A 212,500-nucleotide genomic window follows, 5' to 3' on the forward strand; every position below is an offset into this window, starting at 1 on the left:
AAGCCCTACCTAGGCTTGCCACGCCGGCGATCACCCGCCGGCGGCAGACCAGCACTTGCTCCTTGCGCCGGTTGCACGACTGCACGTGACAGCGCGCCGGCTCTGGCGCACCCGCTCTGAATAATACCCCGACATGCAGTACGCCGTTCAAGAAGAGGAAATTTCTCCCGAAGAATTGCAAGAACCCGGAGGGGGCCGCCGTTCGACGACGACAAGCCGCTCTGCACGCCACCAGTGGGTCAGCCGAACCTGCCGGCTCACAATATCGGAAGAAAAGTCAGCGCCCCTTCCACCGGCAACCACCTGCCCTTCCGTTTCCAAGCACTGACATCAAGATCGTTCTTCGCCCTCGTGGCGGACACGACCTCATGTCTGTCTCCCCAAGTTACTCTGGCCGACATCGTGATGCATCATGCGAGCATTGCGCCAAACCCCATGGACCAAATCCGCATTCATCACGTATTGAACTATGTTCTGGTAATCACCCCTTCGGAAAAAACGAGCCCAAAAGTACGCTGCAATTAGTTTCCTTGCGCTTTCGAGGGCAGCGCTACGAAGTAGCAGTCCATGTTTCAGCGCCTGCTAGCACGGTCACAGGCGTAATATTCAATGTTCCGGAAGAAGACACGCCCCGAGCAAATATTCGACAGTGTCCACAACTACAACCCCGACTTGAAGAACCTCAGTGCTAAACGTCCTAAACACTTCAAACATCGTGCAAATCTTGTTTGATGGCCAGAAAGTTCCTTTTCGGGTCCGCTATCGTTCTGCCGTATACCGACGCGAGCCTTTCCGTCGTAAAACAGAGGCGTGCTCCCTCTGCTGGCAAGCTGGTCACAGGCTGGATGTGTGTCCCAGTGCCCAGTCAACCACCCGGTGTTCCACGTGCGGGTACTGTGAACCCGCCAGACCCCCACTAGTGTTTCCCTCGCTGCATTGTGTGTGAGGGTCCGCACCTGACGGGCTCAGCAGACTGTCCTCGCCGTTTCCAACCGCGCAAACGGAATCCCACCTACGCTCAGATGGCAGCAAAAGACCAGGGCCACGGACCCACCGCCAGCAGCAAACCCGCTACCCCTCCGAACTCCCGACAAAAGGGGCCCAATAACACCCCTCGATGACAACCCCGAGAGGCGCGGGACTCGATCTACAGCCCCGCCGGTAGCTCCAAGGTCCAGAAGGAGCCACCACCAGAACAAGTGAACTCCGGCAAAGAACTCAAGAAGGTGAGCTACTCTAGCGCACTCTCTCAGAGCTCGTAACAATCAGCCTTCCCGCCCCTTGCCCTCTCTCCCGATATACTAAAGGAACTCGCTGCCATACGAGCAGAAATCACCATACTCCGCCAGGAAAACGCGGCGCTTCGCCGAGAAAATGCGTCCCTCCGACTTAAGCTCGACGCTCACGCCGCCGAATCCTCAATCAGTAACCCACCTCCACCGAAACGCAAGGCGACTACGGAAGACTCCCATTCCGCCCCTGCAATCCCTCGCCAAGACGAGCGAATAGATTCTCGATTTGAAGCTATCGAGAATTCTTGCAGGACGGCGTTTCTGGAGCAAAAAAATGAGTACACCAATATCTGTCAAACCCTCCAGACCAGTTTCTCGACGCTGCAGGCGAACATCGAAGAAATGCGCTCGTACATTCGCGGGATGGTCACTGGAGTTCATAATCCAATTCGTATGCCCCCGTTGTCGCCCAACAGTATGGCGCAACCCCTTGAATAACACCACAAAGTCCCTACGCGTCTGGCAGTGGAACTGCAGGGGCTATAAACAAAAGCGCAGCACCTTGCAAATGCATTCCCAAACGATAGAGAAACCCACGGACATCATAACATTGCAGGAAACCGGCAACGAACATTAAACTCCCCGGGTACAAAGCTTTCCAAAGCTCTCATGACCCCAAAACGGCAGTTTTAATTCAATGAAGTATCCCAGCCGAAAGGCTTGAATTTGAGAGTATTAATATCCCTCATGATTCTGTAGTTCTGTACCCCACTAAGCGTTCCGCAATCAGAGTTTACATACTGAACGTATACAGCAATCCTAAGGCCCACAGTCACAATTTTAATCTCCTATTTTCCCTTGCTAAAAAAGAATCTCAAAAAGCGTATGCTTTTGAGGTGATTTCAACGCGCCTCATACTGCATGGGGATACTCGCATTGCACCAAGAAAGGCCCGCCTCTGTGGGATCAATTACAAGCGCATCGTCTCACTCTAGAAACGAATACCCTCGTCCCGACCAGGGTAGGCAACAGAGTCCAACGCGATTCCACTCCTGACCTCACCTTCACTCATCACGTCACCAATGTTCATTGGCACTGCACCGACCATTCGCTTGGTAGTGACCATTATATAATTCAGATTGAGCTCACTCTCGCTCAGCGTATGACGCCGCACCCCAAGCAGTCATACATCACCGATTGGGATGAATTCAGGCGTATTCGCACGCAAGATGAGGATACCGTACTTGAAGTAGATGCTAATAACCTCCAAGGTTGGGTTTCCCCAGTTGCTGACGGACGCGCGCAACGCCAGCAAACGGGTGGATCCTGACCTTCCACCAGACGCAGTGGACTACCGTCTGCAACACTTGTGGGCGGCATACGGAAGCCTACAGAGCCGGTGGAAAGCAAAAAAGCACAATCGCAAACTTCGCCGCAAATTGGCCGAATTAGACAACAAAATCCGCGATCACGATGACCATCTCGCCCGCGATCAGTGGGGACAAGTATGTGACCAAATGAGAGGGAACCTAGGCATGAAGAGAACATGGGCCCTACTTAAACACCTGCATGACCCCGGTCGTTCTAAAACAGAACAAAATCACCGCCTGACCACGATCATCCACAACTTTCCCGGCACGGATGGGCAACTCCTAGACAAAATTTGTTCCCTGTATGTACCGACCGGCCAAAAACAGCCCCTACCGGAGTATAAAGGTCTCACCAATGGCAGTCTGAACTATACTGAGTCGTAGGTGCGGGCGGCTCTTCTCCAACTCATACCCGGCTCGGCCCCGGGGCCGGACTGTATCACTAATAAAATGCTTCGCAACCTTGACGAAAGTTCAATTTCGGCCCTTACAGCATACTTTAATCATTGCTTGAAGCAGGGAAACCTGCCTCAAGATTGGAAGCACGCTAAAATCACCCTGATCCCCAAGCCGGGAAAGCCACTTTCCATCGAACATCTCCGGCCGATTTCCCTGACCTTCTGTGTGGGAAAAGCCCTCGAACACGTCATCCTCACGCGTCTCACCAATCATCTCACTTCCACAGACGCGCTTCCGCATTCTATGATTGGCTTTCACCCCGGCTTATTCCCACAGGGCGTCCTCTTTCAGCTATCCCGCGAAGTGATAACTCCGCCCAGTAGGCTCGATTCGGCCGCCATCCTGGCCTTGGATCTCACTAAGGCTTTTGATAGAGTTTCACACACTGCCATTCTGCGCGGATTAGAATCTGTAAATCTGGGACAGTGCACATACAACTATGTTCGCAGCTTTCTCACGGCACGCACGGCAATCCTCCAAATCGGACGCATCACATCAGACACCTTGAATTTGCATCGATAGGTACGCCGCAAGGGGCTGTGTTATCACCCATGCTCTTTAATCTGGCCTTGCTAAATATCCCCAAAGAATTACAGAAAGTTCCCCGTCTGCGCTTCAGTATGTACGCCGATGACATCACTCTCTGGGTGACAGTTGGCAGTGATGCGCACATTGAAGAGACCTTACAAAAAGGTGCAAATATTGTAGTTAAACAAGCAGAGTTAGCAGGCCTTACATGTTCACCTAACAAGTCGGAGCTGCTCGTTTTGCCACCCAAAAGTGCAGTCCGCACAACGTCAGATATCTCCATCTCTATTAGTGGTTATTCAGTCCCGGAAGTTCAAACACTAAAAGTTCTCGGGCTCCTTGTACAACGGAATCGAACCAATACACAATTCGTCACCCAGTTAACTAAGCATGTTGTCCAACCAATTGGTCTCACAAAAAGGATTGTAAACCACCGGCATAGGCTGTGTGATAGTGAGAGATCACGACTCATTCAGGCCTTCGTGATCAGCAGAATAACATACTCCCTCCCCTACCTTCATGTCAGTGCTGCTGAGTTTCAAAAAATCAATTGCCTAATCAGAAAAGCCTACAAAGCGGCACTTCAGATACCCCTCTACTCTTCCACTGCCAGAGTAGACCATCTAGGTATCCATAATATTGCCTAGGAGCTTGTGGAGGCGCACCTGACAGGACACATAGCATGCTTATCCACTACCTCAACCGGTCTGCACATCCTAGACCGACTCGGGATTCGTGCCCCTACTTTGCCCGCTCATAAATCCCCCATTCCTCACGCTATTCACGCTCGACTTGTCGTCCGTACTGTACCACGCAACATGCACCCTGTGTATCATGCGGGTCGCAAAATGCAACGAGCGCAGGCTCTTCAGCGACGCCTACCTGTAAGACCAGATATTTTATACGTGGACGCGGCAGAATACCGTCACCACGATGCTTACGCTCTGGCCATCGTGAATCGGCCGGAAGACCCCCCGTTATGCTCCCTTAAAGTTCGCACCCTTTGCCCTGCCACGGCGGTGGAGGCGGCAATTGCGCTCGCCCTGTCACAAAGGCCGACCCCCATGATTGTAATCTCTGATTCAAATACGGCCTTTCAAAATTTCGCCCGTGGTCTCATTTCGCCACTGGCATTCAAAATTATCGCTCAAAATCCTCCAACTTCCCCGGTAGAACTGCTATGGATCCCGGCGCACTCGGGACTCGGGGGGAACGAGGCGGCCCATGACGCGGCTCGAGGATTCACAATCCGAGCGCGAGCCAGCCTAGTTCCTTACCACGGGGCCCGATCCGCCAGAGACCGCATAATTACGTATCATGACATACTCACGCATTACCGCCTCGCTCGCCGAAAATACCCCCCGGCGCATCCCCAGCTCAGCAATGAGCAAGCGCGCACCTGGCGACTTCTTCAGGTTCATTTCTTTCCCTGCAGGGTGGTGCTCCATCACATCCACCCTTCCTTCTACCCCGCATGTGGCCAGCGTGCCACACTTGCCCACTCTATGTGGGCCTGTCCTTCCAATCCCTTCCCTTTAATCACCCGTGACGAGCAATGGGAGGGTGCGCTGGGTAGCTCCGACCCGGGCGTTCAGATCGCCTTGGTGGAACGAGCTGCCATCGTCGCCGCCGACCTCCAACCGGCGGCCACCACACTTACTTAACCACAGTCGCTCAATAAAAGTATATATATCTCTCTCTCTCTCTCTCTCTCTCTCTCTCTCTCTCTCTCTCTCTCTCTCTCTCTCTCTCTCTCTCTCTCTCTCTCTCTCTCTCTCTCTCTCTCTCTCTCTCTCCACAGAGCGTGTTCGCACGCCATTGCTGCATTTTATGTCTATGCTTCACGAGCATGAAAGGTAACGAGGTTGTGAAAGCTGCCTTCCACGCCTCGAAGTGGAATACGTTACGTTTGAGTTGCTCTCCCCTGGCCATACATTTGGACATGGCTAGGTTGCGTGCAAGAGGTTGGATGTTTCCACTATTTTGGCAGAGTTTTAAATGCCTCATATTCCCACCGACACCTTAACGCACATGGATTTTCAGATAGTTGTGTTGGGTTTTCGTCCACAGAGTTTGTTATTCTTCAGCACTGAGCCCTTGTTGTAGCAGGAGGAAAGATTGTGTTCCTAGGCATAAGATGAGGATTAGTTCTTAACGTTCTTCGAGTAGGCCATTGCGGTAGTCGTGGTCACAAGGAGCACGGCATGTGAGTTCGTGCGCCTCTTGCATAGTGCGTCGTTCTCTTCAAGACCATTGGTTCCGGATGTCCAGGTGACCGTTAACTTTCTGCATTATGGATGGTAATATCTTACCGAAGCGCTTGGGTATTCTGCCTCCAGAAAACTGTGTAATGATGTTGCGCTTCTATTTGATACTTTATTCTGATTGCCAATAGGATGGCTCCAATTTGCACTTCTTTGTTCCTGTATGTTTAAGGGGCATGGAGTCACAAAGATTGTCAGAGTAGTACGACAACCTTTGTGACTGCAAACTACGACAATTGGTGCCTCGTGCTTTTTTACATCCCGGAGTCGGTGTATAGACGGTATTCGTTGAAAAGTTTAGCGGTCAATTTCTTCGCTTAGCAACACTGGAAACGGCCACAGACATGGCCGATGCGCCACGGACACGGCGCCGCCTGGGCCACTGCGGCCGCACGCCGAAGAAATAAAAGACACCGGCGTGCGTCACCTGCTCCGTTCCAATCCGATTCTAAACTGTGGCGCCAACAGAGATGTTATTAATCGCACTCACAGTGAACTCGACGCAATACTTTGTGTTCGGCAAAGAGTCCGTAACGTGAAACACAGTCATGTGTTTCACAGTCGTGCTTAGCACGGACAAGTGCCGCCATCCCGCGGAGCCCGACGTAACGAGTGACGGCGCACCGTGGCCTTCGCCATCGGCTACCGGCGGCGCGCCGCCGGCAGCAAATCGCGGAGGCCACGGGCGCACTCACACGGTTGCATGGAGGAGAAGAGGGGTGCCTGATCTGCGGGCCGTGCGCGCAACGTCGCCTAGCAACAGACGCTTGGCCACAGATATGGCGGCGCACACTTGGTTGCCTGCATACATTCCACGCCATTGAATACCGAGGATACTGTGGTCTCATGATATTGGAACTTTCCTCAAATGAACTTGACCCTGCCATATCACCTCTTCTTGTGTAGGATTGGATCCATATTTTTGGTAGAGGAGAGTTTTTATGCAGAGTAACCTGAACAGTTCCTTGTATATCATGGCGTGCAGTAATTTTTTTCGAAGAGGGGGGGGGGGGGCGGGGGTGCCTCTCTTTTCTTTTGTATTTGGGAGTGCCCGTTTGGTGATGCCTGTTTTTTTTTTTTTTTTTTTTTCATAGGGGGTATTATGATCCCTCTTGATTTTCTTTTTACTTCCGCTTTCTGAGTGTTAGGAGACTGATTTCTCCGATTTCTTGAAATGCGTTAGGAAGACGCAAGTTGAGGACATATTCATCGCCATTATTGACAACATCCTATTTAGGACGACTGCAGCGTGAAGGCCTCACCAATTCAACTTCACCCTCTTTTGTCTTGCGCTTCCCGAGTCCATTCGTTGCTCCGAATATTGTCATTGCATCCCTCCGTTGAATTAATGACCGTCCTATTCTTCTAGACCAGTCTGTGCATGTCCATACTGTTACCGTAGTGGTCCACCCATGTTGGTTCGTCTCGTTGTCAAAATTGCGAGGTTGAGGACTGCCTTATACTGACCTAATGATGATGTTTCTTTCACTTTCGTTGGTGCGGGTAAATTTGTGGTGCGACAGGCTCTGCATTATTGTGGTCACGATCAGTGGCTGCATGTGTCTTATCGGGTCTTTTCTCTGTTTCGTGCTCTTCTCTTGGTTGGAAGTTTTCTTTATGGGCGATTGGTTAGAGATTTTCTGTTTTTGGCGATTGTGAGTTTGGAACTACCGCTTGCCTCTACACTCTAATTTTTTTCGCGCTTAGCAAGCGTGAGTGTCGACGATTTTTCGCACGCTTGTTCCAAGCGTGATACGCTTTCACGCTGAAAAATGACTGTTGGGATGCGTAACGCTTGCGAACCGTGAGTAAAGGATATTTTTTGCACGCTTGTTTTAGGCGTGGTGAACTATCACGCTAAACGCTCACGCTTGCCATCCGGGACTCACGACCCTCCTAACGCTTATTGAAGCGGAGAAAGAGGATTTGTACTTGTGCGGCGTTCTCCAGCTGTTTGTAAGAAGCCTGTGTGACCGTCCGAAACCATATAAAGAGAAAGGTGAAAGGAGGCAATAGTTTCTGTGCCGTATTTATGGTCTGGGCCCACATCTTGGAACACCCATCAAGCCCATAAACACGGCAGAGCAAACATTATCTTCTTTCAGCTTTCTTCTAAAAGAATTTCTCACGGTCAGGGAGGCATCTTATTATACACAGCTGGGGAACGCCACAGAAGGCAAGTGCAAGCCCTCTTTTTCCCCTTCACTAAGCGTTAGGAGAATCGTCAGTCACGTATCGACAAGCGTCACGTTGCATTTGCGGCGTTAATTTTTCGGTATGCACGGCCCCAAACTTAGTAGTTTTAGCAGAATACGAGGGTTTAGGATTGTCTCTGAATTTCGGTTGTGATAAACCTGAGCGCCCTCGGAGGCAGTGCAATACAAACTTTCATAAAGCACATTGAACAAGTGCACCTAGCGAATCCCATGCAACTAAGCCTGCGATGTGCATTCTTTCGGCGCCATTACCTATAACTTTGTGGAGAATTAAGTGAGGAAGTCTATGAGTATTACTGTGAACGCTTAGATTGCGAATCAAAGCCCAGGAACAACGCAGAACAAGAAATTTACACGCATTATATATTTGAAACATTTTATTTGCAATAACTTGCAAGAATGCTTTCATACAGAGAAATCCGAAAAAGACAGGAACTATAAGATAGGCTCTAGATGAACTCCTTATGCCGCTTTTAAGAAGCACGTGAACTTTGATATGAACTTAACTCAAACGAAGTGTATTTTGATCCCCAAATCTCGTAGCATTTTGAGTGCCCGTGGGATTACGTCGATGCCGTCACGTGTAACTACTACCCGAGCGAATCCTAGCAACTCCCGGAAAGCAACTCCCAGACACACGCACCAACACAGCACCGAGGCTTTTTCCAGTGACGGGTCCAGTTGCAACTTCACGAATTATCAGGGTTCTGCCGCATACCAGCTGCTTCAAATCGCCTCATGCGGTGCACCGGCAAACGATCTCCACGGGGGGAACCTGGCAAAGGAAACAAGTGGCTTCAACATGATACTTATAGGCTGGTGTGTTCGAACTGTTATACAACACGCAAACTTCTGCCGTGATGTGCAGCACAAACGCACAACTTTATTAAGGCCTTAAAGTGGGGGGGTCTGTTGAATGGGACACGGTGTTCAGCGCGTCGTGATGTGTGCCCCGCCTGTGTGTATGTGCGGTATACAATATTGCTGGCGTTATCCATGTGCTCAGCGGTGAACAAAGACAGAGCAGGCGGCTCTTTCACCGGCGGTGCTGCTCTTCTTCGCCCGAGAACGGCCACCGACGCGAACCGCAAGCGGGCCCGCGAAATATACCGCCAACGAGCCAAAGGTGCGTATGACGCCGAGACCGGCGGAGACCGGTTGGCGAACGAAACTCAGCCGCGACAAAGAGAAAAGCACTGCTTCCTTCTTCTCATATTTGCCGGTCGTCCGTATGACCCGTGTCAAACAGAAGCTACTTAGAGAACTAGGCCTGATACTAACTAATGCGAAGTTCCTAGACAATAGGAATATATACACAATACGCTATAAACGTCGTCATTCGGAGAATAGCTCTAAAATATATAAAGAGCAAAAACGTTAGGAAATAATTGCTTACCTGGATATTCCAAGCGACCGTGCATGACAGCTGACTGCCCACTGTCAAAACGCCATCCGGTCGGAAAAATCGAGTTCGAAGTGAACGGCGCTGTTTCGCGCGAGAATTACCGGCAGTCGACACTCGGTGTTCTCGCACCTACCGCGCGCCAAACCCCGCCGCCCAGTCCATGTCAAATTACTCATCATGGTGGTTCCTTCTTTGGCACTTTTTACAACACGAAAGCGAACACTCCGCACAGTACACACTTTTTTTTATTGCGATAGTATGCCCGATGTCATAAATACTATGTCACAGCTATAGATTAACTCCCGTTTCGCGAAGAAACGCAAGGAGGGAGTGAGGAATTGGGTCCCCAAATCCACCGATGAAGGTCAGGTGGTCTGCCAGGGTGGAGGCCTGTGCCTCGGAGGTGTCTTGTTCTCGCCGCTTGCAATGAAGGGCAAGTCCACAACAAATGTTCAGGGTCCGCATCTTCGGCAGGAGCCGTGCAAAAGGGGCAGTTCTGTGCGAACGGGGCATGGTAACGTGGTGGCCACTCCCGGGTAATGGCAGGCATACACAACGCTCAAAGCGCCTGCTTCGGCAGATGCCTCCAACGGCTCTAACTCCGTTTTCCCGCCAAAATCGCTGATTCGAGCGCTTCCTTTCAATCCCTTGGCATGAAAAAATAAAGAAAAGAAGCGCAAGTCGCACCAACATGTAGCAGCGTGCCCCAAGGCTCCATCGGGGATGTGTATCAGGGTATGTATATGCGTGATTAGGAGAGGCGTGATCGCCGGCGCAAGGCTTTTCGCGTGATTTTTACGGTTTACACGCACGCAAACTTCCATCACGCGTAAAAGAAAGCGAATGCGGGTTTTCCCGACCAACTTCACGCTTATATGGAAGAAAACCACTCGTATTTTAAGTCACGTGGTGTTCAAAACGAAGTTTACGGGACCAAAGAGCGTGTTTCACGCTTACTACGCGTAACCAATTTTAGAGTGTAGAGCACCCCCCCAAGAGAATTCTTAAGTTGCTCTACTGTGGGAGGATATCCGCAGCTATTTTTATAGGGTGATTTTCAACTTGGGCGCGTGGCGCCATCTGTCGTTTACCAAACCGCGCTTGCAGCGGAGACAGAACCGTGGAATATTGAAAATATTTTGATAACTTATGAGATTAGACGCTATATATAGTGGGTTTTATTTTGGTTATTTTCTGCTGATAATCTATGCCTTCCTTGATTTTTGAGACCGGCGTTCATCCTTCGTGCCCTGTTTTAGGTAGGTCATCCACTGTTGGTGCCGGCTTAAGTACCGGTGGAAAACAAACCGCGGTGGCTCAACCGCTAAGGCGTTGCCCAGCTGAGCCCAAGGACGCTGGTTCAATACCCGGCCGTGCCGATCGTTCTCCTGATGGAAGCTGAAGAAAAAAACGCCAGTGTGTCGAGATTTCGGCGCACGTTAAAGATTCTTAAGTAAACTTAATTCTTCCGAACACTTCCACTACGGCCTGCCTTGTAGCCCGCATTTATATTCGGGCATGAATCACTGGAAATTTATGTTTGATCTTCTGGTGGAAACAATCTTTGGTATGATGGCGCAAGTTTCGTGCACGACATGAGACTGTGCCTGCCGGTCATGCTACCACCGACTGGGCATACAACAAACTTCATCGCGCAGGCGCGACAGCTGGTGAAAACGTGTGTCCTTTCTTTCGTATGCGATGTTGCATTATTGTCCTCCTTTCAAAACTTCCGTTGCCGTAGCGCCAGATTACAGATTCAGCGGAGCCGTTGAATCTTGCTGCCTCAGTCGTAGCTTCCGCGTGAAAGCGGTGACGTATTTCCGTGGACGCCTCATGAGCACGCCTGATAGCGGGCGGCTAGGAGCCACGGGAGAATAAAAAAATGAGCCTAATAATGCTATCGCGCTAAAAATAACCCAACGACTTTGACTAGGCATAGCCAAATCTGCCTGTAAAGAACTTAATGTCCCGACAAGTAAAATAAGAATGCTACGCAACACTAGACAATTCTCTTAATTCCTGCAATTTCTTGTTTCTTTTTCCCCGTTTACTTGTGTCACTTGAGTTCTTTTTTTTTTTTTTTTTTGCAAAAGCAAAATGGTTTCTCCGTTATTTCTATACAAAATTTTGTGTTACTTTCCTGTGTAGCACTCGTGTAAACGGCCAAGTGCCCTTTACAGTGATAAGACGGATCACATTGAAGCACAAAACTTAACGGGGAGGAGGACGGTGAGAGAAACGAATGGAAAGGCCGGGAGGTTAATGATGTGTTAATCATGAAAGTTAACACAAACTTACATATTTTTTTATAATAAGGGGCACTCCTTCATATAAAACGTTTGCGGAAAACTAGAAACTGATGGTAAAAATTGAAGTTGATGCGAAGGTGCAATAATGCGGAAGAGACATGCTCATAGCTTTCTTCTAGCTGCCGCTTCACAAAGCGACTGTTGCCAAAACAAAATCACTCCAGGGATTGGGGGGGGGGCGGGGGGTGCAGGGTACGATGGGCCCTTTTATGCCCGGACGGTGGTTTAAACTCCACAAGATAGTCAACAGTTGTCTGCAACCTCGTTCTAACAATATCTGGTCATAATTTTATGGTGTCTGATTTTAGCCGAAATAAAAATTCATTTATATTCATTGTATAAGACATAATCAACTCCCCCCCCACCCCCCATTACAACCCCCTTTCAGTAAAGTCTATGGCTTCCCAGCAATTTCATCTAGTGAAGGTTCAGCCTTTGAACGCTCCAATCACTTAAAATTACGGGCATATATTTGCAGAAGAGAATGGTCTTTAATGAAACTGGCGAGGTTAGTCCGACAAATAAGCCCGCTTTTATACGCCAGATTGATGCAAAAATTGGCATAAAAACAGAAGCAAAGATGCATATGACGACGAAGACGACGCCAACGACGATGACAATGACAGTGATGATGATGATGATGATTGCAGTGGTGGCGATGATGATTATCACGCTTGCGTAGCTGTTTATAGACATCGGCCCAGTCCTGTACTTTGCAGCACGAATGCGCATTCAAGCGTAGCTGGTATTGGCTGACTTGCGCGGTCGGTGATGGCGTACGCCGCAATGTCTTTCGGCAAAACCCACTTTATCCACGTGCTCTAATGACGACTACCATGATGATGATGATGCCCTTGAAGTGTAGGAACGAACCTACTCGCTACATTAACGTATACTAAACATTTGCGTACGGGTAAAGTCAGCGAAATGAAAGCGTTTCGTTTTGGTCCATCGGTGGATTTGTGTTTTCATTTTGGTCAATGCCTCTTGATTTGGCAGAAGAGTTTTCGTTTTCGTTTTGCGGCCATTCAGTTTCGATTTTGGTCGCTTTTGTTTTCACTAAGGTCAAGCTTCACGTGCACCCCTGTTTCCGGAAAGGAAGGGTTACCATTTTTATTTTGTCTTTCTCCGTGAGTGGAGCATACACAGGCCTCGTCCGCTGCTTGTATTTCTTGGGTAGCTTATTGTTCTGAGTCAACCCGCCCGGCGTCGTTTTGCTGCCGTAAAAGTTAAGGTCCCTTCCGTTCTGGTCTCATTCTCTCTCTCAGATATTGAGGGCTTGTTTGCAGAGAAAGCAATGCTTGTGTGTGTGTGTGTGTGTGTGTGTGTGTGTGTGTGTGTGTGTGTGTGTGTGTGTGTGTGTGTGTGTGCGTGCGTGTGTGTGCGTGCGTGCGTGTGTGTGTGCGTGCGTGCGTGTGCGCGTTTGTGTGTGCGCGTTTGTGTGTGCGCGTTTGTGTGTGTGTGTGTGTGTGTGTGTGTGTGTGTGTGTGTGTGTGTGTGTGTGTGTGTGTGTGTGTGTGTGTGTGTGTGTGTGTGTGTGTGTGTGTGCGTGCGTGTGCGTGTATGTGTGCGCGCGTGTGCGCGCGTGCGTGCGTGTGACCCTCCCCTGACCGAAACGCCTTTTCCCACGGCGTTATAAACCCATGATTACCACTTCTCAAGCCCACTTTGTGCTGCCCGTAGAAGCAGCCATTCCACTGCGAAAGGAAGTCACCTGTACTCATTCCATTGTCACTCCATTTGCTTTTGGAACTCTCAGGTGTGCATTGGGCTGCCAAACTGTAAACGCTCTTCAATGCAGGCTCACACATGTAGACTAGCTCAATCAGCACAGTGAAGCGCTGGAACAGGCGGATGCTTTGAGTCTGCCACCATATTCATAGTCACCGTTCGATATTTCTATCCGGTGATCGCAAGTACACAGCCTGAAAGTTCCCAATCACTTTGCCTACCACATTTTTCCTTTGCCATAACTGAATCCTAGCCAAGTTACTGCCTTCGGGTCCTGCCGCTTTCTTTAGCTCTGTTCTCTGATTTACTAATGCATCTGCTCCCTTCCTTGCACTGTCTCTGGGAGGAGGAAGTTTCTCTCCAGAGTCTTCTAGTTGTATTGACCCTCGCACGTTTTCAATCTGGACACATCCCTTGCCGTGTCCACGGAAATCCATACGCATGATTTCCCGAGTTGTGAATTTTCATGATGTCTCTTTGCACATCGATAGCAGATAGAGCTTGTGAAGAGTGGACTCTGATGGTATGTTTTGGGGCAACACGTTGCGTAACGTGGGCTCAACAAGCCTGAAAAAGTGAAAAACACGTTTTAACCACCAAAAATCCAATAAAGAGATAACCTCAAAATAGGCCCTTACAGTCGCGGTTCATTAATTTTTTTCAATTCCATGTTTATATGTTGAATGGACTTTACAGGGACTCCAGGAAACAAATAGGGATTTTGCTTAATGTTCCGGTCTTTAGTTATATTTTGTACATCAGGGCATGTGAGCTGCGTCTCCAATATTATGGTGTGCTCTTGGCGAAATAGGTTTTGCGCGCTGGAATTCGCTTTTTTAGCTTATTTGCGCACGATTTCTGTATATACGCAAGTGCAATTTACCAATAATACTTAGCTGCACTTGTTCCTGTCGTCCACCTTTGCCTCTTGTGAAACTTTTGCCTGTATATATGCTAGTATACATTACCAATTAATCTTAGTTGGAAGCAGCAATTGCTCACGTCGTCCTTCTTTGTCTCTCCTCCAAATTTTGCGCTTTACACGTGCGAAGGCGCCCAAAAGTCCACGTTGGTCAGCTACGTGAGAAATCCAGTACATCACCCACTAACAGTCTGCACGTCTTCATATAATTAACCAGGCCATAAGCTACTAGTGAGACTAACATTAGCCATCCAGAGTTAAAATCTATCGAGAAAAAGCAAGTAGTATAATACACAAGAAAAATTGAAAAAGACACGAGGGTGTTTGGCCACAACGTTTTATCGCAATCAAATTTCCAAAAACAAAAAGTTGTTAGTGTTGGGTGCAAGAGGGCCTCAGAACACTTTCAATGTTTGTTTCAGTGAAGTTTTAGTACAGTTGGTGGCATTTCTTAGCTTACATCACAAGCACAGAGAGTTAGGTAACAGCACTGTATCATTTTAAAAACTATATCATGCACGGTGGACGGTGGGGTCTCAGTTGTGGTGCAAAGACTTTATTCGAACATAAACTAAAGCTGCATGCAGTGCACTTAGAGTAAATAAATATTGAATGGCTACGGCTTCAGTGGATTTTGCTTCACCTAATGGGAATGCACTATCCCCTTATGGTACAAAAACAGTGGTACAAAAGGTGGTACAAAAACAATTCAGATATTATCAACACACCACCAGAAAATAAAATGCTGGCGATCCTGTTTACATTCCGGTTCCTGCACATTCTGACGTGTTTTGAGGTGTTTGCAGCGCTAATTTTATTTTTTTTGTCGGCAGTGCAAATTTTGAAAGGCTCAAATTGTGGTCGTTCATTGAATGTTATGTGTGCTTTTGAATGGACGGTGTATGCAACCTACATCTTGGCTTTATTCGAAAGGTCAGACAGCGCACACCATTATTACAATATTGTTGTACGAGGAACAACGCTACAACCACACAGGAATTCGGATACTCAAGGGTAAATTTCGCAAACGGGCAGCCAGAACGCAAATCAATCCAAGTAAACCAGCGGAGGGCATGCGCTAAACTAAACACCTAGCCATCGGTTCCCTGTTTGTGCAAGACGTATGAAGCCTGACCTAATGCACTTTGGCACTTGACTATACTTCAACTGTGGTATCAAAATAGCTTGTCCGAGTAGCTGGCTGCTTCCCTTTTCTTTTATTGATGCTATGTTATAGGCACCCAGTATGAAATGAAATCCTATTCTTTACCACAAAACAGGAGCGGTTTTAAGTTGGAACAAAACGTTCGACATGAAAGCCCGCAACCCTCTTAGTATTATTTTATATATGTATTTGTGTTCAACTAGGAGTGATATAATATTGAAATTCTGCTTTTGAAGCAGTTTTATTGGAATAGTTGCTAATAGGAACAAACATTTTCAACTTAAAGTACTCTCCTAAAGCACCTTTCTCTTAAAAACGTGTTTTTGGTGGGGTTGGTTTGCGATATTGACAAAAAAAAATAGGAGGGCTACAAGAACAACGTACGAGAAGAACGGACGACAAATACGCCTGCTTGTTTTGTCTCGTCCGTTGTTCTTGTTGCGCTCATATTTTTTCAGCACCTTCCTCCTCTCATTTAGCCGCATATCACAGGTGAATTGCGGCAAAGCCTGTCGGTTCTAGCGGGGAAAGCGGTGCTTGTTAGCGGCGGTCGGTCGCAAGCGCAGAATGGGCTATTGTTCCGGTGCGCAAATAGTTCTGTCGTTACGAAGTAATATTAAAAAACAAACTATACGCTGGCAGGCAAATGTTCAGCGTCGATAAAGAAAAGTGCTTGACACCTCTCCTTGGCACCATTGAAGATCTTGAGTTCTGTACATTTTCGTTGAGAAGATTTATATATCCAAGACCGCGTACTGGTGCTACGCATGAAAGCTAGAACAGAAATCTTCACGGAAGAGAGTGATTTAAAATGAAGCACTCATAATCCCCGAACAAGTTCTGAAAAGCATCAAGTCAACATTAAATCTGACTTTTCGTTCGCCCGCAGTGTTCACAGGGTCATTGGTACCTCACTGCACCTCATCTAGCTAGGATTTCGTGTTGTGGAAAGAAGATTCGCTCGCTTCGGCACCTTGCCTGTTCTTTTAGCTTAACAAAAATTAATGCACGTAGTTTCAAGTAAACATCACCAAAGACTCACCAAAGGTCTGATTAAAACACGCCACACACGAATTGTCAAGTTACTTCGCCGCCCTGCCGCGATACTAAGATTTCTTTGTGTACATGCAGTGCGACACCACGGTTATCTGCAGTTCTAGGAGGCAGGCATAAAAGATAAACTCTTTAGGGGCCAGGTACTGGAACTACAGCGGAGTCAGTGACTGTCGAACAGGCCACATAAGCAACGCGCTTGCAACAGATACTCCACACGTGTTCATCATCTAACAGCTCGACGCTACACTTACCTGACAATCTGTAAGCAACAGTCCACGACAACGTATCGCGCGAGTAGAGGCTACATTGGCGGAAACTCGGGCATCAAACAAATGCCGAAGCGACCTACCGCTGCCGAGGGGCGCACTTGCGCCGTGACAAAAAAAAAAAAGAAAGACTTTACCGCAGTGCATAGCCTCCTGAGGCTATGCGTAGTGCCTTCGTGACAAAAGTGAAAACAGAAATAGGCCCACGACCCATGACACTATACAGGAAGTGACGAAAAGGTCTTTGTCTCGTGACTTTTGGCTGTGACGTCACGACCCTTACCTGTTGGCCGGACAGAGCGTCCAGGATGAAACTGCTAGGCCAACGAGTGTTAGGGCAAGTGGCGAGAAGGCAAGAAGCCCACGAGCAGGGGTTGGCAGTTCGCGCACCAAGAAAAAATGCCGTTAGGGAAGTCCCCGGCAACCTTTACGCCGTCAAACCGGCGACCTAACCAGTGGGCCACCCCAAAGGCCAGCGGGGCAAGGAGTTAGCAGCGGCGGGAAACAATTACGTGTGCAGGAATTGGAAAGACAAAACTTTGTGTAAGCAGGCAGTGCCCGACACGTGCCACGAAAAATTGCCAGGTAGGAAGTTTCACAAGTATTAGAGCCAAATGGCTTAATTTTGAAGGGAAAAAAACCCTAAAAACGAATTTAGGCGCCAATAGCGTGCAAAAACCATTCCATCTCACCTTCCCGGGCAGCCTTATCACGACACAGAAAGGCAAACGCACACATGGGTTTGGGAGGTTGGAAATAAATAATAAAAGAACGAAAAAAGCGATAACCTAACCCCCAAAATTAAGCACTACAGAAAACAATTATAAGAACGCCGCCGCACGAAACAAAAAAAGACGAACCAGGGGGAAAACGCTTCCCGTGTTCGGAGTCCTTCGCATTACGAAACCGGCTTCTATGCGATTGCGTTTGTGGCGTAACCTCTTAGATGCTGCTGTTCTCGCCAGCTCACGCGCGTTCGCGCCTGAAGTGGGGAGCACAGAAGCTGAGTTTTCGCTACAAACGCCAAGTTCGCGAAGCCGGTTGCCGCGGGTTCTAGGGCGGGCTAACGGGGTCAACTTTGTGAGAGATGTGACAGCCTGCGGACAAAACGATCCGGGCCTGCCATTCATGGAGACCTTTCAGCGGCAAGTTCGGAAATCCATGAGAGATGCAAAGCCGGGTCTCCGGCGAAGTGAGAGGGGCCGCCAGGTCTGCTGCTTCTCCAGCCTTGCACCGTTAGGGCAAGCTGCACCATTTTTTTTTTATTCGGCTCGACCCCATGGTTTAAACCTCACATTTTGATCGCGATCGTAACATGAGCAAGGCTTTCCTTTAAATATTCCTGTCCTAATATTTTTTTCTTGTGGCGCCACCTCTGGCGAGTAGAGAGAAGTCGTGGAGGAAAAAGTAAAATCAGCGGCTGCCCGCGAAGCTGGTGGCGTGGCGCCACCTGTGAACAATAATAGCACCTTCTCTGGGAACTTTAGCGTCGTCTGTCGAAGACGACTGGCGTGGTTGTCTGTCACCCAGCGACCTTTTAGGCGGTCTCGCGTACTTCGCTGGGGTGTGACCTCAATTCCCTGCCGGCGCAGCCGCAACCTTCGGGGCGAGATGGCGCCTGGCTCTGCGCGTGTCTTGCGCCAGCGGTCTGGCAGGCAAAATATTAATAACAAAAGGAAGGAATGGAGGAAGGAGGGGTGGGGGGGCCGAGGCTCCTCTATGAGGTGCTGGAAAAGAGGGACGAAGTGCGGCTACCCTGTGTGCTGGTTGGCAAGCGGTGTCCCGGTGGCGTGCTCGATTTAGAAATCAGGTGCCCCGTGCCGTGCCGACTGAGGGACAGGGCTGAGCAAACTTTCTGGAGAAGCTGCCGTTACGCGACTTGGCATTGGCCGATATTTCCTGCGCCTACCGCTCCTTCGGGCTCCCTACTTCATTCATTTGATCACGCATCTGTTTTAGAGCAGAAAGCTGCCCTACTTTCGGGAAAGAAAGCTTTTGCTGGGTTTCCTTCTTTCTTTCCTTCTTTTTTTCCCTTTCAGCACTTATTTCTTCGCGCCATATATACCTCCACTGTTGGCGTTAGCTTTTTGGATTTGAAAAAAAAGAATTGCGACTTTGAAATTGGCGCTGCAGCGAAGAGCAACAGAGAGCATTTAGGTTATCGGAGGTGAGGAAGTTACCTCTTCGGTGCGGTTACGGAGGGCGCTTCCTTGGCTTGTCACGTCCTGCGGTGGCGGCGCCAGACGAGAGGGCGAGGTCGCGTCACTTTCTTGAGGAGGGGCCAACTTGACTCCTTCGCCCTCCGATGTGGTTTTTATGCAACCGATACAGCTAGCCTCATGCAATCTGTTGTTCGGTTAGACTCACTCACGTTGTCATGGCTTATCAACTTTCGACGGATCGCGAATGGTTCAGAGTTAACCATTTGCCTTCGCTTCATGTAACCGCGGTGTCTTTGCTGTGAGGCCGTGTCATGGGGCGCTTGTTTCATGGATCCAGTATATATAGCAATAATTTGCACTTAAATAAATAGCTTCCGTGACAGGCCGTGTCGTATAGCGAACCATTAACATCTGTGAAGGCTACTGTGTGCTTTAAAACAGTGTTCATCATTGCCGTTGTCGTCGTCGTTGCTGTCATCCTCATCAGAATGCCTTCGTTTTACACCGACAAATACGGTATTTACTCGCGTAAGGATCGCACTTTTTTTCCAGAAAATTTGATGCAAATTTAGGGGTGCGTTCATTACGCGGGGTAAATTTTTCGCAAAAAACTTTTGAGCCCAGAAAACGCAAGCAAGTTGCGGGTCAGAATTTTTACGATAGGTCTCATGAACATAATAAAAATAATAAACGTAATAAAAACCCCGCACACCGCCACCCCACTTTGCAAAGTGACGCAAAATGCCGTGTTTTCATGAATTACGGAATGCGCCGGAACGAGTTTGCTGCGTGGTGACAACAGGGCAACCAATAAGTGGCGAACGCTGTCACAGTGCGGGACATCAAAACCGACATGGGGGCCAACGCAGCAAGCACAGCACATTTTTTTTCCTTGTCCTGTGAGTACATTACATGGCTTTAGTGAGAGTTTCTTCCTCATCAATATTGAACGTATACTTGCCGATATAGCGAATATCGGAAAGTCTGCGGCAATAACGTAGCCATGCCTGCTTTGAAAGGGAAGGAAACAGAGGTAAGCACGATCATCAATAGCTAGACTTGGCACGCATACGACATGCTGCTGCGGCGAGTTCAGGGTGCGTTCGTTGCGCGGGAAATTTTAAAAAAATCTAATTTTGACGACAAACTTCAAGGGTGTGATCATTACGCGAGTGCGATCATTATGCGAGTAAATACGGTACAGAGGCCCCCTCCCGTAGACTTCAAGAACTGCTTCTACCCTGCGGAGTCCGAAACCATTCCTTTCGTCTGGTTTTTCTTACCTGATCCATCCAGCGTGTTATAAGCTCTGTTGGTGCTCTTGAGCACTGGCTTGCACGAAGTGTTGTGGTTAACTTCACTGCCAACCTCTGTGCGTGTGTTTGAAAATTCGTGCCCATCAACTCACGCTTTTTCTTGTTTTAATTTTATTTATTTATTTTATTTTTAGACTTTTATGTTTTTGTTTCCTTATATGGCGTAGCAATTTGAGCGAAATGGCTCAGCTAACTTCACTTCTACCATTAAATGCATTCTATCCCTCTCTCCCTTCCCTGCTTCTTGTACCGTCAGTTGTTAGCCACTCGTTACCTAGGAGGTCCAGTGGCTGTCAGTCCTCCGCATTGCATGCCCTGCATAACTCCACTTCTTTCTCTTAATTTGAGCTACGATATCCTTGCCCCGGCCTTTGCTCCCTAATCCAAGACGCTTCTTTCCCATCCTAAGCATAACTCCCCTTGTTTCTATGGCTCGTTGGTGTGCCTTAGGTTTCTTTTTTTTTTCTCCCGTGGTGTTTAGCCAGTTCCTAAGTTTCGTACTCTAATTCATCACCGCAAGTATGCATTGGTTCTTTAACTTTACCCACCGCGGTGGCTCAATGGCTAAGGCGTTGTGCTGCTAAGAACGAGGACGCGGGTTCGATTCCCGGCCGCGGCGGCCGCTTTTCTGATGGAGGCGAAGAGCAATAACGCCGTGTGTGCGGGATTTCGGCGCATCTTAATGATCCCCAGGTGGTCAAAATTAATCCGGAGCCCTCCACTACGGCGCGCCTCATCACCTGCGTTGCGTCGGCGCGTTAAACGCTACAGTCAATCAATCACTTCTTTACTTCTTTTTTTTAGTGACATTTATAACCTTCTGTCCATTACTTCAGAGAGCGCAGAGAATGCACCCCAGCCCATACTAATTCCACGCCCAATTTCCTACTCGTAGTTCCGGGCAGAAATGACTATTTGTCCAAGATAGCTGTATGTGTCCACCTCTGCTATAGTATTTCATTGCCTAGGGTGAATGGGGCTGCTTTGTGTGTGTCTATTCAATCGCACTTTCGAGTTCTTCACATTTACCTTTAACCCTACGACTAAACTTTCTGCGTGCAATTCCCAACGCATTCTTTGCAGGTCTTCGCCCGATTCACTGGCAATACGAAGCCATCCGTAAATCTCAAGTTGCTCAAATATTCTCCGTTTAGTTATTCTTCCTGTCAACCTTACAGCTTCTTCTACTTGTCACGCTTCCTAAACAACCCCTATCGCCATGATGCAAATATTTTCTGTGAGATGGTGCCTCCTTGTCAGACGCCCTTCCTGATAGGTGTGAAATTTCCCCCTAGAAAAGGAAATTGTGAGGAAAAGCAGGAAAAGCGTGAGGAAGGAAGGGAGCTACTTATAAAGGACCATCACGACCGTTCATAGGTTGCATATGTTTTCCAAGTGCCTTATGTCAGGTTTCTTTTCACTTTGTTCTCGCAATGCTTTTACCGAATAAAATGCTTTTTCATAATTCGTAAATGCCTTGAAAAGGGGTTTATTAGATCCGTGGGTTTTTTTGTTACCCGGGTGACCGAATTAACATAATCTATGGTTCAATAGCCTTTCCTAAGTACAGCCTGTTTCCTTGGTTATTGCTAAATCTAGGGTGTCACTAATGTGGATAACTGTTTCCCTGGTGAACCACTTGTACACGGCAAAACAATTCTTTGTCATCACCCTTCGTGTGAATAAGGAATGCGTTGGGCTCTTTCTAGTCTGGCGGTACATTTATAGTCCTGGAAAATTCTTAGAATAGTTTTTGCTAGCTTCCTTGTAGATTATCACCTCGGTCCTCTATCTACTGAATTTATTGTCCTCTATTTGCAGCAGCTGCAGACCACCTTCCTTCCTTCCTTCCTTACTTCAGGTCAGATAGAGCCGATGGGAATTGGAATTACTGTGACTGGAAGGCCGCTTGGCATTTCAACTTGGCAACGCTGAACACTAGAAGTCTGTCAAGCGAGGGCTGCTTAGCTCGGCTTTAGGAACAGCTCTCAGGCGTTAAATTGGATTGGATGTCGTTTGATTAACCGAGTTCAGAACATCACGTGGTGGCTTTATGGTGGCTTTAATAGCCACCATAAACTCACTATAAATAGACTCAGGTTAACCTATAACCATGGTGCAATGACTGGCACGAAGTAGTGGGCGTGTTACTCAGCGTTCCTCACACTAAGGTAATACTAGTATCCTGCTACGTGCGCCCGCACAGTGGCAGTTCTCTTTTGTAGCGACTAGGTTGGATTCAGAATCTACTCCGCGCGCACCCAGAGTGCACTGTGCTGGTCGTTGGAGATTTCAATGCAACGCATCCGACATGGGGACATCCATACTCTAGCGCCCGAGGAGAGATAGTGTTGGCCGCGTTCACCGATGCCTATTTCGCTCTCCTTACTCCTGTGGACACCCCAACCCGTCGACAGGAGCAACCGCGCAGCCCTTCATACCCCCCGGACCTTTCGTGGTGGTTCGGAGTGCGGGCTGTGTCTTGGGATCGGGAACCGGACTGCTTGGGAAGTGACCACTATCCCATTCGCCTTGGTTTAGCTCCGGATATAAATCGCTCAAATAGACGCCAGTGTTTTCTCACCGACTGGTCCTTGTTTCGGAAAGGCCTGAACGCGTCCGTCTGTGAAGCAATCTCGGATCCGCTGCGTGTGCTATGCCGCAGACCTACATCTTCTAAACCTGTGGGCAGTCCGATGCAGAGCAAAACTGGGGGCCAATAAACAGGCCACAAATCCGGAATTACGCACTTGGTTGCACCGCCTCACTGCATCCTCGCGCCGTCATGAAAAATCACTATCCCGTCAACGGTAGTTGGACTGGTGTGCCTCACTAGGTCCATCGTCTACCTGGCGTCCGTCTGGCTCACATTTCGTCGTATGAAGCGTGGTGGCCGCCCCGACCCGACAGCCACGGAATACCTTGCCTCTGGACGTACACGGAGCCAGTTTGCTCCAGAAGTGGCCGAGCAGTTCTTCTTGAAGTACGACCAAGGTCCACCAGCTATTGTCAGCTTACCTACTCTTCCACCGCAGGCTGGGTCACGCCCAAGCCAGGGAAACCTTGACGGTATACAGGCCCCATTCACCATGGCTGAGTTCCCTGCAGCTATTGACAAGGCTAAACTGCGCACAGCGCCAGGTACAGACGGTGTATCGTATAAAGTTTTAAGAACATAGACGGTCCCGGTCTGCAGTGGTTACTCGACTGGCTCAACGCTATCCGGGATTCTGACGACATTCCGCTTACGTACGCCGAAGTGGCACCTATCCTGAAACCTGGGAAGCCTCCAGACCTGCCTAGTAACCTCCATCCTATCACAGTGACATCCACCCTTTGCAAGCCACTGAAACGATGCACGATACGAATGGTATCACCCAGCTAAGATTGGGTTTCGTCCACACCCGGGAACAGAAGATGGCCTGGATTATCTGTCATCCATGGTGCTTTTAGGTGGCAGGTCACGTAAGATCCGTACGATCTTGACCATGGACGTTGAAAAGGCGTATGATAACGTGAGCCACTCTGCTAGAATCGATATACTGCAGAAACTCCGCTTACTTCCAGAAGTATGCCACTTTGTGAAGTCCTTCCTTCAGAACCACGCTTTCTCTCAAGGAACGCGTGGGACACTTTTTTTCGGAGTGAGGCATGCGTCAGGGCTCCGTATTGTCTCCTTTGCTGTTCAACGTGGCCCTATTACCCTCTGCGTGGCAGCTGGATAGCATACCAAACACGTTTTTTGTCGTCTATGAGAACGATATCACTGTGTGGTGGATGCCCGACAGATTGTCTCATCAACAAGCAGGTCTAACATTACCCCACAGTGGCGTTCACTTGTTGGCCTGAAGCTGTCTCCACCAAAATCTGCTTACATGTCTATCACAACCGTAAGGGTCAACAACGGATGTCACAGACACCGATATCCCTGTGTTTTGACGGTTAACCCCTTGCCGCCACTGATCAGATGTTTATACTGGGACTGGAAATCAGTGCAGCTGGTTTGGCGTCTTCATGCTTTTGCTCCACTCGACGTAACACCACCAGCATGCTACACTTGTTCCGCCGAACCGGCCAGAAGTCAGGGGGTGCCTTCTCTGGAGTCATGCGTGCGCTAGTGCGTACGCATCAACGGTGGAAGTTTCGGCTCCTTTACACCAATGCCCGGTGTGCCACAAGGGTCTGTTCTGTCTGCGCTACTTTTTAACATCGTCTTGTTGCCGCTAGCCTGGCACCTGGCCACTATACAAGACCTGTATTTCCTCATGTACGCGGATGACATCACTGTATGGACAGTCCATCCAGACCTGCCAAGACAAGCCGAGTGCCTCCAGCAAGCGTTAACAGATGCCAGAAATGGTGTGAGTATGTGGGCCTCACCCTCTCTCAAGAGAATACTGCTGCACTTATAGTCGCCAACGCTTGGGACCGTCACTTCCTTGCAGTATCGCCGATCGTCCTACAACTGAACGGTACCGCCATTCCCATTGTCGGACACCTCCGGGTTCTGGGCTTAGAGATATCGGCCTCAGGGGCGGCAGCTCAGTGGATACGATCTGCTCGACAGAAAGCCGGACAACTGCTCCACCTTGTTCGCCGCATCTCCCAGAAGTCTGGCGGGGCCTGCTGAACGATGGCCCGTCTCCTAGTGCGTTCTGTACTACAGCCAAGGTTCGTGTACCAGGCACAGTTCCAGCACATGACGCAAGGGGACTGGAACCGGCTGGAGGCTATTAACAGGGCCGCCATGCGCACTATTACTGTACTCCCCCGCCTAACACCAATTCCACAGCTCCAAGCAGAAGCCCAGCTAAACACGCTTGATGAACTCATTCATCAGCGTCGTTCCGCACGCCTGCTGAAACGTGGACTGGGTCCAGAGGCAGCAGCTCTCGCCGCGTACATGGGCCAGCCGCTGAATACGATGCCAGCCTTTTCCGCCGCAAGGCCGCCCTGGCTGTTCCATCAGGTGACGGACAACAAGCCTCTGACAAGGCTACACGCCCGTACCTCGGGCCTTCACCAGCCTCCAGATGCCGTCCTTCATGTCCCTGACTGGGCGCTGAGACGCAACCGCTGGTTGTCCAGGCTTTTGTGGACGCCGGGGCATACGACTGCTTCGTCACCACGGCCTTGACGTGTCCCTCCAACCCTGCCCTAAATCAAAGCTGCGCGTACGAGTCACTCCGTGCACTCCCAAGCCTGCTAGCAAAACTCACTGCCATTAGGGATGGCCTGCAGGCGCTTGCATGGACTTTGACTACTGGGGACAAGCTGGAACTTTATACGGACTCAACGGCAGCGCTTCGGGATTTGCGTCGGGATTTGCGATTCGGGATTTGCGTTGTACAAGCCTGGCCGCACGCATTCGCGAGATTATGGACACTTATCCATGCCCTGTCCGCGTTTCAAGTGCCTCGATCTTCATAATTCTAGGCGTAACGGGCTAATTGCAGCAGCACAAAAAATGTGCAACAGCTGACCAAGGCATGCAGCATGCCACTGAGGAATTAGTGCGCCGAAATTCACTCACGTGGTGTTGCCGAATTGTTTTTATAGGGCTGAGTTGCATTTTTAGGGGACTTTGTATCCGTTTCGTATGGCAATGCTGCTGGCCGCTTTAAAGCCTATTTTTGTTTTGCCACTAAATAAGCTATCTAGTGGCTCTAGTCAGGGGTCGAGGTAGCTGAACTCGTCAGTCGACTCGACCCTTTCTAGGCGCGTCCATGTATCCAGGGCTCTTGTCGTGCAACGCCGCCACCCATTTCTGAATACTCAAGTGCGCCCGAATCACGGAGTCCAGGAGGAACCCCCAGATGACATCCAGTGTGCGTGCGTGCGTGCGTGCTGCATGCATGTGTTTCCATCTGTTCTCGTTTGCATTCCAGCAGTGGGTGGGGAGGGGGTGCCTAAAATATGCACCCTTATATTCCTATTAGCCCTTTGAAGGTATTATTAAAAGCGAGGTGAGACACGGGCAGGGGATTGCAGGGACGCTGGTTTGTTTACTCGCGGAAGCTGTATGGTCATGTTTCATCAAAAAATACCCGCCGCGAATTCCCAGTGGAAGGCGTTCCGCTACTGAGCTCGCGGTTTGGTTTCTCTACTTTTGGCGAGTTTTACCGTTACGAAGTTGACGCGTACAACCTCTATGAAGAGATTTTAGATTGGCGATCGCTGCTTCCACGTCGGGTTGACCAGCCAGTGTCGAGACCTGAAGAACTTCCAAAATTTGTCATACAGTATGAAACCGTTAGCGTATTTCCCAAACTTCGCGTCACCATTCAGGTAATGTTAACCATATCAATTTCTGTCGGTGGCATTAAAAGGTACTTCAGCAAGCTAAAATTGACACTTTCATATTGGTGGGCCATATGAACCAGAACTGGCTTTCCTTTTTTAATTTGCGAAAATATGCCCGCTCGCATAAAAATAACCAATTTACAGGCACAGATAGGCAGCCGTTTCTCGGAGGAAGGCAAGAATGTGATCTTGCTCTGCTGAACGTGGAAAGAGAAGAAACTGAAAAGACAAAGTTTTATGACATTATGAAACAGTTTGCTCCTTCGAAAACAAGAAAATATCTGGTCTAGCGTTGACGGAGTGCCCTTCATTTAAATAATTTGGTTATTAATCAACAAATGATTACCCGCCGCGGTGGCTCAGTGGCTAAGGCGTTGCGCTGCTGAGCACGAGGTCGCGGGTTCGATTCCCGGCCGCGGCGGCCGCTTTTCTGATGGAGGCGAAAAGCAAAAACGCCCGTGTGTACGAGATTTCGGCGCACGTTAAAGATCCCCAGGTGGTCAAAATTAATCCGGAGCCCTCCACTACGGCGCGCCTCATCGCCTGCGTTGCGTCGGCGCGTTAAACCCTACAATCAATCAATCAATCAATCAACAAATGATTTCAATGAAGCGTTTCAAACAAAAATAAACGTGTTTTTCTTAATTAACAAGAGGCAAAACTATCGGACCAAGAGACAACAGCAATTTCGGAACGAGTTTTCGAACGCATGATTAGCACTGATAAAAAATGGGGGCGTAGTAGGCAAATTCGAAATACGCAATATAATAAACACTTTTGAGCACTAAATTTCATGGTAATGAACGAAAAACGATAAGAGCTGTTTACATGCCTACATGGGCGTTCTCTTCTGTGTGATTGTACGTAATTTATAAGCTTCACCTATTTCGGGCCAAGGGAGACTACATCAGGGGACCGGCAAGGTAAATTTCTTTCACTGTTTTTGTAACCTTGTGAACTTTCGGTGTATGGTACGATACATCGACGTGCTAAGACGGCTATACACCAGCGATGCATGGAAGCGCTCATACGGCTGTAAAATTGCCAGTTTTCATTAAAGATCGTTCTCCCTCTCTCTCTCTCTAAGATGGCTATAGTCCACTGTAGTGAACAATCAATCCCGAAATCGCTCAGAATTCGCTTTCCGAAAAAAGCCACGTGGTATTTTTTTGCACGTATACATTAATATTAGAAACTCAGGAAAGCTTGCACTCAGGCGCAAGACATGAATGGCGAAGCTGTTGTAGGTGACCACTGCCGCTCTCATAGTAAGGTTTAAGTATAACTGTTTATTTGACAGTTGCGGTGCTAGTAAACGTCATAGTATGCTTCGAAGAAGTCGTCGTCTTCTTCGCGGTGAGTGGTGGATGCACAGTCATCCTCAGCACTGTAGACTTCCGCCAGTCAACTGGCGAAGTTTGCACGAAGTCGCGCAAGGCTTGAACCATAGAAAATCTGCAGGATTTCTTTCTACGTGAGCACTGAAGGACACACTGCTATGCATTTGTACAAGTTTGAAATTGTTTATTTACATGTTCCGTCGTTACTTTGAACTGTAGTTGTAGTAGTCATCGTCATAGGCATCGATATCCTCGTGTTCCTCATACCAAGCATTACATGCATGGTAGCGCTTGACGACAGCGCTGGATTTTTTTTTTTTGTTAAACCCACTGCGCGAGCCGGGACTCTGCGGTCGCCGCGAGGCACGCGCTCTCGAGCGCTCGGCATTTTCTTGACATTTTTTCCTGCAACACCGAACTTAGGGCTTCTACAACAGCTGTTAATAGTGATGATATTATACTATTCATAATTACTATCATTATCATCATGAGGGGCGCGACAATATATTTGCCATGGGCGCCTTCCCATCTAGTTACGCCACTGCTCCAATCAGCCCGAGCTCGGCAAATGGGGACCACAGGACATTGTCCAGGCCACCCTCCCGATATTCATCGGTGAACATCCGGCCCCCTTTAGAAGAAACTGTTGGAATTCATTTCCTAAACTGTACTCTATAATTTTCTGTAGTGCACCCGCATGTGGTGGTGGGGGTAAAACGTTTAATGAGCCAAAGGGAAGGGGTAGAAGGGCGTGGTTAGCCTCCTAAGTCCAGGAGGCCTCTTGTCCGGGCTGCCTCCAGTGCGCGCCGCACCAGGGCGACATGGCGTTCCGGTGCGGATCCTTGCGTTTTTTTTTTCTTTCCTTCTGTGTCGTACCTCTATCCTGTTTTGTCCATTGTTGCCCTGTTACTGATCCCCTGTGGCAAAATGGCGCCATAAAAAAATAGCGGGCACATTCTTCGTTACCGAGGGAATGGAGAAAGAAAAAAAATTGGTCGTGATCCCGCCCTGCGAAAATGATGTCCAACAAAGCTGTTGTACACCACTACAAATGGGGATGGAGGAGGGTAAGAAATGTTTCTCGTTGTCTCGGCGGGCCTGACGGTTGCGCTGGCCTAGTGTCGCTAGATAAGGGTACAGAGTATCGGTACTTTTTTGTCCTACTGTTCCATGCCGCCCCCATGATCATTGGTCAGTTCCCATTACATGACATTTGTTTACACTGCAATGGTTCATGGGCCCCGCCATGTTGTTGTTTATGCATTTTAGTTGGTCAGCTAGGGTAAACTTAGCTTATCCTCCCTGCACTGCTGCTGCGCGCGACTGACGTCGTTCCGAATGCGAATCAAAGATAACGCGTGTAACAGGATTTCAGCAGCACAAGTGCGTCCAAAGATGCGGCAAATGCTGGGTCCCGCCTACCCTGACACATGTGCTCGGCGTCTTGGGCAAGAACTGCTCTATTTAGTGACACTAGTCCTGCCTAGCCTTCAAAGATAATCTGCAAACACAAGCTTTATCAGGAACACGTGGTGGGGGGGTCCCATTGTTAACAGGCGCCTTATCGTCCAAAATGCGGTGTCGATGCTTGTTTTGTGGTTTCCTCAAACGAACTCTGAGCTCTATGCTGTATGCCTGATTGCCGAGCGCCGAGCGCCTGACGCATGTGCGCTCGGCGTATTGCATGTGCGCTCGGCGTATTAAGCCTTGGCGCCTTGGCGTTTTTGCCCACGAAGATCGTTTTTGCCCACGACGATGAAACCGTTGGGGGATAGAGGTATACAGCTTTGCTGTAAAAAACTTGGACTAGTATTCTTGATTGACAAAGAGATAATGCTAAGCGAAAGCGTAGGAATTACACAGAAAGCGTAGGAATTCCACAAGTCTAAGGCCGTTGGGATCAAGCTAAATTGGAAGATACAAGTAAAAATAGCAGAAGCCTATGCAGCAACGTCTAACAACAAAGGGGATGGGGTTGACAGCTTCTACGAGGGTGTTGAATCGGCCATAAGGAAGGTAAGCACTCAGTACACGATCCCGATGGGGTACTTTAACACAAAAATGATAGATAAGCAGGCAGGCAAAGGTGCAGTGGCAAACATTGGGATACGCACTGGTTGGATTTACGGATAAAAATAACCGCAGGATAATGAACTCATTCTTCCGCAGGCGAAGGAACAGAGCACACGGCAGACCCGAGAAGAGAAGGAGCAAATTGGTTAAAAAATGGTGCGCCATTCCACTCTGCGAAGAAGAATGAACAGAGAAGCTTTCAGCCCAAGACATAGATAGAGGTGACACACAATTTAGGGGAACGATGCGCAAAAATTTTATTTCCCTTTAGCGTTGACGGCGCTGATCCTTAAGAAAGACACATGCATACACGCACACAATTTATTTTCACAGCACTGATCTTGAAAATCGAGCATATATATAACTAATCAACTCAAAATGCTTATCCAAGTGATGATACGTACATGGTTGAAATCTAATGAAGTCATGTTTTGATCTTGCAAATGGTGCCTGTAATTATCTAGTCCACACAATATTCATATACATGTGGTGAGACGTATGAGTGAGTTCCAGTCACGTCTTGAAAGGCGTGCGAATTTGATGGTGATTGCGTGCTAATAGCTCACGCACCGGCACGTTCGTTTTCCAGCGCCTCGCGCTATGGAACGCCTCACGCTTCAAATGCACATGGAGTGTCGGGAGTTTTTGTTCTCAGATACAAACAATGCCTGGAACCCATACGCTTTGTTCAAAAAAGGAACTCAAACCTGCAGTCAGGAAGAGGCAGGGCACTGGAATTCCAAACGGCGTTTCAACTGACGAGATTGAAGACCGCGTAAGCATACTGCATAACAGCCAAATGACAATAATAACAGAGTGAACAGTAGTTGTTAGAGGAAGATAAACAAGATAATCTATCGCAGAGAGCACAGGAGCCTGTGCAAAACCCAAGGATGTGAAGGTGTCTACACCGGAGACAGAAATGGAATTGCAGAGCTTTCGAAATTAAATAACAGTCACTGGGTAAGGTACATTCGCACCTACAAAATGGGAAAGATAGAAAAAATGTTGAAAATAGAAGGAAGCTTGAGGGTAACGGCAAAGTAGGTTGCTATTGGCGAAGGTATAATGTATCCAGTCGAAGACGAAGGAGGTGCCACAGCGCACAACATGAACGATATTGAAAGTAGCGGAAAGTTTATACGCGGTACGCTAGCAACGTTCGGCTGGAGACAAACCTGGTTGAAAAGGTTTTAACAGACACTCAAGACGAGGTAGAAAAGGCGCCTAAGGGGGCTGATACAGATAAAGCAACAGGAGGTGACGGAATACCTGTGCATCTCCTAAAACATGGACGACGCACTGTATACACGAAAAGCCTGCACAACAATTCCTGCAAAGTTTTAATTCTTAAAAGGTACATCCAGCCTGAAAAATTTCCACTATACCTATGATTTACAGGGCGGGTTATGATTTAGAAGTGCTGGTGAGCTGAAGAATAACAGTCCATCCCAATACTCTTCGTTGTATGCAAGTAGTTTACCAAGTAGTTTACCAAGGTTATAGTTAACCGCATACGCTGCCCTAAATTTCCCACAACCGAGAAAACAGGTTGCATTAAGGGAAGGCTACGTAACAATTGATAACATCGGTGTTTTTAGTCAGGTAATAGGTAATAGGTAGAGACGCGGAGTATAATGAACTCTTTTACGAGGTATTTCTACATGACAAAAAAAAAACATTTGATTCTGGGAGCATCACGGGAACACCAAAAGCATTGAGAGACCTGGGAATAGAGGACGCTTTCATAGAACGCTTGCAGGACATATACAAGGAATGCATGTGCAGAATGATCCTTCACAAAAAAGGGAAACGTTCTCGACAAAGAAGGGAATTAGACAAGGAGACGCTACTTTTCTAAAATTATTTGCAGGCTGTCAGAAGTGGGTATTTAGGGAGCCTGATTGGGAGAAGTACGAATGAGGGTACGAATAAGTAAAGAATACTTAGGCCACCTGTGGTTCTCGTCTATGGGTCTGAAGAACACGGGAAAACATTCTCCAGGAATATCACGAAATTGAATGTAATGATAAACATAGATGGCGAAAGCCTCATTTAGCGTACGTATTTAAATACTTCAAGAGCCCTATGAATATAAAAATCCTGGACAAGTTGTCCGCACGGATCCGAACCGTGAGAAAGAAATCCGGTGTAGAAATAAAATAGTATGTACTGCGGAGTACTCTGAAATAGTGAATATAAGGTTACCTCTCTCACTAAAGAAATCGTATACCTGCAATGCATACTGCTGCCGATGAATTATGGGGCAGAACGTTGGTGGTTTACTAAAAACCTTCTTGTTCAGCCGAAAGAGCTTTGGAATAAGTATGATACAGATAATGCTTAGGGATAAGAAGATAGGAAGGCTTTCACCCCGCAGGCGACATAAATAGGCTGCTGCTGATGGGGAGGATAATAATGTTACGATGATGGTGATGATGACGATGACGACGACGTCGACGATGGTGATGGTGGTGGTGTTGGAAAGATAAAGAACAATATTTCCAACCTTCTCTCGCATGAAACTCGCCTCTTCGATGCTGCGTGATTAGAAATTAATTATCCAAGCGGTATAAAAAAATCACAATAAAATTAGGTGGCGCCTAAACAAAATGTTTGTGGAAACCAGAGTGTCCAACCGAAACCAACAGAAAACACGAACCGGTATTTCTGTCAAAACTGCACCCGAACACAAACCGTTATTTTTCAAAGCGCGCTGAAGCCGAGATAGAACGGAACCAAAAAAAGAAATAACGGTTACCGGCTCACGACGAAATGAATCGATCCTCTGTTTTCGATAATGCGTGGTTAAGGTCATTTGGCACTGCTCTCCTTCTCGTCACCTCAACATCGTAATCGCTCGCTTTTCCCCTTTCAAATCAGTCCGGACACTCTGAATGCTCTTTTTGTGGTCAGAAGAAGTGGAAAGGGATGTGCCCAATATTTTGCAATAGCATGTTGCTGCAAGTTGTGCGACCAGAGTGCAGGGCGAGCGAAAGACATGCCACACTCTCGCCGGCCTGCAAGCGGTAAGAACATCGACTTTGACTTTCCTTTGTTGTGCCTGTCCCGGAGCAATGAGGCCGCAATATTGTTTCGCTGCGTAACTGCGAAATCCCACTCCCCAAATGGGAATGTTTGTTGCATTTCTTAATTAGCTTAACAGAACGCACACCTGCAAAGTACCGATATTTGACAAGCCTGACCCACAGGGGTTGCTCAGTGACGATAGCCACCCGTTGCTGTCCACAAGGGCGCGGGTTTGGTGGCAGCCCGGCTGCCGCATTTCTGATGCCATTTCGATGCACGTTTAAAATCCCCAGGTGATATAAATTAGTCCGCAGCTCTCAAATATTCAACCACCCTCCCCTACCCCAGAAAATTCGCCCGCCCTGACGCTGTCCTCAGTCGACGAGCACAAACTGGCATGCTACCAACACAACACATGCAACACTACATACGGGCTTCCAGGAGAACCAAAATGCTGACACTGCGGTCAATACCCCAACAATGAACACACCCTCTGGACATGCCCGAACTTACAAACCACCCTGATAAATTCCTTGCAGCCAATTCCTGCCACAAAGCGCCCTCTTTGCTGGGAGGCATGGGCCACACCCTCTAAGGAGCTTGAAGGGCTCTATTGGATCGTGCTTCTGAACCACATTAGAAACGCGCCAGGACTATAGACGAGTCCCTGCAACCCAACCAAGAAGCCGAGCGGTCCTTTGGACACAGGTTTCAAAATAAAGTATCTCTCTCTCTCTCTCTCTCTCTCTCTCTCTCTCTCTCTCTCTCTCTCTCTCTCTCTCTCTCTCTCTCTCTCTCTCTCTCTCTCTCTCTCTCTCTCTCTCAAATATACGGTGTGCCTAATAGCAGAGATGTAGCTTCAGGGCATCAAACGCGACAATATTTGTCGACCAGTGTGTTTCTATAAAAAAAAGAAAATAAAAATCAGTTTATGCCGTTTTAAATTCTTCCGTTCCAAGATCATACCCGAAAAAATTATGCTCCTTCTCGCTATTTTTATCCATCGACTAATCAAAACAAAGGACGAATACTAATCACAAATATAACACAAATAACTGCTAGCGTATGGTGACCACCTCCTAATTTTGCAAGAAACTGTATCCCTCGACCTGCGCTGATAACTGCGCTAAACTGCACGATACCTATAGCAAGACGGCCGGTCCGGCACTGCCCCGTTCTCTCAGCGCCAGTGCCCAGTGCGCATGCTTTCTGCTTTTGCTGCTTGCACTAGCGCTCCTTCCGGAGTGGGCGCATTGCTGTCACCCAGCTACAGAGCCTCTTCCCGAAACAGTTTCATCCCGTGCTTGACACGCCAAATTACCCTTTCAGTTTGTAACTGCATTATTTCGATTCAGGAAGGCGCGATGACAGATATCTAGCGGAACGGAGACATATTCACAGCAACGCGAACATCGGCGCTATGTTGGAATGCACTCCCCCACGTGATCAGAGTATTAATGCAGTGACTGAGCGCTAAGCCTATAGCTTACAATATTATGGCTTACACTCCACAGCAGGGGACTACGAGCAAATTTATCCTCTGTGAGTGAGTGAGTGAGTGAGTGAGTGAGTGAGTGAATAAACTTTATTTTTACAAGCTTCCGGCGCTGATGGTTGACCGAACAATCAACTCAATAATTTATACGGCTGCTAGATATTTTTTTATGCTACAATGGAGCAAAAACTCGGCGCTGGCATTTAATTATGTCCTCAGCTAATGAGCGGAGGAGACGGGCCAATATGCAGGCTCAGCTCTATAGTGGTGTAGCGTCCAGGGAGATGGGCAATTCTTCAGAGAGAGTGTGATTTTAACAAAAAAGGAAACAAAAGAAAAGATGTAGCACGACGAAGAGGCAGATTGTGGGAATAGTGACTTATTGTTACCAATCGCATTTGATAAGAATAATAAATTACTTCGGGTGATTTATTCGACAGATTTTCCGAGGCGCTAAACCGCAACAACACAGAAACGGCAGGCTGTTTTACGAGAAGCAAAGGGATCCACATTGACTTTGCGCTTGCAGTTGCACCAGACATGGGCGTTGTTCGCACCAAAAAAAAAAAAAAAACTGAAACATCTAAAGACATTTACATTTTACGCTACACAACACCATGATGACGTAGTGTAGGAAACAATAACACAGGGTTATCTGTGCGTTAGCACGTTAACACGTTAACATGTTAGCATGTTAACCTTCAACTTGTAGGATTAAGGGGAACTAGAGCCACCACTAAATCGCACAGTGATGTTTTCTTTTTTCTGGGGGGATGGGGGGGGGGGGGGGGGTGGCTTTTGTCGGCAGCCGCCACTCGTTTTAAATAGTCCTTGAGAAGATATATGACAGCTCGGCAAGAAAGTGGGGCTGGTGAATCGTCACTACTTCTACTGTGTTTCATAATATCTAGTCCAATTGTTTAAAGATTGCGTTCAAATTGCATCATTTTTCATTGGGACAACGCAGTGTTTTGGATTAACCAACCTTGTATTTTGTCTTCATGATTGCTTTGAACACAAATCAATTTTTAACCTAATCGGTTAGTAATTTATTGCAGTGAGCCTGTTAGCGAACCGGTTCATAGGCTGCGAACCGGTTTGGCACGAGATTTAGTAGAACCGGAACTGAACCTGAACAAAATGAAATCTCCCGAACCCGAACCGCACCCTAACCTGAATTTTTTTGGTTAGATACCCTGAGACTCGCGAAACCCAAACTATATCCTTCAACAAAGCCATGTTCATCATCGTTCGTCCAATAATTGCGTCCTCCCATTGGTGTCATTTTCTGAGTCATTTATCACTTTTGGTCTCTGGATGACTTTACTTCTATGGGAAGCCCTTGTTCTTCCTTTTTCGTTGCAACCGTTGGCTCTCTGTTAGCACACCCACAACACACATCCAGACAGACGCCACTGCGCCCACGCTCGAGCTCGCATTTTTGGTCTCATACAATGCGAGCCCAACGAGGTAGGCATTTTCATTCCGGTTCTGTCTGCCTGCGTTATATCCCTTGCGCTGGCTCGCAGACACTGGCCGCCAGTGTTTTGTGAAGCGCGACGGGCTCGGGTGACAGAAAACACATTGCCTTCTCTATTCCGGCGACAAACGCACGGCAGCTCTCCCTAGACGTGGCGCCAGCCTCTCACACGCCGACAGGCGTACATACACACGCACACACGCTCGTGGAACTCGGCGGGCGGACATGGCGACCCGCGTTCCCGTCTCATGAAGGGCCCTTCTGCCAGTGGTGCCGAGGTGCTAGCTGTGTCTGCACCGAATCGGCGACGAAGTGTCCCGGACCATCTGTCGCAGCTCGCCGAGTGCGCGGTGGCACCTCGACGAGTGAGCTGCCGAGCTGCTCTTACTGCGCGCTTCGTTGGACAGCCGCGGCGTGGACTGTGTATACACTGACATATTTGCGCATGGCTGCAGCAACTGCGACGCCTGGCGGAAAGGACAACAGGTTTGGAAGAATGCGAACATGCGTGCGTGCGTGCGCGCGCGCGCGCGTGTGTGCGTGTGTGCGTGTGTGTGTGTGTGTGGGGGGGGGGGGGGGGGGTGGTGGGTGGGAGGGAGCGTTGCTTGCTCACATTCTAGATAAAAGGAAGAGCTTCGCTGCAGGTGTAATTGGTAGAGGACGTACTAGAACCTTGAACGCAGACCATTCCCACAAGGATAAAAGTAAAAGGAAGTCTATAAATGATATATCATTAGTAGTACTTCGCTTATACAATCTTGGGAGGTTTGCAACAAGCGGGAGGTACTCTTGGGAGGTTTGCAACAAGCGGGAAGTAATGGGGGCATTTGCGCGTATTGCGTGCTACTCGGGTGGTTACTGGTGGCGCACAGAAGATTCCAGTAAAATGATCATATCTATAATTACTGCACCAGCCCGCGCAGAATGACGTCCAGTGTGTATTATTTCTCGACGTTATCCTTCTACAATTATTCAGGATTAAAACGATACCATTTTTCGCGTATTTGTATACGTCACTGTTTACAGAATTGCCTCCATTGACCTCTTGTAATCAAAGCTTCGCCATCGTAATGGTTATTCATGAAGGAGGGGTAGAAGAAAAAAAAAAACGTTTATTGAAGCCGATGTAAAAAAAATGAAGGCAGCTCACACTAACGCGTAAGACTTGAAGGTAGCGAAGCTGTACGCAACCTTCACGACCATCAACAAGGTTTAAGTCCACGATTGCGGCCGATTTGCTTCTTGTTCGCTGCCGCAATGACCTCTACTCCATCAGTGTAGCTGTAAGTGTGAGCTTCCTTCATTTTTTTTTTAAGTTATAATCATTCGACATCACCTTCGAGGGGCGTACGCTATGGCATGTCTTTCTCGTTCCGAGCAAGTGTTTCCACGATTACGCGAATGCTGGAGTCTTTCCCCTTCCGAGCAAGTGTTGCCACAATTGCAAATGTGCGCTGCGGACACTGGGCGGTCACCGCTAGGCACGCGCACACGAGCGCTCGGCAATTTCTTGGCTTTTTTTAACAGCCGAGCGTCCGCCGCAATCTTGGTCAATCTCCCTAAGTGGGTATAAACCCGCCGCGGTGGCTCAGTGGCTAAGGCGTTGCGCTGCTTAGCACGAGGTCGCGGGTTCGATTCCCGGCCGCGGCGGCCGCTTTTCTGATGGAGGCGAAAAGCAAAAACGCCCGTGTGTACGAGATTTCGGCGCACGATAAAGATCCCCAGGTGGTCAAAATTAATCCGGAGCCCTCCACTACGGCCCGCCTCATCGCCTGCGTTGCGTCGGCGCGTTAAACCCCACAATCGAATCGAAGTGGGCATGCTTGGCTTGACAAATATGCCCCGGGGATGCCGGGCGGTTACCGCAAGGTACGCACACACAACGCTCGGCCTTTTCTTGGTTTTAACTGCCGAGCGGTCGCCGCGAGGCCCGCGCTCACGTGCGGGCGCTCGGCAATTTCACGGTATTTTTAACTGCGCACACGAAAAATTACGATTTGCATTGCCATCGTGGCTGCTTTGAGAAAACTTAAATCATATAGCCGCAGTAAGTTGCAATTCTTACTGATTCAAAAGCAGCACTACAACTTTTGCAGCGTGGGATCCTTACAAAAAGGGTCTGTCACCATTCCTTGCGGCTTGTGCGAGAGCTCAGCAGCGAGGGTTTTAATGTGCGGTTTCAATGGATTCCATCCCATGTGGCATCAAGGACAATGAGACTGCCGATCAATTGGCACGGAACGCGCTGCAATTTGCACCGACTGTTAAGGTTTCCGCCGATCACTGGAACGACTTCAGGTGAACAGTCGTCGAACATTTCAAGTCCTTGTGAGATCCCTATCATGAGTCTGGCGTCATAAAGGGACTTACGAGATCGGAGGCAAGATTTCTTAACCACAACCGAACGGGCTCAGCGGGGACCCCAGCATGGCTATTCAAGGTGGGCCTCGTGCGATCGCCTCTGTGTTAGTAATGTGCAATGATAGGGAATGTACACCACCATGTAGTGTGTTGCCCAGAGCATGATGTCGAGCGGGCTGCAATGCTCTCAGCGATTCGAAAGTTGGCAGCCCCACACAACACCCTGGACCACATCGTCTTCCCAAGCGGTCATTGGATGGTGCGCACAGACGTGTCGCACCTTTTACTAAGCTTTCTTCAGTAGACGGAACTGGCGAACTCGCGGTGAAAGGACCTAACATGAACTAATGAAGTGGAGCTTGGGCGGAGTAATTGCCGGCATATCCATCCAGGCTAACCCGGCCTGATCCCACACAACAACTACCACCCCCACTATGATTTGTCAAGCAGCTTCGCTATTAAAAAAAAAGTGGGTGGCCCCTCATTTCAGAAGGCCGCTTAGCGTCGATACTTGAGTTCGTGAGAAGTTGATTCCGTTACCGTGTGGATACAAGCCCGCCACTTCCTGTACGAACCCATCGCCACCTACTGGTTCACTTCGAACACTCCTTCCATTGTATTGAACAGCTAATAGAGTCCCGTTGTTCGGCTTCAACGGCCAAAGAGTACGCGACGTAACAGTCGAAGGTTTGATAGGTTTGCTGTGTTTGTATGACAACCCTGTTTTGAACGCACAAAACGTAGCAACCTGATTCGGCCGTTAAAGGGAGGGCGACTACTGTGATTGAGTAATCTGTTCGTAAAGCAGTTTGAGCCAAGGTTTTTGTTTCTATGCGGTCAGTGTGACCCATTTATGCGAAAATTCATCTAGATTAGACTGTCATCCACATTGCCCAATGTTATTGTGTCAGCAAAAGGATGTCCTACTATCCGCTGTCAGTGGGTATTTACGTGAAGTGGTGTCGTCTTGCCGGTTTGTGAGGGTGCGATTTACGCTAGAGTACTGGTGTAATGCCGCGCGCAAGCGTTTGCATTGCGATTTTACTGAATATTTGTGTCCTGAATCGATGTACGGAAGCCTTTACCGTGGGGGTCAGGCTAACAACGTCCTTAAAAGAGCTAAGCGTATGCCAGCGTCCGGGGGGAGGGGGGGGGGACTTTCTTCTATTGCACGTTTTGACATGGTTGCATGAAAGCGAAGTGTTTTTTCCGTGGGGATACAAATGGTGTCTGTGTAAAAAGACAGAAAATGTACAGCCCGTCTTTTGGATTGCTGGCACGCGGAGTTCTTCGGGATGTACTCCAGCGAACTTTCCACAGTGATCTGCCATTGACTCCAAATAGAATACGTTACGTTGACATAGAACACGATGTCATACCGTATAATGTTTTTTTCCTGCTCGGCCTTCACGCTGTATGGATGCGCACAATGGCGGTACGAAACAATAAGGTGAATACAGTTGTTTCGTCTGTGGTTATTATTTTGCTGAAAATGTATGTAAGCTTAGAGAAGTGTACGCCATTACATGGGTCTGATGATGTGGGGAAAATCATGAATGATTTAATTGCGCTTAAAGTGTGGTTGCCAGGGTTGCCAGATCTGGCGATTCGTCACCAGACGGGCGACTTGTCGAAACTCGTGGCGACGGAAACTTCAGTCTGGTGACTAGGCTACTTTCAGGCTCCTTTCAGAATTGGTGATTTTATACATTTCCGGGCCCTCCCGATGCCCCAATTTGCACGAAAAGGGCCCTATATAACCTTTCAGTGCATTTCAGCCGTCGAGACAAATTGAACAAACAGAATCAAGAAAACAAACTTTTAGCAAGATGCGGTGATCTGGAAAAGTTTAAAATAGGTTCAAACGAATCAATCACTCCAACACACCGCCGCATAGTTCTAATTGCCGGCACAAATCAAAATTCGCTTTGGTCTTTTTAATATCCGGCATGTGATGTATGAATGGTGTCAAAGTCTTTAAGACACCCTGTCGCTAGAGTGCAATGCTTCTTCTGCAGATTACGGGAGCTTGAGATTCCATGCAGAGTGGTTGGAAGTGTGTATGACGATGTATGATATGCACGGGAATGTAAAGAGACAGCGAAAGTGGTAAAACATGGTGTGCAGCGAACGCCCGTTATAAGTCATTCATATTCTTTGCACGCTTTTCATAAACCTGAATATTCAGCGTTTTTGTAGACAGTAGTCAACCGCTGTGCCTTTCCCGCATGACAGCAAACGCATACAATTCGTGATAAGATTTTCTATTTCTGCGTATTTCCCGCGAAGGTAATAAAAAAGTACTTGTAGCATCACCTTGTTAAAAATGTCGACTTTTCTGGCTCCTTTTTAAGGTGGCAACTATTTTGGCTACTTTCGTCAATTTCCCGGCGACTTTTCCTTTTGATCACCTGGCAATCTTGGCACTAACATAAACTTCTAGGTTGAGCGCCGGCGCCGAGAAGCTGAGAACCGGAGACGTCCGGCACATGCGAACTGACCGCACGAGGCGGGAGCAGCCGCGCGTCGTCTGCTACAGCGCGCCGCCGGGCCGCTTAGCTTCCGAGAGCTGCGTGATATCGAACTCGAAGGATAGATTAAAAAAAAAAAAACGGAATACATTTTTGTAGCGTAAGCTACACTGGCCGAGGTTGAGCAGTTTCGCGTTGTCCTTGAAGGGCCGTGCTGCGCAAGCGCGAGGAGCATTGGATTGGATTAAATGGAATTGTATTGTATTGGATTGGAATCCAATCCAATTGGAGAACGGGTGTGTAGAGAATTGGGTCTGCACATTCGCCGGTCTGCGCATTCCAGAGGAGTGACGTCATAGCTGCGGTAGATGCACTGGCGCCAGCGCACGCCCAGCTGTGCGCCTCCGTTGCGCTGTAGCCAAGTTTGACGCTGCATGCGTAGGAGCCGCTTGATAGCCGTTTCGCGTGGCTCGTGCTACGCATGCGCGGGGAGCAGTGACTGGACTGGACTGGACTGGATTCGATTGGACTGGACTGGACTGGACTGGACTGGACTGGACTGGACTGGACCGGATTGGATTGGATTGGATTGGATTGGATTGGAAATCGTTTTAGCAGCAGTAAGCATGATGATCAGCTAATCCTGGGCAACCAAAAACCTAGGAATAACCAGCTGAACCTTAGCTCACGCTACTTATATCCTGGTATAGCCGAGCTAAGCCACTGCTAATTTTTTGTTCTCGTCGCGAAAATCAGCGCACTTCATTGCAGCCAGTACTTTTTAATACATTATACTTATAAGCCCCTTCCTCTCGTCCACTACTGGGCCAGCATCGTATTTAACCCATTGCCGCGATTGTCAGGTTAGCCTGGACTGAGCCATGGTGTGGAAAGCAGCTTGAAATGGTTAGAGTTTCGTAAAACGAGGTTTTATGTTTTGTCTTCACCATGTGACATTGCACTGTAAAAATCATTTCCTTGGCCCTCTTAGCGTAAATTATGTTTGCCTATTGAAAGTGTGAGAGCAGAAGCATTCACGTATCAGAAAGAACCATGCTGCATCCGAGGCAGCAGGTCCGTGTGCGCAAAACCCCCTTTCTCTCGTCCACTACTCGGCAGCATCGTATTTAACCCATTGCCCCGATTGTCTGGTTAGCCTGGACTTAGCGATGGTGGGGAAAGCACCTTGAAATGGTTAGAGTTTCGTAAGACGAGGTTTTATGTCTTGTTTTTACCATGTGACAATGCACTGTAAAAATCATTTCCTTGGCCCTCTTAGCGTAAATGTTGTTTTCCTATTGAAAGTGTGAGAGCAGAAGCATTCACGTATCAGAAAGAACCATGCTGGAGTTAGTGCCTCCGAGGCAGCAGGTCCCCTACAAAGGCTAGGCCGTCCGGTCCCATTTGAACACCCTTCTGCGCAATCCGTGCCTACATGCCTTTATACAAGCCGTGTTACAAGCGCCCCCTCTCCCAAGGAACATGCAAGCGGGCTCCCAAGACGGTCGGCGCCGGGCACGAACAAGGTACCTCACACGCCTCCTCAAGACCCATCCGCTTGTCTGGTATACGGACGCCTCCGCATATAAAGGACGCCCCGCCCTCTGCGCTACCGTGTCTAACTTTCTGAATGAGCAGCAAATCGCATACACCTTGCCCCATGGCGACATCACGGACGCAGGAGAGGCAGCCATCGCCCTTGCGGTTGTACAGATCGCTCGCGGTGCCTCACCTGGAATCATCGACCTAGACCGCCCTGCGAAACATTACCAACGGCAAGAGCAACCCTCTAGCTGCTCTCATTCTACGCACCATCCCCGAGACTCCGAACTTACCTCCCATACGTCTTCTTTGGACCCCCGCCCACTCGGGCCTGGAGGAGAACGAGGTCCCAGGCGTCAGATCATCCTGCCACTCCTCCTCTCTCAGCACCTCTACTTAGTTTTCAAGATATCCTGACTGACTACAAGGACACTAGACGCATTTATCCGCACCCGCATTCCTCACTCACTCGACACCAAGCGACCGTATTACGGCAAATCAGACGAACACCTTCCCTTCGCCCGCACTGTACAGCAGAATATATCCTACCTTATACAGCCCGCTCTGTCCTACCTGCGGAGACTGCGCCAACAGGCAACACACACTATGGCAGTGCCCCACTATGCAGGCCAACAGTTTTATTCGCGACGAATCAGGCTGGGAGGCCGCGCTGCTCAGCCCCGACAAGGACACCCAGATGGCTCTCGTGGCTCTGGCGACCCGTGCGAGTCCTCCGGGGCTTCAGCGAGGCACGCCACCGCAATCACCTCATTCATGAACGGCCCGGCCATAGACGCCGCCGTCGGATCCAAGCTAGATTCGGCTGCCGACCGTCTGAGAAAGTATCGGGCCACTAAATAGTCTTTTCTCTCTCTCCCTCTCCCTCTCCGTGTGCGGCAAGTCTCCTCGGCGGTGTGTCGCTTGCTACAACGCGCCGTCTTCGCAGCAAATATTGCCGAGGTATTTCAGTTCAGGATTGCTTTAACCTCAACTTCCTTTGAAGTTAACACCGGTTCTTGGAATTCACGAGCTGGGATAAACCCATCGTATTTATTTCTGGCTGTGCTGACTGCCTGGTAATAAATAGCCTTGTAGGATGGCCAAATAATATATAAAGAATGCATGGTCAAGGGACCTTAGCGCAATGTCGAACAGCACTTTCAAGCTGATTTCCACACCCTGGCTGAGCCCAGCTTAACCTGACCAAAGCGATAATGCATAAAATAAGATGCTGGCCCCGTAGTCGACTAGAAGAATGGGCTGTTAAGTATAATGTGTTCAAAAATACAGGCTGCGGGAAAGTGCGCTGATTCGTATCGTTTACCTGATTTTACTCCTGTATTCAAAGCTGAGTTTTTGCAATAGTTATGGCCTTAAAAAGGTTACCTCCACAATATTTAAACGGCATGGTTATTTTCGATTCCCTGTCGGTTTCTACCGCGTTAACAACTCCAAAAAATTCATTACTCATTCGTATCTTCAATTGCCTTGTGCCTCCCCATTTGGGTCCCGGCTCATTTGGGTCCTAGGTCATAGGGACCTATGGCTCAATGAAACGGCTGACTCTTTGGCCGGGTCATCTTTAGATGGCCCTACGGTGGACCTCAGCCCTAACCCATTTCTCCTGGCGCGAACAAGGATCCGTAGATACCAATGGCTAGGGATAACACAGGAAGGTACTATCGCGCCCAATTTGACTCGCAACAGGCGAGCGGCCGCCGCAGCTGCTCCCCGGGAGGCGGTGGCGCCTTGCAGCGAAGCACTCGAGAAGTAAAGGGAGAGGGGTCAGCTGTTCCGAAACCCACCGGCATCCCCCGTGCGCACCATTGCTGGCTTCTTTCCTTTGCGTCTGGTATAAATTTTTGCCTCAGCAATTTTCGGGGTGGCTTACCGCATCGCCAGCGATAATTTTTATCATTGGATGCAATGTCCTTAAGCGCATTTGCGCAAGCCTTCCAGTTTGGCAATAATAGGGCGTCGCGAAATACCGATAACGTTGAATCTTCCACACAAGTAAAGATATGTGAAACACTGGCTGACCGCATTTTTTTATTTACTGCATCTGCCTCTAAATCTGACAATGCCTCAAGGTACGGAATGCACTATTATGCTTTCAGCTACGTCACTGATGGCCACTGCGCCACTATGTTTGCCTTACCACAATTCTGGAGTCGCAAGGCTGCGCCAAGCTGAACTACATCGGGCAGCTTCATGCGCACCGCATTCGGAGCGCGAAAGGCAACAGAGCACAAGGGGGATGCCGATGGGTATCGGAAGAGCGGACCCCCTCTTCCTTTACTTCTCGAGTGCTTCGCTGCAAGGCGCCACCGCCTCCCGGGGAGCAGCTGCGGCGGCCGCTCGCCTGTTGCGAGTCAAATTGGGCGCGATAGTACTATCACATGCTTGGATGACTATGCTCATGTAGCTCATATTTGGGATACGCGATTTTGCGAGTCCCGCCAGTGTGAGGTCAGCTTAACCAGCATCAGATGTAGAATACCGCAGCTTAAGTTTCATTTGCATCGCGCTGGTCTCACCTCTTCCGGCCGTCCAAACCGACCCCGAGCGCAATTCTGCCGATAATGTCTCGAAAACGGGCACAGGGCTGACGTATGTACCAATACCAGTGAACCACTCTGCCAGAAATGCGGCAAAAGCGGGCAAGAAGAAGACCATGACCTGATGCAATGCATTAACTGCGGAGCCAACCACAGCGCGGATGACAAAACATGCGAGAAAAGAAAAGCTTCGGACAGCGCAGTGCGTTACCAAGCCTACCATAAATGAATAATCCGCCGTAGGAACCTCCACACCGAGCAAAACTCACAACTCCAGCAAGAAGAAGCCCAACAACGTGGAAGAAGCCACACACGCCTCGCCGAACACGAGACCCACAACGGCATCCGATCCCGATCGAAAAGCTCCTCCCGGCAACGAACATCAGCGAGGTCTGGAGCACCATCCTGATCCCAGGGCCTGACCAAGTAACAATCGCCAGAAAACGCCGGTCAACCACAGGTGAGCCAGCCACTCCTTAAATCACCACACATACGTACAGCCAAAAAAGCTAATAAGTCCTACAGAGATGCAGTTAGGACGCAAACACATGCCCGACGAGAACAAATGCTACCCCGGCCACAAGCACTCGCACAACAAAGCTCCCTTCCTCCCAACCATTCACCACCAGTTACGGTCACTACACCAGACATCCAAAGCGACATGGACACTGAAACTAACGTCGCAATAAATCGCTCTACACCGGGCCCGAAACGCAACAGACCAGATGATGAACGAATCCCTAATGTTGGAGGAATCCCGCCGTCGGCTCACAGCGACTTTGACCTCCAGATACACTCTCAAAGGCTCTAAGAAGTAGAGGTAAAGGTGGACACCCTCCTCACAACACTGGAAGAAAGAATAGCAGCTATGATGGACAAAGTGTTCGATGCCCTCCTTGAGAGAAGGCTTGTACACCTCACCGATATACTGCTCCACCGTTTCGAGCAGCGCTTCGACCACCTACTCAAAACAGCAGGCCACCTAACCACCCTCGATATAAACCACAACATGGTTAGAGAGCTACTGCTCATCCTGTAGAACTTTAGGGGTTTCAAAAACAAAAGAAACGCCCTAGATCAGTGGATCCAAAACTTACCTAGGAAACCAGACATACTTCTTCTACATGAAACTGGAAAGCATCCAACCCTACCAGGTTGCACTACCTTCCAAACCAGAGACCAATTTTCACTCCCCATTCTCAAGAAACTTCCCGCCAACCTAGAACGTGACACAGATAACAGCATCACTATATGAATCCGAATGACCGAAGGACCGGAGCACATCACAAATGTGCACAGCCTGCCGAAAGACAACCTACAGGAACTTAAAGAAATATTGAGACCAAGACCACGCGAAGTGCATACGAACACCTACTAGCTGGGGACTTTAACGCCCCACACCGAGCCTGGGGGTACAGCAAAGACAGCAAGAAGGGACGCAAACTCCTATATACACTACGGAAGCAGAACCCACAATCCACAATGACACTCAGGAATTTACTAGATCGGGAAACTCTGTAGAACGGAACGCGAACCCAGACCTTACTATGGCCACATCGAGGACACACGTTGGTTGGTCCCATACCCAAGAATACATGGGAAGCGATCACGCAATTATCGCCCTTTCTATCCACACTAAACCAAGAAGATTGAAATAGAAAAAAACAACAAATCACAGAATGGGACATGTGTAGAAAAGAAAGAAGAGGGAAAAGCCCCCCTGACCTTGACGCTTGGACAAAGGATATTATCATCACAAAAATGAAGTATACCAAGATATACACAAACCAAGAAGGAGGACCTTGCATGGACAAGCACCTAAACCATTGCTGGGAAGCAAGAAACGCGCCTATCAAGCGCTGGAAAAAATGCAAAACAAATCGCAAGATCAGAGCAAGGATAGCCGAGCTAAACCAACATATCCAGACGTACTCGGATAAACTCAGAAGAGAACAATGACAGATGGCGTGCGAACAACAACAGGGAACCCTAAGCACAACTAAGACACGGCGTATCTTCAAAGCCCTAATCGATCCAGAGGCCACCAAGACCATGACTAGGAACAAAATGCAAACGCTAATTGATGAGCACGAAAATCCGCGAAAAATGTTGAAAGACTTACAAAACCTGTATATCCCCTCCGCGACCCAACCTGACTACCGGAACTACTCGAGAACGATAACGAAGACCTTGATAAGGACTTCACCAAGGCTGAACTTCATTTCATTTCATTTCACTGACCCATGTGTCGCCGTGGTCACCGCAGCTGACGTGCATCTGCCGCAAGCGCTGCTGCAGCCACGCCCACATCTCCGACGCGCTGGACGTCATAACACCAGAAGTGATTATATGTTAGTGCGTGTGATACGCTGTGGGCCTGGTAGACGGGAAAATTATTTTCCAGACAATTAGTTAAGCTTCTCTTGGTGTAGGCAATGGTGCGTATATCTTTGTTTCGCATTGGAAATTTCGAAAGCGCGGGAAAACCTATTCTAACCTTCTCCACATTTTTCGGTAGAAATACGGAAACGTTATAAATTCCTGAGACCCTGGCACGCTGGCCCGCCGGCAAGCGGGTACCAGGCGCACTGTAAAGTTGGCACGCTCGCGCAGCACGCACCGTGCAGGCACGCTTGTTGTGGAGCTTTAGAGAGTAGCAGCGTGTACGGTGGTGAATGGTTCGCTCGTGAAGTAAATAAACGTTTTACTGACGGCTAATACCGCCCCCTCCCCCCAACAGACAGACAGACAGACAGACACACACACACACACACACACACACACACACACACACACACACACACACACACACACACACACACACACAGAGGCACGCACGAAGACACACACAAACACACACACACACTCTCTCTCTCACACACACACACACACACACACACACACACACAGGCACGCACGAAGACACACACAAACACACACACACACACACACACAAACACACACACGCACATGCAAAGAAAACTGATAAAGTTTAGGCCGCACCACCTAAAAGACTACTGTAACAACCTCTTGAACTCAACGGACCTATGAGCGTAGAGGAAATAAAGCAGCTCTTGATAAAATGAAGCGGAGTACTAAGCTGGGACCAGACGGGGTATCGTATAAACTCCTGCGAAATCTCTCTGAAGAGGACTTTGAAAAGACGGCAACATTTATGAATCAAGTCTGGGATACTGGTGATGTACCGATGGTATGGAAATCGGCCAAGGTAATACTGATACCGATGCAAGGCAAAAAGCTGGGCCTGGAAAATCTCAGACCGATGGGAAAACTCATCGAAAAAGTAGTTTTCACACGGGTAGCGAAATTTCGTGAAGATAGGGAGCGTTCCCCCAACTCTCATCGGCTACAGAAACAGAATTCCAGCCCAACACTCTTCTACTACCCAACGAGGACATAATATACAACCCCAGTACAGTCCAATCGGGAACTATCCTTGCAATCAACGTGTCGAAAACTTTCGATAACGTATTGCATGATCCCATCCTGACAAACTTACAATCAACGGGATGCGGAGAAAAAACGTACAATTACGGGAGGGGCTTTTTAAGGGATCGGCCCATGACACTAACATTCGGCTCCCTCGAATCACAAGAAAGAAGCGCTCCAAACAGAGGCACGCCTTGGGGTTCGATGCTTTCACCACTCCTATTTAACATAGCGATGATGGATCTTCCCAAAACTCTAAATACCATATAAGGTACGAAACACGCGATATACGCCGGTGACATCACGGTATGGATGAAAAGAGGCTCACTGGGATATATCGAAGAACAATCGCAAAAGGCAGCGCATGCAATCCAGGGCTATGCTACAAAAAGAGGAATGACCTGTTCATCGTAAAAATCGCAGCTCCTGATCGTCATGAAACAACAAAAATCAGTCTAAGGAACAACTGAAGGACTACATAAACGGCATGCTTGCTGCCCAAAGGCAAACTCGTGAATCAGTGCAACCAAGTTATTCACATGCTGGCTAGGATCCCCAACAGACACATGAGTCTTTGAGAAGAGGACGCCTTGCGAATCAAAGAGGCGCTGATCCATTCCAGATTATTGTACCATCTACCGTATCGAAATCCAAGTAAAATAGACCTAAAAATAACTAGAAATCGTTCTACACAAAGCACACAAAGTAGCGCTTGGTGTTCCTGCCTACACGTCAACGCAAGAGTTGGAAGACACGGGCACCACGAACACGCTCGGCGTATTGCTCCCTTCGCACAAGACCAACCAGCCTCAGCGACTCCGAGATTCATAACAGAGCATCCAAATTTTGAGAAGCCTCAGGTATGAAGTGCGAGAAGAATACGCAAGACGCATCTCACTCCAAAGACTAGAGCAATGGTTAAAATAGCCCCCCTACCAACTAACATGAGCACCACAAGGCACAAGGACCGGAGAGCACTGCGCGCAAAGGCCCTCCGAAAAATTATCAAAATAACAGATCTGGATACTGGCATACTGTGCACGGACGCCAGCTTCTCCAACGTAACAGCTAGGTGTCATAACAGTTGTCAACAGGGAATCCGAGCTTGTGACAGCAGCCACAAAAAAGAAACTGAAAATCGGCCTACCTTGAATCAAGAGCAATAGCAAGAGCCATTGAAAACTGCACACAGAAAGACTGTGCAATAATCTTCAGCGACTCCCAAGCAGCGTGTCGCCAGCTCATTCACCGCCAGCTGAACACAACTATGGAAGGGATAATAGAAAGAGCAATACAGAGTAGCTCAACCCGATTCAGGCTGCTCTGGGTCAAGGGTGCATCCCTGGAAATGAGCGCGCTAATGCTCTCGCCCGCGAACTCAACACCCGGGTACCAGCGGATGGTTATCCGAGGGCAATGCCCTTGACAGCCAGCCGCTATATTCAAACAAGAGAAGCTCTTCGGTGGGAACGCCTTTCCAGACAGGTGTTTCTTTCCCTCACAGCACACTACCACGAAGGCACTCAGCTATACTTAGACAAATACAGACCCGATCACTTCACATGATACACCGATTCCGAAAACTGGATGGTACACCACAATGTCTACACTGTGGGGAATACCCGCACATGTATCACACACTTTGCACTTCCGCCCACAATCCCGCTCTCCCTCCCATACCTCACGCCACCTTCCCCAAGTGGGAGGAGTGGCTCGCCGAGTCAACCGCTCAAGGCCAACGACAGCTGACGGAACGGGCAGAGTTACCCCTCAGCTCCACACGGAGTCCCGGACTTTAGGGAACCTTCTCTTGATAAAGGTATATATCTTTAACTAAGCTGATCTTCACCCAGTGGTCTGCACATGTGACGTGCCGTGATGGCATTAATTTATTTTCATTTCTACAAACTCACAGCGCCCTTAGTTCGTTTATTTTCTATTTTTTGGCCTGCTCATTCGCAGCTGCGACATGCATTTCTCTAGTTCACAAGAGAACCCCAGCGACGCGTCAGCCTCAGGGCGCGACAAACTTCGCCTGCTGGTGGCCATTCCTTTTTCACCTTTGGTTGTTGACGATTGTACAAGTGCGGGCCTGCGTGAATGCGTGTGCGTGTGTGTGTGTGCGTGCGTGCATGCGCGTGTGTGGGTGTGTGGGTGCGTACGTGCGTGTGTGGGCGTGCGTGCGTGCGTATGTGTGTGTGTCTCGGTGTGTGTGTGTCTGAGTGTGTCTGTCTGTGCGTGTGTGTGTGTGCGTGCGTGCGTGCGTGCGTGATAGTGTGTGTGTGCGTTGTGCGTGTGTGCGTGAGAGAGACTGTGTGTGAGTGTGTGTGAGAGTGTGTTTGCGTGCATGCGTGTGTGTGAGTACGTGTGTGTGAGTGTGTGTGTGCGTGCGTGCGTGCGTGCGTGTGTGTGTGCGCGCGTGCGTGCGTGCGTGCATATGTGTGCGCGTGCGTGCGTGTTTTTGCGTGTGTGCGTGCGTGTGTGTGTGCGTGCCTGCGGGCGTGTGTTTGTGTGTGTATGAGTGTATGTGTGTGTGTTGGTGCGTGTGTTTGCGTGCGTGCGTGTGTGTGTGAGTGCATGCGTGTTTTTGTGTGTGCGTGCGTGTGTGTGTGAGTGTGTGTATGTGAGTGTGTGTTTGCGTGCGTGTGCGTGAGTGTGTGCTTGAGTGTGCGCGTGAGTGTGTGCGTGAGTGCGTGCGTGAGTGGGTGTGTGAGTTTGCGTGTGTGTGTGTGCGCGTGCGTGCGTGTGCGTGCATGTGCGTGTGTGCGCGTGTGTGTGTGCGTGTGCGAGTGTGAGTGTGTGTATGTGTGAGTGTATGTGTGAGTGTGTGTATGTGTGAGTGTGTGTGTGTGCGTGCGGGCGTACGGGCGTGTGTGTGTGCGTGTGACTGTGTGCGCGCGTGCATGTGTGTGTGCGTGCGCCCGCGTGTGTGTGCGTGCGTGCGTGCGTGTGTGTGTAAGTGTGTGTGCGTGTGTGCGTGCGTGCGTGTGTGTGTGAGTGTGCGTGCGTGTATGTGTGTGCATGTGTGTGAATGCGTGTGTGTCCATGTGCGTGTGTGTGTGTGCGTGTGTGCGTGTGTGTGTGTGTGCGTGCGTGTGTGCGTGTGTCTGTGTGCGTGCGTGCATGCGTGTGTGTGGAAGGGGGGTGAGTGCGCGTGCACGTGTGCGTGTTCGGGGGGAGTTAATGGGCTCAAAGTTTTGGTTTTGCAACACAGCTGCAACTGGGCTGTCACGCGCTGTATTGGATGGCTACGACTTAATTTATTACAACTGACTTTGTTATGAACACCGCAATCTCGTACAAACGGGCGTTTGTCTTAGAAAAATAGCTGCCCTACCGAGAATAAAACAACCCCGCGGCACAGAGAAGCTCAAGGTCTTGCATTGAGCTACAGCGGGGAGGGTGCGGGGGGATGTAGTGATTGAAGCTGTGAAATTTCGCGCTGTGAAATTTCCGGGGCGTGTTCTTGTTTAAATTTAGATAATGCGTGTGTGTTTGTCCGGTAGCCAAGTAGATATCGGGACGGCACAAAGCGATGATGGTCATCAAACGATGATGGTGTACCGTCACCATTCGTGTCGCTCCACTTCGAGCTGTGCAGGTCGGCCGGCATATACATTTTTAATGGATTGTGAGCACGTATTATTTTTCTTGTCGAATGAGGTCATTAATTTCGTTTTTGACTTACACGACAAAAACATTCCGTAATAGAGCTGATCTTGTGGGCTACCGTCTTAATAATTTTTTGCAAATTGGCGTTAATGTTAACCTTTCATTGGTTTCTTTCTCGCAGTGCTCTTAACGTTCCTAGCAACAAGATAAGGATGCAGGACCCACAACTTGCAGCGTCACATTCCAACTTAGCTTAGTTTAGACGGCACTGAAAGCATTGGTAGGGTAGAGCGGGGTTGTCTGGGCTTTCGTACACCTGGCAGCAGCGACAGTGTTGGTATGTTTGCAGTGCTGTTCCATCGGATGCAACCTCGGACACTAAGCGGCCAGGTATGAAAGCTGCTCGGAGCCGACTGCTACAATCCGTCTGGAGCACGTATCTACAAGTTACACGTACAAAACACGCATCATATATGCATAACAAATGTGTCATGCGTGCATCATACATGTAGTACATACATATACAAGTATCTACTGAACATCATATTTTCTGCAAGCCTGAGTGGAACTCATCTTAGTTACCACTGGTTTCAGCTGCTGTATATACCATACCCTTTTGCAAGTAGCAATAAATGAGCTTATATTTGCTATTTGTACTATCTGGCTGTTTGTTTGATTAGCATATACCTGGCTAATAAACCAGTTGATGTTGAAAGAGTCAAGGCCGGTTTGTATACATTTACAATTTTTTTCCGGAGATTTCGGAGAACCAGGAAGACTTGTTCTATCAATGGCGATGTTCTCAGTGTTGCATAAAGGATGTGTCAGACGCTATTTTTCAGCAAGGGTGCTTGAGGCATTTTTGGTTCTGCGACACCACGAGCCAATGATAGATGCCAGGTAAAAGGACAATAAAATCACTGCTTGGGAACAAATAGGGAGCCCTGAAAAAGGCTAGAAACCCTTCCCTTCTCCTAAATTTTGTTTTCAAAAATATATTTATACGACCTGCTGCGGTGGCTCAGTGGTTAAAGCATTGTGCTGCTGATCACGCGGACGCGGGTTCAAATCCCGGCCGCAGAAGCCGCTTTTCTGATGGAGGCGAAAAGCAAAAACGCCCGTGTGTACGAGATTTCGGCGCACGTTAAGGAACCTCGGGTGGTTACAATTTATGCGGAGCCCTCCACTGCGATGTTCCTCATCGCCTGCGTTGCGTCGGCGCGTTAAATCAATGAATATATGAATATATCATTTGATGCGTTGTGTTCGCGGTACACCTGTGGTTACGACAATTTACCCCCTTTGTTGTTCACCGCCAAGTTTTGCACTTTAAGGAGCCAGGTGTACTGAAAGATGTTAGACAACTTCTCTTTCCAGATGCTTGTTGTGTGTGTGTGTGTGTGGGGGGGGGGGTGTTATGCGCATTCTGCAAAATAGAAAAAAAAACATAGTCAATCACTCACATATTATACAACGGACCGCGGAGACTGTTGACTTGTTGCTGTGCGAATATGATGATTCTCTAAGACCAATATCTCGTACTGAACCCGGCGTAGATTGTAGCTGTTAAACGAGAAACAAAATATCCAGTGTGGGCATGTGCCATGTGACTATATTGCCAAAAGGGACCTAAAGAGGGACTAAAATACGGTCGTTAGTCTTCGCGGGCAACCGTTCTACTTCAAGGCGAGAGTGGCAGAGTATGTGCCGTTTGCACAAATGCGGACTATATGTTCACCCCCGCCAATGTATAAGGAGTAACGGGAAGACGAAACGCATACGTTTAGCCTCTTTGTTGCGTCGTTAATCATCTGTAATGGCGTCGTCATTGCCATTTCGCGCACATGTCTGTGGACAGTTTTAGATTACCAAAACACAAGTCATTCCAGTCAGTGGGCACTTTACATAGTGCCATGGCAGAAAATATCGATGCTAATTATAAGAAAACCGCCTAGGGTTAACGAACGGCGGCAAATGGCAAGGAGCGGCGAAGCACGATGGGCAAACGCTTCTCGGTGCGGTTACGCTGATACGCTGTGTTGCATAGGATTCGCGCGAGGTAATAACGGTCAATGAAAGATCTCAAGCGCGTCAACAATAAGACAAATATTGGTGAGAATAGCAAACGTTGATCCCCAAGCGTAATGAATATGTATATGTTTAACAGACGAGAAAAATGCATTAGTTGCGGATGACAACAACTGCAAATTCAAACAATGCTCGCTACATCTAAGCGTCTTGAAGTTATCTTTTCCACTAGGTACATAGTTGCCTTGAGCACCAAAGCTATGACAACGCTGCAACTGCTGCAAAACCCGGCTGCATTTCCCAGTACCGATCATCTAGCACCGCTAACATGAAGAATTTCGACTAAGCAATACCGAATTTGGTTTCGCCTATGCAGGGAAATTCAGGATCGAGCTGCTGAACCGATATTCAGTTCTTACCTTGGAAGCAGAGTTTACGACACAGGAAGCCAGCGACAGTCTGGCACGCATTATCACGGAGTGTACAGTAGAAGTCGGCGAAACGATGACCAGACAGGATACTGGTAAACGTTCCCAGGAGACGAAAAATTTAATTAGAAAACGGCAAAGCATGACAATCTCCACCCCAGCTTACAGAATAGAACTGTGGAGCTTTCGAAGTTAATAAGCATAAGACAGCTGACCTTCGAAAGTTTATAGTGGAAAGGATCGAGAATGCTGTAAAGAACGGAGGTAGCCTGAAAGCAGTGAAGAGGCGTCTTGGCGTGGGTAAAAATCAGATGTATGCACTTAAAGACAAGCCAGGCAATGTAATCACAAATAAGGATAAAATAGTCATAGTAGTCGAGGAGTTCCAGAGAGATCTCTACAGTAGCCGGGACATCCAAGATAATACCGAACGATAAAGTAGTTCAGAGGAGGTAGACATCCCACCAGAAACAACAGAAGAAGTAATGAAGTCTTTGAAAGAAATGAAATGGGGCAAAGCGCCTGGTTAATATAAGGTAACAGCCGACCTCTTAAAGGGTGGCGGGCAAATTGTTATAGTAAAACTGGCAAACCTGTACACGCAATGCCTAATGACCGCGAGTGTACCGGAATCTTGGAAGAACGCGAACACCATCCTAACCCATAAGAAAGGTGACATGAAGGACGTTAAAAATTACAGGCCAGTCAGCTTACTTTCAGTCGTCTACAAGGTACTTACCAAGGTAGTCGCTAACAGAATTTCTGCCACCTTGGATTTCAGTCAACCTAAAGAACAAGCAAGGTTTCGTAAAGGATATTAAACAATGGACCATATTCACACCATCAATCGTTTTGTAGAGAAGTGCGCAGAGTATACTCAACCCCTACATATAACCTTCACAGATTATGAGAAAGCCTTTGACTCAGTCGAAACCTCAGCAGTCATTCAGGCATTATGGAACCAGGGTGTAGACCAGCATTATGCAAGGATACTAGAGGATATCTACAATGAGTCCACAGCTACCATCGTCCTCCATAAGGAGAGCCGTAAATACCTATAAGGAAGGGTATCAGACAAGAAGACGCAATCTCTCAATGTTATTCACAGCATGTTTAAAAGAAGTATTCAGAACATTGGATTGGGAACAGGTGGGAGTAAGGGTTAATGGAGAATACCTCAGTAACCTCAGATTTGCTGATGACGTTGCCTTGCTAAGTAACTCGGGGGACGAATTGCAAAGCGTGCTTACCGCACTGGACACACAGAGTAGAACCATGGGCCTGAAAATTAATATGCAGAAAGCTAAAGTAATGGTCATAACCTCGGGAGAGCACAGCGGTTTTGGATAGGTGGCGAGGCAGTGGAACTGGTAAGTGGATATATTTACTTAGGCCAAGTTGTGACCCCCGATCCTAACCATGAGGCAGAGATAATTAGAAGAATTATAATGACGGGGTGGAGTGCATTCAGCAGGCATTCTCAGATAATGAATGGCAGCCTACCACTGTCCCTGAAGAAGAAAGTGAATGACAGCTGCATCTTACCGGTACTCGCCTACGGGGCAGAAACTTGGAGGCTCACTAAGAGGGTTCAACTTAAATTGAGGACGACTCAGCGAGCAATTGAACGGAAGTTGATAGGTGTAACATTAAAGGGCAACAAGAGAGCGGAATGGGTGAAGGAACAAACGCGTGTTATTAAGAAAGAGAAATGGACGTGGGCAGGGCTTGTAATGCAAAGGCAAGATAACCGTTGGTCATTAAGGGTAACGGAGTGGATCCCTAGAGATGGCAAGAGGGGCGGGGGTGGCATAAAGTTAGATGGGCTGATAGGGTCAAGAAGTTTGCGGGGATAAATTAGTCGCAGTTAGCACAGGACCGGGATAATTGGAGATTAATAGGAGAGACCTTTGCCCTGCAACGAAGTAGGAAAAGGTGACGAAGCAGAAAAATATTGCCTGTTTCCCTATCGTGACACTCACATAGACGACCGCTTTCACATACGATACCTAGAGTACTTAACATACTTGGCGAACACTAGGAACATACTTAGTTGGCGATAATTTGTGCGCAAACAAATGAGTCGTCCGATCACCCAGCCACCTGTCACTACTAGGCGACGAGTTGATTGTTCTTTACGGAAAAAAACTATGGTTGCGAGGCTTTACTTAGAATCGAACTGAGCAATAGTCCCTACCTTTAGCAAAGCGCAAAGTGCAAAGCACAAATAGCAGTCACGTTCGCTTGCACGGATGGAAATTCGGACACCAGTTGCAATGAATCTGTCGCGTTGTGCACAGCACTGCACGCTGTACACTTGAATACATATTTTCTACTGAAACTTCCGTCCTGCGGGGTGAAAACCGAACTTGGAGCGGCGGAACGACAGCTGCAACCATGGAGAAACCAACAAATTGCTATTTTCACTAGGGCCCATGTATGCAATGCAATAGCATACCACGCAGTGAAGTATGGAGCCTGCATACAGCCATTGACGCAGGCTCCATGGACAAGCTGCACCAGTTCTGGGCGGTTTTCCTCTGGCGTTCCACGACGCAGGCTCCATGGACAAGCTGCACCAGTTCTGGGCGGTTTTCCTCTGGCGTTCCACGTGCGAACCCATGCGCCCCTCAAACCTCTACTGGAGTATGGAGACGGGTGGGTTGGGTCTCGTCAACGTGGAGCTCAAACTGACCATCCAGCGATTGCTGTACTTTCTGGACCGAAGCGATAAGTTCCTCGGCGTAGCCACGCAGGGCGTTAGGGCCAGACATTTCGCACCGCGGCTTGCCACCACAGCAACTATTTGCTTTGGTACACGTGCAACTGGATTCATGCTAGCCCTAGCCATGCTTGAGCGGCAGTTTTCTTGGGAGTATCCACTCAAAGAAAAGCCCAGAAAACTGTATACTGAGACCTCGTGCAGAAAGTCCTGCCACCCCCTCTCTACCGACAACCCGACGTATTGAAACGTGTAAGAAGTCTCCCTGTGCCCACCGATTCAAAGCACTTTTTCTTCCGCCTCCACATGGGCGTGCTGCCTGCGAAGGCACTCTTGGAGGATAGAAGTTTCTTCCTCCATGGCGGCGCGTGTTGCCTTGTCTGCGAGAAACGGGAGATGGCGGAACACGTCCTCATTGAGTGCAACACCGCGGCAGTCTTGTGGGACGAGCTACAGACTGCGTTCCCTGAGTGAGGGGACCTGTCGTGGTCAGACCTCCGACGCCTGAGTACACCCACAGAATGAGAATGTTTTTCCCCTGTGTAATTATGTATTATAGGAACGAAAAATTTTCGCCAAAGACAACACTAGCACTCGCTTTCGCGCTGCCTGGAAAATATTTCTTGGGGGGGGGGGGGGGGGTTGTATGGTCGACCCGCCGTTGCTTGAACTGCACTTCACGCAGTGGCTCGCTGCGGGCGCGCTCTGCTGCGAGAGGGACTTTTTCGGAAACTCCGATGCGCCTTTCGCGCTTACCAGTCACTGGTAAGCGCGAACGGCGCATCGGAGTTTGCTACGTGGTGTGGCTACACTCGCATCTACCGACACTAGATGGCAGTGTCGGTAGATGCGAGCCACGCCATCTACAAACCCAACAAATACGCCTCGAGCTTCGCGATGGCTGCGCCGGTTGTCGCCACTTCTCCTCGGCTTCTACGGGAGCAGCGCTCGGCGGCTGATAGGGGCTCATGCAGTGTTTTGGTTCTTTCTCACTTCTTTTTGTCTTTCCACGCCCTCAAAACATGTTGTGGTAATGTCTGTAACCAAGCGGTACGTTTAGGGGTCTTTAAAAAATGGCTGCGGATTAGCTCCGCTAACCTTGGATATGCAAAGGAAAAGCTTGGCTTAGTCTGGTTGAGTCTTGGTTTCGCTTGGTTAACCTTTCATTCAGGTGTATTGCCGACCACGTCTAAAAGCCGTTCGGCTCCGTTTAGTGCTCACAGGAGGCCGGGCGAACGCGGCGTTCATTCATGGCGAACGCACCATTCCTCTTCGCCGGGCGCGAGACGACTCACGGTGCCCGAAACGACCCAGCTCCGCATGCATGGGAGGCTGCGGGGGTGGTTGGCTGCCTCGGCCGCAGCGGCGGTGGCGACTGCTGTCGGCGCCCGCAGGCACCAACAGCGGGCCCGGTGAACCACGCGATGCACTTCGAGGGGTGCGTCGCCGGAGGTGTGTCTCTAGTCAAAAGGTCATTTGCGAATCCTCCACGAAATCTCTGGAGGAGATTTCGTGAAGCTAAAAACAGCTGCGTCCTATTAGAGCGTTCGAACCTCAACAAAAGCGGTCCGGGGACGCGGCTCTGCGCGCTTTTTGGCCGCTTTTAGAGGTGTCGGGGGCGGCAGCGGAATATCACCAATCACCTCCGAACGCCTCAGGCGCAAGTGAATTCTTTTGCCGCTCCGTCCAGACCTGATACTGGCACAGTGAGAGGTGGGTTTCGTCTTGCACCTCGGACAACAAATGTTGCTTTGTTTCGAATATGCACGCCGGAGAAAAATATGTTACGAGGGTGTGATTCCAACTCCTGCTTGTGCCATTTATGGGAATATAAGCCACGCGAAAATGTTAATTATATTCAAAGGCTGGGCGTCGTTAAATATGTGCCCACTCACACTTTATAGCACGATCCAATGTAAGTAATGAAACCACGGAAAAATAAATGGTCTTCAAGTCCGGAAAATATGGGATAGCTCGTACGGGAATGAAAATAAACCCAGTGTAGCTTCGGAAATGCTAAGTATGTTCAACTAAACTTAATCCATTAAGGACTAACTAGATGCGGAATGCACCGCTATTTCGCATGGCATAGGGTTCGGGCGGAGAGGGGACGCGTTGTGTTCAAATGCGGATTGAAATCAAGGAATGAACGCTTTCGTAATCACACACAAGCTGCGCGTTCACTTTCATTTTTTTGTTTTTCGACTTCAACTAACGGCTAATCATTCTGCGGACGCATTTTTTGAAGAATACCGGGTTGGTAGATCCCAAGCGATAAAAAATGCCGTTGGAAGAGTGTGATATCGGATAAGGCCCACTGATTTCAGTTCGTGCTAGCTTTTGCAGGATCCCTGTGTCATATGAAGATGTTTCGAAGAAGAGTTTAGTCGCGGGCGTGGATTACTCAATGAGCCCGTCTCCGTGCTGCTCGCGGAGGATAAAGGTAACCTGAATTTTTGCGAGCCCTCACTTCAGAAGACGACCCAGCATTAAATTTTCATCATTTGCTGATTGCCGACTAGAATTTTGGATTATACATCGCACTTCTGTGGTAGAGTGTTCGTGAAATTTTTGTCATATTAGCTCGTCCGGGGTATGGATCAATATCTGAAGTATGATACTGGCAAGCGTAACTGGCATGCTGTCATGTATGAGGGCTCCGCTAAATTATGTAAGCCCACACACACAAAACTGATTTACATCGTATTGTTTGCCGTCGCATGACCATCTGAGGAAACGCTGCTTACGGAGACAATGTTAGTAAACTTCAGGGCAGTGTAATTACAATCAGCTCCATGCAACATGCCGGTTTCGCTACGCTGGTGTGTTACAAACACCTGGCGCTTATACAGACCGAATTTACCACTCTACGACCGGGTCAGAAACATTCACACTCTCGTAAATACATTACATTTGCAAACAAGGCGACTGCTCCACATACATATGTATTTCCAACGCTTACAGATGGTGAATCTCAGTTGTGAACGTGCCGCAAAAGCACCGCCGACAATGGGGAGCGGGCCGGTGACTCCCACGGGTGCTTTCAAAACGGGCCGCTAGGGAGATTTCAGTGGCGCCGCTACAGGCAGCGCTCGAGGCGCATAACTTTCGCCTTACTTCTAACTCGCCTTCAAGCTGGTTATTTCGCGCATGCGCACGGGGTTGCGCCGAAGGAGTTTTCTGCGTGCACGTAAGCACCGGATTTCTCTTTCACCTAGCAATATAAAGGATTTAAAGATTTAAATCCCATCGCTGTTCGGTTACTACAAAAAAAAAACTGTGGTTGATTTCTCTGTCATAGGAATCGGTAAAACACGAAAGTGAAATGTACAGCGAAACCTGAAGCTAAGCATGATTTGCGGGTCGGCGGCTGTCTCATGGGTGTGCTTGGCGAGCGACGTCCTGCTGGCGGGTCGCTTCAGCAAAGGTGTACTGGCGTCATTTGTCATTTCCGTGACGGATATGACGTCAGTGAAATCTTTGTGTATCCCGGCATAAAGCATTTTCGTGTTAAAATATAAAACTCGAAAACGAACAACCCTGAGTATAACGTAAAGGTTGCTTCTCCGCAAGAAGACCCCCTGTGCAGGGGTGCACCCTTTACGGGCCGCTTGCTTCGTTGTACATGCGTCACTTCCGTGACGGATATGACGTCAGTGAAATCTTTGTGTATCCCGGCATAAAGCATTTTCGTGTTAAAATATAAAACTCGAAAACGAACAACCCTAAGTATAACGTAAAGGTTGCTTCCCCGCAAGAAGACCCCCTGTGCAGGGGTGCACCCTTTACGGGCCGCTTGCTTCGTTGTACATGCGTCACTTCCGTGACGGATATGACGTCAATGATATCTTAATGTATCCGGGAATAAAATACTTTCGTGTTAAAAAAACAATAGTTGTGAATCGTTCACGACTGCATGCAAATTGGAGCCCTTCGGGGCCGGTAACGCAAATTGGGACTCCTCGCGCGTGCCCGCCATCCTTGCCACTGCGGGACAAGCAACGCCAGTAAACGGTGAAAGGCGAATGACAAGCTGCGAAGAGAGCGGCAGCGAGATGGCAGCGGAGGAACTCCAATTACCGCCTGCGCCTTAATCGCGTAATTTGTTCAGCGCGCATCGGTGCGCCAGTTCTCGTTTCTTGTGCAGCACTGTAGCGGCTTATTAATTCGGAAAGCACGCGACTGAACTTTCTCGCGTTTGCGACACCATCTTCATTCTCGCAATCGGAACACGGTCTCGAAAGTAAATATTTAAGAGAAATATTTTTCGAAACGATGGATAATTCGGCTAATTACTTTGTCCACTATCCATTTTTAAGTCAGGGCTTATCACAGTAAAAAGCGAAAACCGCACACGTGCAAATTCGAGTATTCTCTAGCATAATCAGCTAATGAAGGCCATTATAGGCAAAAAGACCCCTCCTTTAGTTAACAATCTCTGATAAAAAAGCAGGCCTGGCTACTGATGTCCATTTGTTTAAGCTGAAATATCAGTGTGTGTGGGATGCTAACTTCAACTTCAAAGATTGTTTTGCGCGCCGAAGCTCGCTTAAACAACAAGGCACCCCGATATGCTACATTTACATCATACGAGGATATTAAGCGAGCGCCGCAAAGGTGGCGTAGGGGCATTCTTTTCTCTTTTTTTGCAAAGACGAACAAAAACGGCCGCCGTTGCAATGGATCTAACTAGCAATCGTGTTGTGTTCGGAAGCACCACGCCAGTCAGGTAATTTTAAGCGTGACGCCAATGAACAAAACCAAAAACAGGGAAAACATCATGTTGCATCATTGGTGAGTGGAACATCTTCGACGTTTCCTTTCGGTTATATTTACTATGGAAACAGTTCTGAGGGGAAAAAAAGAACCCTTCGAGGATTTGAAATATGCATCTTACGATACCTACAGGCCATGCTAACGTTTTACGCTCTAATATATATTTTTATGAAACACGAACCCTGTTGAAACGGTATGAGTTATTCATCAAAAAATGGTGGAAACCACGGAAGTTTCGCAGCCCTACATTTCTAGCACCCAGGGTAAAAGAACCCTCCTGACATGCACAGACCATAATATAAGCGTTATGAGGTTGCGCGTAGGTTGTTGAAACCAACATATACACACGAATCACGTGCTATTTGCGTCCTTACTTTCGAAACTATGTATTTCGTGGGTGTGATTAAACTCGTATACCTGTTAGAACATACAGATTTAAAAGAATGTTGGGCGGTGTTATCCTGCATTGTCATAGCATGCTTTCAATTACCGCTTTAATAATTTTATCTATGTCGTTGCAACAAACACACTCTCACCCAGGCAACAAATGTATCACTGCTATTTTTTGTTCAAGGTAGCGAATCTAGTGCATTCGAAGGCTTTCTTCACGATTTTGACAGCCGCTATTTTTACGCAGCCGAGGTGATCATTCTGTCTCCAAAATGAATTAATACAAGAGCATTTACATTACGAATACTTTACTTGCATACAATTTCCTTGGGAGGGCTATCAGTTAGCCAAGTACTTAGATAGTATATTCGATATCGTTGTCAGTGACAAGCGATCTATAAAAGTGAATGAGACACCAATGGGGGTTACAGGTGACACTGCTGAAGGAAGAGCCGACACGAGGTCGCCTCCTGCCTAAACACAAAAATATTTGCCAATATGCCTCCGTCACCCCACTCCCGTTTTTCCAATATGCACGCTACTCTTGGACCAGTCGCTTCCTATTTTTTCACATACATTTTCGGCCTAGTGGACCTTTGTGATTTTTTAAACACTATTGAGCTACTTTCCTGACTCGGACGAACCATCGCTTCTGTGCGTGACTATATGCTTGTTTAGAAACTTAGGGCGGGCAGTGAAAGTGTACCATGGGGTCAAACGTAGGGCTGAATGTAACTTGGGGAAGAGGACGTGTAAAGGGGAGGAGGGGATAAAGGGTAGGTGCCTTTCCTCTGTATAAAAATCATTAGGATGCTTCCACTCGTGTGTGAGGTAGTTGGCTAGTGAAGCATTTTAGCGCTAGTCATAGAAGTGACAGAATTCAGGTGAAAGGTATGATCAGTAGTAGTAGTATAAACGTTTATGGTAAAGGAGTGGAGGATGATCTCCTTCGTTGGTCTTGAGGTGATCGTCCCCTTTGGTTGGCGTACCCAGTCCGGGAGGCCATGGCCTGCCGCAGCACGAAGAACCCGGGTCATCAGACCACGCTGGTTCTCCAGGACCGCGCTGGTCAGCGCGGCCTCCCACTGCTCCGGTGATGGCGCCAGGACCTCCGGTAGTTCCTTGACACCCTTACACTCCCACACCATGTGGTATAGGGTGTTGGGAGTTCCGCTGCAGAACTGGCATTCGAAGCTGTATAATGTGGGGTACGTCATATGCAATTGTATGGCTATGGGAAGGAATTTGTCTGAAGTCTTCGTAGTTGTATTGATTCTCTCTAAAAACATCTGACCCTTATACACAAGCAGGAGCCACGCCATCAGTGTTTGAGCTATCACCTATTCTAATTTTGCTTTATTTACCCCCCTAGCCACTTATTTTCGACTTTTCCGTTTTCTTTTTTTGTTGTTGTTGTACGTGTCGGCTTCGCGTACTGTACCCGCCTTCTTGCAATGTTTGAACTTTTAGATTGCTTTAGATTGCATATAATTGTGGCAGCTAAACTTCCTCAAGCCGCGCATGAAACGCCTGAAAGCGCTTAATAACCGAAGATGTCACTGCCTAAAGAATGTAAAACATCTTTGGAAACTGCTTTCGGTTCGGGGCTAAACAACCCTATAAATATCTATTGCAATTACATATAGGCGCACTGACAACCTAAGCAACGGCCTCATGCTAGAAAGAAGTCAATATTTAACCGCAATCTAGTTTTACAGGCGCTTACAAGCTCAAAGTAGCGCAGAAAAAATTACGTTTCTATTCAAGTTGTGAAGTTCATTTTATATCTGTTAATAAGGCCATTAGTTTATCAAGCAACGACTGCGCTCAGCAGTGGTGTGAGTACTGGCAAGCACGGGTGAAACCAAAATAGATCTTGCAAATGTTCCTCCCTAGGCTATAACATATATAGGGTTTCTCAGTAGCTTTGAGAAACTCTATGGTCTATATTTATTCTGTAAAGCACCTCAACACCAACAAAAAACTGAAACTGAACATTGGGTACAGCCAGCACAAGACGACAGGAGCCGAAGCCAAAGGAAAGCCAGTAAGGGATGGGCGGCCAAGGAGATAGGCGGCTGGACACGTTGGAATAATTTTCGTTCGTTCCCACACGTAATTTCAGTTTATTTACCTTGTTCGATGCTTTCCAATCTAAACTATCGTTCTCAACTTCAGCGCAGCATCCGATAAGTCTGTTTACTCGGCAGAAAGCCGGGTTTGTTTATTTCTACCATACCATGCCCTCGCTCTTGGTTTTGAGGGGACGATTGTTTGTGGGCACTGGAATTTCGGTGCAACATGTGACCTCAACAATGCGGCGTCCTGCGATTCGTCGTGAGTGCCCGCTAGTGCAGGGCATGGTGACGATGTTTAAAGGTATGTTGGCCTTCCTTTAATCCATTTCATGTATTTGCAGGCGTGTTCAGCCATGTTGTGCTATCCATGTATTGACAGCACTTGCCCGCGAACGCTTAACAAAAGCCAGTAAACCTGCCCCTCGCTTTTTGGCGCAGAAACGTCACAGAAAAGAGATTTTATAGAGTCCCCACTTTTTCTTAATACTAGTTTCTAATAGCAGGGGCTCGATTTCAAAGTTTACCAGTGAATCGTCTTCAGCTGTGCTATCGAGGAATTTTCGGTAGCTCCAATGAGTTGTTTTGAACTAGGAACGTGGAAAATCCGTGGTTTTTAAGTAAAATACCCGAATAAATGCCAGTTTGCACAGTGCTTAGGGAGTCCTATCGTGTTTTTCTTTTCTTAGTTCTAACGAAATATTGCATTGCAGGTGTGCTTAATGTGCGTTGTCTCGTCGTAATTAGTATACCATCTGCTCTTCTGCACTCGCTTCCGTCTACTAGACTGGAAGCGAGCGCAGACCCACTGTACGTTCATTACTTATCTGCTTGACGACATGTTCCTCGACACTTGAGACAGACTGTTGCATTAGGTACAAACTGTTGTCTCGAAAGAATTTCTTATTACTTCACACGTTGCTAGTCGCTGCTAAATGTTTTCATCGCACCCTATTTTTCCTTTATTTAACACAACCGCTCAGTTCTAGTGCACAGTTGGCATTTGGGGAGTACCGCGTTTTTAGGCTGTCTTTTTCATCGCATTGCGTTCACATGTAATTGGCAAAGAACAATATGTCCCATCTCCCATCATTATGTCACAATGACTGCAGGTTACCAATGAAAAGAATTGTAATGCGCAAAATTAGGTTGTATAATTTCCTTTGCCACAAGTCTCAATGCCAGCATTGATTCATCAATTTTGATGAAATTTTACCTTTTCCTGACTTCATTTATTAAAAAACTCAGAAGTGGCTTTGTGTAAAAGAGAAAGAGCTGTTAAGTGAAGCTCGAATCCCATAACCTGCCTTGACCATTATGATTTGCATTAAAAAGGGGCCATGAAGACAAAATACAACAGCAGTTCATTAAAAAGACTTCTTTGCCTTGATAGCAACTATACCATATTTATCGCAAATTTTAAACAAATAAATGAAGTTTTAAACAAAATATATGAAGCAGTGGACCCTCCAGTCCCTTTCCTACGATTTCTTTTTGACATCATAGAATCTTATTTGTGCAATTGACAGCTGCTAATCGCAAAATCCTCCCAAAGCCATCGCCCGAAAACATGATGAGCAATTGTAGTGGATGCTCTAGTTCTGTTTGGTCGTATCACTTGCATGATAATGTGCAGTTTACAGTATATGTGCAGTTTACAGTAATGTGCAATATCAGTTAGCATATCTTGTTAACCGTATTAATATCTGAATATTGAGATATCTGAATTTCTGTTTCATATACTAAATATATCTTCGCAAACCCGAGCAGGTGTTTTGGTGTCTATTTTATAGCGTCATCATTTCACCGTCACTGTTTCAAACCCTCTTTGTGTGTGTGGCTTCTGTATTGCAGAATATATTTTGCCCTAAGGTAGAAAGCTGGGCCAGTTGGTTCATAGGCTTTTGGAGTGGGAACCAGTGTTAAGACGCTACACAAGGGGAGAATACAGACACGGACGACACTGGACTTACAACTGATTTATAGGAAATGGACTCCCCTGGCTAAATACAAATTACCTTCGCTTTCGCATCTGCAGTAAAGCCACACCCTACTGACAAGGAGGCACGCAAGGCACAAAAACCAATCTTACACCTGTTGCAGTCCGCTAAGGAAAGCTATTTCTTTTCCGGTAATCACCACAAAGGGTTCACTGACATATTACATTTTTCACCGTGTTTATATATCAAGAAGGCTTCGATAATATGCCGCTCCTGCTTCGTCGCACCTCGCCCCATTATGGACACGCTTTTCAGATCCGGGCTGCAACGGCATTGGCGCACATGATCCACCAAGTTGCTGCCCCTACCATTGTTGAGGCACGTGCGGTGTTCGCGAATTCATTCGTTAATACATCGGCCCGTTTGGCCGATGTACACCTTTTTGCAGGACAAAGGAATTGAATATATGACATGGTCTGCGCAGACAATGAATCTTGTTCGATGCTACGTTTTGCAGGACTTTTTCTTGGGCTTAAAATGTTGGAATATCTTCAACAGTTCAAATGTTCGAATATGTTTAACCGGCTATTGAAAGTGGATATAATTATTATCTGTTGGAAAATTTGCATATTTGGATAACGGCCTTGCAATACAGGAGGCGCTCCGGGCCAGTTTAACCGGATAACTGGCTTGGTTGATATTTGTGAGCCTAAGTTTTCAGAGCACAGTTTTGCTAGCCCATCAGCAGTGTTAGAAGTAATGCAAAACGAGACTTTAGGTGTCTAACTAATTTTAAACCATTATTACGACTATTTTGTTCGTTTTAGCAAAAGAAGTATCAGGGAAACAGTATTCTCGTGCCGAGCAACCTTATCAGTCACCGTGGGGTGTCTGTATTCTGCAGCCATTCTTTTAAAAGTTTCGACTTCTTTTGTGATCTGGATTTTTGGTTGTGTTCGTGTTCCTAGTTTTTGTTTTTTAATCCACCGTCTTGTTTTACTTAATGTGTGTTTCACAATTAGCTGATCACCAAATAAGAGAGAGGGGTTGTCCACCACTTTTCAGTAGTGTGTCACAACAGGTGTTGACTCTCATGAGGCACCATTTGATGTGTGGTGCTCTTTTTTTCGTTTTGCTTTTTTTTTGCACCAAGCAACAAGCTGTGAAGCATGGAGTGTATTACGTAGCGTGCGTGGGCCTCGCGGGTACTCACGCTTCAGAAATGACATTGAGTGCGAAAACATGAATTTCTGGAATAAGGAAGAGTGCACAATATGAATTCATAATTAAACATGGTTCTATTTGCAGCCAAAATTATGTGCTACCATATGAGGGCGAGCTGAGTGCAACATCGAGGCTCATGTGCTCTTTGCCAGTCGATTTATTTTTTTGTTGTAGCTTGGGGCTCCAACATCTTTCCAATGTTTCCTTACAGGTAGCAAAACGCCACTGGTAAAGCATGAGACGTCTATGAAGCTAAATTCGCTCAAATCTATTAGCATTAGCTTGAATTCAACCCAGGGAACATGCAAAACCTTGAAAGCTGAACAAGTTCAAACATCATAATGAAGAGAAAAAAATTGTGTGGAAAACTTTCTGGCTACTTCATTTGACCAGGTGATCGGGCAGCTGTTCATTACAATACCCACCTTGGAGTTATTTACGAACGTTTCCATTAATTCAGAGTGAAGACAAGCTCTACATAAAAGCTAAAATCCAATGTTCATTGTAGATTCATAGAAAGGCAACAAGTAGGTGCATTGTATGGTAAAGAAAACTGTGATCAAATCTTAATTGATAAAAAAACAAAGCCCGTGCGACAATTCAAAAGCATCATGTGGGCTTCTAACCACTTGACAATTTCCGCCAGTGTTTTTGGGTAAAAAATACTGATGCAAAGCCAGGTCGTAGTCAAATGTGTCTTGAAATGCATAGTTTTTGCCGTATTTCAGAAATCCTCACAGTAATACTCCTTCTTTCCTTTATCTTGCAGATTAGCTAAATCTTGCTAATGCTACAAGCATTGCAGCAGGATCTCCATTATTTAACCCAAAGAAACCTATTGTACATGCCTGATCTCTACGACGTTGCCAAGGTACTAATGAATGTGATGAGATGCAGCGGAAGAATGACAGTTGTTTTGTGTAACGACATTTGAGCAGAAATAGCTTGGTAGAATTTATCTTAGGGCAGTTGGTTATCACTACTGAAAAAGAAATGCAAATAAAAAAGTCCTCACTGGCATTTTCTGACCACTTGAGTACATAAGCTGGCCCCGTTCCTTTTTTCTGCGCCGTAACGCTCTTAGACTTAACCTATACTGCTCGCACGTACTATTTTCTACTCAACTAAAATATGTTTTTCATATCAAGAAATAATACAAAAACAGCGGTAAACGGAGTTGTTACAGTCTCCATCCACAGTGGTTGTGGTCGTGACGGTGTTCAGTTAAGCTACCAGAATTGAGTAGACTTCACTCATTGCAACCTCATTTTCATCAAGCAATGCCTCATTTACAATCAGTTTTCTTAGCTCGAGGAGCCACAAGCCAAGTGTACGTCTTCCACTTTCAGTGTTTTTTTAAAATCTTCTAATGCCGGCCAGTATGCGCTTAGCACGAAAGAGCTCCCACTAAGCTAAACATTTTTCCCATCCTTACCAGCACAAGCAATGGCGTGCCTGCACATGCATGCGCAGCGCTGTCACTACCGGCTAACTCCAGCACAACGTGCGATGCTCTTGCACTAATTAGCCTCTCCTAAAACTCGTAACAAGGTTAATTGATGTTTGTGGGTTTACTGTAAGTGTTGGTATCTCTAATAAAGGTTATACAGAAGAAAGCAAGTGCGAATCTACCACGGCCCTCCTGCTCATCATGAAGTTTACAAATTTAACCATGCACAGATTTGTAGGCATGGGAGTAGAGCAGTGTGAATGGTGTGTCTAGCTTGTGATGTTGGTTGATTCCTTGAGCAATGGGGTTGTTGACGTTAGCATGGTTGTAAAATTCTGTAATGCCTTGCAAGTTTAACTTGCAGGTCCATGGGTCACACCGAGTCAGTGACTGTGAGTTAGCAGTGCAGAAAAAGGGTGAAATACGCCGCCAATGTAATCTCATGTTCCCACATGATTGGAAAACGTTGAAATCAAAATCAGAGATTAGGTTCAGCTACTTATCGAGACGGTGAGCTTTATAATCTGGCAGCGGTACTACTCTTTGAGACGCACTAGGGCCTAGGGAACAAACGCCAACCCAAACAACCCCATCGTGGAACCCAAATTAACCTTATGCTCATAAGGTCTTGCAGAGATTAAAAAACTTGCTGGCCATGTTGGTGAATGTCCTGTTTTCTCGGCACCCAATGTGTTTTAAGGCTTGTACCACATTATGATGAATTAAAATGGCAGTCATGGGGAGACAGAAGTATGAGACTTGCTGCAATGCACGCAATGTTGGTGTGTGCGAAATAAAATAGTGGTACAGCTGGTACTACATTAACGATACAGGACAGTGAATCAATTATCGTTTAGAGAACACGCGTACTGGTTGTAATTTGGCAATAGTAACCTCTCGTTGCTTGTTCCGTAGGCACCAACGGCTTGCCAACTTGTGACGAAATTGTCATTCTAAGACTATACCGAGGGGATGTGCACAAGCGATTTTTTCGGTTTTAGTAATTCATATAGAGGGAAATAATGTGTCCAGTCACCATTGTTGCCTCTGTTGGAAAGGCGCATTACGTATCTGAACCCCCAATTTCTGGTTTCCGCATCGCTTTTTTTTAATTAACCTTTTACTTAGGATGCATGCATTTATACAATTTTTTGCGCACGTGACTTTCAGTTGGTAATCAGCATTCCATGTGGTCTCCACTTTCTTCCATTTTATGTGCAGTCTTCTTTCTATAAAATCTGTTCTGGTTACATAACACGGAACAATTTGTATTTTAAACTTGAAGATTGGGCGAGTTAGTGCATCATTAAAGGGACAACCAGTGCACAGCAATGGCACAGAGCAGAAGGTAGCAAACAGATAAACTGCTGAACTTGCAAATAAAACTTTCAGCTGATTGCAGTGCATTTTTATGGCTTACATCCAGCGGGCAAAGAAACAAAAGAAACCAATGCTCAAGGATGATTCTACGCAATAGGAACAGCAGCACATCTCTATGGAGGATTGCTGGTCAAAGGAAAAAACAAATTCCCAAATAGGGTTGTGTGACACATGCAAGCATTTTTTCGTAGCCTAAGATAACATCTAACAATGGTCAAGTTGCGGAAGTCCCTAAAAACACACAACAATGCAACACGGGCAATTGAAGGCTAGAGAAGTTAGTTTAGCTGCAAGAAACGCACTTCCTTTTTTGAGAGGGAGAGCGAGGGCCTGATTGCACAATCATCGCCAAGTCTGTGAATTTATGCTGCCTCCAAGGCTTGTCACACTGACTGGTTGCCATTCCGGCCGGTAACCGAGCCTCACTCAAAAAGCGGAGCGCAGCCACAATCACTGCAATGCATAACCAGGTGGCTGTATTCTGCCATCAACAAGTTCTTCTGGCGCTCCTTGGGTTGGGTGTTGAGGCATCGGCTTGTTTGCCCAACGTAGTGTTTCCCGCAAGACAGTAGCGCAGAGTGCACCACCCCATGTGCACACGGCCTGAAAGGGTGGCAGTGCTTTGTTTCACATTCGGCAGCTTTTTAGGGCCTGCGTTCACCGCTCTGCCTAGCCTGGAAAGTCTCTCAGGAGGTGAAAAGACCAACCTGATATAAGATTGGTGTGCGATCTTTTCACGTTGTTCATCAGCCGATGCAAATGGCACAACCAGAGTTCTTTTTTCGTTGGGAGGTGTCTTTTCGTTAACTTTCTTAGTAGCTGTTTTACCTCGGAGCACACATTCAGCCACGGCTGACAGCATGTGTGACAGGTACCCTGAAAAAAAAAAAGGCACTCTGTGCTCAGAAGTTTCAAACCTGAGGTGGTGCAGTTAAAGCAGAACTTGTGCAGTGCGTTTGGGAAGCATGCCCTCACCAGAGCCCTCTTCACAAGCTTTGAGGGCGCTGAGTCATACAGCAGCAACGCTTTTTCGGTGCGAGGTTCATGTGACCCGCATATCTGTCTTGGCACCAAGGTTAGCTTCAAATCTAGACAACTAATGCGCGATTCTTCTGAAACCTCACATGTTACAACCAGTGGTGCCAAACGTTCCTGAAACACTATGAACCCCTCCATGTGCCCCACAAGGGGCACTTTGGGTATTCAAGATGACGGTATTGGCGACGCCGCGGACCCCGAACCCTCATACTCACGCTGTGTCCAACCGTGGCAAGTAGTTTTAAGGTGAAGGGTAGAAGCTTCTAACGGTTGCCGTCAGAGCCTTGCGCAAGCTGCGGCCGATGGGATCCTCGTCCGTTTACCGGGCAGGGAGCTCCGGGACCTTTCTAGTTACCAGGGTAAGCCTACAGGAGAAAGCACCCCCGTTCCCTGCTCTTTACTATTTCGCATGGTATTCTCAAAACCCATCATTAAACCTGATCGGGCCCCAAAGAGGACCCGCACCAAATCCATTGTCAAGCCAGTCTCAAACCTTGTGTTTGCAAACCCAGAAAACTTCCCACGATCTTTGGTCATACAATCAGTGGACAAGGGGAAACACCAATTACCACCAGGTCTATGTTCCTGATCGCAAAATTTATCGAACGTGTGGTAGGAAAAAACAATGAAGCAAAAAAGCTAACCTCTGGTGACATGCTCATTGAAGTGAGAAGCAAAGAACAGTCTAGTAACCTACTAAAGCAAACAAACATTGGAGATCTACAGATCACTGTGACACATCACCGTACCCTCAATAGCTGCCAGTGAGTAATCTTGGAAATTGAACTTCTAAATGAAAGTGATGCTGACGTCCTTGAAGGCTTGCGTGAGCGAGGTGTTACGGCCATCAGACGTGTCACCATGAGGTGCGATGGAAAAGAAACAAAAACCAAACACACAATCCTAACGTTTGACTGTAGCACCTTACCAGAGTCTGTAAAAGCAGGTTTCCTCCATTGCCAGACAAGGCCATACGTCCTGAACCCACGACGTTACCTTAAGCGTCAACGGTACGGACATAGTAGCAATAATTGTCGAGGCCAAGAGACTTGCGCAAAATACTAAGAGCGTGATCACCATACTGACGATTGCCGCCCGACACAGTTCAAACCTGATATCTTGATACCCTGATATCTTGCAGATATCCGTTTCTTAACAATCATATCGCACAGGGCGTGACCTCAGACCCCTCATCCTTGAGGGAGTTCCTGATAATTCTTTTGTGCGCACAGGGAGCCCCAGTAGCACAGCATGCTCTGAGGCTCCAGGCGCTGTAACGTCTCAACCATAGTCCCCTTCATCCGCCATTATGAGCATCTTCATGTTTTAATATGCAGGCCCTCTACACCCATATATACAACTTTTTAGGCAGCACCAACCTTGTCTCATACGCATTTTAAGCACAAAGCTGACTGTCTTGACGCTCTTTGGTCATAGACCCCCTTGTGTCAATAAACACATACTACTATAAACCCCTCCATGTGTACTAGTTTAAAACCTGCTTCATTGCTACTGTTGAGCAGTACAAGGTAGTCATCCACATACCTAAATAGTTTGGCCCCTTCGGTGCCCCACAGCTCTTTATGCAAAACTTTGTCTCCGTGTAGCACGCGAAGTCTTCTCTACGTTTGGGCTGACTGAAGAAGAAGCAAGAAATTACGACGTAGTCAAGCAGAAGTTCGACAGTCGCGACGGCACTTCACGTTCTTGCGGACCGTTGCGATTTCGGAGATATGAAGAAAAGGCTCATCCGGGACAAGTTCGTCGTCGGTCTTCATGACGCGTAACTGTCCGAGGCCCTACAGATGGACCCGCAGCTGACATTGGCATCGGCACTGGCCAAGGCTCGTCTCAAGGAAACCGTGCGACAGCAGCAGCAGTGTCTCGGGCCGGAAGGTGTTCACTCCGGTAGCCCACCGGAACTTCAGGAACAGGGCAACTCCCGGAGTACTTGGAGTGAGTCCTGCGGAAATACTTATGGGTAGGCGACTCAGGACAAGAGTCTCAATGCTACCCCGTCTCCGAAACCCAGGACAAAGCAGCCCGACAGTAGCAGTGGCCACTGATCAAGAGGTCAGGAGGCGGCAGTGCCGTTATTACAACCAGCGCCACCGCGCCAGGCCACTTCCGAAGTTGGAAGTAGGGGACCGGGTGTGGATGACCGACTTGTAACGCAAGGCCACAGTCCTTGCACCAACGCCGCAACCCCGTTCATACGTGGTGCGGACAGACGACGGGGTTGATCTCCGCAGGAACAGGAGAAGGCTTAGCCGCCTACCGAGAGAACGTGCAAGCACAGAAACCTTTGAGTTTCCAGAGAATGAAGAGCAGCCGGGCGCTGCACAGTTGGTCAACGGCACTGATCTTCACAGTAACCGAGGGCCGCTTAACCGTCGTCCAAATGAAAGGGGAAACGCGGACATTTCCGCGCAGGCGAGTACTGCCCAATTGGATGGTAGCACAGGCGACTTGAATGCAACAGGCGCGGTGTCTCGAACTGGTGACGTGGCCCATGGTGACTCTGCACGCACAGTAACGAGATACGATAGAGTGGTGAAGAAGCCCATAAGGCTGGGTATTGATGAGTAGTTCTCTGCGGTGTTGTTGTTTTGGTGGAATTGTTTTTGTTTGTATAATGTATATTCTTTACCTCGATGGTGCACGTGGATGTGTAGCTGTTGTCTTTGAAAGGGGGATGTGCTGTTACCACCCGCCGGTGTTCGAAGTGTTCCGCCACAACAGATAGCGGGCGCAAGCTGCGTCCGCCAAGCTGTATGTCACATGATGTTTGAGAGTGTATATTATTAGCCATCGGAATAAACGGCGGGGTCTTTCGTTCGTAACCTTCAGCGTGGCTGTACGATTCCCTTCTGGCTTGCGCCGACGCTTCGCGCATGCGGGCTGTGTCTCGACAATATTTACCAGCCTGATAGCCCGATAACTACGCACCATTTCTCCCTTTTCTTTTGGTGGTATCGGTTTATTTTGACGGAAGCATGTGCTCGAATTTGTTGCTGAGGCATGGACCACTCTACCCGAAGATACTCTGGTACGGTCCTCCGGGGGCAGTGGCACAAGGAATGAACTGGATGCTTTGGAGGAAAGCAGCCTGCATGGCTGACTGGCAGGGCATCAGGAAACTGAAGTGGACTTTGTGGGAATCGTGGAGAACCGCGACCCGCGATCCCGAGCCGGCGCGCGCTTCGGGAGAGACTTGTGCGCTGAAATCGGTCTGGCGCTCCGCTGGTTCGTCGGCGTCCCCCGAGAGATGGCACCACCGATCTGTGCGGGCATAGGCGCGCGGGCGGGGGCGGCGCGAACGTGTGCGCGCGGGAGTCGGGAGGGTCTCGTCGGAGACCCGGTCAGAGCTGGTTCGGCGGAACATCGCGGCGGTGGCGACTACGTGTGTCTCAGGTGGAAACTTTGTCGCGCGCCGTGAGTGCCTGCCTCCCGTTCGCGGTCACGACCCGGAAGGCGTGATTCGTAAACGCCGCCGAGCCTTGTGCTCGCATGCTTTGGGATTCCCCAAATAAACGGTTGTGCTTCGGTACTACCGTCTACTGTGTTCTCGTATCGGCGAACCTCGCTGGGCTGCCGTAGGCATGGGAGCCCTCGTGGTTGACACGCCGGGAGCTAGCGGGGTGGCCTACCCCAGAGTGCTGGCAAGGTCCCTGAGGAACTCCTGATATACCACATGGCGCCCAACGTGGGGCCTGAACCCACGACCCTGAGATTAAGTCTCATGCTCTACCGACTGAGCTAGCCGGGTCCCCACAGCTTCAAGCGGAATTCTGCGAACTTTTCTTTGGTACTGACTCGGGAGTCTTTTGGTGGTTTTGAAAGCGATAACTAACATTGGCAAAATGTTACATGCATGTGCATCCTGCATTTTTTTCCCGGGGGGGGGGGGATCGTTGCTGCCATCTTGAATTTTGGTGTTCCGGGATAGCGCTGCCTCCCCACTTTGCCGTTGATCTCGACTTGCCTGCAGTGCGGCACTTGCTCAAAAATTTTATGGTAGCAGTTCCGGGCTTATTCGCACGCTTTCAAAACTTGTCAGAATACATCTGCTGAAAATATTGTCCCGTTGAGTGATTCTTCACCATATGTAAGGCAAGGCCGCCTCGATTGGCACCGCTGCCGTAGCACACGTGTCCTTCCCCCCCCCCCCAAACTCGCATCAGTGCTTCCTGCCGATAATATGTATTCGACGGTAACTACGATAGCTAGACGCAATCATTGGGCTACCTTTTTGCACACCTTCTTTCAGTACGGCGGTGAGCGTGTCCCGTGGGTGGCTCTTCTCAGCCATAAACAACATTCCAGCAGCGCCTAGTCGCACTACTTAGTGGTACAATGCGTTATGGTTACAATGAACTGTAAGTATGGTGGCGAGTGCTCATCCGCAGCACCGCAACTGCTGCAGCAGGGAAGACTAACGTACGCGCGATTTAAAAAAACGACCCCGTGCTGTGGCAACCACTTTTCGGGAGATTCGAGATAGAATTCGTACAATGGAGATGGGATCGAAATTCAAGGGTACCCCGGACAATCCGGAAGAGTTGGCAGGTCTGCTTGCTGCTTTGATCTCATTTGTTTGTTTCATATTTATTTCATTTTTCATTTCCAGCCCCATTAAAGCCACATTAAGAAGCGGCAAGGGAAGTGTGCAGCCATTATGAAGAATTCATGGGGAAAACAGCGCAAGGAAAGACGAAGACATAGATAGAGAGATAAGGTAAACACAAACACCACGCTGAACGACGCTGATTATATAGAAATAGATAAATATACTCTGCGGCTGTCACATAGGTGCCCTCAGAGCGAACAAAAGCATAAGGAAAAATTTATGCATATAACTGATTTTGGTTTGTCTGTCATTTCTATAACACCTGTATGCCATTAACAGTACCAAGGTTTAGGGCATGCATGTCCACAGCCATTTACGGGATTCTCTGGTCTACATAAAATAATCTGAGTCTGGCCATGTACCTTTGGCTAATAGTAGGCCGTACGTCTTCGGCCAAATGGTTTAACAGTTTTAACGGTCAAAGCAGATTGGCCAATGGAATACAGCCAACCTCCAGCCTTACACGGCTAATGACCATTTTGGAGTAAGGCCGGAAGAGTTTGGCCAAAGATTTGCCGGAAAAAAAGGGCTGGCCAAAGTTCTTTGGGCAAAGATTGGCCCCACATGCTCATGTTGCCTGGTGCTGACACAGTGGTTCAACAATACCTGTCGTGAGTGCCTACGATAATTCAGGCTTCACGGTTGAAGACCGGCGCCAGGGACGACCTTCGTAAACCGGGTGGTCCTTCCCCGGAGTTGGCTGCCTCAGCTGTGGTCTTCGGTGCTCCCGTCAGGAACCGTGCATGAAGACGGGCACCATTAACAACGGCTCCCACGGCTCAGGCCGTCTGGCGGTAGAACAGGCCACAGACATTTTCCAAGACCCTGGATTCCTTGCAGAGGGCCCAAGCGTGGCAGAGTCCTGTTTGTAGCTCTTGCCTCGCGGGAGTGGGGTCCGGTGCAGTCGCCGGCAGTTATATCTGGGAAAAAGAGCCCCCCGGGCAGACGCACACGCCCAATATAAACAATTGTACGTGCCACCACTCACCCTTCTGCGTAGGGGTAATCGCGCAACGCATTCGTGGCGTACGTGATCATGAAGGTACGACGGTTACGCTCTTTTCATATTGGCACGAAAAAAAGCACGTGTCCAAGAATACATAGGAAGCGTGGGTTCCTGCAAGTTGTTAGAGCGAAACCTCTAGCACACTATGTCTCGCAAGCCTATTCGTCGCGTCGCAATGAGCTTGAGCCGCATGAGTGAAAGTTTGGTAGGTGTAACGTGACGCCACGTGGTCCGATGGGGTGTGTGGGTGAATGAAACTTGTCTTGTAGCCAAAGATAGAAATAAAAGGGAAGAAAACTAAGGGTGTTGATACTGTTATAGTACCCGCGAAGTCTCGTCCTTCGCGAGAACGCACCGCATTTTCAGGCTCGAATGTAGGGCGGCCTACCCAGAAACACAAAAAAATTGAGTTGCCGGTTGCTGCCCCAAAGACGCGGCTTCCCATAATAAACCCATGACCTGGAGCTTCAGCTACCTAGCTTCTGTTGTGCAGTGGAAGACCTTCAGTTAAACTTGAGAGAGAGAGAGAGAGAGAGAGAGAGAGAGAGAGAGAGAGAGAGAGAGAGAGAGAGAGAGAGAGAGAGAGAGAGAGAGAGAGAGAGAGAGAGAGAGAACCTTTAATGAAAGCTGAAGAGGTCAGCCCCACTAGCGGTAGGGCTTGCTACTCCAGAAGTTAAACTTGAAACTGTGTCAGTCTCGAGTGTATGGCATGCAGTTATCCTGGCAATTAAAACCACGACAGAAAACGGTTCTTCCCCCAGTAGACATTTATTACCGAAAGACAAACGCCTCCGTGATGCACGCTCGGGGACTCAAAGCATCTTTTTGTCCGCGAAGCGGATCACAAGGGAGGCCCCACACAGAAAGTGTCTCTGCATCTCCTGCATAGCCCTGGCAGCTTACGATTTCTCCGTGTAGTTTATGAAAGCGCAGTGCTTGTCGTGGAGGATGCAAATGCTGTGGATGTCCCCGAACTGTCGAAATAAACGCATCAGCTGCCTATTCGTCTCTTCCGGCTGAATGCTCCCCACCCAAATGGAGCGGGAACCACCCGGGTTGCGAGGGTCTGTCTTGTTGTCCAGCTTGCTTGGAAATTCCTCACACAGCGCCTCCACAGCTAGTTCGACGTCGCCGCCCCTTTGCTCAAAGGCCCACGTTGCTAGGGTCCCGGGCGAATCCCATGTCCGCGATTCGGCGGACGCGAACTTCCCTCAGGTGCCGTCGCGCCTTCTCGTGGTCGGGGTCCAACTGGGTCACTTTTTCCAACGCTTGCTGGGCGTCGGCGTAGCGTTCGAGGCCCAGCAACGCTATGCCACGGCAATAGTGGCACTTGGGGTGCCGCGGTTCCAAGTGTGTGGCGATGTTCGCATCTCCTAGGGCATTGTCGTAATCGGCCAGAACGCTGTACGCGTAGGAGCGGTTCGCGAAGTACCGGTGGTCTTTCGGGTTCACGGAGATGGCTTTTGGGAAGACGTCTATGCCGTCCCGGTGGCGGCCGACGTCGCACATCTCGTAACAACGGTGGGCAATGATTTCGTTCATCTGGGCAGCGTTGAGGCGCTCGGGCGTGAAGAACATGGTCTTCGGGATGGCCCCCTGGCTGGTAGACAGTTTTCCATTCCCTTCGGCCGTGCGTCAATGAGCTGCGCAACGACCTTGATTGCGGACTAGGATTTGCGGTAGAGAACGTCTCGTACTCGGATTCTTTTGGGCGTGTGGTGATGATGATAGTGACAATAGCGCTGCTGTGGCTCCTTGTTCAGAGCAAAGAAATTCAGCAGCTGTGGAAATGCAGTGTTGCTTTTCACCTCATAAAACTTCAGAAACGTATAGTATACAAATGTTTAATGTTCTGGGAGTTCTTGAAAGCAGAACTCTTAACTAAATGACCATTCTCAAAACTGGTCAATCCCCCTGTCTGGGTATGAAGCTGTAGTGGTTCCACTGTCATCATCATCTAAATCCTTTCACAATCATCATCAGCGGGGCTGGCACTGCAGCGTCAGCTTGCCTCGCGCCTCACGGAGATTTAACACGACTGCTTACTTGGGTGGTCGCTCGTTTTGGGCGCTCCCAGTTTTGGTCGGGCCTACGCTTAAATAAACGTAGGAAGCCGCATCCGCCCCACCTCTGCTTCCTACAAAGCCCTAGATCTGGGTTAAGAGAAGGCACAAAACATCGCGCACAGTAGCTCTAGGCTTGTTGTGAATTTTCTCAGCAGTGTTTTTTTTTTTTTCGGCAAGCCTACAAAACCGCACTAGGATTTCCCCCCAAAATGGCAACAAAAAAGTTACTACAACTGGGCATCCACAATACGTGGGAAGAAATTCAATAAGCGCATCGAATTTCTCAATTCACACGCCTCCAACTCACCACCACGGGAAGAGCCACCCTCCACCGGCTAGGGTATTCGACACCACATTAGCAAGACGAGAAGACACGCATTCCCGGACCAATACCCTACTCCATCCAACCCTCTACCCCGCATCTTTCAAATGCTACGCCCACCCTGGCACCGTATACCATCTGGTATGGGGGTATCAACAAACCCCGTCCCTTACTTACTCCTTATCCCCAACCTACATACGAGCAGTGGGTGGCACGGCTGACCAGCACCGACCTCTCCTCCGAGCATAGCCTGGTGGAGAGGACCGGGGTGGCCAGCGGAGGCCAAGGTATCCCGGTCTATAGGAAACCCCCCACCAGACGGCTGCCCATACATCAGCACCTAAGGCTCGCCTAAATAAAGTTTACTCCTCCTCCCCGTCCTCCTTATTTCCCAAAACATTACTTTCTCGAAAAACATTTTCTCACTGTAGTTTCCGTGTAGCTGCATTTCTTAACGACCTTTCAAACATGAGTTGTTAGTCGGTCTTTGCTGGTGTCACTAAATAAAGGTAGCTTATTTAGTGGCTCTGGTCTTGGTCAATCCCCCAGATTGGGTACGGGTACGGGTACGGTTGATATCTTGGCCCCAACTGACCAACCAACCAAGCTCTCAAGATGTGGCTCTGGTAATGCGTAAGTGTGCCCTTAGAGTTCGTGGCTGAGCATCACATGCCCAAATCATGTGAGGGAGTGGGACTCTCTGGGTGCGCCACCACTTTCGTTCATCATTGCAGTGCGGAGCAGAGGGAGACCTTTTGCTTAGCTTATACCCCGAAATGTCGATCAAGGCCGGCCAACTGGCCGAAGATGCCGCTCACGCCCAAGGGCTGCGCCGCCATCTGAGGGCGAGACATCCAGGAAGGCTCTCACTTCCCCTTCCTCGTTTCACCCAGTTTTGGGCAAAATAATGTCTTTATCATCGTCATCATTAGTTTTGGCACTGTTCACTTTCCCCGGCAACGCATGAGTACGACAAGAAGCAGATTGCTAACAATGTGCAGGCCCGCCTAAACAAAAAAACGAGCGAAGCTTGCACTAAGTCGCTCAAGGGTTGAACAATACCGAAGCTGCAGTATTTCTTTCTACGTGAGCACTGAATGACATATCCATGCATTCATCATCACACTCAGTTCCACTGCAGGACGAAGGCCTCTCCCACTGACCTCCAACCGCTCCTGTACTGCGCTGCTCGAGTCCACAGTTTACCCCCGAAGTTCCGTATTTCATCCCTCCATGGTGTTATTGGCCTTCCTTTTCTTCTATTGGCGGTGAGATCTTTGAGTGGCGCCCCCTGGCTCTGACGTCGGCTTAGGGATTCGCGCCGCTGTCGTCTGCTACACTCCGCTTGTGAGGGGCAACAGTGCCTGGGCTAGAAATCGCCCGCTTCGTTGCTGTAGTGCGATAAAAAGCGTATTTCTAGCGACTCAGTTATTTTGCCAGCTTCTGACGCATCTGAATAATTCTAAGCTGTATCCCCCACAAGTTTGCAACACACAAAGAGATAGAGAACAACTTTCTTCAGAGTATCGGTCAGAAGATCGTGTGTAACTCGTCCTTTCTTGCTTATTGGCGAGGATCAGCGATCAGAGCTTCTCGATAAGTATTCAAAATGCGTAGGCTTTCCTGCAGTATTTTTTAGATGCTCCTATGAAGACTCAACAGTCTAATACTACGTACCAAGCAGCGGCCTCTACACGCTCATCGCACAGCAGGAACTAAAACGGCTTTCTTCTGTTTCTTTCGTTGTTGTCTTGTATCGGATTAATGTTTCTTGCTTTTTTTCTGCCCAACGCATTAATTTTTCTGCGCCGTCACCAACTTCTTATTAGGAGGTTTCTGGATGTTTGGGAGCCTCACAAAGGTCGTGTGGATATTTCCTTCATTTTGTATGGCATACATTCCCTTCTTCACAAATTGGCTTTCATTACGGCTGCGTGCAAGAAGGTGAATATCCGCACCGTGCTTTGTTTATTCACATAAAAATACAATAAGAAAGTTTGTGCTACGCCCCCGCGATCGCGCCCAAAACAACGTGGTCCGCACTACTCGAAGGCGGCTTTTGTGCTCCGAATTTCTGTCGTAATTATATCGTTATCATAACGAACTGACTCTCAACTCGAACAATGATGACATGATTACGGTGTTGAAGGCATGATATACTCGCTAACTAACGTAATAAATAGTATACCTGCATATATTACAAGACTCGAAACCGAAGAAGAATTCCAAGTAGCTCATTATTGCTTTTCAACCCTTCCAGGCGCGAAGAACAAATCCTATTTTACTCGGGATGGCGTTCTATGATTTGAAGAAAATTACTTTTACTCTCTTGTCCTGGTCTGAGGACCCGGCCCACTAACCAGATCGATTTAATTGTTAAACAAAGTTTTCCCCTCCTCCCCTAACTCCTCCTCCTCCTCTTGAGTGCAGTTTTCCTATAACGCATATCCGAATATCGGGAAGATATGGCTGTGCAAAATGTTCCGAAATATCCCTCCAAGTCTTAACAAACATATATGTGTTACTATAAATTTAACAAAGACGTGACTCGTTTTGCTCAATAAACCTCCATACTGGTTAGATGACTGGTATAGAATCAGCACGCGCGTATATACACACTGGGTTATTTGGAACTCAACCTACAGTTCTTGCAGTCTATAGTGCATGTCGGCAAACTTTCATGCCTTGAAAACGTAAAGTGATGTGACAAAACGCGTTCGAACTTTCGCCAAGGTTGCAAAAACTGTCTTTCCTTACATATGATTACCGGGAGTCGTGATGCCTTCTGCCAAAGCCGACAGCCCTCAAGGCCTAGAATATGTTTTGGTCTTCCATTTTCGCTGTTGTCGGTTATTTATTAGCAGCTGACTGTTCCTTTTGTTCGAATGCTTACATGAGAAGCTAACGCCTAGCTCCAACTCTTCGCGCTCCGCACAGGCGCCGGCAATGTTTCTGCCGTAGCGGTATCCAAAACTATACTTTAATTGACACCATGAGCTAGCGTATGCGATTTTAAGCCTATTATTATGATAAAAAGTTACCCACACGCCAATTCTGGTGCGGACAAGCATCAGACGTTGACCGACCGCAAAGAAACAGCAGGGAGAGCGATCCTGAGTGAAGCAGACGACAAATGCGAGAATCCCTAAGCTGACGTCACGGAGGCCCGCTTCGCAGCGCCGCCTGTGTTCGCGCTCACCGCCAATACCCATCTATAGGGACCGGGCAGCTGGACGGGTGGCGCCACCACTCGGCGCTCCCCTCGTCAGTGGAATGAGCCGGTGCATTGGACTACACAGCCTCCCGTTGTTTTTGTCGTGTTTGCTTCGGTGCTTTGTATGTTTTGGTGGCGTTGTGAGCAGACATGTGAGATGAAACGAAGTCTAGACAGATGTGTTGGGTTCTTAGATGCAGTAATGACTGCGTAAACTTGTCGGACGCGTCTGAAGTTGGGTATCGGCTGCAATGGCATGAGCGCTTTTTGCCGCGATCTGCGCTTGGCTCCACCCGTTCTGAGTGCGGAAAACAGCTATTATTAGTATTATTTTCTTCTTAAATGCACTAACGGCTACGCAAACTTATTGGATGCTTGTAAGGTTGGGGAAGGGCAACATTGACACGAGCGCTTTTTGCAGCGCTCTGCGCCTGGCTCCGCGCGATCTGAATAGGAATAAAACTATTAGCAATATTAGAATTCATTTCTACCACTTTAAATTATCTTCACTGGTTTCAATGACTACGGTTTCCACGCCAGCCTAGCGCTGGGATACCTCGATACGTGTGCTTTAAATAGAAAGGCACCTGCATACGAGATGGATTACCGAGTAGCCGTAGAAATGTTGCGGTAGTTTACACTTTCTGTAACCGTGAGCTTTGTACCTTCGGTTTTGGTGAGCGACGCTGTGACAGCATGGGAGCCTGAAAGCCGAAGTGGAAATCCCACGTTTGTGGTGGTCATTTTATCAAGAGCCAACGTTATTCACCAACTCAACAGCCCAAGCTACAAACCATCCCTCCTCCCCTTCCCGTTTTACCACCTGCGTAGAATAAAGGCTGGCACCGATAGTTAAAAAATGTGGAAGTGTTCACGTCAGCCGGTGTTTTTTAATGCTTAAGTTTTCTTTAGAGAGTACCTAAAAAAATCGTGCAATGCCTGGTGAAGACACCAAAAACGCGCGATTAGTTGCCTCAAATATTGGTGCGTGAGCACGAGTCCTCCACCACAGACACATTTCCGACACGCTGGAAAAGTTTAGATTTGGAGAGGGGGCATGGAAGTTCAAAATCAAACAGCAAAATCATCTACAATGATTATGATGGTTGAACACAAAGCTTTCTTCGTGCGAAATCGAATGGCAAATGGTCATAGTCAAAGACGCTGTGATCAAAAGACCAAACTGCGTGCTGGTCAAATTCGACGCTTAACTAGTCAAAGTTTAAATCCAGAAGGCAACCAAGGAAACCCATGCGATAGAGCTTTGCGATAAACCATCATCGTCGTTAGACGGAGGTGTGCATGATTTTTCAAGCGTAGGTGGCAGCTTGTAAACCGACCGCAGCATTCAGTTGTGAAGCTGAGTACAGGTTTCGGGCACCCTCCTGTCTTGCGTCCTTCAGCCATGCAGGAATTAGTTTTTTAAAAACCATTCACCAACTAGCCAGCAACCATTGCAATTCTTGTAAAGCAATGCTTCTCCACGACAAGCAATAACGTTCTACTATCATGCGGTATTTATTCTATCAACGATTCCCGATGACTGTAGTAAGAGCATTTCTGTGAAATTAAACACGTTTCAGCCGTTGGTAATGAAGTTACGGAAGCGTCGTCCGTCGCAATTTCTGTTTTGAGGTAAATCTTCGAAGACACCCCCCAACTTTGTCTTTCGCTTGTGCACGACGTCGACGCCGTTTCGTCATCAACTGCCAAAGGCCAGTGCCGCAGCATTCCTAGATCGGTTGCACACACCGTCTTTGTGGGAGCATTTAGCGGCAATATACTCCTCCATTCGCGAAACTGCATGCAGGCATGAAAAAATTGCATGAAGCAACGAACTTTCACTTCCAGCTTACTTCCAGCTTGGCAAATTGAGCGTCGTCTGCTATTTGTAAATACTGAGTATGGGCGTAAATAACACACATGGCATGCCTCGTAAACGTCACATCCACACTCAAGATTTACCGATCTGAAAAATGCACGCGGGGTTACGTACGCTTTGCAAGCTGCACCGCAGAAAAACGACAGAAAGACATGCACAACTTCGCTGCGCTGACCGCCACCGGCATTCCACTGACGAGCGGTTCGCCACGGGCGGCGCTGTTCGCTGAAACGACGGTGGTGCCATACAACGGCCGCCCGGTCCCTATTGGTATCCACTCTGTTACCCTAATTGTCCACCGGTTGTCGGTTCCTCTCACCATGACCCGCACAAGTCAATTTCTTTTTCTTTAATTGAACTATGATATCGTCTACTCTAGTTTGTTCTCTGATACAGGTAGCTCGTTTCCTGCCAATGAGTGTTATTCCTAACATTATTCGTTCCAAGCCCCTTGAGCTGACCTATTTTTGCTTTCTAGTTGTTTAGTAAGGTGCCAATTTTCAGCTACATATGTCATCATAGGCAGTATGCACTGGTTCTAGATTTTTATTTTGAGCTTACTTTTCACTATTTGGGAGCGTTCCCCAACCCATACTTATTCTGAAACAGATTTCTTGCTCATGGTTAGGGTCAGCACTGACGATCTGTTCAAGGGAGTTATATTCATTTACTTCTTCTAGCATTTCGTTTCCTAAGCTGAAGGGGGCGTTTTTGGCAGGTTTATTCCTCAGTACTTTAGATTTATTAATATTTATTTTTAGCCCTCGGCCGTGCTTTCTGATTGTAGTTTCTCAAGCATTATTCGCATGTGTTGTGCAGTCCGCAAGACTATGTCATCCCCAAACATCAAATGGCTCAATTATTCCCCATTTATCCTAAATCCTATTTGTACAAGTACTCATTTGTACGCATTTGTACGTATTTGTGCAAGTTTGAAATTGTTTATTTTCATGTCATGGCTTTGCAATGTGCTAGTAGTATTCATCGTCATATGATCGATATCATAATGTTCCTCGTGCCAACCATTACATGCACGGTCGCGCTTGACGACAGCTGGGGCACAGGGGCGGCGCGTACGCGCACGACGCATGCGCGGCGTTCCTGGAGTCCTGTCGAGGTTCCGTGGAGCAGGTGTTGCCCCAGCTGTGGCGTTGTTTGTTCCTAGGCAGCGGGAGGCGCTCCTCGGGGTCTTCGCTTTTTTTTTTTTTTTTTTTGCTAAAGCCACTGCACGTGCCGGGGACGGTCGGCGGTCGCCGCGAGCACGCGCTCACAAGCGCTCAGCATTTTCTTAGTATTTTTAACGTGTTACGCAGCTACAATAGCTGCGCTGTAAAAACAAGAACACAGCAACTAGACAGCTGTTCGCATTCAAGGTCACTTTCGTATTGTGGTTGCGACATGTGGTTAGCAGTAACTAGATATTACCGCACGATTGATAGATACCAGGCAGCAAACAAGGCTAAACGTACAAGGCCGTAACAGACCTATTTTTCCCTCGAGTACTCACCTCCTCCCTTGCCTCTGCGCCCACGCTTTCTACGGGAAGCTATATCAACGCGGGGACCTGCATTTGTTCGCAGCTGTATCGCGCTGATGGTCGCGCGGTAACCGTGAGGTGTGCTTCAGGTTGTTGTGATTTTCTTATAAAAGCTGAAGCATTGAACATCGAGTAAATGGAGCAAAAGCTCTCTCACAAGGTCATTCATCGCGCAGCAATCACCAAGAGGCGTCGGAGCGGAGGTTTGGCAGGGGTGCACGTGACGCAACGTGATCCCTTTGCCTTGTGTGAGTGTGAGCGAAGGGTGTATTGCAGCTAAAGAGAGAAAAACTACAATAAAAAAATGGTTGATATTGTCACGAGTAGAACAGGAAGTGGACAGTGGAGCATACCACCATGCACTTCCCTTTCGCGAATTAGACACAGCTGTGTGGGCGTGTAGCTTGCGCGGTCTCTCGTTCATGGCTGACAACGTGTAAAAAGATCACTGCGCCATCTACCACGGTTTGTTTCATTTGTTTTGCCGCCACTTAGCGATATTATTATAGTTCCTGCGAAGTCTCGTCCTTCTCGATAACGCATGGCCCCTCCGGGCTCCATGTGTAATGTGGCCTACCCAGAAACGCAAAGAACGAATTGCGACTTGCGCCCCCAAAAGCACGTCTTCCCGTATTGAACACGTGACCTGGCCGTTTCGGCTACCTAACGTCAATTGTGCAATGACAGGCCGTTAGTAAAACTTGAAACCATTGTCGGTCAGTCTCGAGTGTATGGCCATGCAACCCCCCAAACCATGCGTGCCCACTGGAACCACCAACGAAGCCGCACTATTAAATGATTCGTTATGAAACTTTTACAGCTGAATATTGGTGGGTAGAATGAAAATTTTATACATATTTTCGAGCCTTACACTATGGCGATTTTATTTTTTAAGTGCAGAGCATTTTATGTGTTCGCCTTGTCGTCTTAGCTCGCTAACGGTCGATGCGACTGCCGGAATCAAGCGGCGCAGCGAGATAACGGATTCAAGTAGAGCCTTCTGTACCGGGGTCAGGGAGTCACGCCGAGGCTTCAAAAACCACGCGGTTTAAATAGTCATAACCATTCAAACCTCGTGAACCGCTGGCGCTTGTCATACGTCTTCCTGTTATTTAGCGCAAAGAAAACTGCATGCACATTTCAGGCAAAATCTGTGTATATAACCGGCAGCCCCCGCGTTTCTTTAGTTAGGAACGCTCGTTAGGTTGGTTTTTACGATGTTAAGCGAAAAAGGCGGCAGCGCAAGAAAGAAATGGCTGTTGCCGCTGTTGCTGTTGCGCTTGACAAAAGAGCATGCCGCTCGTGGTTATACTGCATTAACGGTTCTTGATCAAACGGCTCCCAGCCAGTCAAATATCAAATTATGTTGTCAGCTTTGTAATCCCACAGCGCTGAGAGGTGATAATTACCTCAATTTGACACCAGATATTCACTAGTGATGCTTGGTTCAGACAAAGGGCAGTTTTATTCTGCCAAAGCTTGTTTCTGATGGTCCCATGCATGTCTAACAAGCATACCTGGCATTTTCAGCCAGTTTCCAGCACTTTCGGTTTCGTGTATATGGCGCGACTACGTTGTTACCCAACTTCAAGCCGATTTGTCATGGCGCCTCCGTCGCCCACTACTGTTCCTCGAAAAAAGCACGCGCTCGTGATTTCACTTCATCCACACCTTACGTCCGTGATGAAAGCTCCAGCTGAAACTCGAAAAATAGGACCAAGTCGTCAGATATCAGTTCAGACAGGGAGAGCTCTTCCAATCAGCCTTGAACACCGCCAGCTGTTCACCGGCCCTACATCAACTGTCTTCAACAATCTTGAAGGTTATAGATTCAGTGCTGGCGAATACTCTACGCGTGTGCCTAGGTCTTCCCAAATGCACATCGAGAATCGGAACCTTACGGTAGGCTTGGTGCCTCTCTGCCTCAGTGCTTCAACATCAAGAGTGCCTTCGAACTTCTCTACGTCATGTCACTCGGTGTCATGTGCTCATCTGTCAGCCATTACCGCATCGCATGTAAGCGACTTGCTTCCAGCAAATTTTCAACGACCTGTCAAGCCAGCGTTGACACCGTGGATACTCGCGCCATGGAATATAATAAAAAATCCGGGAATAAGCGAAACGTCGTACATGCCCGCATCTGCACTCAAGTTTTTCACTCTTGAATATATATTTACCGCGTACGCAGACCACACACACGTTTATGTGGACGGCTCAGTCACCGCAGAATCATCTGCCATTGGCGTGTGGATTCCATTGGTTCAGTACGCAATCAGGAAAAAACTGCGCCACAAGACATCCTCCACCGCTAGTGAGCTAGCGGCTGTAACGGCTGCCCTTCATTTCATTGGCGAAAACCATGCCTGGCGATGGGTGATCTTAGACTCGCGGGGTGCTTTGCAAGCTCTAAGAAGGCTGTCCAACCACTGCACTTAGCTTGTGTGCGAAAGCAGCGAAATCCACCTTCACATCGTGCTTCACATCGTGCCATCGTGCCACCTTCACATCGTGCCATCACATCGTGCTTCAATGGCTGCCTGGTCATTAGGGAATAGAATGAAATGCTACATCTGATGCAGTCGCCAGCGCTGGCCACTCTCTACGTAACATGACACCGATTCCCTTCTCTCGCGAGGATGGCTGTGCCCTCGCGAGAGAAAGCGCAGAAAGTGGATGGAGTGAGCAAATGTGGAAGGGGCAGGACCCTCCCAGCGGGTATCCACCTCTCCATGGCATTGACCCCCTCTGTAAATTAGGTTTTCCACCCGACCTAACCAAAGCGCCTGAAGGTGTACTGCATCGGTTGCATCTCAACGTGGCTTACACCCGCAGCTTCAAGATTAAAATAGGGCGGGAGGATTCACCACTGTGCCCCACGTGCGCTGCCGCGAGAATACCGAGCACTTGTTGTGTATCTGCCCGCAATTTGCCGCTGAGCAAGCAACAGTGGCTAGCTGCCTGTCTCGTGTACGACTGGCTGCAAGGCTTCAGTTGTGTCACTTTCTTGGACCCTGGGCCAACAACAATGACTCATCTTTACGGGATGAGTCATTGAATCCGGGATGAGTCATTTTACGGGATGAGTCATTTTGTCTAGACCAGAATCCCGCAAAAGCTGCGCTTTTGCGGGATTCTGGACTAGACAAAACTTTGTAATTCTTGAATTGTGAGCATGGCTGCATCTGTACATGTTTGCGTCGTCATGTACGTCTTTTCTCCTTTTTCTTGTTCGGTGGTGTGCGCTTCCTGGGCACCATTCGCTATACTTTTTTACTTAACTTTATCTAGAGTTTTTTTCTTGCATTTTATTGTTCTTTCTAATCTTTGGATTCGAAATCTCTCGCGTTCACTTCACTGCATTGTAATCATCCCCATCTGGCGTAGCAAGCACTGCTGCTAGCAGAGCTGACCTCTTCAGCCTACATTTATGCGTTCTCCCTCTCTCTCGTTTCTGTACGAGGGTATTTCTGGAGTTCTAGTGTCATTTCTTTGTCGAACTGCCTGCTCTGACAGACTCCAGCAGGCTTGATATTGTTTCTTTTCGAAAATATTAAGTGGCGCTGCGATGTAGGAGGCGCTTATTTCTGGACGACTCATTTCGTCGCCTGACAGCTGCTCGGTTAAAGCTTGTTGGGCACGGTTCTAACGCATCGCGCCTCATTCTAGCAATCAGGGCTACAATAGATATGGGGAAGATGATAATAAACCGCAAGTGAAAGATCTGACAGATAGGGGATGATAACCTGACAGTGAACGTCAACAAGCACCCACCACCGAGTTTCGTTTTCAACTCCGAGTGAATTTCTTCGCATCGCTAGCTTGCCCTGAATCTTGTGCTAGCCGTGAATCTTGTGCTAGCCGTATTCATTGACAAGGTATTTTTACATAAGGTGGGGACTATTTGTGCCTCTATTAATGTCAAACCTCCAGATTACTTCGAGAGAAACATCCGAAATTGTGCTTTTTGAAATGATGGTTGGGCTTCACCACAAGGCGCGGGCACCACGCGTGCTAACAATTCTTTAAAACTAACAAATTGTTCCGCTCACCCCAATTTTTTTTCTAGGTCGTTTTTTTTTTGAAATTTTTGCCTACAGAATATATATTCAAAGTTTTCCCCTCCGTTGGTGGTTTGTTACACAAAGCTTCTTTTTTCAATTTCTTCGACTCGACAAGAATTTTAAAATTGATAATTTTTTTCGCCACCATTATTTATAAAAACATTATTAAAACTGGTGTTGTTGAAAAAAGGTATCAATCATCTGAATTTCATGTTACTGTAGTATGTGCCTAACCAATAAGTATAGCACAAAAAATGCTTTCTGAGACCCCTAAAAATCGGTCAATGTCCGACGGTTACGAAAGAGTTAAAGCTTGCCAGGCGGTCTAAGTTAATCCCTGGCCGCCACTGCGGCCCGCATCAGAGTCCGGGCGTAGCTTCGTCTCGTATATCCCCAATTGTTCAAACTAAAATTGTTTGAACAATGTAGGTAAATTCGGCTTCGAAGTGAAAAGGTAACAAAAAAAAACGCTCCCGAGTGGAATAAAAAAAATATACATAATTGGAGCGCAAAGCCTTTAAAATACCAGTGAAAATGGTACTACAGAATGAATGACAAATGCACTTTGAACTGCAGTTTGACAATACCTTATTATCGAGCATGTTGACCGAGGGGCAGGGCCAATAAGTGCAAGACACAAAACTAATTTCCTATTTAACATTCTTTTGAGTTAGTTGCCTTAACGAAACTTGGAATGACTACAGTGCTGTCCTAGCATACAAACATGGGTCTGTACGTCCTACGCCTGGTTTGTGGTGCAGCAGCAATAGTGTTTAGAGTACCGGCTTCAGGTTATTAGCATGAAAACGCCACCGGTAGTTGCCCATTATACCTGTATATAACCCTGTAATCCCTGTAATCCCTAGACGCCTTGTTATTCCTAGACGCCCATGTGCTGGCATTACCTGGGAATTTCCAATTGTTTACAACTCCACGGTGGACTAACTAATAATGACAACTAGGTAAATAAAACTCGGCGTAATGCTCGAGTCCTCTTACCGGCCAATTGCACGCTGAACAGTATTTTTTCAGGACAACAATTTTTCAAGACAACAATTTTTCAAGAGGTTCTTTTGATTATGAGCTACGTAGCCTTCGCAAGAAAGTTGGCCCTGCCTGAAAGGCTATTATGCCGCCGGAAGAGGACACGGAGAAAAACCGAGGAGCAAGTCATGTACAACGTCGCTGTGAAATCGGAAATTCGACTAGATTCTAAATGCTTGAGCATTTTTATGTGGACTCAACGACGAGCCACGTCTGACGGTCCGTAACGTTTATGTGCCACTCTTTCGCAGAATAAGATGCTTCAAACTCATATCCAATTTATTATATTGCCCTGAAAGCATGTTTTCCTAACGATGAATTTTCGCATTGTAGTGAAGCCGACTTTATTGTAACTCTGTGTATAGCGCTCTACAGAGATACATGGTCTCATGGGGGTATACAATATATAGCCTTAGGGCTTTTATATTTTCGTTAAAAACAGTCTATACTGTCCCTGAAAAAATGCATTTCCAGCAAAGCACTTGTGTATAGTAGTGAAGCCTACTCTGAAGGAGCTTGGTGCATAGCTCTTCGTAGCGATACATAGGATTTTATAGAGGTACTATTTAATATAGGGCCATAGGGCCTTCATATTTTCACGCAATACCTGTTATATTGCCCCTAAAAAGTCTTCCTGGAAAACCATTTCCGTGTGGTTGTTTAGCTGACTTCAAAAGAATGCGATAGATAGTATTTTATAGACGTACACAGGGTCTTAGAGAGGCATTCAATAAAAAGACCAGGCGCCTTCTTACCTGGGTATCAATACGTTTGATACTCAACTATCAGACGATTTCAAAGACCATATGTGCCTCTGTGGCTCCCAGAACCGGCCTTTCCAGCAGTGCACGTAGTGCTGTAGTGAAGGCGGCTGGACGCTCTGGATGTCTAGCAGGGCGCCTTAAGCATATATGCGGCCATTCCCACCTTGGAGTTTCTGCATTTTAAATGCAGAGCATTTCAGTAACTCACGATGTCACCCGCGTTGGCGTCCGTAGTCCGCACGCTCACTGCGCATGCGCGTCGAGTCGAGGCGATAGCGAACACTCTCTCGCGAGGGGCATTGGATTGGATTCGAACACAGTCTCCCGAGGGGCATTGGATTGGATTGGCTTGGATTGGATTGGCTTGGATTGGATTGGATTGGCTTAGCTTAGATTGAATTTGGATTGGATTGGATTGGATTAAAGTGGATTGTGTTGGATTGTGTTGCGTCATAGCCGCGGCACGTTGCGTCACAGCCGCGGCAGACGCGCTGGGGCCGGCGCATGTGCAGTACTCTCTCTTCCGCGGTTTCCTCTCCTTCGGGCGCGCTGCGCATATAACCGGTGTGCCGTTCTCCGGCGAAGCAACATCCGCGCTTGGCTCAGACACCTAGAGTCCACGCCGCTTTACAAGTACGCCAACGTCGTCGACTGGGACCGGCTTACGCAGTCCCCTCAACGTATATAAGCGGCGGAGCGCGCGTTCGGAATTCAGTCAAGGGCGTCTTTGCTTGGCTTTCGCTTGACGTGACGCTTTGCTTGACTCAAGTAGATGCGACGCATTTACTCGAGTTTCCCCCGTGGGAAGATGCGGGCGGCTTTTAGATGCAGAGCATCTGATTCACTCGCCTTGTCCCTCCGGCGTCGTCGTCGTCGTCGGCGGCGTTGTCCACCCCTCCCCCATTCTCCTCGCCCCGCCAGCTGCGCTCTCCGCCGCTCACCCCCTCTCCTCTCCGATAGCGAACACTCTCTGGCGAGGGGCATTGGATTCGATTCGATTGGATTGACTTGGATTGGATTGGATTGGATTGGATTGACTTGGATTGGATTTGGATTGGATTGGATTAAAGTGGATTGTGTTGGATTGTGTTGCGTAATAGCCGCGGCACGTTGCGTCATAGCCGCGGCGGACGCGCTGGGGCCGGCGCATGGGCAGTACTCTCTCTTCCGCGGTTTCCTCTCCGGGCGCGCTGCGCATATAACCGGTGTGCCGTTCTCCGGCGAAGCAACATCCACGCTTGGCTCAAACACCTAGAGTCCACGCCGCTTTACAAGTACGCCAACGTCGTCATCGACTGGGACCGTCTTACGCAGTCCCCTCAACGTTATGCGCGCTATAAAACGCGGTCCCTTCGCCGCTCCGCCTATGCGTCGCATCTACACAGGGGTTCCCGCGAGGGGAGGTGGGAGTTTTTTTTATTACTTATCAGAGTTTTAATAGTTGTGAGCTGAAAGATGACTGCCTTCAGGTCGTAGAAAAATAGTGGCTGAAAATGATAACCTTTCCAGCTACGTGTACGCAAAAAAATGGGACTGAGTGCACTTATAAAGTAAGGAAATAAACCTGCAACTACTCGGCTGCGGCGAGTTCTAAGGGGCCCAATACCGCATGTCCACCAGTTGGACAGCAGATGCACAAACATTTCCGGGGCAAATTGTCGCATACTTACAGTATGCGAGATTGTGAAACGGTATTCAAAACCGGCAGTAGGTAATCGAGCAAATTAAACACAACATCATGAACTAAAAAAATCTGCAGAAATTGAGAGAATTATCTCCCAATGCGTAGCATTCCTATGCCGCTTGTCTTGAGTGTGAGCTCTGTGCAGCCATTTTTTTTTTTTTTCTAAAACATGTCCGACCAAGTATCTCCGTTTACGCTATTATAACGATTAAGGTGAAACTTCCGCGATATCTGCAATATTGTGGAAATGCAGGGTGTTACACGGTTCGCCATTTTCTGTAATTTCTTTATATTTCTCTTATTTTCTAGTTTTTCAAAATTCTCTTCGGCCAATTATCTCCATTTACATTATTATAAACATTACACGTGGAACTTCTGCGATATCGGCACTTCTGTAGAAATTCAGGGCGTTACCCGGTCCTGCCTCTTGGGTGTACTCGTCAAAGAATGCTACGCATTAAAAAAAAAGAAGAGCTGACAGCTCCCTGCTGCCATTATCAGCGGATCAGTCCCATTGAAAGATATCGGAAATAAACGATAAATACTTACACAATATCACTGGCTGACTTCGCCCAAGTTTGATATTTTGCTGTCCTTGATTGTTTTTATTCTCAGGCTTTTTCATTTCGCTGCAACCGCTTAGGTGCTGGTACGCTCCTGTAGGCATCGCAAAAATTCTGGCAGGCACCACCACTGAGGCCTAGATTACCTAACGGAGCTTATATATCTTTCAATGCTTCGACCACTAAAATCTGCGAGCACAGAGTACTATAATTCGACTCCATGGTGAACCGATGTAGAGCTTGTGCGGCCCTTACCGTGTTGCAATGGCATGCTAGTCGAGCTTTCCTCTAGCGAAAGTGACAAAATTCACACCTAAAATTTCGGAAACAATCTTTCTCGTAAATAACGTGGATTTTGCTTAGCATTTTAGGTTACATTGAGGTCTTCCATTCCCTGAACAGGGGAAAAGTTTCTAGAACGAGCGCAGTCCTGTCGCTGCATTTTCGCTGTCCCACGATTGCGCGCAGGTTGACGTTTAAATAGGCAAAACCGACTAGCCCAACAAGATGCTTTACTTGACCGAATATGCAGCTTTCATAAATTCCGTCCTTCTGTTCTTCGCTCTTGTTGGCGTTTTTATTGAGAGTCGGGAATTGTGCGTTTCCAATTCCGAGAACCTGACTGTGCTTTTCAGCAATGCACATTTCTATAGTGGCGAAGCAGCCTTTTATGGTGCTAGGTGTGCAGCGTTTCACAGGGATACATGGGGTCAGGGGTTACCCAGCATTTCGATTTTGGGGGGGTGTCAAAACCTTCCCAGGGGGGGGGGGGGGGGGGGCGGTATAAATCCCTGGGTGGGGTACTCGTGGTTGTAGATTTTTTTTTTTTTTTGGGGGGGGGGGTTTCGAAATCCTTCTGGAGGTTGTGGGAGTGTGTATAAATCCCTGCTTTGCATTTTATAGAGCGTACATAATATAAGGCCCCAGGACCTCTATATAATCGTACAATACCTCACATCTTTTATTGGAAAAACGCATTCACAACCAATCATTGGTGTATAAATTTTTAGCTGACTCTGAAGGGGCCTGGTGTACAGCGTATATTAGGTATACATGGGCTTTAGGCAGGCATTTACTCTAAAGCCCCAGGGCCTTGTCATTTTCACATCAGACCTGTTATATTGCCCCAAAATGTCGCAGCAGCAAAGCACTTGGGTATAATGCTGAATCCGACTTTAAAAAGCTGGGCATTTAGCGTGTACATACATGGGGTCTTATCGAGGCATTTAATAAAAGGCCCAAGGGCCTTCCTACCTGGGTGTTAGACTGCTTATATGGCACCCGTGAAAATGCCTCTCTAGCAATACATGCGGGAATTGTTGTGAGAGAGACCCTAAAGGGGCTCAGTCTAACCCAGAGCGGCTCGGCACTTATACGGCCATTCCTCCTTGTGGGTTGTTGCAATTTTTTTTGTGACTGCTCATTTTCGAAGACTGCTCAATCGTCCACACTCTCCAAAACATAAATTCGCCTGCTCGTTAAGGTCATCGCCATTTCTTCGTGCAGCTTCTTGTTCATACTTTCAAAGGAGGAACTACGTACTCTTCGCCAAAGGCCTGTGTAAACAGTGGCGCGCGATGAGTGAAGCACCCATGGTTCACTGCGACGCCTTCTTTCGGCCGCGGCCGCAGTGCGCATATATATTCTGCACCCAGATCGCGTAAGCGGCGTGGACGTCGCGTGTTGCGATAGGGGAGCCGGGAGAAAGCGCGGCGGCCCTTCCAGCTACAGCGTGAGCGGGGAGATCTCCCACAGCCGGAGTCGCGAGAGCCGCGGTTCGCCGGTGGTGGAGGGAGAGGGAGCGGCCCGGTTAAAAATAGCCCTAGCACGGTGCTCTGGCCGGGGCAAACCGCAACCGCCACCCGACCGACCGTTTCTCCTGGACCAGGGCAAGCCCCGTCTCTAGAGCGACTCGCCTTCACGAACGTCTTCTTTGTGCGCGCCCACCACTCCTGGCGGCCGCGCTGCGGAGACGACGCCCGACGGACGCTCTCTTCGCTCCATCCGAGCATCTGCGCCCAGAGCCAGCCCTCCCACCCCTCCCTCGCACCCCCGCGCCCACGCCATCTTTTTCGCAGCTCGGTCAGGGTCCCGGTGAATCTGAGACGAAAGGTTGCAAACCGGACTGTGAGGACACCGAGTCCTGCTACGCCTCAACCAGACGAGGCTTTGCGGCGTCCTTCAGGAGAGGATTCAACAGAGGCACGAGCTGTTGCTTCTCGAGGAAGCGTTACCACTCGGCACTGCGAAGTTCCCCGTATACGTGGTTCCTGTGAGTCAGCACTGTTGCCTACTGCGTACTGAAGAACGTGCCACGACAGATGCGCCCGCCGTCCAACAGCTGCCCCCTGGGTCTTTTCTGAGTCGAGGCAAGCGGAAGAGAGTATCTTGAAGACGCCACTCTCGAGAGACCTCCACAGTAGAGCGACATGTCCTGGTAAGTCGAACATACGGCATACTTGAAGGGATCGGGAAACGTGGTTGCTGAGGTTTTAAGGTTGAGTAAAATAGCTTGCCGTATCCCGACCATCGAATCAGAGCATGTTTGATACGTATTAGTTTCGTTTCGGTAAACTAGTGCGTATCAACGTATGCTTGAATCCAACAAGTCACCATTTCCGTGAAAATTGGCGTGACTGCATTGTGCGTGTTCTGTACACCGCCGATGATTTGACGCAGTGTGATGCAGTTCGCTGTGTAAAGGTGCAAACTTCTATACAGAACTGGCATACATCTGCGTGCGCAGTCTGCAGAGACAGCCAGCATGCGTGACACCGATAATTATCCGTCCACTGAAGTCTGTTAATGGCAACAGATTTCTTTACAGTGCCTAATTCATTCCTCTTGTTATGTTTCCTTTCCTTCTTTTTATATGTGCGCACATCCTACAGCATTTCGCGTTTGCTAATCCGTACATGTCGTGAAGTTATAAAGAACATGATTTCAGTCTGCAAATCCAGTGCGCAGACGTCTTATGCGGCCTCCTTAAAACCGAAACAAAGAACTTCGTCTTCAAACTTTTTAAATTATATATCGGACTTGCCATTTCCTACGCATTCCTATCTCCCCCCTCGCTGAAAGGTAGCAAGGACTGGACATTCAAAGCTGTCCATTCAAAGCGCGCGTATTGGATTTTTTATCGAGGAGATACTATTCCTCTTGCAAGTTGTTCTTCCCTTTTCTTTTGTTCTGCGCAAAGCCACGAAGCAGAGCGCGGCCATCTTTACCCAACATCGAGAGTGGCCATCTTGGAAGGCATAACAGGCTCAGCCGTATGGCGAGTGGCCAACAGAAGAGCGGAAAGGGCCTCTTTCTCCCCGGAGTCCGGGTTGTAGGCCTTGCGCTCGCGAAGAGCAACGGTGCGTAGCCGAAAGAGATCCCCGTCACCGGTTCAAGTTAATTACAGTTCGAATTTCTTCAACGAGCAAATATAACGGATAAGCAAGGCTGGTGTTGTGATTTGTACTTCGATGACCATCGAGAATTCGTACGTCGTCTAGACGTCTTGTGTAACTTTCAGCATTGGTAAGTAAGTCACCGTGTGCCGTTACACAGAGGGGGACATCATTTACGTCAGCTCCATGATGTTAGGCAAGGCAATGCGCAGCCTCGTTTGAACGTTTTGCTTCAAATACAGGCCCATGTGGAGTTTCAAAGCGGCCACTGTGCTGTACGCAGTGGCCCCCCCGTAAAGGTCCGTCGACCCAACCCCCTCCCCCTCTTCCATCGAACCGACAACCGAAGTTGACCGAGCAAAGTTTGTAGCCTCGGAATCTTCTATTGTTGGACATTCTTAGTTAAATCTGGAAACAGAATATTGTCTTCTCGGTATTAAAAATGAAAGAAGAAAACAGAAGCACAAGCTTTTAAGACTACGTGCTTTTAAGACCGTGCGGACAAACTTAGTTTAAGAAAAATAACGAGAAAATTGCTTAGTGACAAAAAAAGTGTGCGTGGGTAACAGGGTTACAACGTCCTCAGAAAGAAAAACATTGCCGAAAGCAGCCGAAAAAATCGTCACCTAAAATATTTGAACAGCAGCCACGAAAGTCGCCATTTTTAGGAAGGCGATGCTATTAAGTACTTTTTTATCTTCTCGGGAAAAAAATGCAGATATTCCGACTAGTAGAAAACCGTATTACGGATTTTATTCGTTTTCTGAGGTGAGCGAAAGCAACAACGGTTGACTACTGTACAAAAAAGCTAAAATATGCAAGTTTACGTAAAGCATTCAAAGAAAATGAATCACTCAGAACGGGCGTTCTCTGCACAGCGTCCTTTACCGCTTTTTCTTCCTCTTTACTTTTCCGGGCCTATATTTTATATCGTCATACACACTTCCCACCATACTGCAAGAAATCTCAAGCTCCCGTAAACTACTGTCGTATTACAATATAAATCGACGGCGTTGCTTGAAGGCTTTGATACGATATCAGGTGCGGGATATTAAAAAGAGCAAGGCAAATTTTTATTTGTGCTGGTAAGTATCGCTGTACGGTGGTGTGTTTGGGTGACTCTGATTCGTTTGGTTCTATTCTAGATTGCCAGATCACCGTCATTTCCCTGAAGTTTGTTCTGTTCTGTTCGCTCAGCTTGTCTCGACGGCTGAAATGCACCTCAGTCATATAAAGCCTTTTCTGTGTATACAGTGGGGCTTCGGGTGTGCCCGGCAATATATAAAATCAGCAATGCCCGCAGGAGCCAGAAAGTAGCCATGTCGCCGCACTGAAACTTCCGTCGCCACGAGCCTCGCAATGTCGCCAGTTTGGAGACAAATCACCAAACCCGGTAACCTGGTGGGTAAAAAATTTCTGAATGCGTAAGAATCCCTGGAAGTTTAAATTAATTCTTTGTGCCCCCCCCCCCCCCCCCCTTACGGTGCGTCTCATGGCACAAGTTAAACCGCAATTACAAGTGGTGTAGGGCCACATTATACCAGTTTCTGAACTTTTATACGCAACTGCAGTCACGAGATTGGAATCACTGGTCGAAAAAGGACGCTAAAATTTCCCATAGGTTGGGACTCAGTATTGTCGAGCTTGGCTTTTCACCTCAAATAAAATCCAATTAGATCAGATAGAATTTATTTTATTTTATTTGAAAACTAAAACTGTTTCTTTCAATACTAAGCATTGTTTGAGCTCAAATAACCCTCTTTTTCCCGTTAAATACAAAAGGTTCGGTTGTTTGACGAAAGCGAAAACGTTTCATGCGCAGTTCCGAAAACCAGTGAAAACAGATAAAAATGACGTCGTGCTGAACAGGCTTCCGGATACATAGGTTAATTTGACCACTCAGCGCAAATTGTGCCAACGTACACTAACAGATTTCGTTCACTTGCAGGCACATCGAATTTGAGTACACTTTCGCATTCAGACATATTTGAAGTTTCGGCTCTATCTTTGTTCCTGGAAACTGGTTTAGCCGTGCAAACCATATTTTACAGTTGGTAGACAAGAGAACAGCCTTTTTCTTTATCGTCTATAGCGGGGAATAATAGTCAACTATACAGCAAAGATTTTTTTTCTTTTTGCATTTTTTGCAAAAATAAGGGCCACGATCGTGCTTTATGCTTTGCTTGACTTTATCAGAAGAGAAGGCATTCAGGAATGCTTTAGTTGTATTTCCTTCCATTTGTATTTAGTTGTATTCATTCAGAAATGCTTAGATGCTTAGTTGTATTTCCTCTGCAGGCATTCTTTTTTAGTTATATTTCATTGGTAGGCATTCAGGCATGCCTAATTTTATTTACTTTAGTTGCGATTCGGACAGATTCGACCGCGTTTCGGTTAATTTGAACTCCCACCCGAGGTCGGGTCGCGACGGTGAAGCCGCAGCGGATTCCACCGCGGCCGCGCTTCGGATATAAATTCGGATTCGCAGCCAAAATCGTGGCCTCCGAGATTGAGAACGAGACACGAATGAGCTTTGCATCACGGAGGCACACACACAAAAAAACACACATGGCGTTGGCTTACGTAACAACCAAAATGAAAGGCAGTTCATCGCTACTGTCATCAGCAACGGGCAATTGCCATTTCTTTTTTCTTGCGCGTCCAACACGTCTGCGTTGTGGTTGAGTCGGATTGTTCTCCTGTAGCGGGCTGTTGCTCATCTGCGCGTCACCACCGCGCAAGCAACGCCAGGATGGCTTCTCCCGTGTCTCCTGCCCCAGCAGCGAAGAGGGCGAAGTACGAAGCAAAGGATTTGGCTGCGAAGGTGCAAATATTGAAGGTGGTGCAAGCGGGAGCATCTCGAAAAGAAGTGATTTCAAGTGTTTTAATCGTACTCGCGATAATTCGGACCTTCGGTTAATTCGGACATTCTCTGCGGTCCCGCGAAGACCCAATTAACGGGGTTTTACTGTACTTACATTTTGCCTCAAATGTACCTGAGTTTTCCTTTGCGCCAAATATTGCGGACATTTATGACCTATGCCAGCAGTTTTACAGGACGGCCCTGCCTTTATATACTTCGCGATCATGTGTTCTTTCACTTTGGCCGGGCGGCTGAATCGAGTGGCAGACAGGCAGGCAGACACCAAAATTTCCGCCTTTATGTTGCACAAGGAAGACTAGCGCCTTTAAAAATCGCGGGATTTGGAACAAAGTTTAGAGTTGGCGGGGAAGAGCCCAAGCCATTAGGGTCATGACTAGCGAGTCTACCTAGGGCACGGCAACCGAACAGTTGGCTCCGTTTAGATTTTGCCGAGTAGGAAAGCGGGAGGGTTTAAAGCGAACCATCAGATGGCGCCACGTATATACAGGAACAGGAAGTACACGGCTTGAACTTATCTCTGAAGAGGCATTCCGTACTGAGGCAGTAACAATCATGGCCCTCCCGGTGCAATGCAGAGCGTTAATAGAACGTGGCTATAGGCTGCGCCCCGCGCCTATACCGACCTTAAAGACCCTGAACCAGCGTTATTTACCGCGAAAAGCATAAAACTGACCTATAAGAACATTTATGCACTAAGAAGAAGCACGGCACCTGGCACAAAATCGTTAGAATTGCTGGGGCTCGAACCCATACCGCTAACGTCAGAACTCGCAACTCTACCCCTAGGGCAAGGGGGGCTTTTTTAGTTACACGGAAGGCATGTCCGTCAGATCCCATGCCCGCGGTATTGGTCGCATAACTTGGGAAAAGTAATCTATAGTGTTCAAATTACGGGTATTCTATGTTAACAAGTGTGTCCAGGCTGGTATTAATCGGGTTGATCGCCCAACCACGAGCAGGCGTTGCGAGCTGAGGGAACTTCTCGGAAATATTCTCACACAGGCTGCGCTCACGCGTAAGTGCGGCTATCAGCGGTTCGGCACCCTTACATTTAGATCAAAGAAACAAGTTAATTCGGTTGGACTCATTCCTAATAACCGTAAAAAACAATTGTATAGGGTGGTACGTAAACCTTATTCATCTGGGGCATTCCGTAACGGACTTTAAAAACCACCGAAGGCTTTCTTTTTCACACGTGGTATTTTATTACCCTACAAGATGTTGTAGGTAATGATTTAAAACAACTATTCACGATTGTATGTACACAAATATAGGGGGGGGGGTGAATTTGAGATGATAAGAAACAATTGAACTGCACGAACGTAATTAGCAATTTCATACACTCCAAACAATGTCTCTAGATCTGCTTTGCAACAATGCACTCGAATGACCAATTGCGGCGTCCGCGAGAACCAATTTGGCAAAGAAAGAGGCCACACTAATAATTTGACTAAAAAACATGTGATCTGCGTTGTGACAGCGCAATGCAAATCTTCGTGCTTGCATTGCGTGATGTCACAGACGACATTTTTAGAGTTGAGTGTTATCCTGGGCGTTGCAGTTCGCCTAATTTACCTCTCTGATCACAGCGATTGTCCTCCCCTGTGTATTGTGGGAAAGCAGACTCGTGGGATTTTTTTAGAGTGTGTGCGCGCGGTTTTAAACGTGGGCAGCCACGAACATCCAAAAAGCAGAGGTTCCAGTTTGGGTAAGACTCATTTTGGTATTACACATTCTTTAGATTAATGATCCCTCGACGGACGCGGGACCTTGTAGAAACCATGTCCTCAGGGTGTCTATTGCGCTGGTACGACTTTTTTGCACCCCTCTTGTGGCGTCGTCTGGTCAGTCGATTTAGTCCCACGTGAACCACGCAGTTGTTAAAAAAAAAGAGTCCTTAAACAATCGCGTCCATTTGCAAGCGGTGCATGTGTTTAGGCAGACATATTGTCTTGCTAATAGCATCTCTTAACAAGTTAATAGTTAGATGTCAACATTGCTAAGCGCAAAGGACACATTTGCTCACTTGAGGCAAAATCTAAGCGCACAACGCTGGGTTCAGACTGTTGTTGCACCTGTCGTAACAGTTCTAAGCAATGACGTCATCTGACGTCACTGCCATCCAAATTACGCGAAACCCTGTTTACTGAGTCTGCAGTTTACGATATGCCTGTTCGGTCAAGTCTTAAAATAAGAAGGGTTAGAAGTGTTGTTTTTATTAAAAAACACGTTGCACTTGAAAGACAAAGCTTAATTCATGACAGCCACTGACTGCCGATTTCTCGACAATCCCCATTGATATTAGTATATGCCTTTCTACAGGCGGGCCCGCTCTGATCATGCGTGACCGCTTCGTTCGTTGGAGCCGCTTTTGAAACATCCTGGAGATGAATAGCCGTAATTGTCGCTGTAATACAGTTGCTCGAATATATATCGCATTAAGGCTGGCTTCCGGAGTCATTCTGAAAATACGCCTGCAGCCGGCAGTTTGAACACGCCGTTTAGTTTCGAACTTAACTCCGACGTTCTTTGGTAGGGCTCATACAAAGAGCACTGGGACTCATGAGTGTCGCGGAATTAAGCTGTCATACGATGAGGACACAGTCAAATCAAAACAAGTTAAATTAACAATCTCTCTAGGCGGCGGTAGTTTACCATAATTCAGCCAATATATGCAGTATTCTTCGCATACCATGAGCAGCCCTCACGGTGTTTTCTCCAGTTTTTGTCGCTTATCAGAATAAGAAATACTCAACGCAGCGAGAGTTAGCCGTTGCATTCGAGATGCTGGCAGGATCATCCGGGGAAAAGAAAAAAAGTCCCCCGCATTTCCCTGAGAGGGAGAATGTGAAAGTGCGAATGCACGGTTGTCGGCCCGCTTGCGGCGCTTGCGCTCGGCACCCGCAGCCCACCGCCTCGCCGCCTTCTCTTCCATCTCTTCCATCGGGTTTGTAGTATGACGTGTACACCACGCAGTTATCAAGCCGCTATAACGCCGCTGAGTCGCCAACGCAACGCCGCTGACGACGTAGTTTGAATGCGTTAAAGATATAAGGAGCGTTCCTAACTCTGAAATAAGCGTGGCTTCCGTGGCTTAGTCGGTAGAGCGTCGCGCTGCGGCCGCTACGTCCTCGGATCGAAACCGGGCGCCGGATGCTGTTATTTTTTTATATAGTGTAGTGGCCTGGCTGGCGCGCCGAGAGAGGGTGTTGCGAGCTGGAGAGTACGCGAGGGGGGAGAGGAGGCGCTACGCGAGCGCCCTCACGCATCGGAAATCCGGCGCCGTTGCTAGGCACGCTAGCTAGCTCCGTTGCTAGGCTGCGGGCGGACGGACGGCGGCGGACGAAGTAGGCTCGACTAAGAAGTGCATTCGCACTTAAAAGCATAGAGTTTCTCACTAGCTTACCTAGAGTGGAATCTGGCGCTAGCGTCAACGTGGTTCGGCGGAAGCGCTCTACGCCTCCATGAGTGCCGCCATAGTGTGTAGTTCGGCCGAAAGTTCGGCATGGCATGGCCGGCAATGACTTCGTGGCTACGAAAATTGAGTTTTTGTTTAAAAAATTGCTGCCGAAAGTGCCGCTGTCAACAAATTTTGTTTTCTGTAAGGCACTGTGTTCGAGGTCTTATGCTGTAAAACAAATTAGAGGGTTACAAAGAAAAGAAAAATGTAGAAGTCCTGCCTTCGGCTCACGCTGCCAGATACAGCGGGCCGTGTCGGATATATTTTTAAGTTATTAAATTCTTCTAACTGGGTGAGGTTTTCTTTGATTTTTTGTAATATTTAGCTGAAAAAAATTATTTATATTGTCTAAAGCTGCGTTCTTTAGTCTCATTATCGTATGCTACGCGCCTTGGCAGGCGATGCAGTATTACAGATGCGAGAATGATATAATCCCGTTGTATTCATTTGTTTTGTCTAAGCAGGTATAAATTAACGTAGAAGTGAAACCTGTTACCGCAAGTAAGTCTTCAAGTACGCGCGCAAAGCATTATGAAATTGCATGAATGCTTCAAATGCAAATAAATACTGGCTTGTCGAGTTGCTATGTATGTTCCCCAATTGCGCCTGCCAAGACATTGCATGCTTCAAGGAGTAAGTAAACGCAGCGGCGGCGACGAACGATGCGAAAATCGTAACTGAATGTGTGCAGAAAACGGATAGTGTGGGCCAGAGCCTTCTATTTAGAAGGCTCTGGTGTGGGCTAGCGTAGCTTATTTTGTGGCTGTAGTGTGGGTGGCGGCGGCGGCAAGCGGTATACTGGGACCCTCGCTCGCTTTTTGCTGGCCAGAAGCAGCCCACAAGCGAGCGGCAGCCGTGATACAGTGAACTGTACCGACGAGCGACGACGACAGAGTATATTGGCGGCAGAGTATTAATTTTTTTTCGCCTGTCGCTGTCGCGCAGTGCACTCTACTGTTTTACCTTTTGAATTACGTTTTCGGCGTCGCTTGTCGCCGTCACTGCATGTGGTCACCCCTTCATCTTAAGAAACTCGCCGCTAACGCGAGCACATGCGATAAGTGCAAATCACGCTGTTATTTAGACATATCTGTGATAGCCACTGAATGCCAGAAAGTGGCATCCCGATAACGGTAAAGCATACCGAAAACAGAACTAACAAGCACTTCCGAGCCGAGAAGCCTAATCCATAGCCATTTGTACTAGCCACTTGCTGCCAATCCGATTCGCACACTACCCACAATTCCCATGTCGGCGTGCGATCGCAGCGACACTTTCCGCTCTAGGTAATATTGAGAAACTCTATGCTTAAAAGTACTTACCTTCGTGACGGGGCATCAATTCTGCCGCCACTGCAGCGAACTGGTGTCGATTCCGTCACCTAAGCTAAGGCGTGCTCGTACTCGTCGTGACTCGAACATTTTCTAGCTGCCATAACGACGTGGTTTTCGACACACGCTAGCATGGTTGCGCTCAGTGTGGCTCAATGATAACTCGGTGGCCTATCCCCTGACGTCATGTCAGCGTCAGATGCTCATTCACGAATCCGTTTGCTCGCGGGCTTGCTTGCTTAGTCACTCGCCAGATTGCTTGCTTGCTTGCTTGATTAGCCAAAATGTTGGTTTTCGCATTCCGTGCACTTGCTAACCTTCAATCGTCGTTGTTTTGATTGATTGATTGATTGTAGGGTTTAACGCGCCGACGCAACGCAGGCGATGAGGCGCGCCGTAGTGGAGGGCTCCGGATTAATTTTGACCACCTGGGGATCTTTATCGTGCGCCGAAATCTCGTACACACGGGCGTTTTTGCTTTTCGCCTCCATCAGAAAAGCGGCCGCCGCGGCCGGGAATCGAACCCGCGACCTCGTGCTCAGCAGCGCAACGCCTTAGCCACTGAGCCACCGCGGCGGGTCGTCGTTGTTTTCGGTTCGATCGTTGTTCGTTCTTTCCGGTTAGATCGTTGCCTTCGGGTATCATCAGTGCGATAAAAAAAATTAGCACTGGCTTAGCTCGGCTATGCGAATACGTAGCGCGAGCTAATGTTCAGCGGGTTATTCTTAGGTTTACTGGTTGTCTAGGATTAGCTGATTATCATGCTTACTGCTGCTAAAACGATTTCCAATCCAATCCAATCCAGTCCAGTCCCGTCCCGTCCAGTCCAGTCAAGTCCAGTTCAGTTCAGTCACTGCTCCTCGCGCATGCGCAGCACGGCTCTCCAAGAGCCACGCGAAACGGCTATCAATCGGCTCCGGCGCACCGTCAGACTTGGCTACTGCGCGACGGAGGCGCACAGGTGGACACGCACCGGCGTCAGTGCGTCTGCCGCGGCTATGACGTCACTCCTCTGGAATGCGCAGGCCGGCGAACATGCAGACCCAATTCTCTAGATACCCGTACTCCAATTGGATTGGATTTCCAATCCAAAACAATCCACTTTAATCCAATCCAATCCAATCGAACTCTCCTCGCGCTTTCGCAGCACGGCCCTTTAAGGTCCACGCGAAACTGCTCAACCTCGGCCAGTGTACCTTACGCTACAAAAGGTAAAACCAAAAACCTATGCATCGCCCCACGGCACTTGATAAACACTACGTCATTTTTAAGCTGGTTGGATATTGTGCAACGGATCCCGCATCGTGTTTGTGTTATTATTATTATTATTATTATTATTATTATTATTATTATTATTATTATTATTAGTATTAGTATTATTATTATTATTATTATTATTATTATTATTGTTGTTGTTGTTGTTGTTGTTGTTGTTGTTGTTGTTGTTGTTGTTGTTGTATCACATTTATTGATATCAAAACTCATTTGATTTCACTGTATGTGAGGGAAATCATTTTATCGCTACTATGAATATCCTGGTCTTTATCTTTGTGAGGATTTTGAGGCTGATGTAATATGGGCTAATATAAGAGTGTGTCTTCACACGATATTTAATGAGCAAACTCAATTTTAATTTCGATTCAAAGCTTGTTGGCTCTTTCATCAGATTAGATATTAAGTAGCGTTAAACAGTGAGTAGAAACTGGGCCTTGTATGCTGTTAAACAATTTATCTCTATTCTCACACGCCTAATGTTCCGGCCGTTGAATAACTGGACCTCGAGCTCCGCTGTGGTCGCTTGTTTTACAATAAAAACATTCAAGGGCCGGAATTCATCTCTGATGATTGCTTGTAATGTGAAGCATTGTTGGACTTGAAAAAACGGCTTTGAGAATTTCTTTAAATTACTCGTACACACTTAGAAGAATTACTTGCAGTTGCTTGCAACTGTCAAGTATTGTAGAGAAAGAAGTGTTGCGGAAATGGCGGGCTATACGCCGGTTGCATACGATATGCGAAAGCATCAGGTATGAGACACGCGACGAATTTTTCTCTGTTTTGAGTAAACTTTATTGATTCATACCCTGACAGTTATACGCAGTCGTTGTGAAATGACTGTCGACATTAGTTTTCTTTATTTTTTTCTTTTGCTAAATTGCAACGTCGACGAAAATTTCGAGAAAACCCTGCACTCATGCATGCGTTAGATGTTGTTGTCTAATTTATGGTTCATTGCTTGTATCGAGGCTGTCCTTACAAGCGACTAACGCAATCATTGACGCCAGCGGAACCACAGCGCGAAATTTCGAAACCGGTTTTGAGTGATCGGGCATAGCCTGGATGCAGGTGTGATGGTGGGCGTACTGCCACTCCGTGCACGCGTGACGCGGTTTTAGCTCATTCCTTCGTTACTAGGACAGATCAACTAGACGTCGTGTTTTGGTGGTGGTAGCTACATAATGCTGCGCAATATAACCGCTTTAATTTCGATGCTGCTTACAGGGACAACTTTCACTGTTTCGTGATGCCCTCCTTCTGCCTCATGACCTTATCTACACTGACTCCTCCGTCCCAACTTGTGTGAGATTGAGCACTACTGATAACATGACGTGGGTGGCAGAGTGGGTGGACTTGTCCCAACGGGGAAAGCAAAGCCAGGTTCCTTTTACTGAATGAATGGCAGATACTGAATGATAATGAATGGTAGATAATGAATGGCAGCCTACCAATGTACCTGAAGAAGAAAGTGTATGACAGCTACATCTTACCGGTACTCACCTACGGGGCAGAAAGTTGGAGGCTCACTAAGAGGGTTCAACTTAAACTGAGAACGACTCAGCGGGCAATGGAGCGGAAGATGATAGGTGTAACATTAAGGGACAAGAAGAGAGCGGAGTGGGTCAGGGAACAAACGTGTGTTAAGGACATATTAGTAGAAATTAAGAAGAAGAAAAGGACGTGGGCAGGGCATGTAATGCGAAGGCAAGATAACTGTTGGTCATTAAGGGTAACAGAGTGGATCCCTTGAGAAGGCAAGCGTTGCAGGCGGCGGCAGAAAGTTAGTTGAGATCAAGTTTGCGGGGATAAATTGGTCGCAGTTAGCACAGGACCGGGGTAATTGGAGATTAATGAGAGAGGCCTTTGCCCTGCAGTGGGCGTAGATAGGCTGGTGATGATGATGATCTCTACAACACCGCTCTCTGGCTTATATGATAGGCCGAAGAGCGTTTCCACTTTCCCGCCTAGACGCTGTTGTTGTTTCTGCCTTTTCCCCTGGACGTGCGCGCTGCTTTAGCGCTCCATCCACATTTTGACCAGCCGTGGCACGTAGTTAAACCATCGAGGACGCCGGGTTCACGGTTATTTTTTTATAAAACCTCTAGGCGGAAGTCTTCTCCTAACTGGGCACGCGTCCGAGCTCGCCATCAATGCACCTTTAGTATAGCGCGAACGCTTTACTCTAGATCAAAGTTCCCGCACCCGTTTAGATGCTGCCTCATAAAAGAGCCGACACGGCCGCGCTCAACTCTAGAATAGCTTGGAGAGAACGGGTGAGCCTGTTGCCGACAGCCATGGAAGGAAGCGCGCCTTCCCAGGTGCCACTTCCGGGGTTTCGCCGGATGCACCATGAAGGCTGGCTGGGGCTCTTGTCGCGGGGCTTGCGTTGCGTGGTGTAACAGCTCCGCGTGCGCGCCTCGGTGCTTATGCTCGCACTGGCAGTGAGCCAGGCACTGCCGCCGCGTGAGGTAAGAAAGCCGATATATCGGCCCTGGCGTCAGGACGTGCGAGCGGAAGACTCGTCGCCAATGACTCAACCCGACTGAAAAATTGCGGTCGGACAGCGACGTCGTTCCCTCTCGTATGTATATATACAAGCTACCGGTCCCGACTGACAGCTGCTCTCTCGGGGCCCGAGACGGAAGGACTGTCGAAGACTCCACTCATTCGTTTCGGGCCTCGCGACAGAGATCAGCAGGGCTGTGTGAGACGCTCAGAGTCGCATAAACGAAGACGGAGCCTCGGCGCCCTTAGGTATACAGAAGTATCCGGAGTATTTTGGACTGCATCGGGTTCCCTAGCGAGTTGAATGGGCACGGGAGGTTCTGTACACTGAAAGCTTTTTGGCACATCAATATCAACCCAGAAATGCAAGGGTGGCTAACGCTGCAGGGAATAAAATCTATGGCCTGAGTTGCAGTGTCAGAACACCTCAGCCACCGAGCCACGTCGGTATATTATAGCTCATGCAATCAGTTGTTGCCAGATATCGGACTAGGTATATCTTTCGCGCATGAACTCAGTTTTGCTGGATTCCGCTATTTCCGGCGTGATGCTTTCGTGGTTAACGGCCCTGGTAACGAGGTAGTCAGTTGAGTTCAGGTGAGGAGGAGGAGGAGGAATACCATTTATTTTTCTAAGTGAAAGAGGAGGGGGAAAGGAGAGTGGGTGGTGGTCTCAGTCCAGGCCGCCTTCAGGCCCCCCAGCAGCCTTTGCCCGGGAGATCAGGTACTCCTGATCCTCGAGCTGGAAGCTGGTCGGCATGTGCTCCCACTGCTCCAATGTAGGTGATGAAATTGGGTTGGTGTGTTTGACGCACTCCCATACGACGTGATAGGTGGTGTTTGGTGTATTGCATGTTGTGCAGTTGTAGGGAAAAACAGTTGGTGAAATATGACGCAATTTTTTTTTCTATTGAATTCGTGTTGCATCAAAAACACAAGCTGGTTTAGCGAAACGTTCGTCCAAAGTTACGCAACATATCTCGTGGCAGTAAATGATGCAGTGGTTAAATGCCTTTTTGTGAAGCTTTGGCCAAATAGGGTCTTAGTCATTTAGTTAGATCTTTAAGCTACCAGGTGCGTTAGAGGCCAAATGCACCAAGATATCCTCTCGGGCAAATGTATTTTGAACGTGCAGTAGGTGCCACCAAATCAGCTGGGACATGGCTCGTAACAACGTTAAATCCTTCGTTAATCAATTAGAATCGTTTAAAATAACTCAGCGCATTTTCCCCAAGTTTGCGTAATGATGGCCCGTACTGGGGAGAAGAATTCCCATTTCCAAGTTCAGGCCGCCTTCAGGCCCCCCACCAGCCCTCCTTATTTTTCCTTATTTTTAGAATTCCTTATTTTTAGAATTTTTTCTGCAGGTTTCGTAAGAATTCCCTGCAAGTTTCCCTGCATTCATTCTTAGCAGCTGATAGATATTTACGTGGTTTCCTGTCCGGTTTTGGGCGTTAGCCTGAGCCACCTATCGCAGACGCCGTTCAGAGAATAAGAGTTTCGGCGTGAACTATAATTTCTTCTACATCTGCCGCTCAGCAGCACTTGACTATGCATTTAGATTGATTTGATTGATTGTGGGGGACTATGCATTTCCCGTTTTGTACCAAACGGCATGCTTAGTTTTCATGCTAAATTTTTAAGTTAAAATGGCCCGTATGAACAATAAGAAGATATTGTTGGGTAATTGAGGTAATTTTAGTTCCGTGCCGGTACTGCTAGCGCCATCTCTTGTTTGCAGCTCGCGGACTAAGGCGTACACGAAACACTTTTTTCTATATTGCGCATACAGACTTGAGAATAGGCTTCAGCCCTTCAGACGCAGCCACTTCACGCTTTGGAAGGTTTTTCTCATGGAGCATTCTTCCCTCTGTGCTTCCTCCGGTTTTGTAAACTGGATTAGGAGCAGTCTTGGATGCTTGTGACTTAAGCGAATACGACGGCGGATATTTTAGAACGTTTTAAAAGAAAACAAGGAATCAATGATGCGGGGTCCGGTTTACTGACGATATTTTTTTTCTTTTTACTCTACGACTCTTAAAATTCCCTGCATCTAATAAAGATCCCCTTTTTTTTTCATTTTGGCCAAAATACAGCCTAAAACTCCCTGAAAAAGGTAAAATTCCCCGCACGGAGCATCACTGAGATTGCGCGCGTGCCAAAAGGTGCCTGAGTGGCTGGCCGGCCGGCCGGCCGCTCGTTGGCCGGCTGCGACATTTCCGTGTGGCTGTAATGGCCGCGTGTCTCCCTATTTCGGTTTCAAAATAGCCGATTTTTGTGCGCCAAGCATGCGCTAATTTCAGTTTTTTTTTTTTTGTACCTTACAGTCTCTTTGGTCTGGCTATACAAAACTAGATTTTTCAAAAGGTGAAATTTTCACTTTAATACCTCCTGAGTTCCTGGTCAGAACATTTTAACTCCAGCAACCATTCAGTAAGCCAGATTCTAATTCACTTCTAAAAGGGCATACAAGACCGTAAAAGGCTGAGTTCCTGCAATAATTACTTTAAGCCTTATTAAGCTGGACCTTTAGAGCCACGCCCCATCAAGTTACTGGTGCTTTAAATCTCATGAACAACTGAAAAATCAGAAAAACTTGTAAATACGCCAAATTTCCCGTCCCATGCGAAATATGAAGGCAGTTTCTTATTGTAATTAAACAACCAGCACAAGATTGCGCCAAATTGTCACTTGACAATACAAACAAAACGTTAGGCAAAAAAAAAAACCCTCAGCCGTTCCACTATGTAAAGGTCAAGGACCAGTTTAGCACACGACAGAGAGAAGACACATAATTTTGCACAAAGGTGCGAACTAATTAATGATTGACTCCCTATCTAATGATGGACAGTAAATAAAACTCATCGTAATAAAAGTTGTATTGGCGGACAATTTTCATACAATTTGTGTTGGGAAAGCTTTGATAAAACCAAAGGTAAAGACGTTGCTGAGCATTAGAAATAAAGTTGGCTTTGCCGCAAGGCGTTTTTGCTCGCGTACCGGCTAAACGCCTGGAGCTGCAGCCGTGTAAAGCTTCACTTTAAGCATGACGGGCTCATCAGGCGTGCAGGGGTGAATCGAACTGATAACGTTGGGGTGAACAAATGCGGGCTGGGCACAATTGTAAATAATTTTCTTTTTTTTTTCTTATTATCAAACACCTCAGTGCTCAGTGGCGAGATGTTTGCAGCGAATGACTTTACTCATTGGCACGTGTTTATGAGTCAAATTTTTTATACGTACCGCGTTCCGAGGCCCGTCGTCCGCTACTCATGAGGGGAACCTATACTCCCACTTCTGTATTTCCACCTAGACAACCGCGCGAATAAAACGCAATAACTCTCTATAGACGTCCATTTTTCACACCCGAGCCCTTCTGTGGACACATTAGAACTTCGTTGTAGAAAAGTCGCCATGAGAAACGGAAGCGGGGAGCATCCTGCCAGCTGCGCATCTCGAAGCGAAAAGCAACCGGACCTGGAGGTTCAAATGCTCGCCCTACACGCCAGATGGCGAGCGCGAACTGAATCGCGAACAAGACTAAAGAGTAGCACGTTCAGTGCGGGGGTGTAACCACCGCCACGACGCGCACTCTCCCTTCCTTTTTCCGGCTGCGTGCGCTATCGCTTCTATTTGTTCGACACAGGAATAAACGGCCAGTCGATAGTATAATCGTTACTCATCACGTGTCTTGCCTTTGGTAATTTTGTCATACGAAAGCCAGCCACGTATTTTTTAACACGAGTACCCGAATTCACGCAACTTCATGCTACCTTCAAGCCGCCGCTGACGGGAATGCGATCGTCTCTAGCCGCCCTCTTGTGGCGACGCTTTTCCAATACATCGACTGTCCGCCACCTCATAATTCATGTTCTCCTTTCCATGCTGTTGACTGCATCACAATATTTACGCCGGTATCGATCGAGCTTGTAAGCTATGAATAGGGCAGTCGCGGACCCGTAGTTTTTATCCATGGTGTACAGGCCATGCTCCTATCGAGCTGTTGTGCGCGCTTAGCTCCTCCGGCCTCCACTTATCGAGCTGGTTTCGAGCTTGCTTTTTAGCATTTTGTCCCCTTTCGAAGGTAGCTCCATGAAGGGGAAGTGGAAAAAATAGGCTTCTTTTGGCATGCCTCTGCTAGTTTATTCCAACAGGATCAAGCGCCAAAGTTCGGGGGCGAATTATTTACCTTGATGCTTTGGTATCTGTCATGAAACGGCCTGCCTCTCGAACTCAAAAGCAATCTCTGTAAAAAAAAAATAATAACCCTCAAGCTTTGCCTTTTTATCACTTCACCGAGAAGAATTTTGATTTATTGCGGGGTTTAACCAGCCGAAGCTACACCTGGGGTATGAGGCGCGCTGGTAGTGAAGTTCTCCGGCCTAATTATGACCTCCTGGGAATCTTAAACGGGCGCCGAAATCTCAACACATGGACGTTTTCGCTTCCCGCCTACAACAGAAAGGCAGTCACCACCCCCGGGATCAAACCCGCGTTCTGGGGCAATGCAGCACAACGCCTTAGCCACTGACCCATCGCGGCGTGTCGAGAAGCTATACCGCTCGTTGGCACATAAAATAATATCAGGATATTACTGAGTCCAATGGGCGTCTGTACTACTTTGTGGCATGCCGTATGGGGCAGTAGGAGGGTTTATACCCATCCCCTGGTTTAGACCACCTGGAGTTCTTTAACGTGCCTCGCAGTGTCGTACACGTTCATTCTTTTGTGAAGAAAAATTTGACATCCACCTCAATTTAGGGGATGTCCCCTAAATCTGGTCTATTAACACCTCTCCATAACTTCGAGTTGTCGATCAATTCGCTCTCGCGCTACAAACGGCTAGCCTCGTGGTTAGCTCAGTTGGTAGAGCGACTGCCCTAGATAAGCGGTGGTCCCAGGTTCGAATTCTGGTCCAGGACGAATTTTTCTTCCCCTACGAAGTTTCTGAGGAAGCTGTACCGCTTTCCTTTGTATCCGTACGGCTACATTGAGGTGGATGTCAAATTTTCCTTCACAGAAACTTACTGCACTTTGGGGATTTCCCCTAAATCTGGTATGTTATTGTTTTGTACCTCGCCCTCGTGAGAGATACAGCCATCATGCCCTGCAGACAAACCCACCGACTTGTGCGTCATAGCTGAATGCCTCACTCAGGGAGACTGGTCCGCTCCGTGCCGATCGTCCGCACGTGCGCAGCGATGCGTTCGATTCTTCCACCTAGCAGTTCCCCTTTACTCGGATAATATAGTGATGATGTAAGAAAAGTTTTGGATTCGTGGTACAGTAAAATAGGTACAACGAAAAGGAGATAAAGACCCCGGGTAGAAAAATTCCGCTCCTGATTGCCCCTGTTCCCGCCAAACACGTCAAATTAGGAATCCAGCACGTGCCTCCCGAGCTACGTGAAACACCATAGTAGTGACGGCACCTTGTTAGCCTTAACAGGCCGAAGACCCCTGCCCCTGCAGCTCACTGTCAAATCAAATTGATTTTTTTTTTTGTTGCCGTTGTATCTCGAGTTGATTAGTTTCGCAACTTACGATTTGAATGTGCCATTGTTCCCGACGGCCTCAAAGCAAAAGAAACGTGCACGTGGGCACGAAGCCCAGCCGCAGTCGCGATTGAAGCAGATGCATCAAAGACTTAAGGCGAGCCTTATTACCGAGGAAAGAAAAAACAAAAAATCCTGGGAAACTAACGAGGAGTTTTAGCAAGCATTGGGCAAGGCCGACAGGGCGCCATCTTTTTTGTGTGTGAACGCCAACATCGCCTACACTTGCTTGAAATGTCGGGCTCGTTAAAGTTGCTTTAGATTCGTGGAAACTCTGCCCTGGAAAAGAGACTACGTGTTGTTCGTTCTATAATAGTCCTATTTGTACCTGCTCGAGACTTTAAAGTTTGCACAAAATGAGTTACGCCAGAGCCTGTCAGTCGTTGCCCTCAGAATATAGGAATCTTTAAAAAAGGGGTAAGGGGAGGGGAGAAACAGCTTTTTATTTTAATTGCGAAATTACTAGCCTATCAAACTGAATTTCGCTCTTATCGGTGTGCACCTCCGTCTAAGTCAATGCACAAGTTAACGTGCCAGCGATACGGACACTGGCAGCCCATGCAAGCTCCCAGAGCCTGTATCTAGAAAACCGTCACTGTCCCAACTGTGGCAAAAAGCACAAGTCCACGTTGGCACACTGCAAAGCTCTTCAAGGGAAAATGGTCATTTACAAGCTCAAGAGCGTCAACAACACTGACTACAAGTCCGTGAAGCTGCCCAGAAGAACATCGTGAGAGCACGTCTGTTGTTGCTAGGGCACATGCTCGTAAAAGAGTTACCCGCATCAGGCAAACAAAAACATAGTCTGAGTCTCCTTGTGTAGACATGGACACGAATTTCCCACCCCTGACAGGGGCAGCATATTCTCAATAACCGACACCGACACCGGTACCTATGTCCGCATCCGCACCTGCCGCCGCCAACTCGCGTTCCTACCCTACGGCGAAGCGGCAGCGTGAATTCCCGCCAGCAACCCACTCCGCAAATCTCTGTTGTTATATCCTCACCCGTGGACACCCAATGTGACTTCTTTGCCCTCTTTTCTTCCACTGTGGCTTAAGCCATCTTGACAATCCTGTTCTTTACCGCACTACTTCTATATCCACGCGGCGGTAACATGTAAAAAATGGGAAACAAGTCAATTGTTTTTCAGTGAACGCTTGGGGACTACGCTAGCGCCTTCCCGACTTCGTCACATAGTGCATACGCCTCGCATCCCCGTAACTACCACTTCAGAATCCTGGCCACTTGAAAATATTAAGTTTTCTGGCTACACGTTACTTCGCTCATCTATTGGCGTGGCACTCATAACAGCCCTCCTCACCGTCAAAAAAGGCCAAATGACAGCAGCTTTTACAGCGCAGTTTTCCTCCAGATGCATCTAAGGAGTACGTGCCCGTGACTGTGAACCCCACGGGCCTGCCAATCGCGGTTATCGCTACATACATTCCCCTTCGTGCAGGTATAAACATTTTCCACGCCTCCACAACATCCTTCGAGCTACGCAGCCTCCACGTATCCTGACTGTAGATTTTAATGCGTCCCACACGTCTTGGGGCAGCCTTAAAACGACAGTGAAAGGGAAGCATCGGCCTCTTTGATGTTGGGAATAAGATGGCGCTAATAAAACCCAGTAAACTCACCTTCTACCGTGGCAAAACGTCGAGTGCTTTCGACGTTGCCATTGTTTCCTCTCAGTTGCTTGTTGCTCATGTTGCAGTGGCGGATGTTTCATCCACCAAATGTGGATCCTGTCAATCCGCGCAAAATCACCGCTAGGCTAGGACACAAAACGTCGTCGAGGAATAAAGAACTGACCACCCTGCACACTGCACTACAACACATCCCAACTGCACCGGCTCTTTGTTTCAGCATCCTTCACCGACTCTGGCTCATCCCGTCTGTACCTAATTATACTTCTGAATACAGCAGCTGTCTACTGAAATGAATCACCTGCACGCGCAGCCATTAAGTAACAATCTTGTTATTTTCCTACAGTGGCTTCCAGCTCGCGGTGGTGTGGATGTCAACGATAAAACCGACCGAGATTCTGCTTCCGCTCGTCGAGACTCCATAACTACCCCAGTGCCTTTCACATGACCAGATCATGCGACTCTTGCTTCTTCGGTTGAGGGGAGCTTTCAGAGTCCGCTCTAGAATGACCCCAGCAAATCCGACATGACGCTGCCCAGAGTCGACCCAGACTGCGGATTACGGATGCCGAACGGCCGGTGCAAGCACGATGACGCGTCCTGCATGGGACCAAACTCAATGTGGCCTACATAAAACTTTTTTTTTGTGCTTCGGCAGACTTCCCTCTTCCATTGCCCAACCTGCACAGTTCACAAGGACTCAAAGCCACTCTCTGCGCGTCTTCTCGTTACAAAGTAAAACGAAACATATATTTCTTTGGGTTTGCCCCAGTGCACCCCGATCTGTTTAGAAAAGCATCTCTGCCCATGGGCGACTTCGGAACAGCATGTCGCGCGACAAAGGCGTTGTTAGTATTTGTTCCGAACAGTGGATTGCACAGTACACAGTGAATACCCGGTCACATGATGGTTTCAAGTGAGTGAGTGAGTGAGTGAGTGAGTGAGTGAGTGAGTGAGTGAGTGAGTGAGTGAGTGAGTGAGTGAGTGAGTGAGTGAGTGAGTGAGTGAGTGAGTGAGTGAGTGAGTGAGTGAGTGAATGAGTGAGTGAGTGAGTGAGTGAGTGAGTGAGTGAGTGAGTGAGTGAGTGAGTGAGTGAGTGAGTGAGTGAGTACACAGTGAATACCCGGTCACATGATGGTTTCAAGTGAGTGAGTGAGTGAGTGAGTGAGTGAGTGAGTGAGTGAGTGAGTGAGTGAGTGAGTGAGTGAGTGAGTGAGTGAGTGAGTGAGTGAGCCTTTCATATGTCACCTTCACCGCCATCTGGCGTAGAAAGTCGGGCGGCTTGTGTGGCTGACCCCTCGCCAGTTCACGGAAGAGTTCACTGCCTCAAGATAGGTAGTGAAAAGAAAGAAAGAACGCTACCTCGGCCGACGTCAGACTTGTGTTTTCTCGCTTGCGACGCCGATGCCTCATCGGCTATGCCACACGGGCTCGTTGTTCATTGTGGCCAAAGCGTTGGATGGGATCTGTGCGCAGCGCGCATTGCTGCCGGCGCTGCCGCCTCACCTTGCGCGCAATGACGTACGCTCGAATAAGTGCGAAATGAATGTATAAAATCAGTAAGGGTCGTCGACTGAAATGTCTAAACGGATTTGTCGTGTTAGACCCATGACTTCGCACACAATACATATCCACATGAAAAATTGGTAAAAAAAAGAGCATAGCCGGTATTTGTAAGGACATTTGCGCTTAAACCAAAATATCCCACGCACAAGCGCAAAAGTTATCGCAGCTGCAAAGCATTTAATTAGCGGCAGATCCAACAACGGCTTCGCGCTGCTTAGCTTGAAATAAAATGTGTGCATTTCACATAAAATGGAGTGTTTCCATTTTTTTTTTTACTTTATTTGGAGCTGCTAAAGGCGAGCGTAGGTGATTGCCACTATGGTTTAACGTGTCGTACACCGCTGGCTTCTGATATCCTAATCAGACGCAAGAAGCGCTGAAGATATATTTGTTCAGCACTCCGCTGAAGTCCTCATGCATATTCTTAATTAAAAAGAAATAATGAGAGCACAGAGTTAGAAATTGTGTACGGCATAGCGTTTTGCATGGCCAGTGGTTTCGTTCACTCAGTTCCGCACACGGTGCACGCACGTTCACACATACGCATACAGGCAGCATAACTAAAAAAAAAATATTTTCTACACGGGAACCGTACCAAGTTCTACTCAAGATAATCCTTGGTCCTTGCAAGACGTGGCTGCGAAAAATGCTGCAGTGAACGCGGTGTCCCGGGCCTCCTTTCAGCTATGGGGAAAATAAGTTGTCCCCAAGGAAAGAAAACAAGAAGGGAAAGAAACCGCGTTGTTTACTAGGTCGGATGTGAATCCCACGCCAGTGTATATGGTATACCCCTCTCCCGTTGAAATACCACGGCTCAGGTGGGCCAGTGGTCCGATAAAAATTTAAACAGCATAGCGCAGCGACACAGTCGCTTCCGGGAGGGACCATGGCGTAGGAGCTAATGCACTTGGCGGATATACGCCTCCGGGGCTTGCGCACTTACAGCCTTCGAAAACACGGGAATCGTGCCCGGCTTTTGCGCTCGCATTTGTCGAGAAATTCTGGAGTTTTTCTGGGTTTCCAGTAGAAAGGGGGATAAATGGTTAGGCGGCGCTTCGTTAGCCTTCCCAGAAAAGGGATGTTTATTTCGAGCCCGGCGTGGCTTTCTTTGTGGATGCGAGCAGCACAATAAGTGAATATGCGTTTCTCCGCATACACATGCGCTGCTTGCACACTAGTGTAAAGGAAGAGCAGGATTATGCTTATGTCTGGCACGTGTCGATCCTTTGTACCCCTTCTTTCTTAAACTGCCTAATAGGCCTCTATATTTTCACAAGGAACTGGCAAAACTTTCAGCTTCAGTTACTGGCGCCGCAAGCTTTTGTAATGCAAATTTCGACGCCAGAAACGTAATATAGTGGGCGTGGGAGTGCATGCCTATCAGCGTAATGAGTACCGAGACTGCGGACGAGGCGTGATAAGGGGCTGCGGATAATTACGGATTATGTTCAATTTTTCATTGTGAATTTAAATCATGTACAGTCTTCATCGAAGGTTCCATGCCGCTTCTAAAGTGCCTATAGGTCATGAATAATTCAAAGCAGGCGTCTGAATCTCGAGTGCAATTGAAATATTTTAGACCAGGATGCTGGGGGCATCCCTGTCTTGAAATGTTTCAAGGGCACTCTGGGTTTTAAATATTTGAGGCCTACCCATTTAAGACGTGGCCTAGAAACTTTCGGCTGAGTTTGTACACCTGGAATTATATTAAAAGCACAGCTATTTAGGCCGACACAAGTACGTCCAGCGTAGACAGAAAACCCCGAGCGCACGGGAGTGCGTGCCTCGCGGCGACCGCCCGGCGTCGTGCAGGCTTGCGCGTGGGCTCACGCCACGTGAGGGGCTCCCGCCTTCGTCGTCGTGGTCGTGTAGCGAACGGTGCGCCGTGGGTCCGCCGCGCCGAAGACGATTACGAAGAATCTGTCAAGCCATCCCTTCCCAATCCATACGTGGAGACGGCCATTGAACCAGCTGACGAAGAAAAGAAGGTCTACCGAGGGGAGGGCGCTCTACAAGAGGATTTGCCCTACCCGGCTGTGCCGTCGGAAGACGATGACGAAAGGAATGGCGACGATTGCCACTGAATAAAAGACTGTTCATTCTTTAATGGTCTTTGCTTTACACTGCCGTTCAAAACGGCTTTGGACATGCTGGGGTCTGGCTGCTTCCTCTCTACTTTGGTCCGCTGTCAGCGCGGGGAGAAGCTGGGTCGACCCCCAGCTCTGCTGTTCCGCCAGCCTTGCACCACCAGTGCAAGCTGGGCCAATTTTTTGCACCCTCGAAATGAGGTCGTCCATGGCGAAAATATCTGAAGAAGGACGCCTTACAGCGCCGCAATAAGAGAAAAAGCGGCAGCTGGCAACTTAATAAATATCAATCAATTATTATAAAGTTAATTATCGTGACTAGGTACAAGGCAACAGAACTTTGGACTTGAAGAAAATAAACGACAAAAAAACAAGCTTTTCAGCGTGCACGGTAAAAGACGCAATGAAACATGAAACAAACTTTAATTATTCAACAAAAAGAACGTAACTCCATTGTACAGGTTGATGGCAACATTTCTCACTATAGACGAAGGTGTAAAGTAAGTGCCACAATCATTAATACGGACAGCATACAATTCAACAGCGAGACAACCTCCGATGCAAACAGCAAAATTCAATTCAATTCAATTTAATTTATTTCTACCTTTACAAGCACCGGGCTCCGGAAGAAAAGGCTAATCGGAGCGTCACAAGCCGCCGGCCCCTACATAGTTCGAAAAATAGCAGTGGTCGTCTACTACGATAGAAAAATTCGTTTCTTCCGACGAAATTCAATGGATTAAATATGCCATATCGTTTTATAGGGTATAACAAGAGCGAGACGTTTCTTCGCAATCGTGTCAACTGAACAAATGGAATGAGCTGGTGAAAGTACCGACATTCGCAAAATAAAATTTTAATCGCTTCCGCGTCAATGATGATAATGACGACCATTATGAATATTGTAATATAAATAGCAATAATACGACTTTACAAAGGTTCACTGAAAGAATAGACCTAACGGGTTCGCCTAAGCTGTCAGGTGGCTTGTAGAGCGAAGCCAAATGATCATATGCATTGCATAAAATTGTTCGTTTGGAAGATGGGTAATTACAACAACAATGAACGCAAATATACCCACCAAATGGGTAAAAACGTAGTAAAGTATGTATTATTTTATGTTTGCTGCATCCCCCAGAATAATTCAATTGGGAAAGTAAAAAATGCATCAAAATTTTAAAAATCTACAAACCCAACTCCTATCGCCAAAGACACTGGGGATGCAAAAACCCTACACGAATCAATTTTTTAAGGCGAAAGCCTTACACCTGTTTAAGAGGGCTGTGATTTAACGGGTTGGTGAGCGTTCATGATTGAAAATCAAAGCGGAAAAAATAAAAATTGTGGTTGATTCCTGTGTCATCGAATCAGTAAAACACGAAAGTGAAATGTGCAGCGAAATCTGCAGCTGAGCACGATTTGCGGGTCGGCGGCTGTCTTGTGGTTGTGCTTGGCGAGCGACGTCCTGCTGGCGGGTCGCTTCGGCAAAGGCGAACTGGCGTCATTTCCGTGACAGTTAAGACGTCACTGAAACCTTGGGGTATCACGGCATAAAACACTTTCCTGTTAATATATAAAACCTTAAAATGAACAACCCTAATTATAACACACTCAATAATATTAAAGGTTGCTGCCCCGCAAGAAGACCCTGTGTGGAGGGGTACACCCTTTACAGGCAGCTTGCGTCGTTGTACTGGCGTCACTTCGGGGACGGATATGACGTCAGCGAAATCTTCGTGTATCCGGGAATAAAACACTTTCGTGTTAAAAAACACAACACAAAAAGGGAACGAGAAATAGACAGGACACCGCTGTCCTGTCTATTTCTCGTTCCCTTTTCGTGTTGTGTTTTTTTCCGCGCTGATTTTCAATCTTGAACGTTACATCTGTTTGTTTCGAGGAACGCGTGAGCAGTAAAAAAACGATAAAGACGTCATAAGTCATCATACCCTGCAGCTAAGCGTCTCCAGAAAGCCGACATCCCCCTCGTGAGGGACACGGTCAAATGCAGGGCATTTAGAAAATCAGTTCTTATTTTTCCTTTCGGATCATGCCTTGGTTTGCACACGCACAGGGCACGACCAGTGACGCGAATGATTTCCCGCCGAGGGAGATACGGTTATCGCTTATCTAAACGTGTTTCTGCTGCTCACGCTCCGGTCGGGCTGAGCGGACCGCTGGAAGCGAGCGCACTGTCAAACACGCGAGGAGCAGCGGAGAGCAGGCGAGGAGGAGTGGGGGAGAGGGTGCACCTGGAACGGCTGTTGCGGACGCCGAGGCACGCTAACGCCGACAACGCCGGGTGACATCGTGAGTTAAAGAAATGCTCTGCATTTAAAAATGGTCGTGGAGTACACATAATCGCGCAGAAAATCAGAGCTCAAGGCATGAGCCGGGGAAGGCAAACAACACTGCGGGAGGAGGGCTCTGAGAAAGGGCGACTCATCGCGCCGTAAAAGGGAACAGCCGCATCGGAGGAGGGTATGGCGCTGCCGCACGCGCAATAAGAGCCGCCTAGCGAGGCGAAGGTACCGCCGAGGGCGAGCAGATGGCCTCTGGCGCTGACGAGCGAGGGGAACGAGTTTCGGAGGGAAGGGGGGGGGCGCTGTCTAAGTTGCTGGTCAAGTGGTGACGGATGTGGCCAAAGAGTTCGCCACAAAGTTAAACAATAGATCGACAGAAAGTGCAACTAGGATTTCGCCTTGCCATTCTGAGGAAGAGTTCAGCAGCACCCCCGTTAATTTTTAGATGAAGCAGCTGAGAGATGAGGGTGCAATCAAAGATTTATTTCAGGCAGGTACAATTAATACTATAATAATCGTTAAGAAAATACAAAAAAACAAAAATACATTGCAAATTAACAGTGATTTTTGAAAACACGTAGGAAAAGATATAAAACACTTTTTATCTTAAGCTTGCTTGGTAAATAATAGCATCAGAGGGGTTGTTATAAGTGTAAAGCCCTCAAATTCTGGGATATTGAAAGTCAAAGAAATGAGCTGTGATGGTGCCAGAACGCCTCCCACGATTGGAACCACGTAATAAGTTAACCATGTAAAAAAGAGGAGGAACTTGAAGAGCCGACCGCCCCTTCCCCTTTCCCTTGAGGTTTAAAAAATATTACCCAAAACAAAAACCTATACTGCATAGCAGCATTCCTCTTGTGCAATGTGAGAACGCACGTGACCCACGCACGACAGTGCCCCTATTTTCAACGTCTATGCCCACAGCAAGCCTTTGTAAGAGTTGAAAGTTACGCAGCAACTTTGCTCTTGCTCCCGTATCTTTGAAGCTTTTACTACATAAATTCCTGTTTAGATCAAAGTTATGATATGCATTATCGATTTGGGGCCCTTATATACTGGTGTTGTCTTCATCTTTGTAAGCCATTCAGAAACGCGCGGCTAGATTAATTGTCACAAACTACTCGCGAACCGCTAGCATTTCGTCAATTTAATCGTCTCTCACTGTCCTTGCTATTTCAAGAAAAATTGCGCTTTTGTACCTTATTCATACGATTTATTTTACAAACCCTATTTTAAAACAGGATCTCATTTCTGCTCCCGCCCACAACTCGGCACGTAATGACCACTGGTACAAAGCAGGGGTTCCCAACTCTTAATTTTATTCGTTCATGCCCACGACCTGCGACGACTGGAACCACCTCCCTGCCTCCATCGGCAGCATTCCGGATCCACCATCGTTCAAAATGGCCATATCTATAACGGCTGTATGTTTTACATATCGTCACCTACTCCTCGCTGTAACGCCTACGGGCTTTGGGGGCATTATAATAAATAAATAAATAAATAAATAAATAAATAAATAAATAAATGAGTAAGTAAATAAATAAATAAATAAATAAATAAATAAATAAATAAATAAATAAATAAATAAATAAATTGGAAACTTTTAATTTCACCGGAGATACTGTTGAAGCGCTCTGCCGTATCATAGTGCTCGGCCCACGATACATATTGCTGTTTAGTCAGTGCGAAGGAAGAAAAGAGCATATGCTGGAAAATTTCAATTGTCTTCTTAAATGGACCAACCCCTGTGACAGCCTAATCGCTCCCAGAAGCCACGTGACTGGCTGCACCAACCCGTCAAGACGGACGTCATTATTCAGTGCGGTGACGCGTGAATGGCGCGACCATTGTGTACAACTCGTGACTCAGACGCGTATTCGGTTAGGCAACAACGAAGCACAACGAGTGCACCTTGTTGCAAAGTCCACGCGCAGCTCAAGTTCTTTGCGACTCAACGCTGTTCTTTTTCTGTTTTTGTTTCCGTTTGTCGCGTTCAGTTTGCGCAAAAGACGTGAATCTAGCGAACAAGAAACAAAAGACAACGCTCTCAACAACTACCGAAGTATGGTTCAAATGCACCAGAACTAAGAAAACGACGGGGAAATCAAGCGAAAGACGTTGGTAAAGAAACCAGAGGGAGAGCAAAAAGGGATACGGGCGGAACGGGCACTCATTGTGTCTCCGATGGCGTCCTTCGTGCCAGCACGCGTCCGAGCTGGTTTTCCAATGAGGCGAGCGAGGCTGGCGTTTTGTTCTCATTGTTCAGAGTCATTGGCGGAGCAACAGAGAGGCCCCGCGCGTGAACGCCGCAACTGCAGGCGCACGCAAGTGCGTGACTTCGTTTCGTTGTCGTCTCCTTGGAGCCGCGAAGGTCGCACTTGCCATGCGCCCGGCCGCCGGACGAACAATTTGCCAAATGAGCCCTGAAACATAGCGCCCAGAGCTCTTCGTATACCTGAGGCCTCCGCCTTCTTCCAAGAATTGCCGTACGGATGCCAGGCGCGCCACTCGTGTCACCATGTGCGCCGAGCGCGGAACAAGAGAATTACCGCAGAAAGGAAACGGGAGGCGAAGTGGTTGGTGAAACAAATTGTGACACTCACGCAACCATTCATCAGCCTCACCTTTTCACCGATACTGAGAACATGGGCAGATGAAAAAAATAAAAGGGTGTGGGGGAGGCCATTGTATCTACCAGTCCCGCTCCTTCCGCTCTTCGCCAATGTTATTTCAATGCCTCAAGACCTATTCCTAGGTACAGCGCAAACAACACAAGACCAAAAGAAGAAGAGGTCACAAACACAACGCTGACTAACAACTGATTTTTATCGCTAATGCCAGTGGTTTTTATCAACACATAGGCAAAAAAAAAACAACAAAACGGAAAAATCAGTAAACACTAATTTAGCACGGGACAACTTGAGAGGGCGTGAGCGCCGCGGGATAAAGACTTGGCATTTTCTTTACGCGTTGATCTACTTACGGGACAAGTAGGTTAACGCGTAATCTGCCCGCATGCCATCCAGGGCAGTTTTGAGGCACAAACGCAGCGCCTTTTGGCCTCCGGGTACCCATAGTGGGTTCTGGCAGCTGTTGCTGAGTCGATGTTAAAAGAGCAAAAGAAGAAAGAAAAGAAACAGGACCAGCTTGAGTCCACCTTTTAAAAGAAAGAGCCCATTGCAGTAGTATCATACATGCACAGAGTTGCTGATGGCCTGAAAAAAGTAGGGAGGGGCGGAAATGTGAAAGTGGTGTTTTCAGCCCCCCTGAAACTTTCGCGAATGTTCCGAAAAGTAAACTCGGGCTTAAATGGACCCTGCAACACTTACCATCGACTACTCGGAATGTATTTTGGGGTAAAGTCTATTATTGTCCCAGCAATATCCTCCCGCAAGAATTATGAAAATCCGTTCACTATCACCGAAACTACGCGCGATGAAAAATCGCGCATAAATGTTCCCTCTCAACTCAACCGCGGACAACGCGACGAAAGCTGCGCGCTCTCTCCCGGAGAGGGGGGCGGCGCGCGGCGTTCTGTTCGGTGGCCTTCGATATGTCACAGGCCGGGGAATTTCGTCCTTTCCCCGCAACGTGGACGGGTCTATTTCCGGTCTGGTGCCACAAAAAAGCAGGCATGGTGGCCTGCTCGCAAGCAAGCGCTCAGGCTGGTAGGGCGTTTTTGGAGCAATAAACGTTTGTTGTCGAGTGGGCTCGTTGAAAGTGGAATATTTAGTTCGTCACTCAAACTCCGCGCGCACTCAAAACAAAAGAAACACCAAAAGCATGCGGACAGGTTCAGACATAGAAGAGGTTCATACACAGCGCCGACGACGGTTGATCGTCACAGGAAATGCCAGAATTTAGCCGCGAAGTTAACCAGCGACAGCCAATAGGACAGCCAGGACAGCCATGGCCCGATTGACGTCGCAGAGGCCATGCCAGGGGTGCATAATGAGGAGAATTGAAGAGAGAACGGTTGGTTTTTCCGCGTCTTTCACGGCGATTTGCGCGCTTACCGCTTCACGTGCGCGTGTAATATTTGGCTCGGGTGTTCCTGGAAGTCTAATCTAAACGTCGCGCAGGTTTACTTGCACTGCACGAAGAGTGTTGCAGGGTCCCTTTAACAACGCGTAACAAGTCTACAACGAAGCACCACAACGAGTTTGTTGCCTGCGCTGTGTTGCGACCGGGCGGGGGCACCCGATCCTTTCTCCGTGGCCTCCAACATACGATGAGTAGCGTGTGGGAAGCGAGCGGCCAGCCGGTGTTGCAGCCGTGAAGAAGTCCAGAGCAGTAGGGTAACGTAACTGTTTACTTCATAGCGAGAGGTGAGCCGAAGCCAAAAAACATACAATGCCCCGACGGGCGAGGTTACAATACAGGACAGGAGCAGAGCGACCGCATGGATTCGCTGCTCAGACAGGAATGAATATCAGCGTTTGCGCTGCTTCTTTTATACCCAAAAAACGCCCCCAAGAGTAACACGCCACGAAATCACAGACACACACACGTGTTCATAGTTCGCGAGTCATGGCTTCGCCCCTCGTGGCGTCCGAGAGAGGGGAGAGAGTGTCCTTGAAAGGTGCCGGGGTCGCGCTATCAACTCTGATCGCGCTGATAGGAAACGTCTAAGCCGGGAAGGTCAAGGCAGGTGCCTGAAGGGTGTGGCGCTGGCAGCTGCCGGAAGCACGTGCAAAGCGAGGTGATTGACCCGGCATGTCGAGACACGAAAGTACGATTCACCGACACGTGGGCGCACATGGTCGATTCCCACGTGGTCGCTGATGCGGAAAAACACGTGTTGCTGGGTGATTCGTAACAGCTGAAAAAGTCGTTAATTCTGTGCCTCTTTCGTGCGGCAAGCATTACGTCGTCCAAACTGGCCGATATTTGAATGACGGACTGAGGGAGCACCACTACAACGTTTCAAAAACGTTCAGTGGTAATCTCGCGCAGCATTGTCGCGATTGCGATAGCAAATGCCAGCCGCTCCTGGCCCAGAGCGTTGTGATAGGGAAGCACGACAACCATATCGTGGGAGAAATCTTAGAGGCCACAGAAATAAAAAATGAAAAAGTTAGGCGACCAATGCGTAAGCACCCCTTCTATTGCCCTCTCAGACAAGGAGTGTCGATTCTTGGCGCAGAAAACCCCACCCTGCTAATCAATGCTTGGTTTCCATACTGCCCTTCTGCATTTTAAAAGGGATTGTCTATTGCACTGATTCTACTTCTTGTCCAGTAAGTAGATTAACGCGTAAAGAAAATGCCGAGTCCTTACCACGCGGCGCTCACGGCCTCTCAGGTGTTCACGTGCTAAATTGATGATTGATTGTAGGGTTTAACGCGCCGACGCAGCGCAGGCGATGAGGCGCGCCGTAGTGGAGGGCTCCGGATTAATTTTGACCACCTGGGGATCTTTAACGTGCGCCGAAATCTCGTACACACGGGCGTTTTTGCTTTTCGCCTCCATCAGAAAAGCGGCCGCCGCGGCCGGGAATCGAACCCGCGACCTCGTGCTCAGCAGCGCAACGCCTTAGCCACTGAGCCACCGCGGCGGGTTTCACGAGCTAAATTAGTGTTTCCTTATTTTTTTCTTCTTATTTTTCCTTTTTGTTGTTTTTTTTTTGCCTATGTGTGTATAAAAACCACTGACATAAGCAATAAAAATCAGTTGTTAGCGTTGTGTTTGTGACCTCTTTTTGTCCCGTGTTGTTTGCGCTGTAACTAGGCATAATGAACCAACTAGTCCAATCGTCCGTTTTAGCTTCAAGACCTATAGTCGTTATTCCGGTGTCAGTGGTCTTCCCCTCAACGATAAAACGACATCATGATGGTTGAGCTATATTGGGAAGCATTGGCTAGTTCCATTCTTTCGGAAGAACAAGTCACCGTAATAATGTGGTTTGACTATGATGTGGGAAAAATTCAAATTCAAACTCACGGTTACCACGGAAAAGCATGCCACCGCAATGAGGCGTCATGCACAGAAAATGATATTACGCCAGCTGTGGTTGTTACTGCCCGGCAAAGATCTTTCTCTTTTTTCCCCTTAAATCGAAAGAACAGCCACCGCAGCCTGCGAAGTGATTGGTGGGAGTAAGTGACTGCTGCGATCCCTCGTTCTGAGAGTCCAAATAACTGTATACAATACTCATTATTTTTCGAAATGCACTGGTCGGCCAGAACGACACTCCCAGTTGCACCAACGACATTTCAGCGTGGGATTAGCCATTTCACTCTATCGCTTCCCAGAGAACGCCTCACGATCAGGAGTGAAATGCTTTGCAGTTCACAGTGGCCGCCGTGCTCTTGCATCGAGTCAGTTCTGGACGTGGCTTATTTGCGTACATATAGGTCTTATGCCGGACTCACAACCTTATTATGACCCATATGTTACAAGAACTGCGTGTGGACACAGACGACGATCTTAATGGCTATTTTTTTATCCAGTAGTCCCACACGGGGACCTTGCGGAAATCCACCCATCAGCAGCTGCTCTGTAAAATATCTCGACAGATTATTACAGCTTACGCTGGCTGTCAAAGCCCATGATCACGACAATTGCCGTCTTTGCCGTCATTATTTTTTTCTTTTGGCTAATCCACGCGCGGTTGCGCTTCTTTTCTTATAAGGTCATCATCTTCTTCCAACATTCTGTTCATTGATCTTGAGCCAGATGCTCCACTACCTGGAGATGACCGGCCTCGCCCAACGGCTGTAGCTCGGACTGGCGAGCTACTGACGTGTGTGCTAGCATCACTCAGACCCATCCTTTATTATTTCTTCTCTCTTTCCCTATCTCTTTAACACTCTGCTCTATCCTTTCACTCCCTCTCTACTGCCCCTCTCCTTCGCTGGGTTGTATTCAGGTGAGCTCCCTGCCGAGCTCAATGATATCCCCGGTGCACTTCCTTTTTTTCTTTCCTTTATTTCCAACCAGAAACCAAACCTGGACGCTAGCGGCAATCACGGCAAATCACTCAGGCTATGTCGGACACCAGAATAAATAAGGGACCAGGGATTGCTTAGCAGCCTGCCATGCGTTTTAGAGAGAGGATGGAATTAAAGATGAAACAAGTTCAAGGAGCAAGCGAAAGACAAAAAATCTGCTAAACATTTTCATTTCTGGCCCTCTGGCACCGTTTTCTTGTCAATGGTGGCGAGGAAGGTGGAATACCCCGTCGATAGCAGCGGGGGCACTCCCATTGGAAGCGCTTCAGTCCAACAGAATGGATAACGTCCTAACAGCGACAAGGAGTCCCTGCTAAGACGCCAGGAGCATGCCCATAGCCTGGGCATGCCCAAGTATCTGAACAAAGGGCGCGTTACTTTCTATAAAAATATTTAAGTTCTGACATTGAGTCGTGCAAGAACAACGGCAACGGGGAGCTATCGCCGGTAGTGCGCAAGAAGAAAGGCGTGACCTGGAATCCCTGTGCGCCCAGTTGCAAGCTTCTGGGCAGACAGCACCGGACTTTCAGTGCAAAGTTGTTGTTCTCCGCCAATGCGGACTGTCAGCGCAACGGCAGCCAGAAGCTGCCGTCGGTTTTCCGCGAGTAGAATGGCGTGACCGGGACTGGCTTCTTTACAAGGGAGCCCCGCATATCTTCGACAACGCCATGGCAAGTGTCATGGGCCCGGACATCTGCCATGCCTAAAGCAAGCGCGGCACCGATGACAGAATTTGGAAGCCTATATACGCTGCGACGACGAGAGTTACCCACAACTGGCCGCTCTACCGTCCGACATACTCTACTCACACTCCGCCAGTCCGCGGGGGCATGTTAGAAATGTGAAAGCCAAGTTCCCTTTTAAAGTACGCAGTAAGCATGAAACTATGTGGCTGGTTGATATGTACCCGTGATTAGCGCTGTGCCTGCCGTCTTTTATCGAGTACAATCTTCACATTGCATGTTTTTGCCACGAAGCAACAATTGGGCATTAGCACTGAGTATTGACAAAGTTTTCGCCGCCAAAATCAAAATTCTTGAATATTTGAACTGAATGGTACACCTAGCAGTAGTTTTGTGGGAGTACAACAATCAAATCTGGCTTGATGACCTCATTGTACAGTGACTTTCTCCACTTTTTTCTCTTGAGCCCGACAATTTTTCCCATAGATCGGGTTATCTGGGCCATACCTTTCGTTTTATTTTGTTGACCTTTCGAATGCCACAAAGTACAGCCCCGCTCACCCGTCGCAGCGATAAAGGGGAGGTCTGTTGAAAATGCCTGTAAGCCCGTTTTAAAGTCTTTTCCCAACTACAATCAATGCCTTTGAGATTGGGACACCTATGAAATTATTTTACGGCGCAGCGAATGAACACGAACCGTTACGTAACAGATCTCAATCATGAGGCGCCAATAGGCCTTCCATACAGTTCGGTATTCCCTATCGACTCCAGGTCCCTACTTCTATATGGTCAGGTACCGCAGCACAAGCAGTTTTCTTCCTGGTTTAGGACGCTTCTGGCCCAAAACAATAACCACTGTAGTGCCCTCTACAACTGTGGATTAGCGCGTTTAGTGCACTGATTCGGGTCTCACGAGTCATACGAAATGCTAGATTGTAAGGTCTTGTTTGTAAGAGTAGCAGTGTACCTCATTTCTCCTGTCCCCTCCCTACCCTTTTCCACAGGGGCCCGTGACGTCACAGGCGATGTGGACGGTGAGGGGATGGAACACGACGAGGAGCAACACGCTTGTCCCTCTCCCTCGGTGTCTCTTTCATGAAATCTCTTTGATTGATTGATTGCTAGTGCTATCCCCTTTTAAACGGGGTGATCACTTGTCATCTTACCAAGAAAAAAACTAATATATCTATGTTTCTATCTCCCTCACCGTCCCTCCCCTCAGCAGTAGCTGTGGGTGTTCCACCATGGCAGTGGAAGCTGTTGTGGTGGTAGCTGTATTGTAGTTTATAAATGGTGTCGGCTTTTTTTGTGACCTTCTGTGACCCCGGGATCAGTTCAAGGGTTGATTCGAGATGCGCTGAAACTGCTTTGAGAAGCTTGTTTGCCTTCATACGCCGACGAGTGTAAATCACGTAAACGCGTGAGGGAACGGCCTGCTAACCAGTCGTGGGTTCTCGAGGCGTTGTCTACGCCTCCCACACCCGCAGATAAGGGGCATGGCCGGAACGCACGGCTTCACGCGAGTATGTGCGCCAGGCTTCTTACTCAGCCCGGAGCTGTATTTTTAGCCTCGCAGTCTCAAGCCGCGGACGAGACTGTGCTCTGGCGCTGCCACTGTTCTCGGTGCTTTGAGTGAGGTCCAAACCGCCCGGGGCAGTCAAAAACATAGCAACAAAGCGCCGCTCTTCTTCGCATTAACCCAGTGGCCCGGCCTGTGCCTCGAACTTGGCGGTGGGGCGGCTATAAATGCTCGCACGGGCGTCTGGCACGCCGCTGCATTCACGGTGCTTTCTGCGTGCAGTCAATTCTCCGCTCGTCTTCTGTATCGTCTTTTGCGCGCTTCTCGGCGCACCATCGCTACACAGCTCGTTTAAGCACTGGAGCTATGACAGATCCTGTCGGCCGCAGCGTTGCTTCTAGCTCGGGGTAAACGATGCATGTCTATCCGTTCTCGGGGTGTGCAGGCTCGAACTACGCCACAAGCTAGGCCACAGAGAAGCGAGTTTGCTACGCCACAAGCTAGGCCACAGTGAGCCGTGTTTGTTTTTGAAAATATTTTTAAACAATAGGATGAGCTGGCTGGCGGGGGGAAACTTCGTAAATCGGATGGAAGACACGCCCAAACGTTGACCTACCAGCCTTGGGGAGTGTCCTCGTCTTCGACTTCTTTCTTCCTGTGAGGCGTCAGGACGGCCAGTCTGGCAGGGATGTGGCGGCCACAACACCCGCATTCTCCTTCTCGTAACCCGCTGCCTGCCGCTCCCGCGTGAGAAGTTTCCGATATCAGAATAATGGCGTCTAAAACAGCACCAGCAGTGGTGCTTATTCCAGCCCCAGCTTGCGTCTGGAGAGCTATTGTTGGAAGCTAATTCGCAATATGTTGATACAGTTTAGACAAAGGAGGAAATCTTAACATCTTAATATATATACCCAATGCCCGAGTTTCCCAGCGAGATGAGGATTTCAATAATGTGGCTTCTAATGTTCAGCAGATAAGCTACTACGGGAGAAGCATCAGTCGGGAGAAGCACCCGGACAAGTTTAGGTCTTGTGGGATTCTTCTGCACCCTGCGTGTAAATCACAATGCCTGATGTGGCTATGCCGGACAGACTCGCTCAAAGCAAATCATTACTCCAAACTGTTCTGAGTGCATGTATAATCATGCAACATACTCAGGGTATTATCTTACCGGGTATGATTTTATTTCAACATTTGCCCTAAGCCACAATAAAGGAAGAATCCCGCGAGTAGGCAAACGACTTCACACCCATCGCAAACTCGGGATTTTTTTTTTTTTTTTTTTTTTTTTTTTTTTTGCTGGTACTTCTGTGGCCATGGAAATACAACGAAGCAAACTTTTTGTTGCCAACATTCTCAGTTTTGAAATTTTTGTCGCGTAAGGTCCAGATGGAAGCTGATTTTTTGTGACCAGTGTAATTGTTGGTTTTATTCTTGCATTTTGTTTTTGACGGATATGAATTTCCTTATAACAGGCGTTCGAATTTCTGAAAGATGGCGCTCCGAGGTAGATATACAATGATTCTAGCAGCGCCGACAAACTTCACGCGAATTCATTGGCTAAGAGAGAAGGGGCGGGATGTGTATCGAGAGAAAAAGTCCCGAAGATTACGAAACTGAGGGGAATGAAAGAGAAAGAAATGGCGAATGGTGGTCGCTTACGCACATGACGTGCTCTCCTAAAATTGGTCCTTATGAGTGACACCCTCATAAATGTTCTTTTAAATGAGGTATTCTTATAAAATGGGGTGGTGTTTAAACTGTGCGAGAGGTTTTCTCTTATAGCAAGGAAAGTAAAAACTCGCAGCTTAACGTTGCTTTGATGGCATAGAAGCATAAACTGGATTATTGCTAGCAGACTGAAATACCTGTTCGGGTTCGCATGGATTCATTTCGTTCCGGTATAGTTCCGCTTTGACAAATCATGGGGCCGAACCGGTTCGGAAGCTTGAACCGGTTCGCGCATTGATTCGATGCGTTGAGCTATCAGCGAAGAGAGAAAAAATGTTTTCTAGTTTAGAGCGACCATAAACACAAAATATAAACAAAAATTCAAAGTACTGCTTTTTCACAGTAAAAATGGCGAGTTTTCAAGGACAAGCTTGAAGCAATCGGGACAGATATAAGGTAAAACGAAAGAAGTGATAGCGATTCAACAGTACTTTGCTCGAGCAGCCCTTACGTCGTCCCAGGGAATATAGTTTGAAGTATTTTCGAGAGAGATGGGACAAGTGTGCCTCCTCGACGTTTTTATTTCGACGGAAAATTTGCAGATAACTCCTTCACACAACTTGTAAGTAATGAGAAGTTATTTTCTAGGAAAGAAACTTTCCCTCTCTAAGAAAATCGCAGGCTTTGGGTCGCATGCACGTTGGATGGATCGCTCGCTCAAAATTCGAAACTTTCCTTGTGTAAAACACAAACTATTGCCGCAATCTCCACAGGCCTACATCTCTCGAGGCAATGCACACCTTTAAAGGAGTTAAGTAATTTTTTTTTTTGATTTAGGATAGGAACTTTCTAGAATTAAAATAAAAATCATGGCCTATCTTCAGAAATTGACAAAATGTTAGGTCCCGCTTTTTTGCATCTTGTCAAGCTAGGGAGTTCAATTCCTTATTATTATTCACCCATAATTTTCTAATTTTCTTCCGGATCCTAGTTTATGTAGAATGGTCGATTTATTTGAAAAATGCTCAGCATTGCATTCAAACCAAAATTTTGATGTAATTTTGATTGATTGATTGATTGATTATTGATTGATTGATTGATTGATTGATTGATTGATTGATTGATTGATTGATTGATTGATTGATTGATTGATTGATTGATTGATTGATTGATTGATTGATTGATTGACTGCGGGCTTTAACGCGCCGGTGCTACACAGGCGATGAGGCGCGTCGTAGTGGAGGGCTCCGGATCAACTTTGACCACCTGGGGATCTTTAACGTGCGCCGAAATCTCGAGCACAGGGCGTTTTCGCTTTTCGCCTCTATCAGAAAAGCGGCCGCCGCGGCCGGGAATCGAACCCGCGTCCTCGTGCTCAGCGGTACAACGCCGTAGCCACTGAGCCACCGCGGCGGATTTCGCTCTAATATTGAAGTCAATAGAAAAACGGCATCTTGGATTTTTTTTAAGTTTCACAAATCGCCAATGTTGTTCTTTATCATATGCCGAAAGAACATGCTGCATTATATGTGTAGTTTTGTAGCTACAAAGCACAAGGTATGATATTGTTGGCTGTATGGCGGTGACATACTAGAATGGTTTGTAACAAAGTTCTGACGTCAACGTAAGAGGGCAAATGGTCGTCCAAACTTATCCGCTCAACGTGTCCTGATCAACTAACTATTGTACGAGGCCCCGCGGCACTCGCTGCCTTCGTGATGACGGCAAGTTTATAGTTATGGGAACGGTCGGACAAAGGAGGGTCGTCTAGAGAGCAATACACCACTTTATTTTCTGTTTGTGCGATGGCTGAAGGCAACAAAAAAGAGCAGAAACTATTCCTCTATGAACTCTACGCGGAATAATTTAAGCCTGAGGGATATGTTTTTTTTTCTTTTTGTTTGTCCGTGTTAACCCATTCGGTAAAAAATTTGCGCGTTTGACACCCTGTGCTATGTGGTGCACCGTATATTGCATGGCGGCAGAAAAACTTTGAGAAACTGGAAATCTTTAACCAGCGTCGCAATATCGACAAACACGTTTTTAGTTTTCGTCAATATCACAAAAGCAGCGGCCGGGGACGGCAATCGAACATACATCCTCGCCAGTGGCTCAACTACTGAGTGATTCCTGCGAGTAACAACTGTCAAGTATTTACATTTTTCATGTGTGGGACCCCTCCGAGAAAATTATGAAATTTAGCAAGGAGGAACTTTTATGGTGTGGAACTCCAGCTTTGCGCATTGCAACAATCTGCACACTGATTCCTCCTATATCGTCACAGCGACGGAAGGGCAAAGTAGACGTTTCATATCGCCTGCAGGATACCGAAAGTGTGTCTTATTCAGCCTTGCACTCTGCACGCGCGACCAGCAGCAGCATACCATTGAAACACTGCCGGGCGTACATTTCCTCACGTTGCGACCGCGTATAAAGAGCTGACAGTGTTGTGACTGCTCTTAAGGGGAAAAGTGCGGGACAGGCGAAGTTGATCTCGCGTGGAAGAGAAAAGCCCTGAATGACATTGACCGCGTATTATCAAGAACAGAAATTAAGTTTGGGTGTGTGTGTGTGTGTGGGGGGGGGGGGGGTGGCGGGGAGTGTCGACCTGTTTCGGCGTGCACGGGTAACAGTTATTTATTTTTTTTGGTTCAATTCCGGTTCGGCTTCAGCGAGCTCAAAAAATAACGGTTCGGGTTCATGTTCAGTTCCGGGAGAAATACCGGTCCGGTTCCGGCTTTCGGTTCGGTTAGGTTCCGTTTCGGCACTCTGGAGTAACAATAAAAGTGCCATTGGTTTAACTTGTCGCTGGCCTTTTCACAAGTAAGTATAGATAAAGAAACAAACAGCGTCCTGAAGCATGAAAAGAGCTAATACGAGTAAAAATAATGAGCTTACCGGGTTTACCACGTGATTATACACATCGCGTTGAATACATGAAATTAAAACAAGGGAAACAGATAAAGGCGGATTGACCTATGGGACCGGTAAATTACGAGAAAAAGAGATCACAGTTACGACACATTCATTCGCCTAGAAAAGTGGGCAAAGAATGACTCTATATTCTGGCTTTATTGTTGGTGTCATTGTTGTCTCCATCTCTATCAAGAAAGGCCATAAATGCCCACAAGGCAGTTATTGGCGCTGTAGAATAACTATCGTTAAACCGCCTGTTGGCTTGCTTCATCATGACACATCTTAAAAACCAATCGATGCAATCACACGGGCAAAGCAACCCAATTACAAAAGCGAGCGTACGATTAGACCTGAAAAATTAGGTTTCTGGCGTTGCGTTCGTTGATGCAAGCATTACGTTCGGATTACCTAATGTGACAGCGTAGATCATATTTTGCAAGCAAATCGTACGTTGTCGCGCCTTACTGTTCGTTCAGATTTACTCCAACACACCACTCTTGTTTGCCTACCTATCACCGGCTTTCCTATCCTTCTCCTTTCCTTACTTTTCTACCTCCTTTCCTCTTTCCTTTATTACGTCTCCTTCATATGGCGCACGTCAAAATCACGAGGCAAAAAAAATTGCTCTACTGTGGCACGCAGTGCGTCAATGCAAACCGACGTAGTTCTTTAAGAGGGCTCCAGGAACAGGAAGTTTTAGCGACGCTAAAAAACGAGGATGCTACCAAATCTCAATGTGTGAGATTGGCTTCTTGTATCGGGAACAATACCAAAGGTTAGGGTTTCTAAACTAGGAGCCCATCCCTCACCTAAATCCCACTTCCACAATCCAACCAAGAAATGAAGAAGCGTATCAACCTTCATCTTATCAAATTCCTTTTCTCTCTCGGCCGTACTCCCTCTCGTTCAACCCGTTCCCACCAGCTGCAATAGAATTGCATACCGGTACCGACGCAGCCGCCTCCTCACAACGCCCGCATTTGGCGCGGTCTCCCTACCGGAACTTACTTAAACACCCCGCATTCTCTATTACATCTCCCCCAGCCAATAGTGCCCGTTTTGTGAAGCTCCTTGCACTACATACCAGCTCGTGTGGGAATGCCCCTACCGCCCAACACCCATCTCTTCCCCATCCCTGGAGCAGTGCGAGTGAGAGAGGACCAGCTGGCGGCCTGAAGGTCACCAACACTTGACTCCACGGGCCCGAGCAGCGGCGACAGCTCGAGGCTTTCTGCGCCGAGAATATGCAACCTGCCTTTCTTTTTTTTCCTTTTTTTCTCCGGCCCAAACACGTTCTTCTCACTCATGCTCTCTCACACTCTCTCGCGACACACTCGTTCAATTAACGTCCTAATAATATCAATAAATTTCACACCGCAATAGCGAGTGTGTGCATTTGGTATGTCAAACGGTTTTTAACTTCGTACAATGTCATGTTGGAAATCACCGCTGACCACAAACAAGACCCGCGATACAGGCGCAAAGTCTGAGAGGTTACGGAATTTTAAGTATTTTTTTTTTTTTTTGCTTGATCAGTTTTAGGGTTGACACGGGATACATCACTGCCTGAAATCTACCACAACTGAGCCCAACACGGCAATAATATTTTGCGTCCCTTTAAAAGAGTACTGACAAGAAATTTTTGTGTTACGTTTTTTTTTCGCTGTTATGGGTGCCTACCAGCCCACTAATCATAGAATGGCACATTAAACGGTCGGTCGCAGCGTAACTAATTATTTAGAGCCTGGATTTTTCGTGTCAGTTTCGGCTTTGACAAAACAAACACCGAGGCGGCCGCCATGACAGGAGGGCGCTCGTGACGTCTCTGTTCTTGTCGCGTCGCGCGTCCAGGCCGGCAGTGGTCTCCACCTCTCCACGCGCACGGGCAGCCTGACATTAGTCCCAAATCCGTCACGTTATACAAGCGCCGGAGCAGTGCGCGCCAACTGCAGCCAGCGTGTTGACCTCGCCACGGCAGCCTTGATGCCTATTGCGAAAGGGTATCCGTTCTGAGCTTTGTCGTGCGCGCTAAGATTAAAATCGATTTAAAATATGTCATACTGAACGGTTACTATTCACACTTGCTGGGAGATATCTTCATATACAAAGGAAGTCTTTTACATAGTTATCTCGGCTTTGAAATTTCGTGTCAGTACTCCTTTAATGGGTCTCTTTGATTTACCAGTCCTGGACGGTCCGCGGGCAGTCCGAAGACTGCCCTCCCACCGGAAGTCACATAGGAATACATGGGAAAATCTAGCGCCGGATCGCGTCTCGGGCGGTCCGCGGAAAATACGGGACTGATAATCGAGGAGGCCCAGTGATGAGAGTATCTGTTCTCTGGAAAGTCTTCATTCGCAAATAGACTGCAATGCAATAAAGGAGAAGTCATATGACCGACCCCACAGTACATTTATTTCGCTACTGAAATTATTTTTCGACAATTTTATCTGAATTTTTGAATATTTTAAACTGGTATCATTTAGGGGCAGAATAATCTGTTTCAGGGCTTCTCTAAACACTTCATTAAAGGATCATGAAATTTCATGCATTAAACAGCGATGCAGGCAGCTTGCGTAACAAAGCACGAAGCAGCATTACGGCGGGCTCTTATTTGGGGGATATGGAAATACTGAATATTACTCATCGCTTGTAGTTTTCAACGAGTCATAGAAGGGCATTTTAACCTTATCCGTGGAGCTCAGTTTATGCTGATTCGATTGTCCACTCAAGATATGTGGGGGAGGAGGAATACGCTTTATCAAGGCGTGCCTCGGAAGCTGAAGCCTAGGCACCATCCTGGTGGGGAGTTTCCTCTTGTACGGTCTACCCTGGCCTGTGCTGGCTACTCGGCACTCTGCACCAGGCCACGCTCGGAGGAGAGGTCGGCGCAGGCCAGCTGTTCCGCCAACTGTTCGTATGGGGGTTGGGTATTAAAGGTAAGCGTTCGGGTTAGTGGAGACTCCCTTACAAGATGCATGGCGTATACGGTGCCTCCGCTGGGCGGGATTTACAACGGCGGGGTAGGTGGTGGTGGTGATGCAGGCTACAAACAAACGCAATGAGGAGTAGTAGTAGGTGGTTCTATGGAAAAGGAAAAGAAAATGGACTGGGGATATTATTGAGCCCAGCTGGGGGCTCACCGGCATACAACCCAGTCCGGGGGGTAGGGAATATAGAAGGGGATGAATAGGATAGGGTAGAGAAAAAGGAGATAGGTAAAAAGAAAAGTTGAGGCGCCGCGAGGAAAAGAAACGTTGCCACAGTCACTGGGGGCCACCGAGCACAGTACACACCACAAACACAGGTCCTGGCGTCATGCTGCGTCCGGGAGAAGTTCTCGACGGGAACGGTGGAGCGTAGAGGCAAGGCTGTGCTGCGATGAGTCGTGCGCGGAGGTCCGAAGTGAGGGGAGCTTGCTGGGTGATGTTCGTGGTAGTAAAGCGGTTACTGGCGAGCGGGAGCAGGCGCTCGACGGCCCCACGCAGCAGAGCGCTCGACGCCCGAACGAAACACCCATGGCTCGCGACGCGTGGCCGGCATAATCGCGATACCGCCCCGGCCGCGCAGGAGCGAACGAAAAACACGTCCGCACCCCACGACGACCGAGGCCAAATTTCGGGGGATGCTTTAAACTTCATAAGATATGACGACGAAAGCCCAGTTGGACCTTCTGTTGATCTGCTCTTCAACTTTCATGTTGCTCACATCGGGCCGTTGCTGGAGCATAATTCATAGCCGCTTCCTCTCGATGACGGTTACGACGAGCAGAATTTCGCCTTGCTTTTCCGCGATGGCGTACTTTCTCAGTCTTCGCCGCCCGCGACGAGAGCGTGCTGCGTCGTCACCCATAGCGATGTAGAACGAAGCTCTGAGCCCACGCGGGGATGTATGCAAGGCGCGTCTAGAAAATCCAAAGGTCCGTCAACCATTGTCAGAGCCCTCCCCTGGCGCGCTGCTGTTTCCGTTTCCCGGCGTGCCCTCCGTCAACCTTTCTGCGAACCCTCCTGCGGCGCTACTGTTTCCCTTTCCCGGCGTGCGCTCTCCTGCACGCACTCCACCGGTTTTCTGTACCACCGATTTTTTGTGCGCTTTGCTGTTCCTACCACGTCCCATGAAACATAGAGATCCAGGTGTTTCGCCCTAATGATTAAGCAAACAGGGTAATCGGTTAGTTTTTCAGTACTCCATTTGCAAGTATTGTGCCGTACGATGAAATTGCGCCTCTCCTGAAAATAACACGCTGTCGTCGTTCTTTTCGCAGGCAGCAACAGGGCGGCCCCTTTGGCCAAAACATGCCCATGACGCCAGGTGGATCGGCTGACCCCAACAGGATGGCCTTCTCCGCCAATCGTACTCCGACGAGCCCTCAGTGGTCTGCCCCAACCTGGCCGCCGCCACCCGAGACCCCCGAGCCCGCAGTGTACTGCAGCACGGGCACACTCTTCCCCTCCCAGCGTGGGCACTCGCCGTCTGGGGGCCAGAGGACAGCGTCGCCCAACAGCCGCTTCAACTCGGGCGCACCCAAGTTCCCCATTCCGCCGCCGCCATCTGCGGGTGGTGGGTCGTCGCCCACCCCCAACTCGTTCGCCATACCGCCGCCCCCAGCCCCTGGGCAAGGAAGGGCGTCGCCGTCTAGCGGTGGCTACAGTCCCAACACCTTCCAGATACCACCCCCGCCTCCCCCGGGTGGGCGCCAGGGTAACGCATCGCCTTCCGCTGGTGGGCGCAGTCCTGGAACCTTCTACATACCACCTCCTCCAGCGCAGACGATGGGTGGCATGGTGACCCCGCCGGCGAGCACCACAGTGGCATACGAAGAACCCTCTTTCTCGTATCCTCCACCGCCACCCCCAATAGCGTCATCGTCACCTGGTGCATTTGGAAGTGGTGGGCCGTTCCGTCATGAGCCGCCCACCCCACCTCCGCCACCCCCTCCCATGGCGTCAATGTCGATGGCGCCAAAGCAGGCAGCTGGGCCACCACCACCGCCACCGCCACCCCCAATGCAAAGTGGCGGAGGAGGCCCTGGTGGCCCGCCCCCGCCTCCTCCACCTCCCCCGCCACCACCGCCGCCTTCGGGAGGCGGAGGCCCCACATGGAGGCAGAAGCAGGTGGGTGAAATACCTGCGACATTGAAAATCTTTCTCGCCTTATTTCTCGGCCTGTGGCAATATACCTCCAAATATCCTGTGGGATGGTCTGCACCTTCGCGACACTGTTTTATGGACAGTCGCGGGCAGATCAAAGCCAAAACCACAAGGAGAATATTGAGACGTGAGTGTGCCAAAAGCGGAACCCTAAATCGCCAATGAGTTAAAACATTTATACGGCCAGCCAGCACCAAGTCATCAAGACTAAAGATGCCTCTCACTGAGTGGAGGCCCTAAGAACATCCTCCTGCTAACGAGTCCGTTTACGTGTTTAAGTCTATTTACGTGCTTTGAAAACGAAAGCCTAGCGCTCATCAGACCTTTTTAATGGTACATCGTGCTTGCGTCTCTTCGCTTTCGTTTATTTGTTTTTGCCAGGAAGTACTCCCACCAGCCGCAGTTCACGCGGCAACTTCTCCAGAGTCAGAGCTGTCCTCCGCGAGCACCTCTTCTGCTCACGTACCGTAACGTTCACCTGTCATGGGGCACGCATCAGTCTAATTCTTGCTCCATTCTAGCGCGTTGTCGGGCTAGCACAGCGGTTAAAGCGCTTGGCTCCTGCTCTAGTGGCCATGGTTCAAATCCTACACAAACCACAAAAGGTTTTTATTTATTTTCTCTTTACAGCGGCAGCCATTTTGATACCATTGGTATGCCGCGCAACGGTGACGGTCACTTTTTGCGTTTCATGAGGCTTCTAAGGCTCTCGCCTTAAGAGAATTTAGCCTGGGTCTTCCATGTATACAAATCGACTGCGTTACCACTACGCTACCACATCACGTTGCCAGCGGCAGAATGAGGGTTAGCTTAGTGCGTGCCGCATGTCGTGTGAACGTAAGGCATGTTAACAGAACCCAGCCACGGCGATGTGAAAGCGGTTTCGTGAAGTGTCACCAGTGTGCTCGGTGGAGTAATTCGCGCCAAAAGACGAAGGAAGACGCGAATACCACGTTAGAATTTGAGTAGAAGTCGATATGCTGTAAAGGGATTTAAAAAGTTTCACAACAAAAGTTTCACAACGAAAGAAAACACGTTTACACCCGCCGCTGTGGCTCAGTGGCTAAGGCGTTGTGCTGCTGAGCACGAGGTCGCGGGTTCGGTTCCCGGCCGCGGCGGCCGCTTTTCTGATGGAGGCGAAAAGCAAAAACGCCCGTGTGTACGAGATTTCGGCGCACGTTAAAGATCCCCAGATGGTCAAAATTAATCCGGAGCTGCGTTGCGTCGGCGCGTTAAACCCCACAATCAATCAATCGAGAACACGTTCACGGGTGTTCTGTCGTCTATAACATCCCGACACCCGAGAAAAAACACAAGAAGACACCCTTTTAAAGGGTGTTTCACCGTTAATTGCACCTTTTCAAGGGTTGGTTTTCTTTGCTTTTTTGTGGGGAGTAATGCTGTTATGAAAAAAAAGGGTGGAAATCATTTTACTGTGTGGTATCGCCAGGCTTTCGCCCTCAGAGAACGTAGGCGGTCTTATGTGCCCCGAGGAATTTTTACCGAGAGCTGAGGCGGCATTTTTGTCACATTGATCAGCAGAACTTACTGGGCTACAAAATTACCGAAACGGAAACGGTGTTTACGCAACATTTTTCTTAATCTCCGCAACCGAAAAAAAAAGAAGTGATTGCGCCGGTAGGGAGGTAACGTTTCTCCTCGGGGTGCTTGACGGGAAGCCAAGGCCAGCCATAGGGAATGATAGAAATGAAGAGCAGCTATAACGTATGATGATGTTGCGTGGCCTTCTCCCCAAACAACGCCATGACGTAGTTGCAAAAAAGGAATCAACGCGATAATTGAGCGCTATTATACGGGCTGGTTAGGTTTAGACCGGCTACGTTCATGCAAGAACTCAGTTTCGATACGCCGTCATTTCTAGGCACAAGTTGGCTGAATCATGTTAAAAACCACCGGTAAAGTGATGATTGATTGATTGATTGATTGATTGATTGAGTGAGTGAGTGAGTGATTGATTGATTGATTGATTGACCTATCATATGAGGATAAAAAATACCGGTTTTTCGACTCGCGTGAAGGGCCAGCCAGCAGCCGAAAGCTTTGCAGTTAATCAAAAATAAACTTGTAAAGTTGTAAAGTTTGAAAAACTGACCTTCTCCCAACACTAAATTACACCGACATCAGCATAGCTTAGTCGCTTAAATTGTTTCTGGGGAAATATCTATAAAAGGCGCCCCACTGACTTGTATTGTCCCCAGCTATTTCTTAATCCCATTGCAGAGTTGCCAGCATATAGTTTCACATTAATTTAACTGAGCGCGCAAATTGATGCTTTGCAGTTTAATTACATGTTTAATTTTTTCGTTGTTTTCATTCCCAGCGCCCTTCATTGAAGCAACAGCAATGTTATAGTATACACTATAACTACACAGCTATACATTATACATTATAGCTTCCTTTCGCCGCGTTATCGCCATCTTTCTTTATTTCATAACTTTTTTTTTTTTCCATAGCTCGATGCGCACGCCACCTTATTTTGTTCCCCCAGCGCACATCTCTCAACGCACTGGTCATCCCCTCCAAGTTGCCCGCCCACGTGCACGCACCGTTACTTTTTCTGCATCATTTTTTTCCTCGCATAGCAGCTGCCTGGAATGACCTTTCAAGAGACATTCCCGCCATTTCTTGTACTTCCACCTTCACAAAGAGTATCCCTAATCACCTTTCACCGTAGGACAAGTTATTGTTTTCTGCTCAATTTTTTATGTACTTATGTAATACCCCGCAAGAGGTCTTTAAGGAAATAATGTGAAATGAAATGAAATACCATATTATTTATTAGATATCTGAGAGCCTCGTCTTTGGGCCTTTATTTCTCGTTGCTTTCACGATATACGACGGCAGTACGTCTCAAGCCTCTTTTCAAGACCATTGCTTTTTTTCCTTGCTTTTTTTTTTTTTCATTTCTCGCTGCGCATTTCACTAGTTTTGATGCCGCCTTGATGAGGCTCTGAATATTACGTAGTAAGGTATAAGGCAGATGGGGTAGCATCCGGTCCACTCCAAGTATCACCTCCTCCTTTCCCTCTCCCCCTCTCTCTCTCCCCGCAGGAGGCTGAAAAGGCTGCGCAGCGGTCCCCGGGAGGAGGAGGAGGCTACGACCCCGCCCAGCTCGCCGCCCAGGGTCCCCAGGACGGAACGCAGCCCTTCTGCTACCTGCCGCCCCAGCTGGTGGGAACACTCAACAGCAAGGACAAGAAGCCCTTCACGTACACTCCCGGAGGTGGGCCCCTCGGCGGGGGGGGGGGGGGGGGGGAGGGGGAGATCAGGGGCCGCGCAGGCACGCGCTCTAATCGGATATGGAAAAGAGAAAACTGTGGTGCCAATGCGCTCAAATTGGAAGCATTATTTCGAAGCGGTTGAAGGGAACCTCGGTGGAATTCGCATTTGGCTGCGACATCCTAAGTGCTTGAACATCCAATGTCGATGCTTCATTTCGACCTGACCAAGTGCATCGTGTTATTTTTAGTGTGACGCAGTGGCCGCGTTCCCCCTTGGTTAAATTCCGTCATGCTGCAAGCCAGCACTGGTTACTGGTTATGAAGGCGAAAGCATTATGTGCCCATAGGACGATAAACCCGGCGCTTTGAAATGTAAATGGCCTCTAAAATTCTCGTGCCTTAGATTGAAAACGAAAAAAATAAAAATCGGGACATCAGAAAGCATCGCAGTAAAGTTTTCACCAACCAACCAAAATCAGAAAACATCTTATGCGACACTGACGTAGAGGTCCTCTTCAACCTTTTCATTTCTGAGGCACGCGCTGTGAAACGTGTCGCAGCCAATGGAAATTGACGTCTCGCGTTTCGAAGTGCCCACTCCTCCACTCAATGACCCGCTTATTGCTATCGCATTATTAATATCCCTTTGTATTCGGGACCAAGCAACATTCTTATTAATTACAAGTGTTGCCCCTTCCCTTTAATGAAGGCAATTAACCACGCATGTTTGTACAGGGGAATTGTTCCCGAACGTGAAATGTTCAATTGTTCCAAGCAATCCACCTTTTGCGTGCCTGCCTTGAATTGCTGCGTAGTTGGCTGTATGTATATAAATAAAATTGCGCTCTGCCATCATAAAATGCACTTGCTGTTTATAAGCTAATCATGTGGCTATAAGAAGGCTTACTGCAAGAGTGCGTCAAGAAATGGTCACGTTGCGAAGAAAGCGGACGAGCGGTGTTTGAATGATAGGTAGATGCGAGCTTTTTATAATTGATATGACACTAAACTGGCCACTTTAGCGTCACCCCCATCGATGTATCGCTCATGGCTCAGTGGACTGAGCCGCCGGGCAAGCGTTACGTACAATTCCGTTAGCGCGAGTTCCGATTCCGTTGAACACCACGTAATTTCGAAGCATTAAAATACTTACGGCCCCATGCCGGAGACATACTGTGTTGGTATTGTTTATATAACGACAGTGCCAGAAAGGGCACGTATTTTTGTTTCTCAAGGTCAGAACATAGTTCCAAAAGAACGAAATCTTTATGCAACAAGGACCCGTCAGAGCTACGTGAAACTGCACGCTAGAAATTATGCGTGGGCTGTCGTGGGAAACAGGGGTGATTTAAAATGCAGTATTTACGAGACGTTGCTTCCGAACTCAAGCAGTGCGGAAGAAAGCCAGCAATAAAAATAAAAACAGCTACGGTCATACGTACGTTCTAAAAGGAATCAAATAGGTATATTCAAAGTTGTGTGTACAGTAAAACATTAAATGCGGGTGCAGTCGAAGAATATTCAGCAGGGAAACGGAGTAAAATACAGGAAACCGGGACATTCTGTGCAAAGAACATTATGTACAAGAAGGAATCTGTTTACGATATTGCCACCGGATATCGGTCACGGGCGAAGTAAAAAAAAAAATCCTCAAACTAAAGGGCAAAGCTGCAAATCAACCAGGAGGTGCGCACGTGCCGCCAGTTTTTTTTTTTTCTTTTTTTGTGGGTGAACCTGCCCTATAGTCAATGCGTCCTTGGTGGGCTTTTTATGTGACGAGGCCTCACAGAGATGGGTGAAATCGTAACAGAAATAAAGCTAAAATAGAAGCTTATTCAACGATGGAAACGCGTTAAGCCTCGTACTGCACTTCATACAGTTCAGCGGGAAAAAAATATGGAAGAACACGGCTCTCATGTGAAATAAACCAGAGTAAGTGAGTGAAAAAAACCGCGTGTTTGTGCAGAAAATAATCAACAAAACAAGAAAGGTGGGTGGCATTTTCTCCGTCGCGGAAGTCATGAGCTGTCACCGCTGCTCAGACCCGTTCCCGCAAAAAAAAAAAAAATGAAAAAAAGACTAACGAGAGAGATAGAAAGAGAAGCTGGTGAATATGAAAAGGCTTTTCGCGCACCGCTTTCCTCTTTTATCTTGCGACATCTTCTTCTGAACCAGTTCGTGAGCAGTAGGCTTACATATTTCAACTCATCGAATGTTCTTTGGAGGGGAGCGTATATTATGTACGTGTATTATGAAGCGCATGCCTCTGTCCTTTACGTCCTTTGCCTAAATATTTTGGTGCTTGGAAGTCTTATTATGGAAAACCAACTAGCTCGTACCCACACGTTGTTAAATTATGTACGAGTTCCCCGAGCAACTGTGACATCCCCAAGCACCCACATAACGTGCGCCGAGGTGACGCGGCCGCCTTTTAAACAATCATAAGCCGCCTACTGCAACGTCAGCCACGCCGCTCGCGCGTACCTCCTCACTAATTCGTTTATCTCCTTGGGTTTCACGCAGTTGAACTTTAGCTGAGCGCATCTGTGCAGAAAGGATCAGGGTCACGGCATTTCTTTCATGCTAAACTTTCGGCATGTTTGTACCGTATTCTAGCTGATCAAAATTTGCCAGCACAGGAATCGGCACCACGGAATTTTCATTTTAAGCAGTGACATTTATTTTTTTATTTATTTATTTATTTATTTATTTATTTATTTATTTATTTATTTATTTATTTATTTATTTATTTATTTATTTATTTATTTATTTATTTATTTATTTATTTATTTATTTATTGTGAAAATTCATTTCTTTTTTCGTGTTATCGTCTGCTAACTACAACTTATATTGCACACCTCGTCGCAATTCATTGTGCTGCTATGCTTTGTAACGCGAGAATTAATTTTATATGATCTGTAACACTTCACCAATTACCCCCCTTACTCAATGCCCTGTAAAGGGGCCTGTAAGGAATTTTAAATAAGTAAATAAAAACACTTTGAACAACATACAGAAGCAGAACGAAAAAACTGTCACTACTGCTGCATTGTCTTTACCGGAGTACAACTACGCCTGCTGAGAAACAACCTCCCGTATTGGAGGCTCTCATCGAGCGCCAAACAGCTTTGCACATTCTGCATCTTATTACCTTGGTGCGGGAATTTTATAAATAAACCATCACTGTTACCTAACTTTTACGCTGAGGAAGGTAGAATAATCTTTCAAGGGTCACTATTTCATGTTCCGAAATGGGATGTACCACGCCTCTCTTCAGCGAAGTACTTCGCTATAGTACCAGTGGCGCTCTTGAGGAGAGCACTCTTTAGCCTTTCCAGCTGCACAGCAATCTTATGTAGGACTACTTTGCGTCTGGTTTTCGAGATTCGGAGCAAGGTGTAAATTTCGGGGCTGACTGAATGAAGCCCGTTTTGAAAATAGTTTTGCTGTTAATATATACGTGCACCCTTTGTCAAAACTTTGTGGGCCAATCCTAAGCCTCCTCGACCACGAAGAATTCAAACAATCGGCTTTACCTTTACATGTTACAAAAATATTTAAGGCAGTGGGAAAGAAAGGTGCTTTCTCTAGTTTGCTGCATAAAAAGTGTCAGCCTTGCTCGGGACGTAAGCTTGCACATTTATTTTTTTTGCATCCTGCGTATTTCCGGCTTGGCCCCCAAAATTTTCACAAAGACTGTACGTATGTACTATCAGGCACAAAACTCAGTGAGATATGGTTTAATCTTACAAAAGGGAATATGCCTAATGGCTGTCTTACAATTTTTTCCTACGAGTTTCAATCTGAAGCAAGCGCGACGCATCGCATACGATCACAACTAGTTCTGCCCCTGTAAAGCAGGGAAATGTCATTCGAAAGCTTAAACCGCATCCTACAGTGTTTTTCCACCGATGGTGCGCACGTATAGACACAAAGGCAGAAATGATGCAAGGTTCTCGCAATTATAAAGTTTCTTTGAAGCGAACTTGTGCCCCGCAACGAAATATTAAAAGAACAAAGCGACGAAGAAGTCAAACAGAATGATGTGCGAGCCGGTGAATCGAATGCCGCAGCGTTTGGTCTGCGTGTATTTACCTTGGACGTACTAGAAACATTCAATAAGACCGCAAACATTGTCAATCACAGAATGAGAACAATCTAAGCGAGTGACGAACAGGTTACATTCTTTCCCTGTCAGACAAGCTACCCTGCCGCAACCCGTTCGCCAAAAAGAACAAGCGGACGCATCACTTTCCGCACAGGATAAAATAGCTGTACGGGGCCCAGCGTAAGAAGCAAAATATAAACAAATCATTAACGAAGCATAGTTCACGACCTGAAGGTATGTTCTAACTTCATAACATAACATGCAGTCCGGTCGGTATTTTGATAGGTGAACGGGATTTTTGGCTTTGCTCCGATGTATAAACGACGTACAATGAAGGCGCTTACTAAAAAAAAATGGTGTCATCATTTTTTTCTCTAATAAAAAAAAGCGAAATCTGTTCGCATTGGTCTTGCTTGTTGACGTCCGCGTCGCATTCAGGCGCTACTGTATGCATGCACGTATACATAGCATATCCCGCGAGACGTGGTTTTAGCTAACGAAGTTAATTTGCCCACTTCCTGGCAGCCAAACATCGCGATGCGTGTGAACGCGATGCTCTGAGCCGTGCTTCATCCCTCGCGAGCACAAACCTTCTGTGGCGCGATCCTCTGTCAGCGTAGAAACGCCATTTTATTGCTGGAACTGCCTCCAAAAGACTTTTGCACCCGTTATACGTGTGAACGCACGTATGCTGGTCCGTGGTTGCGTGAACGGGGAGGGGGGGGGGGAGGGGGGGGGGAGGGGAGGGTGTATGCATGTGCCTATCACGAGCTTACACATTTTGTGGCCCTTCCGTTTCCTAAATATGATCCACACCTTTTTTTATTCTTTTTCTTTTAAGGATGGGCCCCCAAGAAGGCAAACAAGAGGCTCTCTGCACAGTTTACGCCTAGCTCTGGAAATCTTTTATTATGAAACATTTTTCCGGGAAGCGAATTGCATAATGCCTCTCGTCAAATTTGGCGGCCGGAATTCAGCGTTGAGTTCCCGCCCGTCTGCGATAAAATGTAGTTCGGTAGAAAAACTTGTTGCTCGAATAACGAGGACAGACTTGGACACTCACAAACTCACACCTGAATCTCGAGTTGTGTTTTACAAAGAGAGAGAGAGAGAGAGAGAGAGAGAGAGAGAGAGAGAGAGAGAGAGAGAGAGAGAGAGAGAGAGAGAGAGAGATGCAAGCAGTCAAGACCGTCAACGAGGGCATAGGGACGAATAGGAAAGTAGCTCGCCATTTTTTTCCTGGGGATATATATATTTTGCACGGTTTCGAAAAAAAAGAAAGGGGAGAAAAACATGCACCTCCGGTGGGACCGGAGGGACCGTGTACCGGTAGTAATCAGAGAAAACTACCAGAAATAATGAATTCATTATTTCTGGTAGTTTTCTCTGATTACCCCTGTCACTAAAAAGCCGCTCTGTGCTGACCATGTGTAGCAACTGGAATTGCTTGCAGGCTCGACGGAAAGACAGCGTGTAGTAGCTCCGTTACAGGGCCTTGTTCAAACATCGGCCACACTTGTGCGGTCTGTAAGGACGTTAACATTTTTCGAAGGAGTAAGCCTGAGTCATTTTTTTCACTCTTCGCGTAGGCTTGGACCTGTCGGAGATCAAGTCCCCTCGCATCCAGAGGCGCATCAACGCCCGCCAGGAAGCCGCCGCTGCCCACGGCGAGGGATGGGGCGACCCGCCTAGCCGCCAGATGGAAGGGTACGTGCGTGGGAGGAACACTCTCCCACCGCGAGCGGGACTCACATTCGAGACTGAAATAAGTATAGAAAAATTATTCCCCTCAAGAACTCCTTTCGTTAAGTAATTGCTGTAATACAATTACTTAATTTTTTTTGCGGTTTTACCTACGTCGACACACACGAAAGGTATCCCAGTATGTTATCCTACGGCAATGACTTGTGCCTGCCCTGCTACCCAGCGGGAGCAACTCAAGATGGACGATGCATGGGGAAGGCGGCATTTACTGTCCTCCCCTCCAGGCTTTGGGACGCAGCGCACCCCCCCCCCCCCCTCCCCCCTCACCCCATTTTGCGCCGCGCTCCTACAAAGATTCCAACGTTCGAAACCCCTCAAAAACTCTTCAAGCCTTCAGTGGGCAAATGTGTGAGTTCAATAGCTATACCCCTCACCCCATTTTGCGCCGCGCTCCTACAAAGATTCCAACGTTCGAAACCCCTCAAAAACTCTTCAAGCCTTCAGTGGGCAAATGTGTGAGTTCAATAGCTATATGCATGAAGTTGCTGCAAATAGTGCTCACGGTTGGCGCAAAATGTGAACGGAACTTCGTCCAGCTGTCTTTTTCTTTTTTGTGCCCAGCGAACGGAATATCTACAACACGAGGTACACAAGTACAAGTCATGGCTCTCTTACACAACCTTTCGTTTCCGTTTAAACAAGGTACATATGAATGCCTCCTTGAATAGGTGGTATTTGTTGAAAAGTTTATCTGTCAATTTCTTCGCTTGGCAACACTGAAAACGGCCACAGACATGGCCGATGCACCACGGACATGGCACAACTTGGGCCACTGCATCCGCACGCCGAAGAAAGAAAAACACCGGCGTGCGTCGTCTGCTCCGTTTCAACCCGATTCTCAACGGTGGTGTCAACAGAGATGTTATAAATCGCACTCACATTGGACTCGAGGCAATACTTCGCGTTCGGTGAGATAGAGTTTGTTAACGTGCAACACAGTCATGTGCTTAGCACGGACAAGTACGGCCATCCGCGAAGCGCGACGTAACGAGTGACGGCGCCCTCACACGGTTGCCTGCATGCGCGCCTCGCCTGTGAATACAAACAATACACTAGAAGCCTTACTCCTTTCGAAGCGTCACTTTATCGACGAAGCACTCGCAGCGGTGACCTAGGGTTTAAGGGGACCCTGCGACACCTGCTTCAACGTTTTTTGAAATCTTAAATGCTTGCCGAACGTAGACACCCAACATACCCAGTACTTAGATTAGGGGGTCGCAAAGTCCCTCAGCCAAAAATTACTTTTCTATGCCCATCAGATAATTTGGAAGCTCACTCAAAATATTTTTCTTTCTTTCCCGGTGTTGACGTTCTTCGACGGCTCGAATTACGTCACTAAGGCCGTGCAGCGGCAGTTGGCCGGTTTTCCTTCAGTTGCAGAAATGAACGCTTTTCGATAGCAACTTTAAAAATAAAGCCACAATAACAAAGCAGAAACGAAAGGCGTATCTGGTGCGACGAGCAAATCACGCAGTGCCGCTCCGTGCTGGCGATAACTGTAGCATTCGCAATGCTTCCAGATGTGAAGGAAAGGGTGAAAGTATTTATCGAAAGAGTTGCAGGGTCCCTTTAAGGTTTTGAGAAACAAGGTTGGGGATTTAAAGCCCTGACGCGGTGGTCGTTTTTGTGATAACGCCTCAAGAAAGTGTTTATTGTGCAGTTTCGTATTAGTCCAGTTTCACTGCGAAAGGGGTAAAGTGCGGTTAATTAAAGAACACCAGAAACGTACGCGCCCGCATTATGCGCACTCCTGAGATTACCTTCGGCACACAAATTGCAGGTTGAACCTGGACGGGACGCCGCAACAGCAGGACCGCTATTCGGACCCGAACCGAACGCAATCGCTTCCTCGCCATGCCGGAGGACAGCGCACACCAGACCCGGGAGACTTCGTGCAGTCGCGCTCCTTCCGGGTGCTTCAGAAGATTACCGACACCGACTCTCCGGACTACGAGCCACGTAAGTGCTGCCCATTCTCCTCCATGCACTCCCCCTTTCAGCAGACTTCGCGGTAAGATGGTTCGCAGTACTAGGTTCTGAAAACATTCTAACGCGAAAGTGTTTTATTTCGGGATACAGAAAGATTTCAATGACGTCATATCCGTCACGGAAATGACGCCAGTACAACGAAGCAAGCGGCCTGTAAAGGGTGCACCCCTGCACACAGGGTCTTTTTGCGGGGAAGCAACCTTTACATTACACTTTTGGTTGTTCGCTTTCGGGTTTTATAGTTTCACACAAAAGTGTTTTATGCCGAGATACACCAAGATTTCACTGTCGTCATATCCGTGACGGAAATGACGCCAGTACACCTTTGCTTAAGCGACCCGCCAGCAGGACGCCGCTCGCCAAGCACACCCACAAGACATCCGCCGACCCGCAAAGCATGCTCAGCTGCAGACTTCGCTGCACATTTCATTTTCGTGTTTTACCGATTCCTATTCGAGGAATCAACCACAGCTTTCTGTGGATATCTGTGGCTCACAGCAGCCTGACAATTTTCAATAAATAAATAAATAAATAAATAAATAAATAAATAAATAAATAAATAAATAAATAAATAAATAAATAAATAAATGCAAGTACACTGGTTGCAGTTGAATGGAGTCAGATTTCTTTTAATTTTTATGAACACGTCGTCTCTATATTTCGCCAAATGCTGAATGCGATCCGGCTCATGGAAGCAAAGCAAGGCAGCCCTATCTCTAAGGTACTAATGACATCCTTAACGTCGGTGGACTGGGTTTGCTGCCTCAGACAAGCGCTGCACTGACGGAGTACGATAAGAAACGGGAAGCCTACAGTAGGCATCACTGCTAAGTTCTAAAATGGTATTGCTACAACCTTCGACAGAGATCTACTAGGAGAATTCAAATTGATTCTTTGGTTCTGGATGGAGGTCGACGTTCAGAAGGAAGGCTGCACATTTCTCTGGCACTGGTCCACGTGATGTTCTTTTTTTTCGGCGGACAGCATAGACCAGGTGTAGCTATTAATAATTTCCTGGTTTATTCTGCCTCTTCTCCCCGTATCTTTGCATGTAGGACAATGCGAGAAAAACCTCAGGATAGGGAAATAGCTGTGGTTGAAATTACTGCGTAATACATCGATGAAAAGGTTCCTAATACCTGGGCGGTAACGACTCTCTACAATGTGCTCCTCAACCTTATATTCGGCCACATTTTTGCACTGTGATCCACCTTGAATATGTTTGTACGGAATTAGGCTGCTTTGCAAGCGACAGCATTAGTCACACATTGTGCTTGGACATCTACCACAGAGTATTCTCCGGTAGACTATCCTCCCGAGTTCCAGCTGTGAAGATTTGTCCAATTTATTGGACATCAAATACCATGACGCTATGCTGCCTGCGGCGTATTTTTGTCCGTAACTCCCAGTTGTCCAAAATTTTGAATTCCTACAAGCGCCATCTATGAAGTTTTGTCGAAGTTGGGCCAACGGAGGCAGCAGTATAGGGTAGAGGACACGGCGGCGTTCACCAAAGAAGTGTGTTACGGCGACCGCCGGAGAAATAAGTACGGTTTACAGTACTTCGTTACCGTTTTAATGTCATACCTATGATTCACTGAAAAGGTAATGATACAGGGAGCATGCTGAATGGGAAATTTTAGTTGCGCGCTCGCGCGTCCTTTCCTCCGCTTGCAATTTTACTTTGCATGTCCAACACGTTGGACACGGGCGCTCATGACAGTCACTTCGAATGTACTGCGCACTTGAGTGCGTTAACGCGCGTTCATTTTGTTGTCACGCGGCATTTTTTTGTGTGTGCTTTCTCGGCATTTCTCTTGTGCCGTGGCTCTATTAATGGCTCCTTTTTTTATTCAGGGGACAGGTCTTTAAATGTGATAACCGGAGAACTGAAAACTTTTTAACAGCAGCGCTGTGTAATCTCTTGGTTGCGACGTCAATGAACAGAAAAAAATACCAAGAAAATGCCGAGAGCAAGGGAGCGTGTGTCTCGTGAGAGCGCCTGGCGGCACGTACCCACGGCAAGGAATCGGGCGTAAGGAGGGCTAATGCGCCTGCTACACAAAACTGCTCTGATAAAACTTTGAGCCGACGTGGCGGCGGCGCCACAACTCTCTCAGGCTCAGAGCCGCGCACATGGGGGATGGGGCGACCGAAGAAGATCCGGACACCTGAAAGAGGCGGCTTGTTAGGAAGCGCGCCGCGCTGTCGCGCGAGAATGCAATTAGTTTATGCCGAAGGGCGTACTCGCGCCATAAAAAAGAAACACAAGAAGAACAAATAGTGCAGGTAAGCACCTCCCGAGTTTGGCACATAGTGCAAATGCCGCCCTCTGCAGGCTCCAGACATGCAGTATGAAGGCGTTTTTTTGCACGAAGGGCCAGCTCTTTTTCTGCGTAACGAAGGGGAGACGCTGTTTCGAACTGGCCCACACAATGCAAACTTGACAAAAATATTTACAAGAAGCAATCTAGGGTCCACTTACCTGTGTGCCTTTTTTGACATTCGTAGAATTTTTTTTTATTAAACAGGTTCTTATAGTATTTGTAATAATTTTCTTCAGTAAAATTAGTTCGTGTTACTGCGATCCCACTAGTTCACAGCGTACCTGATCGAGTTCTAGTGTCACTGTCCAATTAAGTGGACATCAGGGCATAATAAAGCCGCAGAGATTACTCAATTAAAAATTGCCGCTTTGCATCTTTGTAGCCTACGCGTCTTAGTTTGAAAATATCACGAAAATCTGTGAACCCAAATACAACCCGGAAGTCAGCGGTCTGTAAATACTAAACTCCAGCACACAACTGAACACCGCTGATGTTTCTATACATGCCCTCCCTCGTTTTCCGTCCAGTTGTGTACTTCGGGGACATTTCCACGTTACGTTTCAGCGGCAAAGCGGCAACTGATTACATGCCATAACCATAACACGCGCAAAGCGCCGACTGAGGTACTCATAAATACACGCCGTATAGAACGTATCAACGAGCCGTGGCTCGGCCGCTTCCTGAGTCAAGACATCGCGCATCGCCCTTTCTCAGCCCCAATGGGGGAGGTCTCGCACTGCTCTGAGCGATCCCAGAGCAGCTTGATCTGCGTCTTGTCACTATACGGGAGGCGACTCCGGTAGGTTGACACGCCGCAGATTACTGCCAAGGGAGGCCGAAGTGGCTGAGGCGCGTCTTCGTTCTTTTGTAGCAGACAGCTGTGGCTGTAGTGCCGTCTCGTTAATGTAAATCGAAGGATTAAAATTTGGCGGGCGATGCATGCTTGGAAGAAAAACAGGGACAGTTGTAAAAGACAAACCGTACGTTGGTGCGCAAACTAGCTGCATACTTAGACGAGAAACAGGGACAGTGGAAAAAGACAAACCATACGAGAACTTAGTTGCTAGTTAGCTCACCAACGCATGGTTTGTCTGTTTCCACTGTCCCTGTCTCTCGTCCAAGTATGCCGGGCCCCCCAAATGTGGATTCAAAATTACCCTTTGTTAAAATCATTTGTTAAAATCGAAGGAGCCGTCTACTCCTGTGGCCATGGAGTCATACTGGACAAACATGTACCGCTATGCGACGGCAGCATGCTCAGAAATTCTAAAGCGTTTAGAGCCCCCAGAGTACACATAGTAGGTTGGCCAGTTTGGCTCTGGAATAATACTCGCAATGGTACGGAAGCCGACCACGTACGAACTATAAAAAATACCCGCATAGGATAATGCGTCGATAGCGCATTACCTTCTGTACTGAGATTCTCACTTTTTGCATTGGCTGCACCCTTATCAGCGAAGAAAAAGGTCTCGCAGGAGGAAACGCTATTTTGTGACTGCTTTACTCAGGAGAAGAATTTCTGCTTTGCGACGGTGGTAGTAGTGTCACCTCTACAAAAGCATAATTTATTTGCATACGCATGATTACTTCAGAATTCATTTTCAAGTCTGTAACAATCGTATAGCGACTTACGAAGCGTGTTTTAAGGTAGTTGTATAGAGAGCTGGCATATCGGCCGGGCCAGTTATTTCGGGTATGTATGCACGCAGCCTGTACTTAATTGGTGCGACAGTCTTAAAAAGACCCAAAAGGTAGGGTGTCAACATCGCCCAATTGACTTAACGGATCAAAGTCTGGAATGCGCAGGCCTTGTTTTGAGTTTTTCCGGCCGATTCACGCATTTTAAACTAAAAAAGTGCGCTAAAAAGTGCCACTTTCCTTGCACCAGCACCACTTTCCGCTCCGATTTCCTGGCGTATGCCATAACGACACACCTGCCATCCTGCGGGGCTGTATTCAGCATGTTGAACCTGTACAGCCTGTGCGCTAACAAACGAAAAATCTATCGTAATGATGAAATTGGTGAAAAGCGGCATTTTGGAGGCTATAGTTTGCATGGAAACCTATCGCGAACCAGTGTAACGCTATTACGCTACTATCGTAGTTGGTGGGAGAGAGGAGGCAGGGTGGGGTCAGAAACGGCGCGTGGCGTTCTTTATTCGGCTGCCCATTGCGGGTAGACTACGGTTCACTTTCGCTAAGTAATCAAATCATGGATTACATGCGGTAAACGCAGCAATGCAGCCACAGATAAGGATTTGGCAAATTACCTTTAGTGCTCCTGTGAGGTGCTAATGCCCCGAAAAAAATACTAGGAAACGTTCAAATGCTTCATAAAAATTATTGCCTTATCCATTCAATAAAAACGACAGCAATAATATTTACGGCATCTTCGAAAACGACGGCCAAGGCAACATATTGTGGTGTTATTTAGACGCCTGCAAATTTTCAGGATAACCTGAAAATTCTCTTTTAGGGAGCCGGATTCACTGCATACCAAATTCTGTAAACTGTACTATCCTGACGCTGATTAAAAAGCATATCGGTTTATATCTTCTTAAAGAAACACTGAAGTGATTTGTAAACATTGCCTGATTACTAGCGCAAATTGTAGTCTGGAGTTTCTAGGCCATGTTTCGAGTCCGACCACCCTCGCTAAGTTTACGCGACTTTATTCAGCAGAAAAATCTGTCAGAAAATTCTGTCCTCCTCTGTGCATCCTCCTTGCCGATTTCTATGCCGTTTCGTATGACTTCAAAACAAGATTGATTGGCTTGACTGCGGTACTGCATGGCTCACCGACCCTCCGACACAATCAGTCGGCCCAGCGTTTAGCTGGCCGGAGGCCGACGAGTCGTCGCTATATGTTCACTCATCTGAAAATAAGCCACGGCACGTTTGTGCGAGAAGGAATGTGCTTTTAGTTTGTTAGTTTGTGAACTGTATCAAGCTCTAAGTCCTAGTCGCTCTGGAGCACACAAGCGCACATGCGACGCTAGTAGAAACAGCTAAGGCCAATTGAAGGCGGGAGAAAAGTGAACGAAGTTAATATAGGTGCTAAGAAATTACAATCAACCGAAACCTTTATCGTACAGCGTAAGACCAAGGTGCGGGAAGCGCTTGTTGCGCTGGGAGAACAAGCACAGCGGTCAGCAGCACGACCACACATCTGCGAACGCTTTTCCGGCTAAGGAATGCAGTCGCTAGACGCGAGATATTGTTGGAATATGGGGACGCTCACTGCACGAGCGCTATACAAGAAATTGTCATCTAAGCTGCTTGAAATTTATTAATGCTAAAACTAAATAAAATTGTAAACTAACATGTGCATTATGTATTTTATGTTTCTAAACATGGCAGCGCTGGCTTATGGCCGAGTACTCCGGAGCACTAGGTCTGTTGTTTGGCAAGTTCGAATCCCCGATAGTGCATGTTTTTTTTTAGTTGATTTATTTGTTTTGGCGCAATGTTTTTTATACTGAATTCACTATTTTTGCGCTGCAACGTTCATTGCTCCCCGAGCGAGTTCGCAGAACGCGTGCAGACTGACGCTGACGCACTGACGAGTTCTCGTTGGCGTGGTGGTGCCATAAGCACCGACTGCTCGTGGGCACAGTTCCGAATCAGCCGGTCCTTGGCCTGGTGCGAATACGCTACTTACGATACAGGCACGACCGGGGCAAAGATGGGGGGAAAGCGCCTCGTATTGAAGCGTCTGCGATGACGCGGATGGCGTTGATCCACTGTGTACGCCTCGGCTAGTGATTGTTACGATTCCAAGCCGTGCTGATAGGTTTATCTGACACATTTTACAGCCGACAGCATGGCAGAAGCGCGGTATGCCGATTACTGAGGTATCGAGAATGCCCATCCAACAATAACGTCGGATGCCAAGCATGTTGTTTCACAGACCCGAAACCGAAACTGGTTTGTATTCTAATCTTGGGCATCGCCCAATCACATAGCACCTTGTACTGACATCACTGCTGTTAGTTGGTGCGGCCGCCTCAAACAGCGCATGATAGTTTTTCTTCTTTCAGGCTTTATAAAATAAACATCACCTTATCGCACGGATAAACGATAAAAATGTGTTTATTTGAGCCAGTCTACGCTATGCTAGCAAAAACAGGAGCTTGACAAATTCACTTCAGCGCCCCTTTAAATGCTACCACCGCAATCAGCATACCCCTATGTACAGCCGGTAAAACGCTTGTCTATCACAGCGATTTCAACTTCAACCAGCTACATCCGAAAACTGCCGAAACATACTCGTTCCAAACATGTCGGAGGCAAAAGCGAAGGGCTAAGACTTCAGAATTCCGCAGTATTTTTATTCAAATCCCGCTCCGGCGGGGCAGGATAGGGCTGAGAGTACGAACGCTGTGTTATAGACAAGCATTTTACCGGCTGTACAAGGCAAAACTATATAGGACGAATTGTTTCGTTTTATTCTTTGGCATGAAAAGTTGTTGGTTTCATATGAAGGTACTCTTTTTGAACTACAGAATGTGATTAGGGCCAGAAAAGTCGTTTTCGCGAAAATTATATTTATTTAAGTCAAATAATTCCGGGTGACAATTATCTTGTTTCTGGGAAAATTCCCAGAACCATGGAAAAATGGGGCGGACGCAGAACGCCGCAGAAGGTATGGCTGTCGTACTCAATACATTGCGGGTAAACGTACAGGCCCAGCATCTGATTTGTGAATAAACAGTAAAGAAATATGACGAACATGCCTATCAGATTATTTCCTAGGGGCTGCACTTGCCAACAAGTTTGCGCCCTCACCAAAGTTGACTCACGCGTTTCAGTTTAAATAATATACGCTCCTTTAGGAGAAGAAGAGAACAAAACCACAAGAAGAAGATAAGCACTGGAAAAAAATCTGTACGAATTTACAGCAGTGCCTTGCAGTAATCGCAGGGCAGAGCGTCGCCTTTGGCAACCTAACTGAACCTCCTGGATACCTTGGGGTATACCTTCAGTGCGTAAACCAAGGTAGCCGTTACTAGCCCGCGGCACGCTAGCACGCTGGCCTTCCGACAACCGTTTAACCAGGAACGCTGTTCAGTGGACGGGATCGTGCGGGCGGGAACATTGAAATCATTACTCTTCGAATTTAAGGCTGCCGCCGTAAAAAAAGCAATATCGAGGATTCAAACTCCTCCTAAGAATTTCAATTGGCAAAATTTTGAACCGCGCGCCGTAATTTTAAGGCATCCGACTCTCCTGTTTATTGTTATTGCACTAGGCAACGCTTGCCGCCGTAGGAAGAGCGTTATCAGAATGCCCTGAAGGCGTGCTCTCGAGGCAAGCGGTCCGGAGGAGTTATGGAAGCAAGTGTTCCGACGCTGAACATTTGCGAATTTTAAGGAGGCCATTAAAAAGACGGTTTTTTTTTTCTTTATCAACGAGAGTAGCCATTTTCTTGCACCTTCACAGTGTATGAAATCCATTCTTTCGCTGTTTGCAACATGCCTTTTTTCCGTCAGTTCCGTAAAACGCACAGCCGTCCCTTGCGACCTTCATGCGATGCTTCCGAATGTTCTTTTTTAAGCACTCGCTCTGCGTTTCCGCTCAAGTGCAATACCTTCGAAACTGAGCGAAACGTTCGCTCCATTTAGCATTTGTAAACGTTCGCATCTTACCTGCAATTTTTTTCTTCTAACGTCGTATACATGGGCCGTTCATGAGTGGCGCTGGGGAATATTTCGACGCTTCCGAAGCAGTGAGAGAAGTTGTGTGCGCACCGTGTCATTTCAAAAGAGATGTAAATAGAAGAAAAGAGGAGAAGGAAAAGCTTTGGAGTCCGTCAGAAATACGTCAGGGATTTTTCTTTTTAATATTCGTCGTATTCAGAGGACCGTTTGTTGGTTCACATACATTGGTCGTTTGGTGCGCTGTTTATTTGCTATTTTTTCCTCGGGAGTCTTTTTTCCTTCTGTCTCTCTACTGAACAGGTATTTTTTCGCGGCAGTTTGCTGCAGCCATATTGCAAAACCGGTGAGCAAACGTTACGAAAACAACGAGGCTTGAAGGCCCATTGCCGGCAAATCGCTTTCCGAATGGGCTTCGCCAGCCACTCCTTCTATGCTCATTTTTGTTTTTTGTTTTGCATTTTTCTTTCGCTTTGTTTCCAAGTGATACTCTTCAGGCTACATCTGAGAACGCAACCATTCTCATAACATAGGCAGAATATCTACAAACCAACAAGAACATGCGTTTTAAAACTCTCTGACTCGTCTCGCAATGTCGGGATCCATTGTCTCCCGCGCGGGCTCTTTCCGCGTACGCCCTTTCACGGTACCGCCTCCCCTGGGGCCGAGGGTTTGCGCCGGCGCACACGTAATGATGCTCACGAGAAAAAGCGAAAAGGACGCACTTTCCTTTTCCCTGAGCCTCTGCTTGCTTTCTGTGTAAAACAGACTCCACTTGTCTGGTAGGTGCCAGCACCACCCCATTCCACCCCTCTAGTTTACTGTAGAATCAACTACGTCTCTCTTGCGCGAAAAGCTATAACGCTGAGAAGCTCGAGGAATAACCATGACGTATTCAAAGAAACTATGCATTAAGAGACGCGCGCATCATCTGTCGGTCACTTTTTTAAGCGCCCCGGATTTAACCCCACATTCACGATGGCGGTGCTCAAAGCCTTAAAACTCAATTTCCAATTCATATGGAATAATGCAATACATACCCAGCCTTTGGTGAACTCGGAGGGGGGAGGGGGGAGGTCTCTCCTATCGGAATTTTCGGCTTCGTGGATGCGTGGGGGGGAAGGGCTAAATTTATGACTCTGCCTATCATCCGTTAACGACTGCCGAAAACTAATATAATGCAAATGCACCGCTGGCCTACCAACCTAAATTTCGCTTTTGTCTGTATGAAGTCTATGCTCCGCTAGTGAAAATTAAAAAAAAAAACGCTGCCGGGGCTAGTATCGGGCCTATCGAGCCTGGCTCCTCCCTGTTGAGAAAGTCGATGGCTTACCTACTATGCCACGCCGCCAGGACGTTGAGCGTGGAGGTTTCTAAAGTTTGCGAGCGTAACAAAAGTTTAGTTTTTTATGTTGTCACGAAAACCTTCTATTTTATACTCGTGTTCGTAACAAATATGAGATTGGGATGAGCTTCGAGATCCATTCATTCACAGTTGTGGAGAGGCTGGCGAAAAGTGTCGTGAACATGAAGGTAAGAGAAGCTTAGGAAAGGGCATCCAGCGCATTCCAAGGGGTATAATGACGGAAATTACGCATTTGAAATTGGTTAAATCACGAAAACCTTCTGTTTTATGCTCGTGTTCATAACAAACAGGAGATTGGGATGAGCTTCGAGATCCATTCATTCACAGTTGTGGAGAGGCTGGCGAAAAGTGTTGCGAACATGAAGTTAAGAGAAGATTAGGAAAGGGCATCCAGCGCATTCCAAGGGGTATAATGACGGAAATTACCCATTTGCAATTTGTGAAATCGCCGAGCTAATGAAAATAAAACATCAATCGGACCTTGGTCCTCTCGATTGCGAAACAGATACCTTACCTACTAAGCCACGCATTCCGCATGATCTACTAAGCCACGCCATGACCAAATCGTCGGATCTGTTACCTGCGCCTTGCTAGAGACACTGTCGCCTCACCTTGTGCGAAATGTCTCTCGCGTGCGTATGAATAAAATCAATGTGGAAATTGAATCGGGATCATGTATAGGCAAAAAGGTCAAAAAGAAAGATTCGTCGTGCTAAGCGCCGCGAACAACACCGCGCTCGCAGGCAGAGAACAGATGCATACACGTAGTGATGTATTGGACAGTGTTTTATAAAATGGCTAGTCAACTTAATAGTTTCAGACGTTCAAGCAATTCATTCATTCATTCAGTCGGTCGGTCGGTCGGTCGGTCGGTCGGTCGGTCGGTCGGTCTGTCCGTCCGTCCGTCAGTCCGTCCGTCAGTCAGTCAGTCAGTCAGTCAGTCAGTCAGTCAGTCAGTCAGTCAGTCAGTCAGGCAGTCATTTAATTAGTGTATATTCACTATGAGCAAAGTATGTGCGCGTACTCTGAATCCTGCGCGTGTACTCTGAAGCCTAACACAGTATCACCTACCCTCAGAGTAGTACATACGAGCAGAGGTGCGTAGGAGAGCACTTTATAAGCAGGAATTTCTGCTGCTTTTGTGCGATGCTCTGCGGCTGGTGCAGCCAGGCCGCCAGCCTTTTCTTTTTTCTTTAGCGAATTCGCGCCAAGCGTACGCAGCTTGGCGCTTGCTCTCCCCCGTGGCGAGGAGCCAACTTGCAGTGCCCCAGAAGAAAAACAAAACAGAACAAAACAACCGGGAGCTTATGCATGCAGACTCGTACGCCTTTTGCACGCCAAAGTTACTGGGTGGGTTTGTTTGTTTTTTATTTGGAATTCAGTTTTGTTGTTTCTTTCACTTTCTTATCTCTTCTTGTCATGCAGCCGCGCTTTTTTTTCTTCTTGGGTACGTTTGTCAGCTTTCCTGAAATGAACTTCGGTGTAGTGTAGGAAGCCCTCTCCACAAATACATGCATAAATGACAAAACAGCCATAATTGTGACAGAGATTCACTCCTTCACTAGAAGCGAAACACCGATTCCTGATACAAGCAGAACCACTTCGAAAACCATCTCAAGTGCTAGAACTATAAATTGTATTGCAGAGGCCAGTATCTCTGCGTTTAAGGCATACTAAACATTTCAAAAACATATGTCTGGATGTTGTAACAAACAACAAAGATGCTACCGCTCTCAACACGACGTTTTCGGCTTTCGAACCTTTCAAACATGCAGGTACGATGAACTAGTCGAAGCCGGACGCAGACTAGACGCCTGCTAATATCTCGGCAGCTGCAGAAAACTATACAATAGTGACAGGGAACAACCTACCGAGGATAGAAATATCAAATGAGCGTTAGGTGGACCGTGCTTACACCCCTAGTGGACACATATCTGGTTTAAATGTAATGGTGGGTTTGTCTAGGGGGCATTGAAAGGAGTAAGAGGTAGTGGCGTCGCAGTAGGAAGTATACAGAGGGCCCTGCCAGATCGCTCTCTCGTCCGTTGTGAGCGCAGCCACGCATTAGAAGTTTTAATAGCCACGCACAGGCACAGAGTGGAAATACGAGGAGAAACGTCAAGATGAGCGCCGTATCGCATAGAAGCCGCTTCGACCCAAACACGAATTACGAACAATAGACGCCCAGCTATAAAACGGCGATTTCTCATTATTATCGGAACAGCGTCGAGGCAAATCATTTCATCTCTGATCAATACCGATCAATTATTTTTTTCTGGGTCGTGTGTCTCCGGCAGCTATACTGATGTAAAAGCCAAGAATTGTTTTTTAAAGAAATAGAGATTCTTCGACGGGCAATATGAGGCTTCACGGGAACAACAGTAAATATCTTGGTGGTATACAGTAGCGGGCTCCACTTATATGGCCTCCGTATCGAGCTGACTTTGTGCTATCATGGTAAGGACCCCTTTATTGAGCGCCAACTGCGCTAGCATACAAATGTCTTCCCGAACAATACGGACTCGATGAGAACAATACCCGAGCTTGGGCTCGCCAACCGGGTGAGGCGAACCGACCTGAAGATCCAGTCCTGAAAAGCCACACCGTGCACAGCCTTAATCGGCAATCACTCGACGAGGACGAGATTGGGAGGTGGAAGTGGCACTGTTTTCCCAGCGGCCAGAAGGTTCGTGACTGCTCTGCCGTATCGACACCGACTAAATAAACGAAAGCCTTAATAGCTTTTCGCTCGGAACACAGCTAAACGTATTTCTCCCGAAATACAGCATCCACAAACTATAAAGCAAGAAAAACTGAAAGGCAACCACGGCTGTATTGAATTTTGGGAGTCAGCTACACGTTTTGTGAATTTGCTTGCGCAGAAACGCCCGTCCGCACAGGCTATCTATCCTCTGGGAACGCCAAATCCGCCCTCAGGGAGGTGGGTGTGGTCGCTTGTTTTCCCTCTTTTTTTTATTTCTCGCTTACAGAATGAGGCACGTTGGGGGGGGAAGGGGGGGGGGGGCTACTGGTTCATAGCTCTAAATAAGTGCAACACAGAACGGACAAGAACAAGAAAGCGAAAAATGGCAGAATCTCGACTCTGTGGATGATAGCGAGGGTGTAGAGTACGTGGATTCGAAATGACATCCAAGTTGCACCCCGACCGTCATTCGATTTGAGCCGTGAGTTGCACCTTGATTATTCCCTAAATGAAACTGCATCTCACGGCTCAAATCGAATTTCACTTGATTTTCGCTTGCTGGTAGTGTGCGCTCGGATGGACGCGGACGTTCATTGGGAGGTCCTAAGGTACTCCGCACCGTTACAGCCGAGGGAGTAAGCCGTTTGATTCTCGGTTACGAACTCACAGTCGTACCCCAGTGCATAAGACGACTGACACTAACTCTGTCTGGTCTACCAGGCACAGGCTCTAATCCTGCCGGTGCCCGTGTGATTTTTTGCGATTGTGAATGCTATGCGCATGGACGCGGACGGACAATGTGCGGTCCTAAGGTACTCCACACCTAATAACCGGGCTGGTGCTATCCCGTAGCTTTATTGCCCTTGTTCGTTTTGGGCTACGCTTGCTTATAGCTTATAGAAGCTTCAGGGTAGCATGTGCTTAACATGGGCATGCGTTTTCTTTACCGTAGTATAGCCTTGTATCACTGCAGCCGGGAGCATGTATACCTTATCCACCAATGGCACCGTAAAGAAAGAGAGAGAGAGAGAGAATTATTTACGTGATATTTTATGCTTAGACCTCAAAAACAACATTATGGGCCATTGCGGGATTTTTTGTTTTTGTACCGAGGGACTGCGGAAGAATTACGCACTTGCCAAGAAAATGCGCTAGGAATGTGCGCAGTCTTGATGAAAAGAGGTCGGTCTTGTCACCACGACGGAAAATTTTCTTTCCATTCAGCACCGGTGTTCACGACTACGTGCTGGAGGCGTGGCAGCGGAGAAAAACACAAAACCACCGTACAATTAACGGTGTCCTCATGAGCATGCAATGGCGGTGAACTCAATCTCAGGAACAACATCATAGGTAGAATTCGCATAATGAGGGTCACGGTGACGGTCACATCAGGACTGTCACTGGAAAAAGCCGGCGTAGTGTAGTAGGTAAGCTATCGGTTTCACAATGGAGGGGGCCCATTTTCTGCGCTTACAACTAGGCGTTTCTTGTTTTTTTTTGTTGTTGTTGTTGTTAGCTGAGAAGAGGCTTGATACGAACAAAACTGAAAAAAAAAAGCCTCATTTCCGCCGCAATTGAGGAGGAGAAAAGCGAAAGGAAAGGCCGAGAGGTTATCCAGACTTAGAGCCCGGATTGCTACTCGGCAAAATTGAAATGCACGCGATGGCTAGGGGCATCTTCTCAGAGTAACTTTTCTCTGTGTCATCAACGCTATTCGCCATCCTCTACGCAACTCGGAATGAATGTAGGGATATCAAAATGCCATGTAGTTCCTTCGGACCTCAGAGCTCACGCCCAGCTCATGTTTCTCACGAACACAAACATAAAAACGGGGGCTTTTCGCCAAAACAAGAACTTTTGTTTTGGTCCCAAATTTTGCGAACCCTGTTCACTCTTCCCCGATGTCAATCCAACCTGGCATATCTTTACTTCCATAAAGTCATAGGGTCTGCAGCACGCTGTAGCCGAAGGGGTGTGCACGCCACGGGAAGGGGCGCTGCGGAGTACGCGATAGAGCATACTGCAGCAGCAACCTCGTTTCTATACACACGGGACGAAGCACGGCCCTCGTTCCCGATCCGCCGCCGTTTGCCATCGGCATCGGAGCGCCACACCTCCGTGGCACGCAATCCGTCCTCTGACGAACGGAAGGAGCTTGCGTCCCGTTATTTAGCCTCAGCTCCGCGCTAATCTCATCGAGGCTGGGGAGCGGCGGGGCGTTCACAACGCGCTCTGATCTGATAATCTCCGTGGTCGACGGTGGCGTGTACAGCACGAGCAGCCACTTGGTCGGCTGCCTCGCCGTCCTCGATGCGGTGAACGCAACTAACCGCGTTGCTCCATCAGTTGCCGCCGCAGCTGCTGCGTTGGCTCGATCGCGGTCGCGCGAACGACAGACGCGGCCGCCACTGCAATGCACTACGAGCTCCCACAATACGTGTCTGCGCCTAACTGCGTGCCATAAAGGGCGATTGCGTAACGCAACGGCCGCTCCCCGTTAATCCGCTTCCGTCTCCGCGCCACTGCTGCGCTGCGTGCGTGTGCCGGAGCTGCCGGAGCGGGAGTCACGTACACCGCGCAGCGACGCTTCTTTCGCTTCGCTGGCAGCGTTTTTGTCCCTGTGCGCAGTAAATACGTGATGCCTAACTGCCGCTTCACGGGGAGGACGTGAAACGATGTTGCCACTTAGTCAGATATGTCGATCGACATACAAACAAACAAACAAACAAACAAAAAATAAATACAAAAAAAACGGCGACGCTTGCACTGAGCCGCGCAAGGCTTGAACCATAACGAAGCTGCATGATTTCTTTCTACGCGAGCGCTGAAGGACACATCACCACGCATTTGTACAAGTTTTAAATTGTTTATTTACATGTTCCGCCGTCGCTTTGCACTGTGCGAGTAGTAGTTATCATCATAAGCATCGATATCACCGTGTTCCTCATGCCAAGCATTACATGCGCGTTGGCGCGCTTGACGGAAGCTGGGGCGCAGTGGCGCCGCGTACGTGCACGACGCATGCGCGGCGTTCCTGGAGTCGCGTCGAGGTTCCGTGGAGCAGGTGTAGCGCCAGCTTTGGCATTGTTGGTTGGTAGGCAACTCGAGGCACTCCTCGGGGTTTTCGCCTTTTTTTTTTTTTTGCTAAGGCCACTGTGCGTGCCGGGACGAGCTCGAGCGCACGAGGCACGAGCTCACGAGCGCTCGGCACTTTCTTGGTATTTTTAACGTGTTACGCGTTACGCGCTACACATTACGAGCAGCTACAGCCCATCCGCTGTTAATAAACAAACAAAGAAACAAACCAACAAATAAATAAATAAATAAATAAATAACATATCAATGCATGTGTGTAACGAAGGTAAACAGACCCATGAGATTTTGTGCCGTGTTTTGCGGTCTGTCGTCAGGGTCTGTAGGCCCTAAATACAGCACTTTGTGAAGTCGTTACTACCGCCTTCCCCCGGGATCTCTGCAAAATCTGTCGAAAACAAAATACGCCCTGCAGGGTCTGACCGCCGTTCGTCTCGGCTGGGAGCCATTCGCACTATAAAAGCCACCTCTCCATTTATTTGTGCGAAGCTTGCAGTACGTATAGTTGGTAGTTGGAACAGCTGGTCTTTGCAGTTGACAGTTTGCTGCAGTTGGCCGTTATGTATCGTGGCCATTTTCATAGAAATACAAAGCGGGCGTTTTTTTTTGCCTCTCCGACCTCAACTACATGTCGAACCGGAACTGAACCAAAGTGAAAACCGGAAGCGAACCGGTATTTTTGCCGGAACTGAACCCGAACCCGAACCGGTGTTTTAGAGAACGCTGAACCCGAACCGGAACTGAACAGAAAAAAGAAATAGCGGTAACGGGTTCATGATGAAACGGTTCGACCATGGAGGAAAGAATACCCAGGAGAGGCACCTAGCATGCCAAGGCATGGAGGAAGAAATACTGAGGAACCCCCCCCCCCTTCTCAGAATCCCAATGCTGTGCAAAAAGTGTGTAGGAAGTGACGCCATTTTTAATGAGCCCATAAGACAGTGTTGCTCAGTTTTTTTACGGTTGCGGTGGCTAAATCCGGCCAAATGCCACGGATAATTTTTGCGGCGCTTTGAACTGTGGCTGCCTCGCTACGCTGGCAACACGGCGCAGTCGCTACGGCGTCTTCTTCTGCAACCTGTGAACTACAGCTGATTTCGCAGCGTTTCTTCTACTGCCGTTTCCTTTGTGGTCTAATGTTCCTTCGAAGGCAACATCCGATGGTTAACAATTGGCGTAGTCGGTGAGCATAGCTGCCGTCCTCTTGCCGCGATATCGTGTCGATTCCGCGCAGTGGTTTTCCATCCTTATCGGTCTGCCGGTCAGAAGGTGCGCGTTGGCAGCTTCGTCAAGTTTTGCCGAGTGCGACCGGCAACCCGGCACGCAACAATGAGGCACCTGTCAAACCACTGCAGCCACTTATCCAAGTGAAGTGAAATTCATCGCAGCTGAGACATAGCGCGAAGACCGCCGTGCTGTGCGAACCCAAACCCTGCTCCCGTCGTCTGCTCTCGCTTTCGCGAGCTGCTTAGTAAACTCTACCCAGGTCAATTTGAACCCAAATGCAAACATTACGAAAGCCTGGCAAGCATGGCCCACATGATATGGACGTGCCCACAAATATCAAACGGCACACACACCATAGACACTTGGGAGGCTCTGATCTCAGCTGAGACCTATAGAAGCCCAACGGAAAATCATCAATCAAGCTGCAGGCAGCCGCCAGTCCCCAAGGGATACTGGCCGACTCCTAGCAAGGCTTTTAAAAAACCCATTGATTGACACTAAATAAAAGTTTTTCATTATCATCATCGCGAGCTGCCCGTACCGCGAAGCTGTTATCAAACCGGAAACAGCAGAGGAGATTGGGAAAGAGTGCTGGGCTCAGTGGGCTCCTGTGCCCGTTTAATGGCACACCTGCATTTAGCTTGGTGAGAGGGGAGGAGGGGGTAAAGGTGGGAGGACAGTGATTGTGAGAGGAAGGAAAGAAAAGAATTAAAAGTAGAGAAAATAACGAAAAGTAGTTGAAACGGTTCTAGACGGGAGTGGCTAGAGGCGTTGGTTCAGTTCCGTGGCCTCGCTGTAGTGGAGAAGGCTCCGGAAGTCCAAAACTCTCGTCAGGTCAGGGCCCCTCGGGAAGAGCAGCACCTTGAGGCTGGCGATTGGCAGCCCCAGGCGTCGGTATGCCGCTTCCATGAGTGACCTCGCTGCGACATGTTGCGGGCAGATGCGGTGGACATGGTCCATTGTTTCGGGCTCCGAGCAGTTCCTGCAGGCAGAAGAGTCTGCGCGTCCCTGATGGTGGCGCCGGGCGGCGTCGTTTGAGCAGTTGAGACGGCTCAAAGTCTGTGAGATCGGCTTGTCTTTTCTTCTGCGTTGTACACTGCGTAGTACAACCCGCGTTGTACACTGTGCCACAACAGTGGCGAATCTGAACACTGACGCAAGCTCGACTGCACTAGGCGACTGGGAGCGTCGTCAGGGCCGCTAGTATAGGTTCGCTTCTTCGGCATCGGTGATGTCCGCCAAAGCCTGCACATCGTCGCCAGCCCTTACGAACTCGTATGCCGTTGTGTCATTCGGAATGGCGCATGAGAATGCTGAAAGCTCTCTCAATTAATTCTCGAGGCACTCAGCACCGTCGTCTTCGGTATTCGAAGGCCTCTGATCTGTAGCAGCGAAACAAAGCTGCTTTGCACACAACACGGTCCGGATCGGCCGGGCCGTGGCCGAGCTGTTTTCGCCTTTACGTCAGGTTTGGTGCGCACTATCGCGCTCAAAAATGCTGCGATAAATACAGTCGACATCGTTTCACCGGCCTGTACCTGTTGAATACTCTCCAACTAAATCCAAATTCTTCCGTTTTTCCGTGACCATGGCTCAGAAACGCGTGCCGCGGACAAGACAAACACGCACCACGCCACATAAGTCCCCCTGCGCGAGTCACCACTGATAACCGTTCAAGCACGCAGAAAAAATGCAAGAATCCGAGCGTTCCGGTCGGTTCACCCTCCTCCTTTATTGCCCTTCGCGCCCAATCACTCCCCGCGTTCTCACCGCCATGCGGCTGCCATTCATGCTAGCGTGCGAGCAGGTGTTGAAGCATGTTTTTCAACATGTGCTTCAACACATGGCTTCAACACATGTGCTTCAACACAAGCATGTGCTTCAACACAATGCTTCAACACCTGCTTCAACACCTGCGAGCAGGTGTTGAAGCATGTGAAGGTGTTGAAACATTGCCTTTAACAAACTTTTCTTCCTCCATGCTTCAGCACGCCATCACCGAGCGCGGCAGCGCCCGCGGCAGGGTGGCTAGAAGGAGCTCATGTGCTTCTAGCCACCCTACCCGCGAGGAGTCATCAGCATCGCATCCAACCCATCAGGAGAGGCGCACTTGCAGGGGCACTTGCGGCGCAGCGTTCGATGTATCGAATGTGCCCGTGATCGGGAGTTCGGAACAGGCGTACAACAGCGCTAAACTTTTGCATGGGATTTCCAAGGGGATGTTTAGACTGTTCGATGTAGACAATAATTTGATATATCTGTGTTCGATATACCCGTTTTCGACTGTATATACGCCATCGAGCGTTCTGAGGCTTTTGCAGTCCTTAGCGAGAAACGATGCTGTTAATGTAAAAAGTGAAGCTGTGAGCTTATAGCCCCTCGGAAGGAGATTGTCATTTTGGTGATAATAACATGCACACGTTCGGAATATACTATGCAAGGGAATACCTTTCAGCTCCCAGCACAAGGACTCCGTATGCCACGCTTCTTGTGCGTTGCATACACGAGTCGTGTCATAAACCTGCATGTGTACTTGGCATTGTATAATGCACCTCCAGTTGGCACATTCTCCCTCAGTCAGCAATATGCAAAATATAAAGAATGGAGAACAATGAAAGAGAAGTGAAAGAAGAGAAACCTTGCTGCGCCCCGCGGGACACGCCAGCTCAAGTTTAAGAAAGCAATGCTTCCTAGATATCACAAACTGTGCACATCATTGGAGGGTGCCACACATTCTGAGCATTTTTGAACGATGCTCAGGTACCGCCCTCCATAACATCACCAGGTCCGAAATACTGCCTGGTCCTGTTATAACATTGCCGGATACCAGAGGAGGCTCTACTGGAGAGAGGTGAGGCTCCCTGGGACACAAACAGCATTTCATCACCAGACAAGGATTTGGCAACCCCGGTTGAGCACATTTGCCAGAAACCACCCAAAGTAGCATAAAAACTTTCAATCTGGGTCTGAATTCTAGCGTAGCAATCTTTCCTCTTAAAGCAGCAACTGGTGTGGTGGGAGAAGGCCATAAACTTTACTCTGAAAAATTGACATAAATGCACCCCTTTTATTTTGTCCTGCATGTAGCGTCCATTTAATTGACTGTCAGTGCAACGCCATCAATATTTGCACCCACATATGCGTCATCATCGAAATCATAGTCTTGCACTGCGGCAGACAAAGATGCCCGATAAGACGCTTTCTTTCGCAAATGACCTGAGGATTTCACACTGGCGCCATGTTGGCTTGCTTGAGTTTTCTGACTGCAAGTGGTGCGATGCGTTTGGTTGAGTAAAGAAAAAAAAATGCTAGGGTAATGGTTTCTTAACGACATTATTGCCGACTGAATGGCAATGCAACACAGGGAACTATCAATAGCAACTGAATACAAACATTTGTGAGCGTGGATAATGAACGAAAAGTACTGCCTAAAACCGAACGTGGAGCAGCCTAAAAAGGGCGAAATGTGGCTACAATGCAACGTAGAGCGGTATATGTGAGCAAAAAATACGCAGCTGTGCGAGGAAATTGGGCAGACTCACATTTGCAAACGCAGCAGAAGAGCGGTGGGCCCTTTGGTATAAAGTGAGGCAAAACTACCAACGCCACAGTACAGGGAGGTAAGGGATGCACGTCGTTTCAAGTCATAAAATCACGACGTAAAGGTTGTTTTTTGTGGAAAGTGCGCTTCAAGGAGAAAGTACGTTTTGAGACGAGAATGGCAATAAGGTTGACTATAACGTATGGGAATATAATCCAAGAAGAAAAGGTCATCAAGACGATCAAGCAATACGTAAAATATAGACTAAAAAGAGTAACAAAAGGGCAAAAAATGTCGGCAGGTACAGTAGGCATCCGGCACCGATATTGATTATGAGAACAGATGCTTTTTAGGTACACCCAGAAAATGTCCCGCAAGTATTTTTCCCGACAACATGCTTGAATGACCAATAAGGGGAAGTTAGTAAAAAACAGTGTAGGTCAACAAAGACGCCGACCACAGGGTTTGACAATTTGACACGATTTTCTTTGAGCTAAGCATCCCTACACCTTTAAGCGCGAAAATTTTCATCAACCGTAGGTCGGGAAGTACAAGGACTGGCGACTGCCCTGTCCTGCTATTAGAAATTTTTCGCGCTGAAAAGTGTTGATCATAGGGTACCAATTGTGACTCAATTCCACACATAGGTAGGCATGCCGTGTGGCATTGCACGATGATCACCATTTGTGATATCGGTGAGGTCACGATGGGGACATTGCTTCGGGATGTCACCTCGCAGGTCCCCTTCCTAAGTCTAACCTATGTCGGGACTCGTTGTTCTTCAAATTTGCTCCTGTGTACACACGGATTAATATATATATATATAGATATATATATATATATATATATATATATATATATATATATATATATATATATATATATATATATATATATATATATATATATATATTATATATTAAGCCAAAGGGAGCTTAAGAGGGTTCAAAGCTGGTCGACCACTCTGGACATGTCGTAGACACTCGAGTCACGACCCGGGGGTTAAAAAGAAGGTCCCCTTCACCCCGATTAGTCCGAATGGCGCTGGCTACCACCCCCAAGCACAGGAAACAAACATACCTAACATAAATACCCCAGAAAGTGAATGGGAAAATCGCCCCGCCGGTAGCGTAGTGGTTATCGCACCAGACCGGTATTCTGGAGGTCGTGGGTTCGGATCCCACCTGGCGGGCATTTTTTCTTCACTTTCTTTCTTTCTTTCCAAATTCTTAATATGTTTCAATGATCTACCACATCCTCCCCTTTGCTTTCCGAGGTTTTCTCGACTGCCAACCCTTATTTCTATATATATATAGATATATATATATATATATATATATATATATATATATATATATATATATATATATATATATATATATATATATATATATATATATATATATATATATATATATATATATATATGCATGCACCGAATGGTGAGGCAGCATGTGTGGCAGATGGAAACGAACAGAAATTATCCTCCAAATTTTCGTGGCATGTGATAGTAGCAGTGCGAATTTATGAAGCGAAATGTTCGCCTTTCTAAAGCCCTGTAGGATTTAAGGATAATACGCAAAACGTAAACTCGAAAGCCGCGGAGGGGAACAAAGTGGATTTAGGATATTGATAAAATATCGCATTAAACAGCTACCACATTTTGTTAACAGACATAAACTTACTTAAGCTAGCCGTTGATAGGAGTACTAAAATGGGAACGGTAGCATTTACTGTGGATGCATTCTACCTAATTGCGAGCGGAGGCACGTGCTGACACCCCGATGATAAGGGAGGCCAATAATAATCATCATATGCCCAGACAAGCCCAGTTACCTCACGCCGCGCAATGCAACGCACAGTATAACTTTTTGCTTCCATAACTAGTTTCGTTAACAGGGTCTCCGAAAACTCCGGTGATTTGTGAACTAGCCTCAAGCAAAAGCAGCGGCAAAACACAACCTATGCGAGAATAGAAAGCCTTGCTGCGATTCGCACTACGTTGTATACATACTACCACAATAGTAAGGTCGGGTTTTACCCGCCGCGTTAGCTCAGCGGATAAGGCCTTGCTAGCACTGCTGAAGACGAGTTTCCGGGGTCCGTCATTTCTTTGGGAACGAAAACCACCTGTGTGTCGACGTTTGGGTGCACTTAAAATATCCCCAGGTGGTAGAAATTAATCCCAGACCTCCACTACGCACCGCCCTCACAGCTCAAGGGCAGTTTTGTTTGATTTTTTTAAAGTGAATCTTTAGTGTTCCTAATGATGGCGTCTGCAACGCGAAAACGGGTAAAGTGAAAGAAAAAAAAACGCTCCCCGTGGCGCTAATCGAACCTGGGTCCCTGACGTTATGAAGCCGGCGTCTATGCGATTGCTCATCGAAGCGGTTCGGATTTGGAGAGGGGTGCATGGACGGGCAAAATTAGAAACATCCTGCACCCACCGTGTAAAGGCGACGAATATCCGTCACGAAAAAGCTTCGCGTTCAACCATCGTCGTCGTTTTAGACGGACAGGTGCCTGATTTTTTTTTTTTGTTGTTATGTAAGTTTGCAGACCATGCCGCCTATAAACCTGAGAAAACATAACCTGTCATGTTTGCGTCCTCGCACAGCCTTAACAGCTTTCTTGCTCCCTGAAAAGAACCGACTGAGGTATTTGCTCATTAGCATCTTTCGGTGAATTCAATGAAGGGAGAAGATTTTATGCGCGGAGCTCGTTTATTACGGTCTATTTTGTTCTTTGCGTTTTTTTTAATAACACGATAACACTACATCTCAGGTGATGCGGCTTCTTTGATGTAGTACATTGTAACTCATTGGATATCACCTCCTTGAACGGTTTCTATAACGCTACTACCAGTTTCGCAAACGAACAGAGCAGTGAGAGGTCGCTGCGGGTGACATGGTCCCGATCCTGGAAACACTTTCCCCCCTGAGGATGAGAGAAATACAAATAAAGTAACAGCAAAATAAGTTGGCTTCCAGAGTTCGTCCCGAAATGACATCGCGAGCCTCGCCAATTATTCTTCCGTGATGCGTCGTGTAACCTTGGCGCCGGTGTAGAGCTGCTATCCAGGCACGCAGCCACGTGGTGCTTCGTGGTGCTATAAAGCCGACAATGCGAGGCGGGTGGCATTTCGCAACGCCTTCCGCTGTACACTCATCGCTAATAATATATTAATGTGCCATACTTGCCAACTTGCCCTCGGGGCACGCCGAGAACTGGAGTTGCACGGAAAAAGAGAGTCCCCGTTTTGGCAGCAGTCCGAACAGAGAGGACACGATCGCATTCCCAACGCGATAGGCTTACGCAGGCTTGATAGAAAGTAATACACAGCCTCCCACGTTGTTGCCAGACACCGCATTGATTCGATCTCCATGATGGTGGCCTGTTGGCGTGCTCGGATCCCCATGTGGGTCGCGTGGGCCGATATGCTGACGTTCTTTTATTCTTCTTGTGTTAGCGAGAAGAAATTATTAATGCGTCTGATTAGGTATGTTACTGCGAAACAAATATACTACCACAGAGACTAACTGCTGGGCATTGCGTTCGTATGTATTCCCCGGCTGCAGAGGGAATTGGCTGTATGTAAATACTCATGTGCTAACATTACCAACGCTTAACAAGAGTAGAATTACGAGAACGTTGGTAATCCATGACTTTAGTACGATTGTGCAATAAGAAACACGGACGTGAGAGATATGGACACACACACTGCTGTGGGTGTCAGTAGTTTTATATACCCTTTGTACACCCTGGTCTTTTTTTTTATTTCTCTTATTCTGAGCACGAGGTCGAGGGTTGGATTCCCGGCCGTGGCGGCCACTTTTCTGATGGAGGCGAAAAGCAAAAACGCCCGTGTGTTCGAGATTTCGGTGCACGTTAAAGATCCCCAGGTGGTCAAAATTAATCCGGAGCCCTCCACTACGGCGCACCTCATCGCCTACGTTGCGTCGGCGCGTTAAACCCTACAATCAATCAATCAATCAATTATTCCTCTTATTGTTTTCACGATTGTTGTGACGGTACTGGTTTGGTTTGTACATCGCAAAAGCCGCGCATTTTTATTCTTCAATGTGAAAGAGTTTGTCGCGCATTATTGGCACTATTGGTATATGTATAGTTTTTTTTTTCTCAAGTGTATATGTGTTCGATAACTGTAACATTACACTACCTTTATTATTCATAACATGCCCTGTATACTGTGTGTGACTTCATTTTATTACGTGGTGTAATTTCTTAATTCTTGCACATGTTGCTCTGTCGACTCCCATGTAGAGGAGGCTGTGGGCTTCTGTCAAGCTGCTTTTTGTCGGCAGCCTTTTCCCACAGTCTCCTCCATCACTTTATAGGGATAGGAAATAAAACACCATATTATTATTTTATTATTATTATTATTATTAATATTATTATTATTATTTGAGAATTATAAATGCTATTAAAATATTATTTTTGTCATTTTTTTTTCAAAAACAATGGAACCCTGTATACGCACTGTTGAATGCTTACAGCAGTAGCGTTCAGCTGTTTATGCACATACAATAAAAAGGAACACTAATCACCCTATTGGTATCAATAAGTTCAGAATTAGAGTGCGCGAGTATATATGTCACTGGGTCATCAATATTAGAGTATGCGTTGTGTGCGAGCGTTGCCGGATCGTTGGCTTCTGTCGGCTCCCCTTATACAAGCGGGAACGTGCCGGGCGTGGATATCAGCAGTTCGACAATACCGCCGCCGCTTCCGTATCTGGAGGAATATCAATAAGACCGCCAGCAGAGCTGTAGTCAGGGCGTTTCTGATCGCCATCTCGGGCCAAGGTCATTGTTGCAGTGCAGCATCGGCGCAACACAGCCCACATTCCGAACCCTGCGGTACTTAATCCGTAATCTAGGAAGCTGTCCCTCTTTCGGCAGCTCTCCCTCTCCCTCTCTGCAGTTTTTCTTTCCAGCACACTTTCTCGCAAGACGCCCCAGAAAGGTATCTTCGCCGTAAAGCCATCGTGTGGTTCAGCTTCGCTGCAGTGCACTCAGTTGGCTAATCCAAGCAGCTCATGATAAACTTTTGGCGAGGGCCGATGTCGGGCATACGATTTGACTAAATGTTCGGTCTGCGCGTGTAACCACACAATACAAGCACCGAATTGCACTGCGCAGTGCCGGAACGCAGATCACACTTTTGAGTCGAATAGTAGTGTCTACACTGCTGTTATTCGTCGAATTTGCCTTGTTGACGGCATGGTTAGTGTTACTCTAGTGCGTTACAACTCGCTCTATAGCCCTATCTACGAAACCACCTCCGGCCATGGGAGAGGTTGTGCTACATTATTAGTTTTAAATCAAGTATTGAATTATTGATGATGGGCTATGGTATTCGACGAGATTAAACTTGTCACTACTGTAGAGGTTTGTTAGCGAAAAAAAATGTGATATCAGCATTAGAGCGGGTGTACAGCTGTTTCGCTGGATTGTACTCTAGTATAGGAGTACGTTCAAGGAGTTCAAGTACACGAATCGCGCTTATTCTTCCGCGCAAAGTACGTACGCCGGAAGCTGAGGAAGCGTTACGACAGCATCATCGTAGCCACTTAATCACGACGTGCTACGAAAGACAAAAAAGGAAGAGTGCTTGTGATAGAGCGCGTCACTGTACCTGTGCAGTTAATGAAAGGCACGACAAACTCAAGAGGCTTCTTCATCGTCAAGATCCTGATGTTCTAACCCTGCAACCCAACTACTCCTACTTCGTCGAAAATAATTCTTTGGAAAAGCGTTGCAGCTCACTCTGACAAATTTTCTGGCGGCATTTTCCATAGCTTTCTTAACCCGGCATGCTAGGCGAGATATTTGATTGATTGATTGATTGATTGATGATTGATTGATGATTGATTGATGATTGATTGATGATTGATTGATTGATTGATTGATGATTGATTGATGATTGATGATTGATTGATTGATTGATTGATTGATTGATTGATTGATTGATTGATTGATTGATTGATTGATTGATTGATTGATTGATTGATTGATTGATTGATTGATTGTGAGGTTAAAGCGCCGACGCTACACCGGCGGTGAGGCGCGCCGTAGTGGAGGGCTCCAGATTAATTTTCTTTTTCGACCGCCTGGGATCTTTAACGTGCGCCGCAATTTCGACCACTCTGGCGTTTCCGTTTTTCGCCTCGATCAGAAAAGCGGCCACTTATGCAAGATGTTTGGTCGATTGGTTGTGGGGTGTAATGCGCCGACGCTTAACAGGCGATGAGGCGCGCCATAGTGGAGGGCTCCGGATTAATTTTGACCACCTGGGGATCATTAACGTGCACCTATATCTCGAACACACGGGTGTTTCTGTTTTTCGCCTCCATCAGAAAAGCAGCCGCCATGGCCGGGAATCGAACCCGCGTCCTCGTACTCAGCAGCGAAACGCCTTAGCCACTGAGCCACCGCGGCGGGTATATTTAGATTAATCGTGTTGCAGAATGAGTTCGGCAACTCTATCGGCCAGTTTTTGTATATGCGTATACAAAATGGTCCCTACTTCCCGTCTTGAAAGTGGGAACAGCAGACGCTCGTATCAAATATAAATGGTCTCTGAAAACCGAGTATGAGAAGTGTTTACTCCCATTATGTTGATGGGGAACGAAATGATGCAGCTAATTAAAACTTTTTCGGGTGAACAAGTACTTCCGGCCGCTATACAGGTGGCCGGAAGTACTGACTATCTGAACGTAGCCCTCTTTTTCGCCCTCCCAGATTGTGGCGCGAAATTCACCGAACATGACACTGCCAGCGTGAGCATGTTAGCCGACATGCACCGTTTACCCTCTTCCGTCTCTACCACTCGCCGTTCCTGGCAATTCGAGCATTGCGTCACAGCGTCTTGGCACTGTCGGCAACTTACTCCCGGCCTATAGGTTTAAGGCGAATCAGTCTTGCCTTCCACGCGTCCTGTTGTCCGCTTCTTACGCATTAGTGTTGATCTCTCCACACTTCGTAATATTAAAATATTTTAACAAAAAATTGGCAGCGTATCTGCTGACTTCACTGCAAATGTCGTCGTCGGCCGCCCGTGCCCCGTAAATGCCTCTCTTTTCTCCCCCGCCCAGCTCTCACGCTCTTCCCACAATAAACACGGTAGAGGGTTGCTCAAATCAATTTAATTTTCCCGCGCTCAACTGTTCGCGCCATCTACTGGAACCTTTTGTTACTTTTGAACTTGGAAAACTGGTGCGAGGTCCATGCTCGCGCGAGCGCTTTTTGTATTTTCGGGTCAAAACATTTTTTTTTTTCAACTCGTCTCTATTTTTATTTCCTAACGCAAAAATCAAGCAGCGATGTATGTTTAACCACAATAGCACTGCGAATAGCACTTATGGATTAATGTTTTGCCTCAAATACGCCTAGTGTTTTATTTTTTCCTGTAAAATTTTAACATGTATGGAGTGTGTTTCCAGGTTTATTTGTTTAGAAAAGTTTTGCCTATCTAATCCTCTTGTTCAAGTATTCCTTTAACTTTTGGTCGGAAGGCTTAATCGGCGGACAGACAAACAGGCATACAATTTCGGGTTTACGTACCCCAAGAAAGACTATCGTCTTTGATAACTTTGCGATTGTGTGGCAAATTAGCACATCGCGCCTTTTGGGTCTTTTAAGGTCTAAAAGCGTAGGTTTATTTGTTTAGTGGGAGTAGCGGGACGATTATCGAAGACTCCCGGGAATTCCCAATGTCATATGGCATTGGAAGTGCCTGGGAGTCATATGAGTGCCTTGGGAATCATATGACACTGGGAGTACGTAGAACAACACCATTATAGGTGTTGTTCTACTTAGTCCACTGCTCCATAGCCTTTACGCTAAGGGCAACCTCTTCCAAGTTGGTGCATATTCACCGAAAACGAGCGATAACGCCTTACACAACTGACCACGCTCACGTTCCTTACTGTTGCGAAGGGAGCAAGGCTAGCGCGGGATATTTTTCCTTCCGCGCGCTAGAGCCCCGAGCCGTAGTGGATGTTTGTTGTGACTGCGGGAACAAGCAAAGAAGTAGAATAGTGTCACAAAGACGTTGAAGTGAATCGCAACTGGGGAGTTTTAGTCCTGAATGGATAGGTGCCGCGCGTAATTTGGCCGAGTCTGGAATCCTTGGCTCGCTCGAATTCGTTCAAGGGAACAGCCAGGCTGGGCATAACTCGACTCGCGATCCCTTTTCTGGATTGCGTATGTTGACGCGACGGAAATTCTGAAGCCAAGAAGGCAGCTTTCCACTTTAATGTACTTCGATGGTGCCAACAACAGTAGTGGCCTCCGGTTGGGCTCGCGACTGCCGCATGACTTTACCGCATCTGGCACAAGGGACCGCTTGGCCGGAAGCTTGTTCGGCAAGCAGTAGAAACAAAAACGGGATTTGTTTTTTTAAAGTATGATGTTGCAAAATTGGATGCTGGACTTAGATGATAAGCTAGCTTAGCTGATGAGAAATTCGCGTATGAGATAACTGAATTCAAATGCCCGCGTTGCATGCCGAAGTAGCACCACAGGCTTGGGTTATTCGAATTTTGTTGTTTACTTGCGTGTTCATTTCGAACAAAGTTCTTTTTTTTTCTTTTGATGCCTATACGGCCACTGTTATTTAAAAACGAGCAGAGTGCTCTGGCTAAGGAGCAGCAACATAACAGTTGGTCTATGAAATCAGCTACGCCAAAAGACCTGGGCTTGCCGCGACAATTAAGGAAGTAATGAAGTGACGAAAAGTACTGCTCGCTAAGTGGGAAGCCCGAGGACCTGTCGTGCACTGTCTCAGCCTTTCACTTGATAAGCAGTGCGCTGATGAAATCTAGGTTTATCTGCAAACTCGCTCATGCGTTTTTGCGCATACGCATTGATGCCATTGGTCGTGCGAGCCAATGACCGGATTTCCTTAACGGGAATGAAAAATGCTACGCATTTACTATTAGTTGGCTGGCGTTGAACTCACCCTCTACTTCTGTGTTTCCAATTAGGTAAGTAAGCCATCGTCGGTTTCTCGCGATCAAAAGAAACCGATAGCGCCTGCGAGAGGTACGGATAGCAGCCGCGGCGGCGTTGCGTCGGCAAACCGATAGGTCAGATCATTCCGCTCCGGCGATCTAATGTGGAACGTGCACGGAAAAAAGCGCGCGTGTGAGAGAGAGAGTGAGAGGGAGGGAGGGAATGCCCGGCGGGGGGAATAGAGAGAGAAGGGGCGAGTACGGCTACCTGCGGGGTTGGGCGACACACACAGACACCGGGAACTCGTTCTCTCTCTGGTCGGACATAGCCGAAGGGAGGAGGAAGCGGCGGACGGACTGTCTCGCTGAGCGCATAGCAGCGCGCGCGAGCGAAAGTGCTCTCTTCCTGGCTGCGGAGGCGGCACGGTGTCGCAGTTGGCCGCAGCATCTCAGTCGCCGGCATGGAGAAAGTGCTGGTCCGCGTGGTGCCGTACGAGCCGTACACGAGGAGTGAGTACATGCCCTTCGCCCACCTGTGACCGCGTGCGTCCTTCGTTTGTTTGTTGTCTCCCGCCGAGGCTCCAGGCGCTTTTCGCGCAACGAAACGCGCCTGGTGCCGCTGCCTTATCTTCGGGGTGCGTCGGGACGGCTCCGTTTACTACCACGAAGCTGCGGGAGTGTTCCCTCACTGGGTTAAATTTAGGGCATGCGGTGAACGCCTCGCTACCGTCAGCCCGATTCGAATTCCTGGGCGATCGCTTTTGTTCAGCCTTTCCGTGGGGCGTTTGTCGGTGTGTACAACTCGCGCGCCTGATATAAAGATCAATGATTTCGGAAGCTCTAAATATTTGTCTATATAGATAACTCGGCTGATGGGAGATCGAGCGACTTGAGAGGGACAACTATGATAACGACTGAGTGAGTTCTAATCTCAATGAACGGTTCTCCACTTCTGTGTGAGTACGTACTTGTGTGTTGGAATTGCCTCGCACGAACTGCCTCGCATGATTATTTCTCGATATTCGGGAGATCATGTATAACGGATACCTGAGTGTGCTGCGAGTGGCGCCAAAAGTCCCTAACGATGTAGAGAATAACAAGCAACGATTGCTATGTCTTTGTTAAGCGTTTTACGACGTAGACGATACTGATGGGAGCATGCTATTTTAATCCGGAAAGGTGACAGCTACTTGAGAGACGTAATTCGAATAATGCTGGGCTTTCACCCGTGTAAATGTTTTTAATGTTAAAACCAAGTTGAGCAACTGTTTTTTTGTTTTCTCTCTTTCGAAATGCATGCTCGGAAAGCAGGGAAAACGGGTTGCAATCAGGGCCTTTTGGCAATTTTTTTTCTGAAATGCGGTAATCAGAAGTAGGAAAGGGGGCTTCTTATTACGAGGGCTGGAGTTTTACGTTAATATTGTAAATCAGCATCTTTAAATACAACGTTCGTTCTGCATGCACTGGATGGAAACACGATACGCCGGAGTAAACTTATGGGGCAAACGCGTTTTCAGAAACGCTTGCTTGAAAACGTCCTTTTTTATCCGTCCTGTGGGGACTGGCTCCCTAGTTTGTGCGTTCATCCCAAGTCGAAGAACCGCCTGCAGGCTTATAACAGTTTCTGGACAGCCACTTTGTGGAAACATATGGTTATATATATTAACGCTGGTTCTAAGCACTTTGCCGGTGCCTAAGTGGCCCAAGTATATATATGTAGATCATTCTTTTGTGTTTCTGTTGTACGAATTACTTTTCATCTGTCTGCAATTATTCCCCTTCTTCACTCACTCACTCCATCGTTGAACGCCCCCTCGTTTGTATATTATGCGCCCATTTCTTCATTCACAGCCAAAGATGCCCATGACTGAAATCCCGCGGTTGCATATAGGTGTGCGCTGCAACGTGCTCGAAAGAACAAAAAACAATAGCACATTGTCTTCGTGTACGCAAGGGATTGGGCAAGAAAATGAATGTAAACTTTCCCAATTCGCTATGACTGTCAGCAGAATTGCATGATGGCGAGGGGCGGAAAATTTAAATTGTTATCTAGCCAGTTTACGAAAGTTCATTTTGAGTTAGACTTCAGGCGAAAACTTTGCGTTTCCTCAAGACGAAGGAAGGACCAGGAAGGCAGGTACATATGCACGGTGCCACTAAATAAGCTGCTAGACAGACAAGGCACTTTTTGTCTACCATCTGTTCTGCTCTTACCTCTTTGCGGTGTAATTTTCTTTCGTTTAATATGTACCAATCAGCCCAAGTACCAACTTTGGCATTTCTGTGTTTAATTAGCCAGAATTCTTCGGTAAATAATAATTCCCAATGAAACGGACCGATAAATTTAACGTATACCAAGGTAACTTATATTTCAATAAAAAAATACCTCGCCATTACCACCAAGCGAAAGTGGATGAGCAGCGAAGCTTTTTAGCACGGATATAGAGGTGAAATAACATTTAGCTGAAAGGTACGATAAAATTTTCGCTTGAGCGTTGACAACCCTCCTGCTCAAAAAAATCCGCATACATACACTCACGCACTTTTGTTCTGACAATACTGATCTCGACAATGGTGCCTCTTAATTACTACTAATCCATTCGAAATGCATATCCAAGTGGTGAGGCGTATAAGCTTCAGGTCCAAATCCCGTTTTGAACGACGTGCGACTGTGCCGGTGACCGCGTTCGAATACCACCCACACCGGGCCGTTCGTTTTCCAGCACGTGCTCGGTCGCCTTATCAGGCGCACGCTATGTCACGGACTACGTCATACATTCACACGGGCACATAGCTCTGAGGCGAGCGGCGATATGTGTTTACTTTGACGATATGTGTTTGCTTTTGTTGTTGGCTCCATGACTCTCACTTCTTAGAGGAAAGTTTCCGCTCCGACGTGAGGGGCGATATGCGTTCGCTTTGGCGTAAAGCTTGGTCTTTGCTAGCTGGCTTTCCCACATTGCGTTTTTCTGCACGCACGCTGACGCCATAAAATCACGGTTCCTAGTCATAGAAGCTTTTCTTTAATAAATCATGTGCCATTGTCAAGAATAAAAAGATAAAGGCGTCGATGCGTCACTGTATCTTCCTCCGTCGGATGTGAGAGAACTCCAATTGCCGCTCACATTCACATTGTTGTCCCCCAAACAGCTATTTCCCTGTATTTCCCAGCCCCAATTCCAATTCGATTTATATTCGCTTCCACGCCGTTATAATCCCCCGTATTTACTCGCTCACTGTTCAGTCATATTTGTTCAGCAACCACTCAGCCCATCTGACCCGTCAAGTCGCTCCACAAACGCTCAGCAGAGAACTAGCTGTTTAGCCACTCTGTTTAGTCCTGCCTCCGTGCATGGCATTGAGCCAGGTGCTTTCTCGCAGCAGCGCCGCCCAAGCCCCGCCAGGAGGATGAGATGCGGTTCAGCGGGCTGCGGCGGGACCAGATTCCGTCGCGCTCCTTCCAGGTGCTTCAAAAAATGACCGGAGCCGACGACCCGCCGGCACCGTACCAGCAGCAGCAGCAATACTACTACCCTCCGCAGCAGCAGCAGGAACCACCTCCAGGTACCAAACATTTCGCTCTCTGCCTTTTAAAAACGCTGAAGTATCGTCGACGCTCTACTTCTGGCACGAAAATGCCATGGCGCTGTTGGTCACATGTCATCAGTGCAAGGAAGGAGTATGCTTGTAGATATCGTTCGACGTTGCCGTCAGAGCAAAGATCGCAATGTGGAGCGAGCATGCATGACCGGAAATGTTCGCCCACTTTTGTAGCGTGAGCTCACTGGCCGAGGTTGAGCACTTTCGCGTGCCTCCTGGAAAGCCGTGCTGCGCAAGCTCGGCACGTGGCGGCCCGGTCCACTTGATGATCATGCGAGGGGTGGCCGGTTGTGGAACCGATGGCTCGTCCGTCGCAGCAACACCGGCGTGCGCCTGTGGAACCAGCTTAGCTCTCCCGATTGGTGACGCTGCGCCGTAGCCGCTTGATAAATATACATGCGTCGCATAATGCGTATACCGTGTGTGTGTCATTGAAGCAGCAGTAAACATGATAATCAAGGTAATCCTAGACAACCAGGAAAGCATATCCTGGCATAGCGGAGCTAAGCCACTGCTAATTTTTTATAGAACTGGGTCATGCATCAACAGGAGGGCTAGAGCCTAGCACTCTGACCCGTGCAAGCGCTTTCAGCGTGAGCGATACACGGAAAGTCAGCAGGTATTCTCTACCCAAGCTTCATAATTACGCATTTATTGCAAGGTCCTTCCTGGGGCTCATGATTTTGTGATGCCTGACAGAGATCACTTCAGCTCGTGGTACACGACTGCTCAGTCAAGGCGCATTTCGTGCTCTAGTGTGAGTATTTGAAAAGTTTGTCTATGCGGGGGATCCATCCTGGTGTAAGTAGCAGACATGCAAGATTTCAGGCCACTGCAGTGATGTGCTGGTCATATACGTAACCTTGTTTCAGCAGCTTGCAATACGGGCCTCGTACAGAGATGCATAGTTTAAAACTCCCTGTTGTGTGCGCTCCCATGGAACGAATGACGTCTGTTATTGGTTATTCGATATTGCCATACGCGCACGTACATCACCGCATATTCGGAAGGGTAGCGAGCTACTGTTAGCAGGCTTGCTTTGACATGCTTGGCAGGCTTGGCAGGCTTGCTTTAACCTCGACGCCACCAAACTTGTGGACACTTTCTGAGGGTGTTCGATGTAACGCAGGGGTTTTCATCAACAACCGCATTAACCGTACGCGTGCTTCTTAACATTTAGCCTTATATTTACCTTTTCTGTTTGCACCATTTACGGAAAACTTGTCTGGAAGCGAGAAGAGCTAACACCGCGATCCTGTAGCAGCCACAACGCCTGTATTTCGGCGTCCGTTGTGTGTATTTTCACAACTTAAGCATTTAAGCCCGTTTAGCTGCCGGCTTGCGGTAATTTGACCTCGACTAATCCTGCTTTCTCACTGCTAACTCGGCCGCTTTTTGTAGTATCACCGCAGCCGAATATTATGGGTTTTTTTTTTTTTTTTTTTCAGCGGAGCTGTTGTAGGTCGAGCCTTTTCGTCTGTGTGCTGTACGTCGTGCGTCACGCAGGGATAGGAGCAGGCTCTCAGAGAGTTAGAGAGCATATGAAGTAACTCTAGGTTCCCGACCCCCCGATAGAAGGTGCAGTGGTCTCGCAGGGGCGGGTTCCTCTCCCGCTAGGGAGATAGAGAGGAGGGTGCCTCGCGCTGCTGACGTTTAGCTGGCGGTTTCTCTTGCGCGAACCGTAGAATTTGCACGGCGAGGGCACAGCCGTTCTCGGCCGAGTGCCCGTTTACATTCGAGCCGACATTACAGAACCACAGTTCCGCTGATTCGGCAGATTTCAGACTGGATCATACTGGGTTCAAGTTTCTGACTTCGGTTGATTCTATCTTGGCATAAGCTAACAAAATCCTCCTGCGCAAAAAAAAAAAAAAAAAGACAAGGCTTTCTTTCATTCTTGTTTTTTTTTTTTTCGAATTAGCGCACACTTGCTAAGGCGGGAACGACGAAGAGAGTGTAAATACTACCGGCGCTTTTATTACGCCTCCTGCATGCGCCCCTCTTTGCTTATCTTGAATTGCGCCGCATTCTTGGTCATCCGCTTAGTGATTTTTCGCACGAAGCTCGTTCAACGCACTTCTCTCGCCCCCCAAATTAAATATGCCCCCAACCCCCTCACCTCCCAAGGAAAACAATGCTAACCCAATTCAGCAACACGTTTTACCGTGTATACGCAGACATCCGCGAGTACTGCAATCACCCGGAAGAGCTGGACGACACGACTATCAACCCACGCTACCGCGGAGGTAACATCCCCTCGCGCTCCTTCAAGATGCTCCAGGAGATGACCGGCGACGACGGTGAGTGGCATTGTGGGTCAGATGCTGACGCGCCTGCGTTATCATGGCTAGCATCGTTCCCTTTGTTTCTAAGTGTAAAATTAAGGCTTCTCTTCCGTGGGCCGAATATATTGCTTGCTTTCTTTTTCAGCAGTGTGCGGGTTTTCTCCTTGGCAGAGGTTATTTTAAGTCGTACAGGTAACTTATACGTTGTGTTATACATTAATACATATTAGTCGGCTGAGTGACGCCAAGGGGCCTGATAACCGGTGTAATATTCAGATTTAAAATAATTTTCTTCGTTGGCTGTGAAGCTAGATTTGTGTAAAATATCAAATTGCACCCTTCTTTTATCCAGGAAAAGGATGAACCATGCATTTTTTTGTTGGCGTAATTAATTGATTGTTTGCGGCTGCCGCGGCCGGGAATCGAACCCGCGACCTTGTGCTCAGCAGCAGAACGCCTTATCCACTGAGCCACCGCGGCGGTTTGCTGGCGTAATTGCGTATCAAGTTAAAGTAGCTGAACCGCCTCAGCAGTTCCAATATGGTATATTCTTACGAGCAATGGCGGAGCTTGTGGTCTGTATGCGGTTGAAATACGTCGCCCACCCTAATTGCTGCAGTCGATGTTAATCAGTTAACAGAGTGGGCTGCAAGCGGACTTACTACCCAGGCGTTAAGGAATAAATGCTCAGTTTAGTTGCTTAAAAGGGTGCAATCGAACGATAATGGCGGCATCGTTTGACGGCTCAGAGTACAGTAGGCCCCTATCGGCCGCGCATTACGGTACGCAGAAAATACTGCATTGGCCCATTTGTGAAAAAAAAAGATCCCTGTGGACGCTTTTTCACGCAATCTTGTGTTTGGTCAGTGTTCCAAAATGATTGAATGTCTCCGTTTCGTGGTGATGACAACATCGTCGATTGAGCCGTTGGCTCATTCTATGCGTTTATCGTTCGACGGGCCTTATGGAAAAGGGAGCTTGGTAAAAATACGCTTTAAGCACTCATGGTCACAGATGCTCCTTGCCAAGGTTCATTGAATGTTTTTGCAGCTTTGGCTAAACGTTTCTTTTTTTTTTTTTTTTCACAGCCAAGAATCTCGTCACTTAACTTATCAGAATGACCGCAAAAAAGGCGAGGCAGCATATCAGCTTTTAGGGGCACGTTCGAATTTTATTTCTAACCCATATCTTATCAATGAGCACTAACAAAGAGCTCCGCGCATTTATCTGGCACACCGTGTAACTTTGGTGACGACAGTTCGTGTGCGGATTAAAACATAAACATTGCGAATTGTGCACGGAGAAGCTTTTAAGTGCACGTATATGTCATTTGTGCGCTCTTTTGCCGTACGGTTAACGCGAAATAAGAATGTATAAACCCAAGCTGAAATCAGTATTTAGTTGCATCTAGCTGAGTAAATAAAGCCGAAAAGACATACTGACGTTTCATTTAGTGATCAAGGGTCACACGCAAGCCTCCTGGGCACACCGAGCCCGCGACATTTGTCCATCTTGTTAAGCTCGTACCAGCGCTTGGTGCGGTATGCCCCCCTCCAGCGGTGTGCACGTGATCGGCGGCTGGCTGTCCACGGGCCCACGGCGTAACCTTCAGTCTGAGGGTGACAATATTCATGTGGTATCCTCCGGGGAAGGCGCAGGACAGTGCATTGCTGCGATTTTCCTTGTGATTTATTGCTGATACGCGCCCGATTTGACCTTGAACCGCGCGTGTACTTCCCCCTCCACGGCGGCACTCTCCTCCTCTCCACCTCCTGCGCTCACTCACCCGTCCCAGCTCGGCCTCCGACATCATCTCTCCGATTTAAAAGATGGGCACACACGCTTGGGGATAAAAAAGAATGCTACAGTTACATGGTGGGGTGGGGCTGTGGGCGATCTAGAGGGCGATAAGTAGGCAACCTAGATTTTTACGTCAAATTGCGGCAGTTGCTGGTTGTGAGATGGACTTGCTGGCAATCCCAGGGTCAGCTGCGGGTGTAACAGGTTCATCAAAGAAATCTAACGGACTAGTTGGGCTGACATGATGGAAACAAAACTGCGCTTATAAAGGACAGGACGCACGGAAAAAAGACACAGCACACACTGCAGAGTAACAGACTGAGTTTATTTTCACGTTAATATATACTAATATCATGTAGATACATAGTTGAAGAAAGTGGTTATCGCCGACCAAAGGCTTGGTTAAAAAGGCTAAAAAGACGTCCTTTTTAACTAAGCCTTTGGTCGGCGATAACCACTTTCTTCAACTGTGTATCTTTCACCCGACCAGACGAATTTTCGTCAAACCTTAGATTTCATCATGTAGATACGTGGAAACAAGAAAAGATTAAAAATACAAAACGAAAAGTACGACAAAGCAAGAAAAATACAGCCACATTCACCGTGACACGCATGCCGTCTCCAACAGATTATCGCCCATCAAGAAATGCGATTTCTTTGCTCAGCAACGATAGTGAAGCAACACTAATGCATACATCACCCGCACGCACAATTTCGCGGGCCTCTATTATTTCCCGCGTGAGCGCGTCACGGCTCCTGACGAGCACCTCATTTTTCTTTAAAAAACGGAAAACAATTACAATCACCGAAATGAGTGCCAAGATGCCCGTTGATCGAGTTCCTAACACCATTCTTGTGCCCCCGAAGACTATCAGATGTATAAAAGATTGACTTTGTGAGCACAACTATAATGTGAGTAACTCAATCAACGGGCATCTTGGCATTCATCGCCGTGATTGTTATTGTTTTCCATATTTAAGAACAATGATGTGCTCGCCAGGAGCCGTGAATCGCTCATGCGGGAAATAATAGAAGCCCGCGAAATTGTGCGTGTGGGTCATGTATACATTAGTGTTGCTTAATTCACTTCGTTGTTGAGCAAAGAAATTGCATTTCTTGATGGGCAATAATCTGTTGGAGACGGCATGCGTGTCACGGTGAATGTGTCTGTATTTTTTTGCTGGTTCGTACTTTTAGTCTTGTATTTTTATCTTTTCTTGTTTTCACGTGTGTATGATATTTGTATATATGAGCGTGGAAATAAACTCAGTCCGTTAGTCTGCACTGTGTGCTGTGTCTTCTTCCGTTCGTCCTGTCCTTTTTAGCGCAGTTTTATTTCCATCGCGTAGCGGGTATGTGGAATTCAATAATACCGCATGATAGCAGTGGTAGCAACCATCAACTATCAGTATTACGGTAGCAACCATTCAGATCAAGCGTAATTGTCTCCCCAGTAGCGTTCTTTCTTGCTACAGTAAGAAAAAAAGGGACCAGAAAACTTCGATTATAAGTCTCTCAAGCAGCTCAAGTAGACCATAATTAGTATATATTGCGATATACCTCCCACTTCTCCTTATACCATAAAAGTGCCAAGCTTCGACCTGCAGCGTTTTACAGCGCGCTACTCTTGTCAGAACGTGGTCTCTGGTGCCGCTTTACCCACTGTCAACCGAGCAAGGCTCTCACGACGGAACGTACAAGGAAACAAAGTTACACTTGAAGTTGCATTTCGAAACTTGTAGACCTCAATGTTTGACGAACAAAAGACCGAGCAGCCGGCAGTGGAGCCACACGCTCCGCACGCGCACTGCTCCTTCGGTGACGTCGCTCCTGGTTGAGGCCACTTTTGTGCTCACTGCAGCGTGCACGCTTCAGTGCTCTTGGCGCCTGGAGGACCTTGTTTGCCCCTTTGGTGCCATTTGCTTCGGGCCGACTTGTTCGCGTTTTCGGCGTTGTGTGTTTTCCGCGTGAAAACAGTCCCGCGGCCTTTGTCCGTGCTGCGTGCGAAGAGCGCTTTAACAAAAATGCCCGCTTTGTTTGCCTCGCGTTCCGAGGTAGGTCTCTTTCGCCACGCACTCTAGACGGGCCTCTGCGAATTGGGGCTAAGGACGGCGCCCATCAGAAGCCGCCCGCTCACAGCGGCAGCGACGAAAAGCAGAAGAGAGAAAGCGGCAAAAGACAAGCAAAAACGCCCGAGCTGTCTCACAGTTTGATCGGGAAGGCTATTCGCGCCTGACCGCTGCCTCACGTTCCCTCTCCGCGCGTCGTTTATGTGGGCTGCCCGAATAGCCCCGTTCATCATCTTTTCTTAGGCCGCCTAGTATGCCTTCCTGATAATTTTCGCGCGTCGCTGCCGGCAGAACGCTGTCGCCCTCTCGGCGGAAACAATAGTAATTCGCTTACAGTTTCGCACATTCCAGCCGTTCTCGGACGCTGGATATTGCGGTGTGAAACCTTTTCCGCTGCTTTTCGGTGATTCTAGACACTTTCACTGTGTGCGGCGATAATTATAATGGTACGGGAAGGGTCGGAAGCAACGCTGACCTATCGGACGTCGCCGTAGTCGAAAGAGAGTTCAAGGGGGTCTTCGCATGGCTGCGTAGGTAAACATTTTGCCAATTGGGGTCATAAGAGTCGACGTCGCCTTCGGCGAAGCCTGGAACGCTTGCGCCTGCGGTAAGAACTGATGGTGAAGTCGGGCGGAACGGGTTGATATTCACGCCGTCGGTACGGGAATGCAGCTAGCTTGACAGGCATCTTTTGAGCGGATTGGATGGATGTTTATTGAAAGGAGAAAGCCCTCTAGGGCAACTTTGCCATAAACAGAATTTTCTCCAGCTAGCTTCGAAGGCAGGGGTGCAGCACTCGCTGGAAAATTTAGCATGCATGCGTAGCAGCTTCTCTCTACTGGGAGAATCTTGTCCTCTGGTAATTAACGTCAGTGGAAATTTAGGCCGTTAAAAAACTTCGTCCGTTTAAAGTTTCTTAAACCAAGGACAGTATGTGATTTGGCAGCTGTGTTATTTCTTTTCAACCTCAGCATTGTAAGCTATGAGCCTAAGTTTATCGTCAGTTTAGGTTCTCTCCAAAATTAAAAGTCTTTGAAGTAACTACTGTGCAATGATGAGTTGTGTGCACGATGCTTGTTGGGGTGCCGCAATTGAGGTACAGTCTGTTTCTGTCTGAGTTTCCAAGACATTTTACGCGGTATAGGTAATTCCCTTTGTTTATTTTTTCGACTGTTTTCGACTGTTCGATTATAATTTCGTTTGTGTGTGTGTGTGTGTTTTGAACCGCGGCCATGCACGTCCAGCACTGCATTTAAAAGCCGCAACGTGATGCCGTTCATTAATTTTGTATGGTATACAGCATGCTGCTTAATAGTCTTACAACCGCTAATTAGCCTTACGTGTGGCTCCTGGTAGTATGAGTATTTGCGGGTGCCATAATAATATGTAACAGACATGGGGGAGAGAATGAACAAAAAAAAAGTCAGAGGTTCTCCAAGTGAGCATGGCCTGGCAGGATGGTTTGTACTGGCAGACTTGTTTGTTTAGAATTGTTTTGCAAACAACACAATTCACACAAAAATAATACACAAGTTCTCACAATTTTCAGAGGATGCGTTCAGCTATGCATAGTAAGAGAAGTTAGGTATAATCGGAATATTTACGAAAATTGATTGATTGGTTATGATGTTTAACCCGTCGGCGCTACACAGGCGATGAAGCGCGCCGTAGTAAAGGGCTCCGGGTTAATTTCACCACCTGGGGATCTTCAACGCGCGCCGCAACCTCGAACACACGGGCGTTCCGCTTTTCTCCTCCATCAGAAAAGCGGCCACCGCGGCCGGGAATTGAACTCGCGTCCTTAAGCTCAGCAGCACAACCCCTTAGCCACTGAGCGACCAGGGCGCGGGTATTAAGAAACTTGCGATTCGCTGATGTATCTTCGGGTTAAGCGAGTCTGCAGAGTAGCTGCGAAAATGAATCGACCGTGAGAAGGAAAGCCTAGTGGTGAGCTTGATACTGGATTTTAAGAAGCCTGATCTTGTCATACCAAACAACCACGGAGTGGAACAATACATCAGCGTAGGCAACGAAGTACGTACAGGAAGGAGCAGATCAATGCAATGAGCTGTTAGTTGCAGAATACAATCAGATGAAGATTTAACTGAATGAATTAGAGTACATTTCTAAGAGTGAATTTAGGAAGCGCAGGCAGCTGTGTTCGAAGTGGTAGCTCGCTTTTTTCTGTAAAGGGAGAAATATTCACTACCCCGCCACCACTGAAATCATGCGGGCGCTGCGTATTTTCGGCGCTGACTTGTGAGGTAGAAGGTTGGTGTCTTACGAAACACCCCGCTACAAAACAGTCCACAGAGCCATACAATCACCCAGGGTAAGATAATGCAGCAGTGCGTGTTAGGAACGAACTCGGGCGAATTATATTATGGCTCAAGTGCACTTATGTATTTACCGTGCGTAGGACAGACAACAGATGATGGACCACACGTGCACCGAAATGGGTGGCTAAGTAGGGGAGGGCTCGTGTGGAGGGATGGTATCACTAGCGGCTACATGGTTATTTGTCGGCTAGCTCAGGCGAGTCTGAACAACATATACAGCTTGCGCGTATGCGGTCGAAAGGGAAAGAAAATCTGAACCCAGCAGCGTTTATTCGAGCTATTCGTGAAAAAATTAAAGCCGTTCTACTTAATGTGAAAGCTGTCGGAAGTGCAGAGCAGTGATTCGCCATAATGGGCTGTACCGCCGTTATCCGCTTTCTGGTACCACCCCATGCAATTCAGATTTCCCGCCTTCGCAGTTGCTCCCCGCACGTGCCGGCGTTGCACTGCCACATTTTGCGTTTATAAAAACCAACCCAACGGGCGTCCTTAACTAAAGGAACGTGGGCGCTGCCGGTTAATTACGTATATTTTTCCTCAAATGTACCTACAGTTTTCTTTGCGCTAAACAACGGGAAGATGTATGAAAAGCGCCAGCGTTTCACGAGTTTCGAACTCTTATGACTATATAAATCGCTTGGCTTCCGAAGCCTCTGGGGCAGTGCTGCCACTGCTACTGATTTATCAGTAGATCTGCTGATGTTGTTCAATTTCTGCTGATTTAGTGATAAGAGTGCAAAATCTACTGATTTCTTTGCTTTCTGCACATCAGGTTACCGAAAGCTACCACAATTTTGACCTCAGCTCGAGTTAATCGGGGCGTCGCCATTTTTCCGAGAACCTATTCTGATTGGCTTTTCGTCAAGAACTGAAAGCGAACCAAAAAAAGAATTGGCTCCAATCCACGCTGGAAGGTGGTTGGAAAGCAAAGCTTTAAACGACACCCACACGACCCACAGCCATTGCCCATGAGAAGTTACTTAAATTCACACACGTGGCTCTACAAAGAGTGAAACCAAACATTTTTCCAGCCATTACTTTGAATTCGCGGGAGCGGCGGCGGCGTCCCGAACGCAACAGCATCGTCGGCCACGGCCGGGCTAGAGCGGCGGACGCCGCCGCCTCGCCGCTGTAGCACGGCCGTGAGGCGAAAGAAACAAAACTAAGAGGAGCGTCTTTCGGAGGGTGAGACAGCGGAACCTAGCCATCCTTATGTGCTAGCTTGTGGCTACACCACCGCGCGACACAAGCGCAGACACCGAAACGATTCGGCTTGTGAGCTTAGTGATTCCCATTGATACTTATTTAAGCAAGGTATTTCAGTAAGTTTTAGAATTGCGAGAGAGCTGAGTGAACTTTTATAATCGCTATTTATCAGAACCAGTTTCTCCTTTTGCCTTTTGTAATACCTCTTAAAACAATAGGTATTCACCAATTTAGAAAACGGGGTCCCATTCGTGGCAAGCTGTGGGCAAAAGGTAGCGTTTCTCTAGCGGCCAGATGTCCGTATGTGGTTCCCGCCCTGCAAACCAATCCTTAAAGTATGTTTGCCGCACGGCCACTTAATCCAGTGGGGTGCGGGTTACCCTGGTGGTGCTGTCGAACAAGTTAATCAAGCCGTGCAAAGGCAGCACGCAATGGACGCGAAGCTGCGCCAAAATAGGCCCAAAAACAACCGTCGTTAAAGCAGACGACAAAGCCGTACCGCCGACGCCGCCGCCGGCGAGCAGGCACTTTCGCGCGGGGAACCCTGGGTAAATTCGCCGTGCCATCTACAGTGTGTTCCGTGGATGAACCCCCCTCCCCCCGCCGCCGCCTCCGCCGCGTTGGGAGTTTGTTGTCCCGCACGCTACGAAAGAACCGTTGGCTGGCAGAGCTAGAAAGCTTTGCTTTAAAAATGTAGTTACCGATACGATTTCATTGCGAACCCATCAAAATTCAGTAGGAACGAAGCAAATGCGTGTTTTATTGTAACAATGTAATTAACATAAGGGGTAAAAATAAAGGGTATAAGGGGTATTCCGGTCAGTTTAATGAAACTCACCGGAATTAACCTAATAAAAACCGACGACAGTACCCGCAGTACACAGTTCAGCTGTTTGCGACGCCGACGCGCACAAAGCATATAGTACCCGAAAAGAAATAAAAAGAAAAGAACCATAGTTGCATTTGCGTATCTTCCCCCTACGCGGCGCCACCATACACGTGCGCGTGGCTTACGAGCGTTAAAAAAGAAGTTTGAAATGGAAAGTTGCTCTTTCTTACTTGTTTTGAATAGAAAAATCTGCTGATTTCTGCTGAATTTTGAGCCACATTTTAATGATTTCTGCTGAGTTTTCAAGCAAAAATCTACTACTACTTTTTCTTTGCCTGTGGCAGCACTGCTCTGGGGTACGCCGCGAACAACAGCGTTACCCCAGGACGCCGCCTTGGTGCTCTATATATTTGGGTTGAGCTAGGACGACAAGGCGAGCGCCTAAAGGGCTCTGCACTTAAAACCTTGGAATCCCAGAGTCGCAACGCCGAATATATTAAATCCATACAGAGAGAGCTGAAAAAGGCTGTAGCCGCGTTTCTCTGAAATCCTAAACATTCAGTTGAACGATGTATCGTCACGGGAATCCAGAGGGTTTTGCTCATCTGGAAAATTCGCTGTAATATTCACGGTGTAGGGGCGACAGAGGGGATCCGCTTATCTTTTCAATGTTGGCGGCGGCTGCGCGCGTGGCGGGAGCCCTTCGGGAAAACGTGGCCGGCTGGGTACAATGATGGTCCTGCTTTACCTACTCACCCAGCTCGCGCTCTCTTCGTCTTCGTTGGCACATGTCAGCGCCGCTGCAATTGTATTGAGTATTCGACGGAGAGTGATCGAGGCAAATGAAGAGATGCGAATATAGTAAGAGCACAAAACTCGCGGGCTGTAATTTATTAGCCGCAACTTGCAGAGTTCAGGGAGAGCAGTAAGGCCCCTTTCTTTTCCCTCGTCATCGTAGCCCGAAGCCTTGTACCTTCCGGGTTCTTTTAAACTCTATATTACTGTAAGAAAACTCGTTAAGAGCGTGAAAAGTATGCGGGCTCGTATTTAAAGGAGCAAGCGTCGTTTACCTGCAACGAATTAAAAAAGAGTGTTTGTTTACCCGCCGGCTCAATTATTCTAAACATTCAACCCTCGAAGGTTTTTCTTGTGTGTATGTGATTCCACTCGAATTTCGGAAACTTTTACACGACAGGCGTCAGAGACACCCATATTAATCAGGGATGTCACCGACAGCTCCCTCGTTATCTTCTGTCACGCTGTAATGAACTGTTGTCGAAAGGAGCGCATTAATAATTCTTTTCGTTGCTGAACGTCTCCCGAGTCATTATAGGCAGCCCTTATAACATGCACTTCTCGTTTTAACTTCCCCGCCTGCTCTTTTTGCGTCGCCAACTCCGGCAGTTTGTTTAAACTTTTGTTGTAGTGTGTGGCAGAAGATTTTTGTTTCCCAATAGAGGCGAAAATATTTTATTTCTTTTGGCTTCTTTCTTTTACTTGGCGCACAAAGCTTTCGCACTGGCAAAGGAAGGACGAAGTTCAAATTAAACAGCTCCGTTATTTCTTTGCCGCAAGCAAACGCGGGCTAAACGAGAGAAAAAAAAAATCGCGGAAAGAAGGAATGTACGTGGTAGAAAAAAAGGCAGGAACGTTGGATGGATTGTAAGGTTTAACGCGCCGACGCAACGCAGGCGATGAGGCGCGCCGTAGTGGAGGGCTCCGGATTAATTTTGACCACCTGCGGATCTTTAACGTGCGCCGAAATATCGTGCACACGGGCGTTTTCGCTTTTCGCCCCCATCAGAAAATCAGCCGCCGCAGCCGGGAATCGAACCCGCGACCTCGGGCTCAGCAGCGCACCGCCTTAGCCACTGAGCCACCGCGGCGGGTTAGGCAGGAACGTTAACCAGGCTGTAGCTATATAGTTTGCTATCCCACACGTTGGAAAGAGAACAATGGGAAAATTTGAGACAGCAGAAAAAGGAAAGTGAGTCACAGAGGGTAGACGAATTCAAAGGTAGTATGCGCACGTACTAACACGCATGCTCCCCATTGTCCTCGAAATGCCAGTCCGCTTCCCGTTGGACGTATAGAGGCTAGGGTATTCTATGGCTGTTCGGTTTTATCCATTTGCCCGGCGAGTGTTTGCACATGCGTGGTATTCGATTCTTGTCCGCTCACCACCGGTACTTACAAAGAGTATCAATAAACTTGCTATTGCGGTATTTTAATAGTTTCTACATTGCAGCCATTAGCGCATCTTTACAAGTGCTCGGCTATGGTAACACGTAAAGGAGCTGCATGACTTCGTATGCTTCAATTTTTTTAAGTCTCAGTTTCTGTTTGGATGTTTCGCTATAGGCTCGTACAGCAACCTTGTGGTATCACGCGTTTCGCCGTAAAGTTTGTAGTTGTGCGGTGCGCCCCGAACCACGACTATTTTTTTTATTGGGGTTAAAATCACGGTCTTCAGTCGAGCGGCTGTTCACGGCAGTACAACGGCAGTCTCCATCCTCTCGATACGCTTATCTGATGTCTGCAATCATCCGGCCAGGTTCCGTGGCACCCTCGGTCTTTGACGAGAGGCGCCAACAGCAGCAGCAGCAGCAGCAGCAGCAGCAGCAGCAGCACCAGCAGCCGTCGGGCCCCAAGCCGCGCAAGACGACGCAGATGACGATCCAGCTGGGCGCGGGCGACCAGGGCTACTGCGGACCCCAGGGGCAGACCGGGGTTGTGCACGTTCCCGAGAAAGTGTTCCCGCACCCGAACGTGCCGGCCTCGCAGCAGGAGGCCGAGCCGGACCCGCGAAAGTACACCGGCGGAAGCATCCCGTCCAGGTCCTTCAGGATGCTCCAGGCCATGACCGGAGAGAACACAGGTGAGCCACCACCGCCCACTCTCCCACTATCTCTTGCAGACCCCTCAATAAGAGATTTCAGCTAAAAAGTCCATCAAAAACAAGCCAAGTTTATTTTCACGGTTTATGCTGCAAGGTTTTCCTGGACGGATGCGGTTACCATAGCTCTGAGTGCCTGGTCGGGCTTTAACTTCAAGCATTGGTACCATCTTTAGATCAGAGGTTAATCAAGAAGGCGGAGAAGGAGAAGGGTTAAGCCTTTTTTTTTTCGAAAATGTGTTTCTCCTATCAAAGGATAGTGTTTTTTCGACTATAGCGTTTTTTTTTCTTGCGAATTTAATGACAGTATTTGGCGGAGTAAATCCTTGCTTGGAGTGGCCGGGGTGACGCGGCCGAGTAGGAACAGATCGTGGGCCGCGTAGCGACAGGGAACAACGGTTTCGTAGCGCGGGAGGATAACTCTTTCCCGGTTACCCAACAGGAGCTTCTGAGATAAATGGACAACTTACGGCTAATCACCCTATGCACGGCCATCTGGGTTTTTCTTCCCCAAAGGGCTTTACCCAAGCTTTAGGCAAGACATGGTCAGAAAGGAGGAGCGAAAATTGCAAAAGAAGCTTAACGAGCCACATCTTTCTGCGCGACAAGCAAACGTACAGAAGACAGGCAACAGGTAATTTTCGTTATGCCATGGTACCGAAGTAATCGTTTTCCACTGAGTATATTGTACATTGATGCAGTATGATTCGTTTTTACCTGTATGAAGGGCGAAGATATATACTGCACACCAGTTTGATTTCTGGGTGCATTTGACAGAGTGTTATACGATGTCTAAAACCTGTCGTTTTGACTGATTTTCCTCTTTGTGTGTGTGTGTGTGTGGGGGGGGGGGGGGGGGGGGTTAAGGTAAATAGCAATATTTACGATTTCGATTCGAGCAGGCGATAACGAGCTTTGGAATGCTGACGAATTTTTATAGAAAACAAGACCTGTCAGTTTCTCCCGTCCTTGGTTTTGTAGTGCTCTTTTGTTTTTTTGTATCACGAACCATCTTGCCCAACAGCACGTTTTGTTGTTTGATTTCTGTATATTTCCGCCTTAGAGAGAAGTACTGGCTGCATAAAATAAATTATCGATATGGTCTAAAGCCTTTCCCTTTGATTTTTGTGATATAACAGGGACGTTGCGGGACTACTCAGTAGCATTTTCTCAGACTTAAAAGGACGGTGGTGCAGACATCAGTCAGAGGGTGTTATTTATCAATCAGCCTCTGCCGAATGGGAATAAATTGGCAAGCATTTTCTAAGCATGCGGTCCTAAAACCAGGCTTAGTGTGATTAGCAAATTTCCAGTATTCAGCAGATTGGCTTGCCAATAAATCTTTATTGGGAGGCTGTATTAGTGTAATGCTTCCGATGAAAACTTTGGCATTGACGCGGACATTATTTATTACGAGGGCTTAGAATATTTTGGCAATACCGATATGAGCCTGTAATTTTCGGAACACTTTTACCGACAATTTTAAGTATAACTTTCATTAACGTATTCGATGTCTTCGCTAGTGTCCTCTTTAGGGCCGTAAGGAGGAGAGATAGATCGGGATAAGGAGGCGAGAAAGTAAGGAATAAAAGAAGGACATACGAAATGAAATCAAGATTAAAAAAAAAAAAAAAACTTCTGGATGCATTCGGTCTGCTCTACCTTAACTTCCATTTGTTTGGTTCATTTTTGTTTTGCCGCTTGGACATTGCAAATTTATTTGCCAATGAGGTGAGAGAGAACAACGAATCCGCGCAAGCTTGATAGGTGCGTCATTAGCCACAGAAAAATAAATGATAATCGCTAGGTATTACTGATTGATAGACAGAAACAGTGCCATCGCCCCCCCCCCCCTTCCCGCTCTTTTCCCAGAACACGAAAATTTTGCTGAGGGTTGTAGTAGCATTGTTCTCCTCCCTTCCACCTTCGCGCGTACGCCACTGATTTGAACCACTAATTTAAACCCCTAATTTTCAGTGCTTGATATATGTCTGGCAACTCTTCTTTAGCGAAATACACACTCCGCACACATGAACCGACAACGGTTCAAAGGTTCAAATTCGCGGTGGTAACACCACATAGTGTGGACAGCGCATATTTCGCTTACCGGAAAAGGAAGGGGCTCGAAACATCTCGTTGTTCCTCATTTTGGTTTAGTGACGTTTGGAGAAGCTGCCTTGAATGCACGCTAACAGTGCTCAGAATGAGCTCCGGGCAAAGTGTACTCCCAGTCCCGCCTTTCATTCGCCCGATGTTACTCCCCAGGAGGCGAAGGAGGCACGGACTTCTAATCCCTGCAGTTTGGAGGTGGTGCACCGAGCAGCGCAACGACAGCCGACGAAAGTGAACAGCCAAGGATGCTGTCCCGCTGTGACTTGCCGCTGCCTTCCGCCCCACTTCTATACGTTGGATGGCTGCGTGCGCCGCAGTGTTGCGGCTTGTTGAGTTTTTTTTTTTTTTTCTCTTTTTTTCTTTTGTTACTTTTTTTTTCTGGTTGTTGAGGCGTGAAAACGACGCACGCTTCTTTCTCTTCCTCGCTGTTACGGGCTGTATACTTATTTTACTCCGGGTGAATCCCGACATCGCAGCACATTTTCATGTAAGACAGGGCAGAATGGAACTCGCAACGTGGCTACACCGTCGATTCTCGCACCGCGCACCGCGTCGCGTACGAGAAGCGATTTTTCTGTTAGGGGCGAAGCACCTTAGGGGCTCGGGGCTGTCGGCGTCTCCTGCCGTCTCATGTAGTCGCGGTACTAAAACACCGGGACACTTGTTTTCCAACGCCTCGCGCTACAATGTTTCATTTCCATTGGCAAAAACGCGCACTAAAAGAACGCACCGGGACACTCGTTTTCCAACTCCTCGCGCTGGAATGCTTCGTGCTTCAGAAACACGAGACTTTTACTGCAAAGCTGTTATACCTCTACCCCTCAACGGTTTCATGCGCGTGGGCAAAAACACTAAGGCGCCAAGGCCTAAGACGCCGAGCGCTCAGCATAGGAACCACATTATGCACGATAAGGCGCCTGTGAACAATGGGACTCGCCGCGCCCCCCACCATGTGTTCCTGGTAAAGGTTATGTTTGCAGATTATTTTTGAAGGCTAGGCAGGATCTAGTGACAGTGGCCGAGCGCAAGCGACAAGCCCGCCTTCTCCGGCGTCCAATCAGCGCGCGCCGTGTGGCGAGAGAGAGACTTACAAATTAATCTTTAAATACACTTACACACTGCATGCTTCGCTCCTCCTCAGGTTTCACGTTAGTGGAGATGGCCCGGTTGTTGTTTTTTTTTTTCTTTTTTATCTACGGTTATCGCCATGATGTCCCAAAGACTGGCTAACTGTAGCCCGCAGGTTTCGTTTAAAGCTGAACATAACAACGAAAAAAAAGAAACGCGGAGGGGAAATTCGAAGTTGAGCTATTCTTCGTACAAAAGCAATCAGATGCGTCAAGCAACCATCAGGGATATGGTTAATCGTACGCACACTTTGAACAAGGAGAGAGTGCATCGCATTGCGCTATTTCCCCGCCGTATATCAAGCTGTGTGCGCCTCGTGACTGCCTCTCCACTTATTCGGCGATACTTTAGCTAATGTTGCGAGAGCTCAGAAAGGTCTAAATTTCGGTCGCTTCTTTCAACTGAGCTACACTGTTCGGTTGAAGTGCTCATTGTAGCCTCTAGTCATAAAAGTGCTGCGTGTCCGCCATTATTACTCTACTCTACTCTTCGTGACCATAGGCTCAGGTTGCATGTTGTTTGGAAAATCGATGTTATTTCTCGTTGAATATTTCTCGTTACGCATACTTAAGTGATAACGCGGGTTTGCCTTTTCTTGTTTCTTTTTACTGGAAGCATTTGCGCGCATTAAGCAGCAGTATGCGTCAAATAAAAAAAAATATATCATTTCTCCGCACTGCCGCAGCTCTATTTGAAAAAAAATGCTCAACTTAACTAAAGAAAATTAAACAAAAACAAAAAAGAAAAGAGGCCGCCGTGCCTTTTCCTCTTTGATTGATTTATCATGCATTTTCTCTTGACCGCTTGTGAGATGAAATGTACGTTTTGTTCGCAGAACTGTAATTTGTGTTCCCTGATCAAAGTGCCTACGCGCATTGCAGAGTTAGACAATAAAAAGTGAAAAGCCCTCAATGGCACCTGGGTCTCCTTATTTCTTTCTTGCGCCACTACCACGTATGTGCGGCAAGTTCGCAAGCACGAAGTGTTTCCCGCACTTTCTTCGAAACATCCACAACTAATTTTCCTCGTTTTACGTCTGCGTTTGAAGATACCATACCCAAATCTTTTTTCTCTATCTTCATATGATACAAGATTCTTTACACCGCATTATCTGCTAATCAGACTTGAATAAACACACCTGGAAAGATATGCCTGGAAGCTTGGCCACCACAGAAAGGACCAGTCGGCCAACTACATCCTTCTGACTGACCGAGCCAGAAAAGCGCCGTTGCTTTTGTTCGGTAGTACTAGTACACCAAAGGCTAGCTACAAAGGTACGTGCTGTGGGGATAAGGCAGTCACTCTAGAATATTACCGAGAACGAACAGTATGAAGAGCCCAGCAGTGTGCTTTCACAGTGGAAGTCACGTGCGGAAGTTGTTCTACCTAATTTGCGGCGTGGTTGACAAAGCCACAGCATTGTCGCCTGTCGCATTAATTGACTCCATGCCGCGTGCAGCAGCAGCAGCAGCAGCCGCGCACTGGTCGCCACTTCCTCCTTGAAGTGATGCAACCGGCGCGTTTCGAATCGGCAGGACATAAACGCGAAGCTGCCCGGCCTCGATTTGGGCCCCGAAAGGGCTAAGGCTGCGGGTGACGAGGAGGGGGAGGAACAAACGCGGACGGCGAGAGAGAAAGCATGTCGCCCCGTTCGGTTGCGCAACCTATATCAGCAGCTGCGAGAACGAGGAAGGGTCGGACAATTGAAACGAGACTTCTAAGCCAGTTAGCGGCGCGCCCCACTATTTCCTCGTCGTTCTTTTCGTGCTCCCGGAGCAGCCGCTCACTCGCTCTCAGTCGGAAGCCGTGCCTCGGCTCTTTCCATTCTTCCCTTCTTCTCACCTCGACAACGCACAAACGGGGGGCCCGATTCTTGCAACACGCACCGCGTATCGGAGACCATCGTGCACTCGTACGCATCGGTCAGTCTGCTCCAACACCCGAGACAAGCGGAAATGTCCGAGACGCGCGTGGCACGCCAGCCTCATATTCCAAGATTGAAATGCCTGGCCGCGCTTTCTCACTTCCGGTATTGACTTCCATTAAGAGCCCAGGCGCGCCTTATAACAGCCCCCCCCCCCTCCCCGCTGTTTGTGTGTGTGTGTGTGTGTGTGTGTGTGTGTGTGTGTGTGTGTGTGTGTGTGTGTGTGTGTGTGTGTGTGTGTGTGTGTGTGTGTGCTTGCGTGCGTGTGTGTGTGTGTGCTTGCGTGCGTGCGTGTACGTGTACGTGCGCGCATGTGTTTGTATGTGCGTGAGAATGCGTTCGTATACGCAACCAGCAGCGATGGGGGCAACCCTGAGTAGAAACCATTTCAGCAGCGTTAATGCACGAAGATAAGGATCAAAACGGCAGGTATAGCCCGAAGGGGAGAACGCGCAAGTCGGAGGGAAGGGGACGTTACGCGGTTGTAAGCGTTCCGAGTCGAGCCGGTCGATCACTTCCTGCTTTGTCGAACGCGCTGCACGTTTCGTGCTTCTTTTCCCTTGGTTTTGTCGTTAATGGCGTATTACACAATCGACATTCCATTCACGACCCAGCCGACGAGGCACACATTTCGTGATTCATTGCTTGCTCTCCTTTTCCTGCCGCTGGCTTTCACGTCGCTTGCCTTGCCGCCTGTCCGTGTCACTCAAGTGTGCGGTAGTGTACGGATCGCACCGCTGTTGTGGCATGTTCCGGTGAGGCTACGGAGGCCGCGGTGGCTCTTCCTGTTTGAGTCTTGTTGGGTCTTTTATACTCGCTTTTTCTGCCGATGCACAATACGGCAGGGCGTACGGATCCCAGAAATGGGTTAACGCTCTCTGGCTGTCCACTCACGAGGCACCTCGGATGGCGACGGTGGGTTTCCAACATGAAGGTATATTTGTGCTCTGTGATCTCAATATCGTGCCATCGATTTGGGAGCGACAACGGACGTGGGACGGGTCCGTAAGGGCTGTCAGGCGCAGATGGGAGCACGGAAGAAAACATATTCTTTCAGATTATTTCATATGGCAGCCCTGTCCTGGATACTAGAAAGCATCTGTGATTGGCAGGTACCGCGAAAGCATCCGGTACGCGGGAGGGCGAGCGCAATCCCAGTTCGACGGTCTGAAACCAAAATTCCATACGGCAAATGCTCCATCGAGCCGTTCGCGCCATTCTATGCAAGCAGACGACAAACGAAGAAAAGATTGCGTTCCGGGCGCATCTTAGCGATGTTTGAACAGAATTAACCCGCATCAGCTTGCATAACTGACAATTATTCTACGGTCAGGCCTATTTCAAGTGTCTGGTAGGCCCCCGCAGCGTGTCTTGTCAACCACGAAGAGACTGCCAGAGCGTCCGGGAGTTCTAAAACGATAAAGATGACCTAGTGCGCGAGTAGGTGTCTTTCCATTGATCTCAATCATTCATTTTCAGCATTAGTCCTTCCGATAGCAAGCGCGATTGTTGCCCATGCAAGGTTCTCAAATCCTAGTGATTATGTCCCTTCTATCTCGCCGCCCCCGCTGGCTGCTCACTCGGTCTTCCTTTCACTTCTTTCCGCATTCACTCTTGGTGGGGATGCAATTTTCCATTTTTTTCGTATTGTCATACCGATCAGCATCACGCACAGTTGGTTGTGTAGCAGAGGATTCGTAGCAGACGACAGACGGTTGATATATATATATATATATACAGTCGAGTCCACTTATAACGATACCGTTTATAACAATATATCGGATATAACGATGAACAGCTATGGCACCGTCCGCTTTGTATGCTTTCCATGGGAAAGTAAACCGCTTATTACAATGCTCCAGTGCCGCGATATCGGATATAACGATTGAATCGGCTTACAGCAAGCACCGAAAATGCGAGGTGCCGCCGGCTCTTCACGCCAACCACGCCGACTCCATGCTCCGCGCTGCGCCTCCCATCCCGTCCACCCATCAGAAAACCAGTCAACTGCGCAGCTTACGAGGAAGCGAGAGCAGGAGTGAAACAGTTCTCCTTCCAAACACCACATCCGATGCCGCCGCTGCCCCGTCCCCGTGCCTGCTGCGTTGAATTTGACTGGGTGCTCTTCAACTACCTCCGTTTTTCCGCGGATCAGACATCAGGGCCGGTGTTTTGGAAACGTCTGAGTGCGTCACTGAAGATGCGATCGTTGCGCAGATACGTGCTACGGACAGCGGTGGCAGTGACAACTCTGACGACGCGGTTGCACAGCCTACTCGGCTAGCACCTTTGCAGGATGCCCAACGCATGATAGTCTCTCAGGGACTTCGTTTCCACCAAGGACCCTTCGCTCAGCTAGGTGAAGCACCTATAGATGCTCTTGCAAACGATGTGCGCCAGCTTCATGTGCAGCAAACAAAGCTGACCGAGTATATGACTTCTTTTCCACAAATAGGTAGCAGTGCAACCTTGCTTGCACGCAAATAAAATGTTTTTAGCTCTGCTACGTCTTTTTATTTAGCAACCCGCATATAACAATCATCGGTTATAACGATGGGATTTACTTGGCACTTGGATATTGTTATAAGTGGACTAGACTGTATATATATATATATATATATATATATATATATATATATATATATATATATATATATATATATATATATATATAGTGTGAATCTATCGCATGTGGCACGTGAGCGAGTTCACCAGTGCGGGCTGGTGAGTTATGTAGGGCGCCTGCAGTCTTCCCTTCTCTCCCCGCCTCCCCCCCAAGTTCCTCTTTCTTATTATTTCGATGAGCGTGCTTAGCCTACCCCACCATCCTTTTTAATGCGAAAGCATCATATGGCCCATTCAGGAAAAAAGCCGGCGTCGGCGTCGTAAGCCGTGAAACGGCTCTTGTGCGTGAGAAGCATTCCATAGCGTGAACTTAAACTCGGCTCTAGTGAAAAGTGACCGTCCACGCCAGTGCACCGCAGAACAAGTAAGAAAGCCGAAGAACGCAGTATGTAAATAAATGTATTACTTTGAAGAATGTGTATGGCAAATAGCTAAGCAAGTGGGATGCGCGCACGTGACACGAGACGCTCGTACTTTTGTAGAACTTGACCTAATTCTAACCATACTAGAGAAAAAGTACACACACACGTCATTTGGTTCAACTGTATTCTAAACAACGGGAAATCCACCAAGTTTAGACACGTACCCCTGGATGCTCGCTGTCTATAGCCCGTTTCACGCTCGCGCCGTTCCTCCTAAGTTTGCTTAGCACTATCAGTCTGTCATCCCCTTCCTTCTCCTCCTCCCCCAACAGGCGTTCAGTGGTACACCGTTAGCTGTCATAAATTACGCCTGGTGGTGGACTTTACTTTCAGTTTTCTGATCCGTAAAGTAATACAATTATTCAGCATGTGACCTTTGTCCAACTGGTACTAGGATTACGCGACGCCGCGATAGGCGTTTTCTCCCACCCCCTTGCAGTTACGTCACACCCGCCGCCTGTTTCATGAAGTAGGCATTCAGCATTGAGGTTCAACTGGTGACATCATCCCTCTCGCCAAACCCACGCCAAACCAATGCAGCCAGCAATGAATTATAGGTGAACGACGTATATTAATCTGTGGCCGGACGCGTGCTCTTCGTCGTCGGACGTATGGTGACCATTAAAAAAACATGTTCTCCGTGGCCAGACGCTTGCCTTTGGTGTAAAGACCTCAGCTGGCCAAACAAACAAGTATTCTGTGACCAAATGCATGCCAAAGAACATACGTTCTCTTGCAGCCCAAACTTTGCCAATGGCCAAACAGGCCAAGCATCGGCCAAAAATAAGCCAAAGGCTGGCCACGTTTTCTGTGCTGCCTGGGTACCGAGCATAGATTGGACTCAAAAGTTTGGTCTGTGCTGTGGCACTGCGCAACGCAGTACGTCATGCGTGCATTGTGTGATGCCCCAGCGCGGACCGAACTCTTCAGTCCAGTCGTATGCTCGGTACCGTTGTTCATCGAAATTTCAGTGTTTGCGGCATTAATTGGTCACTCAAGTGCGTTGCGGTGTAGCTTAACCACGGGATTATGCGATCTCGACGCCACTGTAGCTTCGCTACCATCTCGACGAAGCGGACTTGAGCATTCTTCGCCTGGACGGCGCGAGAAGGGCGCGGTTGGCAGCGGCATGTTTTGCGTGAACTTCTGGCTTGCGCAGCACAAGCCGTTTCCTATGTAAAGGCTTGCGCTTAGCTTGCGTGGGCACGCTTGCTCAGATGTCTTGACAGCCATCCTCCATGTTCACAGCCTTCGGGTGATCCATTCTATCAAGCGCTTGAAGGAAGCACCACGCAGCTGGTTTTAGGGCGGCGTCACACGCCAGACGACCACGCCGAATTCAATCCGCCGTGTGTTCGCGACAGGTTTCTCATCTCCGATGCAGCCGTATTAACTCCCTCAACGCGCCTGCGCTTTCCTGCTGCGTCGTTTCACAGCCCCCGTAATGTGCGCGAAGCGGTGCTGTCTCCTCATACTACAGTTGATGTTGTGTACCACATCACTATTTATTTTAAGTGTTGAACAAGAACTGGTGGCCGTCAAGCTTCGTCGAAGTACATACAGTTTACATATATATATATATATATATATATATATATATATATATATATATATATATATATATATATATATATATATATATATATATATATATATATATATATATATATATATATATATATATATATATATATATATATTGTCACGTAGCCAAGGACGAAGCAGTTGTTTGGAAAAGAAACAAGTTTATTGGAGCGAACTTGTGCTCCCCTAACAACTGAAAAGAATACAGAGGCGGTGAAGCAGTGGTCAACAAAGTGACGTACGTGCGTCGGCGAGCGTCGCAGAATCGAATGCCCCGGCGTCTGCTGTGCAGGCTTTTTATCTTTCGGCGCGCGTGGTTCTGGAACCATCGATTCGCATCGAGAACATTGTAGATGCAAGAAGATTATTCCGGGCTGTTCACGTAAATCGGAATGCTCTCCCTATCACAACAGATAACACATGCGGCACAGAAAGAAGGAATGGAACACGCGCTTCCCTTGGCACGCAGATAACACAGACCGGCGCAGCCGGGCGGTAAAAGCAAAACACAAATAAACAAACCCAATGTATGGTTCGCGGCATTACCCCCCCTCTAAGAGTGCATCGACCCGATGCTAACATAAGCGACAGTCCGAAAATAAAAATAAAAGTTCGTCATCGTCCGTACAAAGGTTTTAAGCGAACCACGTGGACGACTTCGGGCCGCGTACGTCGTCGTGATGTGCCGGAGTCACCATCGGGGATCACTTCGTAGGTAAGTTGGCCAACACGTCGTAGAATCTTGTAGGGTCCGAAATACCGTCGCAGGAGCTTCTCACTGAGTCCGCGTCGTCGGATGGGAGTCCAAACCCACACACGGTCCCCTGGGCGGTACTCGGCGTCTCGGCGTCGGAGGTTGTAGCGGCCGGCATCCACCAGCTGCTGGTCCCGTATACGAACTCGAGCGAGCTGGCGGGCCTCCTCCGCACGTTGAAGGTATCCTTGGACGTCGGCGTTGAGGTCGTCGTCTTCTAGATGCGGAAGCATGGCGTCGAGCATCGTAGTCGGTCGTCTTCCGTAGACAAGCTCGAACGGTGTCATCTGCGTAGTTTCCTGCGTCGCTGTATTGTACGCAAACGTGACATACGGGAGGACTTCGTCCCAAGTCTTATGTTCAACGTCGACGTACATGGACAGCATATCCGCAATCGTCTTGTTCAGACGTTCCGTTAGTCCGTTCGTTTGGGGGTGGTACGCCGTCGTTTTTCGGTGATCCGTGTTGCTGTAGCGTAAGATTCCTTGCATCAGCTCCGCGGTAAAGGCCGTTCCGCGGTCCGTGATTAAGACTTCAGGGGCTCCATGTCGCAGCACAACTTGGTTTATAAAGAACTTGGCGACTTCCTGTGCAGTCCCCCGCGGAAGAGCGGCGGTCTCTGCGTAGCGCGTCATGTAGTCTGTCGCTACGACAATCCACTTGTTCTGCGATCGTGACGTCGGGAACGGGCCTAGGAGGTCCATTCCAATCTGTTGAAAGGGCCTCGACGGGACGGTGATCGGTTGCAGAAGTCCGGCGGGTCTTGTCGGCGGCGTTTTTCGTCGCTGGCAGTCCCGGCAACTCCGAACGTAGTGGGTGACGTCGGATGTAAGGCGGGGCCAGAAGTACTTCGCCTTAATTTTTGCAATAGTGCGAGCTGTGCCGAGATGTCCGGAAGACGGGTCGTCGTGGGACGCTTCCAAAATTTCGTCACGAAGGTCTGCGGGGATGACAAGTAGATAATTCGTTCTTGTTCCGGGGCTGAAATTCTTCTTCACGAGGACGGAGTTTTTAAGGCTGAATGCTGGTAAGTTACGCTTGAACGCTCTAGGCACGGCGACGTTTCGTCCTTCGAGGTAGTCGATCATTACGCGCAAGTCGGGGTCGGCACGCTGCTGGGCGGCTAGGTCGCTCTCCGTAACAACCCCGAAGAACGCGCTGTCTTCATCGGAGTCTTGTGGTGGCGGGTCGACAGGGGCGCGGGACAGGCAGTCGGCGTCGGAGTGTTTCCTCCCGGATTTGTAAACGATTGTAACGTCGAACTCTTGCAGGCGCAGACTCCACCGCCCAAGACGGCCAGAGGGGTCCTTCAAATTGGCGAGCCAACACAGCGCATGATGGTCTGTTACAACCTTGAACGGTCTGCCATACACGTATGGGCGAAATTTTGAAATGGCCCATATAATAGCCAAGCACTCTTTTTTGGAGGCAGAGTAGTTTTTCTCCTCCTTCGACAGACCACGGCTGGCATAGGCGATTACGTTTTCGCACCCGCTTTGTTTTTGGACAAGGACGGCACCCAAGCCTATATCACTGGCGTCCGTGTGTATTTCCGTGTCGGCGTTTTCGTCGAAATGCGCGAGCACGGGCGGGCTTTGCAGATGTTTTTGCAGCTCGCAGAATGCCTTTTCTTGGTCGTCTTCCCAGCTGAAAGGGGTGCTGTCTTTCGTCAAGCGCGTGAGCGGCTCTGCAATGCGTGCGAAGTTTGCGACGAAGCGCCGGTAGTATGCGCACAGTCCAAGAAACCTGCGCACGCCCTTCTTATCTTTCGGCCTTGGGAAGTTCGCTATGGCTGAAGTTTTCAACGGGTCAGGCAGGACTCCCGCGGCGTTGACGACATGGCCCAAAAACTTCAGTTCCTCGTAGGCGAAGCGGCACTTTTCAGGCTTCAGCGTTAACCCCGACGTACGGATGGCCTCGAGTACAGACTGCAACCTTGCGAGGTGTTCGTCGAAAGTCCTAGAGAATACCACAACGTCGTCGAGGTATACGAGGCAGGTGTGCCACTTCAGGCCAGCTAGCACAGTGTCCATGACTCTTTGGAACGTTGCTGGTGCCGTGCATAGCCCAAACGGCATCACCTTGAACTCGTATAGGCCATCCGGGGTTATGAATGCAGTCTTCTCTCGATCTCTCTCGTCCACTTCAATTTGCCAGTAGCCTGTCTTCAGATCCATCGATGAGAAGTACCTCGCATGGCAGAGGTGGTCGAGGGCGTCGTCGATTCGTGGCAGGGGGTACACGTCCTTTTTGGTGATCTTGTTCAATCGCCGGTAGTCAACGCAGAACCTCAGTGTGCCGTCTTTTTTCTTCACGAGTACGACCGGCGCAGCCCACGGACTTTTTGATGGCTGTATAATGTCGCCGTTGAGCATGTCGTCGACTTGAGTCCGGATGGCTTCACGCTCGTGGGAAGAGACGCGGTACGGTGACTGTCGGGTAGGTCGTGCTCCATCCTCGGTTATTATCCGGTGCTTCGCCAGAGGTGTTTGACGTAACTTTGAGTTCGACGAAAAACACTCGCTGTAGCGACGCAGCAAAGCCAATAACTTGTTCCTTTCATCTTGCGGTAGCGCCGGATTCACGTCGAAGGGGTGCGGAAGCTTGGTGGTATCGTCGGGTGCGCGTTCAAAGTCGGCGACTGCTAACACGTCGCTTGCTTGTTGCATTTCTTCGACGAACGCAATTGCAGCGCCCTTGTTTAAATGCTGGTACTCCTCGGTGAAATTGGTGACCAAAACGTGGGCTTTGCGCTGCTTAAACCGTGCAATGCCTCTTGCGACAGACACACCGCGGTCAAGAAGCAACCTTTGGTCACTCTCCACGATAGTGTCGACGTCGGGAGCAGCACCTTCACAGTGGACGGTGGTCATCAAGCTTGCGCGGGGTGGCAAAGTGACGTGATCATCGGCGATCCTTACAGCTGCACGGTGTTCGGGGTTCGATTCCGGCGTCATGGAGTGGTCGCAGGAAAAAGTTATCGACTTCGTCTGCAGATCGATTATTGCGCCGTTGTCCGTCAAAAAGTCCATTCCGAGAATTACGTCGCGGGAGCAGTTGGGCAAAACGACGAACACCGCAGGGTACGTCGTGCCGTCTATGGTGACGCGCGATGTGCACGTTCCACTTGGCGTCACGAGGTGGCCTCCTGCTGTGCGTATGTGCGGACCATCCCATCTGGTCATAACTTTCTTCAGTTTAGACGCAAATGGCCCGCTCATTACCGAATAGTCAGCTCCCGTGTCTACGAGGGCGACTACGTCAAAGCCGTCGATGGACACCTTGACGTCAGACGCAGTCTTCCTCGAGTTCCGGGTTCGTCGGGGCGTCGTATCTCGGCTTGTGCGTGTTGGCGGTCGGGCACTGTGCGTCGTCGTTGTCGTCGTCTTCTTAACGGACGTCTCGGTCAGGTCGGGTACGCGTCGCGGCGTATAGCTGTCGTCGTGTTCGGGAGTCTCATCAGGGTTAGGTCGGGTCGTCTTGATGAGGGCATGTCGTGAATCATTGTCTTCACCGCGTCCTTGCGTCGTTGGAGGGTTTCCAGTTTTCCGCCGTAGAGCAACTTCACCTCCAGAAGTTGCTGCTTTTAGTTTCCCCCGCGTGGGCTGGGGGACCTTCCACGGGCGAAGTCAGCGTTGCTACGGCGGTTCGGCGATTGGTATGGGTAGGGCGACGGC

The 212,500-nt window shown here is 48.0% G+C and overlaps 1 protein-coding gene across 3 annotated transcripts; it reads left to right on the forward strand.

Annotated features, from left to right (window-relative positions):
- Positions 1–36,449: 36,449 nt before the first annotated feature.
- Positions 36,450–202,431, forward strand: LOC144145292 (uncharacterized). Of its 3 annotated transcripts, none has more exons than XM_077676844.1 (9): positions 36,450–36,611; positions 140,370–141,219; positions 144,328–144,499; positions 150,195–150,312; positions 152,150–152,328; positions 184,632–184,814; positions 187,028–187,150; positions 197,933–198,256; positions 200,540–202,431. In XM_077676844.1, exons 1-9 carry the CDS (start codon positions 36,571–36,573, stop codon positions 200,563–200,565), a joined length of 2,016 nt encoding a protein of 671 aa, XP_077532970.1. In that variant the 5' UTR covers positions 36,450–36,570; the 3' UTR covers positions 200,566–202,431. The 3 variants fall into 3 exon arrangements, with proteins under 3 accessions (XP_077532970.1, XP_077532979.1, XP_077532987.1); XM_077676853.1 differs by having other exon boundaries at positions 36,460–36,611; positions 184,635–184,814; XM_077676861.1 differs by lacking the exon at positions 36,450–36,611 and adding an exon at positions 96,148–96,780.
- Positions 202,432–212,500: the final 10,069 nt, after the last annotated feature.

Source organism: Haemaphysalis longicornis, unplaced genomic scaffold, assembly GCF_048455015.1.
Source record: "Haemaphysalis longicornis isolate Haplotype H1 unplaced genomic scaffold, Haemaphysalis longicornis Haplotype H1 scaffold_1, whole genome shotgun sequence".
Taxonomy (NCBI): Eukaryota; Metazoa; Arthropoda; class Arachnida; order Ixodida; family Ixodidae; genus Haemaphysalis; species Haemaphysalis longicornis.

Excerpts from the sequence above, each read along its gene's own strand:
- LOC144145292 (XM_077676844.1), top strand. The coding sequence starts at position 36,571 with ATGGCTGCAGCAACTGCGACGCCTGGCGGAAAGGACAACAG. Across the intron at positions 144,500-150,194 it reads CTTCACGTACACTCCCGGAG|GCTTGGACCTGTCGGAGATC; the intron begins GTGGGCCCCTCG and ends CTCTTCGCGTAG. Across the intron at positions 187,151-197,932 it reads GGAGATGACCGGCGACGACG|GTTCCGTGGCACCCTCGGTC; the intron begins GTGAGTGGCATT and ends TCATCCGGCCAG.